General features: G+C 44.5%; 2 protein-coding genes across 2 annotated transcripts; one reads left to right on the forward strand and one right to left on the reverse strand.

The window, feature by feature from the left end:
• Window positions 1-57,146: 57,146 nt before the first annotated feature.
• LOC134344965 (probetacellulin-like) lies at window positions 57,147-159,591 on the reverse strand. The gene is made up of 6 exons (XM_063045098.1): window positions 159,278-159,591; window positions 136,456-136,557; window positions 64,830-64,947; window positions 63,101-63,247; window positions 59,124-59,253; window positions 57,147-57,908 (listed from the first exon to the last, which is right to left on the reverse strand). Exons 1-5 carry the CDS (start codon window positions 159,324-159,326, stop codon window positions 59,124-59,126), a joined length of 546 nt encoding a protein of 181 aa, XP_062901168.1. The 5' UTR covers window positions 159,327-159,591; the 3' UTR covers window positions 57,147-57,908.
• A 37,424-nt stretch (window positions 159,592-197,015) lies between these two features.
• parm1 (prostate androgen-regulated mucin-like protein 1) lies at window positions 197,016-238,330 on the forward strand. The gene is made up of 4 exons (XM_063045100.1): window positions 197,016-197,360; window positions 232,907-233,959; window positions 235,807-235,885; window positions 236,619-238,330. The coding sequence occupies exons 1-4, from the start codon at window positions 197,318-197,320 to the stop codon at window positions 236,701-236,703; spliced, it is 1,260 nt and encodes a 419-aa protein (XP_062901170.1). The 5' UTR covers window positions 197,016-197,317; the 3' UTR covers window positions 236,704-238,330.
• The last annotated feature ends 35,102 nt before the right edge of the window (window positions 238,331-273,432 follow it).

Consider the following 273,432-nt stretch of genomic DNA (forward strand, 5'->3'; position numbering starts at 1 on the left):
TTGCAACCATCAAGGCTGAGGCATAGGAGCCTGAAGAAACACACTCAATGTTTCAGGAACAGCTTCTTCCCCTCTGTCATCAGAATTTTGAATGAACAATAAAACGCATGTACACTACCTCACTATTTTTCCACTCCCTTTGTATTACTTATTTAATTTAATTTTTATATATAATTCTTACTGTAATTTATAGATTTTTTTATTATTCTGTATTGCAATGTACTTCTGCTGCAAAATATCAAATTTCACGACATGCCAATGATATTAAACCTGATTCTGAACCTTTATCATCTTAAACCTATACCCTATTAAACACTTCCACCATGGGAAACATATTTTTGCTATCTCCCCCATCTATCCCCCTCATACTTCCATAAAATCAGGTAACCACCTCAACCTATTCTGCAGTAGGGGATACTAAACCCAGGTTACGTCCTCTTTTACAAAACATGAACTGCTACAGGTTGAGTAGCATCTGTGGAGGTAGAGGGATGGTGAGTCCCAGATTGAGGGGAAGTAGGGTAGATAATCAGTACAAAGAAGTGAGAGGAAGAGGGGAGGCAGAGGCTTGAAGGTGATAAGTAGAGCTAGATGAGGAGTAAAATAAAGCTTGGAGGGGAGAATAATCCCTGGACAAAAAGAGTGATGGGACAAGGCTCAGGAGGTTGTTGAGTCTGGGTGACAGTGAGGGCTGGGGGACTGGAACAGGTGAACATGGGTGGACCGGAGGGAGTTGGAAACTATCACGGGGAGTGGATTGTTGAGTCTGGGTGACAGTGAGGGCTGGGGGACTGGAACAGGTGAACATGGGTGGACTGGAGGGAGTTGGGAAGTATCATGGGGAGTGGATTGCTTGAAGGTGGAAAATTCAGTGCTCACACCATTGGGCTGTAGACTACCCAAGGAGAATATGAGGTGCTGTTACTACACTTTGAGCTTGGCCTCGCTGTGGCAGTAGAAAAGGCTGAGGACAGACAAGTTAATGTGGGAATAGGCAAGGGAGTTACAAACCCTTCCACCGACCTGCTCCTTCTGCTCATCATCTCCCTTGGCATCTGCTCCATCTATCACCTCCTGGTCCCTGCCTCACACCTCTATACTCTCAGTCCTGATGGTTTTGACTTGAAACATTGACGAGCCATTTTCCTCCTGTGCAACTTGCTGATTTCCTCCAGCACATTGTTGCTCCAGATTGCAGCATCTATGGTCTCTTGTGTCTCCTGTCTCTCCCTGTAATGAAAGTGCTCCAATCCAACCAACATCCCAGTGAATTTCCTCTGCACCCTCTCCAGTGCACTGTATCCTCGAAGCCCGAAGGTTGATGGGAAGTTCAGATCGAAGTCCAATGGCTGGAGATTGGGTCTGTGAATGTCTGCAAGTCTGTTGGAGAAACTGGGGCTCAGTGACTGTGAATCCACGAGTCCACTGGAGACTGGAGGCCGAAGATGGCCTGTCCTGGGGTTAGAGAACTCTGTGGGGGTGGGGGGGAAAGAACAGGGTTTTTATCGCTGTTGTTGCTTTGTTGTTTGGTGTGTGCTGTTTTGTTGTGTTCTGCGTAGTTCTGTCAAGCACTGCGAGCATGCTATGTTGCCGCAGGAATATGTGGTAACCCTTGCTGGCTGCCCTCAGCACATCCTTGGGTGCGTTGATTGTTAATGCAAGTGACACATATAACATGTGTGTCAAAATATACAGTGAAAAATGAATCTGAATCTGAATGTACATTTGACCAGAGCTGCTATTGAAAGTTTGCTAACTCTATAGGAAATTATTCAAGTTGCTGTACCTTCTCTCTGTCATACTCCACTTCTGTTTCCCTCACTAGGATGGGCGACACTTGCCAAGACCTTCTTGTATCACAGCCTTGTACCAATCACATTACTGGCTATCATTCAGACTCACTATGCCAGCTCTAGGCAAGGGAGTGACCCTGAATATTCTGCCACAGCAAGGCAACACACATACAGTACTTAAGGCTTGGCTTTCCATCTAGTTCAAACGTGTTAGAGCACAGATGTGTCAATGCCACATAAATCTCATTATTGATCAAAAACTGTAGTCTCAGGAGATAAATGTCTCATGGGTTTGGAAAACCTGGGCATCTGGTCAGTGGTCGGTGTGTAAGCACCACTGTCCCTGAGTGAGGGACTGAGGCACAGTTATCAGTGCTGGGCTATCAGTTGTAAACAATACTTTGTACTAACATCCTCCACTCAACAAGGAACTGTATTATAGGATTCTTCAATGTGAACAAACGTGAGTTTTCACAGCAAAAAAAAAACAAAGAAAACATGCACAGTCTCTTATTTATGTCCTTAAGCACCACACCGTTCTTTTGGAGCAGTAAGCAATCTGCTGGAGGAACTCAGCAGGTCGAGCAACATCTCAGTGGGGAAGGAATCATCAATGGTCACTGCATCTGACAGACACTGCTCAGTCCACTGAGATCTTCCAGACAGTTGTGTGTTGCCCCAAATTCCAACAGTCTCCAGGTCTCCTTAGGAGTTGGTTTGAACTTTTTGGCCTTAATTTGGAGTTGTCCTTTGGTCTTTTCATTAACACTTGGCAAAAGTGGACATTTTTACTCAGTGAAGTAAACTTTATTTGATGTGCCTCATCTTTTGATGTTGCAACTAAATCAAATCACTAATGATAACCGTGAGTCATTGGTTCAGCCTTTGTTCGTTCCAATGATGAAATCTTCATTCTCTGTCAAGTTCTTGTGAATACTGTCTTTAACCCCTTCCTACAAAGACTTTTGCTCCCTGGTCTCCTTCACAGTTGTCATGTCACTGACCAATAGATTGTACAAACCAGTGGGATTGGTCAGCGATCTCTGGAGAATGTTGAAGCTATGCACATTGTTTTCAAAGCAAAATTCTTCCCTGTTGACATGCAGTTTTATTGCTGAAAAGAAAGAAAAGCAATGTTCCAGCTAGGTTTTTGAGGTTTTTTTGTGTTTCTGTCAGTTGAATAAATATTTCATTTGCTGGGCAGCGCAGTGGTTTTGCCTCACAATACTAGTGACCCTAGATCAATCCTGGCCCCTGACACTGTCTATGTGGAGTGTGTCTTCCCTGTAACTGTCTAGGTTTCCATGGCTGCTCCTGTTTCCTCCCACATCCCAAAGACTTGAAGATTGGTAGATGTTTTGCCTCTGGTGAATGGGTAAATAGTAGAATATGGGAGTAGATGGGAATATGAAGAGAATAAAAAAGAAATGGGATTAGTGTAGGATTTGTGTAAATGGGTGGTTGATGATTGGTGAGGACTTTTTGGGTTGGAGGTTTAAAAAAAAGCTCTGGAGTTTTGGCACTTTTTGGTGGGCTACAATCAGTGTGGGGCCAATAAAATTAAGGGAAGTGTAAGAAGAGTGGCCATTGTTGGAGTGGGTAAGTGTTAGAATGGTCAGGCTTTAGCTTAAGAGCAAGAACAGATTTGAGCAAGCACAGGCGGAGGTTCTAAGTAAGTAAGTACGTAATTTTCTAGTAAGTTTTTTTTTCTTTGTTAGTACATAGCTAGTGCACTGAGAATGGGTCCAGAGGTAGTGCTATTTCTTTGTGTGAGATGTGTGAACTCCAGGAAACCACCAGGATCACTGATAACTACATCTGTACAATGTGCTCTGAGCAGCAGCTCCTTGGAGCCTGTGTTAAAGGAATGGAACAGCAGCTGGTTGACTTTCGGCTCATACAGGAAGATGAGGAGGTGAAAGATAGGAGCTACAGGGAGGTAGTCACTCCTGAATTGCAGGAGGCAGGTACCTGGGAGACTGTTAGGAGAGGGAAAGGGAATAAGCGGCCAGTGCAGATACCCCTGTGGCCGTTCCCTCAATAATATACCGCTTTGGATACTGTTGAGGGAATGACCTATCAGGGGAAGTCACAGCGACCTGGTCCCTGGCACTGAGTCTGGCTCTGTGGCTCAGAAGGGAACGGGGGAGGAGAGGAGTGTAGTAGTGATAGGGGATTCCATAGTTAAAAGAACATAAAGTAGATTCTGTGGATGTGAAGGGGACACACAGATGGCATACTGCCTCCCAAGTGCCAAGGACAGAGATGTCTCAGATCAGGTCCATGGAATTCTGAAGGGGGAGGGTGAGCAGCTGGAACTTATGGTACATATTGGTACCAACGACATAGGTAAGAAAAGGGAGGAGGTCCTGAAGAAAGAATATTAGGAGTTAGGCAGAAAGCTGAAAAACAGGATGCCCAGAGTAGTAATCTCTGGTATCCACATGCCAGTAAAGGTAAGAATAGGATGATTCTGCAGATGAACGTGTTGCTGAATAATTGGTGTAGGGGGCAAATAGCAGATTACTGGATTATTGGGATCTCTTTCGGGAAAGATATTACTTGTACCGAAAGGACGATTTACACCTGAACCTGGGGTTTGCTAGAGCAGTGGGGGAGGGTTTAAACTAATATGGGAGGGTGATGAGAACCAGAGTGATAGGGCTGAGGATGGGTCAGTTGGCAAACAATTTGATGCAAACACAAAATAATCTGCAGATGCTGTTGTGAAAGGAACACTCACAATGCGCTGGAGGAACTCAGCAGGTCAGTCAGCTCATTAAGAGTTTGAAGTGATTTGGTTTGTCACCTGCCACACTCGAAAACGTCTACAGATGTACCATGGAGAGCATTCTCACATGCTGCATCACCATCTGGTATGGGGAGGGGGTGGGTGGGGGCAAGGTGGCTACTGCACAGGATTTTAAGAAGCTACAGAAAGTTGTAAAATTAGTCGGCTCCATCTTGGGTATTAGCCTTCGTAGTGAGCAATTTGAAATACCTGGATGTTAATATCTGTGAGGATCTAACCTGGTCCCAACATATCGATGCAGCTATAAAGAAGGCAAGATAGTGGCTATATTTCATTAGGAGGTTGAAGAGATTTGGTTAGTCATCTAAAACACTCAAAAACTTCTATAGATGTACCAAGGAGAGCATTCTGACAGGCTGTGTCACCGTCTGGTTTGGAGGGGAGTGCTATTGCACAGCACTGAAAAAACCTACAGAAAATTGTAAAATTAATCAGCTCCATCTTGGGTACTAGCCTCCATTGTATCCAAGACATCTTTAGGAGCAGTGCCCCAGAAAGGCAGCATCCATTATTAAGGACCCTTATTATCTAGAACATGCCCACTTCTGAGTGTTACCATCAGGTAGGAGGTTCAGAAGCCTGAAGGCACACACTCAGCGATTCAGGAACAGCTTCTGCCATCCGATTTCTAAACGGACATTGAACCTATGAACACTACCTCATTTTTTTCTTTTTTTTTGCACTCTTTTGAATTTAACTATTTAATATACAAATATACACTTACTGTAATCGACTTATTTATTTATTTACTTACTTATTCTATACTTATGCACAATACTGCTGCTGCTAAGTTAACAAATTTCATGAGATATGCTGGTGATATTAAATCTAATTATGATTCTGAATACAGACTGAAAATATATTTAAATGCATGCAGTACACAGAATAAGTTTGCTTATCTTGTAACACACACACAAAATGCTGGAGGAACTCAGCAGGACAGGCAGCATCTATAGAAAAAAGTACAGTCCTGACAAAGGATCTTGGCCCGAAATATCAACTTTACTTTTTTCCTAGATGCGACCTGGCCTGCTGAGTTCCTCCAGCATTTTGTGTGTGTTGCTTGGATTTCCACATCTGCAGATTCTCTCTTGATTGTAGATGATCTTGTAGCACAGCTAGAGATTGGCAGGTATGATGCTATGGCCATCTATGCATCATGGCTGAAAGAAGCTCATAGTTGGGAGAGTAACGTAACATCCAAGGATACACATTGTATTGAAAGGACAGACAGGTAGGCAGAAGGGGGTGGAGTGGCTCTGTTGGTAACAAATATAATCAAATTGTTAGAAAGAGGTGACATAGGATTGGAAGATGTAGAATCATTGCTGGTAGAGTTAAGGAACTGTGAGGGTAATAAAACCCGATGGGAGTTACATAGAGGCCTCCAAATAGTAGTCAGAATGTCAGGATGCGTACTACAAATTACGATGGGAGAGGTGGTAATGGGGGAGAAAGAAATGGTGGATGAACTTAACAAGTATTTGCACCAGTTTTCACCGTGGAAGACACTAGCATAATGCCAGGAATGCAAGAGTGTCTTGGGGCAGAAGTGAGTGTCGTTGCTATTACAAAGATAATCACCAGGACCCGACGGACTACACCTCAAGGTTCTGAAAGAGGTAGTTGAATAGATTGTGGAAGTATTAAAGATCTCGCAAGAATCACTAGATTTTGGAATGTCTCCTGGGGACTGGAAATTGCAAATGTCACTCCACTCTTCGAGAAGTGGGGGGAGACAAGGCAGAAGAAAGAAAATTATAGACCAGTTAGCCTGATTTCAGTGGTTTGTAAGAGGATGGAGACTTTTATAAAGGATGAGGTTTCGGGACACCTGGAGACACATGATAAAAATGGAGATAAAAATCACCATGGTTTTCTGAAGGGGAAACATCACCTGACAAATCTGTTAGAATTATTTGAGGAAATAACAGGTAGGATAGAGAAAGTAGAGTCAGTGGATGTTGCTTACTTGGCTATAACATCGACTAACTGGCAGGAGGCAAAGAGTGGGAATAAAGGTGACCTTTTCTGGTTGGCTGCTGGTGACTAGAAGTGTGCCACAGGGGTTGGTGCTGGGACCACTTCTTTTCACATTATATGTCAATGATTTGGATGAAGGAATTGATGGCTTTGTGGCCAAGTTGGTAGACGATGCAAAGTTAGTTAGAGAGGCAGGTAGTGTTGAGGAACAGTGTGTCTGCAGAAGGACTTAGTTTGGGGGAAGGGGCAAAGAAATAGCAGGTGGAATATAATGTAGGGAAGTGCATGGTCATTCACTTTGGTGGAAGGAATAAAGGTGTGGACTATTTTCTGAACAGCAGGAAAATTCAAAAATCAGAGAAGGACCTGGGAGTCCTCGTGCAGGATTCCCTAAAGATTAACTTGCAGGTTGAGTTGGTGGTGAGGAAGGGAAATGTTAACATTCATTTTGAGAAGATTAGAATATAAATGCAAGGATGTAATGTTGTGGTTTTATAAGGCATTGGTCAGACTGCATTTGGAGTATTGTAAGCAGTTTTGGGCCCCTTATCTAAGAAAATAAGTGTTGGCATTGGTGAGGGTCCAGAGGAGGCTCACAAGAATGATACCAGGATTAAAATGGTTAATGTATGAGGAGCATTTGATGGCTCTGGGCTTGTACTCACTGGAGTTCAGAAGAATGAGGAGGGATCTCTTTGAAACCTACTGGATAGTGAAAGGCCTAGACAGAGTGGATGTAGAGAGGATATTTCCTGTAGTGGGTGGGTCTAGGACAAGAGGGCACAGCCTCAGAATTGCGGTACGTCCATTTAGAATGGAGATGAGGAAATTTTTCTTTAGCCAGAGAATGGTGAATCTGTGGAATTCATTGCCACAGGGCTGTGGAGGCCAAGTGTTTGGCTATATTTAAAATAAAAGTTGTTAGGTTCTTGATTAATCAGAGTGTCAAAGGTTACAGGGCGAAGGCACGAGAATGTGGTTGAGAGAGATAATAAATCAGCCATGGTGAAATAGTGGAGCAGACTCGATGGGCTGAATGGCCTAATTCTACTCCCATGTCTTATGGTCTTATCTCTCTATGACTCTATATTGAGCAGAAAACCTCCTGACTGTGATGATAAGTCAGTGATAATAAATCTGATTCTGATTCATCAGAAGCATTCTTTTCTCTTTCTCCCTCTCACTCTCTCTCTCCCTCTCTCTCTCTCTCACTCTCTCTCTCTCACTCTCACTCTCACTCTGTCTCTCTGCACAGATGAAGCCTCACCAGCTAAGTATACTAATCAAGAATTCTAAAGGAGTTGATGGTCCCAGTTTACGGATAGTGATTGAAGGCTGAAGACATCTCGAAGCTGTGCTGTGAAATTGTTAATCTCCATCTGAATCATTGCATTAGCCAGAGGGGCAGTGGCATAAGGACTCATCCAGACAAAGCTACCTAATACAAGCTGGTTGTGCACTCTGAATGACTCGGAAGCACCCAACGCAATTGTGAAATTTGGGTACACATGAGTAAGCTGAAGTGAGCCAGTACAGACTAGTCCATTAAAAAAATGCACTAAATAATATTTAGAGGATCAGATGTCATAACTACAAATTGGGACAGTCATATAAAACAATAAAACCTTAAGACCATAAGACATAGGAGCAGATGTCAATGGATCTGTGGTTGAGAGGGTGAACAGCTTTAAGTTCCTCGGCATAAACATCATCGAGGATCTCACGTGGTCTGTACATACCGGCTGTGTGGTGAAAAAGGCACAACAGTGCCTCCTTCACCTCAGACGGTTGAAGAAGTTTGGTATGGGTTCGCAAGTCCTTTCTATAGGGGCACAATTGAGAGCATCCTGACTGGCTGCATCACTGCCTGGTATGGGAACTGTACTTCCCTCAATCGTAGGACTCTGCAAAGAATGGTGCAGACAGCCCAGCACATCTGTAGATGTGAACTCCCACTATTCAGGACATTTACAAAGGTGTGTCAAAAGGGCCTGAAGGATCATTAGAGACCTGAGTCACCCCAACCACAAACTGTTCCAGCTGCTACCATCCAGGAAATGGTACCGCAGCATAAAAGCCAGGACCAACAGGCTCCAGGACAGCTTCTCCCACCAGGCCGTCAGACTGATTAATTCATGCTGAATCAACTGTATTTCTATGTTATATTGACTATCTTGTTGTACATAATATTTATTATAAATTACTATAATTGCACATTGCACATTTGAACGGAGACATAACATAAAGATTTTTACTCCTCATGTATATGGAGGATTTAAGTAATAAAATCAATTCCATTCAATTCAATCCAGAATTGGGCTATCTGGCCCATCAGGTCTTTGTCAATTCATCATGGCTGATCCATTTTTCCTCTCAGCCCCAATCTTTTGCCTTGTCCCTTTATCCCTTCATGCCCTGATCAATCAAGAATCTATCAACCTCTGCCTTAATTATATCTAAAGACTTGGCCTCCACAGCTGCCGGTGGCAAAGAGTTCCACAGATTCACCAGTCTCTGGCTAAAGAAATTCTTCCTCATCTCTGTTCTAAAAGTACACACCATTATACAGAGACCGTGCCATCTGGTCTTAGACTCTCCCACCATAGGAAACATCCTCTCCACATCCACTCTTTCAAGGCCTTTCACCATTTGATAGGTTTCAATGAGGTCACCCCTCATTCTTCTGAATTCCAGTGAATACAGACCCACAGCCATCAAACGCTCTTCAAGTGACAAGCCATTCAATCCTGGAATCATTTTCCTGAACCTCCTTTGAACCCTCTCCAGTTTCAGCTCATCCTTTCTAAGATGAGGGGCCCAAACCTGCTCATAATACTCCAAGTGAGGCCTCACCAGTGCATTATAAAGTCTCGACATTACATCCTTGCTTTTGTATTCTAGTCCTCTTGAAATGAATGCTAACATTGCATTTGCCTTCCTCACCACAGACTCAACCTACAAATTAACCTTTAGGGAATCCTACACAAGCACTCCCAAGTCACTTTGCACCTCAGTTTTTGTATTTCCTCGCCATTTAGAAAATAGTCAACCCTTTCATTTCTTCTACCAATGTGCATGACTGTACACTGTATTCCACCTGCCACTTCTTTGCCCATTCTCCTAATCTGTCTAAGTCCTTCTTTAGCCTCTCTACTTCCTCAAAACTACCTGCTCCTCCACTTATCTTCATATTGTCTCCAAACTTTGCAACAAAGCTATCAATTCCATCATCCAAATAATTGACATATAACACAAGAAGAATTGTTCCTAACACAGAACCATTTGGAAAACCACTAGTCACTGGCAGCCAACCAGAAAAGGCTCCCTTTATTCCCAATTTTTGCCTCCTGTCAGTCAGCCACTGCTCTATCCATGCTGGAATCATCCTTGTATTACCATGGGCTCATAGCTTGTTAAGTAGCCTCATGTGTGGCACTTTGTCAAAGGACTTCTGAAAATCGAAATACACAACACCAACTAATTCTGCTTTGTCCATCCTGCTGGTTATTTCTTCAAAGAATTCCAACAGATTTGTCAGGTGAGATTTTCCCTTGAGGAAACCATGCTGACTAAAGCCACATTCCAGTGGAGCAATTCTTCATTAGTAACATGCATTGGTTGATATTGACTGTTGCACATAATAAATCCCTCACCACATCAAGTGAAGAGGTGATTCTGACATTTAACCCGAGGGAAACGTGGGATCAGCTCACTTTATGCAATCATTGGGGAAATAATTAATAAAATTATATAATATACCATTTTAAATACACTCAGTGGTCACCTTCTTAGGCACCTCCTGTATCTAATAAAGTGGCCACGAAGAGTATGTTCATGTCCTCTGCAGTGTAGTCTATCTACTAAAGGGTTTGACATGGTGGTGCATTAGAAACTATTGTAAAGCATGGTTATTTGAGTTACTCCCAGCTCCCTGTCAGCTTGAACCAGTCTGGCCATTCTCCTCAGACATCCCTCATCAACAAGACATTTTTGCATTCATCAGATTTTTTTTTTGTTTTTTGCACGATTCTCTATAAACTCTCGAGACTGATGCGTGTGAAGGTCCCAGGAGATCAGCAGTTTCTGAGATCTCGTCCGACACCAACATTCATTTCATGGTTAAAGTCACTTAGATCATATTTCTTCCCTATTCTGATATTTGGTCTGAACAACAACTGAACCTCTTGATCATGTCTGTGTGCTTCTGTGCATAGAGTTGCGGCCACATGATTGGCTGGTTAGGTACTTGCATTAACGAGCAAGTGTACCAGGCATACCTATCTTATAGCAGGGAACATGAACACCATTTGCCCAAAGTCAGGCCCAGTGTGCACCAGCACAAGAAGCACTGGAGCGACTCAGTGGGTCAGTCCAGATGCAGGGTTTCAACCCAAATTGTGTGGAATGGGCTGCCGGCAACAGTGGTACAGACAGATACGATAGGGTCTTTAAGAGACTCCTGGACAGGTATATGGAGGTCAGAAAAATAGAGGGTTATGGGTAAGCCTAGGTAATTTCTCAGGTAAGGACATGCTTGGCACAGCTTTGTGGGCCGAAGGGCCTGTGTTGTGCTGCAGGTCTTCTAGGTTTGTATGTTTGACGATCCATTTCCTTCCACAGGTGCTGCCTGACCATTGAGATTCTCTGGTGCTTTTTGTGCTGTTCCAGATTTCCAGCATCTGCAACCTCTTGTGAATCCAGTCTGTGTCAGTCCTGTAGGAAACAGTTGGAATCACTTGGGTGACATGTGGGACTCGTCTACTGAGTGGGAGATCGTGGAGTGAGTTGGAGACAGTTCCTTCTGGACTTTAGGTGCAAGGTTTAAAAAGTGACTGGTATTTGTTGGGACTTGCCTGCCAAGCAGGAGAATACTTGGGTTATTAGTAACTTAGCAAGGGCCATTAAAAGGAAGTGAAGTGTAAGCAGAGTGGCCATTGCTGACTGGGCCAACGTCAGGCTTTGGCTCAAAAGGCTCCAGCAAGATCTAAGATCTGTCTTAGAGGCTAAAGGTGCTGAGTCATTTGGAATCATTTAGCTGATTGTTGAACTTCAGCTTAAGAAGCTAGAGCCAGCGGGTTAACAAGTGTAAGCAGGATGGTAGTTGAGGCAGTAAGATATGGGGTTGCAGGGTACCTAACAGTTTCCCTGATGACTACGTGCATCTGTGGGACGTGCACCCAACTTCAACTCCTGACTGACAAGATCAAGGAACTGGAACTAGAGCTGGAGCTGGATATATTCAGGGCCATCCAGGAGGCTAAAAACCTCATTGATGTAACTTTTACTGAGACGGTCAAACCAGAGCGCAGGCTTCAGATGGTAGATGGGTGACCACCAGGAGAAGTAAGGGGAGAAAGCAGTTAGTGCAGGGTTCCTCTGCGGGCATTCTCCTCAGCAACAAGTATGCCCTTTTGGATACTGCTGGGTCGGTGAGTATGATCTATCAGGGCACAGCAGCAGTAGCCAGATTAGTGGCATTGTGACTGGCCCTGAGGCTCAGCAGGAAAGGTTAAAGTCAGGTACACCGAAAAAGATTGGAGCCCCGATAGTTAAGGGGACAGGCAAGAGATTCTGCAGCTACAAAAGAGACACCAGGATGGTGCTACGGTCAAGGATGTCTCAGAGTGGCTGCAGAATATTCTCAAAAGAGAGGATGAGCTGAGAGAGGTAGTGGTGCACATTGACATCAATGACAAAGATAGAAAGGGGAAGAGGTCTTGCACTGTGACTATTGGGAGTTAGCGAAGAGGCGGAAGAGCAGGACCTCCACGGTAGTAATCTCTGGACCAATCCCTGTGCCATATGCTATTCAGGGCAGCAGTAGGATGATAGTACAGATGAATGAGTGGCTGAGGAAGTGATGCAGGGGTCAGGATGTCTGGATCGTTGTGATCTTTTCTGGGAAAGGTATAACCTGTACGAAAGGAATGGGTTACACCTGAACCCAAAGGGGACCAATATCCTTGCAGGCAGGGTTGTGAGAGCTTTTGGGAAGGCTTTAAACTAATTTGGCAGGGGGATGGGAACCAGATTGACAGGGCTAAGGATGGGGCAGTTGGTATACAAATCAACGCAGTGCGTAGTGAGAACAACAACCTGAGTCTCAACATGGATAAGACAAAAGAGGTGGTTGTGGTCTTCAGGAAGACACAGTTTGACCACTCTCCACTGCACATCAATGGCTCTGTCGTGGAGAGAATGAAGGCAGAAAGTTCCTTGGTGTGCAGATGATGGATGCTCTAATCTGGACCCACAAAACCTCCTCACTAGTCAAGAAGACACACAAGGGGCCACACTTTCTGAGGTGATCGAGGTGTGCAAGCTTCCCTGTCTCCATTCTAACAACTTTCTACAGGAGCACCATCGAGGGTGTCTGACTGCATCATTGTGTGGTATGGAAACTGCAAGGCATCAGACTGCAGGACCCTACAGAGGACAGTAAAAACTGCTGAGAGGATCATCAGGGTCTTCCTTCCCCCATTTGTGACATTTACCGGGAGCGATGCAGACAAAGCATTGTTGAGGATCCCTGTGGCCCATCACACAATCTCTTTGACCCACTGCCATCTGGAAGGAGGTTCAGAAGCAGCAGGACGAGGACTACCAGACTGTGTAACAGCTTCTTCCCTCAGGATGTGAGATTAATAAATATCCTGTCACTAGGGCAGCAAGCTGTTTACTGTTTACCTGTGCTTACTACATGCACTTCGAATTATATTTTGTTTACATATTTATCATATGATATTCTGGTTTCTGTGCTGTGCGTGATATATGTTGAGTGGGTGTATCGTGGTCTGGAGGAACATTGTTTCATTTAGTTGTATATACTGTATGTGCAGTCAGATGACAATAACCTTGAACTTGAACTAGTGAGACTGTGAGAAAGGACAGGCAGATGATAGGGCAAAATTGCTGTCAGTGGAATGAGTTGAAGCGTAACATGGGCCAAAATTGAAAAGGGTTATAAATACAGAAACGTAAGTGTTATATTTGAATGCACACAACATACAGAAAAAGGTAGATTACCTTGTAGTGCAGTTAGAGATTGGCAGGTATAACGTTGTGAGCATCACGGGGTTGTGGCTAAAAGAAGATCATAGTTGGGGGCTTAACTTCCAAGGATACACATTGTATCAAAAGGACAGGCAGGTAGGCAGAGGGGTGGGGTGGCTCTATTGGTAAAGAATTAAATCACATCCTTAGAAAGAGGTGACAGGGATTGGAAGATGCAGAATCCTTGTGAGTAGAGTTATGAAACTGCAAGGGTAAAAGATGCTGATGGGTTATATACAGGCCTTCAAACAGTAGCCAGGATGTGGAATATAAATTACAACAGGAGATAGAAAAGGCATATAAAAAGGGCAATGTTATGATATCAAAGGATTTCAATATGCAGATAGATTGGGAAAATTAGTTTGGTGCTGGATCCCAAGAGAGGGACTTTGTAGAATGCCTACAAGTTGGCTTTTTAGAGCAGCTTGTAGTTGAGACATTAGACGAAAGGCAATTCTGAATTGGGTGTTGTATAATGAACCAGGTTTTATTAGAGAGCTTAAGGTAAAGGAACACTTAGGAGGCAGTGATCATATGATAGAATTCACCCGGCAGTTTGAGAGGGAGATAAAGTCAGATGTATCAGCACAACAGTGGAGTAAAGGGAATTACACAAGCACGAGAGAGGAATCGGAAGGGGGCACTAGCAGGGATGATGGCAGAAATGTAATGGCTGGAGTTTCTGGAGTCAATTCATCCTAAAGATGAAGAAGTATTCTAAAGGGAGGATGAGGCAAACATGACTGACAAGAGGCATCAAAGATAGCATAAAAGCAAAGGAGACAGCATACAAGATAGCAAAAAAATTAGTAGGAAGTTAAAGGATTGGGAAGCTTTTAAAAACCGATAGAAGGCAACTAAAAGCCATAAGGAGAGAGGAGAAGAAATATGAAGATCAGCTAATAATCTAAAAGAGGATATCAAAAGTTTCTTTTCAGATATATAAAGAGTAAAAGAGAGTTGAGAGTAGATATTGGACCACTGGAAAATTACACTGGAGAGGTAGTAATGGGGGACAAAGAAATGGCAGATAAACTTATTAAGTATATGGTGTCACTCCTCACTGTGGAAGACACTAGCAATATGCCAGAAATTTGAGAGTGTCAGGGAGCAGAAGTGAGTCTAGTTGCTTAAAGCAAATTTTACTATCAAAGCAAATTTTACTCTCAAAGTAGATACATATCACCATATACAACACTGAGATTCATTTTCTGGTAGGCTTACTCAGCAAATCTACAGTATAGTTACTATAACAGGGTCAATGAAAGGTCAACCAGAGTGCAGAAGACAACAAACTGTGTCAATGCAAATATAAATAAATAGCAATAAATAATGAGAACAAGAGATAAGACCATAAGACCATAAGACAAAGGAGCAGAAGTCGGCCATTCGGCCCATCGAGTCTGCTCCACCATTTTATCACGAGCTGATCCATTCTCCCATTTAGTCTCACTCCCCTGCCTTCTCACCATAACCTTTGATGCCCTGGCTACTCAGATACCGATCAATCTCTGCCTTAAATACACCCAATGACTTGGCCTCCAACTGCTGCCCGTGGCAACAAGGAAATTTCGGAGGATCTGGGCCTGTACTCCCTGGAGTATAGAAGAATGAGGGGGCATTTCATTTAAACCTTCTGACTATTGAAAGGTCTGGATGTAGTGGATGTGGAGAGGATGTTTCCTACATGAGTATGACGGGACCAGAGAGTATAACCTCACAATATAGGGATGCCCATTTAGAACTGAGATGAGGAGGAATTACTTTAGTCAGAGGGTGGTGAAACTGTGGAATTCATTGCCACGGACGGCTGTGGAGGCCAAGATATTGAATATATTTAAAGCAAAGGTTTATAGGTTCTTGATTAGTCAGGGTGTCAAAGGTCACAGGGAGAAGGTGGGAGAATGTTGGTGCTTCCAAGATGCCATCAAGAAGGTGACTCAGGTGAGCAGCTCAGATGGAAACCATCAAAACTCCGGTTTCAGGCTGTTACAGCTGAGAACCACAACTACATCTAAGGTCTGGACAATCAGTAACATCACGTTAAGGCAATTAAAAAATCTATCACTACTTAGAGTCGCCGGAACTTGAACGGGCTCTGGCCGGTAGTGTAGTTCCCTTTAAGACAATGGTTAGAGGATGACATGCTGGTTTAAAAGTTCATCTGAGGAAACATGGCTTTAGACTCCCAAGACTGACCATCTTGCTGACAAATGTACAGTCTCTGGTAAATAAAACTGAAGATCTCAGAGCTAGAGTACTGTACCAGAGGGACATTAAAACCTGTTGTGTTTTTTTGTTTCTTGGTTAACCCCCTGCATTCTGATGCACTGATACTGCTTGGTGGGTTAACAATACACCACTAAGATAGGACTGCTGAGTCTTTCAAAGGCAGAGGAGGTAGAGTATGCTTATGATCAACTCGTTGTGGTACACAGGTATGGCGGTTGTGTCCCAGTACTGTTCACCAGACCTGGAACAGGTCACAGTCAAGTGTTGTCCATTTTATCTGCCGTAGGAGATTTCTGCAGTCATCCTGATAGCAGTGTACATCCCACCTCAGGCCAGTGTAAGCCAGGCTCTAGACGAACAGAGCGATGTAATCAACGGGCACATCCTGATGCCTTCCCCATCATTTTGGGGTATTTTAACCAGGCCTACTTGAAAAAGTCTTTAAATAATTATTACCAACAAATCACTTGTAGTATCCGAGGAGCCAACACACTGGACCGCTGTTACACCACCACCAACAGTGCTTACCGTGATCTCCCGCACCCACACGTTGGAAAATCTGATCACCTGGCTGTACTTCCACTCCCTGAGTATAGGCAGAGATGGAAGACTGCAGCACCAGTAGTGAGGACCAAGAAGGTATGGACAACAGAGGCACAGGAGGACTTACAGGACTGCTTTGAATTGGTGGACTGGACTGTATTCAGGGATTCATCTTCAAGACTGAATGAGTACACCATAACTGTAACTGACTTCACTAAAACCTGTGTGGATGAGTGTGTGCCTACGGAACAGTTATTACCCCTCAACCATCAGGGTTGAGGGTTAAACCGGTGGGCAGAAGTTCACTCAACTTCACTCCCTCCCTCACTGAACTGTTTCCACAACTTATGGACTCACTTTCAAGGACTCTTTATCTCACGTTCTCAATACTTATTGCTTAATTTTTATTATTTTATTTTGTATTTGCACAGTTTGTTGTCTTTTGCACATTTTGGCTGTTTGTCCATCCTGCTGGGTGTGGTCTTTCAATGATTCTATTGTGTTTCTTAGATATACTGTCCATGCTTGCAAGAAAACAAATCTTAGGATTGTAAATGGTATCATATATGTACTTCCCTAATAAATTTACTTTGAATCTTGAACTCTTAGAACCACAGAACCATAGAACATTACAGCACAGAAACAGGCCTTTTGGCCCTTCTTGGCTGTGCCGAACCATTTTCCTGCCTAGTCCCACTGACCTGCACCTGGACCATATCCCTCCATACATCTCTCATCTATGTACCTGTCCAAGTTTTTCTTAAAATGTTAAAAGTGAGCCCACATTTACTACTTCATTCCACAGCTCATTCCACACTCCCACCACTCTCTGTGTGAAGAAGCCCCCCTAATGTTCTCTTTAAACTTTTCCCCCTTCAACCTTAACTCATGTCCTCTGGTTTTTTTCTCCCCTTGCCTCAGTGGAAAAAGCCTGCTTGTATTCACTCTATCTATACTCATTATAATTTTATATACCTCTATCAAATCTCCCCCAATTCTTCTACGCTCCAGGGAATAAAGTCCTAACCTATTCAACCTTTCTCTGTAACTCAGTTTCTCAAGTCCCGGCAACATCCTTGTAAACCTTCTCTGCACTCTTTCAACCTTATTAATATCCTTCCTGTAATTTGGTGACCAAAACTGCACAAAATACTCCAAATTACTCCAAATTCGGCCTCACCAATGCCTTATACAACCTCATCATAACATTCCAACTCTTATACACAATACTTTGATTTATAAAGGCCAATGTACCAAAAGCTCTCTTTATGGACCCTATCTACCTGTGACGCCACTTTTAGGAAATTTTGTATCTGTATTCCCAGATCCCTCTGTTCTACTGCACTCCTCAGTGCCCTACCATTTACCTTGTATGTTCTACCTTGGTTTGTCCTTCCAAAGTGCAATACCTCACACTTGACTGTATTAAACTCCATCTGCCTGTCATGGTCCAGTCCATGAAGTCTGCGTTCCGCTTCATGGTCCGGTCCGTGGACTCTGGACTCAGGATCTTCCAGCTGTCCCTTGTATCAGTTGGGCTTAATCATAGGCACTTGAAGCTCGTCTTGGGGCTGGGAATGTAAGTGGCTCTGGGTTTGAGTGTGGTTGCTAGTTTGTCTTGTCAGTATCGCATCCTCACCTCTGTGAGGTAAGTCAGGCTGCCTTTGCCATTACCTTGCAGTTGAATCTGTCCTTTCCTGTCCTTGCCTCCATTGGGTAAGCCAGGCCGTCTTTGCCGTTACCCTGAGGCTGGATTGTTCCCATCAAAACTCCCTGTCTGAATCCCTTCTCTGCCCCTTCCTCCTAAAGTCTTGCCCTGCAACCTTTGCCTGAAGACTTGCCAGCAACCTCGCCTATTCTTGCCGTCAAGTCCTGCCACTGGAGCAAGACTGGAGTCTTGCTGTGTCTAGATAGGAACCGTCTTTCGTTGTTTGGAACTGTCTCTGTGTCCACGCCTTCACTAGGTAGGTCTGGCCGTTTGCCGCTACCTAGCATTGGAAATCGTCTCTGTGTCCACACCTGTGCTAGGTAGGTCTGGCCGTTTGCTGCTACCTAGTGTTGGAACTGCCTCTGTGTCCATGCCTTTGCTAGGTAGGTCCGGCCGTTTGCCGCTACCTAGTGTTGAGAACCGTCTCTGTGTCCACACCTGCGCTAGGTAGGGCCGGCAGTTTGCCGCTACCTAGTGTTGGGAACCATCTCGTGGTGTTCAGCATTCTGTGTAGAGCTCCGGCCCCAAGTCCTGTTCCCAAGGAGGGGTCCTGGCTCTGTGTTCCATGTCCCTGTGTTCCTGTCTCTCAAGTCCTAGTCTCTGTGTTCCCATGCTCTAGGCCAAGGCTCTGTGTCTCTGTCCTCCCCAAGACCAAGGCTCTGTGTTCTGCATTCCTGTCGTCCCAAGTCCAAGGTTCCAAGGTTCCTGTCATCCTAAGTCCAAGGCTCGGCTGTTCCTGAGTACCAAGTCAAGGCTTCATGTTCTTGTCCTGTCCATGTGCTTCATCCTGTACTGGAGTTCCTTCGTCTTGCCCAGAAGTCTCTCGTTCTGTCCTGTAGCCTCGCCTAGTCCTGTCTCCCAAGACCACATCATGTCTTCACCTAGTTCCAGAGTCCGAGCCCAAGTCAAGACCCAGGTTCTGGGTCCATGTCCATTCTCTGGCTTGGAGTCTGAACCCAAGCCTCCTCATGTCCTCGCCTAGTTCCGGGATCCGAGCCCGAGTCAAGACCCAGGTTCTGGGTCCTTGTCCAGTCTCTGGCCCGGAGTCCAAGCCCAGGCTCCTAGTTCCCAGTTCCTTGTCCTGGTTCCGCTTGCCTAGCCAATGTCCTAGCCCAAGTCTGTGTTCTTGTCCCAGCTCTCTAGTCAAGTCCTGTTCCTAGTACTTCAGTGTATGTGTCTTGCATTTGGGTCTGCTCCCAGTGCCCCACATTATGACACTGCTATTTTTCAGCCCATTTTTCCAGCTGGTCCAAATCCCTCTGCAAGCTCTGAAAACCTTCCTCACTGTCCACAGCACCACCAATCTTTGTATCATCAGCAAATTTGCTGATCCAGTTTACCACATTATCATCCAGATCATTGATATAGATGACAAATAACAATGGACCCAGCATGGATCCCTCTGGCACACCACGAGTCACAGGCCTCCACTCTGAGAAGCAATCCTCCACTACCACTCTCTGGTTTCTTCCATTGAGCCAATGTCTAATCCAATTTACTTCCTCTCCATGTATACCTAGCAACTGAATCTTCCTAATTAACCTCCCATGCGGGACCTTGTCAAAGGTCTTACTGAAGTCCATGTAGACAACATCCACTGCCTTCCCTTCATCCACTTTCCTGGTAACCTCCTTGAAAAACTCTAACAGCTTTGTTAGACGTGACATATTATGCACAAAGCCACGTTGACTCTCCCTAATAAGTCCCTGTCTATCCAAATACTTGTAGATTCTATTCTTAGTACCCCTTCCAATAATTTACCTACTACCGACGTCAAACTTACCAGCCTATAATTTCCCGGATTACTTTTAGAGCCTTTTTTAAACAACGGAACAACATGAGCTATCCTCCAATCCTTCGGCACCTCACCGGTAGATACCGACATTTTAAATATATCTGTCAGGGCCCCTGTAATTTCAACACTAGTCTCCTTCAAGGTCCGAGGGAATACCCTGTCAAGTCCTGGGGATTTATCTACTCTGATTTGCCTCAAGATAGCAAGCACCTCCTCCTCTTCAATCTGTATAGGTTCCATGACCTCACTACTTGTTTGCCTTATTTCCATTGACTCCATGCCAGTTTCCTTAGACGCAAAAAACCCATTTAAGATCTCCCCCATTTCTTTTGGTTCCATACATAGCCAACCAGTCTGATCTCCAAGAGGACCAATTTTATCCCTTACTATCTTTTTGCTCTTAATATACTTGTAGAAGCTCTTTGGATTATCCATCACCTTGACTGCCAAAGCAACCTCATGTTTTCCTTTAGCCCTCCTGATTTCTTACTTAAGTTTTATTTGCACTTTTTATACTCCTCAAGCACCTTATTTGCTCCCTGTTTCCTATACATGTCATACATCTCTCTCTTCTTCTTTATCAGAGTTCCAATATCCCTTGAGTACCAAGGTTCCTTATTCTTATTCACCTTGTCTTCAGGAGGGGAGGAGAAGATGGCGGCGTGACGCAGCATGCGCGGCCGCTCTAAAATGATATCGTATTTGTAAGTAGGTACCGTGCACAATCCTGATTTGAAGGAGACAGACGTGAGAAGCTCGGAGGAACATCTGGAGAAACTTCTAAAATGCCCGCTTTGCTGCTGCTGCTACTGTGCGATCGAGAATCTCCGAAGGGGAAGGCCCCAAATCTTTGGCTTTGCCTATTGCCTGTTGCCAGAGCTGGGGTCAAAGCACTCAGCAGAGATGGTGCTCGGTGCTCAATGTCGGAGGGCTGGTCGGAGACTCAAAGTTTTCGGACGGACTCAAGAGTCGGCTGTGGTCGGGTGCTTCCAGGATGCTGCATCGGCAAGTTTGCTGTGCTGGAAGCTCATGGCAGGAAGAGTTTTTCTTCCTTCTACCGTCTGCGTGAGATGATGGGACTTTCGAGAGACTTTGAGACTTTTTTTTACCATGCCCATGGTCTGTTCTTTATCAAATTTCGTTATTGCTTTGCACTGTTGTAACTATATGTTATAATTATGTGGTTTTTGTCAGTTTTTCAGTCTTGGTTTGTCTTGTGTTTCTGTGATATCATTCTGGAGGAACATTGTATCATTTCTTAATGCATGCATTATTAAATGACAATAAAAGAGGACGGCGTGTCCTCATAATCTAATCTAATCTAATCCTGACTGGAACATACAAACTCTGCACTCTCAAAATTTCTCCTTTGAAGGCCTCCCACTTACCAATCACATCCTTGCCAGAGAACAACCTGTCCCAATCCACGCTTTTAGATCCTTTCTTATTTCTTCAAATTTGGCCTTTTTCCAGTTTAGAACCTCAACCCGAGGACCAGATCTATCTTTATCCATGATCATGTTGAAACTGGGCTGTAAAGGTCATGTCGATCGTGCTGCTGTTCTTCCTAAATCCACACTGCGATTCAGGCAGCATTGACTCGGTGATGTTGCTAATGAGTCTCTGAAACATCACCTTAGCCAGGACCTTTCCAGCAACAGAAAGGAGTGATATGCCCCAACTATTGCCGCACATGGCCTTATCACCCTTGTTCTTATAAATGATAACGATGTTTGTATTTCTCCATTGCTGTGGGATGTTCTCATCAGTCCAGGCCTTGGTGATGTACTGGTAGAGGGTGTGCATACACATGTATGCTCCAGAATGGAGTACCAGCATCCCACCCACTCTACCTGCCTTCACTGTTGGTGATGAGAAGCTGTCAGTAGTGCCATCTTTCAAATATCTGGGGAGCATTCTCTCCGAGGATAGCGACATTAACAACAACATCCAGAGCCGCATTAAACAGGCATCAGCTGCCTTTGGGAGACTTCGGCGTGGAGTCTTTCAGAACAGGAGCCTTCGTCCCTCCACAAAGGTCGCCGTATACCAAACGGTATGTGTCACCACCCTCCTTTATAGCTGTGAAGCTTGGGTAACCTACAGCCATCATATCAAGTCCTTGGAGCGCTTCCACATAAGCTGCTTCCAGCGCATCCTGGGAATTACCTGGCGTGAGCGGGTGCCTCACACTGAAATACTTGTAAAGACCAACTGCAGGAGTATTGAGGCCATGACCACCCAGTGTCAGCTGCAGTGGCTGGGGCACGTGATAAGGATGCCCCCATGTCGGTTACCCCGCAGAGTGTTATACGGCCAGCTACATCATGGTCGACGCTCAGCTGGAGGGCCGAAGAAGCGCTATGAGGATCAGATGAAGAATGCTTTAAGGAAGTGTAAGACACAAGGACCTGGAGGAGGTTGCTGCTGACCGTACCACTTGATGACAGCTATGTAGGGACGGGGTTCATATTCTGGATTTGGAAAGAACAACCAGAAGACAGGAGAAGAGAGCCAGGAGAAATACAGCCATGGTTGCCACCACTACCACCACCACTACTACATATCATGTCCCACCTGCAATAGAGCTTGTGGGTCCAGGATAGGACTGTATAGTCATCAAAGATCTCACTGTTAAAGGAGTGGACGTTGTCATTGGATTTCAATGGACAACCGAAGAGAGAGAAGTTGAAACTAATGGTCTTATGATCACTGGAACCAAAGTGTTCCCCTACACACACTTCCATTACCTGTCCAAACTCGTTTCCTAATAGGAGATCTAATATTGCATCCTCTCTAGTTGGTACCTCTATATATTGATTTAGAAAACTTTCCTGAACACATTTTACAAACTCTAACCTGTCTAGACCTTTAACAGTATGGGAATCCCAATTAATATGTGGAAAATTAAATCCCCTACTATTACAACTTTATGTTTCCTGCTGTTGTCTGCTATCTCTCTGCAGATTTGCTCCTCCAATTCTCGCTGACTATTGGGTGGTCTATCATACAACCCCATTAATGTAGTCATACCTTTCCTGTTTCTCAGCTCCACCCATATGGCCTCGGTAGGCAAGCCCTCTAATCTGTCCTGCCTGAGCACTGCTGTAACATTTTCCCTGAACCATTAACCATTTCACTCCAAAACTCCACAGAGATGACACTGGAGATTAGTTCAAGTTCAGGGTCAAATGGAGCTGTGAGACTTATCACTCTTTATCAACTTGTTGACTGGAAATAGTATATTGTGTCTTTTATTGAATATTTAGCCCAGTATTTCTGCCACAATCTGTCAAGGGAGGAGAGCTCTGCGTCTACTGTAGAACAATGAGAGGAGATGGTTTCAGTAAGAAGGATGAGTACAGACCCACTGCAAGGATTTCCTAACACTCTGCACATCCTGTGTGCTTGTGAAAGCACGCATCTGCAGCTATCCCGAGGACTGGGCGTTGCACCTGAATGTGTGGTTGCACATGAGAGGGATCCTTTCACCTACTAAAGAGGAGGTTTTCCACCGTGTGTCGATGGGATAAACTTGGGCTACTTTCACAGGCTGATAGAAGTTTCTAAAATTATGAGAGCTACAAATAGAGCCCTTTTCCCCCAGTGTGAAAATACTGCAGGGAATGCACTTAAGGTGAGAGAGGGAGAAGGCAATACCTCAAAAAGACATCATCCATCGTTAAGGACCCCGATCACCCAGGACATGTCCTCTTCTCATTGCTAACACCAAGGGGAAGGTACAGGTGCCTAAGGCCACACACTCAACGTTTAAATAACAGCTTCTTCACCACTGGCATCAGATCTCTGAATATTTAACTCATTGTGACTTATGTTTTTTTTATGTATTGCACTGTACTGCTGCTGCAAACCAACAAATTTCACGACATATCCCATCCCAATGATATTAAACCTGATTCAAATACTGATTCTGATTCTGGAAAGCTTAAGAGATTTATAAGGCAAGTTTTTAACATCGATTTGTAGCTGCTTGGAACATGCTATCAGGGGAAGTGGTGAAAACAGATATAGTAATGGAGTTTGAGAAGCACATGAGAGCACAGAATGGAAAGATATAGACCATGTGCAGACAGCTGGGATTGGCATCAAGGTTGGCACATACACTTTGGGCCAAAAGCCTGTAATATTCAGGCTATTCAGGCATAGCTTAGGACGATGGCGTCTAACGGCGATTCCTTTGCTTGCATCTTCAGAAGCAGCTCTATTTCTATCTTTAATATCTCTTTTTTTCCTTTTCAGGGTTCTTTTGAAGACCCTGACCTGGAGTTACATGCTTACATCGATTCTCTGCGGGAATGGGAGCCACTCTCAGGGCCTCACGACTGGCCGTTTTTCGATATGCCAAGGACGCGGCCTAGAAGATTAGCGTGCCTTCAGGGTGCCGGATTTTCGTGGCTTTGGAGGTGGGCGGATTCAAGGTGGGTGCTGTCGCAGAAAACTGGTGTGTCGTGGGAGTACACGGAAGATCGAAAGCAGCGAGCTGGCAGCTGGGTGTGTGCACGGAGACCTGAGATCTTTGGGCACAGAGCTCAGAAAAAGCGACGCAACAGAATTTTAACACCATAAATCGGTGAGTTGTTTTGTTATGTCTCCCCTCTCGCTGTGAAATGGGGACAACTCTCTTTCCCATATTAGGGAGAAAGAGAGCCTGTGGAATGTCCAATTATTGGGTGAACAAGTAGGCTGTGGGGTACTACAAGTCTCTGTCTTTAATGATGCTTTGCTGCATGCTTGAGGGCTTGGTGGAGGGTGCAGGTGCTTTTTTGCTGGTGGGGGAGGGGGGTCGTCACTCTGCTGCTGCTTGTGCATGGGAGGGGGAGCTGGGGGGGCTTTGGGTTCTAACGTTTAACTGTCATTCATTCTTTGGGGTATTCCTTTGTTTTCATGGATGCTGGCAAAGAAAAAGAATTTCAGGATGTATATTGTATACATTTCTCTGACATTAAGTTGAACCCACTGAACCTATTCCATGTTCTACGTTCAATGATCACGATAGCAGAACATGATATTGAGAACTGTCTGGAGAACGGACTAGGTTTCTTTGATTAAATAGGGAGACACTGTTCTCACGGCTGCTCAGCCCGCTGAGTTGTTCCATATTCCAGCATTTGCGGTCTCTTGTGTCCCCAGACACTGGTCTCATTGTAAGAATAAGCAGGTCAAGATAAAGGATCAAAATAAAAACACACATTGGGGAAAAATGGGGAAATATGTTTCTGCAGTGAGTTTGTGGCCTGGATTGTGTTGCTGAAAAGAAAGTGGGAGAAGATTCAACTGAAACTTTCCAGCTTTTCATGGGGATTAGGATAAATGCTAGCAGGCGGGATCCCAAGGAGTGGGACCATTGGAAGTCTCTTCCAAGTGCTGGCATAGATGTGATGGGCTGAATGTCCCTCCGTGCTGGATGACCCTGTGAAGTTCAGGTAGAACCCCACAACATTTCTATCACCATTTCCATCATTCACTTCATGAATCCGGTGAGTCTCTTCTGCACACTCTCCAAAGCCTTCTCATTGGAATTAGAATTGGTTTACTGTTGTCACAAACACTGAGATACAGTGAAAGGCTTGTCTTGCATGTTGTTCAAACAGACCAAAATCATTACACAGTACATTGATCAGCTTTTTAAAGGATTAGTTTTAGCTATATTTGTCGTAGGTACATCAAAACATATAATGAAATGCTTCGTTTGTGTCAAGTCAAATCAGTGAGGATTGTGCTGGGCAGCCCGCAAGTGTCACCATGCTTCCGGCGTCAATACTTACACCCACAGCTCACTGACCATATGTCTTTGGAATGCAGGAGGCAACCTGAGCATCTAGAGGAAATCCATGTGGTCACAGGGAGGACGTACAAACCCCTTACAGGCACTGTGGGAATTGAACCCCAGCTGGCACAGTAAAGCATTGCGCTGGTCACTACACCACCATGCCACCCCATGGTAGAACAAGGTAAAATGATATCAATGCTGAATAAAGTGTAGTTCAGGTAAACAGTAAGGGTGCAAGACCATGAGGTTCAAAATGAGGTTCTCGCTGCAATTCAGAAGGATGGGGGGGTTCCCATTGAAACCTTTCAAATGTTGAAAGGCCTAGACTGAGTAGATGTGGAAAGGATATTTCCCATGGTGAGAGAGTCTAGAACAAGAGGGCACAGCCTCAAGATAGAGGGGCGCCCTTTCAAAACAGAGATGCTGAGAAATTTCTTTAGCCAAAGGGTGGTGAACTTGTGGAATTTGTTGCCACATGCAGCTGTGTAGGCCAGGTCGTTGGGTGTATTTATGGTCTTATGGTCTAAAATAAAATTTATTATCAGAGTACATACACGTCACCACATACAACCTTGAGATTCTGTTTCCTGTGGGCATACATAGCAAATCTATAGAATAGTAACTGTAAACAGGATCAATGAACAACAAACTGTGCAAATACAAATATAAATAAATAGCAATAAATAATGAGCATGAAATAACAAGATAAAGAGTCCTTAAAGTGAGGCCATTGGTTGTGGGAACACCAGAAATAGAATGAGTGTAGTTATCCCCTTTTGCTCAAGAGCCTGATGGTTGAGGGGTAGAAACTGTTCTTGAACCTGGTGCTGCGAGTCCTGAGGCTCTTGTACCTTCTGCCCGATGGCAGCAGCGAGAAAAGTGCATGGCCGTGATTGTGAGATTAAGTAAGTCCATCCTATCGTACTTTTCAACTTACTGTACATCTTCCCTATAGTGTGGTCCAGAATTGGTCTCAGTGCTCCAGCTGTTGTTGAACCAATGCTTCTGAAAAGATCACCATGACTTGCATGTTCTTGTACTCTGTCCCTCTGTATAAATCCAGGCATCCCTTCTGCTTTGTTAAGTCAGATGCTTTTGATAAATTATACACACATAGCACTAGCGCTCAGTAGTCCTGATGTTTTCAGAAGCAATATACTTTATACTTTATTGTTGCCAAACAATTGATACTAGAACGTACAATCATCACAGCAATATTTGATTCTGCGTTTCCCGCTCCCTGGATTACAAATATTAAATATTAAAAATAGTAAAAATTAGTAAATATTAAAAATTTAAATTATAAATCATAAATAGAAAATAGAAAAATGGAAAGTAAGGTAGTGCAAAAAAACCGAGAGGCAGGTCCAGATATTTGGAGGGTACGGCCCAGATCCGGGTCAGGATCCGTTTAGCAGTCTTATCACAATTGGAAAGAAGCTGTTCCCAAATCTGGCCGTACGAGTCTTCAAGCTCCTAAGCCTTCTCCCGGAGGGAAGAGGGCTGAAAAGTGTGTTGGCTGGGTGGGTTGTGTCCCTGATTATCCTGGCAGCACTGCTCCGACAGCGTGCGGTGTAAAGTGAGTCCAAGGTCGGAAGATTGGTTTGTGTGATGTGCTGTGCCATGTTCACGATCTTCTGCAGCTTCTTTCAGTCTTGGACAGGACAACTTCCATACCAGGTTGTGATGCACCCTAGAAGAATGCTTTCTACGTTGTGTCTATAAAAATTAGTGAGAGTTTTAGGGAACAGGCCAAACTTCTTTAGGTTTCTCAGGAAGTAAAGGCACTGGTGGGCCTTCTTGGCAGTGAACTCTGCTTGGTTGGATCAAGTCAGGTCATTTGTGATATTGACCCCGAGGAACTTAAATATGAACTCTTTAGTTTATATTGCCTCTTCACATTCATCCTAACAAAGTCTAACACCACATTTTCTTCACATTAAATTCTATCTGTTACCTATCCACAAATTCCACCAGCCTCATATTTCCATGAAGTGCACACTGTCCACTTCATAACTCTCTACACCTCCGAATAATGTAAACTTGCAAATTTGTAAATTATGCCCTGTCGATCCATGTCCCGATCTTAATATAAATTAAAGAAAGCAGTATCCTGATTTTGAGGAACTCCACTATACATTCCCCTGCCACCCACAGTCTGAAACACAACCATTCCCACTATCACCTGTACTCAGCCAATTTTCTAGCCGTCTGCAACAGAAAAGCAACATTTTTTTGTGTGTGGTGTATGTGTAATTCAGAGCATCAGAGATGTTTTCCTTCTTTAAAGAATGGGGTTTCCCTTCCTCTCCCATTGCTGCTGCCCTCACCCACGTCTCCTCCATTTCCCATACATCTGTCCTCACCCCATCTTCCCACCACCTTAACAGTTCCCCTTGTCCTTACCTACCAGCCCGTAAGCCTCTCTGCAACATTCCTCCATCATTCTCTATAACTTCCTCCATCTTCAAAAGGATCCCACCGCCAAACACATCCTTACCTTCCCCTCCCCCTCACTCTCTGCTATCCACAGGGATCACTCTCTCCATGACTCCCTTGTCCATTTGTCCCTCTCCACTAGTGTCCCTCCTGGCACTTAACCCTGCAAATGGAAGGAGCGCTACACCTGCCAAATCACCTCCTCCCTCACCTCCATTCAGGGACCCAAACATTGCTTCCAGGAGAGGCAACACTGCACTGTGAATCTGTTGGTGTCATCTACTACATCTGGTGCTCCCAACGCAGCTTCCTCTTCATTGGTGAGGTCCAGCATAGATTGGGGGAATTATTTGTTGAGCACCTTCATTCCAAACCCCACCATCACTCCGACATGCTGGTTTCTCCTCATCATGGAGGAGCAACATCTCATAATCTGCCTGCATAGTCTCTAACCCTGATGGCATGAACATTAATTTCTCTAGCATTTGGTATTATTTCCCACTTTCTCCTTTCCCTCTTCTTCCATTCCCCACTCTGGCTTCCCTCTTACCTCTTCTATCAGGCCATGCCTCCCCCCACCCAGTGCCCTTCCCTTTCTCCCATGGTCCTCTCTCCTCTCCTATCAAATTTCTTCTTCTTCAGCCCGTTACCTTTCTCACCTATCATCTCCCAGCTTCTCATTTCATCCCCTTTCCCCAATCCAGCTAATTTCACCTATCACCCATCACCTTCTAGTTCATACTCCTTCCCCTCTCCCCACCTTCGTATTCTGGTTTCTTCCCCCTTCCTTTCCAGTCCTGATGAAGGGTCTCGGCCCGAACGTAGACAGTTTATTCCTTTCCATCTTTGCTGCCTGACCTGCTGAGATCCTCCAGCATTTGTGTTGAGCTTCTAGGTCTCACTGTTTCATTGCACTGACTGCTGCTCCACCATTCCTAGTATAAGTGCTAAGCTGGTTTGACTTTCCAGAATGCTTCACCTCATACTCACCACTTACAACTCCTCAGCCCACTTCTGTAACTGGTCAAAATCCCCTTATCATTCACGATAACCTTCTTCACTATCAACAACAGCTCCTAATTTTGTGTCATCATAAACTTACTGATTAAGCCTTGTGAATTCACATCCAAATCATTTATATAAATAATGAATAACAAGGATCCCAACACTGACCCCCCACGGCACACCACTTGTCATTGAATTTCATTCTGAGAAACAACCTTTAACCACCACCCTCGGCTTCCTACTGGTGATCCAATTTTGAGTCCACCTAATAATTGTAGCTCTCCCCGAATTTCATAGGACCTAACCTTCCAGACCAGTCTATCATGTCGGGCTTGCTAAAATCCAAATGGACAACATCCACCGCCCTACCCTCACCCATTGTTTTGGTTACCTCTTCAAAAAACTGACCTGGAAGGTAGCAAATGTGTTTAAGAAAGGAGGGGGAGAGAAAACAGTGAACCATTCACCTGTTAACTTAACATTGGTGACTGGGAAGATGCTGGATTCTCTAGTAAGGGATGGCATATCAACAGGCATCGAAAGTAATAGTGATTTAGTAGACTTAACATGGATTTTTGAAAGGGGAACTATTTGCCTGATCTACTGAAGTTCTCTGAAGATGTATCCAGAAGAATAGATAAAGGGAAATCTGTAGATGTGATATATTTGGATTTTCCGAGGCTTTTGGCAAGATTCCATCCCCAGGACTTTGCTGGATAAGGACAGAACAAAGTTGGCTTCCTCAAGGTGTGGTCAATCTGCCTCGATTTCCGTTAGCGTATTTGTATCTCTATGGATTACTGGTTGGAGTTTTCCCACAGGGTCTGGTTGGTTACAAAAGAGTTATCAGCTATTCAGGATCCTGATGACTTTCCCTGCACAGTGTCAGGTGCTCACTTGCTGATGAGCCTCTTCTCACAAAGTCAATGGTATAGTTGGAGTTCACCAATGTTTCTGTAATCCATTGCATCCACTATACAAGGAATTGGCCTATACAGCAATTGGTATTAGTATTGGTTTATTCATATCACACAAATCGAGATAAAGTGAGAAGTTTTTACTTATATCCCATTCATTCCATACATAAGTACATGTAGGTATAAAAAGTGTCAAACTACTGGAAAGATGAAGCCACACTCAGGTTGGAGGAACAACACCTTATATTCCGTCTGGGTAACCTCCAACCTGATGGCATGAACACTGATTTCTCTAACTTCCTCTAATGCCCCACCTCCCCCTCGTACGCCATCCATTATTTATTTATATACACACATTCTTTCTCTCTCTCTCCTTTTTCTCCCTCTGTCCCTCTGACTATACCCCTTGCCCATCCTCTGGGTTTTCCCCCCTCCCCCTTTTCCTTCTCCCTAGACCTCCTGTCCCATGATCCTCTCATATCCCTTTTGTCAATCACCTGTCCAGCTCTTGGCTCCATCCCTCCCTCTCCTGTCTTCTCCTATCATTTTGCATCTCCCCCTCCCCCTTTCAAATCTCTTACTAGCTCTTCCTTCAGTTAGTCCTGACAAAGGGTCTCGGCCTGAAACGTCGACTGCACCTCTTCCTAGAGATGCTGCCTGGCCTGCTGCATTCACCAGCAACTTTGATGTGTGTTGCTTGAATTTCCAGCATCTGCAGAATTCCTCGTGTTTGCATTCTTTCTAGTTGCCTTGTTTCTCTCGTTGCAGGAAGAAAAAGTTGGCAAACTTCTGCAGACACACTTCTGGAATAGCTGTTGGCTGTTTTGTGAATTTATTTTTGTTCTGGAACTACAGTTCAGCTGATCTATGAAACAATTGATGTCATCTGGTCAGAGTTTGACTATTTGAAGTGCTGTAGTTGTGCATTTTTTCCTGCTCTTTTGCTGAACTTCACACATTCCAGCATCATGAGAAAGGAAATATTTCAGACCTTCAGTGTAGAATATCCCACAGCTTGTCACTGTGGCGTGTTACACAGTTGGTTTCAGAAAGTGTTCAGGCTGGGAGTTCTTTTAGCTATAACAATTTCCCCTCCATTCATAAACTTCCTGACCTAAGATTGGAAGGAAGAGATAAGCTTTCTGCTTGCTGTTTTTTAAGGACTTGTGGCTTTAAAAAATCTGGGTTGTGAAAAAGAGAACGTTTCAATGCCTTCAGAAGCCCAACATAGTGTGTTTCACTAGTGCCCACACCAACGATTTTTCCCAGTGAACTTCAAGTGGACTTGTCTGAATGATCGGTTATCTTCAAAGGTGTTAATCCCTTTTTGGTCTACTTTGTTGCTGGAGAAATTGTTCCATGAGGTTTTGAGGTTTGCCTGTCAATGAATGTCTGTAGAACACCTGGATCTAATAGCAGAGCTGTTACTGTGCTTGGCACCAGAGTCTAACTCAGGAAGGTGTACCTTACTCCAATTGCATCATCTTGTGTTCACACTGTAGAGTCTTGGAGCACAGAAGCAGGTCCTTCAGTCCAAGTGGCCCATGTCAACCAAGATTTCTATCCAAGCCTAGGAAAAAGGCTGTGTGCATTCACCCTATCATGATTTTATATATCTCTGTATGGTAACTGGCATAACCACCGGCCTGATGGGCCACAAGACTTGGGACAGACTTTAACTTTAAATATGGTGACCACTCAGTCTCCTATACTTCAAGGAAAAAGGTCTTAGTCTATCCAACCTCTTCCTATAACACAGTCTTCCCACAGTTTTGCCAACTCCCCCCCTCCCCCCATTTGGGTAACACCCTCCAGCCCCACAAACCCCAAGATTTCTATGCTGCTGCTATCCTGATAACCTTTGACAGCCACACTTCCAGCTTTCTAATCTTAATACTTTGGAAGTACTTCCCTTCACCCATAACTTCCTGAGCTGTCTTTGATAAGTTTGTTTCAATGTGATCAATATCTTCACCACGACATTTTTAAATGTTCCTATATATAGAAGAAATAGGAGTAGGCCATTCAGCCCCTCATGCTTATTGTACATTCACCAGGAGCATGACTAACCTTCTACATTAATGTCTGTTTCCTGCTCTTCCACCACATCCTTTGATCTTTGCACTGAAAGGCATCATTAACTGAGTCTCCAGTCCCCCTTAGGGATAGGCAGAACCAAACATTTACCATCACTCTTTAATAGCCTGCCTGTAATCCCAAGACTCTGAGCCCTGATGCAAGAGAAGTGAAACACCCTTCCCACATCTACTCTGTCTGTCAAACACTCTACAAACTTTGGGCATTTCATCAAGGTCACCTCTTATTCTTCTAAACTTGGGAGAATAGAGGTGTAATCTTCTCCATTTTGTGTCATATGACAGAGTTGTCAATCCTAGAACCAGTCTGGTGAACCTTTGCCACACTCCCTTTTCAGCATGATTGTTTTTAGTTAGAAAAGACATTACTGTGCATAATTCTCCAGGTGTGGTACCATTGAGGCTTTATACAATTATTAAAAGGTCATTTCTAACCTTGCATTCAAATCCTCTCATAATGAAGACCAGAGCAATAGGTTCACAGCAGATACCATCTCATTGGCTCTTCTCTCAACCCTGGAATTTCTGGCAGTGAAGGTGCATACACAGGATGCTCTTTATCAACTACAGCTCAGTATTGAATTCCATCATCCCCTCAAAACTAATCAATAAGCTCCAAGACCTCCTTGTGCAATTGGATTCTTGATTTCCTCACTTGCTGGTGAGGAAAGTTGAGTGCTTAGACCCCTGCTTTACTCACTTTACATTTATGACTGTGTTTCTACACACAGCTCCAATGCCATAGTCAAATTTGCTGATGTAGGCAGAATCAAAGGTGATGATGAATTAGCATAGACTGTAGTAGGGAGATTGAAAGTCACCTCTTAATGTCAGCAAGACCAACGAGCTGATTATTGACTACAGGAGAAGGAAACCATTGGTCAAAGAGCCAGTCCTCATCAGAGGATCAGCAGCTATAAATTGCTCAATGTTATTATTTTGGAGGACCTGTCTTGGGCCCAGCAAGTAAGTGCAATTATGAAGTAAGCAAGACAGCGCATCTTACATCCTTAGGAGTTTATGAAGGTTCAAAATGATACCTAAAACTTTAACAAACTACTGTAGATATGTAGTGAAGAGTATATTGACTGGATGCATCACAGCCTAGAATGGAAACACCAATGCCATTGAACGGAAAATCCTACAAAGAGTAGTGGATATGGCCCAGTCCATCACAGGTAAAGCCCTACCCACCATTGAGCACATCAATGTAAAATGCTATTGAGGAAAGCAGCATCCATCATCAGGGACCTGCACCACCCAGGACGTGCTCTCTTCTCATTGCTACCTTCAGGAAGAGGGTACAGGAGCCTCAGGACTCACACCACCAGCTTCAGGAACAGTTATTCTCCCTCAACCATCGGGCTGATGAACCAAAGGGGATAACTTCACTTGCCCCATCATTGAAACATTCCCACAACCAATGGACTCACTTTCAAGGACTCTTCATCTCATATTCTTGACAGTTATTGATTATTATTATTTCTTTCTTTTTGTATTTGCAGTTTGTTGTCTTTGGCACACTGTTTGGATGCCCAAGTTGGTGCAGTCTTTCACTGATTCTGGTTATGGTTATATTCTATTGATTTATTGAGTATGCCCACAAGAAAATACATCTCAGAATGTATATGGTGACATGTATGGACTTCGATAATAACTCTACTTTGAACCTTGAACCTTATTGCCTTAAGGCATTCCTGCGCATTAACTTTCAGATATTTGTGTAGACAGACATACAGGTCACCTTGAATATCAACACATCTCACTCCAGCACAATTTAGAAGATGCCCACATTTTCATATGACTTCTTATTTTTCCATCTTGTACTTCATCTGCAATATTGTTCCCTCTAACCATAGCCTGAAAGCACATACCACCAGTCTCAAGTCAGCTCCACTGTTACAAGACTATTGAGCTGTCCCCGGTATGATAAGATGGATTCTTGACCTTATAATTAACGCTGTTAACATATATGGAGTGCTTGATGGCGATGGGCATGTACTCGTTGCAGTTTAGAAGATTGAGGGGGGAATCTCATTGTAATCTATTGAATATTGAAAGGCCTAGAAAGAGTGTCTGTTGGGAGCATTTTCCTATAGTGGGGGATCCTAGAAACAGACAGCACAGCTCAGAATAGAAGGACATTCTTAAGAACAGAGATGAGGAGGAATTTCTTTAGCTAGAGGGTGGCGAATCTGTGAAGGCCAAATCATTGGGTATACTTAAAGCAGAGGTTGATAGGTTCCTGATTAGTAAGGTTGTCAAAGTTTACCGTGAGAAAGCAGGAAAATTGGTTTGAGAGGGCTAGTAATTCAGACACGATTGAATGGTGGAGCAGATTTGATGGCCCAAATGGCATAATTCTGCTCCTATATCTTATGGTCTTATGGCTATGACCTTGCTCTTTAATGTCTGCCTGCAATGCATGTTCTCTATAACTATAGCAGTTTATTCTGCATTTTGTTTTGTCTTGTACTGCTCAATGCTCTGTTGTAATGACCTGTATGAATGGTATACAAGACAAATTTTTCACTGTACTCCGGTGCATGTCACAGTAACAAACCAATCTACCTCACCCACACGTCACTATTCTCTGGAAGTCTCTTTCCATCCTCATCACTGCTCCCACTTCCACTTTGCTGTGTGTCATGGAAATGTGTAAATTCCTTCCCTCAACCAATAGCTGACATAGAAGAGGAATGGCTCAGTTCCTGCACTGTCTCCACTGCTCACAAACTGACAACCTGAAAATCATTCCTTTATTCCTACTCTTTGCTTTCTGCCTGTTAATCGATTTTCAGCCCATATCAATACATTACATCCAACTCCATGTGCCCTAACCTTGTTAACTACCACGTTGGGGATAGGATGGAAAACCTTTTGAAAATTTGGGGGAAAGTAACTTAAATATCTCACTTATCTGTTGCCAATTTAACTGTCTCTGCTGTAATTTTGTTACTGGTACATCTCTGAAGCCTTTCTTTGACCTTTCAACAGACACTGCATTCCGTCTTACCTATTCCAAGAACCCTGGTAGATAAGTCAAAGGGAAGGTGTGCGGCAAAGTTGTTTCAAGAACTGAATGGCTGAGGGAAATTAGCTGCTTTTGAACCTAGGGGTGTGGGACTTCAGGCTTCTGTACCTCCTGCCCTATAGTAGCAGCGGGTGGATAGCATGGCCCAGATGGTGGGGATCTTTGATGATAGATGTTGCCTTTTAGAGGTGGCACCTCATTCAGGTACTGCCAATGGTGGGGAGGGATGTGCCGAGTTATGTATTGGGCTGAGTCCACTGCCTTTGCAACTTCTTGCGTTCCTTCACATTCAAACTGCCATGCCATATCATGAAGTAACCAGTTAGGATATTTTCAACAGCTGAAGTTGTTAGAGTGTTCAGTGACGTGCTAAAACTCTTTAACTTACAACATTGTATGCATGGGGAAAGAGGAAGATGATGTGGACATTGCCTTGTTTTATTAATATGGGAAATTCTGAGCACTGTACTAGAACTGTTCTTCATTCTAAATGAAAGGTATCTGAGTCGCTACCATTCTGTCACTACGTGCTGTAGGTGAAATATCCCTTTGATGTCAGCTGCAAAATCAGACAGGGTGTAGAACCAGTCCAACCAGCTCAGAGTACATTACCTTAGGTTACATTTTAGAAATAGTCTAGACTTCACATTCTTATCAGGTGCAAGAGAGTAATCGTATATATTTTTAAATGGCAACTCAAAAGAAAAATAGCTTCGTCTCGTAACATGGAATTGGTCACAGCATTTCTTAGATGTTTGGTCATCTTGGGATAAATGATCTGTTGTTTTATAAAAAAAAATCATTCATCTTGTACCCAACAATGTACATCAAATAATGTGGAATTTATGGAGTAAATTTCTGTGCTAAGTTTACTGCTTCATGTGAGACTCTTCCACTCCTGCTCCATCTCCCCATTGCCTACTCTTGATTTCCTCTTTCCTTCATGTGTTTATTCTGCTTCTTAAACCCTCTCCATCCCTGCTGCTCTCTTCATCCCCATGGGTGTGAGCTTCACATTATCCACACGCTCTGGGGGAAGACCGATGTTGGTCAAAGTGGCACAGCTGCCTCACAGCTCTAGAGACCCAGGTTCAAACCTGACCTCCGCCGCTGTCTATGTAGCATTTGTATGTTCTCCCTGTGACCCCATGGGTGCTCCAGCCTCCACTCACATCTTAAAGACATGTGGGTTAGTAGGCTAATTGGCCACTGTAAATTGTCCTTAGTGTGCAGGTGAGGGGTGGAATCCAGGGGGAATTATGGATATGTGTTGGGAGTATGAACAACAGGGAAATGCAGGGCCGTGGGATTGCTAGGAATCAGTATAAAACTGATGGGATGAATGGTCTCCGACATCATTAGAAATATGAGAACAAAATATGATAAATAAAGCCATCTCCAAAAGTGGATATACTTGTAATGTTTTAATGCATTTATGTTTTTATTTAGAAATACAGTGCAAACAGGCTCTTCTGGTCCAACAAGCAGCACGGTCCAACAACCCATGTATTTAACACCAGCTTAATCACAGGACAATTTACAATGACCTGTTAACCTACTAACCAGCAAGTCTTTGGATTGTGGTGGGAAATTGAAGCAGCTGGAGGAAACTCACACGGCTCACAGGGAGAATGTACAGTTGGCACCGGAATTGTACTCTGAATTCCAGAACACTCCGAGCTGTAATAGGGTTGTCCTAACAGCTACACTATCATAGCAACCAATATTTAATAATCGTGGTCTCCAGAATTAGCTTCCCAGAGTGGAAGCACCTACCAGATCTCTCTCAGGTTCTCTCTGATCTTTATATCTGCTCAGGTCTGTGTTCTGTGTTTCTTGTTACATGTGACCTTTAGGATCAATAGAGAACAGTGTTTGCATTGCTTTGAAACAACACCCTGGCTTTAGTTGCCTCACCTAATAAATGAACTCTTTCCCACACACCAGTCCCTCAAACAATCAACCACAGGCCTTCAAGACTGAATGCCACCAAACTGGTTTCCCTCTGTAGACAGCGTGTTCTAAAGGTCAAATGATGATAGTCTGGATTCCAATCCAGGAAATGTCTTTCTTTTTTGTGCACCGTGGGAAAAGCTTTCAGAAAAAATCTGTAACAACTTTCTACAATAAACACACCAGTTATTAAAAGCCAAGATCCATAATGGGACAACTAAAATGCTGGAGGTGTATTCTGGAGGATTAGACTGAAAGAGCTGAGAGATGACGATATGCAGGATTATTACTGACTGCATTGGGAATAGCTCTGGGGTACATTTCATATCAAAAACAGATACCTAGCACTGCAGGACAGCACTGAACAAGGTGAGATGTTCTGAGAAACTCAAGGAGTGAACAAAGATGGAGCTGGAAGATGGTTATTATTGTTATTCCTCTCTGTTCCCTGTGGCACATCGGGTGGCAACCTTGCCATTTCTTTACCATTTTGTCTGTTTGTTTCACAAGGCTGAGCTGGTAGCTCGATGTTCAACACAGTACAGATGGGAAGTGTGCAGGAAGCCAGTCAGATTCAACCACTCGCTTTGAACTGATCCCACTACACCACCGGCTGACATTGGAAGATGGTGAAGGGGTTTTAAAGGACTGATTCCTCATAGGGTGGGAGGAGAACTAAGTTACAAAAAATAGTCACAAGTAAACCCAGTTGGGAGTTTTCGGGACAGGCATTGGAGGAGCGCAGTTCCCTACTGTGGCCAACTTCCTTCTGAGCTCTGAGGGCTGGACTTCACCTGGACTGGATAGCTGGCTCTGTACAGATGCAAATTGAACAGGAACACACTGAATCAGAATCAGATTTATTTTCAGTGATGTAAATTACATTGTTTTGTGGCAGCAGTAGAGTGCAAAGACATAAAATTACTGTAAATTCAAAAATAAATAAATAATACTGCAAAAAAAAATTAATGAGATAGTGTTCACAGGTTCATGGACTGTTCAGAAGTCTGATGGCAGAGGGGAAGAAGCTGTTCCTGAATCACGTAGGCCATTAGGCTCCTGAACCTCCTTTCTAATGGTAGCATTGAGAAGAGGGCATGTTCCGGATAGGAAGGGCCCTTAGTGTTGGTTGCTGCTTTCTCATCTTGTGGGATAGACCGAAGATTTTATGGCAAATTGGATTCCCCTTTCAATGAGCTGGCACAGAGTGATGGGCTGAAAGGCATTCTATGTAGTACTGGTGTAGAAACTCATTATTGTTTAGCAGAGAGGTGTGTGTACCTGGTAATTCCATAATTATTTCTCAGAGTACCTGTAAAGACCATAAGGTATAGGAGCAGAGTTAGAGCTCGCAGCCCACCGAGTCTGCTCCGCTATTCCACTAACACATATTTGTGCAGAGTGGACTGAAGCTGAGTGTAGTTGTTTACCTCTGGTCCTGGCCTTTGATAGAAGAGCTTTCTTTTAATGTTCTACGTCACACTCACATGGAGGGCTACTTTAAAGTAAATAAAAACATCACCTAGTATCCCATGACAACAGACAGATAACAACCTCTCTGGTGGGAGTACACAATGAAGTCTGAAGTGAACTGATTCATTTCTGGGATAAAAGAAATGGCAGATATAGTTTTCAAACCTATGGTGAATCACCCTGAACAAAGGGCAGTTTGAGGACAGATTTTTCTTTCCACAATAAACAACTCAGTTTTGATCTACAGATTCGCTTGGTTTGATCTGTAATCCAGGTGGAACAACATAGTCACAATGACCTGCTACATGTCTTATGCATGCCATACAGATCCTTTGATTTACACAGACGTACAAAGCTGAAAAGGGGAAACCCTTCCCCAGTCCTTGTGTTAGACTAGGGCAGGAGCACGGTGTCCAGTCCTGGGTCTCTCACTACATGAAGGATATCCAGCCTTCGAGATCCCAGGAATGAGTGGCTTCAGTCTCATTGATAGAGAGAAGTTACAGAGACTTGGAGAAACAGAAAGAACACTACAGCACAGAAACAGTCCCTTTGGCCCATCTAGTCCATGGATTCCTGATGCTGGAATCAGGAGCAGCAAACCAATCAGCTGGAGGAACTCAGCCGGTCAAGCAGCATCTGTGGGGTGGGGGGGAGGAACTGTTGATATTTCAAATTGAAACCTTGCATTAGGACTAAAACTCGACCCAAAACATTGACAATTCTCCCCCCCCCCAATAGATACTGCTTAACCCACTGAGTTTCTCCTGCAGATTGTTACCTGAGAATTCATGGGCTGGAAGAAAGACGCCTGCCCCATGATCACGGACCGTGCAGAGTCTGGGTCAGGACATCAGTTCCTTCTCCTGCTCAAGAAGTCAGCTACAAACATACCTAGGACAGTAAGGAGGAAAAATAATTCCAAAAATCTCTACATCCCTTCAATCGATGGAAAACAGTCTTATTCATCACTTATGATATAGGAAGAGGCCATTCAGTTGATTGTTCCATGCTAACTTCCAGCAGAGAGGTAACAACCCTCTTCCGTATTTCCCTGTAGTTCTACAATATATTCTCTCCCACATGCCCATCAGCTCTCCTTGATTCTTTTTTATTTACCTACACTTTAAGGGCTAATTAACCCACCACGAGATACATATATAATAAATAAATAATGGATGGGGTACGAGGGGGAGGTGGGGCATTAGCGGAAGTTTGAGAAGTCAATGTTCATGCTATCAGGTTGGAGGCTACCCAGACGGAATATAAGTTGGTGTTCCTCCAACCTGAATGTGGCTTCATCTTTACAGTAGAGGAGGCTGTGGATAGCCATTTCAGAATGGGAATGGTACATGGAATTAAAATACGTGGCCACTGGGAGATCCTGCTTTCTCTGGCAGACAGTCCAGAGAAAGCAGGATCTCCCAGAGGCCACACATTTTAATGTACACATACACACACACATATTCTTTGTCTCTCTCTCCTTTGTCTCCCTCACTATACTCCCTGCCCATCCTCTGGGCTTTCCCCCTCCCCCTTTCTTTCTCCCTAGGCCTCCCCGTCCCATGATTCTCTCATATCCCTTTTGCCAATCACCTGTCCAGCTCTTGGCTCCATCCCTCCGCCTCTTGTCTTCTCCTATCATTTTGGATCTCCCCCTCCCACTTTCAAATCTCTTACTAGCTCTCCTTTCAGTTAGTCCTGATGAAGGGTCTCGGCCCAAAACGTTGACTGTACCTCTTCCTAGAGATGTTGCCTGGCCTGCTGTGTTCACCAGCAACTTTTATATATGTTGCCTGAAATTCCAGCATCTGCAGATTTCCTTGTGTTTGCGTCCATTATTAAGGACCTCCAGCACTCAGGGCATGCCCTTTTCTCACTGTTACCATCAGGTAGGAGGTACAGAAGCCTGAAGGCACACATTCAGCGATTCAGGAACAGTTTCTTCTCCTCTACCATCTGATTCCTAAATGGGTATTGAACCCTTGGACACTACCTCACTTTTTTTAATATACAGTATTTGTTTTCTGAAGGATTTTTAAAATCTATTCAATATATGTATACTATAATTGATATACTTATTATTTATTATTATATTTATTATTTATTTTATTTTTTTTCTCTTCTACATTATGTATTGCATTGAACTGCAGCTGCTAAGTTAACAAATTTCATGTCACATGCCGGTGATAATAAACCTGATTCTGATTCTTGATCTTGCTTTGCATGTGTTTTCTTAGAACAATGATTTCTCTTTATTGACGTTGAGATGTTTGAAGCTTTGATCCCACATAAAGAGCAGCCTATCTTCATTGCATCTCAAAGATAACACAAGAATGCAGTTCTCCCTTGGTGGTGGAGTGGAACACTACATCTCTGTTCTTTGGTGACCCTAAACCCTCTGATGTTGATAATGCAGAAGTCAGTGACGATTACTCCATTGATTGTTATGGGCAGATGGTTCAATTCTTTCTTGCCCTCAATAGTAGTTTAGAAGTTATAGCAAATGTGTAGAATAATAAAGGAAGAATTTACCTTATCAATGCAGAGAAATACCAGCCCTGCCAATTCTGGCCACTCTGACAGAGAGTCCATAAACCAAGTAGATAACAGGTAGTGTTGATCTTTGTGAATTGGGATTAATATCTGACGATGATAATAATATCCAAACAGGGAAACTCCCAGTAAATTACTCTCACCTTGATAAGGAACAGGTGGTGATACAAGATATTGACGTGTCTTCAGAGTTTCTATTTCAAAAATCCTCGAAACTCAATGTGTAGATTGATTTCGAAACAATGAGAGACTGCGTGCAGCAGACGGAGGCAATACATCACTGCACTGCTTTCCTTCCCCTCCAGCTGTGCTGACTCTGCACAAGCAGTAACAGGGAGTAATATGGTTCAGAAACTGTTTAATAGTCTAACCATTCATTGGGTTCTGAGGCTGGGTGTTCCTCAGTACCTTGATTCTCCACCATTTAGATTATGAAGACACGTAGTACTCTTTTATTGTCATTTAGTAATGCATGCATTAAGAAATGATACAATATTTCCTCCGGTGTGATATCACAAAACACGGGACAGACCAAGACTGAAAAAACTGACAAAACCACATAATTATAACATATAGTTACAACAGTGCAACAATGCCAAAGTCCATGAGCACGGTAAAGTTCAAAGTTTCTCAAACGTCCCACATCTCACGCAGACGAGAGAAGGAAGAAAAACTCTCCCTGTCATGCTGACCACAATCCGACGCTGAGTCGTCCAAAAACTTCGAGCTCTGATCAGCTGTCTGACACCGAGTACTGAGTGCCATCTCTGTCCGAACGATTCGACCTCCTTCTTGGTCGCCAAAAGCAGGCAAGGCCGGGGATTTTGAGGCCTACCCTCCGAAAGATTCCCGACCATGCAGTAACGACAGCAGCGAACAAGCGTTTCAGAAATTTCTCCAGACGTTCCTCTGTGCTTTCACGTCCATTTCAATCAGCTCACCAACTTGCTCCTGCGTTAAACCAAGCTGAGAATTTCCACAGGGCTGCGCTCTATCTAGCAATCTGCTGTGTCTGTACAAACTCTCTGCCATCCCTGCCATCTCTCTTTTATCCCAGCGATCTCTCTGTGATCTGTGTTGTCCCTACCATCTCTCCATCACTGTCTCTGCAAACACACTTCTTACGCAGTACTGATGGAGTGTTGCACTGTTGGAGACAACTCTGAGGGAGTGACTCTTTTATAACCTAATTTCCATCTCTCCATCCTTAACATCTATGGCTTTGGTTCCCAATCTAATTTTTCTGGAACCCCTCCATCATTCCACTTCACTTGCTCCTTTAAGATGTTCTTGGAAGTACATCTTGTACATTGGTGCAAACCTCTAGAGCCAATATCTACATGATAAACATAAAAGGCTGGGAAAAATCTCAGCGGAGGAGACATCTGGCCAGAGAGAAACAGAGGTAATGGTTTGGGTTCAAAGATTTAGTTGGGAGGATGGACGCTGAAATACAATGAGTCAATGGATGCCATGGAACACTAGCAGCAGCCAGGTTAGTGGCACTGTGGCTGGTTCTGAGATTCAGCGGGAAAGGGTAAAGTCAGGCAGAGCAATAGTAATAGAAGACTCGATAGTTAGGACGACAGACAGGAGATTCTGTGTTATATTAAAGGGGGTGAATACTTAGGCAATCAATTATTTTGTGTTTTATATCTGTAATTAATTTCAATCACTTTGTAGAGATCTGTTTTCACATTGACACGAGAGTCTTTCTGTTGATCGGTGTCAAAACAAAAGGCCAAATTAAATCCACTGTGATTCAAAGCTGTAAAACAATAAAATATGAAAACTTCCAAGGGGGTGAATAATTTTTATAGGCACTGTACACGTGACAATAATAAACCAGTACAATTCAATGCTTGCCTCAGCTTCCTGACGCAAACAAGAGAAAATCTGCAAATGCTGGAAATCCCAGCAACACAGACAAGATGTTGGGGAAACTCAGCAGGCCAGGCAGCATCTATGGAAAGGAGTAAACAGTTGACATTTCGGGCCGAAACACTTCACAGGACTGGAGAAATACAAGGTAGCAGGTGATAGGTGAAACCGGGAAAAGGATAGGAGTGAAGTAAAGAGCTGGGAAGTCAATTATTAGAGGGTTCGGCCCGAATATCGACTGTACTCTTTTCCTAGATGCTGCCTGGCCTGCTGAGTTCCTCCAGCATTTTGTGTGTGTTGCTCGGCTTCCTGAAGGTTCCTTTTCCATTTTTCACAAAGAATTCAATAGCCCTGCACTGGATTGATAAACTGGACTGGTTTCATACAACAACACCATTCACTGAAACTCGTGAACCATAATCAGATATTACGAGGTCAATCAGTCCATCCTGCCCATGCTCCCCCATTTAGTACCTTTTTATGCATGCCCTTTCCTCAGCTCACAGCTGTCTGGTACTAGGAGTTCCAAAACAGACTGCTCATCACATTGCATGTGGGATCTTAGACATGGGACATAGAAACATAGAAACATAGAAAATAGGTGCAGGAGTAGGCCATTCGGCCCTTCGAGCCTGCACCGCCATTTATTATGATCATGGCTGATCATCCAACTCAGAACCCCGCCCCAGCCTTCCCTCCATACCCCCTGACCCCTGTAGCCACAAGGGCCATATCTAACTCCCTCTTAAATATAGCCAATGAACTGGCCTCAACAGTTTCCTGTGGCAGAGAATTCCACAGATTCACCACTCTCTGTGTGAAGAAGTTTTTCCTAATCTCGGACCTAAAAGGCTTCCCCTCTATCCTCAAACTGTGACCCCTCGTTCTGGACTTCCCCAACATCGGGAACAATCTTCCTGCATCTAGCCTGTCCAATCCCTTTAGGATCTTATACGTTTCAATCAGATCCCCCCTCAAACTTCTAAATTCCAACGAGTACAAGCCCAATTCATCCAGTCTTTCTTCATATGAAAGTCCTGCCATCCCAGGAATCAATCTGGTGAACCTTCTTTGTACTCCCTCTATGGCAAAGATGTCTTTCCTCAGATTCGGGGACCAAAACTGCACACAATACTCCAGGTGTGGTCTCACCAAGGCCTTGTACAACTGCAGTAGTACCTCCCTGCTCCTGTACTCGAATCCTCTCGCTATAAATGCCAGCATACCATTCGCCTTTTTCACCGCCTGCTGTACCTGCATGCCCACTTTCAATGACTGGTGTATAATGGCATCCAGGTCTCGTTGCACCTCCCCTTTTCCTAATCGACCACCATTCAGATAATAATCTGTTTTCCTATTTTTACCACCAAAGTGGATAACTTCACATTTATCCACATTAAATTGCATCTGCCATGAATTTGCCCACTCACCCAACCTATCCAAGTCACCCTGCATCCTCTCAGCATCCTCCTCACTGCTAACACTGCCACCCAGCTTCGTGTCATCCGCAAACTTGGAGATGCTGCATTTAATTCCCTCATTCAAGTCATTAATATATATTGTAGACAACTGGGGTCCCAGCACTGAGCCTTGCGGTACCCCACTAGTCACCGCCTGCCATTCTGAAAAGGTCCCGTTTATTCCCACTCTTTGCTTCCTGTCTGTTAACCAATTCTCCACCCACACCAATACCTTACCCCCAATACCGTGTGCTTTAAGTTTGCACACTAATCTCCTGTGTGGGACCTTGTCAAAAGCTTTTTGAAAATCCAAATATACCACATCCACTGGTTCTCCCCTATCCACTCTACTAGTTACATCCTCAAAAAATTCTATGAGATTCGTCAGACATGATTTTCCTTTCACAAATCCATGCTGACTTTGTCCGATCATTTCACCGCTTTCCAAATGTGCTGTTATCACATCCTTGATAACTGACTCCAGCAGTTTCCCCACCACCGACGTTAGGCTAACCGGTCTATAATTCCCCTGTTTCTCTCTCCCTCCTTTTTTAAAAAGTGGGGTTACATTAGCCACCCTCCAATCCTCAGGAACTAGTCCAGAATCTAACGAGTTTTGAAAAATTATCACTAATGCATCCACTATTTCTTGGGCTACTTCTTTAAGCACTCTAGGATGCAGACCATCTGGCCCTGGGGATTTATCTGCCTTCAATCCCTTCAATTTACCTAACACCACTTCCCTACTAACATGTATTTCGCTCAGTTCCTCCATCTCACTGGACCCTCTGTCCCTTACTATTTCTGGAAGATTATTTACGTCCTCCTTAGTGAAGACAGAACCAAAGTAATTATTCAATTGGTCTACCATGTCCTTGCTCCCCATAATCAATTCATCTGTTTCTGTCTGCAGGGGACCTACATTTGTCTTTACCAGTCTTTTCCTTTTTACATATCTATAAAAGCTTTTACAGTCCGTTTTTATGTTCCCTGCCAGTTTTCTCTCATAATCTTTTTTCCCCTTCCTAATTAAGCCCTTTGTCCTCCTCTGCTGAACTCTGAATTTCTCCCAGTCCTCAGGTGAGCCACTTTCTCTGGCTAATTTGTATGCTTCTTCTTTGGAATTGATACTATCCCTAATTTCTCTTGTCAGCCACGGGTGCACTACCTTCCTTGATTTATTCTTTTGTCAAACTGGGATGAACAATTGTTGTAGTTCATCCATGCAACCTTTAAATGCTTGCCATTGCATATCCACCATCAATCCTTTAAGTGTCATTTGCCAGTCTATCTTAGCTAATTCACGTCTCATACCTTCAAAGTCACCCCTCTTTAAATTCAGAACCTTTGTTTCTGAATTAACTATGTCACTCTCCATCATAATGAAGAATTCCACCATATTATGGTCACTCTTACCCAAGGGGCCTCTCACGACAAGATTGCTAATTAACCCTTCCTCATTGCTCAAAACCCAGTCCAGAATAGCCTGCTCTCTAGTTGGTTCCTCGACATGTTGGTTCAAAAAACCATCCCGCGTAGATTCCAAGAAATCCTCTTCCTCAGCACCTTTACCAATTTGGTTCACCCAGTCTACATGTAGATTGAAGTCACCCATTATAACTGCTGTTCCTTTATTGCACACATTTCTAATTTCCTGTTTAATACCATCTCCGACCTCACTACTACTGTTAGGTGGCCTGTACACAACTCCCACCAGCGTCTTCTGCCCCTTAGTGTTACGCAGCTCTACCCATATCAATTCCACATCTTCCCGGCTTATGTCCTTCCTTTCTATTGCGTTAATCTCTTCTTTAACCAGCAACGCCACCCCACCTCCCCTCCCTTCATGTCTATCCCTCCTGAATATTGAATACCCCTGAACGTTGAGCTCCCATCTCTGGTCACCCTGGAGCCATGTCTCTGTGATCCCAACTAGATCATAATCATTAATAGCAATCTGCACTTTCAATTCACCCACCTTAGAACAGTACAGCACAGGAACAGGCCCTTTGGCAACTGACGTTGTGCCGAACCATTTAAGCTCATGAGACGTAAATGCACATAGCACCAAGCTCTGATGTCCATCGGGTTTGTGCCTCTGACTTAGTTTTTTTAAGTTCACAAGGATGGTTTTTGCAGACGGCGAGGGACGTTAGGGGTATGGACAGGGATAGGGGAGTGAGAGGTCAGGGGCAGTAAGTAGATAGTTAGGGTAAGGAGACAGAAGTCAGAGTTCAGGTTGGAGCACTCTAAGTTTGGAAGGAAACCAGCGATCTTCGAAGATGTAGGTCTGTTGTCTGAAGTCTGTGGGTCCCGAGAACAAGGGCCAGTGATTCCCAAGGTTGGCGAGTCCTGGGGTCAGAGGTTCAAGGTCAGTAAGTGCCAAGATTGGAGGCCTGAGTTCAGTCAGCAGAGCTCGGAGGCCTGTGATTGGCGAATCCTGGATTGGATTCAAAGGCAGAGGTCAGTGAGTTTGGAGGTCAAAGACCAGATGATGAAGGCCCAAGGTCACAAGTTAGGAGATCAAAGATCGAAAGTTGAAGCCCCTAGGTCAGCAAGTCCAGAGTTTGAAGGCCTGATATCTGTCTGTGAGTCCATGGCCTTGTTCTGGAGGTGACCTGCCCTGTGGTTGAGGCCCGTACTGTGTGTGTGGGTGGGAAAAGGAAAAATATTTGATTTGCTGTTGTTATTTGTGTATGTTGGCTATGTGTTCTGCTGAACATTGTGGGCAATCTAGTCCCGTCTGTCTATACGTGCTCTATATCCGTTCATTCTCTGCATATTCATGTGCCCAGGGCCCTCTTAAATGTCTCTATCATATTTGCCTTTATGACCACCCTGGCAGTGCATTCCAGGCATCCACAAATCTGTATGCAAAAAATTTTGCCCCATTCATCTGCTGTGAACTTATCCTCTCTCATGCATGTTCACATTCGGGGAAAAGATACCTGCTGTCTGCAGTATGCTTGTCTTCATCTGGCAAGGCATTCAGCACAAGAGTTGGAACAGCTGTAGAAACATTGGTTAGACAGCACTTGGACTATCCATGTGAAGTTCTGGTCAACACACTATAAGAAATTTATACTTTATACTTTATTGTCGCCAATCAATTGATACTAGAACGTACAATCATCACAGCAATATTTGATTCTGTGCTTCCTGCTCCCTGGATTACAAATATTAAATATTAAACATAGAAAAAATTAAAATTTAAATTATAAATCATAAATAGAAAATAGAAAAATGGAAAGTAAGGTAGTGCAAAAAAACCGAGAGGCAGGTCCGGATATTCAGAGGGTACAGCCCAGATCCGGGTCAGGATCCATTCAGCAGTCTTATCACAGTTGGAAAGAAGTTGTTCCCAAATCTGGCCATACGAGTCTTCAAGCTCCTGAGCCTTCTCCCGGAGGGAAGAGGGACAAGAAGTGTGTTGGCTGTGTGGGTCAAGTCCTTGATTATCCTGGCAGCACTGCTCCGACAGCGTGTGGTGTAAAGTGAGTCCAAGGACGGAAGATTGGTTTGTGTGATGTGCTGCGCCGTGTTCATGATCTTCTGCAGCTTCTTTCAGTGTTGGACAGGACAACTTCCATACCAGGTTGTGATGCACCCTAGAAGAATGCTAGAGCTAGAGAGGGTGCAGAAAAGATTCTCAGGGACATTGCCTGAACTGGAGGGCTTGAGTTATAAGGGGAGATTAGATAGGTCAGGTCTGTTTTCCTGGGAGTGAAGGAGGCTGAGAGGTGACAAGATAGATGTATATAAAATTATGAGAAGCATTGAAAAAGTGGACAGCCATAACTTGTTTCTGAAGTAAGGGTTGTCTAAAGCTAGAGGGGAAAGGCTTAAGGTAAGAGGGAGGAGGTTTAAAAGTGGATCTGAGGGATAGATTTTTCACACAAGGAATCATTGGTATCTGGATTGAGCTGTCAGGGGAGCTGCTGGAGGCAGGAACAATAAAACAACACTTAAGAAATATCAGGACAGGCACTTGATTGAGCAGGGCAAAGAGGGATATGGAATTATTGGAAACAAGTGGGATTAGTATAGGTTGGCATGATGGTTAGCATTCATGTGGTGGGCCAAAAGTCCTGACGATGCTGTACAACTCCATGACCCTATTGCCAAATTACATCAAACAAGTTGGATCTTGTCTTTGGAATCTCCTTACAGCAGCTAGAATACTGAGGCTCCAGTGGGTCTGTCACTGCTGGAAACAAAACATTGGTTGTTTAAACATTTCATTCATGCTCTTGCAGTGCCCCCTGGTGGCTTTCTTTTGTCTAAACTGGTTCAAAATGAGCTGAGGAGTTTTAAGATGTTAATTCTGAAGCAAACAATCATTCTCCACCCTTATGTTCCAATGCAGAGGGGAATATTCAGGCATGACAACTGACAGAATATCTACTCCAAGGGCTATCCAGAAGAGTCGGAGTACTTACCACTTCTTACAGTTATATCCCTGCCTTCTGTTCCTTCCCCTTCTCTGGGCATTGGTCAGTTCCTGGAGAAACAGGTCCTCAACACTTGAATACCCTCTAGATTCATTAGTCACAAGGCAAGCCCAGGATAAGGTGAATTTACAGACATCACAGCCAAGATCTGATGACACCAGGCCCTCTCTCTCATTCCCTCAGCTGACCTTCTGTGTCTGTTGTCATACACAAGAAATTGCCTCTGACTGAGTAAGCCCAGACTAAAGCCAACTTTCTCAGTGTCCATCAAAAACTGCACTTGCTTCCGCTGACTCCACTTCGACCAAACCCAGTTAGGGCTGAGTCAGATCCTTCACACTTGGTGATCCCGAAGAGAGATTCAGATTAAATATCCACACCATTGTCCAATGTACTCATTATCACATCTGGAATGTCAGCAGACTGTGCCCCACAAACCCACTTCATCTTGGTCTTTGTTTAACTATCCCAACACACAAAAAAAATCAAAGGTCTGAAGTAAAACAGAAAAGGCTGTGGTGAATCAAGTTCAAGTTCAGACATACATGAATACGCATGAATACAGCGAAATGCAACAGCAAAATCGGGTTCAGGTCTATTATCATTGACAAAAGGTCTATTACATACAAGTTTCATGACATGTGCCAGTGATATCAAACCTGATTTTGATTTCCCTCTCAATTTATTTCATGGGCTGAGAGTGACTTACCATCTTCAAATGAAGCCAGTCATTTTGTCAAAAGATTACTCTTGTGGACAATTGGCTTCCTTTAAGAATAAGGGGTAGGCCATCTAGAACAGAGTTGAGGAAAAACTTTTTCACTCAGAGAGTTCTGGATCTGTGGAATGCTCTGCCTCAGAAGGCAGTGGAGGCCAATTCTCTGGATGCTTTCAAGAAAGAGTTAGATAGAGCTCTTAAAGACAGCGGAGTCGAGGGATATGGGGAGAAGGCAGGAACGGGGTACTGATTGTGGATGATCAGCCATGATCACAGTGAATGGCTGTGCTGGGTCAAAGGGCCGAATGGCCTACTCCTGCACCTATTGTCTATTGTCCAGGTTTTGCATAGATTGGTGGATTTACGTTTTTCTTGTGAATGCTGCTTATAAAATGCTATGTGCCTGTGGTGCTGCTGCAAGCAAGTTTTGCATATGACATTAAACCCAACTTTGACTTTGATTACGCAAGGCGGAGATAGGGTAAATAGGTCAGAGTCTTCTTTCCCAAGAGAAATGTTAAATATTTATGAGCACAGCTCCAAGGTGAGAGGGGAAAAGTTTAAAGGAAATTTATGAGGCAATTTTTCTTCTCTACATAGAGTGGTGGGTGCTTGGAATGCACTGTGAGGGAAGCATATACACTAATAGGGTTTAAGAGATATGTGAGCAGACAGGAAATGGAGGGATATAGAGCATGTGATGCAGATTGACAGAAGGGTTGAGGGTTTGCATAGACATAACATAATGGGCATAAGGGCCTATTCCTGTGTAAATCTGTTTTATGCGCACACCAGTATGGTCCTGCCTATATGTGACTCCAGACCAACCAATCTGGCTGGCTCTTAAACACCTTCTTAAACAGGTCAGCATGCCAGTCATTTAAGGTCAATTAACGAGGGTGGCACAATGGTGCAATAAGTAGCACAGCTGCCTCACCGCTCCAGTAACTCGTGTTTGAGCCTAACTTCTGGTACTGCCTGGCTGGAGTTTGCATGTTCTCCCTGTAACTTCGTGGGTTTCCCCCAAGTCCTCCAGTTTCCTCCCACACACCAAAGATATGCAAGCTGGTAAAGTAATTGTCCACTGTGCAGTGTTCCCAGTGCTTTGGTTGAGGGGCAGAATCCAGAGGAGTTGATGGGAGTGTGGGAAGAATGAGCTACAGGGAAACCAGCAGAGGAATGGAACAGGTGGGATGATTCAGAGAGCCAGCATTGATTTGATGGACTGAATGATCTCCTATGTTGTAAGAAAATTTGAGACCTTCGTGACAGTACCCAGTAACTCTTCATAGTCTGGTGTTCTCTTCAGAACTGTCCTTTCTGAAGTGTTCCCCCTTGCAGGTTCTGCTGTTTGTCACCAGGCAACTAATAAAAAGTTTCCAGTCTCAACCTTTGTGCACATACTATCTTGACCATATGACAACTGTTGTCATGGCAAGACATTCCATCCATTCCCCTTTGGATGAATGTCTATAAAAAACAATATTTACAATGGTTGTAGAAACTAGGATATCCCCAGTACTGTACATCAAAGCATACAGTACAAAGTCAACCTTTGCACAACTGGTAGCATTTATATCACAGAGGTCGACATTGGGAGTTTACTCCTTGAGCACACAAATTTGACACACTGTTATAAGTCCAACATCCAAGGAATTGCTAAACTGAGCCCAGTCTATAAGATGCAAAAATTAGCAGGTTGCTAATGGGGGAGTTCTCTCTGATGACTCACCTCTCAAGCAATGAAAGGAACAGTCATGCGCTTGACTGCTGTTTGGGTGATTGCTGTGTTAAAACTCAGTGAGATATTTTTCTGTATCATATTTAAAGTGCATGGCAGCAGCTGAGGCAAAGAGTCACATACACCTTCTTTAGCCTTGTCTTTTTCATTAGGTACTCTCAATGTGGCCTCCTCTGCAGCAATGAGACCAAGCACAAACTAACCGTCCAATTTGCCAAACACCTTATCTCCTCCTGGTTATCCTGGTTGCCAGCCATTTTCATTCCCATCCCCATTCCCACACTGATATGTCTGTCCTTGGCCTCCTCACTGCCACAGTGAAGCCAAACACAAACTAGAGAAACAGTGCCTCATATTCCCCCTGAATAGTCTACAATCCAGTGGCATGAAGGTTGAATTCTCCAACTTCAGGTAACTTGCTCCCTTTGTGATGAAGGGTCTAGGCCCGAAACATCGACTGTACCTCTTCCTATGGATGCAGCCTGGCCTGCTGCGTTCCACCAGCATTTTGTGTGTGTTGCTTGGATTTCCAGCATCTGTAGATTTCCTCGTTTTTGCCCTTTATGTCCCCTTTCTTCCTATTACCGCTATTGTCCCATTACCGTGTTTCTTTCCCCTCTCCCTCTGTTAGTCACCCACACAATCTTCCCACTACTCCCATTTGCTGCCCTGACCTCCCTTATTTAGTTCCACGCTTCATCTCCCTTCCCTATCAGATTCCAACAACTGCAGCCTTCTGTTGCTTCACGTTTCACTTCTTGTCTCTGTCACTATCTACCCATCACCACCTCCTCACCTGGATCAACCTATCACCTGCTAGCTCTTACTCCAGTCTCTCCTCTCCTTTATACTCACTATCTCCACTCCTTCAGTCGAAAGAGTCTTGACCTCAAACTTCAACCATTCATTTCCCTCTATAGATGCTGGCTAATCCACCGAGTATATTGTTTTTTTTAAACTGTAAAGTGCTCCAGGACACTGAGTCAGGTGATATAAAAAAAATTCTCTCCTTTCCTTGCTTTGTGGCAGCAGCCTTTCATGTGTTTGTACTGCGGATTGGTCTGAAGGTTAACGTTAGCAAGAAAACCAATCTGCTGTCCAGAAGGTGAAGCACAACTGGCTGTTTTGGGATTAACACAGAACAGTAATCTCCTGTGATGCACCTACTCTCACTCACATGCATTAATTCCATGAGTCACTCTAGGAATAAATAGTGAGTGGGTAATAAAAGGAGGGGTGTGTAAACTCAGCAGGTCGGGCAGCACCTATTAAAGCCCGTCACGAGCCTTGTGGCCCATCAGGCCGGTGCTTATGCCGGTTTCCGTGGCATGAAGCAACTGGGAGTACAAGTCCGCTTCCCCCCCCCCAGATAGGACGCCAGTCTATTGCGAGGTTAACCCCCATTTTTGCCGGTACCCGTTCTCAGCTGGGTAGACTGGAGCATTGTGTGGTTAAGTGCCTTGCTCAAGGACATACACGCTGCCTTTGCCGAGGCTCGAACCCACGACCTTCAGATCGCTAGTCCAATGCCCTAACCACTTGGCCACGTGCCACACAAGCAGCACCCATGGAGGGAAATAACAGCTGAAGTTTTGGGCGGAGACCTCCACCCTGATGAAGGGTCTTGGCCCGAAATGTCGACTGCTTATTTCCTCCATAGATGCTGCATGAGCTGCTGAGCTACTCCAGCATTTTGATTGTGTTGCTCAAGGTTTCCAGCATCTGCAGAACCTCTGTGTCTCTGACAGTTGATTATAAATGTTTATTGGCATGTAGAGAATGAGGTGACAGCTGGAATACCTAAAGGAGAAATCGACAGCAAGAAATAAACTGCTGGAGAACGTGGCGGGTCAGGCAGCCTCTGTGGAGATGGAGGGATTGAGACCCTGAATCAGGACTGAGCATGGGGAGTGGGGAGGGGGGAGATAGATGGTGCAAAGTGAAGAGAGGGAGGAGTGAGGAAAGGGCTATAATGGGGTTTGAACAGGTTCATACTTAGAAGGTGTGGTAAATGGTGTGGACTGTAGCAGGTGAATTTAATATCCAGGTGTGTGCAAGTCAAGTAAATCAAGTTTATTTTAATTTATACTCAACCATACATGAATACAACCGAATGAAACTGTTCCTCTTGTGCCAAATTGTAAAACGTCCACAGCACATTCAAGATAGCAAGCAAACACACACACACACACACACACACACACACACACCCCAAGTCCCTAAGAGACATGTCCCTCAAATTGATAGTACAGTGACGTAGTTGTAAGAACAAGGGTACAAAGTACAGACTAAGTGATCAGGTTAACGTATATGGAGCATTTGATGGCTCTGGCTCTGTACGTGAAGAAGCTTACAAGGATGAGGGGAGCTCTTACTGAAACTAACTGCATACTGAAAAACATGGAGAGAGCGGATGTGAAGAGGATATGTCTATTAGTAGTAGAGTCTAGGAACCCAGGGCACAGTGTGAGAATAAAAGGATATCCCTTTAAAACTAAGATGAGGAGGAATTTCTTCAGTCAGACCATTAAAGACAGGAGAAGAATTCAATAATTCAGCTTATCGAGTCAGTGCTGCCATTCTATCATGGCTGCTTTATTATCCCTCTCAACCTTATTCTCCTGCCTTCTCCCCATAATCTTTGATGCCCTGACTAATCCAGAACCTATTAACCTCTACTTTAAATATACTCAATGACAATAAGTTTGTACGCTATTTCTTTGTCCTGCATTACTACCTCACCAACATCATTTTCCTGCAGCCCCATATCCACTCTCACCTTTTCTTTTTATATATCTGAAAAAGACCTATAGTATCCTCTTATATATTATTGGCTAGTTTACCTTTGTATTTCATCCTTTTCCTCCTTATGGCTCTTTTAGTTGCCTTCTGTTGATTTTAAAAGCTTCCCAATCCTCTAACTTTGCATTAATTTTTTTGCTATATGTCCATCTTTTCCTTTTATACTGTCTTTGACTACCCTTCTCATCCTCCCTTTGCAAAACTTCCTCATCTTTGGGATGGATCTATCCTACAATTTCCAAATTGCCCCCAGAAACTCCTACCATTGCTATTCTGCTGTTATCCCTGCTAGTGTCCCCTTCCAATCAACTTTAGCCAGCTCCTCTCTTGTGCCTCTATGATTCACTTTACTCCACTGTAATGACGAAACATCAGATGGTGGTGAATCTCTGGAATTCATTGCCACAGAGAGTGGAGGAGGCCAAATCATTGGATGTATTTAAGACAGAAACTACAGGTTCTTGATGGGTAAGGATGGGTAAACTTTATGGGGAGAAGGCAGTAAAATGGGGTTGAAATTAGCCATGATTGTTTGGTACAGCAGATGGGTCCCAATGATCTATTTCTTTTCCTATATGTTCTTATGATTAGTACATGGATGCGAGGGACTAGAGCGTGGCTATGTGTGTGGATCCTTGAAAGTGGCAGGGTTTATAGAGAGACAGTTTACTAAAGTGTGTGGAATCCTCCAAATCAAACAGTGGTAGAGAAATTTATGTGAACCCATACAAGCCACAGCTAGATCAGAGCTGGAGTACTGTAGCCAGTATATACTTCTCCAGGCAAGGGGTGGGGGGGGGGAGAATGGGGAGATGGTGACGGAGGCTGTGAGGTGATAGGTAGAGGTAACAAAGAACTGCATATGGTAGAGTCTGTTAGGGTAGGAAGGTGGGGATGGCAGAAGGGAACAATGGGGGAATTGTGTGGGTGATAGGCAGATGGGAAAGGAAAGAAACGAGGTGATGGGAGGCTGGGGTAGGAAGAAATAGACAGGTCGGGAGTAGAGAGATAAGGAACAGAGGGGTAGTAGCTAACAATTCACCTGCAAGTTTTTTGGAGTCATCTACAATATCCAATGCTGCTGGAGGAGCCTCCTCTACACCAGCAAAACTCTACATAGATTGGGGGACCAATTTGTTAAACTCCTTCATTCCATCGGTCACAACTGGTGGGATTTCTTGGTGTCCATCCATCTTAACTCTACTTCCTATTCACATTCCGACATGGCAGCCCATGTCTTCCTCTAATGCTGCATGAGGCCAATCTCAGGTTGGGGGAGGAATACATACGTATATATAGAAACATACAAAATTTTGAAAGGGATGGATAAGATAGAAGCAGGAAAGTTGTCTCCATTGGTGGGTGAGACTAGAACTAGGGGACATTGCCTCAAGATTCTGGGGAGAAAATTTAGGATGGAGATGAGAAGAAACTGTTTTTCCCAGAGAGTGGTGAATCTGTGGAATTCTCTGCCTAGGGAAGCAGTTGAGGCTTCTTCACTAAATATATTTAAGGTACGTTTAGATAGATTTTTACATAGTAGGGTGATGGGGAAAAGGCAGGTAGATGGAGATGAGTTTACGGACAGATCAGCCATGATCTTATTGAGTGGTGGGGCAGGCTCAATGGGCCGAATGGCCTACTCCTGCTCCTATTTCTTATGTTCTAATACCTTAATTTTCGTCTGGGAGATCTCCAAGCTGATGGCAAGTACATTAATTTCTCCAACTTCCAGTAATTTCTCCCTCTTCCCACTTCTCTCTTTTCCATTTTGCATTCTGTCTCCCCTAGTACCCCTCTTCCTCTCACCTGTCTCTGCTGCCATTTCTCCCATGGTCCACTCTCTTCTTCTATCAGATTCCTTCTTCTTCCATTCTCTACCTTTTCTACCTATCACCTCCCAATTCATCACTTCACTTTATCCCCTTCCCACCCACCAACCTTCCCCCTCACCTGTCACCTGCCACCTGCCATCTCGTACTCCTTCTCCTCGCTACCTTATTCAGGCTTCTGTACCCTTCCTTTCTAGCTCTGATGAAAAATCTTGGCTCAAAACATTGACTGTTTATTCCTTTCTACAGATGCTGCCTGACCTGCTAAGTTCCTCCACATTTTGTGTGTGTTACTCTGAATTTCCAGCATCAGCAGAATCGCTGTGTTTGTGAAGGATTTCAGTACCTGGGTCAGGCTGGAGGTGGTGGGCTTACTCATCTTGAAGTATGGGATGTTGGTAGGAGATTTATGGAGCTGGACAAGACCATGACAGGTTTACAGAAAGTAAATCAAGGGACGCAGTTCTCTATAGTAAGTGGTTCAAAGATCAGAGGTACAGATTTAAAGTGATGAGCATGTATGGTTGTAAGGAAGAAAGATTTTACACATTGTGCTTGTGCTCTAGATCTCACTGCCTCTACAAAGCTGTACAGATGTCAGTCAGGGCTTTCAAAAAGGTAAATGGGGGGAGAATAATTTATAAGCCTATGGGACTTCTCTGCTAGGACTGGCATGAATTTTAAAGGCTGAATGTTCTCCTTCAGTGCTGTAACTATTTTATGATCTAAGGCATAGGTTTTATCTGCATGTAACGTTATTAAATACTGCCAAAGAGTAAGGAAGAATGCTGACCAACGGCCAATGAATCCATTTGACATTCAATTAAATATAGCATCATGGTGCTTGACACAGTACCGTAGAATGAAGTCGCAATGCATTGGGTGACAAACCAAACTGTGTACAGCCTGTGACTATATGTGATGCATTGGGATACAGAAATAGTTATAATACCACCATTACCACATTTTGCTCTGGATACCCAGGCACATTCAAAGCACCCATCACTTGTATCCATGTTTCAGCAAGTTAAAACACTATAGTGACAACTAGGTAATTCACAAATGAAGAAATTTTATTAAATAGTAAATTTCCTTCCTTGTCATGCTGGCACAAAATCCATGGATTGCTTCAATACAGAGTTCCAGCAGTGTAGGTATGGACCAGAGATTCCAAATGTAATACATTCATCAGTATTTAATCTCTATATTTTTGTTCCCTTAATATATGAAAATGACATGGTTTCTAAACTTTTTCTCTCCACAACCATTTCACATTTATCAGTATACAAATGCCAAATGCAGTGTCAGAGCAAAAAAAATCAAGTGACCATCACGAATCAGTACTTTTCTTTAAAATTACCTTCTTTAAAATTAGCAAATATAAATACTTCAATTCATCCTGTGTTTCAGAATCTTTAAGTAACACAAATTTTGGCTTTAGTTACAGGTGTGGTACTATTGAGAACAAAAGCTTGTCTGTTCAATCGGAAAGACTTCCAGATCAACCTGGGGTGTGTCTAACATCATGGACAAACCGCTTGATCTTTTCCTGAGCTCTAGGTGTCAACTTCTTGCATTGACATCCTTCCAGAGTTTGTGATGTCATTTCCAAATATGGTGAAGTACAAATATGGAAAACCGCAAGTAATTCTCGTTTCACCCTCGGCAGAGCAGTGACAGAATCTTCCCTTTATCACCAAATTTAATCTGTACCTCTTCAAATCTGAAAATGCCCCTGAATAGGTCAGGCTGCCAGGATCCACCCTAATCTTGGCAGTGATCTTGCCATATATCACATCTCTGGAAGAACATCTGACCTGCAAGCACCTCTGGTATGACCCTGTGGTGGAGGGGAGAGACAAAGAAAAGTCCATTTTAATTGAGCAGAGAAACTGTACTCTTTAAATCATTCTTTGCTTTTTCTTTATCTTGAATCCTACTTTTTGAAGTTAAAGTCTCAAGCATCAACCTCCCTCAACACACTGACTTGTTCCTCCCCATCAGAGAATCCTGAAGATCCACACTCAATGATTTAGGAACAGTTCTTCCCCTCCACTATCAGATTTCTGAACAATCCATGAACACTACCTTGTTACTCCTTATTGTTTTGCACTGTATCTTTATTTTGTTATTTTTAGCAACTTTTTAAAATCTTGCACCGTACTGTTACCGCAAAAACAAATTTCACAACATGTAAGTCATTCTAAAGTTATTCATACATTGCACTACGCAGTGTAAAGAACATTTGGAGGAATGATATTCCCTTGGGGCTACCCTCTGTAAAGGCTGGTGTGGATCAGAACGAATACACTGACGGAAATGGGTGGGTTGCTCAATAAGGGAAGGATGTTGTGACAGGTGTAATAAAGACAGTGTGAGGAACTATCAATGCTGAGCAGAAGGGCCTGCTTCTGTGCAGTAGAATCTGCATTTACTGAGAATCAACCCCAAGGTTATCAACAGGGTAATAACCAAACCCTTAAAGTCCTCCCCAATGTCAGTAATCATGTGGGTTCTATTCAAAGTTGCTCATTATCACATGCACACATATATGTATGCACAGGAGAAATGAAAAACTGAGTGGACCGTGGGCTCATTAACACTACCTCACTGACATAAGACATGCCGGGAATCTTGAGCAGCACACATAAATGCTGGAGGAACTCAGCAAGTCAGGAGTCCCCCAAAATGTCAACTACTTATTCCCCTCCACTGACATTGCCTGATGCGCTGAATTCTTCCAGCATTTAGTGTGTAACACTTCCTCATTATTTGTCTTTTTCACTGATAATCATTTTTATGCTTTGCACTGCACTGCTGCTGTTAACATATGACATATGTCAGTGATTACTTACAGCAGCTTTACAAGGCATCACAGCAGTGTTCACAAGCAAAACATCTATTTTTTAAAAAGTCACAAAAACAAAATCACAACTAAAAGGAAGTCCATTTTAGTGCAAAGTGATCAAAGTGGTCATCTTATACTGTAAGTGAAGGGAACCTCCATGTAAAAGCACAAGCCTCAGAAATAAACCAATGCCAAGTCACTACTCACTCAGGCAAGCGTGGTCACTACTGTATCTTCATTTTCACCTTGTACATTTCTCTCCTCAACTGGTTGTGGGTTTGTAGCTCCGCTACACACTTCCAACTTCTTCCTTCCATTATACTTCCTGCGATAACAACTATACACAGAAAAGTTGGGAGAAATGGAGGTCTTTGAAAAATATTCCTCATAAGTTGAATCACACTCCTCTACTTCTACGCAAGTCAGACAGTTTGCTTTCCTCAGAAATACCAAGAGAAGATGTAATATTTTTATAGAACAAATTTCTTAGCCTATAGCCCAAGATCTGGTTCCTCCCTGATTTCAAAGTGAATCTAATACCTTGATTCCTTGAACACCTCACACGGTTACAAATCGACAAATTTAGTGAAAATCTTATTTTTCCGTGACTCTAAGTATGCTCTGTATTTAGTTTAAACCAATTTAGTCTTGCAGAAGCTGACATCAATATTTATCCTAACCTTAATTAGGGTTTTATTTATGCTTTCTGTTCAAAAACCTGGTGAGTTCATAACAAACTTGCAAAAAAAAGACTAAATGGTGGAAGCATTTGAACTTCTTTAAAAATAATTATAAGTGGAACTTATCAAAGAGTCTGTGCTGTACTTCTCTATGACTCGGTAACAGTATTTAATTTTACATCCACCTTTTAATACACAGTTCTTGGATATCTCCAAGTTGCCTCTTCACATAACCAACCTTGCTCTGTCTATGTACAAACACACACACACACACACATACATATATGTATATACATATACTCTCTCTCTCTCTCTCCCCCATCTCTGCCAGGTATCATCTTCTTGAAGGACTTGCCTGTGCCTTCTTCAATCCCTTGACACAATTATGTGCTTTTCTCCTCCACTGATTGGCTGCCCAGACTCACAATCACAAGCCATCCAGTACAGCCACAAAGCATCTCACAAACTCATGTTTGTTAATCCCCTCCATGGGCACTATTACAGCCAAATCCTTTTACTCCCTGCCATTTCACAGGAACACAGCACACCAGCTTGGCTTCATTCAAATGCTGCCCCTGACTTGATGTATATATTTAGATGGCACAACCATGGCTAACAAGAGCAGTCATAGCCAACATAAAAGTCAATGACAGGGCATATAAAAGAGCAAAGATTAGTGGATTAGTGGAAGAGCAAAAGTTAGGGGATTGGGAAGCTTCTAAAAACCAACAGAAGGCAACTAAAAAGTCACTTAGAAGGTAAAGATGGAACACACAAGTGCGTGAGCCAATAATATTAAAGAGGATACCAAATGTTTCTTCAGATACATGAAGTGTAAAAGAGTGGCACGAATGGATATTGGACTGCTGGAAAATGATGCTGGAGAGGTCATACTGGGGGACAACAAAATAGTGGACAAACTGACTAAGTATTTTGCATCAGTTTTGACTGTGGAAGCCACTAGCAATATGGCAGAAGTTCCAGGTGTCAGGAGGCATGAAGTGTGTGAAGTTACCATAACTAGAGAGAAGGTTTTTGGGAAACTGAAAGGTCTGAAGGTAGATAGGTCACCTGAACCAGTTCTGAAAGAAATGACTGAAGAGATTGTGGAGGCGCTAAGAATCACTTGATTCTAGAATGGTTCTGGAAGACTAAAAAATTGCAAATATCACTCCACTCTTCAAGAAGGGAGGGAGGCAGAAGAAAGGAAATTATAGGCCAGTTAGTCTGGCCTCAGTGGTTGGGAAGATGTTGAAGTTGATTATTAAAGATGAGGTCTCAGGGCACTTGGAGGAATATGATAAAATAGGCCGTAGTCAGCATGGTTTCCTCAAGGGAAAATCTAGCCTGACAAATCTGTTGGAATTCTTTGAAGAAGTAACAAGCAGGATAGACAAAGGAGAATATGTTGATGTTGTGTACTTGCATTTTCAGAACGTCTTTGACAAAGTGCCACACATGAGGCTGCTTAACAAGCTATGAACCCATGGCATTACAGGAAAGATTCTAGCATGGATAAAGCAGTGGCTGATTGACAGGAGGCAAAGAATGGGAATGAAGGGAGCCTTTTCTGACTGACTGCCGGTGAGGTGGTGGTCCATAGGGGTCTGTGTTGTTAATTACTCTTTTTATGTTATATGTCAATGATGGAATTGATGGCTTTGTAGTAAAGTTTGATGACGATATGAAGATAGATGGAGGGGCAGGTAGTTTTAAGGAAGTAGAGAGGCCAGAGAAGAATTTTAAAAAATTAGGAGAATGGGCAAATAAATGCCAGATGGAGTACATGGTCATGCACTTCGTTTGAAGAAATGAAAAGGTTGACTATTTTCTAAATGGGGATAAAAAACAAAAAACCGAGACTCAAAGGGACTTGGGAGTCCTTGTGCAGGATTCTCCTAAAGTTAATTTGCAGGTTGAGTCAATGGTGAGGAAGGCAAATGCAATGTTAGCATTCATTTCAAGTCGACTAGAATATGAAAGCAAGGATGTCATGTTGAAACTTTATAAAGCACTGATGAGGCCTCACAGAGTACTGTGAACAGGTTTGGGCCCTTTATCTTAGAAAGGATGTGCTGAATATGGAGAGGGTTCAAAGGAGGTTCATGAAAATGATTGAAAGATTGAATGGCTTGTCATATGAGGAGCGTTTGATGGCTCTGGGCCTGTATTACTAGAATTCAGAAGAATGAGGAATAACCTCATTGAAACCTATTGAATGGTGAAAGGCCTTGATAGGATGGGCGTGGAGAGGATGTTTCCTATGGTGGGAGAGTCTAAGACCAGAGAACACAGCCTCAGAATAGAGGGTCGTCCTTTTAGAACAGAGATGAGGAGGAATTTTTTTTAGCCAGAGAATGGTAAATCTGTGGAACTCTTTGCCACTGGTAGCTGTGGAGTCCAAGTCTTTATCTATATTTAAGGCAGAGGGATAGATTCTTGATTGCTCAGGGCATGAAGGGATCCGTGGACAAGGCAAGAGATTGGAGCTGAAAGGAAAATTGGATCAGCCATGGTGCAATGACGGAGAAGACTCGATGGGCCAAATGGCCTAATTCTGCTCCTATATCTTATGGTCTTAACCTCGATGACTGCCTTGCTGTGTATCTTACCCCTTACCTAGGATTCTGAATGCTTACTAAATTATCTTGTATGCCACAGATCGAGATAATTCAACAATATGACTAATAGAACACCAGTCATATAACTTAATATGAGCAGAAACTAATTAAATTATTAAACTTATACTAAAGCTTTATCCTTGGAAACAAAGCGTGACCCCTTTCTGTCAGATGAAAGAAAAACAAATGTGTTCAGATGTTACATGATCCCTTATCTCTGGGAGTGAGGACTGACCCAGTTTTCTCCAACATTCCAGCCTCACAACTAAATGGTACAGTGGAGCTGCTGCCTCAGAGTGTCAGAAACCCAGGTTCAATCCCGATCAGTCTGCTCTGATATTTAATAATATCATGGTTTATATGGACAATAATTTCAACATTACATATCAGCCTACCCTTCCCCCACCCCAGCAACCCTCCACCACAGACAAAGGGTCTTTAGCCTGAAATGTTTACTGTTTCTGTCACCAGAGATGCTTCCTGACCTGCTGTTTTCCACATTTTGATTTTTGTTGTAGTTTTTTTAAATTATCTTTTATCTCATTGCTTATCAAGTACCTAATGGTGCATTAAGATATTCGAAAAATCTGCCTCCAACCCCTTTATGGCCTCAAACCCTCAGGAAATAACAATAATCACCACACCTGTCTTAACTGGGCAATTCATTTTTATGGTAACTCCTTATTCTAGATTCTCCCACAAGAGAAAACATCATCTCCACATGCACCCTATCAAGATGCAACAAAGTCTTACAAGTTTCAATCCAGTTCTTTCACTCTTCTAAACTCCTGCCTCTCCAACCTATCCCCATAAGGAAGCTTGGCCTTTCCAAGAGCTATCTACAGTTTCTGAGGATGTAACCAGACATAGTCTAACACTTAACTGCACACAAATACAGATGATAATTATCAGTATTATGAGCACCACCATCGCCAGAACCAGACCCATGATGATGAATTGGTCGCGCTCTTCCATCAGATAGAGCACGTCTACGAGTTGACACCGAGATCCAACGTAGCCAGGATAACATCTGTTGAGAAAAGATCAAAGCACCAGTTATTTTTACAATATCTTCCTTAAGTCAAAAGCAGTGGACTAAGTTGGGTGATTATTTATGGTAACTTGCTTTCCCAGTTATTGGTGAGCGATGAATCACTTATCTCTGGGGGTGAGGACTGACCCAGTTTTCTCCAACATTCCAGCCTCACAGCTAAATGGTACAGTGGAGCTGCTGCCTCAGAGTGTCAGAAACCCAGGTTCAATCCCGATTCAGGTATTCCCTGTGTAGAGCTTGTACATTCTCTGCGACCATATGGGCTTCCTCTCAAATCTCAAAGACACGTGACTCAGTAGGTTAACTGGTTAACTGTAAATTGCCACTAGTGTGAAGGTAAGGGGTAGAAGCTGGGGGAGATTTCTTGGTGTAAATGGATGGGTGATGGTTGGTGTGGGTTCAGTGAGCTGTGCTGTATCTCTCTATAACTCTTCAATCACATGTTCACCAGAAACTGGTGCTGAAACTACATGGTTGTTGCAGACACTTGTTCTGTAGACCCTTCAATGTGGAGTCGTTTAAGATAATCAAAGGGTAACTGGGAGCATGAACAAACAAGTAAATTATTTCTCAGTAGGGAAGTCAAAATATATATTTAAGGCAGAGGTCGATAGATGCTTGATTGGTCAGGGCATGAAGGGATATGGGAGAAGGCAGGAGAATGGGGCTGAGAGGAAAATTGTTGAAATGGTGAAGCAGACTAGATGGACCAAATGACCTAATTCTTCATCAATATCCTATGGTCATATGGTCTAAAAGGGGAACCTGAACAAGAGGCATCAAGGGTAGTGATAGGAATCTCTTCTTCACACAAGGACAGCTGAAATCTGCAACTCCCTCAAAACGAAAACAACTGAGGATGGGGTTGTGAAACCTTAGAACTAGCGCTGACAGATTTTGTCGTTTGGGGAGATGGTGAAGTTAAGGTAGAGATTAGGTACCACTGGTGCTGTCCACATAGTTTTCACATCGGTGCTTCAATTTCCTCCTACATTACATGGGTTGGCAGGTTCACTGGCCACTGTAAATTCCCTCTGGGGGATTGAATTTGGGGAGGTCCATGAGAATACGGGGATTGGTTTAGCAGTGGTTGATATCCACCACAGACTCAATGGGCCGAAGGGCCTGCTTATGAGCTGTTATCTATAACCATCCATCTAATAGTAGAACAAGCAGATCAGAGCGCCTTTCTGTTCCTACTCCCTGATCTATTCCCACAGCTGGCGATCACTGACATGAGATCAATGTTGAAATCATTCACAGTATCACACTGCATCTGGGAGCATGTTGCAATAAAGATTCATAGGAATGTGTGGTTTGAAATATTATATTGATCTTTCAGCCAACAGATTATCTGCTGCCAGTGAGAGTTTGCTGTGGAATTTGGCTGCTTTGTTCCCTACAACCATGATGCCACTTCAAAGGAATTTCAGGGGTTGTAAAGCAATATAGTACAGAGTTTGAGACAAGGTTACACAAGCTGGAATCAACAGTGACTGAGTCACGGCCAATAATTGTAAAGATGGAAGTCTCAAACAGGTTTTGATCAATAACTTACAAACAGGAAGGCTCCTGTACTACCAACACGAAGCGACATTGACCTTGGATACAGTAGCCCTGCAACCATTCTGGACACTTGCCGAAGTGCCCTGACCGGGAAGTTTCTGCAAGAGAATCTGAACATAAAGAAAGTATTTTATTCATTCAAACAAAGGAGGTGTTTTTTTTCTTACTAGTGTGAGTGCAATAACAAGATGAGGGAACCCTGAAAGTTACTGTTAGAATTAAAAAGAGACACAAGAAACTGAAGTTGCTGGAATCTGAAGCATCACACAAAGAGGTGAAGGAACTCAATGAGTCAGGCAACACTCATGGAGGGAAATGGACAAGGTGAAGGGTCCTTCCACAGATGCTGCCTGACCTTCAAGTTACTCCAGCACAGCAATGCTGTGTTGCAAATGGAATTAAAGGCACATTTCAATTTACTGATTATTGAATTAGAGTGAACCTTTCAAGAGGTAATTAGTCATTCAAACATACAGAATAATGAATCAGGAGGTCACTTCTAGTAGTCTCCATTTGCACAATCAGCTATCAATATATCATGACTAGAATCCGCCCATTTCCATGCTGCTCATAATCACTTGGCACGTTTAGTCCATTACAACAGTGACTTCCCCAAGGATCGGCACCTTGTTGTGGTGGAGAGGCTTGTGAGTTCCTCAGAGTCAGAGAATATTGCCTTCTGGAGCTTAGCTGATTTGGCTCAGATTTCCTCTACTTCCTGAGAAAGCTAAAGAAATTTGGCCCGTCCCCTAAAACCCTCACTAATTTTTATAAATGCACCGTAGAAAGCATTCTTCTAGGGTGCATCACAACCTGGTATGGAAGTTGTCCTGTCCAAGACCGGAAGAAGCTGCAGAAGATCGTGAACACGGCGCAGTACATCACACAAACCAATCTTCCATCCTTGGATTCACTTTACACCGCACGCTGTCAGAGCAGTACTGCCAGGATAATCAAGGACACGACCCACCCAGCCAACATACTTTTCCTCCCTCTTCCCTCCAGGAGAAGGCTCAGGAGCTTGAAGACTCGTATGGCCAGATTTGGGAACAGCTTCTCTCCAACTGTGATAGGACTACTGAACGGATCCTGAACTGGAACTGGGCCGTACCCTCCAAATATCTGGACCTGCCTCTTGGTTTTTTTGCACTATATGTTTTCCCTTTTCTATTTATGATTTATAATTTAAATTTTTATTATATTTACAATCGTTTTGTACTCCAGGGAGCGCGAAGCGCAGAATCAAATATCGCTGTGATGATTGTACGCTCTAGTATCAATTGTTTGGCGACAATAAAATAAAGTAATGGTTGTGAGATCTTACTATGTTCAAATTGAGCAGTTTTTGAAGTTCGAAATTTATATTCTCCTTTCATTTAAATTAATTCCACTGCTTGGCTAATGATACAGATACCGATAACCAACCCTTTTCAATGTGCATTAAGAAACCAATTTCCTCTCAAAATTCCAACAGAAGGAATGATGAACGATTTTTGCTGTGCTATTCAATATTGAAAGGACACTTGGAAAAATAAAACTGCCTTCACATTGCAAACTCATGCTATTCACATTTTTGGCTCAGGAACAGATTGACAATAGGAGGGGTTCCATTCTCAATGCCAACAAGGTGGAGCCTTTCACCAGATGACCTTAGTTTCTACCACACCCACAATTTCTTATAATGTCACTACATTTTAGGTACGTTGCATCACACATCAAAAGGTTTTGTAACTATTTTGTTTCTAGTAATAAACACATTAGACAAAAGTGCTGGCCTTCAGACAAATACAGGCAAATCTCTCAGGTACTTAAAATTTTATAAGAGCAAACTCAACTGTTGCTGCACCCAAATTTTTTTTAAAACTCCACCTTGTTGGGGATTTTCCAGTGAGTTACCAGAAAAGCATTCTTCCATTTGGAAATTAATCTAGGTCAATTCCAGCCTCTCAATTAACAGAACTCCGTTTAAACATGCCAACTATTCTCATTATTCAAAAGGGTGTCTTGTATTTTATTTTCACCCTATTTTGTACCTCGTGTCTCAGAACACTTTGCAGCTATTGTAATACTTTCGGAAGTGTGGTCATTTTCACAATTAGGAAATGCAGCAGCCAAGTTAAGTACACTAACTCCCTCAACAACCTTTCGGAGGCAATGCCTCAGACTGATGACTTAGCTGCAAATCTGGTTCAGTGGGCTCTGAGGTGGCTGATGAGGCTAGTTTAGCAACTATAGGTTCTGCCACAGATGGAGCAAGAGGTGCCTTGACAGGGTTCATAGTGTGTAAGGTGGTCCACTCCTTCCACAGTGCCTCTGTGTAACCCTGAATGTTGAACTAAAAGTTCTCAATACCATCTCTTTCAACTTTGAATGGTCACGTGCTAATAACGCAGTAAGTTGTTTTCCCGATTTTATAGTATAAATACATATTGTGGGGATAGGGAAGACAACCTGTTCGAAAATGATGCCGGGGATCTTTAACATAGAAGAAGTAAATATGGCCCGCATCTCATCTCAAACACGGCACTCCCTCTGCATAATACCAAGAGTGCCAATGTTGATTTTGTTCTACAGTGTCCGCAGTGAGACACAAGCCCAGCCTAGCGTTCTGGTAAATCAGTTGATTTAAAAGGAATTCCCAGCTATCAGCTGAATTGTAGATCCAATTTAATACAAGCCTTTGACCTTGTCACCAGTGACATAGAGACTACTTGTCTACAAAATGCTGGAGGAACTCAGCAGGCTTTCGGTGTTATGTGTGTGTTTCTCAGGGTTCCCAGCATCTGCAAAACCTCATGCCTAGACTTTACCCCATCAGTTCTGCCTCAACTACACAAAATGAAACTGGTCAATGTTTAACTCATTTCCCCTCGTGACCTAGATCAATAGTATCACCAGAATCAGATCAGGATAGGCAGAATCTTTTTCTTACAACACTGTGGTATGTGTGCAGTTCTGGTCACCCTAGCACATGAAGGATTGTGGTGCCTTCAGAGAGGGTGCTAGAGAGATTCACCAGGATGTTACTTGGATTAGAGGATGCAAGCTACAAGAAGAGGATGCAAGCTACCTCTTAAACACCTCTATTGTATCTGCTTTCATCACTACTCACGGCAGTCCATCAAACCAAACTCTATGTTAAAACAGACTTACACCATGCATTTCCTTTAAACTATCCCATATTTTCTTAAATGCATGTTCTCTAGTACTTCACATTTCTACCCTGGGAAAAAGATTCTGACAGTCTACCTTATATATACCTCTCATTATTTTATAAACCTATCAGGTCTCTCCTCAGCCTCCAGAGAAAACAACACAAGTTTGTCCAACTTCTGATAGTGCCTAATCCAGGCAACATGCTGGTAAATCTCTTCCTCACCTTCTCAAATCCTCCATATCCTTCCTTTAAGGAGATGACCAGAACTGCCCACAGCACTCCATGTGCAGCCTAACCAAAGTTTTATACAACTGTAACAGTTACAGAAATGAAAACTCTCCCCTCATCTGGTTGCAGTGACTGGTCAGTGAGGATATTGGATTGTTGTATGTTCACTGATGTTACTGAAGGAAGGACACCTGCTGACCTTACCCTGTATCTGTGACTCCACACCCACCTGGGAAATAGCGCAGCAAACCACAGAGCTCCAGGGCAATAATGTATGGGCAATAAATACTGGCCTTGCCTGGAAATAAATTTACTAAATATTACTGCCAGGCTGAGGTTAGGTGGAATTCCTAAAAAGATTATGAAATATCATTGGTGTGATCAGGTAGGACTTCTAGTTTGGGGATTGATGGTGACCACTGTGGTAAATCTAAACCTTTGCTCCTAGCCCTTACCTCGGTCACCTCTCCTACCCCAGCACCCTTTGTTCTGCCCTTCCTCCCCACATTTCCTTTCTCAATTTTTATTTAACCATACCCAAAATAACAAATTTGGCAAGGACAAAACCAAAGCTGAAGAGTTATTCAAAAAGGCTTTAGTGAGACAAGGAATACAAGTACAGAGGGACCTCTATAATAGGATTCTCACACTATACTAGCTGCAAAGAGACCCACTGAAAAGTTTGTCCACAAAGTTTATAATGCAATTATCTAGAGATGAGAATCTTAATGATCCTCCCATTTTCAGTCACACCCTCCACAGCTGGATTCAAGATCCCTCAGCCCCATTTCCAACACAGATGAACAAATTCCATCATGTGACTGATGTTCTACAACTCTGTCTTATCCTGAACTGTTGAGGGAAGGTCTGAAAGATTGCAAAAAGAAATGCAGAGTAAAAAGCCAGGATGCTGCAGCAATCTTTTCTAACTGGGCACCACATGTTACGCAGGATGTTAAGTTATTGAAAAGGGCATGGAGAAGCGTTACAGAGAACACTGCGGATACAGGGGAGCCAGAGATGTGACAAGACTGCAGAAGATGAGGTTGCCCTTCTTACCAGTGACAAAATTGGCATGAGATCTAATAGGTTCAAAATTATGTGGGGTTTAATGGATTACATTAGGAGAAACAGTTTCTGGAGCGAGGAGGTTGGATAACCAGAAGTCAATATTTAGAGAAATGATAGAGAATTTGTGTGGTTATCTCCTTTTCAAAAAAACCCTCTGGAATGTGCTGCTTGATAGACCAGTAAAAGATTTACCAGGGAACTGAATAATTCTTTCACGCAACCACACTCTCCTGTCTGATCACCCACAATACTCTTTTCCTTTGCCAATGTGTAAGAAGGCTGCAGCTTCAAACTCCACTGCAGAAATTTGGGCACTCGACGGAGACTGACTCATTGCCCTGTGCAAGGTGACAAATTGGTTTATTATAGTCATATGGATTGAGAATCGGTGACAATCTAGTCTTGCATCCCATTTATACAGATCAATTCATTACAACAGTGCATTGAGGTAGTATAAAACAGTACCAGAATGCAGAATAAACCATTACAGAGAAAGTACAATACAGATACACAGTAAGATACAAGGCCCTAATGAGGTAGATTGTGTGGCAAAGAGTCCATCTCATTGTACTAGGGGACTAATCAATAGTCTTTTAACAATGGGACAGAATCTGTCCTTGAGTCTGGAGTTACATGCTTACCAGGGCATTTGTATCTTCTTCTCAATGGGAAGGGAGATGTAAGTAAGAAGACGCTATATTTTAGATAAGACATTACACCAGAAATCTTGAAAATGAACAAAGTCTGCAGATCTAAAATAAAATAGAAGATGTTGGAAACACTTAACAGGTCAAGCTGCATCTGTGGGAAGAGAAACAATTAACATTTCAAGTTAAAACACAGGAAGTTTTAGATTTTCAGCATCTTTTAAAGTTTTTTTGATTTTCGTATACTTATTGAATTCACTGTCACTTCTCTCCTGGGAATGCTAAACCTGGAGAAGCTCCACTTTGTCATCCAAATAAATTTCTTTCCACCTCTCTTGCCTTTTTCATCCTCAAAAGGTCTCTGCCCATCACAACTATTCTGTCACAACACTTCAGCCACAAGGGTTTTGACGAACTGTTTCTCTTCTCACAGATGCCACTTGACCTTCCGAGTGTTTCTAGTGTTTTCTGATTTTATATTTCACCCATATCTCCTCAGGTCTCTCAGGCAGAGCTGAGATTTACACCACACGATTTCTGAGAGGGGTAAGGAAACGAGAGCCATCAAGAGCGATTATCTAATAAAGATTGATTATTTATTAACACATTTCTGTCTGTGGGGATCTTGCATTAACACAGACTGCCTGCCTTACTGTCTGAAATCTGAGGTGACAGACATGCTATAGGAAAATGAGGTGTTTATAAGAGATGTGGAAGAGTTTAGTCAGAAGCGGTGGGATGTAAATGAAAGTGATGCTGTTGATACTAATTAGTTTACAGTTCAGCTATATATATTGCTGCTATGACAACCTAAAAGCAGCATACTCCTGGGGGATGACAGGTTTACTGCAGAAAGCCATCACAACCTGTTATGGGCTCCCTCTTCCATGAAGTTCCATACTCCGACTGCACCCTCTACCACCCTTGAGGTACACTTGAAGCATAGTTACTAATGTAGCAGGTAGGTTAGACATGGGGTACTACTGAGATCCCTCTCAAAATTGAGTTTACTGTCATATGCACAGGTGCAATGAAAAACATACTTGCAACAGCATCATAGGAACATAGCATCAGATAGGTAGCATTCACAGAATGAACATAAATTAAACATAAACTATATACAGTTACAGTATACAAAAACAATTAGAATAAAATACAATGTTCATTGCACTGCCATTACAATATACTGAGGAAGTGATTAGGGTTTTGGCGACTGGTTCAAGAACCAAATAGTTGAAAGGAAGTAGCTGTTCTTGAACTTGGTGGTATGAATTTCAGGCTTCCGCACCTTGTACCTAATGGTCGCTGTGAGAAGACAGCATCGTCCCAAGGATCTGAAGGTGTAGGCAGAGCATGGTTTTAATAGGTCACCCAACAGATGGTTCATCTGACAGTGCAGCATTCCCCCAGTACTGCACCGGCTTATCAGTCTGGATATCCAAAACTTGGAAATGTACTGGAGATTTCAAAAGTTCAAAGTAAATTTATTATCGAAGTACATACTATATATGTTACCATATACAACACTGAGATTAATTCCTGTGGGCAAACACAGTAAGTTGAAGAAATACAATTAATTCATTGAAATACCACACCACAAAAGGATGGACAAACAACCAATGTGTAAAAGAACAACAAACTGTGTAAATATAAAATAAGTAAAAAAAAACAATAAATATCCAGAACACGAGATGAAGAGTCCTTGAAAGTGAGTTCATAGGTTCTGGGAACAGTTCAGTGGTAGGGCTAGTGATGTTGAGTGAAGTTATCCTCTCTGATTCAAGAGCCTGATGGCTGAGGCATAATATCTGTTCCTGAACCTGGTGGTGAGAGTCCCAAGGCTCCTGTACTTCCTTTCTGATAGCAGTGGCGTGAAGAGAGCATGGCCTGGATGGCAGGGGTCCCTGATTATTGGTGCTGCTTTCCTGCATCAGCACTCCATGTTGATGTGCTCAATGGTGGGGAGGGCTTTACTTGTGACGACTTGGCCATATCCTCTACTTTTTGTAGGATTTTCTATTTAAGGGCATTGGTACTTCCATACTAATCAACTGGTCAATATGCTCTTCACTACACATCTATAGAAGTTTGTCAAAGTTTTAGATGTCATGTCGAGTCTTCACAAACTTCTAAGGAAGTTGAGGTGTTGCTGGGCTTTCATCATAATGGCATTTATGTGCTGGACCCAGGACAGGTCCTCTGAAATTATAACACTGAGAAATTTAAAGATGCTGATTCTCCCCACTTCTGCTCCCCCAACGAGGACTGGCTCATAGATCTCTGCTTTCCCCCTCCAGAAGTCAATAATCAGCTCCTTAGTCATGCTGACATCGAGTAACAGATTGTTGTTGTGGCACCACTCAGCCAGATTTTCTATCTCCCTCCTATACGTATGCTGATTCGTCACAACCTCTGATTCAGCCAACACTAGCAAACTTGTATGGCACCGGAGCTGTATTTAGCTCCAGCATAAAGTATAAAGCAAGGGACTAAGCATACAGCCTTGTGGTGCACCTGTGCTGATGGAGATTGCAGAGATGCTTTTGCCAGTTCAAACTGAATGGGGTCTGCAAGTGAGGAAATCTAAGACCCAATTGCACAATGAGGTATTAAGGACCAGGTCTTGAAGTTTATTGATTAGTTTTAAGGGGATGATAGTATTGAATACCAAACTATAGTTGATGAAGAGCATCCTGATGTATGCATCTTTGCTGTCCAGATTTTCCAGGATTGAGTGAAGAGCCAATGAAATGGTATCTGCCATGGACCTGTTGTGACAGTTGGTAAATTGGACTGGATCCAAGTCATTCCTCGGGCAGTTGATATGTTTCATCACCAACCTCTTAAAATAATTCATCACAGTGGATACAAATGCTACTGAACGGAAGTTATTGAAGCATGCTTCCACGTTCTTCGTAGGCACCAGTAAGCTTGAAGCAGATGGGTACCTCAGGCTGCTGAAGCGAGAGATTAAAGATATCAGTGAACACTCCAGCCAGTTGATCAGAACAAGTCTTTAGTACTCGGCCAGGTACCCTATCTGAGCTGGATGTCTCTGTGGGTTCACCTTCCTAAAGGTTGCTCTTACATCAGCCTCTGAGACTAAAATCACAGGGTCATCAGGGGCTGTGTGAGGTCGTGAAGGTTCCTCAATGTTTTGATGGTCAAAGTGAACATAGAAGGCATTGAGTTCATCTGGAAATGATCTACACTTGGAAATGTAGAGTGACTTTGATCAGATATAGATATGCTGTTGAAATAGGTGACAGGTAGAGTTGTTATGACTTGGCCACAGAGTTAATATATAATCCTGAGAACACAATTCTAAAGGGGTACAGGAACAACAAGATCTCAGCATGCGTGTGCACGAATTGCAGTAATTGGCAGTTCAAGCTCAGTGATCTGGTCAAGGACGGGCGGGGGAAGAGTGATTGCGCCAGTGAGAATTTAAACAAGTAACTCCCCAACATATATTGGGGTTTTGATGCCTTTCCCAATAATAGATTTCAACAACTTGAATTTATACAGCATTTTTATGGTAACACAGGCCTCCTTTTAAAAAGTGCTGCAAAACACCATTTACTACTGCGCTGTGAGCTGAACATAGGGCAGATGACTAAAGCCTTGAGGCAGGGATAAGTCAAGGAGAAAAAGTGGAAAAGGCCTAGAGTTGAGGGAATTCCTGAGTTCAGGGCCTAGGGATAGCAGTCAATGGTGAAGTGATGTAAAAAAAGGCAGAAATTGAAGGAAAGCAGTGGTTTCAGAGGGCTGTAAACCTGATAGAGACAGTAGGGAGAGGGAAGGAGTATTTTAACTAGAGACACAAGAAATTTTGCAGATACGGGAAATCCTGAGCACCACACACAAAATGTAATCAGTTAGAATCAGGTTTAATATCCTTAACATGTCGTGAAATTTATTGTTTTGTGGCAGCAATACAGTGCAATACATGAAATACTATGTGTACATACACATACACATATATGTGAGTATGTATGTGTGTGTGTATGTATATATATTTATTAAACTATAAATAAACTAAATAAGCAGTGCAAAAAGAGAGCAAAATACTGAGGTAGTGCTCATGGATTGGTTCATTATCCATTCAGACATCTGATGGAAGAGAGGAAGAGGCTGTTCATAAAATGTTGAGTGTGTGTTTTCACACTCCTGTACCTCAAAATACTGGAGGAATTCAACAGGTCAGGCAGCATCTATGGAGACAAATAAAGAGTCAACAGGGCTGTCCTGAAGAAGGATCTTGGCCCAAAATGCTGACTGTTCATTCCCATCTATAGATGCTGCCTGACCTGCTTAATTTATTTAACATTTTGTGTATGCTGCTAAGAATTGTAACTAAGAGCCAGGGTTTGTCAGTAAGTGGAGGGGAGTTGGTCTAGCGGAACTTCAGATGGCCTAAAGTTAGGAATGCCTTGGCGGAATCCCAGCTGCAGGCAGTGAAAAGCTTGGGGTACCAACCGAGGTGGCAGGTCACACATAAGCAAATAAATCTTATTGGTGTTGGTTAGGAGATGTGGTTCAAAGCAACACAGAAAATGCTGCTGAACTGATGAAGGGTCTCAGTCTGAAACATCGACTGTTTGTTCCCCTTCACAGATGCTGCCTGAACTGCTGAATACCTCTAGTGTTTTGTGTGCTGTGCTGGATCTTCAGCATCTACAGAATCTCTTGTGTTTACGATGTGACGCAAAGCTTGCCTCAGGGATACTTATTTTGTTTCACTCTTTTGAAACAATAAGAATTCTGTTCCTTTGGTATGCCCCTCAACAAGCTTGTCCAGATTAACCTAGAGAGATCACCATAGCAACAGGGAAAGAACATTAATCTCCTGAATATGACCTTTAGTCAAGCAGAAGGGAATGGAGGTGAGAGTTCAGGCGGAAGAACGTGTCACTAAATCAATAATGAAAGTCACCCCACAAAACCAAAGTAAGGATAGTGTAATTAAAACTAAAATATTAATAGCAGCCTTGGAATGACAACAACCTGGTGGTGAGTTCAGGTAACATTGCAAGCTTGGGAACAAGGCTATCAGCATGTTCCTGTGGTCCATCATTAGCATCCAAATCCCAAGGCAATAATGCAATCTTAAATCCATCCACTTCCATCTTAGGTTACTTAACATGTTGACAGCACTAGGCACAATGGAAAAGCTGTTTCAATTTGCTTCAATGTACCAAGACCAGCAAGCATTTATATAGCATCATCTTTGTCCCTTTTAGGAAGAATGAAAATCTTTTCAACTGAGATGACATTTTTGGAAGCACAGTCACTGGTGTAAAGTAGGAAGCACAGCTGTCAGTGCATAAGGAGCTAGCTGAAGGTCTGCTTTGGAATTGGAAGGTTAAAAGGGATGTACATGGAGGTTGTGGGATCATCAATATCCTTTCCAACTACCAAAATCCATGAACCCTGCATTCTAGGGTACAAATCCATCTCAAATCACACCCATTTTGGAAATACAGCCTTTGCTGCATTCTCTGCTCTGTTGGGTTTAGATCCCGGAGCCCCTTTTCCTGATGGTGTTCTGGGAACACCATCACCACAGACTGCTACTGCATCTGCAGTTATTCAGACTTTCACTTCACTTTAAATTCAGCTCTTTGGTCTAAATCTCTGACGAAGTATGGAATGGAGGTAACTTTGAGATGCCAGATCTTCTCCAAGCTGTGATAAGGTCAGAGTGGTCCAGGTGAAATCAAAATGGACACCAGTGAACTAGTGCCATTTGATAGCACTGTCGATGACACATTCTATCACCACCAATGACTGAGGTAGATGAATTGCTGTGGACAGCATTAGAAGGATTGGATTTGTTCTGAAGCTTATGAACAGGATGTACCACGGCAACTTTCTGTTTTGTGTGTCCTTAATAAAGACAAACTTGCCGTGGGTTTACACTAGGATATTTTATTACTGAACTGCTGCTCAATCCTGTGTGTTTGCAACCCAGTCAACATTGTGGCTTCTGGTTCTGAGTGAACTCCTTACATTGCTTTACATCTGAAGTTCTTTATTATACACACATAATAAAACATCTTCACCCTTTGAAGGAAAAACAAACACAACTCTATGTCCTCATAAACCTGAAAGGAACAATAATCCTTTCCAACAAAGATATTCCAGGGCATGTTCAGGACAAACTCAATGCCAACTGTGGTCGTAATGTCCTCACTGGGAGGACTTCTCATTGGAAAAGTGGATGATGCTCTGGACTTCAAGTGCGTTTGAAATCGCGCTTATGTTGTGCTTCAGCAAATCGCCTTGCTTCGTAAGCTTGACAGCCCTTGTGGATGAGGCCGCGTCAGGTAGGGCGGTTTTGTGCCAGCATTTCCCAGGAGGGTGTGTCTATGTCAAATGACTTCAGGGAGGCCTTTAGTGTGTCTTTGTAACGTTTCTTCTGCCCTCCATGCGAGCGTCTTCCAGCAGAGAGTTTCCCAAAAAGGAGCTGCTTGGGTATGCGATCGTCCGGCATGCGGATGACATGACCTGCCCACCGGGTCTGTGCTCTCATCAGCAGTGTGTGGACTGATGGTAGACTTGCTCTAGAGAGAACTTCAGTGTCTGGTACTTTATCTTGCCATCTGATGCCTAATATTCTGCGAAGACAAGTCACGCGGAAATGGTTGAGCTGTCTTGCATGATGTTTACTGCCATGCTAGTGCGCATGTGCCGGTCGTGCATGCAGCCTGGTACAGCCATTCCGATCTATTCTTACTTTCTTCTTCTTACTTTTTAATTTACGTTATTTTTTGTATTTTTTTTTCTCACGGTAACACGTCGAAGCTGCACCCTCTCTAACATGCTGGTAGAGAGTGTTTTATTTGGGTTTTCTTTAGCGCTGGAAATGGTTACATCCCGACACGTGGGACAGAAGCAAGGTCGCATTGTGTACTCCACGGACCAGCAAAGACCGGCTGGCTTAGCGAACAGACCGGCGGACACCCCTGCTGAAATCCGGAGGAAAACACACAGAGGGGGATCACAAAGCCGAGGAAAGAGGACCAGGTCGAGACAACAGAGACTTTTGGAGAAGAGGAGTTCGGTGGGTAATACCGTTCCGGCTGACCGGAAGTGCACTGAGAGCGGTAAGCGTTAGGGAGTTGGGTGCTTACTGTTCTGGCTAACAACGGATGGTGCAATCCGGGGTATATTACGATCGAGGAACGTGTTTTCAGACTGGATATTGAACTTTTTACTGTTGGACTTTGGCCACATTCCACCGTGATACAACACTTGGCAGCACGGGAGGTCATTCCTGCCTGTGGCCATCAAACATGCAGCTCCTCCCGTGGAGGGTCAGACACCCTGAGCCAATAGACTGGTCCTGGACTTATTTCCCATCTGGCATAGTTTGCATTTTGGTGTTTGATTGTTGGGGTTTTTTGTATTGCTATATTTACGCTCTATTCTTCGTTGGTGCGGCTGTAACGAAACCAAATTTCCCTCGGGATTACTAAAGTATATCTATCTATCTATGCTGAATGACGCCTTCCAGGACAGTGATGCTGGAATCAGCCTCAAGTACAGAGTGGATGGGAAGCTCTTCAACCTGAGGAGACTTCAAGCTATTACCAAAGTGAAGGAGACTGTTCTGAGAAACTTCCTCTTTGCCGATGACTGCGCCCTGTATGCTGGCTCGGAGCCAGAGATGCAAGTCAATATGGACAAATTCTCCACGGCTTGCGACAACTTTGGACTCACCATCAACATCAAAAAGACCGAAGTCATGCACCGTACACAGAACCCAAGATCACAGTCAAAGGACAGAAACTACAGGAAGTGGACCAGTTTACTTACCTTGGCAGCACCCTCTACTGAGCAGTGACTATTGATACAGGAGTTAACTGCAGAACAGCGAAGGGAAGTTCTGCTTTTGGTAGACTTTATACTTTATTGTCACCAAACAATTGATACTAGAACGTACAATCATCACAGCGATATTTGATTCTGCGCTTCCCACACAATAGTAAATATTAAAAATTTAAATTATAAATCATAAATAGGAAATAGAAAGTAAGGTAGTGCAAAAAAACCGAGAGGCAGGTCCGGATATTTGGAGGGTACGGCCTAGATCCGGGTCATGATCTGTTCAGCAGTCTTATCACAGTTGGAAAGAAGCTGTACACAAATCTGGCCGTACGAGTCTTCAAGCTCCTGAGCCTTCTCCCGGAGGGAAGAGGGACAAAAAGTGTGTTGGCTGGGTGGGTCGTGTCTTTGGTTATCCTGGCAGCACTGCTCCAACAGCATGCGGTGTAAAGTGAGTTCAAGGACGGAAGATTGGGTCCAAGGACTGCGCTCCACTGTATGGGAACGTCGAGGAATCAGTCCAGCAACAAAACTGAAGGTCTATAGAGCCATGGTACTCACTACCCTCCTGTATGCTTGTGAAATGTGGACTGTGTATTGAAGGCATGCAAGACCTTTCTGACAGAAGCAGCAAGAAGAAAGAATAATCTGGATGGTGGAGGTTCTAGATGATAGTTGCTACTTTACTGTGATAATGCTCTTTGTAGGTGTGCTCAATGGTGGGGAGGACTTTACCTATGATGAATTGAACTGTCTCCATTACTTTTCGTAGCTTTCCGTTTCAAGAGCACTGGTGTTTCCATACCAGGTCATGATGCAGCCAGTCAGTATATTCTCCACGGTGCATCTATAGAAGGGTCAAATTTTTAGATGGCATGCTGAATCTTTGCAAACTTCTAAGAAAGTAGAGGCGTTGCCATGTCTTGTTTGTAATGGCACTTACATGCTGGACCCAGGACAGATCCCCTGAAATCATGATGCTGAGGAATTTAACTTTGCATATTCTCTCTACCTTGGATCGCCTGATGAGGACTAGCTCATGGACCTCTGGTTTCTTCCTACTGTAGTCAAATAGTCAACTCCTTTGTCTTGCCAGATTTTAAATCACCCTCCTATATGCTGATTCATCACCACCTTTGATTCAGCCAAAGACAGTGGTGATGTCAGCAAACATATATGGCATTGGAGCTGTGTTTAGCCTCTCAGTCAGAAGTATAAAGCAAGCACAGCACGGAGGTAAGTACACTGCCTTGTGGTGCATCTGTGCTAACGGTGATTGTGGAAGAGATATTGCTGCCAATCCAAACTGACTGGGGTTTGTAAGTGAGGAAATCAAGGATCCAGTTGCACAAGGAGGTATTGAGGCCAAGTCTTGGAGCTTAGAGACATAGCGCACTACAGCACAGAAGCAGATCCTTCAGACCATCTTGTCCGCGACAAACTAGTCCATTGACCTGTACCCAGACAACAGCCCTCCATACCCCTCCCATCATGTACCTGTCCAAATTTCTCTTAAAAATTGAAATCAAAAGTGAACCCACCACTTCCACTGATAAATCAAACTCTCACCAGCCTCTGAATGAAGAGGTTCTCCTTCACGGTCCCTTAAACAGTTCACTTTTCACTCCTAACCCTTAACCTCTAGTTCTAGTCTCACTAACCTCAATGGAAAAAGCTTGCTGGCGCTTACCCTAGCTATATAGAAACATAGAAAACCTCCAGCACAATACAAGCCATTCGGCCCACGATGCCATGCCGAACATGTACTTAATTTAGAAATTACCTGGGGTTACACATAGCCTTTTATTTTTCTAAGCTCCATGTAACTATCCAGGAATCTCTTAAAAAACCATCATATTCACCTCCACCACCGTCGCTGGCAGCCCATTCCATGTACTTACCACCCTCTGCGTAAAATCTTACCTTTGACATCTCCTCTGTATCTACTTCCAAGCACTTTAAAACTGTGCCCTCTCGTGTTAGCCATTTTACAGCCCTGGGAAAAAGACTCTCGACCATCCACACCATCAATGCCTCTCATCATCTTATACACCTCTATCAGGTCACCTCTCATTCTCTGTTGCTCCAAGGAGAAAAGGCCAAGTTCACTCAATTACATCCCTCATAGTTTTGTATACATCTATCAAATCTCCCCTCATTCTCCTAAACTCGAGGGAATAAAGTCCAAACATATTCAACCTATCGATATCACTCAGGACCTCAAGCCCTGGCAATATCCTTGTAGTTTTGCTCCACACTCTTTCAATCCGCAATATCTTTGCTGCAGGTAGGGGGCCAGAATTCTGCATACAATACTCCAAATTAGGTTTCACCAACGTCTTACCCCAACTTTTGTACTTGATACTTTGATATACGAAGGCCAACGTGCCAAAAGCCCTCTTTATGACTATCTACTTGTAACACCACTTTCAAGGAATGATGAAACTGTATTCCCAAATCCCTCTATTCTACCTGACTCCTGTGTCCTACCACTCACTGTCTAAGGCCTGCTTTGGTTTGTCCTCCCAAAGTATGATAACTGCACTAAATTCCATCTGCCATCTGCCGACAACATGAGAGAGGTCTGGAGTGGGATGAGGACCATCACTGGGTTCCGGCAAACTAGCAACAGAGGAGCTGAAGGCAGTGTGGACAAGAACCAAATAGTTGAAAGGAAGTAGCTGTTCTTGAACTTGGTGGTATGAATTTCAGGCTTCCGCACCTTGTACCTAATGGTCGCTGTGAGAAGACAGCATCGTCCCAAGGATCTGAAGGTGTAGGCAGAGCATGGTTTTAATAGGTCACCCAACAGATGGTTCATCTGACAGTGCAGCATCCCCCCAGTACTGCACCGGCTTATCAGTCTGGATATCCAAAACTTGGAAATGTACTGGAGATTTCAAAAGTTCAAAGTAAATTTATTATCGAAGTACATACTATATATGTTACCATATACAACAATGAGATTAATTCCTGTGGGCAAACACAGTAAGTTGAAGAAATACAATTAATTCAATGAAATACCACACCACAAAAGGATGGACAAACAACCAATGTGTAAAAGAACAACAAACTGTGTAAATATAAAATAAGTAAAAAAAAACAATAAATATCCAGAACACGAGATGAAGAGTCCTTGAAAGTGAGTTCATAGGTTCTGGGAACAGTTCAGTGGTAGGGCTAGTGATGTTGAGTGAAGTTATCCTCTCTGGTTCAACAGCCTGATGGCTGAGGCATAATATCTGTTCCTGAACCTGGTGGTGAGAGTCCCAAGGCTCCTGTACCTCCTTCCTGATAGCAGTGGCGTGAAGAGAGCATGGCCTGGATGGCAGGGGTCCCTAATTATGGATGCTGCTTTCCTGCATCAGCACTCCATGTTGATGTGCTCAATGGTGGGGAGGGCTTTACTTGTGACGACTTGGCCATATCCTCTACTTTTTGTAGGATTTTCTATTTAAGGGCATTGGTACTTCCATACTAATCAATTGGTCAATATGCTCTTCACTACACATCTATAGAAGTTTGTCAAAGTTTTAGATGTCATGCCGAGTCTTCACAAACTTCTGAGGAAGTTGAGGTGTTGCTGGGCTTTCATCATAATGGCATTTATGTGCTGGACCCAGGACAGGTCCTCTGAAATTATAACACTGAGAAATTTAAAGATGCTGATTCTCCCCACTTCTGCTCCCCCAACGAGGACTGGCTCATAGATCTCTGCTTTCCCCCTCCAGAAGTCAATAATCAGCTCCTTAGTCATGCTGACATCGAGTAACAGATTGTTGTTGTGGCACCACTCAGCCAGATTTTCTATCTCCCTCCTATACGTATGCTGATTCGTCACAACCTCTGATTCAGCCAACACTAGCAAACTTGTATGGCACCGGAGCTGTATTTAGCTCCAGCATAAAGTATAAAGCAAGGGACTAAGCATACAGCCTTGTGGTGCACCTGTGCTGATGGAGATTGCAGAGATGCTTTTGCCAGTTCAAACTGAATGGGGTCTGCAAGTGAGGAAATCTAAGACCCAATTGCACAATGAGGTATTAAGGACCAGGTCTTGAAGTTTATTGATTAGTTTTAAGGGGATGATAGTATTGAATACCAAACTATAGTTGATGAAGAGCATCCTGATGTATGCATCTTTGCTGTCCAGATTTTCCAGGATTGAGTGAAGAGCCAATGAAATGGTATCTGCCATGGACCTGTTGTGACAGTTGGTAAATTGGACTGGATCCAAGTCATTCCTCGGGCAGTTGATATGTTTCATCACCAACCTCTTAAAACAATTCATCACAGTGGATACAAATGCTACTGAACGGAAGTTATTGAAGCATGCTTCCACGTTCTTCGTAGGCACCAATAAGCTTGAAGCAGATGGGTACCTCAGGCTGCTGAAGCGAGAGATTAAAGATATCAGTGAACACTCCAGCCAGTTGATCAGAACAAGTCTTTAGTACTCGGCCAGGTACCCTATCTGAGCTGGATGTCTCTGTGGGTTCACCTTCCTAAAGGTTGCTCTTACATCAGCCTCTGAGACTAAAATCACAGGGTCATCAGGGGCTGTGTGAGGTCGTGAAGGTTCCTCAATGTTTTGATGGTCAAAGTGAACATAGAAGGCATTGAGTTCATCTGGAAATGATCTACACTTGGAAATGTAGAGTGACTTTGATCAGATATAGATATGCTGTTGAAATAGGTGACAGGTAGAGTTGTTATGACTTGGCCACAGAGTTAATATATAATCCTGAGAACACAATTCTAAAGGGGTACAGGAACAACAAGATCTCAGCATGCGTGTGTACGAATTGCAGTAATTGGCAGTTCAAGCTCAGTGATCTAGTCAAGGACGGGCGGGGGAAGAGTGATTGCGCCAGTGAGAATTTAAACAGGTAACTCCCCAACATATATTGGGGTTTTGATGCCTTTCCAAATAATAGATTTCAACAACTTGAATTTATACAGCATTTTTATGGTAACACAGGCCTCCTTTTAAAAAGTGCTGCAAAACACCATTTACTACTGCGCTGTGAGCTGAACATAGGGCAGATGACTAAAGCCTTGAGGCAGGGATAAGTCAAGGAGAAAAAGTGGAAAAGGCCTAGAGTTGAGGGAATTCCTGAGTTCAGGGCCTAGGGGTAGCAGTCAATGGCAAAGTGATGTAAAAAAAGGCAGAAATTGAAGGAAAACAGTGGTTTCAGAGGGCTGTAAACCTGATAGAGACAGTAGGGAGAGGGGAATCCTGAGCACCACACACAAAATGTAATCAGTTAGAATCAGGTTTAATATCCTTAACATGTCGTGAAATTTATTGTTCTGTGGCAGCAATACAGTGCAATACATGAAATACTATGTGTACATATACGTACACATATATGTGAGTATGTATGTGTGTGTGTATGTATATATATTTATTAAACTATAAATAAACTAAATAAGCAGTGCAAAAAGAGAGCAAAATACTGAGGAACAATAATCCTTTCCAACAAAGATATTCCAGGGCGTGTTCAGGACAAACTCAATGCGGCACAGCTCGATGGGATACAATTAAGTATTCCCATTTCAGCCTGCTGCAGCTGAGAATCATAACTGCATCCAAGGTCTGTACAGTAAATAAAAATGTTTTAATGTGATTGAACAATCGATCGCTGCTTAAAACCAACAAAAATAATGCCAACTGTGGTCGTAATGTCCTCACTGGGAGGACTTCTCATTGGAAACGTGGATGCTGCTCTGGACTTCAAGTGCGTTTGAAATCGCGCTTATGTTGTGCTTCAGCAAATCGCCTTGCTTCGTAAGCTTGACAGCCCTTGTGGATGAGGCCGCGTCAGGTAGGGCGGTTTTGTGCCAGCATTTCCCAGGAGGGTGTGTCTATGTCAAATGACTTCAGGGAGGCCTTTAGTGTGTCTTTGTAACGATTCTTCTGCCCTCCATGCGAGCGTCTTCCAGCAGAGAGTTTCCCAAAAAGGAGCTGCTTGGGTATGCGATCGTCCGGCATGCGGATGACATGACCAGCCCACCGGGTCTGTGCTCTCATCAGCAGTGTGTGGACTGATAGTAGACTTGCTCTAGAGAGAACTTCAGTGTCTGGTACTTTATCTTGCCATCTGATGCCTAATATTCTGCGAAGACAAGTCACGCGGAAATGGTTGAGCTGTCTTGCATGATGTTTACTGCCATGCTAGTGCGCATGTGCCGGACGTGCATGCAGCCTGGTACAGCCGTTCCGATCTATTCTTACTTTCTTCTTCTTACTTTTTAATTTACGTTATTTTTTGTATTTTTTTTTCTCACGGTAACACGTCGAAGCTGCACCCTCTCTAACATGCTGGTAGAGAGTGTTTTATTTGGGTTTTCTTTAGCGCTGGAAATGGTTACATCCCGACACGTGGGACAGAAGCAAGGTCGCATTGTGTACTCCACGGACCAGCAAAGACCGGCTGGCTTAGCGAACAGAGCGGCGGACACCCCTGCTGAAATCCGGAGTAAAACACACAGAGGGGGATCACAAAACCGAGGAAAGAGGACCAGGTCGAGACAACAGAGACTTTTGGAGAAGAGGAGTTCGGTGGGTAATACCGTTCCGGCTGACCGGAAGTGCACTGAGAGCGGTAAGCGTTAGGGAGTTGGGTGCTTACTGTTCTGGCTAACAACGGATGGTGCAATCCGGGGTATATTACGATCGAGGAACGTGTTTGTAGACCCTATATTGAACTTTTTACTGTTGGACTTTGGCCACATTGCACCGTGATACAACACTTGGCAGCACGGGAGGTCATTCCTGCCTGTGGCCATCAAACATGCAGCTCCTCCCGTGGAGGGTCAGACACCCTGAGCCAATAGACTGGTCCTGGACTTATTTCCCATCTGGCATAGTTTGCATTTTGGTGTTTGATTGTTGGGGTTTTTTGTATTGCTATATTTACGCTCTATTCTTCGTTGGTGCGGCTGTAACGAAACCAAATTTCCCTCGGGATTACTAAAGTATATCTATCTATCTATGCTGAATGACGCCTTCCAGGACAGTGATGCTGGAATCAGCCTCAAGTACAGAGTGGATGGGAAGCTCTTCAACCTGAGGAGACTTCAAGCTATTACCAAAGTGAAGGAGACTGTTCTGAGAAACTTCCTCTTTGCCGATGACTGCGCCCTGTATGCTGGCTCGGAGCCAGAGATGCAAGTCAATATGGACAAATTCTCCACGGCTTGCGACAACTTTGGACTCACCATCAACATCAAAAAGACCGAAGTCATGCACCGTACACAGAACCCAAGATCACAGTCAAAGGACAGAAACTACAGGAAGTGGACCAGTTTACTTACCTTGGCAGCACCCTCTACTGAGCAGTGACTATTGATACAGGAGTTAACTGCAGAACAGCGAAGGGAAGTTCTGCTTTCGGTAGACTTTATACTTTATTGTCACCAAACAATTGATACTAGAACGTACAATCATCACAGCGATATTTGATTCTGCGCTTCCCACACAATAGTAAATATTAAAAATTTAAATTATAAATTATAAATCATAAATAGGAAATAGAAAGTAAGGTAGTGCAAAAAAACCAAGAGGCAGGTCCGGATATTTGGAGGGTACGGCCCAGATCCAGGTCATGATCTGTTCAGCAGTCTTATCACAGTTGGAAAGAAGCTGTACACAAATCTGGCCGTACGAGTCTTCAAGCTCCTGAGCCTTCTCCCGGAGGGAAGAGGGACAAAAAGTGTGTTGGCTGTGTGGGTCGTGTCTTTATCCTAGCAGCACTGCTCCGACAGCATGCGGTGTAAAGTGAGTTCAAGGACAGAAGATTGGGTCCAAGGACTGCGCTCCACTGTATGGGAACGTCGAGGAATCAGTCCAGCAACAAAACTGAAGGTCTATAGAGCCATGGTACTCACTACCCTCCTGTATGCTTGTGAAAGGTGGACTGTGTATTGAAGGCATGCAAGACCTTTCTGACAGAAGCAGCAAGAAGAAAGAATAATCTGGATGGTGGAGGTTGTAGATGATAGTTGCCGCTTTACTGTGATAATGCTCTTTGTAGGTGTGCTCAATGGTGAATTGAACTGTCTCCATCACTTTTCGTAGCTTTTCGTTTCAAGAGCACTGGTGTTTCCATACCAGGTCATGATGCAGCCAGTCAGTATATTCTCCACGGTGCATCTATAGAAGGGTCAAATTTTTAGATGGCATGCTGAATCTTTGCAAACTTCTAAGAAAGTAGAGGCGTTGCCATGTCTTGTTTGTAATGGCACTTACATGCTGGACCCAGGACAGATCCCCTGAAATCATGATGCTGAGGAATTTAACTTTGCATATTCTCTCTACCTTGGATCGCCTGATGAGGACTAGCTCATGGACCTCTGGTTTCTTCCTACTGTAGTCAAATAGTCAACTCCTTTGTCTTGCCAGATTTTAAATCACCCTCCTATATGCTGATTCATCACAACCTTTGATTCAGCCAAAGACAGTGGTGATGTCAGCAAACATATATGGCATTGGAGCTGTGTTTAGCCTCTCAGTCAGAAGTATAAAGCAAGCACAGCACGGAGGTAAGTACACTGCCTTGTGGTGCATCTGTGCTAACGGTGATTGTGGAAGAGATATTGCTGCCAATCCAAACTGACTGGGGTTTGTAAGTGAGGAAATCAAGGATCCAGTTGCACAAGGAGGTATTGAGGCCAAGTCTTGGAGCTTAGAGACATAGCGCACTACAGCACAGAAGCAGATCCTTCAGACCATCTTGTCCGCGACAAACTAGTCCATTGACCTGTACCCAGACAACAGCCCTCCATACCCCTCCCATCATGTACCTGTCCAAATTTCTCTTAAAAATTGAAATCAAAAGTGAACCCACCACTTCCACTGATAAATCAAACTCTCACCAGCCTCTGAATGAAGAGGTTCTCCTTCACGGTCCCTTAAACAGTTCACTTTTCACTCCTAACCCTTAACCTCTAGTTCTAGTCTCACTAACCTCAATGGAAAAAGCTTGCTGGCGCTTACCCTAGCTATATAGAAACATAGAAAACCTCCAGCACAATACAAGCCATTCGGCCCACGATGCCATGCCGAACATGTACTTAATTTAGAAATTACCTGGGGTTACACATAGCCTTTTATTTTTCTAAGCTCCATGTAACTATCCAGGAATCTCTTAAAAAACCATCATATTCACCTCCACCACCGTCGCTGGCAGCCCATTCCATGTACTTACCACCCTCTGCGTAAAATCTTACCTTTGACATCTCCTCTGTATCTACTTCCAAGCACTTTAAAACTGTGCCCTCTTGTGTTAGCCATTTTACAGCCCTGGGAAAAAGACTCTCGACCATCCACACCATCAATGCCTCTCATCATCTTATACACCTCTATCAGGTCACCTCTCATTCTCTGTTGCTCCAAGGAGAAAAGGCCAAGTTCACTCAATTACATCCCTCATAGTTTTGTATACATCTATCAAATCTCCCCTCATTCTCCTAAACTCGAGGGAATAAAGTCCAAACATATTCAACCTATCGATATCACTCAGGACCTCAAGTCCTGGCAATATCCTTGTAGTTTTGCTCCACACTCTTTCAATCTGCAATATCTTTGCTGCAGGTAGGGGGCCAGAATTCTGCATACAATACTCCAAATTAGGTTTCACCAACGTCTTACCCCAACTTTTGTACTTGATACTTTGATATACGAAGGCCAACGTGCCAAAAGCCCTCTTTATGACTATCTACTTGTAACACCACTTTCAAGGAATGATGAAACTGTATTCCCAAATCCCTCTATTCTACCTGACTCCTGTGTCCTACCACTCACTGTCTAAGGCCTGCTTTGGTTTGTCCTCCCAAAGTATGATAACTGCATTAAATTCCATCTGCCATCTGCCGACAACATGAGAGAGGTCTGGAGTGGGATGAGGACCATCACTGGGTTCCGGCAAACTAGCAACAGAGGAGCTGAAGGCAGTGTGGACAAGAACCAAATAGTTGAAAGGAAGTAGCTGTTCTTGAACTTGGTGGTATGAATTTCAGGCTTCCGCACCTTGTACCTAATGGTCGCTGTGAGAAGACAGCATCGTCCCAAGGATCTGAAGGTGTAGGCAGAGCATGGTTTTAATAGGTCACCCAACAGATGGTTCATCTGACAGTGCAGCATCCCCCCAGTACTGCACCGGCTTATCAGTCTGGATATCCAAAACTTGGAAATGTACTGGAGATTTCAAAAGTTCAAAGTAAATTTATTATCGAAGTACATACTATATATGTTACCATATACAACACTGAGATTAATTCCTGTGGGCAAACACAGTAAGTTGAAGAAATACAATTAATTCAATGAAATACCACACCACAAAAGGATGGACAAACAACCAATGTGTAAAAGAACAACAAACTGTGTAAATATAAAATAAGTAAAAAAAAATAAATAAATATCCAGAACATGAGATGAAGAGTCCTTGAAAGTGAGTTCATAGGTTCTGGGAACAGTTCAGTGGTAGGGCTAGTGATGTTGAGTGAAGTTATCCTCTCTGGTTCAAGAGCCTGATGGCTGAGGCATAATATCTGTTCCTGAACCTGGTGGTGAGAGTCCCAAGGCTCCTGTACCTCCTTCCTGATAGCAGTGGCGTGAAGAGAGCATGGCCTGGATGGCAGGGGTCCCTGATTATGGATGCTGCTTTCCTGCATCAGCACTCCATGTTGATGTGCTCAATGGTGGGGAGGGCTTTACTTGTGACGACTTGGCCATATCCTCTACTTTTTGTAGGATTTTCTATTTAAGGGCATTGGTACTTCCATACTAATCAACTGGTCAATATGCTCTTCACTACACATCTATAGAAGTTTGTCAAAGTTTTAGATGTCATGCCGAGTCTTCACAAACTTCTGAGGAAGTTGAGGTGTTGCTGGGCTTTCATCATAATGGCATTTATGTGCTGGATCCAGGACAGGTCCTCTGAAATTATAACACTGAGAAATTTAAAGATGCTGATTCTCCCCACTTCTGCTCCCCCAGCGAGGACTGGCTCATAGATCTCTGCTTTCCCCCTCCAGAAGTCAATAATCAGCTCCTTAGTCATGCTGACATCGAGTAACAGATTGTTGTTGTGGCACCACTCAGCCAGATTTTCTATCTCCCTCCTATACGTATGCTGATTCGTCACAACCTCTGATTCAGCCAACACTAGCAAACTTGTATGGCACCGGAGCTGTATTTAGCTCCAGCATAAAGTATAAAGCAAGGGACTAAGCATACAGCCTTGTGGTGCACCTGTGCTGATGGAGATTGCAGAGATGCTTTTGCCAGTTCAAACTGAATGGGGTCTGCAAGTGAGGAAATCTAAGACCCAATTGCACAATGAGGTATTAAGGACCAGGTCTTGAAGTTTATTGATTAGTTTTAAGGGGATGATAGTATTGAATACCAAACTATAGTTGATGAAGAGCATCCTGATGTATGCATCTTTGCTGTCCAGATTTTCCAGGATTGAGTGAAGAGCCAATGAAATGGTATCTGCCATGGACCTGTTGTGACAGTTGGTAAATTGGACTGGATCCAAGTCATTCCTCGGGCAGTTGATATGTTTCATCACCAACCTCTTAAAACAATTCATCACAGTGGATACAAATGCTACTGAACAGAAGTTATTGAAGCATGCTTCCACGTTCTTCGTAGGCACCAATAAGCTTGAAGCAGATGGGTACCTCAGGCTGCTGAAGCGAGAGATTAAAGATATCAGTGAACACTCCAGCCAGTTGATCAGAACAAGTCTTTAGTACTCGGCCAGGTACCCTATCTGAGCTGGATGTCTCTGTGGGTTCACCTTCCTAAAGGTTGCTCTTACATCAGCCTCTGAGACTAAAATCACAGGGTCATCAGGGGCTGTGTGAGGTCGTGAAGGTTCCTCAATGTTTTGATGGTCAAAGTGAACATAGAAGGCATTGAGTTCATCTGGAAATGATCTACACTTGGAAATGTAGAGTGACTTTGATCAGATATAGATATGCTGTTGAAATAGGTGACAGGTAGAGTTGTTATGACTTGGCCACAGAGTTAATATATAATCCTGAGAACACAATTCTAAAGGGGTACAGGAACAACAAGATCTCAGCATGCGTGTGCACGAATTGCAGTAATTGGCAGTTCAAGCTCAGTGATCTGGTCAAGGACGGGCGGGGGAAGAGTGATTGCGCCAGTGAGAATTTAAACAAGTAACTCCCCAACATATATTGGGGTTTTGATGCCTTTCCCAATAATAGATTTCAACAACTTGAATTTATACAGCATTTTTATGGTAACACAGGCCTCCTTTTAAAAAGTGCTGCAAAACACCATTTACTACTGCGCTGTGAGCTGAACATAGGGCAGATGACTAAAGCCTTGAGGCAGGGATAAGTCAAGGAGAAAAAGTGGAAAAGGCCTAGAGTTGAGGGAATTCCTGAGTTCAGGGCCTAGGGGTAGCAGTCAATGGCAAAGTGATGTAAAAAAAGGCAGAAATTGAAGGAAAACAGTGGTTTCAGAGGGCTGTAAACCTGATAGAGACAGTAGGGAGAGGGGAATCCTGAGCACCACACACAAAATGTAATCAGTTAGAATCAGGTTTAATATCCTTAACATGTCGTGAAATTTATTGTTTTGTGGCAGCAATACAGTGCAATACATGAAATACTATGTGTACATATACATACACATATATGTGAGTATGTATGTGTGTGTGTATGTATATATATTTATTAAACTATAAATAAACTAAATAAGCAGTGCAAAAAGAGAGCAAAATACTGAGGAACAATAATACTTTCCAACAAAGATATTCCAGGGCGTGTTCAGGACAAACTCAATGCGGCACAGCTCGATGGGATACAATTAAGTATTCCGATTTCAGCCTGCTGCAGCTGAGAATCATAACTGCATCCAAGGTCTGTACAGTAAATAAAAATGTTTTAATGTGATTGAACAATCGATCGCTGCTTAAAACCAACAAAAATAATGCCAACTGTGGTCGTAATGTCCTCACTGGGAGGACTTCTCATTGGAAACGTGGATGATGCTCTGGACTTCAAGTGCGTTTGAAATCGCGCTTATGTTGTGCTTCAGCAAATCGCCTTGCTTCGTAAGCTTGACAGCCCTTGTGGATGAGGCCGCGTCAGGTAGGGCGGTTTTGTGCCAGCATTTCCCAGGAGGGTGTGTCTATGTCAAATGACTTCAGGGAGGCCTTTAGTGTGTCTTTGTAACGTTTCTTCTGCCCTCCATGCGAGCGTCTTCCAGCAGAGAGTTTCCCAAAAAGGAGCTGCTTGGGTATGCGATCGTCCGGCATGCGGATGACATGACCAGCCCACCGGGTCTGTGCTCTCATCAGCAGTGTGTGGACTGATAGTAGACTTGCTCTAGAGAGAACTTCAGTGTCTGGTACTTTATCTTGCCATCTGATGCCTAATATTCTGCGAAGACAAGTCACGCGGAAATGGTTGAGCTGTCTTGCATGATGTTTACTGCCATGCTAGTGCGCATGTGCCGGTCGTGCATGCAGCCTGGTACAGCCGTTCCGATCTATTCTTACTTTCTTCTTCTTACTTTTTAATTTACGTTATTTTTTGTATTTTTTTTTCTCACGGTAACACGTCGAAGCTGCACCCTCTCTAACATGCTGGTAGAGAGTGTTTTATTTGGGTTTTCTTTAGCGCTGGAAATGGTTACATCCCGACACGTGGGACAGAAGCAAGGTCGCATTGTGTACTCCACGGACCAGCAAAGACCGGCTGGCTTAGCGAACAGAGCGGCGGACACCCCTGCTGAAATCCGGAGTAAAACACACAGAGGGGGATCACAAAACCGAGGAAAGAGGACCAGGTCGAGACAACAGAGACTTTTGGAGAAGAGGAGTTCGGTGGGTAATACCGTTCCGGCTGACCGGAAGTGCACTGAGAGCGGTAAGCGTTAGGGAGTTGGGTGCTTACTGTTCTGGCTAACAACGGATGGTGCAATCCGGGGTATATTACGATCGAGGAACGTGTTTGTAGACCCTATATTGAACTTTTTACTGTTGGACTTTGGCCACATTCCACCGTGATACAACACTTGGCAGCACGGGAGGTCATTCCTGCCTGTGGCCATCAAACATGCAGCTCCTCCCGTGGAGGGTCAGACACCCTGAGCCAATAGACTGGTCCTGGACTTATTTCCCATCTGGCATAGTTTGCATTTTGGTGTTTGATTGTTGGGGTTTTTTGTATTGCTATATTTACGCTCTATTCTTCGTTGGTGCGGCTGTAACGAAACCAAATTTCCCTCGGGATTACTAAAGTATATCTATCTATCTATGCTGAATGACGCCTTCCAGGACAGTGATGCTGGAATCAGCCTCAAGTACAGAGTGGATGGGAAGCTCTTCAACCTGAGGAGACTTCAAGCTATTACCAAAGTGAAGGAGACTGTTCTGAGAAACTTCCTCTTTGCCGATGACTGCGCCCTGTATGCTGGCTCGGAGCCAGAGATGCAAGTCAATATGGACAAATTCTCCACGGCTTGCGACAACTTTGGACTCACCATCAACATCAAAAAGACCGAAGTCATGCACCGTACACAGAACCCAAGATCACAGTCAAAGGACAGAAACTACAGGAAGTGGACCAGTTTACTTACCTTGGCAGCACCCTCTACTGAGCAGTGACTATTGATACAGGAGTTAACTGCAGAACAGCGAAGGGAAGTTCTGCTTTCGGTAGACTTTATACTTTATTGTCACCAAACAATTGATACTAGAACGTACAATCATCACAGCGATATTTGATTCTGCGCTTCCCACACAATAGTAAATATTAAAAATTTAAATTATAAATTATAAATCATAAATAGGAAATAGAAAGTAAGGTAGTGCAAAAAAACCGAGAGGCAGGTCCGGATATTTGGAGGGTACGGCCCAGATCCAGGTCATGATCTGTTCAGCAGTCTTATCACAGTTGGAAAGAAGCTGTACACAAATCTGGCCGTACGAGTCTTCAAGCTCCTGAGCCTTCTCCCGGAGGGAAGAGGGACAAAAAGTGTGTTGGCTGGGTGGGTCGTGTCTTTATCCTGGCAGCACTGCTCCGACAGCATGCGGTGTAAAGTGAGTTCAAGGACAGAAGATTGGGTCCAAGGACTGCGCTCCACTGTATGGGAACGTCGAGGAATCAGTCCAGCAACAAAACTGAAGGTCTATAGAGCCATGGTACTCACTACCCTCCTGTATGCTTGTGAAAGGTGGACTGTGTATTGAAGGCATGCAAGACCTTTCTGACAGAAGCAGCAAGAAGAAAGAATAATCTGGATGGTGGAGGTTGTAGATGATAGTTGCCGCTTTACTGTGATAATGCTCTTTGTAGGTGTGCTCAATGGTGAATTGAACTGTCTCCATCACTTTTCGTAGCTTTTCGTTTCAAGAGCACTGGTGTTTCCATACCAGGTCATGATGCAGCCAGTCAGTATATTCTCCACGGTGCATCTATAGAAGGGTCAAATTTTTAGATGGCATGCTGAATCTTTGCAAACTTCTAAGAAAGTAGAGGCGTTGCCATGTCTTGTTTGTAATGGCACTTACATGCTGGACCCAGGACAGATCCCCTGAAATCATGATGCTGAGGAATTTAACTTTGCATATTCTCTCTACCTTGGATCGCCTGATGAGGACTAGCTCATGGACCTCTGGTTTCTTCCTACTGTAGTCAAATAGTCAACTCCTTTGTCTTGCCAGATTTTAAATCACCCTCCTATATGCTGATTCATCACAACCTTTGATTCAGCCAAAGACAGTGGTGATGTCAGCAAACATATATGGCATTGGAGCTGTGTTTAGCCTCTCAGTCAGAAGTATAAAGCAAGCACAGCACGGAGGTAAGTACACTGCCTTGTGGTGCATCTGTGCTAACGGTGATTGTGGAAGAGATATTGCTGCCAATCCAAACTGACTGGGGTTTGTAAGTGAGGAAATCAAGGATCCAGTTGCACAAGGAGGTATTGAGGCCAAGTCTTGGAGCTTAGAGACATAGCGCACTACAGCACAGAAGCAGATCCTTCAGACCATCTTGTCCGCGACAAACTAGTCCATTGACCTGTACCCAGACAACAGCCCTCCATACCCCTCCCATCATGTACCTGTCCAAATTTCTCTTAAAAATTGAAATCAAAAGTGAACCCACCACTTCCACTGATAAATCAAACTCTCACCAGCCTCTGAATGAAGAGGTTCTCCTTCACGGTCCCTTAAACAGTTCACTTTTCACTCCTAACCCTTAACCTCTAGTTCTAGTCTCACTAACCTCAATGGAAAAAGCTTGCTGGCGCTTACCCTAGCTATATAGAAACATAGAAAACCTCCAGCACAATACAAGCCATTCGGCCCACGATGCCATGCCGAACATGTACTTAATTTAGAAATTACCTGGGGTTACACATAGCCTTTTATTTTTCTAAGCTCCATGTAACTATCCAGGAATCTCTTAAAAAACCATCATATTCACCTCCACCACCGTCGCTGGCAGCCCATTCCATGTACTTACCACCCTCTGCGTAAAATCTTACCTTTGACATCTCCTCTGTATCTACTTCCAAGCACTTTAAAACTGTGCCCTCTTGTGTTAGCCATTTTACAGCCCTGGGAAAAAGACTCTCGACCATCCACACCATCAATGCCTCTCATCATCTTATACACCTCTATCAGGTCACCTCTCATTCTCTGTTGCTCCAAGGAGAAAAGGCCAAGTTCACTCAATTACATCCCTCATAGTTTTGTATACATCTATCAAATCTCCCCTCATTCTCCTAAACTCGAGGGAATAAAGTCCAAACATATTCAACCTATCGATATCACTCAGGACCTCAAGTCCTGGCAATATCCTTGTAGTTTTGCTCCACACTCTTTCAATCTGCAATATCTTTGCTGCAGGTAGGGGGCCAGAATTCTGCATACAATACTCCAAATTAGGTTTCACCAACGTCTTACCCCAACTTTTGTACTTGATACTTTGATATACGAAGGCCAACGTGCCAAAAGCCCTCTTTATGACTATCTACTTGTAACACCACTTTCAAGGAATGATGAAACTGTATTCCCAAATCCCTCTATTCTACCTGACTCCTGTGTCCTACCACTCACTGTCTAAGGCCTGCTTTGGTTTGTCCTCCCAAAGTATGATAACTGCATTAAATTCCATCTGCCATCTGCCGACAACATGAGAGAGGTCTGGAGTGGGATGAGGACCATCACTGGGTTCCGGCAAACTAGCAACAGAGGAGCTGAAGGCAGTGTGGACAAGAACCAAATAGTTGAAAGGAAGTAGCTGTTCTTGAACTTGGTGGTATGAATTTCAGGCTTCCGCACCTTGTACCTAATGGTCGCTGTGAGAAGACAGCATCGTCCCAAGGATCTGAAGGTGTAGGCAGAGCATGGTTTTAATAGGTCACCCAACAGATGGTTCATCTGACAGTGCAGCATCCCCCCAGTACTGCACCGGCTTATCAGTCTGGATATCCAAAACTTGGAAATGTACTGGAGATTTCAAAAGTTCAAAGTAAATTTATTATCGAAGTACATACTATATATGTTACCATATACAACACTGAGATTAATTCCTGTGGGCAAACACAGTAAGTTGAAGAAATACAATTAATTCAATGAAATACCACACCACAAAAGGATGGACAAACAACCAATGTGTAAAAGAACAACAAACTGTGTAAATATAAAATAAGTAAAAAAAAAAAATAAATATCCAGAACATGAGATGAAGAGTCCTTGAAAGTGAGTTCATAGGTTCTGGGAACAGTTCAGTGGTAGGGCTAGTGATGTTGAGTGAAGTTATCCTCTCTGGTTCAAGAGCCTGATGGCTGAGGCATAATATCTGTTCCTGAACCTGGTGGTGAGAGTCCCAAGGCTCCTGTACCTCCTTCCTGATAGCAGTGGCGTGAAGAGAGCATGGCCTGGATGGCAGGGGTCCCTGATTATGGATGCTGCTTTCCTGCATCAGCACTCCATGTTGATGTGCTCAATGGTGGGGAGGGCTTTACTTGTGACGACTTGGCCATATCCTCTACTTTTTGTAGGATTTTCTATTTAAGGGCATTGGTACTTCCATACTAATCAACTGGTCAATATGCTCTTCACTACACATCTATAGAAGTTTGTCAAAGTTTTAGATGTCATGCCGAGTCTTCACAAACTTCTGAGGAAGTTGAGGTGTTGCTGGGCTTTCATCATAATGGCATTTATGTGCTGGATCCAGGACAGGTCCTCTGAAATTATAACACTGAGAAATTTAAAGATGCTGATTCTCCCCACTTCTGCTCCCCCAGCGAGGACTGGCTCATAGATCTCTGCTTTCCCCCTCCAGAAGTCAATAATCAGCTCCTTAGTCATGCTGACATCGAGTAACAGATTGTTGTTGTGGCACCACTCAGCCAGATTTTCTATCTCCCTCCTATACGTATGCTGATTCGTCACAACCTCTGATTCAGCCAACACTAGCAAACTTGTATGGCACCGGAGCTGTATTTAGCTCCAGCATAAAGTATAAAGCAAGGGACTAAGCATACAGCCTTGTGGTGCACCTGTGCTGATGGAGATTGCAGAGATGCTTTTGCCAGTTCAAACTGAATGGGGTCTGCAAGTGAGGAAATCTAAGACCCAATTGCACAATGAGGTATTAAGGACCAGGTCTTGAAGTTTATTGATTAGTTTTAAGGGGATGATAGTATTGAATACCAAACTATAGTTGATGAAGAGCATCCTGATGTATGCATCTTTGCTGTCCAGATTTTCCAGGATTGAGTGAAGAGCCAATGAAATGGTATCTGCCATGGACCTGTTGTGACAGTTGGTAAATTGGACTGGATCCAAGTCATTCCTCGGGCAGTTGATATGTTTCATCACCAACCTCTTAAAACAATTCATCACAGTGGATACAAATGCTACTGAACAGAAGTTATTGAAGCATGCTTCCACGTTCTTCGTAGGTACCAGTAAGCTTGAAGCAGATGGGTATCTCAGGCTGCTGAAGCGAGAGATTAAAGATATCAGTGAACACTCCAGCCAGTTGATCAGAACAAGTCTTTAGTACTCGGCCAGGTACCCTATCTGAGCTGGATGTCTCTGTGGGTTCACCTTCCTAAAGGTTGCTCTTACATCAGCCTCTGAGACTAAAATCACAGGGTCATCAGGGGCTGTGTGAGGTCGTGAAGGTTCCTCAATGTTTTGATGGTCAAAGTGAACATAGAAGGCATTGAGTTCATCTGGAAATGATCTACACTTGGAAATGTAGAGTGACTTTGATCAGATATAGATATGCTGTTGAAATAGGTGACAGGTAGAGTTGTTATGACTTGGCCACAGAGTTAATATATAATCCTGAGAACACAATTCTAAAGGGGTACAGGAACAACAAGATCTCAGCATGCGTGTGCACGAATTGCAGTAATTGGCAGTTCAAGCTCAGTGATCTGGTCAAGGACGGGCGGGGGAAGAGTGATTGCGCCAGTGAGAATTTAAACAAGTAACTCCCCAACATATATTGGGGTTTTGATGCCTTTCCCAATAATAGATTTCAACAACTTGAATTTATACATCATTTTTATGGTAACACAGGCCTCCTTTTAAAAAGTGCTGCAAAACACCATTTACTACTGCGCTGTGAGCTGAACATAGGGCAGATGACTAAAGCCTTGAGGCAGGGATAAGTCAAGGAGAAAAAGTGGAAAAGGCATAGAGTTGAGGGAATTCCTGAGTTCAGGGCCTAGGGATAGCAGTCAATGGCAAAGTGATGTAAAAAAAGGCAGAAATTGAAGGAAAGCAGTGGTTTCAGAGGGCTGTAAACCTGATAGAGACAGTAGGGAGAGGGAAGGAGTATTTTACCAAGAGACACAAGAAATTTTGCAGATACGGGAAATCCTGAGCACCACACACAAAATGTAATCAGTTAGAATCAGGTTTAATATCCTTAACATGTCGTGAAATTTATTGTTCTGTGGCAGCAATACAGTGCAATACATGAAATACTATGTGTACATATACGTACACATATATGTGAGTATGTATGTGTGTGTGTATGTATATATATTTATTAAACTATAAATAAACTAAATAAGCAGTGCAAAAAGAGAGCAAAATACTGAGGAACAATAATCCTTTCCAACAAAGATATTCCAGGGCGTGTTCAGGACAAACTCAATGCGGCACAGCTCGATGGGATACAATTAAGTATTCCCATTTCAGCCTGCTGCAGCTGAGAATCATAACTGCATCCAAGGTCTGTACAGTAAATAAAAATGTCTTAATGTGATTGAACAATCGATCGCTGCTTAAAACCAACAAAAATAATGCCAACTGTGGTCGTAATGTCCTCACTGGGAGGACTTCTCATTGGAAACGTGGATGCTGCTCTGGACTTCAAGTGCGTTTGAAATCGCGCTTATGTTGTGCTTCAGCAAATCGCCTTGCTTCGTAAGCTTGACAGCCCTTGTGGATGAGGCCGCGTCAGGTAGGGCGGTTTTGTGCCAGCATTTCCCAGGAGGGTGTGTCTATGTCAAATGACTTCAGGGAGGCCTTTAGTGTGTCTTTGTAACGTTTCTTCTGCCCTCCATGCGAGCGTCTTCCAGCAGAGAGTTTCCCAAAAAGGAGCTGCTTGGGTATGCGATCGTCCGGCATGCGGATGACATGACCTGCCCTCCGGGTCTGTGCTCTCATCAGCAGTGTGTGGACTGATAGTAGACTTGCTCTAGAGAGAACTTCAGTGTCTGGTACTTTATCTTGCCATCTGATGCCTAATATTCTGCGAAGACAAGTCACGCGGAAATGGTTGAGCTGTCTTGCATGATGTTTACTGCCATGCTAGTGCGCATGTGCCGGTCGTGCATGCAGCCTGGTACAGCCGTTCCGATCTATTCTTACTTTCTTCTTCTTACTTTTTAATTTACGTTATTTTTTGTATTTTTTTTTCTCACGGTAACACGTCGAAGCTGCACCCTCTCTAACATGCTGGTAGAGAGTGTTTTATTTGGGTTTTCTTTAGCGCTGGAAATGGTTACATCCCGACACGTGGGACAGAAGCAAGGTCGCATTGTGTACTTCACGGACCAGCAAAGACCGGCTGGCTTAGCGAACAGAGCGGCGGACACCCCTGCTGAAATCCGGAGGAAAACACACAGAGGGGGATCACAAAGCCGAGGAAAGAGGACCAGGTCGAGACAACAGAGACTTTTGGAGAAGAGGAGTTCGGTGGGTAATACCGTTCCGGCTGACCGGAAGTGCACTGAGAGCGGTAAGCGTTAGGGAGTTGGGTGCTTACTGTTCTGGCTAACAACGGATGGTGCAATCCGGGGTATATTACGATCGAGGAACGTGTTTGTAGACCCTATATTGAACTTTTTACTGTTGGACTTTGGCCACATTCCACCGTGATACAACACTTGGCAGCACGGGAGGTTATTCCTGCCTGTGGCCATCAAACATGCAGCTCCTCCCGTGGAGGGTCAGACACCCTGAGCCAATAGACTGGTCCTGGACTTATTTCCCATCTGGCATAGTTTGCATTTTGGTGTTTGATTGTTGGGGTTTTTTGTATTGCTATATTTACGCTCTATTCTTCGTTGGTGCGGCTGTAACGAAACCAAATTTCCCTCGGGATTACTAAAGTATATCTATCTATCTATGCTGAATGACGCCTTCCAGGACAGTGATGCTGGAATCAGCCTCAAGTACAGAGTGGATGGGAAGCTCTTCAACCTGAGGAGACTTCAAGCTATTACCAAAGTGAAGGAGACTGTTCTGAGAAACTTCCTCTTTGCCGATGACTGCGCCCTGTATGCTGGCTCGGAGCCAGAGATGCAAGTCAATATGGACAAATTCTCCACGGCTTGCGACAACTTTGGACTCACCATCAACATCAAAAAGACCGAAGTCATGCACCGTACACAGAACCCAAGATCACAGTCAAAGGACAGAAACTACAGGAAGTGGACCAGTTTACTTACCTTGGCAGCACCCTCTACTGAGCAGTGACTATTGATACAGGAGTTAACTGCAGAACAGCGAAGGGAAGTTCTGCTTTCGGTAGACTTTATACTTTATTGTCACCAAACAATTGATACTAGAACGTACAATCATCACAGCGATATTTGATTCTGCGCTTCCCACACAATAGTAAATATTAAAAATTTAAATTATAAATTATAAATCATAAATAGGAAATAGAAAGTAAGGTAGTGCAAAAAAACCGAGAGGCAGGTCCGGATATTTGGAGGGTACGGCCCAGATCCAGGTCATGATCTGTTCAGCAGTCTTATCACAGTTGGAAAGAAGCTGTACACAAATCTGGCCGTACGAGTCTTCAAGCTCCTGAGCCTTCTCCCGGAGGGAAGAGGGACAAAAAGTGTGTTGGCTGGGTGGGTCGTGTCTTTATCCTGGCAGCACTGCTCCGACAGCATGCGGTGTAAAGTGAGTTCAAGGACAGAAGATTGGGTCCAAGGACTGCGCTCCACTGTATGGGAACGTCGAGGAATCAGTCCAGCAACAAAACTGAAGGTCTATAGAGCCATGGTACTCACTACCCTCCTGTATGCTTGTGAAAGGTGGACTGTGTATTGAAGGCATGCAAGACCTTTCTGACAGAAGCAGCAAGAAGAAAGAATAATCTGGATGGTGGAGGTTGTAGATGATAGTTGCCGCTTTACTGTGATAATGCTCTTTGTAGGTGTGCTCAATGGTGAATTGAACTGTCTCCATCACTTTTCGTAGCTTTTCGTTTCAAGAGCACTGGTGTTTCCATACCAGGTCATGATGCAGCCAGTCAGTATATTCTCCACGGTGCATCTATAGAAGGGTCAAATTTTTAGATGGCATGCTGAATCTTTGCAAACTTCTAAGAAAGTAGAGGCGTTGCCATGTCTTGTTTGTAATGGCACTTACATGCTGGACCCAGGACAGATCCCCTGAAATCATGATGCTGAGGAATTTAACTTTGCATATTCTCTCTACCTTGGATCGCCTGATGAGGACTAGCTCATGGACCTCTGGTTTCTTCCTACTGTAGTCAAATAGTCAACTCCTTTGTCTTGCCAGATTTTAAATCACCCTCCTATATGCTGATTCATCACAACCTTTGATTCAGCCAAAGACAGTGGTGATGTCAGCAAACATATATGGCATTGGAGCTGTGTTTAGCCTCTCAGTCAGAAGTATAAAGCAAGCACAGCACGGAGGTAAGTACACTGCCTTGTGGTGCATCTGTGCTAACGGTGATTGTGGAAGAGATATTGCTGCCAATCCAAACTGACTGGGGTTTGTAAGTGAGGAAATCAAGGATCCAGTTGCACAAGGAGGTATTGAGGCCAAGTCTTGGAGCTTAGAGACATAGCGCACTACAGCACAGAAGCAGATCCTTCAGACCATCTTGTCCGCGACAAACTAGTCCATTGACCTGTACCCAGACAACAGCCCTCCATACCCCTCCCATCATGTACCTGTCCAAATTTCTCTTAAAAATTGAAATCAAAAGTGAACCCACCACTTCCACTGATAAATCAAACTCTCACCAGCCTCTGAATGAAGAGGTTCTCCTTCACGGTCCCTTAAACAGTTCACTTTTCACTCCTAACCCTTAACCTCTAGTTCTAGTCTCACTAACCTCAATGGAAAAAGCTTGCTGGCGCTTACCCTAGCTATATAGAAACATAGAAAACCTCCAGCACAATACAAGCCATTCGGCCCACGATGCCATGCCGAACATGTACTTAATTTAGAAATTACCTGGGGTTACACATAGCCTTTTATTTTTCTAAGCTCCATGTAACTATCCAGGAATCTCTTAAAAAACCATCATATTCACCTCCACCACCGTCGCTGGCAGCCCATTCCATGTACTTACCACCCTCTGCGTAAAATCTTACCTTTGACATCTCCTCTGTATCTACTTCCAAGCACTTTAAAACTGTGCCCTCTTGTGTTAGCCATTTTACAGCCCTGGGAAAAAGACTCTCGACCATCCACATCATCAATGCCTCTCATCATCTTATACACCTCTATCAGGTCACCTCTCATTCTCTGTTGCTCCAAGGAGAAAAGGCCAAGTTCACTCAATTACATCCCTCATAGTTTTGTATACATCTATCAAATCTCCCCTCATTCTCCTAAACTCGAGGGAATAAAGTCCAAACATATTCAACCTATCGATATCACTCAGGACCTCAAGTCCTGGCAATATCCTTGTAGTTTTGCTCCACACTCTTTCAATCTGCAATATCTTTGCTGCAGGTAGGGGGCCAGAATTCTGCATACAATACTCCAAATTAGGTTTCACCAACGTCTTACCCCAACTTTTGTACTTGATACTTTGATATACGAAGGCCAACGTGCCAAAAGCCCTCTTTATGACTATCTACTTGTAACACCACTTTCAAGGAATGATGAAACTGTATTCCCAAATCCCTCTATTCTACCTGACTCCTGTGTCCTACCACTCACTGTCTAAGGCCTGCTTTGGTTTGTCCTCCCAAAGTATGATAACTGCATTAAATTCCATCTGCCATCTGCCGACAACATGAGAGAGGTCTGGAGTGGGATGAGGACCATCACTGGGTTCCGGCAAACTAGCAACAGAGGAGCTGAAGGCAGTGTGGACAAGAACCAAATAGTTGAAAGGAAGTAGCTGTTCTTGAACTTGGTGGTATGAATTTCAGGCTTCCGCACCTTGTACCTAATGGTCGCTGTGAGAAGACAGCATCGTCCCAAGGATCTGAAGGTGTAGGCAGAGCATGGTTTTAATAGGTCACCCAACAGATGGTTCATCTGACAGTGCAGCATCCCCCCAGTACTGCACCGGCTTATCAGTCTGGATATCCAAAACTTGGAAATGTACTGGAGATTTCAAAAGTTCAAAGTAAATTTATTATCGAAGTACATACTATATATGTTACCATATACAACACTGAGATTAATTCCTGTGGGCAAACACAGTAAGTTGAAGAAATACAATTAATTCAATGAAATACCACACCACAAAAGGATGGACAAACAACCAATGTGTAAAAGAACAACAAACTGTGTAAATATAAAATAAGTAAAAAAAAAAAAATAAATATCCAGAACATGAGATGAAGAGTCCTTGAAAGTGAGTTCATAGGTTCTGGGAACAGTTCAGTGGTAGGGCTAGTGATGTTGAGTGAAGTTATCCTCTCTGGTTCAAGAGCCTGATGGCTGAGGCATAATATCTGTTCCTGAACCTGGTGGTGAGAGTCCCAAGGCTCCTGTACCTCCTTCCTGATAGCAGTGGCGTGAAGAGAGCATGGCCTGGATGGCAGGGGTCCCTGATTATGGATGCTGCTTTCCTGCATCAGCACTCCATGTTGATGTGCTCAATGGTGGGGAGGGCTTTACTTGTGACGACTTGGCCATATCCTCTACTTTTTGTAGGATTTTCTATTTAAGGGCATTGGTACTTCCATACTAATCAACTGGTCAATATGCTCTTCACTACACATCTATAGAAGTTTGTCAAAGTTTTAGATGTCATGCCGAGTCTTCACAAACTTCTGAGGAAGTTGAGGTGTTGCTGGGCTTTCATCATAATGGCATTTATGTGCTGGATCCAGGACAGGTCCTCTGAAATTATAACACTGAGAAATTTAAAGATGCTGATTCTCCCCACTTCTGCTCCCCCAGCGAGGACTGGCTCATAGATCTCTGCTTTCCCCCTCCAGAAGTCAATAATCAGCTCCTTAGTCATGCTGACATCGAGTAACAGATTGTTGTTGTGGCACCACTCAGCCAGATTTTCTATCTCCCTCCTATACGTATGCTGATTCGTCACAACCTCTGATTCAGCCAACACTAGCAAACTTGTATGGCACCGGAGCTGTATTTAGCTCCAGCATAAAGTATAAAGCAAGGGACTAAGCATACAGCCTTGTGGTGCACCTGTGCTGATGGAGATTGCAGAGATGCTTTTGCCAGTTCAAACTGAATGGGGTCTGCAAGTGAGGAAATCTAAGACCCAATTGCACAATGAGGTATTAAGGACCAGGTCTTGAAGTTTATTGATTAGTTTTAAGGGGATGATAGTATTGAATACCAAACTATAGTTGATGAAGAGCATCCTGATGTATGCATCTTTGCTGTCCAGATTTTCCAGGATTGAGTGAAGAGCCAATGAAATGGTATCTGCCATGGACCTGTTGTGACAGTTGGTAAATTGGACAGGATCCAAGTCATTCCTCGGGCAGTTGATATGTTTCATCACCAACCTCTTAAAACAATTCATCACAGTGGATACAAATGCTACTGAACAGAAGTTATTGAAGCATGCTTCCACGTTCTTCGTAGGTACCAGTAAGCTTGAAGCAGATGGGTATCTCAGGCTGCTGAAGCGAGAGATTAAAGATATCAGTGAACACTCCAGCCAGTTGATCAGAACAAGTCTTTAGTACTCGGCCAGGTACCCTATCTGAGCTGGATGTCTCTGTGGGTTCACCTTCCTAAAGGTTGCTCTTACATCAGCCTCTGAGACTAAAATCACAGGGTCATCAGGGGCTGTGGGAGGTCGTGAAGGTTCCTCAATGTTTTGATGGTCAAAGTGAACATAGAAGGCATTGAGTTCATCTGGAAATGATCTACACTTGGAAATGTAGAGTGACTTTGATCAGATATAGATATGCTGTTGAAATAGGTGACAGGTAGAGTTGTTATGACTTGGCCACAGAGTTAATATATAATCCTGAGAACACAATTCTAAAGGGGTACAGGAACAACAAGATCTCAGCATGCGTGTGTACGAATTGCAGTAATTGGCAGTTCAAGCTCAGTGATCTAGTCAAGGACGGGCGGGGGAAGAGTGATTGCGCCAGTGAGAATTTAAACAAGTAACTCCCCAACATATATTGGGGTTTTGATGCCTTTCCCAATAATAGATTTCAACAACTTGAATTTATACATCATTTTTATGGTAACACAGGCCTCCTTTTAAAAAGTGCTGCAAAACACCATTTACTACTGCGCTGTGAGCTGAACATAGGGCAGATGACTAAAGCCTTGAGGCAGGGATAAGTCAAGGAGAAAAAGTGGAAAAGGCATAGAGTTGAGGGAATTCCTGAGTTCAGGGCCTAGGGATAGCAGTCAATGGCAAAGTGATGTAAAAAAAGGCAGAAATTGAAGGAAAGCAGTGGTTTCAGAGGGCTGTAAACCTGATAGAGACAGTAGGGAGAGGGAAGGAGTATTTTACCAAGAGACACAAGAAATTTTGCAGATACGGGAAATCCTGAGCACCACACACAAAATGTAATCAGTTAGAATCAGGTTTAATATCCTTAACATGTCGTGAAATTTATTGTTCTGTGGCAGCAATACAGTGCAATACATGAAATACTATGTGTACATATACGTACACATATATGTGAGTATGTATGTGTGTGTGTATGTATATATATTTATTAAACTATAAATAAACTAAATAAGCAGTGCAAAAAGAGAGCAAAATACTGAGGAACAATAATCCTTTCCAACAAAGATATTCCAGGGCGTGTTCAGGACAAACTCAATGCGGCACAGCTCGATGGGATACAATTAAGTATTCCCATTTCAGCCTGCTGCAGCTGAGAATCATAACTGCATCCAAGGTCTGTACAGTAAATAAAAATGTCTTAATGTGATTGAACAATCGATCGCTGCTTAAAACCAACAAAAATAATGCCAACTGTGGTCGTAATGTCCTCACTGGGAGGACTTCTCATTGGAAACGTGGATGCTGCTCTGGACTTCAAGTGCGTTTGAAATCGCGCTTATGTTGTGCTTCAGCAAATCGCCTTGCTTCGTAAGCTTGACAGCCCTTGTGGATGAGGCCGCGTCAGGTAGGGCGGTTTTGTGCCAGCATTTCCCAGGAGGGTGTGTCTATGTCAAATGACTTCAGGGAGGCCTTTAGTGTGTCTTTGTAACGTTTCTTCTGCCCTCCATGCGAGCGTCTTCCAGCAGAGAGTTTCCCAAAAAGGAGCTGCTTGGGTATGCGATCGTCCGGCATGCGGATGACATGACCTGCCCTCCGGGTCTGTGCTCTCATCAGCAGTGTGTGGACTGATAGTAGACTTGCTCTAGAGAGAACTTCAGTGTCTGGTACTTTATCTTGCCATCTGATGCCTAATATTCTGCGAAGACAAGTCACGCGGAAATGGTTGAGCTGTCTTGCATGATGTTTACTGCCATGCTAGTGCGCATGTGCCGGTCGTGCATGCAGCCTGGTACAGCCGTTCCGATCTATTCTTACTTTCTTCTTCTTACTTTTTAATTTACGTTATTTTTTGTATTTTTTTTTCTCACGGTAACACGTCGAAGCTGCACCCTCTCTAACATGCTGGTAGAGAGTGTTTTATTTGGGTTTTCTTTAGCGCTGGAAATGGTTACATCCCGACACGTGGGACAGAAGCAAGGTCGCATTGTGTACTCCACGGACCAGCAAAGACCGGCTGGCTTAGCGAACAGAGCGGCGGACACCCCTGCTGAAATCCGGAGGAAAACACACAGAGGGGGATCACAAAGCCGAGGAAAGAGGACCAGGTCGAGACAACAGAGACTTTTGGAGAAGAGGAGTTCGGTGGGTAATACCGTTCCGGCTGACCGGAAGTGCACTGAGAGCGGTAAGCGTTAGGGAGTTGGGTGCTTACTGTTCTGGCTAACAACGGATGGTGCAATCCGGGGTATATTACGATCGAGGAACGTGTTTGTAGACCCTATATTGAACTTTTTACTGTTGGACTTTGGCCACATTCCACCGTGATACAACACTTGGCAGCACGGGAGGTCATTCCTGCCTGTGGCCATCAAACATGCAGCTCCTCCCGTGGAGGGTCAGACACCCTGAGCCAATAGACTGGTCCTGGACTTATTTCCCATCTGGCATAGTTTGCATTTTGGTGTTTGATTGTTGGGGTTTTTTGTATTGCTATATTTACGCTCTATTCTTCGTTGGTGCGGCTGTAACGAAACTAAATTTCCCTCGGGATTACTAAAGTATATCTATCTATCTATGCTGAATGATGTCTTCCAGGACAGTGATGCTGGAATCAGCCTCAAGTACAGAGTGGATGGGAAGCTCTTCAACCTGAGGAGACTTCAAGCTATTACCAAAGTGAAGGAGACTGTTCTGAGAAACTTCCTCTTTGCCAATGACTGCGCCCTGTATGCTGGCTCGGAGCCAGAGATGCAAGTCAATATGGACAAATTCTCCACGGCTTGCGACAACTTTGGACTCACCATCAACATCAAAAAGACCGAAGTCATGCACCGTACACAGAACCCAAGATCACAGTCAAAGGACAGAAACTACAGGAAGTGGACCAGTTTACTTACCTTGGCAGCACCCTCTACTGAGCAGTGACTATTGATACAGGAGTTAACTGCAGAACAGCGAAGGGAAGTTCTGCTTTCGGTAGACTTTATACTTTATTGTCACCAAACAATTGAGACTAGAACGTACAATCATCACAGCGATATTTGTTTCTGCGCTTCCCACACAATAGTAAATATTAAAAATTTAAATTATAAATCATAAATAGGAAATAGAAAGTAAGGTAGTGCAAAAAAACCGAGAGGCAGGTCCGGATATTTGGAGGGTAAGGCCTAGATCCGGGTCATGATCTGTTCAGCAGTCTTATCACAGTTGGAAAGAAGCTGTACACAAATCTGGCCGTACGAGTCTTCAAGCTCCTGAGCCTTCTCCCGGAGGGAAGAGGGACAAAAAGTGTGTTGGCTGGGTGGGTCGTGTCTTTGGTTATCCTGGCAGCACTGCTCCAACAGCATGCGGTGTAAAGTGAGTTCAAGGACGGAAGATTGGGTCCAAGGACTGCGCTCCACTGTATGGGAACGTCGAGGAATCAGTCCAGCAACAAAACTGAAGGTCTATAGAGCCATGGTACTCACTACCCTCCTGTATGCTTGTGAAATGTGGACTGTGTATTGAAGGCATGCAAGACCTTTCTGACAGAAGCAGCAAGAAGAAAGAATAATCTGGATGGTGGAGGTTCTAGATGATAGTTGCTACTTTACTGTGATAATGCTCTTTGTAGGTGTGCTCAATGGTGGGGAGGACTTTACCTATGATGAATTGAACTGTCTCCATTACTTTTCGTAGCTTTCCGTTTCAAGAGCACTGGTGTTTCCATACCAGGTCATGATGCAGCCAGTCAGTATATTCTCCACGGTGCATCTATAGAAGGGTCAAATTTTTAGATGGCATGCTGAATCTTTGCAAACTTCTAAGAAAGTAGAGGCGTTGCCATGTCTTGTTTGTAATGGCACTTACATGCTGGACCCAGGACAGATCCCCTGAAATCATGATGCTGAGGAATTTAACTTTGCATATTCTCTCTACCTTGGATCGCCTGATGAGGACTAGCTCATGGACCTCTGGTTTCTTCCTACTGTAGTCAAATAGTCAACTCCTTTGTCTTGCCAGATTTTAAATCACCCTCCTATATGCTGATTCATCACCACCTTTGATTCAGCCAAAGACAGTGGTGATGTCAGCAAACATATATGGCATTGGAGCTGTGTTTAGCCTCTCAGTCAGAAGTATAAAGCAAGCACAGCACGGAGGTAAGTACACTGCCTTGTGGTGCATCTGTGCTAACGGTGATTGTGGAAGAGATATTGCTGCCAATCCAAACTGACTGGGGTTTGTAAGTGAGGAAATCAAGGATCCAGTTGCACAAGGAGGTATTGAGGCCAAGTCTTGGAGCTTAGAGACATAGCGCACTACAGCACAGAAGCAGATCCTTCAGACCATCTTGTCCGCGACAAACTAGTCCATTGACCTGTACCCAGACAACAGCCCTCCATACCCCTCCCATCATGTACCTGTCCAAATTTCTCTTAAATATTGAAATCAAAAGTGAACCCACCACTTCCACTGATTAATCAAACTCTCACCAGCCTCTGAATGAAGAGGTTCTCCTTCACGGTCCCTTAAACAGTTCACTTTTCACTCCTAACCCTTAACCTTTAGTTCTAGTCTCACTAACCTCAATGGAAAAAGCTTGCTGGCGCTTACCCTAGCTATATAGAAACATAGAAAACCTCCAGCACAATACAAGCCATTCGGCCCATGATGCCATGCCGAACATGTACTTAATTTAGAAATTACCTGGGGTTACACATAGCCTTTTATTTTTCTAAGCTCCATGTAACTATCCAGGAATCTCTTAAAAAACCATCATATTCACCTCCACCACCGTCACTGGCAGCCCATTCCATGTACTTACCACCCTCTGCGTATAATCTTACCCCTGACATCTCCTCTGTATCTACTTCCAAGCACCTTAAAACTGTGCCCTCTTGTGTTAGCCATTTTACAGCCCTGGGAAAAAGACTCTCGACCATCCACACCATCAATGCCTCTCATCATCTTATACACCTCTATCAGGTCACCTCTCATTCTCTGTTGCTCCAAGGAGGAAAGGCCAAGTTCACTCAACTACATCCCTCATAGTTTTGTATACATCTATCAAATCTCCCCTCATTCTCCTAAACTCGAGGGAATAAAGTCCAAACATATTCAACCTATCGATATCACTCAGGACCTCAAGTCCTGGCAATATCCTTGTAGTTTTGCTCTACACTCTTTCAATCTGCAATATCTTTGCTGCAGGTAGGGGGCCAGAATTCTGCATACAATACTCCAAATTAGGTTTCACCAACGTCTTACCCCAACTTTTGTACTTGATACTTTGATATACGAAGGCCAACGTGCCAAAAGCCCTCTTTATGACTATCTACTTGTAACACCACTTTCAAGGAATGATGAAACTGTATTCCCAAATCCCTCTATTCCACCTTACTCCTGTGTCCTACCACTGACTATCTAAGGCCTGTTTTGGTTTGTCCCCCCAAAGTATGATAACTGCACTAAATTCCATCTGCCATCTGCCGACAACATGAGAGAGGTCTGGAGTGGGATGAGGACCATCACTGGGTTCCGGCAAACTAGCAACAGAGGAGCTGAAGGCAGTGTGGACAAGAACCAAATAGTTGAAAGGAAGTAGCTGTTCTTGAACTTGGTGGTATGAATTTCAGGCTTCCGCACCTTGTACCTAATGGTCGCTGTGAGAAGACAGCATCGTCCCAAGGATCTGAAGGTGTAGGCAGAGCATGGTTTTAATAGGTCACCCAACAGATGGTTCATCTGACAGTGCAGCATCCCCCCAGTACTGCACCGGCTTATCAGTCTGGATATCCAAAACTTGGAAATGTACTGGAGATTTCAAAAGTTCAAAGTAAATTTATTATCAAAGTACATACTATATATGTTACCATATACAACACTGAGATTAATTCCTGTGGGCAAACACAGTAAGTTGAAGAAATACAATTAATTCAATGAAATACCACACCACAAAAGGATGGACAAACAACCAATGTGTAAAAGAACAACAAACTGTGTAAATATAAAATAAGTAAAAAAAAACAATAAATATCCAGAACACGAGATGAAGAGTCCTTGAAAGTGAGTTCACAGGTTCTGGGAACAGTTCAGTGGTAGGGCTAGTGATGTTGAGTGAAGTTATCCTCTCTGGTTCAACAGCCTAATGGCTGAGGCATAATATCTGTTCCTGAACCTGGTGGTGAGAGTCCCAAGGCTCCTGTACCTCCTTCCTGATAGCAGTGGCGTGAAGAGAGCATGGCCTGGATGGCAGGGGTCCCTAATTATGGATGCTGCTTTCCTGCATCAGCACTCCATGTTGATGTGCTCAATGGTGGGGAGGGCTTTACTTGTGACGACTTGGCCATATCCTCTACTTTTTGTAGGATTTTCTATTTAAGGGCATTGGTACTTCCATACTAATCAACTGGTCAATATGCTCTTCACTACACATCTATAGAAGTTTGTCAAAGTTTTAGATGTCATGCCGAGTCTTCACAAACTTCTGAGGAAGTTGAGGTGTTGCTGGGCTTTCATCATAATGGCATTTATGTGCTGGATCCAGGACAGGTCCTCTGAAATTATAACACTGAGAAATTTAAAGATGCTGATTCTCCCCACTTCTGCTCCCCCAGCGAGGACTGGCTCATAGATCTCTGCTTTCCCCCTCCAGAAGTCAATAATCAGCTCCTTAGTCATGCTGACATCGAGTAACAGATTGTTGTTGTGGCACCACTCAGCCAGATTTTCTATCTCCCTCCTATACGTATGCTGATTCGTCACAACCTCTGATTCAGCCAACACTAGCAAACTTGTATGGCACCGGAGCTGTATTTAGCTCCAGCATAAAGTATAAAGCAAGGGACTAAGCATACAGCCTTGTGGTGCACCTGTGCTGATGGAGATTGCAGAGATGCTTTTGCCAGTTCAAACTGAATGGGGTCTGCAAGTGAGGAAATCTAAGACCCAATTGCACAATGAGGTATTAAGGACCAGGTCTTGAAGTTTATTGATTAGTTTTAAGGGGATGATAGTATTGAATACCAAACTATAGTTGATGAAGAGCATCCTGATGTATGCATCTTTGCTGTCCAGATTTTCCAGGATTGAGTGAAGAGCCAATGAAATGGTATCTGCCATGGACCTGTTGTGACAGTTGGTAAATTGGACAGGATCCAAGTCATTCCTCGGGCAGTTGATATGTTTCATCACCAACCTCTTAAAACAATTCATCACAGTGGATACAAATGCTACTGAACAGAAGTTATTGAAGCATGCTTCCACGTTCTTCGTAGGTACCAGTAAGCTTGAAGCAGATGGGTATCTCAGGCTGCTGAAGCGAGAGATTAAAGATATCAGTGAACACTCCAGCCAGTTGATCAGAACAAGTCTTTAGTACTCGGCCAGGTACCCTATCTGAGCTGGATGTCTCTGTGGGTTCACCTTCCTAAAGGTTGCTCTTACATCAGCCTCTGAGACTAAAATCACAGGGTCATCAGGGGCTGTGTGAGGTCGTGAAGGTTCCTCAATGTTTTGATGGTCAAAGTGAACATAGAAGGCATTGAGTTCATCTGGAAATGATTTACACTTGGAAATGTAGAGTGACTTTGATCAGATATAGATATGCTGTTGAAATAGGTGACAGGTAGAGTTGTTATGACTTGGCCACAGAGTTAATATATAATCCTGAGAACACAATTCTAAAGGGGTACAGGAACAACAAGATCTCAGCATGCGTGTGCACGAATTGCAGTAATTGGCAGTTCAAGCTCAGTGATCTGGTCAAGGACGGGCGGGGGAAGAGTGATTGCGCCAGTGAGAATTTAAACAAGTAACTCCCCAACATATATTGGGGTTTTGATGCCTTTCCCAATAATAGATTTCAACAACTTGAATTTATACATCATTTTTATGGTAACACAGGCCTCCTTTTAAAAAGTGCTGTGAGCTGAACATAGGGCAGATGACTAAAGCCTTGAGGCAGGGATAAGTCAAGGAGAAAAAGTGGAAAAGGCATAGAGTTGAGGGAATTCCTGAGTTCAGGGCCTAGGGATAGCAGTCAATGGCAAAGTGATGTAAAAAAAGGCAGAAATTGAAGGAAAGCAGTGGTTTCAGAGGGCTGTAAACCTGATAGAGACAGTAGGGAGAGGGAAGGAGTATTTTACCAAGAGACACAAGAAATTTTGCAGATACGGGAAATCCTGAGCACCACACACAAAATGTAATCAGTTAGAATCAGGTTTAATATCCTTAACATGTCGTGAAATTTATTGTTCTGTGGCAGCAATACAGTGCAATACATGAAATACTATGTGTACATATACGTACACATATATGTGAGTATGTATGTGTGTGTGTATGTATATATATTTATTAAACTATAAATAAACTAAATAAGCAGTGCAAAAAGAGAGCAAAATACTGAGGAACAATAATCCTTTCCAACAAAGATATTCCAGGGCGTGTTCAGGACAAACTCAATGCGGCACAGCTCGATGGGATACAATTAAGTATTCCCATTTCAGCCTGCTGCAGCTGAGAATCATAACTGCATCCAAGGTCTGTACAGTAAATAAAAATGTCTTAATGTGATTGAACAATCGATCGCTGCTTAAAACCAACAAAAATAATGCCAACTGTGGTCGTAATGTCCTCACTGGGAGGACTTCTCATTGGAAACGTGGATGCTGCTCTGGACTTCAAGTGCGTTTGAAATCGCGCTTATGTTGTGCTTCAGCAAATCGCCTTGCTTCGTAAGCTTGACAGCCCTTGTGGATGAGGCCGCGTCAGGTAGGGCGGTTTTGTGCCAGCATTTCCCAGGAGGGTGTGTCTATGTCAAATGACTTCAGGGAGACCTTTAGTGTGTCTTTGTAACGTTTCTTCTGCCCTCCATGCGAGCGTCTTCCAGCAGAGAGTTTCCCAAAAAGGAGCTGCTTGGGTATGCGATCGTCCGGCATGCGGATGACATGACCTGCCCACCGGGTCTGTGCTCTCATCAGCAGTGTGTGGACTGATAGTAGACTTGCTCTAGAGAGAACTTCAGTGTCTGGTACTTTATCTTGCCATCTGATGCCTAATATTCTGCGAAGACAAGTCACGCGGAAATGGTTGAGCTGTCTTGCATGATGTTTACTGCCATGCTAGTGCGCATGTGCCGGTCGTGCATGCAGCCTGGTACAGCCGTTCCGATCTATTCTTACTTTCTTCTTCTTACTTTTTAATTTACGTTATTTTTTGTATTTTTTTTTCTCACGGTAACACGTCGAAGCTGCACCCTCTCTAACATGCTGGTAGAGAGTGTTTTATTTGGGTTTTCTTTAGCGCTGGAAATGGTTACATCCCGACACGTGGGACAGAAGCAAGGTCGCATTGTGTACTCCACGGACCAGCAAAGACCGGCTGGCTTAGCGAACAGACCGGCGGACACCCCTGCTGAAATCCGGAGGAAAACACACAGAGGGGGATCACAAAGCCGAGGAAAGAGGACCAGGTCGAGACAACAGAGACTTTTGGAGAAGAGGAGTTCAGTGGGTAATACCGTTCCGGCTGACCGGAAGTGCACTGAGAGCGGTAAGCGTTAGGGAGTTGGGTGCTTACTGTTCTGGCTAACAACGGATGGTGCAATCCGGGGTATATTACGATCGAGGAACGTGTTTTCAGACTGGATATTGAACTTTTTACTGTTGGACTTTGGCCACATTCCACCGTGATACAACACTTGGCAGCACGGGAGGTCATTCCTGCCTGTGGCCATCAAACATGCAGCTCCTCCCGTGGAGGGTCAGACACCCTGAGCCAATAGACTGGTCCTGGACTTATTTCCCATCTGGCATAGTTTGCATTTTGGTGTTTGATTGTTGGGGTTTTTTGTATTGCTATATTTACGCTCTATTCTTCGTTGGTGCGGCTGTAACGAAACCAAATTTCCCTCGGGATTACTAAAGTATATCTATCTATCTATGCTGAATGACGCCTTCCAGGACAGTGATGCTGGAATCAGCCTCAAGTACAGAGTGGATGGGAAGCTCTTCAACCTGAGGAGACTTCAAGCTATTACCAAAGTGAAGGAGACTGTTCTGAGAAACTTCCTCTTTGCCGATGACTGCGCCCTGTATGCTGGCTCGGAGCCAGAGATGCAAGTCAATATGGACAAATTCTCCACGGCTTGCGACAACTTTGGACTCACCATCAACATCAAAAAGACCGAAGTCATGCACCGTACACAGAACCCAAGATCACAGTCAAAGGACAGAAACTACAGGAAGTGGAACAGTTTACTTACCTTGGCAGCACCCTCTACTGAGCAGTGACTATTGATACAGGAGTTAACTGCAGAACAGCGAAGGGAAGTTCTGCTTTCGGTAGACTTTATACTTTATTGTCACCAAACAATTGAGACTAGAACGTACAATCATCACAGCGATATTTGATTCTGCGCTTCCCACACAATAGTAAATATTAAAAATTTAAATTATAAATCATAAATAGGAAATAGAAAGTAAGGTAGTGCAAAAACACCGAGAGGCAGGTCCGGATATTTAGAGGATAAGGCCTAGATCCGGGTCATGATCTGTTCAGCAGTCTTATCACAGTTGGAAAGAAGCTGTACACAAATCTGGCCGTACGAGTCTTCAAGCTCCTGAGCCTTCTCCCGGAGGGAAGAGGGACAAAAAGTGTGTTGGCTGGGTGGGTCGTGTCTTTGGTTATCCTGGCAGCACTGCTCCAACAGCATGCGGTGTAAAGTGAGTTCAAGGACGGAAGATTGGGTCCAAGGACTGCGCTCCACTGTATGGGAACGTCGAGGAATCAGTCCAGCAACAAAACTGAAGGTCTATAGAGCCATGGTACTCACTACCCTCCTGTATGCTTGTGAAATGTGGACTGTGTATTGAAGGCATGCAAGACCTTTCTGACAGAAGCAGCAAGAAGAAAGAATAATCTGGATGGTGGAGGTTCTAGATGATAGTTGCTACTTTACTGTGATAATGCTCTTTGTAGGTGTGCTCAATGGTGGGGAGGACTTTACCTATGATGAATTGAACTGTCTCCATTACTTTTCGTAGCTTTCCGTTTCAAGAGCACTGGTGTTTCCATACCAGGTCATGATGCAGCCAGTCAGTATATTCTCCACGGTGCATCTATAGAAGGGTCAAATTTTTAGATGGCATGCTGAATCTTTGCAAACTTCTAAGAAAGTAGAGGCGTTGCCATGTCTTGTTTGTAATGGCACTTACATGCTGGACCCAGGACAGATCCCCTGAAATCATGATGCTGAGGAATTTAACTTTGCATATTCTCTCTACCTTGGATCGCCTGATGAGGACTAGCTCATGGACCTCTGGTTTCTTCCTACTGTAGTCAAATAGTCAACTCCTTTGTCTTGCCAGATTTTAAATCACCCTCCTATATGCTGATTCATCACCACCTTTGATTCAGCCAAAGACAGTGGTGATGTCAGCAAACATATATGGCATTGGAGCTGTGTTTAGCCTCTCAGTCAGAAGTATAAAGCAAGCACAGCACGGAGGTAAGTACACTGCCTTGTGGTGCATCTGTGCTAACGGTGATTGTGGAAGAGATATTGCTGCCAATCCAAACTGACTGGGGTTTGTAAGTGAGGAAATCAAGGATCCAGTTGCACAAGGAGGTATTGAGGCCAAGTCTTGGAGCTTAGAGACATAGCGCACTACAGCACAGAAGCAGATCCTTCAGACCATCTTGTCCGCGACAAACTAGTCCATTGACCTGTACCCAGACAACAGCCCTCCATACCCCTCCCATCATGTACCTGTCCAAATTTCTCTTAAATATTGAAATCAAAAGTGAACCCACCACTTCCACTGATAAATCAAACTCTCACCAGCCTCTGAATGAAGAGGTTCTCCTTCACGGTCCCTTAAACAGTTCACTTTTCACTCCTAACCCTTAACCTCTAGTTCTAGTCTCACTAACCTCAATGGAAAAAGCTTGCTGGCGCTTACCCTAGCTATATAGAAACATAGAAAACCTCCAGCACAATACAAGCCATTCGGCCCACGATGCCATGACGAACATGTACTTAATTTAGAAATTACCTGGGGTTACACATAGCCTTTTATTTTTCTAAGCTCCATGTAACTATCCAGGAATCTCTTAAAAAACCATCATATTCACCTCCACCACCGTCGCTGGCAGCCCATTCCATGTACTTACCACCCTCTGCGTAAAATCTTACCCCTGACATCTCCTCTGTATCTACTTCCAAGCACCTTAAAACTGTGCCCTCTCGTGTTAGCCATTTCAGCCCTGGGAAAAAGACTCTCGACCATCCACACCATCAATGCCTCTCATCATCTTATACACCTCTATCAGGTCACCTCTCATTCTCTGTTGCTCCAAGGAGAAAAGGCCAAGTTCACTCAACTAAATCCCTCATAGTTTTGTATACATCTATCAAATCTCCCCTCATTCTCCTAAACTCGAGGGAATAAAGTCCAAACATATTCAACCTATCGATATCACTCAGGACCTCAAGTCCTGGCAATATCCTTGTAGTTTTGCTCTACACTCTTTCAATCCGCAATATCTTTGCTGCAGGTCGGGGGCTAGAATTCTGCATACAATACTCCAAATTAGGTTTCACCAACGTCTTACCCCAACTTTTATACTTGATACTTTGATATAGGAAGGCCAACGTGCCAAAAGCCCTCTTTATTACTATCTACTTGTAACACCACTTTCAAGGAATGATGAAACTGTATTCCCAAATCCCTCTATTCTACCTGACTCCTGTGTCCTACCACTCACTGTCTAAGGCCTGCTTTGGTTTGTCCTCCCAAAGTATGATAACTGCACTAAATTCCATCTGCCATCTGCCGACAACATGAGAGAGGTCTGGAGTGGGATGAGGACCATCACTGGGTTCCGGCAAACTAGCAACAGAGGAGCTGAAGGCAGTGTGGACAAGAACCAAATAGTTGAAAGGAAGTAGCTGTTCTTGAACTTGGTGGTATGAATTTCAGGCTTCCGCACCTTGTACCTAATGGTCGCTGTGAGAAGACAGCATCGTCCCAAGGATCTGAAGGTGTAGGCAGAGCATGGTTTTAATAGGTCACCCAACAGATGGTTCATCTGACAGTGCAGCATCCCCCCAGTACTGCACCGGCTTATCAGTCTGGATATCCAAAACTTGGAAATGTACTGGAGATTTCAAAAGTTCAAAGTAAATTTATTATCGAAGTACATACTATATATGTTACCATATACAACACTGAGATTAATTCCTGTGGGCAAACACAGTAAGTTGAAGAAATACAATTAATTCAATGAAATACCACACCACAAAAGGATGGACAAACAACCAATGTGTAAAAGAACAACAAACTGTGTAAATATAAAATAAGTAAAAAAAAACAATAAATATCCAGAACACGAGATGAAGAGTCCTTGAAAGTGAGTTCATAGGTTCTGGGAACAGTTCAGTGGTAGGGCTAGTGATGTTGAGTGAAGTTATCCTCTCTGGTTCAACAGCCTGATGGCTGAGGCATAATATCTGTTCCTGAACCTGGTGGTGAGAGTCCCAAGGCTCCTGTACCTCCTTCCTGATAGCAGTGGCGTGAAGAGAGCATGGCCTGGATGGCAGGGGTCCCTAATTATGGATGCTGCTTTCCTGCATCAGCACTCCATGTTGATGTGCTCAATGGTGGGGAGGGCTTTACTTGTGACGACTTGGCCATATCCTCTACTTTTTGTAGGATTTTCTATTTAAGGGCATTGGTACTTCCATACTAATCAACTGGTCAATATGCTCTTCACTACACATCTATAGAAGTTTGTCAAAGTTTTAGATGTCATGCCGAGTCTTCACAAACTTCTGAGGAAGTTGAGGTGTTGCTGGGCTTTCATCATAATGGCATTTATGTGCTGGACCCAGGACAGGTCCTCTGAAATTATAACACTGAGAAATTTAAAGATGCTGATTCTCCCCACTTCTGCTCCCCCAACGAGGACTGGCTCATAGATCTCTGCTTTCCCCCTCCAGAAGTCAATAATCAGCTCCTTAGTCATGCTGACATCGAGTAACAGATTGTTGTTGTGGCACCACTCAGCCAGATTTTCTATCTCCCTCCTATACGTATGCTGATTCATCACAACCTCTGATTCAGCCAACACTAGCAAACTTGTATGGCACCGGAGCTGTATTTAGCTCCAGCATAAAGTATAAAGCAAGGGACTAAGCATACAGCCTTGTGGTGCACCTGTGCTGATGGAGATTGCAGAGATGCTTTTGCCAGTTCAAACTGAATGGGGTCTGCAAGTGAGGAAATCTAAGACCCAATTGCACAATGAGGTATTAAGGACCAGGTCTTGAAGTTTATTGATTAGTTTTAAGGGGATGATAGTATTGAATACCAAACTATAGTTGATGAAGAGCATCCTGATGTATGCATCTTTGCTGTCCAGATTTTCCAGGATTGAGTGAAGAGCCAATGAAATGGTATCTGCCATGGACCTGTTGTGACAGTTGGTAAATTGGACTGGATCCAAGTCATTCCTCGGGCAGTTGATATGTTTCATCACCAACCTCTTAAAACAATTCATCACAGTGGATACAAATGCTACTGAACGGAAGTTATTGAAGCATGCTTCCACGTTCTTCGTAGGCACCAATAAGCTTGAAGCAGATGGGTACCTCAGGCTGCTGAAGCGAGAGATTAAAGATATCAGTGAACACTCCAGCCAGTTGATCAGAACAAGTCTTTAGTACTCGGCCAGGTACCCTATCTGAGCTGGATGTCTCTGTGGGTTCACCTTCCTAAAGGTTGCTCTTACATCAGCCTCTGAGACTAAAATCACAGGGTCATCAGGGGCTGTGTGAGGTCGTGAAGGTTCCTCAATGTTTTGATGGTCAAAGTGAACATAGAAGGCATTGAGTTCATCTGGAAATGATCTACACTTGGAAATGTAGAGTGACTTTGATCAGATATAGATATGCTGTTGAAATAGGTGACAGGTAGAGTTGTTATGACTTGGCCACAGAGTTAATATATAATCCTGAGAACACAATTCTAAAGGGGTACAGGAACAACAAGATCTCAGCATGCGTGTGTACGAATTGCAGTAATTGGCAGTTCAAGCTCAGTGATCTGGTCAAGGACGGGCGGGGGAAGAGTGATTGCGCCAGTGAGAATTTAAACAGGTAACTCCCCAACATATATTGGGGTTTTGATGCCTTTCCAAATAATAGATTTCAACAACTTGAATTTATACATCATTTTTATGGTAACACAGGCCTCCTTTTACAAAGTGCTGCAAAACACCATTTACTACTGCGCTGTGAGCTGAACATAGGGCAGATGACTAAAGCCTTGAGGCAGGGATAAGTCAAGGAGAAAAAGTGGAAAAGGCCTAGAGTTGAGGGAATTCCTGAGTTCAGGGCCTAGGGGTAGCAGTCAATGGCAAAGTGATGTAAAAAAAGGCAGAAATTGAAGGAAAACAGTGGTTTCAGAGGGCTGTAAACCTGATAGAGACAGTAGGGAGAGGGGAATCCTGAGCACCACACACAAAATGTAATCAGTTAGAATCAGGTTTAATATCCTTAACATGTCGTGAAATTTATTGTTTTGTGGCAGCAATACAGTGCAATACATGAAATACTATGTGTACATATACATACACATATATGTGAGTATGTATGTGTGTGTGTATGTATATATATTTATTAAACTATAAATAAACTAAATAAGCAGTGCAAAAAGAGAGCAAAATACTGAGGAACAATAATCCTTTCCAACAAAGATATTCCAGGGCGTGTTCAGGACAAACTCAATGCGGCACAGCTCGATGGGATACAATTAAGTATTCCCATTTCAGCCTGCTGCAGCTGAGAATCATAACTGCATCCAAGGTCTGTACAGTAAATAAAAATGTTTTAATGTGATTGAACAATCGATCGCTGCTTAAAACCAACAAAAATAATGCCAACTGTGGTCGTAATGTCCTCACTGGGAGGACTTCTCATTCGAAACGTGGATGCTGCTCTGGACTTCAAGTGCGTTTGAAATCGCGCTTATGTTGTGCTTCAGCAAATCGCCTTGCTTCGTAAGCTTGACAGCCCTTGTGGATGAGGCCGCGTCAGGTAGGGCGGTTTTGTGCCAGCATTTCCCAGGAGGGTGTGTCTATGTCAAATGACTTCAGGGAGGCCTTTAGTGTGTCTTTGTAATGTTTCTTCTGCCCTCCATGCGAGCGTCTTCCAGCAGAGAGTTTCCCAAAAAGGAGCTGCTTGGGTATGCGATCGTCCGGCATGCGGATGACATGACCTGCCCACCGGGTCTGTGCTCTCATCAGCAGTGTGTGGACTGATAGTAGACTTGCTCTAGAGAGAACTTCAGTGTCTGGTACTTTATCTTGCCATCTGATGCCTAATATTCTGCGAAGACAAGTCACGCGGAAATGGTTGAGCTGTCTTGCATGATGTTTACTGCCATGCTAGTGCGCATGTGCCGGTCGTGCATGCAGCCTGGTACAGCCGTTCCGATCTATTCTTACTTTCTTCTTCTTACTTTTTAATTTACGTTATTTTTTGTATTTTTTTTTCTCACGGTAACACGTCGAAGCTGCACCCTCTCTAACATGCTGGTAGAGAGTGTTTTATTTGGGTTTTCTTTAGCGCTGGAAATGGTTACATCCCGACACGTGGGACAGAAGCAAGGTCGCATTGTGTACTCCACGGACCAGCAAAGACCGGCTGGCTTAGCGAACAGAGCGGCGGACACCCCTGCTGAAATCCGGAGGAAAACACACAGAGGGGGATCACAAAACCGAGGAAAGAGGACCAGGTCGAGACAACAGAGACTTTTGGAGAAGAGGAGTTCGGTGGGTAATACCGTTCCGGCTGACCGGAAGTGCACTGAGAGCGGTAAGCGTTAGGGAGTTGGGTGCTTACTGTTCTGGCTAACAACGGATGGTGCAATCCGGGGTATATTACGATCGAGGAACGTGTTTTCAGACTGGATATTGAACTTTTTACTGTTGGACTTTGGCCACATTCCACCGTGATACAACACTTGGCAGCACGGGAGGTCATTCCTGCCTGTGGCCATCAAACATGCAGCTCCTCCCGTGGAGGGTCAGACACCCTGAGCCAATAGACTGGTCCTGGACTTATTTCCCATCTGGCATAGTTTGCATTTTGGTGTTTGATTGTTGGGGTTTTTTGTATTGCTATATTTACGCTCTATTCTTCGTTGGTGCGGCTGTAACGAAACCAAATTTCCCTCGGGATTACTAAAGTATATCTATCTATCTATGCTGAATGACGCCTTCCAGGACAGTGATGCTGGAATCAGCCTCAAGTACAGAGTGGATGGGAAGCTCTTCAACCTGAGGAGACTTCAAGCTATTACCAAAGTGAAGGAGACTGTTCTGAGAAACTTCCTCTTTGCCGATGACTGCGCCCTGTATGCTGGCTCGGAGCCAGAGATGCAAGTCAATATGGACAAATTCTCCACGGCTTGCGACAACTTTGGACTCACCATCAACATCAAAAAGACCGAAGTCATGCACCGTACACAGAACCCAAGATCACAGTCAAAGGACAGAAACTACAGGAAGTGGACCAGTTTACTTACCTTGGCAGCACCCTCTACTGAGCAGTGACTATTGATACAGGAGTTAACTGCAGAACAGCGAAGGGAAGTTCTGCTTTCGGTAGACTTTATACTTTATTGTCACCAAACAATTGAGACTAGAACGTACAATCATCACAGCGATATTTGATTCTGCGCTTCCCACACAATAGTAAATATTAAAAATTTAAATTATAAATCATAAATAGGAAATAGAAAGTAAGGTAGTGCAAAAAAACCGAGAGGCAGGTCCGGATATTTGGAGGGTAAGGCCTAGATCCGGGTCATGATCTGTTCAGCAGTCTTATCACAGTTGGAAAGAAGCTGTACACAAATCTGGCCGTACGAGTCTTCAAGCTCCTGAGCCTTCTCCCGGAGGGAAGAGGGACAAAAAGTGTGTTGGCTGGGTGGGTCGTGTCTTTGGTTATCCTGGCAGCACTGCTCCAACAGCATGCGGTGTAAAGTGAGTTCAAGGACGGAAGATTGGGTCCAAGGACTGCGCTCCACTGTATGGGAACGTCGAGGAATCAGTCCAGCAACAAAACTGAAGGTCTATAGAGCCATGGTACTCACTACCCTCCTGTATGCTTGTGAAATGTGGACTGTGTATTGAAGGCATGCAAGACCTTTCTGACAGAAGCAGCAAGAAGAAAGAATAATCTGGATGGTGGAGGTTCTAGATGATAGTTGCTACTTTACTGTGATAATGCTCTTTGTAGGTGTGCTCAATGGTGGGGAGGACTTTACCTATGATGAATTGAACTGTCTCCATTACTTTTCGTAGCTTTCCGTTTCAAGAGCACTGGTGTTTCCATACCAGGTCATGATGCAGCCAGTCAGTATATTCTCCACGGTGCATCTATAGAAGGGTCAAATTTTTAGATGGCATGCTGAATCTTTGCAAACTTCTAAGAAAGTAGAGGCGTTGCCATGTCTTGTTTGTAATGGCACTTACATGCTGGACCCAGGACAGATCCCCTGAAATCATGATGCTGAGGAATTTAACTTTGCATATTCTCTCTACCTTGGATCGCCTGATGAGGACTAGCTCATGGACCTCTGGTTTCTTCCTACTGTAGTCAAATAGTCAACTCCTTTGTCTTGCCAGATTTTAAATCACCCTCCTATATGCTGATTCATCACCACCTTTGATTCAGCCAAAGACAGTGGTGATGTCAGCAAACATATATGGCATTGGAGCTGTGTTTAGCCTCTCAGTCAGAAGTATAAAGCAAGCACAGCACGGAGGTAAGTACACTGCCTTGTGGTGCATCTGTGCTAACGGTGATTGTGGAAGAGATATTGCTGCCAATCCAAACTGACTGGGGTTTGTAAGTGAGGAAATCAAGGATCCAGTTGCACAATGAGGTATTGAGGCCAAGTCTTGGAGCTTAGAGACATAGCGCACTACAGCACAGAAGCAGATCCTTCAGACCATCTTGTCCGCGACAAACTAGTCCATTGACCTGTACCCAGACAACAGCCCTCCATACCCCTCCCATCATGTACCTGTCCAAATTTCTCTTAAATATTGAAATCAAAAGTGAACCCACCACTTCCACTGATTAATCAAACTCTCACCAGCCTCTGAATGAAGAGGTTCTCCTTCACGGTCCCTTAAACAGTTCACTTTTCACTCCTATCCCTTAACCTTTAGTTCTAGTCTCACTAACCTCAATGGAAAAAGCTTGCTGGCGCTTACCCTAGCTATATAGAAACATAGAAAACCTCCAGCACATATCAAGCCATTCGGCCCACGATGCCATGCCGAACATGTACTTAATTTAGAAATTACCTGGGGTTACACATAGCCTTTTATTTTTCTAAGCTCCATGTAACTATCCAGGAATCTCTTAAAAAACCATCATATTCACCTCCACCACCGTCGCTGGCAGCCCATTCCATGTACTTACCACCCTCTGCGTATAATCTTACCCTTGACATCTCCTCTGTATCTACTTCGAAGCACCTTAAAACTGTGCCCTCTCGTGTTAGCCATTTCAGCCCTGGGAAAAAGACTCTCAACCATCCACACCATCAACGCCTCTCATCATCTTATACACCTCTATCAGGTCACCTCTCATTCTCTGTTGCTCCAAGGAGAAAAGGCCAAGTTCACTCAACTACATCCCTCATAGTTTTGTATACATCTATCAAATCTCCCCTCATTCTCCTAAACTCGAGGGAATAAAGTCCAAACATATTCAACCTATCGATATCACTCAGGACCTCAAGTCCTGGCAATATCCTTGTAGTTTTGCTCTACACTCTTTCAATCTGCAATATCTTTGCTGCAGGTCGGGGGCCAGAATTCTGCATACAATACTCCAAATTAGGTTTCACCAACGTCTTACCCCAACTTTTATACTTGATACTTTGATATAGGAAGGCCAACGTGCCAAAAGCCCTCTTTATGACTATCTACTTGTAACACCACTTTCAAGGAATGATGAAACTGTATTCCCAAATCCCTCTATTCCACCTTACTCCTGTGTCCTACCACTGACTATCTAAGGCCTGCTTTGGTTTGTCCCCCCAAAGTATGATAACTGCACTAAATTCCATCTGCCATCTGCCGACAACATGAGAGAGGTCTGGAGTGGGATGAGGACCATCACTGGGTTCCGGCAAACTAGCAACAGAGGAGCTGAAGGCAGTGTGGACAAGAACCAAATAGTTGAAAGGAAGTAGCTGTTCTTGAACTTGGTGGTATGAATTTCAGGCTTCCGCACCTTGTACCTAATGGTCGCTGTGAGAAGACAGCATCGTCCCAAGGATCTGAAGGTGTAGGCAGAGCATGGTTTTAATAGGTCACCCAACAGATGGTTCATCTGACAGTGCAGCATCCCCCCAGTACTGCACCGGCTTATCAGTCTGGATATCCAAAACTTGGAAATGTACTGGAGATTTCAAAAGTTCAAAGTAAATTTATTATCGAAGTACATACTATATATGTTACCATATACAACACTGAGATTAATTCCTGTGGGCAAACACAGTAAGTTGAAGAAATACAATTAATTCAATGAAATACCACACCACAAAAGGATGGACAAACAACCAATGTGTAAAAGAACAACAAACTGTGTAAATATAAAATAAGTAAAAAAAAAACAATAAATATCCAGAACACGAGATGAAGAGTCCTTGAAAGTGAGTTCATAGGTTCTGGGAACAGTTCAGTGGTAGGGCTAGTGATGTTGAGTGAAGTTATCCTCTCTGGTTCAACAGCCTGATGGCTGAGGCATAATATCTGTTCCTGAACCTGGTGGTGAGAGTCCCAAGGCTCCTGTACCTCCTTCCTGATAGCAGTGGCGTGAAGAGAGCATGGCCTGGATGGCAGGGGTCCCTAATTATGGATGCTGCTTTCCTGCATCAGTACTCCATGTTGATGTGCTCAATGGTGGGGAGGGCTTTACTTGTGACGACTTGGCCATATCCTCTACTTTTTGTAGGATTTTCTATTTAAGGGCATTGGTACTTCCATACTAATCAACTGGTCAATATGCTCTTCACTACACATCTATAGAAGTTTGTCAAAGTTTTAGATGTCATGCCGAGTCTTCACAAACTTCTAAGGAAGTTGAGGTGTTGCTGGGCTTTCATCGTAACGGCATTTATGTGCTGGACCCAGGACAGGTCCTCCGAAATTATAACACTGAGAAATTTAAAGATGCTGATTCTCCCCACTTCTGCTCCCTCAACGAGGACTGGCTCATAGATCTCTGCTTTCCCCCTCCAGAAGTCAATAATCAGCTCCTTAGTCATGCTGACATCGAGTAACAGATTGTTGTTGTGGCACCACTCAGCCAGATTTTCTATCTCCCTCCTATACGTATGCTGATTCGTCACAACCTCTGATTCAGCCAACACTAGCAAACTTGTATGGCACCGGAGCTGTATTTAGCTCCAGCATAAAGTATAAAGCAAGGGACTAAGCATACAGCCTTGTGGTGCACCTGTGCTGATGGAGATTGCAGAGATGCTTTTGCCAGTTCAAACTGAATGGGGTCTGTAAGTGAGGAAATCTAAGACCCAATTGCACAATGAGGTATTAAGGACCAGGTCTTGAAGTTTATTGATTAGTTTTAAGGGGATGATAGTATTGAATACCAAACTATAGTTGATGAAGAGCATCCTGATGTATGCATCTTTGCTGTCCAGATTTTCCAGGATTGAGTGAAGAGCCAATGAAATGGTATCTGCCATGGACCTGTTGTGACAGTTGGTAAATTGGACTGGATCCAAGTCATTCCTCGGGCAGTTGATATGTTTCATCACCAACCTCTTAAAACAATTCATCACAGTGGATACAAATGCTACTGAACAGAAGTTATTGAAGCATGCTTCCACGTTCTTCGTAGGCACCAGTAAGCTTGAAGCAGATGGGTACCTCAGGCTGCTGAAGCGAGAGATTAAAGATATCAGTGAACACTCCAGCCAGTTGATCAGAACAAGTCTTTAGTACTCGGCCAGGTACCCTATCTGAGCTGGATGTCTCTGTGGGTTCACCTTCCTAAAGGTTGCTCTTACATCAGCCTCTGAGACTAAAATCACAGGGTCATCAGGGGCTGTGGGAGGTCGTGAAGGTTCCTCAATGTTTTGATGGTCAAAGTGAACATAGAAGGCATTGAGTTCATCTGGAAATGATCTACACTTGGAAATGTAGAGTGACTTTGATCAGATATAGATATGCTGTTGAAATAGGTGACAGGTAGAGTTGTTATGACTTGGCCACAGAGTTAATATATAATCCTGAGAACACAATTCTAAAGGGGTACAGGAACAACAATATCTCAGCATGCATGTGCACGAATCAGGGAGGCTAAAGACAGGTACAGGAGGAAGCTTGAGTGGAAACTCCAGCAGAACAACATGAGAGAGGACTGGAGGGGGTTGAGGACCATCACTGGGTTCCGGCAAACTAGCAACAGAGGAGCTGAAGGCAGTGTGGACAAGGCCAATGAACTTAACCTGTTCTTTAACAAATTTGACATTGTGGCCCCTGCCCATCCCCCAGATGATTCATCTGTTGTCAGCCCCCAACCAACACATATTCCACTCTCCCCTCCTACCCCTCCTCACAGTCCCCCACCCTGCTCTCATGACTATACCCCTTCCCCACACGAAACCACCACGGTGGGCTTCACAGCTGAGCAGGTGAGAAGACAGTTGAAACGTCTCAACCCAAGCAAGGCTGCAGGCCCGGATGGTGTCAGTACCAGGGCGCTCAAAGCCTGTGCCCCTCAGCTATGTGGAGTACTTCGACATGTCTTCAACCTGAGCCTTAGTCTTCAGAGGGTTCCTGTGCTGTGGAAGACGTCCCGCCTCGTCCCTGTGCCGAAGACGCCACGCCCCAGCAGCCTCAATGACTACAGACTGGTGGCATTGACCTCCCACATCATGAAGACCCTGGAGAGACTTGCTCTGGAGCTGCTCCATCCTATGGTTAGGCCACACTTAGATCCCCTCCAGTTCGCCTACCAGCCCCGACTAGGGGTTGAGGATGCCATTGTCTACCTGCTGAACCGTGTCTACGCCCACCTGGACAAGCCAGCGAGCACTGTGAGGGTCATGTTTTTTGACTTCGCCAATGCGTTCAACACCATCCGCCCTGCTCTGCTGGGGGAGAAGCTGACAGCAATGCAGGTGGATGCTTCCCTGGTGTCATGGATTCTTGACTACTTGACTGGCAGACCAGAGTACGTGTGCTTGCAACACTGTGTGTCCGACAGAGTGATCAGCAGCACTGGGGCTCCACAGGGGACTGTCTTGTCTCTCTTTCTCTTCACCATTTACACCTCGGACTTCAACTACTGCACAGAGTCTTGTCATCTTCAGAAGTTTTCTGATGGCTCTGCCACAGTTGGATGCATCAGCAAGGGAGATGAGGCTGAGTACAGGGCTACGGTAGGAAACTTTGTCACATGGTGTGAGCAGAATTATCTGCAGCTTAATGTGAAAAAGACTAAGGAGCTGGTGGTAGACCTGAGGAGAGCTAAGGTACTGGTGACCCCTGTTTCCATCCAGGGGGTCAGTGTGGATATGGTGGAGGAATACAAATAACTGGGGATACGAATTGACAATAAACTGGACTGGTCAAAGAACACTGAGGCTGTCTACAAGAAGGATCATAGCTGTCTCTATTTCCTGAGGAGACTGAGGTCCTTTAACATCTGTCGGACGATGCTGAGGATGTTCTTCGAGTCTGTGGTGGCCAGTGCTTTCATGTTTGCTGTTGTGTGCTGGGGCAGCAGGCTGAGTGTAGCAGACACCAACAGAATCAACAGACTCATTCATAAGGCCAGTGATGTTGTGGGGATGGAACTGGACTCTCTGACGGTGGTGTCTGAAAAGAGAATGCTGTCCAAGTTGCATGCCATCTTGGACAATGTATCCTATCCACTACATAATGTACTGGTTGGGCACAGGAGTACATTCAGCCAGACACACATTCCACCCAGATGCAACACTGAGCGTCATAGGAAGTCATTCCTGCCTGTGGCCATCAAACTTTACAACTCCTCCCTTGGAGGGTCAGACATCCTGAGCCAATAGGCTGGTCCTGGACTTATTTCCTGGCATAATTTACATTTTACTATTTAATTATTTATGGGCAAATGTAACAAAAACCAATTTCCCTCGGGATCAATAAAGTATGACTACGACTATTTGTCCTGCTGAAGGGTCTTGGCCCAGAGCATTGACTGTACTCTTTTCCATGGATGCTGCCTGGCCTACTAAGTTCCTCCAGCATTTTGTGTGTTGCTAGGATTTCCAGCAGATTTTCTTGTTTGCCATTTGTCAGCCCATTTTTCCTGCAGATCCTGATCCTGCTGCAAGCTTTAATAGTCTTCTGTGCTGTCTATTATGGCCCAATCCTGGTGCCATCCGCAAATTTGTTGATCCAATTTACTACATTATCATCCAGATCATTTATATGGATGACAAACAAGAGCACTGATCCCTGCAACACACCAGTTGTTACATGCCTCCAGTCAGAAAAGCAACCATCTACTACCACTCTCTGGCTTTTCCCATGAAGCCAAAGTCTAATCCAAGTCTAATCTACCTCAGCCTGAATGCCAAGCGACTGAATCTTCTTAACTAAATTGCTATGCGGGACCTTGTCAAAATCCACGGTGACAACATCCACTACCTTTCCTTCTTGAATTTTTCTGGCAACTTCCTTAAAAACTTTATAAGATTGGTTAGACACAACGTACTATGCACAAAGCCATGTTGACCATCCCTAATCAGTCCACCCAAATACTTACAGTATACACCCAGTGCCTTAGAATACCTTTCAATAACTTACCCACTACTGATGTCAGGCTCACCAGCCTATAATTTCCTGGCATACTTACAGCCTTTCTTAAACAACATGAGCTATTCTCCAATTCCAGTCCTCCAGCACCTCACCTGGTGCTAAGGACATTTTAAATATCTCTGCTAGGACCCTTACAATTTCTGCACTGGCCTCACACAAGATCTGAGGGAACTCCTTGGCAGGCCCTGGGGATTTATCAACCCTATTTGCCGCAAGACTACAAGCACCTCCTCTTCTGAATATGTGTATAGTCCATGACCTCACTGCTGTTTTGTGTCACTTCTATAGATTCTGTGTCTTTCTCCCGAGTAAATACAGGTGCAAAAAACCTACTTAAGATCTCCACCATATCTTTTGGCTCCACACACAGATTACCACTCTGTTGTGTGCCCTGCAATCCTTTTGTTATTGATATATTTATAGAAGCCATTGGGATTCTTCTTCATCTTGTCTGCTAGAGCAACCTCATGCCTTCTTTTAGCTCTCCAGATTTTCTTCGTCAATGTTCTCTTGCATTTCTTATACTCAAGTACCTCAGTTATTCCTTCCTGCCTATACCTGCTATTTACCTCCTTCTTCTTCATAACCAGGCCTCAATATCTTTTGAAGCCAAGGTTCCCTAAATCTGTTATCCTTATCATCTATTTTGACAGAAACAGACAGTACAAACACTGTACTCTTGATATTTCACTTTTGAAGGCCTCACTTACCAAGCATACCTTTGCCTGAAAACAACCTGCCCCAATCCACACTTGCTAAATCCTACAGGATTGCTTTGATGACATTAACTGGAATGTCTTTCGTGATGAGGATGTCTCCGAGTTCACAGAAGGGGTCACGAGCTTCATCCAGAAGTGCGTCGAGGACCTTGCCCCCAAAAATCGATCAGGGTCTATGCAACCAGAAACCCTGGGTCAATAGTTCTGTGCGCACTGTACTCATTGCGTGAGACAGAGTTTTCACCAACGGTAACCATCAGACACTCAAGGAATGCAGCTATGATCTATACAAAATCATCAAGGCAGCGAAACAACAATATATAGGGACAAGATCCAGACACAATTCTCCATCAACAACACACACCGCTTATGGCAAGGTCTGCACACCATCGCAGACTTCAAAGCTAAATGCAGTGGTGCTGCCACCATCGCTGCCTCTTTCCCAGATGAGCTAAATCTTCCTTTCTTTCTTTTTTTTATGCTCAGTTCAATGCCGCCAAAACTGAACCCCCAAGGAGATCCGCCGATGCGACCTGCACCTTGGTAATCTTTGAGGCTGAAGTACGCAGGCGTTTCCAACTAGTGAACAGCTGCAAGGCTTCCAGACTGGATGGCATCCCAGGGCGGGTACCCAGGATGTGTGCAGTACAGCTGGCTGGTGAGTTTGCAGACATTTTTAATCTTTCCCTCTCCCAGTATAGAGTGCCCTCCTGCTTCAAGACATCCACCATTGTCCCTGTACCTAAAAAGACCAAGGTAACATGTTTGAACAACTGGTGTCCTGTCACACTCACCTCAATAATAAGCAAATGCTCTGACAGACTGGTCAAGGACTACATCTGCAGCATGCTACCACCCACAACAGACCCCCTACAATTCACATACTGACACAACCGATCGACAGATGATTCCATAGCCATAGCTCTACACACCGTCCTTACACACCTGGAGAAGAAGGATGCTTATGTGAGAATGCTGTTCTTGGACTACAGTTCAGCATTCAACACCATAATTCCCTCCAGGCTTGACAGGAAGCTCAGAGACGTCAGCCTCCACCCTGCCTTGTGCAGCTGGATCCTGGACTTCCCGTTAGATTGCCGGCAGGTGGTACATGGGCTCCCTCATCTCTGCCCCTCTGGTCCTCAACACAAGAGCCCCCAGAGCTGTGTCCTAAGCCCCCTCCTCTTTTCTCTGTACACCCACAACTCTAATCTGCTAATTAAATTTGCAGATGATACTACATTGATTGGCCTTATCTCAAATAATAACGAGGCAGCCTACAGAGAAGAAGACATCACTGATACACAATGGTGTCAAGAAAACAACCTCTATCTCAATGTCACAAAAACACAGGAGGTAGTTGTGGACTACAAGAGGAACGGAGACAGGCACACCCCTATTAACATCAATGGATCTGGGGCTGAGAGGGTGAACAGCTTCAAGTTCCTCACTATACACATCACCAAGGTTCTCATTTGGTCTGTACATACCGGCTGTGTGGTAAAAAAAAAGCACAACAGCGCCTCTTTTACCCCAGATAGTTGAATAAATTCGGCATGAGTTCCAAATCATGAGGACTTTCTACAGGGGCACGATTGAGCGCATCCTGACTGGCTGTATCACCGTCTGATATGGGATCTGTACTTCCCTCAATCGCAGGGCTCTGCAGAGAATGGTGTGGATAGCCCAGCACATCTGTGGATGTGAGCTTCCCAATATTCAGGACATTTACAGCAACAGGTGTGTAAAAAGGGCCCGAAGGATCAATGGGGACACGAGTCACCCCAACCACAAACTGTTCCACCTGCTACCATCTGGGAAACAGTACTGCAGTGTTAAAGCCAGGACCAACAGGCTCCGGGACAGCTTCTTCCACCAGGCCATTCGACTGATTAATTCATGCTGACACAATTGCACTTCTAAGTTATATTGACTGTTCTGTTGTATATCTTACTGTACATATTGTTACAAATTACAATAGTTTGCACATTCAGACGAGACGTAATGTAAAGATTTTTACTCATGTGAAGGATGTAAGAAATGAAATCAATTCAATTCTGCTACCATCAAAATTGAGTTTTCTGTAATTTAGAATCTCAACACAAGGATCATCCCTATCCTTTTCAATAATTATATTGAAACTAATGGCATTATGATCACTAGATGCAAAGTGTTCCCCTACACAAATGTCTGTCACCTGCCCAGTCTGATTCCCTAAAAGGGGATCTATTATTGCACTACCTCTATTTGCGACCTCTAAATACCGATTAAAGAAACTTTCCTCTACACATTTTATAAACTCTATCCCATCCAGCCCTTTTACAGTATGGGAGTCCCAATCAATATGGCAAGTTAAAATCACCTATTATCACAACCTTATGTTTCTTGCAAAAGTCTGCAATCTCTCCACAAATTTGCTCCTTTAGATCCCACTGACTATTGGGTGGTCTATAATACAATGCTATGAACGTGGTCATCCCTTTCTTATTCCTCAATTCCACCCATATAGCCTCAGTAAACAAGCTCTCCAGTCTGTCCTGTCTGAGCACTGCTATGACATTTTCTCTGACTGATAATGTCACCACTCTCCCTTTAATCCCTCCTGCACTATCACATCCAAAACAATAGAACCAGGTAAGATTGAGCTGCCAGTCCTGTGCCTCCTGCAACCAAGATTCACTAACGGCTACAATGTCATAATTGTGCATGTTGATGCTTCCCTGAGCTCATCTCCCTTTCTTACAATACTACTTGCATTTAAATATACACAACTCAGAACATTTCTCCAACCATTCTCAACCTTTTGATTTCTGACTTTTACAAAGGCTTAACATCTTTCTCCACAACTGTCAGTTCTGGTGCTCTGTTTTCCATCCTTCTGCAACTCTAGCTTTAACCCTCTCACACAGCACTAGCAAACCTTCCCGCAAGGATGTTAGTCCCTCAGTTCAGTTGCAAACCACCCCACCTGTACGGGTTCCATGTCCTCGGAAAGAGAGCCCAATGATCCAAAAATATGAAGCTTCCTTCCTGCACTATCTCCTTAATTATGTGGTTAACCGTAACGTCTTCCTTTTACTGGCCTCACTAGCACATGGCACAGGTAGCAATCCTGAGATCACAACTGTGAAGGTCCTGTCCTTTAACTTAGCACCTAATTCTCTGAACTCACTTTGCAGGACCTCGTCACCATACCTAACTGTGCATTGGTACCAAGATGGACCATGACCTCTGGCTGCCCACCATCCCACTTAAAAATAATCTGGACTTGATCCAAAATAACTCTGACCCTGGCACCCAGGAGGTAATATACCATCTAGGAATCGCTTTCTCGTTCACAGAACTTCCTGTCTGTTCCTCTATTTAATCGCCTATCATTACAGCTCTTCTCTTGTCCCCCTCTTCCCTTCTGAGCCACAGAGCCAGACTCGGTGCCAGAGGACTAACTGCTGTGGTTCTCCTCCGCTAGGTTACTCTACCCACCCCCCCCCCCACCATATCCAAGGTGGTTTTACTGTTATTGAGACAGCCACAAGGGTACTCTGCACTGGCTGCCTTTCGTCTTTCCTCTTTCTGACCCATCTACATGTAGCTTGCACTTTGGGTATAACTACCTCCCTGTACAACCTGTCGATCAACGCCCCCCCCCCGCCCCCAACCTCCTGAATGATCTTGAATTCATCCAGCTCCCAGCTCCCATTCCTTAATATGGTCTGTCGTCAGGGACACTGGAGGACACTGCTTTCCCACATTGCACAAGAACAGCATTCCACTATCCTGTTCTCCACTGCTCTTGATCTCATGTTTTCTCGGTCTTGGGGCACTTCATTACAGTGTTGGTAACATACAGTAAAGGAAAATTATCCAGACAATGTAAAATAAAGAAAAATTATCCAGGATTTGCATTCCTTACAGGAATATCATGCATTTGATCAGGTCTAACCCCTGTGAACCTCACACCCAATAAAGGACATCTGAAAGTGGAGTCACTGTTGTAATGTAGAAAATATGGTTCAGTAGGATCATACAGTAAGAGTTCCAATTAATAAAGAACAGTTGTTTTTCATTGTGCAAATCTCAGCTCACTGCTGTATCTAAACTACACCCCCTCTCAGCTGCTGACAGGCACCACCACCCAGTTAAGCAATGTCACAACTCTGAAAATCTCAATGCCATTTCCACATGTTTCCAAGCCTTCACCCTTCCAACCTCTGCTCCTAACACACAACTCTCTGGGGTCTTTGTATTCCCCCAACTCTGTCCCAGGATCATACTCAAATCCAACTATTCCTTCAGCTGCCTGGTCCACAGACACTGGAACTCTCCTCCTAATCCTTTCCACCCATGTACATCCCTAATTTATCAGTCTTTGTTTATGTATAGTTTTTCATAAATTCTGTTATATTTCTTTATTTTACTGTAAATGTCTGCAAAAAATAAATTTCAAGATAATATATGGTAATATATACTTACCTTGCTAATTAATTTACTTTGACTGTAAGATACTCCTTTCAACCCACAAGATGTTGGGTTATCTGACCTCATATTCGATCCTGGTCAAATTGTTTAATAACCTCTCACAGAGCACTTCAGTGTTTTCTCCACCCCCTTCCTGGGATGAGCGCAAAATCATTGATTTTGCAAGTTCACTACTTTCCTAAATAACTCGTACTTCACCAACCTGCTGCAGTCTTGGGGGAGACTCATGGCTTCAGCATAAAGTGCACCAGAGCCTCCAATTCATCAGGAGGCGAAAGAAACTTGGTGTGTCTCCTTTCACCATGACCAAAGCATCCTATCCTGAAGAATCATGCTTGGTATGGCAACTGCTATGCCTAAGAATGCAGGAAACTGCAGACATTTGTGGACACAGCTCAGCCTCCTCTCCATGAACTCTGTTTACACACTTGATGAAGCAGCCAACATACTCCACCCAACCCAGACATTATCTTTTCTTCCCCCTCTCACTAGACAGAAGATACAAAAGCTTGAAAGTATGAATTATCAGGCTCAAGGACAGCATCTACCCCATCGTTAAAAGACCATTGAACATTCCACTAATATAATAAAATGGATCACACTTGAATCCAACTATGTCTTCAGCTGTCTGGTCCACAGACACAGGCACTCTCTTCTCACTCTCTCCACCTCTGTAAGACACTCCTTTCAACGATCAACCTCGTTATGACCTTGACCTCATTGTCTGCCTGCGCTGCACTTCCTTTGCAACTAACGTTTTATACTTTATACTTTATTGTCGCCAAACAATTGATACTAGAACGTAAATCATACAGCGATATTTGATTCTGCACTTCCCGCTCCCTGGATTACAAACCGATAGTAAATATTAAAAATTTAAATTATAAATCATAAATAGAAAATAGAAAAATGGAACGTAAGGTAGTGCAAAAAAACCGAGAGGCAGGTCCGGATATTTGGAGGGTACGGCCCAGATCCGGGTCAGGATCCGTTCAGCAGTCTTATCACAGTTGGAAAGAAGCTGTTCCCAAATCTGGCCATACGAGTCTTCAAGCTCCTGAGCCTTCTCCCGGAGGGAAGAGGGATGAAAAGTGTGTTGGCTGGGTGGGTCGTGTCCTTGATTATCCTGGCAGCACTGCTCCGACAGCGTGTGGTGTACAGTGAGTCCAAGGACGGAAGATTGGTTTGTGTGATGTGCTGCGCCGTGTTCACGATCTTCTGCAGCTTCTTTCTGTCTTGGACGGGACAACTTCCATACCAGGTTGTGGTGCACCCTAGAAGAATGCTTTCTATGGTGCATCTATAAAAATTAGTGAGGGTTTTAGGGGACAGGCCAAATTTCTTTAGTTTACTCAGGAAGTAAAGGCGCTGGTGGGCCTTCTTGGCAGTGGACTCTGCTTGGTTGGACCAAGTCAGGTCACTTGTGATATTGACCCCGAGGAACTTAAAGCTTTTGACCTGTTCCACTTGCGCACCACTGATGTAAATTGGGTCGTGCGGTCCGCTACTCCTTCTGAAGTCAACAACCAATTCCTTCGTCTTGTTGACATTGAGGGATAGGTTATTGTGCATTCTGTTATTACTTCTCCCTTGTACACCTTAGTGTACTGATGTGATGAAGTTATCTGTGTGATGGCACATGTGACAATAATTAACCAATTACCAAGACTTGTATTGTAAGAAATAAACATTTGAGTGTACTCCCATGCAGAGTTAATGCACGCTTTAATACATTAAACCACAGTTCTACCATTCTTAACCAATGCCTGAGCACGACTTTCTACAGTGACCTCCAAACAGTAAAATATTTGACATCATGGACCTATTCTGCCACTCCACTTCTTTGTAGTTAATGTCCTTTTCATTCCATTTACCTTGGCATAGATACATTTTACCTAATGAAAAACACCTACTCCCATAAAACCAACAGCTGAGGTGAAATGTTCTAGATTCCCGCTTGTTTTTAAGGTTCTCTTTGTCAACCCACTCGATTCCTTTCATCATTTTGATTGAATATCACATGATCTTCTGATTTCAGGACTAAACCATCTCAAGGGCTTGTGAAATTCACCACAGCACACAAGTAATATCTGTGTAGCATTTTATTGTACACATGCTCTACCAGTTCAGCTTTCTTACCTGTGCAATTTTCCTGCTGCCCTTCTCCACATAAATACTTTTCTCCATGCATTGCGCTGGTAGAATTCATATCAGCAGCTGACTGGTTCCACCAGGCAAAACCTAGACAAGAGAATGTCTTTAAATTTACAGATCCAAAAGCAAATGTACTCATTTACATAACAGTCATAGGGCAATACAATAAAGATACAGGCACTTCAGCCCAACCAGTCCATCCCAACTGAATTGTTCACAAAGCTAGTCCCAATTCCTGCATTCAGTCCATTTCCTCAAAGCAACATCACTCCAAATAATTAACAAAGTGCTTCTTAAATAACACAATTGTACCTGTCCCAACAACTTCCTCTGCCACCCTCTTCATGAAGGAATTGCCTCTCAGGTCCCTTTTAAATCTTTCCCTTCTCACCCTAAAACTATGTCCCCTAGGTTTGGACTCCCTACACTGGGGAAAAGATTGTTTGCATTCAACTTATCTATGCCTCTCATAATTTCAAACACCATTATGTTCATCCCTCATTCTCCCATGTTTCAAGGAATAAAGACCTAATCTGATCAACCTCTCCTTATAACTCATGCAATTTAATCCTGGCAACGTCATTGTAAATCTTCTCTACACTCTTTCCAATTTAACCATGTCTTTCCTATGTGTCCCAGTAAATGCCAACTCTCACCCCCACCAAGTTTTCTTCAACTCCTCTCTCTTCCAGCAGCACCCTTACCTCTAGTATCCAGTACTGCTCTGTAGAGGGTTCAGTGGGTGTGTGATTGAGTATCACACCAGCCATAGGTTTCCCAAAGGCAGATCAGATTAAAAGTGGCACCCCAAAGCTCAAGCAACATGCACAAATAAATGACAAAATTATCTCCAGCATTAATCCACAAACATACAGATGAATTAATCTGTTCCCACATCAAGTTAACACACACTGCAATGGTTTCTAATGATGAAATAGTAAAATCCATCAGTCCAAACTTGCACAATCAAGCCAGTGATGAGAGTCGGATACAGAGAACTGCTGCCTTGTTACCAGTAAGTGATTAAAGTGATGTGGCCAGGAAAGTAAAAATGTTTAGACAGCTTACAGGAGTTCTGCACATTCCCAGATACAGATAAAAATACAGATACAGATACAGATTCCAGTTCTATTAATCCTTGATGGAAATGGAATGCCTCAAAGTGACCTGCAACCACTTTTAAAGTGCAGTCGCTATTCTAACGAAAACAGAACAGATAATTTGTGCACAGGAACATTGTGTAAGCAGCAATGACCCAATAACACACTTTAGTAACACCGTAACAGAGATAAAATATTGTCCAGGACTTCAAGAGAACTGTTGAGTTTTTTTGATTTAAAAAAAAGCAGAAAGGGTTTTGGTTTAGCAGTTTGTTTGCAATATAGTGCAGTCATGTCTCACTGAAGCTTCAGCGCAGATTTTTGCGTTGAATGTTTTGCAGTGGAATTTAAAATAAAGATTTGTGATCATTCGCCACAGTTGACACTTTGTACAAATGAAAAATACTACAGATGCTGGAAATCTAAAGCAAAAAACAGAAATAGCTGGAAATACTCAGCAGGTCAGGTATCCTCTACAGAAAGAGAAAACATTTCCAGGTTAAAATGGGTTATTTCAGATATTCAACATCTTTCAGTTTTTCTTTATTTTCGTTTTCTTGTTGAATTCACTGCCACTCCTGTTCCAGGGAATGCTGAACTTGAAGAAGCTCCAGACAGCTCTCCAATGAGATTTCTGTCTATTTCTTTTGCCTTTTTCATGCTCAGTGGTTTCTATTTCCTCATATTTTAGATACAATTACAGCACATGTTAGATCACAAGACACAGGAGCAGAATTAGGCCATATGGCCCATCAAGTCTGCTTCACTATTTGATCATGGCTGATTTATTTTCCCTCACAACTCTATTCTTCTGTATTCTCACCGTAATCTTTGACACTGTAGTGATATCACGTGCAATGATGTGCCAGTACATGATTGGACAGAGCACTGAGCATGTGCGGGATTGCCAGAATGTTCCAGCACGTGGCTGGGTTAAGACGTGTTTGTTTATTATGTAAGGGAGTTTCGTCTTTTACTGCGTAGGCTAATTAAAATGCTTCTTTGTTATGTTAAATGCTGAGAAAGTCCTCCCGCTAGCAGTTTGTTGAATCGCGTTACCGATAAGATGTTATGAACCAACTGGGATAGTTGTTATGTTTTTGGTGTATCTGTAAGATTTGTATGCGTGGGGTTTTGGGGGGAGAAGGCAGGAGAGAGAGAGACTGAGGATGGACCAGGTGCTGTGATATCCGCTAACAGGGTTGGACCCCAAGGAGAGCGTTCGGCAAGGAGATGGAGACGGACTCGTGTGGAGCGCCAGGTCAACCACCGTTGTTGGTCCTAGGCGGCCGGTCGAGGTGGTCTGAGGGGTCGCAGGGTGAAGAAGAGAGTCCTGAGCTCCAACTGTTTGTGCACGAAGAGATTGAACTTTGATAAGTGTGGCACCTTTTATTTTCCTTTTATACTTTATTCTCTCTTTATTATATAGAAACATAGAAAATAGGTGCAGGAGTAGGCCATTCGGCCCTTCGAGCCTGCACCGCCATTTATTATGATCATGACTGATCATCCAACTCAGAACCCAGCCTTCCCTCCATACCCCCTGACCCCTGTAGCCACAAGGGCCATATCTAACTCCCTCTTAAACATAGCCAATGAACTGGCCTCAACAGTTTGCTGTGGCAGAGAATTCCACAGATTCACCACTCTCTGTGTGAAGAAGTTTTTCCTAATCTCGGTCCTAAAAGGCTTCCCCTCTATCCTCAAACTGTGACCCCTCGTTCTGGACCTCCCCAACATCGGGAACAATCTTCCCGCATCTAGCCTATCCAATCCCTTTAGGATCTTATACGTTTCAATCAGATCCCCCCTCAATCTTCTAAATTCCAACGAGTACAAGCCCAGTTCATCCAGTCTTTCTTCATATGAAAGACCTGCCATCCCAGGAATCAATCTGGTGAACCTTCTTTGTACTCCCTCTATGGCAAGGATGTCTTTCCTCAGATTGGGGGACCAAAACTGCACACAATACTCCAGGTGTGGTCTCACCAAGGCCTTGTACAACTGCAGTAGTACCTCCCTGCTCCTGTACTCGAATCCTCTCGCTATAAATGCCAGCATACCGTTCGCCTTTTTCACCGCCTGCTGTACCTGCATGCCCACTTTCAATGACTGGTGTATAATGACACCCAGGTCTCGTTGCACCTCCCCTTTTCCTAATCGGCCACCATTCAGATAATAATCTGTTTTCCTATTTTTGCCACCAAAGTGGATAACTTCACATTTATCCACATTAAATTGCATCTGCCATGAGTTTGCCCACTCACCCAACCTATCCAAGTCACCCTGCATCCTCTTAGCATCCTCCTCACTGCTAACTCTGCCACCCAGCTTCGTGTCATCCGCAAACTTGGAGATGCTGCATTTAATTCCCTCATCCAAGTCATTAATATATATTGTAAACAACTGGGGTCCCAGCACTGAGCCTTGCGGTACCCCACTAGTCACCGCCTGCCATTCTGAAAAGGTCCGGTTTATTCCCACTCTTTGCTTCCTGTCTGCTAACCAATTCTCCACCCACACCAATACCTTACCCCCAATACCGTGTGCTTTAAGTTTGCACACTAATCTCCTGTGTGGGACCTTGTCAAAAGCCTTTTGAAAATCCAAATATACCACATCCACTGGTTCTCCCCTATCCACTCTACTAGTTACATCCTCAAAAAATTCTATGAGTTCCAGTAATATCTATAAACTGTAAATCATTTAATCGTATCTGGTGTATTGTCTGTTATTTGGGCGGGGTGGGGTACATCACACAGCATCCACACAAACTAATTACCCAGTTTGGCGGGACCGAGGGCTGTTTCCCTAGACGACAGCGAGCCGAGCGACCCTGAGGTTGGCCGGGGGGCTACATTGTGGGGCCTTTCGTCCAGAATTGGATCTACTGGTACGCTGTGTGGTTGCCCTTTTTAAATCAGTAATGTGTGTCTCTGTGGGTTATTTGCTAGTTATTGCTGTATGCATGGTGGGTGAGGTCTTTGTTCGAGTTCAGACTAGCATTGACGAGCTGGAGGTGGAACTCGGCGCTGTCCATGCTGCTGGGAGAGAGAGGAAAGAGTGGTCTGATTTGGAGGTAGGGTCTGCGAATAAATGTTCTAGCAGGCCCGAGGTATCCCTAGTAGTTTCAGAGCCTTTTGGGTTTAGGTGAGGGGGTACGGAGGTCTCGGAGGGTTAAGAAGCTCCCAGATAGGTTGGCCTATGTAGCGCCCATGGGACAGGCATAAGGTCCACTGTTTGGGGAGCACTGTCGCTGTGTATCTGTGTACGTGTGTGTTGTGTGTCTGCAGGACTGTCTGGCGAGTTATCTAGAAGTCATGAGGACATGACTTTTTTTGGTGGGGGGAGAGTGTAAAGGGGTTTCGTCTTTTACTGTGTAGGCCAATTAAAATGGCTTCTTTGTTATGTTATACTTGGGAATGCTTCTTTGTTATGTTAAATGCTGAGGAAGTCCTTCCGCTAGCAGTTTGCTGAATCAGGTTACTGATAAGAAGATGTTATGTATGAACCAACTGGGATAGTCGTTATGTTTTTGGTGTATCTGTAAGATTTGTATGCGCGGGGTTTTGGGGAGAGAAGGCGGGAGAGAGAGACAGAGGATGGACCAGGTGCTGTGATGTCCACTAACGGGGTTGGACCCCGAGGAGGGCGTTCGGCAAGGAGACGGAGAAGGACTCGTGTGGAGCGCCTGGTCGACCACCGTTGTTGGTCCCAGGCGCCGGTCAAGGTGGTCCGAGGGGTCGCAGGGTGAAGAAGAAGGGTCCTGAGCTCCAACTGTTTGTGCACGAAGAGATTGAACTTTGAAAAGTGTGGCACCTTTTATTTTCCTTTTCTATTTTATTCTCTCTTAATTATATAATTCCAGTAATATCTATAAACTGTAAATCATTTAATCGTACTGTCTGTTATTTGGGCGGGGTGGGGTACATCACACAGCATCCACACAAACTAATTGCCCACTTTGGCGGGGCCAAGGGCTGTTTCCGTAGACGACAGCAAGCCGAGCGACCCTGAGGTTAGCCAGGGGGCTACAATTACTGTAAATAAAAGTTCTCTAATTCTTTCAGAATATGATTCTTTACTGTTAACTCACAGTATGTTTAAACAGAAGTAACATAACATGGTGTCAGAAAGCGTAGGAGAACATGCGAGTTTGGATTGCTCACGGACTCTCTCATTAAAGATAGATTTGTTTGTGGCATTCGAGATAATGCTTTGAAAGAAAGGCTGTTGAGAGAGCAAGATTTAAATTTTGAAAAAGCTCTGGCGCTTTGCAAAGTTTCTGAGACCGTGACGTTGCAGACTGAAGAGCTTTTTGTCGAAAACTGCAACGTAAACGCTGTAAAAATAAGTGCGACTATATCAAGAAATATAATAATATGTTGACAAAGCCAACAGAGAACAAGATGGCATTGGAAAGAAAAAAGTCATGTGATCGCTGTGCGCGGGAACATCGTCCAAATCAGTGTCCCACATACAGCAAAATTTGCAATGGCTGCGTTAAGATTAATCATTTTTCACGCTGTTGTAAAAGTAGAAAGAAGGAAAATAAAATGAAACAAGTAAATACCGTGCTTGAAGATGAACGTGAGGAATTTTACATAGATGTGCTTTATGAAAATAAACAAAGTAAGAATGACTGGACTATTCCATTGCAAGTGAATCAAAACAATATTCTGTTTAAATTTGATACTGGAGAGCAAGTAAATGTTCTTGCAGAATCTGAGTTTAATGCTTTAAAGCTGTGACAACAAACCAAGTTATCGGAAGATTGATGCTAATGAGAAAGAGATAAGGGAGACAATGGAGGAACGTTCAAAATGTTAATGAGAGAGAAGAGAGAGATAACGGAAAAGAAACACAGTTCAGAATATTGACAGATCGGTTGCTTTGAACCTGAGCTGTTTGAAGTTTGATGGACAGGCGATACCCCAGCAGGGGGATAAAAAGAACAGGTTCGCTAAGGCATGACACAGACCACGAGATCACGAGATAACGAGACCCTGGAAGAGCGGTGTGCCCCCACAAGTTGGTAGGAGCTTGGAGGTCTGATCGCGGGAACCGACCATAGACGCACAGGATGAAAAGGGTACGATCGGTGGGAACCTGGTGTGTGTGTCCACCCTTGCCTGGGTGCCGGGTTCACTGCGGAAGAACGGTTGTATCCGGAACGGAGGGGTCACAGTCGGTGACCACAGAAGACATAAAAAAGGGTCCGCCCGAAAGCCAACTGTGAAGAACATCAAAGGTCTGTCTGAATCAAAATTTGCATTCTCTCTCTCTCCAACGGCACAACAGCGATTACTGCGAACTGTACTAAGCTGAACTGAACTCTGCGTCACTTAAGACTGATCATTTTACCCCTAGACTGCGATAGAGCTTGGTTGATTCCTGTTACCCTAGTTCTGTGTACACGTGTGTATTATCATTGCTAACCTGCTGCATTTATATCCTTACGATTAGAGTACAGTGTTACTTACTTCTTTAATAAAACTTTATTAGTTTCTGTTAAACCAGACTCCAACTAAGTGGTCCATTTCTGCTGGTTTGGCAACCCAGTTACGGGATACGTAACAAAGCCAAGACCAAAGTTACATCAGACAAATATAAAGGGTATTCAGGTGCAGACATCGTGGCCAAGGTATCACACAAAAATATTGTGCATACGCTTTCATTTGTGGTCGTACCAAAAAAATGTACAATCAATTCTGGGTTTATCTGCCTGTGAAAGTCTTAATTTGGTGAAAAGAATTTTTGTCTTGGATAGTGACACAGAGCTGAAGCGACAGAATGTTGCACTACAGTCGGCAGAAGGTGATGTAACTCGACTGCAGGTCCAGCTCAAGGAGGCAATTATGATATGAAAAAGCAATGGCAGGAGGAGGTTGCTTCAATGCAAGCGATAATGAAAGAGACACTGACAGAATACAAGATTCAGTTTCATCACTGTCTAAAGCAAGAATGCTCACAGTGGGCACAGTATAAGGAAGAAGTGAAAGCACGAGTGAAGGAATTGAGACATATTATTGAAATGAAGTCCCAGCATAAAAAAGAGATTACACAGTTAATGAATGAATTAGATGAAGAAAAGAAGATTTGTATTTCATTACGCATGGAAGTGCAATGTGAATCGACTGATCTAAGGAGACGTTTGTCTGAAGGACAAGGAGACAAAGTGAGGATACAAGATAAAAGGAACACATGGACACAGACCAGATCATACATGATCCAGACAGAGGAGGGAGCGGTGTTAAGAAAGAATCGCAAAGGCTTTAAGAAAGAGCCAACTTCAGAGTTTCAGTTATCTGATATAGATGAGTTTTGATTAACATTGGTTAATTGTTTTTCTTTTTAAGGAAAGATAGATGTGGTGATATCACGTGCAATGATGCGCCAGTACATGATTGGATAGAGCACTGAGCATACGCGGGATTGCCAGAATGTTCCAGCACGTGGCTGGGTTAAGACGTGTTTGTTTATTACTGTAAGTAAAAGTTCTCTAATTCTTCCAGAATATGATTCATTACTGTTAACTCAAGGTATGTTTAAACAGACGTAACGTAACAGACACCCTGACTAATCAAGAACCAATCAACAGCTGCTTTAATGACTTGGCCTTCACAGTTATCTGTGGCAATGAATTCCACAGACTTACCACCTTCTGACTAAAGTAATTCTTCCTCATCTCTGTTCTACATGGACATCCTTCTATTCTGAGGCTGTGCCCTGTTGACCTGGACGCTCCCACTATTTGAAACATCCTCTCCACGTCCACTCTATCTAGGCCTTTCACTATTCCGTGGTTTTCAATGAGATCCTCCCTCAGTCTTTTAAACTCCAGTGAATACAGGCTTAGAGCTATAAAACACTCATCATACATTAACCCTTTCATTCACGGGATCATTGTTGTAAAACTCCTCTGGACCCTCTCCAATGCCAGCACATCTCATAGATAAGGGGCTCAAAACTACCCACAATACTCCAAATTGGAAGGTTACAAGGGAAGAGCAGCAGAATGGAAATAATGGAGTTTATGCAAATGGTATCTTTTTGTGCCATAATAATTCTACAGTTCTGTAAAAAGTCTATAACATTGATCATCTGGCAATTTCATAAACATCATAGTGGCCATATCTGCAGTTTGCAAATTAACTTAAATGAGCAGGTAGATGTATATCAGAGTCAGTTTATGGCTCAAGTCCAGAAGCGATCAAGTTTAATGAGAGAACCAAAGGCTTTGCAAATTTAAAATGTAAGAAACAGACAGAGAGAAAGGTGGAGGCAGACAGGGAGATGGAAGCAAGTGGGGGTGAGCAACAGAGACAGACAGAGGCAGACAGAAACGAGATGTATTTGCTGAAGTTTAACCATGTCCTTTCTTCTCTGACCCCTTGTGGTTTATGAATATCCACAAGTATGTTGTTCACAACATAGTCATAAATACAGGCTCCATGTGTCTGGGTTGGTAGCCAGGGCTTTGGAAATAATAGCCTGAAGCAATTGAGTCAAAAACCATTAAGAATACTTTAAGCAAATAAACAGAGACCATAATTGGAAACCCTACTGTGTGACTCAAAGATTGTTTATTTACAAACAATATTTCACATTACTATGTGGTTAGATGGTTTCAACAGAACTATAAATGTAGAAATTTTAAAGACTGCATTTTCACATTTGAAATGCAACCCCATTTTGAATATTTAATTCCATTGAAACCCACTTCCCATCAGAAAACCCATTGAAACTACTGAAATTGTCCTCAACCATTGGAATATAATTCATAATTGTGATTTTATAACATTAAAATTCTATTGAATGGCCACTGCAGATGCCAGACAAAGTGTGCGAGAAGGATTTACGTCCCGTTTGCTAAAGCCAGGAGGGGATGTTTGTGTGAGAAGCTGCCTTGGAGTAAAGGAGAAAGTTAATGTCAGCTGTTTAAGGATACTGAGGTTTTACCTTAAACGTAAGATCTCCCAGATACAAAGGCACTGCAGTTAGATAAAGGTCAGTCACCAGCAAATGTCAACAGGACCACTGCAATAGAGGTGCAGTTAAGGAAGGGTGACCAGGTCAAGTCACCAAAACTCACATTCATTGGTTCAGTCCCAACCCCAAGGTTGTCATGAGTAAATGTGGTTTCAACTCATAGTGTCAAGAGGTAAAGAGAAAGGGAGAGAAATTGCACTAACAGCTGTCATATTAAGATTACCAGGTTACCATAACAAATAAAAGCTTAAGCTTAAGCTTTTATTTGTTAACGTTATGGAATAAAGCATTCTGTTTTTTTTATTAAACTCCCTAATCAAGACTTCTGCACAATTGTGGTTGCTCAGTTACTAACTAGTTGTAAACATGGACAGGCAGGAAAAGACACCATTCCAACTGGGTCCACTGGGAATCTTCACAGGTATTAGGGACTTCATCATGGCCAAGAATGGCGAATCAAAATTTAGTTAGTGGTAATTTGGTTTATTACTGTCACATGTTCCAAGATACAGTGATAAACTTTGTTTTGCATGCCATCCTTACGGATTATTCCATTACATCAGTGCACTGATGTGGTACAAGGGAAAATGGAAAACAGAGTGCAGAATAAAGAGTTACAGTTCCAAAGAAAGAGTAGTGCAGATAAACAATAAGGTGCAAGTCCATATCAAGGTAGATTGTTAGGTCATGAGTCCATTTTTATCATACTAGGGCAGTGTTCAGAAGTCTTATGACAGCTGAATAGAAGCTGTCCTTGAACTTGGTGGCAAGTGCTTTCAGGTGTCTTATATCTTGCATTACACCTATCTTAATCTACAAATTGTGAGGCATTTCATTTTACGTTAAGTACAGTTAGCTGTTACTAGACTGTCATTATAACTTAGTAACTTCTGTCTCACAAAGCACAGAGTATAGGAAACAAGACAATTCCACATCTTTATGATTGATAATTAACAAGCTGTTGAACAAATAACCCAGACAACAGTGGGAGAAAGTACAAAAGGGAGGATAGGCAAGTGATAGAAAAGGGACGCGCTCAGACCGATGGTTTGGGATGTGTCTATTTTAATGCGAGGAGTAGTATGAACAAAGCTGATGAGCTTACAGCGTGGATCAGCACTTGATGTTGACTTGGATGGTGCAAAGGCAGGAATGGCTACTTTAAGTGCCAGGCTTTAGATGTTTCAGAAAGGACAGGGAGGGAGGCAAAAGTGGTGGGGGCGTGACACAGTTGATCAGGGATAGTGTCACAGCTGCAGAAAAGGAGGAAGTCATGTAGGGGATGTCTACGGAGTCTCTGTGAGTGGAAGCTAGGAATAGGAAGGGGTCAATAACTCTACTGGGTATTTTTTATGGACCACCCAAAAGTAACAGGGACATCAAGGAGCAGATAGGGATTCAGATTCTGCAAAGGTGTAATAATAACAGGGTTGTTGTGCTGGGAGATTTTAATTTCCCAAATATTGATTGGCATCTTCCCTAGAGTGAGGGGGTTTAGATGGGGTGGAGTTGTTAGGTACGTTCAGGAAGGTTTCTTGACACAATATGTAGATAAGCCTACAAGAGGAGGCTGTACTTGATCTGGTATTGGAAAATGAACCTGGTCAAGTGTCAGGTCTCAAGGTGGGAGAGTATTTTGGAGATAGTGACACAATTCTATCTCCTTTACCATAGCATTGGAGAGGGATAGGAACAGACAAGTTAGGGAAATGTTTAATTGGAGTAAGGGGAAATTTGACACTATCAAGAAGGAACTTGGAAGCATAAATTGGAAACAGATGCTCTCAGGGAAACGTACGGAAGAAATGTGGCAAGTGTTCACGGGATATTTACGTGGGGTTCTGCATAGGTATATTCCAATGAGACAGGGAAAGGGTGGTAGGGTACAGGAGCCATGGTGAACAAAGGCTGTTGTAAATCTAGTCAAGAAGAAAAGAAGAGCTTACGAAAGGTTCAAAAAACTAGGTAATGATAAAGATCTAGAAGATTATAAGGCTAGCAGGAAGGAGCTTAGAATGAAATTAGGAGAGTGAGAAGGGGCCATGAGAAGGTCTTGGCAGACAGGATTAAGAAAAACCCCAAGGCATTCTACAAGTATGTGAAGAGCAAGAGGATAAGACGTGAGAGAATAGGACCAATCAAGTGTGACAGTGGAAAAGTGTGTATGGAACCAGAGGAGAAAGCAGAGGTACTTAATGAATACTTTGCTTTAGTATTCACTATGGAAAAGGATCTTGGCGATTGTAGGGATGTCTTGCAGCGGACTGAAGAGCATGTAGATATTAAGGAAGAGGATGTGCTGGAGCTTTTGGAAAGCATCAAGTTGGATAAGTCACCGGGACCGGACGGGATATACCCCAGGCTACTGTGGGAAGCAAGGGAGGAGATTGCTGAGCCTCTGCCAATGGTCTTTGCATCATCAATGAGGGCGGGAGAGGCTCTGGAGGATAGGAGGGTTGCAGTTGTTGTTCCCTTATTCAAGAAAGGGAGTAGAGATAGCTCAGGAAATTATAGACCTGTGAGTCTTACTTCAGTGGTTGGTAAGTTGATGGAGAAGATCCTGAGAGGCAGGATTTATGAACATTTAGAGAGGCATAATTTGACTAGGAATAGTCAGCATGGCTTTGTCAAGGGCAGGTCGTGCCTTACAAGCCTGATTGAATTTTTTGAGGATGTGACTAAACACAGGATGAAGGTAGAGCCATAGATGTAGTGTATATGGATTTCAGCAAGGCATTTGATAAGGTACCCTATGCAAGGCTTATTAAGAAAGTGAGGGGGCATGGGATCCAGGGGGACATTGCTTTGTGGATCCAGAACTGGCTTGTCCACAGAAGGCAGAGGGTGATTGTAGGTGCGTCATATTTTGCATGGAGATTGGTGACCAGTGGTGTGCCTCAAGGGTCTGTTCTGGGACCCCTGTTCGTGATTTTTATAAATGACCTGGATGAGGAAGTGGAGGGATGGGGTAGCAAATTTGCTGATGACACAAAGGTTGGGGTGCTATGGATAGTGTGGAGGACTGTGAGAGGTTAAAGCAAGATATTGATAGGATGCAAAACTGGGCTGAGAAGTGGCAGATGGAGTTCAACCCAGGTAAGTGTGAGGTGGTTTATTTTGGGAGGTCAAATATGATGGCAGAATATAACATTAATGGTAAAACACTTGGCAGTGTGGAGGATCAGAGGGATCTCAGTCCATAGGACACTCAAAGCTGCTACACAGGTTGACTCTGTGGTTAAAAGGAGGCCTTCATTAACCGTGGGATTGAGTTTAAGAACTGAGAGGTAATGTTGCAGCTTTATATGACCCTGGTCAGACCCCACTTGGAGTACTGTGCTCAATTCTGGTCGCCTCACTACAGGAAGAACGTGGAAACCACAGAAAGGGTGCAGAGGAGATTTACAAGGATGTTGCCTCGATTGGGGAGCATGCCTTATGAGAACAGGTTGAGTGAACTCGACCTTTTCTCCTTGGAGTGACGGAGGATGAGAGGTGACCTGATAGAGGTATGCAAGATAATGAGAGGGATTGATCGTGTGGATAGTCAGAGGCTTTTTCCCAGGGCTGAACTGGGGAGTACGATAGGGCATAGTTTTAGGGTGCTTGGAAGTAGGTACAAAGGAGATGCCAGGGCTAAGTTTTTTACGCAGAGAGAGGTCAGTGCATGGAATGGGTTGCCAGCGGTGGTGGTGGAGGCGGAAACGATAAGGTCTTTTAAGAGACTCCTGGATAGGTACATGGAGCTTAGAAAAATAGAGGGTTTGTGGGTAAGCCTAGGTAGTTCTAAGGTAGGGACATGTTCGACACAGCTTTGTGGGCCAAAGGGCCTGTATTGTGCTATAGGTTTTCTATGTTTCTGTGTTTCTAACTGTGACCAACAGTTATAGAAATGGAAGGGGTTGATGGCTGTGATCTATAGGAGAGTGTGGTACCTGAGACATGGGGCAGGTGGTTAGAGACCCCAGTATAATGTCATATTTTTGATAGAGTGAGGATTTCTTTGTTGGAGCTTTGCATTCATTAAAAATAAACATTGATAATAGAGTTTGCAAGTTATATCATGAGGGGAAAATTTGGAGACACAGAAACTGCAGGTGCTGGAATATGGAGCAACAAACAAAATTCTGAGGAGCTCAGTAAGTCAGGCAACATTTGAGGAGGGAAATAGGTGGTCAATGTTTCGAGTGAAGACCCTCCATTAGGACTCAAAGACAAAGCAGAGATAACTAGATAAAGATGTGGACAGGAAAGTGCGAGATGTTGCATTTTGAGAGATCAAATGTATAGGGAAAGCGCACTATTAATGGCAGGACCCTTAACAGTGCTAATGTACAGAGGGATCTTGGGGACTAGGTCAATAGCTCCCCAAAAGTAGCTGCACGGGTTAATAAGGTGATAGTGAGGCATATGGCATGCTTCACTTTATTAGCTGAAGCACTGAGTTCAAGAGTCAGGAAGTTAAATTGTAGCTTTATAACACTCTGGTTAGGTCAAACCTGGAGTATTACATTCAATTCCAGTCACCCCATTATAGGAAAGACGAGGAGGTTTTAGAGAGGGTGCAGAAAAGGTTTACCAAGATTCTGTCTGGATTACAGGGCATGTGCTAGAAGAAGTTGGATAAATTTAGGTGCTTTCTCCAGACTGGTAGAGGCTGAGGAGAGACCAGACAGAAGTTTAGAAGATTATGAAAGGCATAGATAGCTGGTATCTTTCCCCACCCCCCAATCAAAATATCTAATACATACAATGTTTATAACACTGGAGGGCATAAGCTGAGAGGGAAAGTTGAAAGCAGATGTGCAATGTCAGATTGTTTTTTTTCATACACAGGGGTTCCCAACCTGGGGTCCACAGACCCCTTGTTTAATGGCATTGGTCTATGGCATAAAAAAAATTGGGAACCCCTGTTTGTACACAGGAAAGCAGTGGGTACCTGGAATGTGCTGCCAGTGATCGTAGTGGTAGTGAGATAAATAGCGATAGAGGCATTTAAAAGGCTCTTAGATAGGCATATGAATGTGCAGAAAATGGAGGGATATGGACATTGTGTAGGTAGAAGGAATTAGGCATTTAATTACTAGTTTAATTAGTTTGGCATAATATTATCGGCCAAAGGGTCTGTTCCATGCTGTACTGTTCTATACTGTATGGAAATGGTGGAGCAAGAACTGGCAAGCAATAGGGCAGGAGAAATCACACAAGGAGAGAATAAATGGAATTCTGACCCAAGTCAGGGTGAACTGTTGTGAGGGTAAGGAATGAGCTGCCAGCAAAGTAGTCCATGTGAGCTCAATTTCAACTTTTAAGAGAAGTTTGGATAGGTAAATGGATAGGTAAATGGATAGTAGGGATATGGAGGGCTATAGTCCAGGTGCAGGTCAATGAGAGTAGGCAGGTTAAATGGTATTGGCATGGACTAGATGGGCCAAAGGTTCTGTTTATATGCTGTACTTCTCTATGACTCTAAGCAGTTCGAGTCCTTCATCAGAGATATTGAATATATATTCCAGTCTGTTCTTAACTGTGATATTGCAGAGCACTAAACTATAAGTGCAGCTGCCTCTTAAATGAGACTCTATTAAGACTAAGGCCTCTTTTGCATTATCAGATTAATGCTTTGATGAAAGGAAGCAGCAATCCCCTAAGAATCTAACCTCATGCTTATCACTCAAATGAAAACAAACTGTGCATGTTCAATGGAAGATCAAAGTTAACAGAACTGGGGTTGATAGGTTTTGTTGGGCAAGACCATTTCGAGTTAAGAAACCAAGGCAGAGAAATGAGTCAGAATAGAGATTAGCCATGAACTGATTGAGTGGTAAAACAAGCTTGAAGGACTGAATGGCTTTCAGTTCTACTGTCTATTTGCACTACTACCAAATCTTGATCTACTAAAGTCTACCCATCTGGATACCATCTTAAAATAATTCACAGTTCTCAAAATTTGTCAAAAGTTATTTGCATTAATAAGAATGAGGGTGGTGAATATATGGAATGAGCAGCCAGAAGAAGAGGTTGAGGCAGGAACAAAAGTGCTATTTAAGAAGCACTTGGATAGGTACATGAAGGGGTGAGGCTTGGAAGAATATGGGACGAAGCAGAAAATTTGGGACTAGCTGTCTTATTGCATTTTCTGCTGCACATGAGGGCCTGAGTTACTGGATAGGCTAGGGGTATTTTCCCTGGAACATAGGAGGCTGAGGATTGATCTTATAGATAGACATTTGGACAGGTTAATGGATAGGAAAGGTCTAGGGGGATATTGGCCAAATGCAAGCAAAACCTGCAGTACATAGATACTTTGATAATAAATACAAACGTTTGTATACTTTGTATCTTTGAGAAAGGCAGCTTTGTTCAGCCTGGATGAACAGGGTCAAAGGACATGTTGCATGCTGAATTTCTCTGTAACCATACCTCATAAATGTCAAGACTTGTGACTATAGCTTGAACAGCTTGCAACTGTACACCTTTAATATAGTAACCTATGGCAAAGCATGTGACACAGAGCTTTAATAGCACAGAAGTGAAAGATATATTTAGAGATACTGAAGGCAAATCATAAAGTGTTGCAGCAATGACCACTGATAAAACACAAAATCTCAAAACGAGAGGGTTGTTGGGATGGTGGAAAAATGTGGTTTGGTGCAGGACATAGAACACCACACAAGAGCAGACAATTTGGCCCATTATATCTAGGTTAATCATGAAGCCAATCTAACTAATCCTATCTGCTTACTTGTGGTTCATATGTCCCCCTTGCCTTGCCTGTTCACATATCAGTGTAAATGCTCTCAAATGTTACTATTGTGTCTATTTCCACCGCTATCCCTGGCAGCTGGTTCAAGCAAAACATTTTCTATGTCACAAACTTTGCCTCATAAATTTTCTCCCTTCTCACCATAAATCTATGTCTTCAAATACCCTGGGAAAAAGATTCTGACTGTCAACTCTATTTATGCCTCTCAAAATTTTATAAAGTTCCATCAGGTCTCCCCTCAACTTCCAACACTCCAGGAAAACAATGTGTTTGTCCAGCCTCTCCTTATAGCTAATACTTTCTAATCCAGGCAACATCATGAAGAAACTTCTGCAGACTCTCCAAAGCCTCCACATTCTTTATGTAATGTGGTGACCAGAACTGCACACAATATTTCACATATAGTCTAAGCAAAGCCTGATGTAGCTGCAACATGACTTCCTGAATTTTCTACTCAAATGCTCTGACCAACAAGGGAAAATATGCCTTTAGCCTTCTTTACCATCATATCTGGTTGTGTTGTCACTTTCAGGGAGCTATAAACTCCCACCCCAAGATCCCTTTGTACCACAGTGTTTTCAATGACCCTGCCATTTACTGTGTACTTTTCTTTTACAATTAACCACGCCAAGTCCAACAAATTGTACTTGTCTTGATTAAACACCATCTCCCATTTCTCCACCAACATTTGCAACAGCTCTTTCCCCCACTGGCAAGGGTGATGAGTAAAGGATTTTTAAACAAAATTGAGAATTTAAACCCAAGGACTAGCTGGGTACAGTGGGGGGCACAGCATTGGCATTTTGGATAAGTTCACAGTTATGTTCAAATGTAATCTATCCCTGTGGATTTAATTGTTCTAGGACTTCAACCCTATAAGCATCAATGTCAGAAATTGAATCTCAATATTGCACTGCCAAAAAAAAGCACATTAAATGAAAACACCTCAATATAATTTTTTGTAAGGAAAGTTCACTGGAGTTGTTAAAATTAAATGACGACTACACTCTTGCTCACAAGAGTAGCCAGGAAAAATGATTCAGCAGATTCCAGAAGGTACTCCTACTGACCAACAGTGTCTTATACAACAGAAGGGACAAGGGTTGGGTTTGAAAACCTGTGGGCATTGCAATAATGCAGCACATTTGAGCTTAGAGGGAATATTGGTCAGTCAGCTGTTGATGAACAACTGAATCTTAGACCACAGAGGCATATCCTGCCTACTTGTCCTCAGTATCACCTGGGACAAGCTTTGCCACTATTCTGGGAAAGCACCAAAAGTGCAGAACCACCAGAGATGGAAGTAAAGAAGCGTACAATGGGGATAGTAACTGAATAGGGTTGGACATTGCCCAGAGGAACCTCAAGGTTCTACAGAAAGGCGTCATTTTTCCATCACTTCTAGATAAAGAATAAACATACTTGCACTTCCCCAGTGTCCCTGCCACGAACACTCCGCCCATGATTGCACTGGTCAGACATCATATTGTCCTTACAGAGACAAGCTCTACTTCAACAATGAGTACACTATCCAGTATGAACTACTGTATGTAGAGTGGATTTGGAGCATCGCTTGCAGGTTAAATCCATGGAGACCACCTACAATACCAGTCTCATTTTAACCTGGTTCAGCCAACCCAATCCAAAGCCTAAGTCCAGAGAGAAACAAGATTCCAAGAACAAGACATTTTGAAAAAGTCTTGGCAGAAATGACTGTTCCGAATGCATATTAGATGAAAATGCTAACATCAAGACTTATATTGGATAATTGTATTATGGATTACAGAACCTGGATATAAAAATGCAGTTGTTTCCAATTAATTAGGACACATCGGGACCATTACATTTTAGCCCAATTAAGCAATTGTCCAAATTAGCTTAAGTTTCATGGAAATCTTTAAAAAGATATTTAAAAAGAGAAACTATCATTTAACTGAGTAATAAATTTTTAAATGAAATACCAAATAAATGAGAATACTACAGTACTATAAAACTCTGTATTAGTTCCTAATAGTTATTGACTGAGGAATTCAAAAAGATTACGCTGCTGTGTTCTTTTGATAGACTAAATGAACAACATCAACTCAGACACCTAGTGCAGATCATGGACTGCCTTCATAGCATCCTTTCAACAACTATATCCTCCAAATCTTCATTTTCAGGAGATGATTGTTGATCCCCTCAAATTTTTCATAGTTCCTAACTATTGCAGTAGTGAAATCATTTCAATTTCACTCCTGGCTGTTTCTGGCAACTCCAAGCCTAAATGCTTGAAACCACAGTTCTGAATGGTCTTACTCCTTATTTCACTATCAGTGTCAAAAATCACTGCTTTTCGAACACAAATGCATACAAGTGATGCTACTTAAAAACTGTTAATTCTAAGTACGGAATAGTGTCTAACAGCCACACATGTGCATGTGCATGTGACTGACATACATCCAACCAAGTGTGGCATCAAGGACTCCTGGTAAGACTGATCAACGGGCAATGTTTAGTCTCATAGCCTCTCACAAAATATTTCTGTGGTTACTAGTCCATTGTTGCAATCCCAGAACATCACTGCAAGAGTCCTTAGTCCAACCAACATCAGCTGCTTCATTATTAACTTCTTTTCTTCATGAGGTCAGAGGTGGGAATGATCACCAATGATTGCATTGCACTCAGTTCTATCAAGAACTTTTTAGTAAACTAAGCAGCCCATGCTAGATGCACCAGTGCCTAAGTAATCACTGTTAAGTGTTAAACATAGCCATCGCCAATAAGCGTTTAACCACCTTCCTTTCACATCTCACTGCATTACATTCACCAAGCTTCTTACCAGCAACATTCACAGGATCAGTACTAGCCAGATCACCACTAATGTCACAATACAGCCACATAAATACTGCAGTTCCATAAACCAGAGATTTCCTATGCTCTCCTCCAAGAATAACTGTTAGAATCAAAACATTGACTGGAAATGATTGAGACGGATATACTTTTGTTGGATAAACACACTGGATCATCAGAGCCAGGGCTGGTTGTGATATGAGACGGATCACCAATGAGATAACATGATGACAGAAGTTGTTCAGTCAATACCTAACTAGCTTTCTCTTGACCCGACATACCAAGTCTAAAGCCTGCCTGACCAAATGACTTGAAATGCAATTTTCAAACAGAATGAAACTGGGAAATGTTACAGTGACACAGAATACAAACTTCCAGAAGATTCTCAAGGTGTGTATGAAAAAATGCTGCACAATGAAAGACATTTTGGTCCACTTGCCTGGGCCTGTACATCTGCAGGTTGAAAGCACTGCTATGCCAGTTGGGTGCAGAGACAACTGGATTCAAGGACTAGTCAAAGGAAATCAACCCCAACGTCCATATGTGATCTAAATCCAGATCACAATGTAAGTGGCAAAGTTTCTGCCAGGTGATGAGGCACCACTTAAGATCACACAATTCAACTTATTGCCTCGGGGTGCCAACTGAGCCTCTCCTTTCCCAACAGTCTCCTCTACATTTAACACAAAGAGCAACACATTTAAACCAGCTCTCTTTGTTCAAAGTTCAAAATAAAATTTATCATCAGAGTACATACATGTCACCACATACAACCCTGAGATTCTTTTTCTGCAGACATACTTAGAAAATCTATGGAACAGTAACTGTAAACAGGATTTGTAAACTGTAAGCATCAGGAACTGTGTAAATGTAGATAATAAATAGCAAAAAATAACAAACATGAAATAACAAGATAAAAGAGTCCTGCTGAAAGCTCCTTTGTAAAGCTGCTGAATTTACCCACTGCAGTTCCACACAGCCCATAACATGTCAAAGCCACTTCACATGGAAAAAAATCTCTTCTCTCTGGTTCTTTTGAGGAATGTCTTAAATTTGTAATTTTGTCATCAACCTCCCTGCCACAGCAAACAGTTTCTCCTCAATTACACTTCCAAAATGTATCATGATTTTGAATTTATATTAAACTTTCTCTGAGATAATAATCCCAGTTACAGCTAGCTACAGAACCTCAGTTTGGTAACAAAGGAGTCAGAACAAATTGGCAAGTCATCAATTCAAATGCCATCAGACATAAATATTGAACAGTACAGCACAGGAACAGGCCCCTTAGCCCACCATGCTTGTACTGACCAGGATGAAAACCTAACAAAGCCCATGTGCCTGCACATGGTCCTCATCCCTCAATTCCATACCTGTTCACGCATTTGTTTAAATTTCTCAAACGTTGCTGATGTATCTACTTCTGCCGTCTCCCCTGGTAGCCCATTCCAAGTACCTATCGTTCTCGTAGAAAAAACGTACCTCATAAGTCTCCTTTAAACTTTGCACCTCTCAACTTAAACCTATGCTATGTGGTATCTGAATTTTACACCATATGAAAAAGACTCTAATCATCTAAACTATCTATGCGTCTCAGTTTTATAAACTACTATCATGTCTCCCCTCAGCCTCTGATGCTCCAGAATTTGTCCAATTTCTTCTTTTAGCTAATACACTCTAATCTAAGCAAAATCCTGGTAAACTTCTTTAACACCCTTTTCAAAGCTTCCACAACTTTTGTGAACATAATATAGCACAGTACAGGTCCTTTAGCACACAATGTTGTGCTGACCTTATCTACTCCAAGATCAATCAAATAATTCCCTCTCAGATAGACCTCCCATTTTTCTTTCATCCATGTGCCCATCTAAGAGAAATGTCCCTAACGTATTCACCTCTACAAACATTCCAGCAATACATTCCATGAATTTACCACTCGCTGTGTAAAGAACACATCTCTGACACCCCCCCCCCACTCCCATACATTCCGCCGATCACCTTAAAAGTATGTCCTGTCATATTAGCCATTGCCATCCTGGGGTAAAAATGCTGGCTGTTCATGCCTTTTATCATCTTGTACGCTTTTATCAAGACTCCTCTCACCCTCCTTCACTCTAAAAAGAAAAGCCTTAACTTGTTTAACCTTTCCTCATAAGACATGCCTCTAATTGAGCCAAATCTCCTCTGCACACTCTCTAAAGTTTCTCTAATGTGGTGAACCAGAAATGCACACAATACTTTGTGGGTGACCTAACTACATTTTATACAGCTGCAACATGACTTGCCAACTTTTAAACTCAATGCATACACCAGTGAAGACAAGCATGCCATACACCATCTTTACGGCCCTGTCAACTTGTGTTCTTATTTGCTGTATGATTTCCCCTCGTATTTGATCTCTCAAAATGTACCACTTCACATTTGACCCAAATTAAACACCATCTGTTATTTCTCTGCCCAATTTTCCAACATACCTATATCTTGCTGTATCATTTAACAATCTTCCTCACTATCTACAACTCTACCAATCTCTGCAACAAGCTGCTAGAGATACTCTTTGGATTGAGCAGCATCTGTGGCAAGAAAGGATCAAAATCCTGCATCAGGATTGAGAGTGGAGAGGGAAGGTACGTAGCTGGTGTACAGATGAAAGGGGAGGAATTGAGACAAGGTTGATGGGCGATAGATATATGGACAAAGGTGGGATAAACAAAACCCTGTTGCTGGAAAGGATGAAGGTGGAGATAGAGGCTGGAGGAAGATGACTGGAAACACAAAGGGCAAGGATCTGATATGGAAAATTATAATGGCCCTTCAAAACAGACAGCAGTGCTCAGCCCAGTGAGTTCCTCCGGCAGTTTGGTTTTTGCTCCAGTTTCCAGCATCTTCAATCTCTTGTATCCACTAACTCTACCCCCCCCCCACCACACACACTCAGATGTCTCTTACTCCCCATCTCTTCCTCGTCTTTACCTGCCCCCTAGCACTTCTCCCCCTCATACCTCACGTCTCACCCTCACCCTGCCTGCCCCCTCATCTGTCTCCCCTTCCCCTCACCTGTCATTCACTCACCGGTCTCCTCCTCACCTATCTCACTCATACCTTCACCTTTGTCCCCCTCCCCCTCAACTACATCCCACCTGTCTCTCTCAACCCTCACTTCCCTCCTTGAGTGTCTCTCCAAACCCCTCACCTATATCTTCCACCCATTCACCCACCCCTCACCTGTCTCTCCCTTCCCTTCACTTGATCCTGCTCACCTGTCTCTCCCTTCTCTTCACCCGCCCCCTCACCTGTCTCTCCCTTCCCTTCACTTGGTCCCCTCACCTGTCTCTCCCTTCCCTTCATCCCGCTCCACTGTCTCTCCCTTCCCTTCGTCCCGCTCCCCTGTCTCTCCCCTCCCTTCACTTGGTCCTGCTCACCTGTCTCTCCCTTCCCTTCACGTAGTCCCGCTCACCTGTCTCTCCCTTCACTTGGTCCCGTTCACCTGTCTCTCCCTTCACTTGGTCCCGTTCACCTGTCTCTCCCTTCCCTTCACTTGGTCCCGCTCACTTGTCTCTCCCTTCCCTTCACTTGATCCTGCTCACCTGTCTCTCCCTTCTCTTCACCCGCCCCCTCACCTGTCTCTCCCTTCCCTTCACTTGGTCCCCTCACCTGTCTCTCCCTTCCCTTCATCCCGCTCCCCTGTCTCTCCCTTCCCTTCGTCCCGCTCCCCTGTCTCTCCCCTCCCTTCACTTGGTCCTGCTCACCTGTCTCTCCCTTCCCTTCACGTAGTCCCGCTCACCTGTCTCTCTCTCCCTTCACTTGGTCCCGTTCACCTGTCTCTCCCTTCCCTTCACTTGGTCCCGCTCACTTGTCTCTCCCTTCCCTTCATCCCGCTCCCCTGTCTCTCCCTTCCCTTCGTCTCGCTCCCCTGTCTCTCCCCTCCCTTCACTTGGTCCCGCTCACCTGTCTCTCCCTTCCCTTCACGTAGTCCCGCTCACCTGTCTCTTCCTTCACTTGGTCCCGCTCACCTGTCTCTCCCTTCTCTTCACCCGCCCCCTCACCTGTCTCTTCCTTCCCTTCACTTGGTTCCGCTCACCTGTCTCTCGCCCTACAGCCTTCACACTGTCCTCACCTGTCAACAGGACGAAGCTAAACGCGCGGCTCCACTGCCAGCCACTCATGATCTGTGCGTCCGGACGTGACACGGCCACTCGAGTCGGGATCCTGAGTGCGTTGCTTTTGCCTCCAGCCGGGACTAGACCCAGAGCCACGAAGGCCGCTCGGCCGGTCAGCGCTGCCGTAACGCCGTGAGGGGCGTTCCAAGCCGTTGGCAGCCTGCGCGCATGCGCCAGTCACCCGCTGGTGTAGACCAGGAGAGCGAAGTGGTTTCAGTGCAGCAACTTCCAGTGCAACGCTGTAGAGAATTCCTCCGTCCTTTAATCCTGAGAAGATAAACAGGGTCGGTCAATCCTCACCCGACCAGTAGGTCAACAGTTCCAAAATTCTAGTCCAAACCCCTAACAAGATCGATATAACTGGCGTGGCGGTGTTTATAAAGTGTACAGCCCTTGCATCACCAGCTTTGTGATAGAGGCTGGCTGAATACCAAGTCTCTCTCACTTGTTAGTGAGAGATGTGTCCGGTTAGGGCTTAAATGGAAATTCAAGCATAGGCAGAAAATTTGCAGTAGTTCCGTGGTGTTGTTTATTTTGTACACTTGTGAATGATGTATAGTTTCTGCTTTTCCTCAGCTTGTAATATACCAAGCTACTGCAAAAATAACTTTTTCAAGGCATTTATACCATTTTATGTATGGCAATGACAATTTGATGAAGCACGTCAAGCAACATCTTTGGCGGGAAAGGGCTTGTCGACGTTCTGCGTCAAAATCCTGCATTAGGACTGAGGGGAGGGGGTTGAAAGAGGCTCAATAGAGGGGAGATGGATCCATAGGGGACAGATCTGCTGGAGGAGCTCAGTGGGTTGAGTAGCATCTGTACGGGGGAAAGAACTTGTCAACATTTTCGATCAAAATCATGCATGGAACCCTGGAATTCTCTCCCAGGTTTTGAAGTGGAGTTGGAGTTGCCGGGTCTTTACCATCCCCTCCGACCTTCAACTGTCGGAGGCAGAACGCTATGTTCTCAGTAAGGGCCTCACGTTTGTCCCCCTTCGCCCACACCTCAGCGAGTTCCGTGTTCGCCACGATGCGGAACTTTTCTTCCGCCGTCTCCGTCTCCGAGCCTACTTCTTCGGCAAGGACTCTTCCACCCCCACCAATGACCCCTTCTCCCGTCTTCAACCCTCCTCTTCTTCATGGACACCCCGCTCTGGTCTTCTGCCTGCTCTGGATCTCTTTATTGCCAACTGCCGACGGGACATCAACCGTCTCGACTTCACCGCACCTTGTCCCCATTCCAACCTCACTCCTTCGGAACGCTCTCCTCTCCACTCCCTCCGCACTAATCCTAACCTTATTATTAAACCCGCCGATAAGGGGGGTGCTGTTGTAGTCTGGCGTACTGACCTCTACCTTGCCGAGGCACAGCGACAACTCGCGGATACCTCCTCTTATTTACCCCTCGATCGTGACCCCACTAAGGAGCACCAGGCCATTGTCTCCCACACCATCACCGACTTTATCCGCTCAGGGGATCTCCCATCCACTGCTACCAACCTTATAGTTCCAACACCCCGCACTTCCCGTTTCTACCTCCTACCCAAGATCCACAAACCTGCCTGTCCTGGCCGACCTATTGTCTCAGCTTGCTCCTGCCCCACCGAACTCATTTCTGCATACCTCGACACTGTTTTATCACCCCTTGATCAATCCCTTCCGACCTATGTTCGTGACACTTCTCACGCTCTTAAACTTTTCGATGGTTTTAAGTTCCCTGGCCCCCACCGCTTTATTTTCACCATGGATGTCCAGTCCTTATATACTTCCATCCCCCATCAGGAAGGTCTCAAAGCTCTACGCTTCTTTTTGGATTCCAGACCTAATCAGTTCCCCTCTACCACCACTCCGCTCCGTCTAGCGGAATTAGTCCTTACTCTTAATAATTTCTCCTTTGGCTCCTCCCATTTCCTCCAAACTAAAGGTGTAGCTATGGGCACCCGTATGGGTCCTAGCTATGCCTGCCTTTTTGTTGGGTTTGTGGAACAATCTATGTTCCGTGCCTATTCTGGTATCTGTCCCCCACTTTTCCTTCGCTACATCGACGACTGCATTGGCGCTGCTTCCTGTACGCATACAGAACTCGTTGACTTTATTAACTTTGCCTCCAACTTTCACCCTGCCCTCAAGTTTACCTGGTCCATTTCCGACACCTCCCTCCCCTTTCTAGATCTTTCTGTCTCTGTCTCTGGAGACAGCTTATCCACTGATGTCTACTATAAGCCTACTGACTCTCACAGCTATCTGGACTATTCCTCTTCTCACCCTGTCTCTTGCAAAAACGCCATCCCCTTCTCGCAATTCCTCCGTCTCCGCCGCATCTGCTCTCAGGATGAGGCTTTTCATTCTAGGACGAGGGAGATGTCTTCCTTTTTTAAAGAAAGGGGCTTCCCTTCCTCCACTATCAACTCTGCTCTTAAACGTATCTCCCCCATTTCACGTACATCTGCTCTCACTCCATCCTCCCACCACTCCACTAGGAATAGGGTTCCCCTGGTCCTCACCTACCACCCCACCAGCCTCCGGGTCCAACATATTATTCTCCGTAACTTCCGCCACCTCCAATGGGATCCCACCACTAAGCACATCTTTCCCTCCCTCCCTCTCTCTGCATTCCGCAGGGATCGCTCCCTACACAACTCCCTTGTCCATTCGTCCCCCCCATCCCTCCCCACTGATCTCCCTCCTGGCACTTATCCCTGTAAGCGGAACAAGTGCTACACATGCCCTTACACTTCCTCCCTTACCACCATTCAGGGCCCTAAACAGTCCTTCCAGGTGAGGCATCACTTCACCTGTGAGTCGACTGGGGTGATATACTGCGTCTGGTGCTCCCGATGTGGCCTTTTATATATTGGTGAGACCCGACGCAGACTGGGAGACCGCTTTGCTGAACATCTACGCTCTGTCCGCCAGAGAAAGCAGGATCTCCCAGTGGCCACACATTTTAATTCCACATCCCATTCCCATTCTGACATGTCTGTCCACGGCCTCCTCTACTGTGGAGATGAAGCCACACTCAGGTTGGAGGAACAACACCTTATATTCCGTCTGGGTAGCCTCCAACCTGATGGCATGAACATCGACTTCTCTAACTTCCGCTAAGGCCCCACCTCCCCCTCGTACCCCATCTGTTACTCATTTTTATGCACACATTCTTTCTCTCACTCTCCTTTTTCTCCCTCTGTCCCTCTGAATATACCTCTTGCCCATCCTCTGGGTCAACCCCCCCCCCCTTGTCTTTCTTCCCGGACCTCCTGTCCCATGATCCTCTCGTATCCCCTTTTGCCTATCACCTGTCCAGCTCTCGGCTCTATCCCTCCCCCTCCTGTCTTCTCCTATCATATTGGATCTCCCCCTCCCCCTCCAACTTTCAAATCCCTTACTCACTCTTCCTTCAGTTAGTCCTGACAAAGGGTCTCGGCCTGAAACGTCGACTGCACCTCTTCCTATAGATGCTGCTTGGCCTGCTGCGTTCACCAGCAACTTTGATGTATGTTGCTTGAATTTCCAGCATCTGCAGAATTCCTGTTGTTTGGATAACTATTTGCTGGGTCAAGAAACAGAGGAGTATGGAGAATTTTGTTTTAGTTACCCAAGGGGTGCGGGCTTCTCAGGTAGAGCCAGCATTTAATTGCCCATTCTTAGTTGTCTGTGAGTAGGTGGTAGTGAGCTGCCTTCTAGAATCTGTAGTCCTTGAGGAGTGGGTGTACCCACAATGCTGTTAGGGAGGGAGTTCCAGGATTTTGATCCAGTGACTGTGGAGGAATTACAATATATTTCCAAGTCAGGATGGTCTATAGTTGAGAGGTGGTGTTCCTCAGGCTTTTGCTACTCTTGTCCTTCTATTTGGTTGCAGTGGCGGGCTTGGACCTGACATAGAAGAAGAGTTGACACCAGCCTACATCTGCCAAGGTAATATTAAATGGAGGGACTGTATGGCCTGCTCCTTTTCCCATATTGTTTTTGTGATGCTGCTGTTCTGGAGCGGTCCAATTCAGCCAGGTAAAAGTGTTGTATTTTGTTTAATTTTAACCATCACTTTCTTCTTCCCCTGATTTGAGAGCTCAATTCCACGTCTGCTGAAGGTACGACAATAAATGGGATTGTGAACAGGGGGAATGTAAAGAGGCTTCAGGGGGATATGGACCAGCTTAGAAAGTAGGGACGAGCATGGCAGATGGAATATAGATTCGTAGAGATATACAGCACGGAAACAGGCCCTTCAGCCCAACTGGTCCAAGCTGCCCCATCCAGGCTTGTTCCATTTGCTAGTGCTTAGCCCATAACCTTCTAAACCTTTCCAATCCATGTACCTGTTCAACTGTCTTTTAGAACTTGTTATTGTGCCTCCCTCAACCACTCCCTCTGGCAGCTGATTCCACATAGCATACATCAATGTTTGTGTTTAAAAAAAAGTTGCCCCTTAAGTTCCTATTAAATGTTTCCCCTCTCACCTTAAATCTATGCTCTCTCGTTCTCGATTCTCCAATCCTGAAAAAAAGACAGTGCATTCACATCTATACACCTTCTATGAGATCACCTAACACTCTGAGGATTAAAGTCCAAACCTGCCCAACTTCTCCCTACAACTCATCCCCTTATGCCCTGGCAAAGTCCTTGTATATCTTTTCTGCACTCTTTCCAAAGTCCTTGTATGTATTTTCTGCACTCTTTCCAATTTCATAACGTCTTTCCTATAGGAGGGTAACACAGATTGGGAAATGCAAATGTTTAAATCAGTGACACCAGAGGGTACACAAGTCACCAACAACAATTAAGAAGACAATCAATTTGCTGGCATTTATCAGAAGAGAAATTAATTACAGGTGTAATAATGTCTCCATTCAACTCTTCAGGATGTTGACGAGAATATACCTGTGGATTACATACAATTTTGGTCTCCTTATCTAAAGAAGGATAGAGGGGGTGCAACAAAGATTCACCAGGAGACACAGACTGGAATTTGCCCCATCAAACAATCTGCTGGAGGAAATCAGCAGGTTGAGCAGCACCTATGGGAGAAAAGGAATTGTTGACATTTTGGGTTAAGACCCTGCATCAGGACTAAGAGGGGAGATGGCCAGTATAAAGAGGAGAAGGGGAGAGGTGAGACAGATGTTACTGGGTGATTGGTGGACCGAGGAGGGGGTGAAGGTAGATTGAGCCAATTAGGGGGGGAAGGAGAGTGGGTAGAGTTGCGAAACAGAGGTGCGTGGGTGATAGATGGAGACAGACAAAAAAATGTGCGAGGGAGATGGAGTGAGGTGGCGGAGGGAAATGTGGTTGGAGCCAGCTGCTGGAGGGAGATAAGCAGGAACATACAGTAAAATGCGACAAAAGATTGAATCTGATAAGTGAAGAGAAGGTAATGGGATCCATTAGGGGAGAGGTAAATGTGGATGGAACCAGAACAAGATGTGGGGTGGGGGAGGGTGATGCTTTGAACACCTTGTCTTCTTTGCAACATATACAAAATGACGGCGGAGTTTAGCATGTCAGGGTGTGTCTATGGAGAGGAATAAAAAGTAAGGGCCTTGGCCCAAAGCACCAATTCTTCAATCCTCTCCATACTATATATAATATTTATCCATTTATCTGTCCAAGTGTGTTTCTTCTTAAGCCCATCACTTCTGATTGATAGGCCACCAACAGCAGCTTGCCAGAGTCCTCTGTCCTGCCCTATCTTTCAAGATTGCCCAAGTGTAGCTTATTTTCTTGGTGTATCCTTCCTTTCCCAGAGATAAACTCTTTGGAGCTTCTGTTGGTGTTTCTGTGGCACTGGGACTTAACAGGATGGGCTTGCTAGCCCCATGCCCAACCCTCCTCCTTTTGCAACCGGGCTTGGGACCGTCCATGGCAGAGTTTGTCCAAGTACCCTTATGTATTGTTAATTTCCCTGCCTTAACAACAGCATCTGGCAGCTCATTCCATATACCTTACCACCCTGTGCATGAAAAAGCTGGCCCTTATACTTTATTAAATATATTTTAATATGCATTTTATTCTTCAGTCTGAAACATTGACTGTTTATTCATTTTCATTATTGCTGTCTGAGTTCGTCCAGCAATTTGTGTGTGTTACTTTGGATTTCCAGCATCTCCAGACTTTCATGATTTTTATACCTTGTCTACCTTGCCTTTTTTTGCTATAAACAATAAACCAAAGTCCTCTAAATCCTTTTCATTAAATTATACAACTTCTTTTTGCACTGATGTTCATCTTCCTGGACTTTGCTTGCTTTTGTACATTGGGTCTTAAACTGTCATTCCTGGTGCCTCCAAGGTATGTTGAGAATGGAGGCTGTTACAACTTTTGTGATTTGGAGTTGGTTTATCATTTTAATAAGCAGTCAGTGTCCTATGAGCTTTGTCTGCCTGTTACACAGTCTGACCATGCTTTACATCTCCTTCACCACTCCACATGGTGAACTGGCGCATGAAAGAAATTGCCCCTCTCCCTCACCTCCCAACTCACGTCCAATGTTACAGGCATCCATAACTGCTCATTACCTTGCTAGGTGTGTCTGGATGTTACAATAGATGTTACCATTCAAGTGCTCATCTCTGGTTCTCCCTCAGAAAGTTACTAGGTGGTAGGATCATAGAGACAGAAGGAGGCCATTCAGCCCCTCACACCCATTCTGCCACCCATGGCTGATCTGTCAACAATTCTTCCCACTTGGCTTGGCTCTATATCCTAGTACAAATCTGCCTGGCCAAGATTCACTGCAGGGTTTCGGTCTATTAATTGAGGTCCGCTATTCTTGCGGGCAGGTTTTCTCGAGCTGTTGGGATTGGTTTAATCTAATATAGCAGGAGGGTGGGAACCAGTATGATAGAGCTGAGGATGAGCCAGCAGGTTTACAAGTAGATGATGGGTGTAACATGAATGTAAGGAAGGACAAGCCAATAACTGCGTACAAATTCAGACAGAGCAAAGAGTCAAATTGTACCACAAAGGCAAATTTCAAAAGGGTGAAGAATACAGGACTGAAGGTGCTGTATTTAAATGTACGTAATGTTCAGAATAAGGTGGATGAACTCATGACGCAATTAGAGATTGGTTGGTATGACGTGAGCGTTACTGAGTCGTGGCTGAAAGAAGGTAGTTGGGAGCTTAACATCAAAGGGTATTCTTTGTATCAAAAGGACAGGCAGAAAGGCATAGACGGTGGTGTGGCTCTGTTGGTAAGAGATGGAATTACATCTTTAGAAAGAGGTGACATAGAGTCAGACAATGTTGAAACTTTGTGGGTGGAGTTAAGAAACGGTAAGGGTGAAAAAAACATTATGGGATTCATATATAGACTTCCAAATAGCTAAGATATGGGGTTGAGATTGCAAAGGGAGCTGGAAAAAGTATGTAATAAGGGTAATGTCACAATTGTAATGGGGGACTTCAATGTGCAAGGGGATTGGGAAAATCAGGTTGCTGTCAGATTGCAGGAGGGAATTTGTTGAATGCCTACAAGTTGGCTTTTTAGCGCAGCTTGTGCTTGAGCCTACTCGGGGAAAGGCTGTCTCAGATTGGGAGTTGTATAATAAGCCAGTTCTTATTCGGGAGCTAACGTAAAAGAATCCTTAGGAGCCAGTGATTATAATATGATTGAATTCATACTGCAATTTGAGAGGGAGAAGCATAACTCAGTATTGCAGTGGAATAAAGGGAATTACAGAGGCATGAAAGAGAAGCTTGCCAGGTGGATTGGAGGAAAATACTGGCAGGGATGGCAGCAGAGCAGAGCTGGCTGAAGTTTCTGGAGATTGTTCATAAGGCGCAGGATAGATATGTCCCACAGAAGAAGTTCTCAAATGGCAGGGGTAGACAACCATGGCTGACAAGGAAGTTAAGGACTGCATAAAACCCAAGGAAAAGGCATATAAGGTAGCAAAAGTGAGTGGGGTTAGATGATTGGGAAGCTTTTAAAATCCAACAAAAGGCAACTAAAAAGCTATAAGAAGGAAAAGATAAGATATGAGGGCAAACTAGCCAATAATATATAGCAGGATACTAAAAGTTTTTTCAGTTATATAAAGAGTAAAAGGGAGGTGAGAGTTGATATTGGACCACTGAAAAATGATGCTGGTGAGATAGTAATGGAGATTAATTTAATTAGTATTTTGCATCAGTCTTCACTGTGCAAGACACTAGCAGTGTGCCAGAGGTCTATGAGTGTCAGGGAGCAGGAGTGAGTGCCTTTGCTATTACAAAGGAAAAAGTTCTTAACAAACTCAAAGATCTTAAAGTGGATAAGTCACCTGGGCCAGATGGACTACATCCCAGAGTCCTGAGAGAGGTTGCTGAAGAGGTGACAGATGCACTGGTCATGGTCTTTTAACGATCATTTGATTTTGGCATGGTCCCGGAGGACTGGAAAATTGCAAATGTTAATCCATTCTTTAAGAAGGGAGGAAGGCAAAAGAAGGCAATTATAGGCCAGTTAGTCTAGACTAAGTGCTTGGGAAACTGTTGGAGTCTATTATTAAGGATAAAGTTTTGGGGTACTTGGAGACTAATGATAAAATAAGTCAAAGTCAGCATGATTTCTTGCCTGATAAATCTGTTAGAGTTCTTCGAGGAAGTAACAAAGTGGATTTCATTTACTTGGATTTTCAGAAAGCGTTTGATAAGGTGCCACACATAAGGCTGCTTAACAAGATAAAATCCCATGGCATTACAGGAAAGATACTGGCATAGATACAGGAATGGCTGACAGGCAGGAGGCAGTGAGTGGGAATAAAGGGGCCATTTTCTGGTTGGTTGCCAGTGACTAGTGGTGTTCTTCAGGGGTCAGTATTGGGACTGCTACTTTTCACATGGTTTTTCAATGATTTAGATAATGGAATTGATGGCTTTGTGGCAAAGTTTGTGGATAATATGAAGAAATGTGGAGGGGTAGGTAGTGCTGAGCAAGCAATGCGATTGCAGCAGGACTTAGACAAATTGAAAGGCTGAGCAAAAAAATGGCAGGTGAAATACAGTGTTGGGAAATGTACGATAATGCATTTTGGTAAAGGGAATAATAGGGTAAACTTTATTTTAAATGGGGAGAAAATTCAAACATCAGAGGTGCAGAGGGACTTAGGAGTCCTCATGCAAGACTCCCAGAAGGTTAACTTACAGGCTGAGTTTGTGGTAAAGAAGGCAAATACAATGTTGGCATTTATTTCAAGGGGAATAGAATATAAAAGGAGATAATTTTGAGGCTTTATAAGACACTAGTTAGGCCGCTCTTGGAAGCTTGTCAACAGTCTTGGGCCCCATATCTCAAAGGATGTGCTGTCATTGGACAGAGTCTGGAGGAGGTTCATGAGGATGATTCTGGGAATGAAGGGGTTAACATATGAGGAGCACTTGGCAGCTTCAGGCCTGTACTCACTGGAAGAATGCAGGGGAATCTCAATGAAACCTACCAATACTGAAGGGACTAGATAATGTGGATGTGGAGAGGTTGTTTCTCCTGGTGGGGCTATCCAAAACTAAAGGGCACAGCCTCAAAATTGAGGGGTGACCTTTTAAAGGCAAAGAGGCATTTTTTTAGCCAGAGAGTAGTGAATCTGTGGAATGCTCTGCCCCAGACTGCGGTGGAGGCCAAGTCCGTGGGTATATTTAAAACAGAAGTTGATAGTTTCCTGATTGGTCAAGGCATTGAAGGATATGGCGAGAAGGCAGGTGTATGGGGTTGAGTGGGATCCAGGATCAGCCATGATGGAATGGCAGAGCAGACTTGACAGGCTGAATGGCCTAATTCTGCTACTACGGCTCGTGGTCTTATAGTCCAACATACACCTTCTTCCTGAGAGAAGATCACACATTCACCAATCGGTGCAGATAAAACTGCCCAACTTCCCTCCTGATTGTATTGTTTCATCTTCTTTTCCAGCAGGAAGAATCCCTCTCTATTCTGTCAGTGTTTTCCAAGATGAGCCGGCATGTTCCCAATGCATAGACCAGGTTTTCAATACAATCCCGAGTTTTTGTTCCCAACTATGAGAAGTCAAGGGCCATGATTTTCAGGAGTCGGTGAGAATGTAATAGTCATAGAGTCATGCAGCATGGAGGAAGACCCTTCAGCCAAACTGATCCATGCTGACCAAGATTCCCATCTAAGCTATTCCCGTTTAGTCATAGTCATATTTTATTGATCCCGGGGGAAATTGGTTTTCGTTACAGTTGTACCATAAGTAATTAAATAGTAATAAAACCATAAATAATTAAATAGTAATATGTAAATTATGCCAGGAAATAAGTCCAGGACCAGCCTATTGGCTCAGGGTGTCTGACCCTCCAAGGGAGGAGTTGTAAAGTTTGATGGCCACAGGCAGGAATGACTTCCTATGACGCTCTGTGTTGCATCTCGGTGGAATGAGTCTCTGGCTGAATGTACTCCTGTGCCCAAACAGTACATTATGTAATGGATGGGAGACATTGTCCAAGATGGCATGCAACTTGGACAGCATCCTCTTTATCCACAGGAGGTTCTTATCCCTCTCTCTTTCCTGTCCATTTACCTGTCCAAATGCCTTTACATGTTGTTAATGTATGTACCTGCCTCAACCACGTCATCTGGCAGCTTGTTCTATATCCCTACCACTTTCTGGGTGAGAAAGTTGTTCCCCAGGTTTCTATTAACTCTCTCCTCTCTCACCTTAAATAAATGCCCTCTAGTTTTTGATTCCTCAGTTCTGGGTAAAAGATTTTGCAGATGTTGCATATCTTCAAGGAGGTTTTGAGTTTATCCTTGGATCTTTTCCTCTGCCCATCTGGTAATCGGTTCCTGTGACAGGGCTGAGAACAGAATCTGGTGTCGGGCATGGAATGACATGGATCAAACTGAGAGTAACTGGGGTCTCAATTCTGTGGCCGTTGGCTTTGGAGAGGACGCTGGTTCACTGATCTTTCAGTGTGTTTGGAGGATTTTGCAGAAACCCCCGTATTGGTGTTATTTCCCCAGCACTTGGAAGGGTCTGCTGTAGATAGCCCAGGTCCCAGGAGCCTGTGGAAAGGTATGGTCAGGTGAGATGCAGAAATGTGGTGAGAAAGATTGAGAGAAACACTGGGGCAGTGACACAGCTTTGTTTGACACCAATCAATTGGTTCTTTGTGGACTTGTTGGCTAGGGTCACAGCTTGCATGCCATCATGTAGTAAACAAGAGGGCAGCTAAACCTAAGGAGGATATTCCACACACCCTCCCTATCAATGAAGTCTTATGTCTTCAGTGAGGTCGGCATAGTGGCTAGTGCTGCTGCCACTATTTCTTTTGGAGTTGCCACATGGTGAAACTCACGTTTGGATGGAAGGAGTCCTGTCTACAATTCAGGAAACTCTTCCACTGCTGGAGGGAGAGTGAGATAGATCCTGGTGGTGACCTTCCCTCTGACAGATGGTAGAGCAACTCTGCTGTAGTTATCCCAAATCACCCAGGTCACAAAACCTCAGCACTGCAGTTACTAGGACCAAGTGGATCGGGAAGCTTATGGTGGAAGGACAATTGGCAATCAGTGAGAGACACTGGAGGCAGTTCTCAACAGGTGGAGAGTGAGGGAGAGGATCAGTGGATGGGTGTAGCGAGTTTGGGTGGAGGTGGTGAATGGTAGGGGGTGGTAGTGTGGCGGCCTGCACACGCGGGACTCGAACCGGCATCGGGAGCCACGGGCAGACACGCGGTAGCGCGTTTGGAACTACCCGCTCAGGGCGGACCTTCTGGGGACAGTCTGAAATCAAGTCCGCGCCCCCCCTCCCGGGTCGCAGGGGCCCATGGGAGGGGAGATTTAAGCGCGTGATTTTGAATCAGTAAAGGCATTCTGATTTCAGCTCTCCCTGCCTCCATGTGTTTCTTTAGTAGCGCGTTTGCGCGTGACTACATTGGTGACCCCGACGTTCCAGACGGCATCTGGAGCCAGCGACTCAGCGACCAGCCATGAGTTCAAGCAACTCGTACAGCGCGGTCTCTCTGAAGCTTCCGACTTTCTGGGCCACTCAGCCCCACGTTTGGTTCGAGCAGGCTGAGGCCCAGTTCAATATCAGAGACATCACAGCCGACGCCATGCGGTACTACTACGTGGTCAGCACAATCGACCAGGAGACGGCAGGCCGGATCATCGACTTCCTACGCCAGCCACCAACGGATGACAGGTACACTGAGCTTAAGGTGCTCCTGATCCATACCTTCGGACTCTCCCACCGCGAACGGGCCGCGCGGCTCCTATACATGGACAACCTGGTCGACCGCACGCCATCTGAGCTCATGAATGATATGCTGGCGCTCATGGATGGCCAGAAGCCGTGCCTTTTATTTGAACAGTTGTTTCTGGAGCAAGTACCAGAGGACATTCGCCTCCTCCTCGCGAGTGAGGATTTCAGCGACCCACACAGGGTTGCAGCTAAAGCAGACGTCCTTTGGCAGAGCCAGCAACGTGGAGCAGCCTCCACTGGCCTAGCCACGATCATGCACCCCAAAGCCCAGGCCCCACAACCGAAGCCGTCGAGACCCACGGGGGAGAAAGATGAAAGTTCGGAACAATGGTGTTTCTATCACCAAAAGTTGGGGCTCAGGTGCGCGCCGCTGCCATCCACCATGTGCTTTTCCGGGAAACGCCGGGGCCAGCCGTCGCTAATGGTTATGATGGCTGGCCACTGAGACAGCCTCCTGTACCTCTGGAACCGACACTCCAGGCAGTGCTTCCTGGTAGACACTGGGGCCGAAGTCAGCGTACTACCCCCCTCGAACATGGACACTCATAACACGGTTCCAGGCCCCGAACTCACCGCTGCAAGTGGCACCAGTATTCAGATGTACGGCCCGTGAACTATCTCACTGCATTTCAGGTCCAGCCGTTTCACTTGGACTTTCCCGTTGGCAGTGGTGTCACAGCCACTACTAGGGGCAGATTTCCTACGAGCCAACTGCCTCCTGGTCGACCTAAAAAGCCGGCGTTTGGCCAACACTGAGATGTTCCAGACTTTCCAGCTCAAGAAGCCAAGCTGCTGGCCTGGATTCCATGACCCCCTCAGGTAATGAATTCACCAGGGTGTTAGTGGAATTCCCCTCCATAGTCAACCCGCAGTTCTCCACGGCCGACCCCAAGCACGGTGTGCAGCACCACATCCCCACGCAAGGACTGCCGCTACACGCCCGAGCTCGCAGGCTCCCACCCGACAAGCTCCACCTTGCCAAGGAGGAGTTCCGTAAGATGGAAGAGATGGGAATCGTACGCCGCTCAGACAGCCCGTGGGCATCCCCGCTGCACGTGGTGCCCAAGTCCGCAGGAGGATGGAGGCCCTGCGGAGACTACAGAAAGCTCAACGACGCCACAACCGCCGACAGATTCCCGGTACCCCACATCCAGGACTTCATGGCAAACCTGCAGGGCGCGACCATCTTCTTGAAAATCGACCTGGTCAGGGGATACCATCAGATCGCAGTGCACCCCGACGACGTGCCCAAGACCCCTCATCATCCCGTTCGGCTTGTTCGAATTCCTGAGGATGCCCTTCGGTCTCAAGAATGCAGCCCAAACTTTCCAAAGGCTCATGGACTCGGTGGGACCCGGTTTGGATTTCGTTTTCATTTACTTGGACGATATCCTGGTGGCCAGCAGTTCGCACCAAGAGCACGTGGCACATTTGCGCCAGCTCTGCCAATGCCTGAGCGACCACGGACTGGCAATCAATCTGGCGAAGTGCCAGTTTGGGCTGACGGAGATCGACTTCTTGGGCCACAGAGTCAACCGACATGGCGCAGTTCCCCTACCGGACAAGGTCCAGGTCATCCACCAGTTCCCCAAGCCCAGCACGGCCAAGGGCCTGCAGGAGGTCGTAGGGATGGTCAACTTTTATCACCGATTCGTACCAGCAGCGGCACGCATCATGAGACCCTTGTTCAGCCTGGTGGCCGGCAAGGCCAAAGAAGTGGCACGGGACGCGGAGTCCACGGAGGCGTTCGAGCAGGCCAAGGAGGTGCTGGCAAAGGCGGCCCTCCTAGTACACCCGAGAGTCGATGTACCCGCGGCACTCACAGTCGATGCTTCCGACACGGCGGTCGGCGGAGTCCTGGAGCAGCTCGTCGGGGACCAGTGGCGACCACTCACTTTCTTCAGCCGGCACCTACGGCCACCAGAGGTGAAGTACAGCGCTTTTGACAGAGAGTTGCTAGCGCTCTACCTGGCTGTCTGGTATTTCCGGTACTTCCTTGAGGGAAGTGAGTTCACCATTTATACGGACCACAAGCCCTTCACCTTCGCACCGGCCAAGGTATCGGACCCATGGTCGGCTCGGCAGCAGAGGCACCTGTCCATTATTTCGGAAATCACCACGGACATCCGCCACATCGCAGGGAAGAACAACGTCATCGCCAACACACTGTCTCACCCCTGCCTCCACTCAGTAGGCATATCGTCCTCAGGAATAGACTACGCAGCACTGGCGGAAGCACAACGGTCGGACACTGAGATCCCGGCTTACCACACCGCCGTTTTGGGGCTCCAGTTGGAGGATGTCTCCATCAGCCTGGCAGCGGATCGACTCCTGTGCGACGTGTCTACCGGCAAACCCCAACCCGTGGTACCAGCAGCATGGAGGCGCCGGGTGTTCGACATGCTGCACGACCTGGCCCACCCGTCCATCCGGGCGTCCATCAAGCTGGTAGCAGACAGATTCATCTGGCATGGTTTGCGCAAACAGGTCGGACACTGGGCCGGGACCTGCGTACACTGCCAGACCGCCAGAGTCCAGCGGCACGTGAAGGCTCCCCTCCAGCAGTTCCAGCCGACGCACAGGAGGTTCCAACACATCCACGTGGACATCGTCAGCCCCCTGCCAGTCTCCCAGGGCACCAGGTATATCTTTACCATGGTAGACAGGTTCACCAGATGGCCGGAAGCCGTACGGCTCGCAGACACGTCCACTGAGTCCTGCGCCAGGATGCTCATTGCAAACTGGATCGCCAGGTTCGGCCTCCCAATGGACATCACCTCCAACAGAGAGGGGCAGTTCACGTCTGGTTTGTGGACAGCACTGGCGCAGCTCCTGGGCACCCAGCTGCGTCACACCACAGCGTACCATTCCCAGTCCAACGGTTTGGTAGAGCGATTCCACCGGCATCTCAAGTCGGCCCTGATGGCACGTCTCAGGGGCCCCAACTGGACAGATGAGCTTCCCTGGGTCCTACTGGGCATCCACACAGCCCCCAAGGAAGACCTGGACACCTCAGCGGAATTGGTCTACGGCACCCCCACTGACAGTCCCAAGCGAGTTCGTACCAGAGACCCAAGGTTCGGAAGAGACTCCAGCAGCGGTGCTAACGAGGCTGAGGGACAAGGTAGGGACCCTGGCACCAATCCCGACCTCCAGGCATGGTCCCACGCCATCCTTCACCCCTAAAGACCTCCGAGACTGTGAGTATGTTTTTATTTGCAGGGGCATGCACAGGTCACCTCTACAGCAACCGTATGAGGGACCCTTCAAGGTGATCCGGCACAGCGGCACCACGTGTGTTGTGGAGGTGGGTGGCTGGGAAGAGATTTTTACAGTGGTCCGCCTCAAACTGGCGCACTGGGACATTGAGCAACCATTGAGGGTACCCGCACCGCGCCGGCAAGGCCGGCCACCCAGGGAAGCCACACAGACTGGGGGCTCCACTTCCCCGATGGATGTTTCTTTGGAGGGGGGTGTCGGCCCACACACGCGGGACTCGAACCACCATCGGGAGCCGCAGGCAGACATGCGGTAGCACGTTTGGAACTGCCTGCTCGGGGCAGACCTTCCGGGGACAGTCTGACGTCACGTCCGCCCCGTGGATCGCAGGGGCCCATGGGAGGGGAGATTTAAGCACGCGATTTTGAATCAGTAAAGGCATTCTGAGTTCAGCTCTCTCTGACTCCATGTGTTTCTTTAGTAGTGCATTTGCGCGCGACTACAGTAGCCTCATTTTTGGAGAGTGGGCATCTAGCAGGAGAAAGGTGAGAGGTGGCCAGCTTATGGTGCTGGGAAGATATCAGAGGTGGGGGCAAAATTTGGGAACTGAGAAAAAGAGGGAAGGGGCTAAGAAGCAGCTTAGTGAACAGGGAAGAAGGGAGACCAAGACAGTTGGGGAACAGGGAGACAGTTAGGGGCAGCAAAATGGACATAGGGGTCTGAAGAAAAGGGCCCGGGTAAGGTTGTATAATGTGCACATGGGTATCTATCTTACATCCATGTGGTCTTTGTTACCTTGAACCTCCTTGCTATCGGACTAAGATCCTCACTCTGTGGCCAATGGTCTGCAACGGGTCACACCATGTAAAGAGAATTCATGAATGAACAGGTCACACCACGAAACACCGGAGTGTGACCATCAACGGGTCACACCACATAAAGAGAATGCATGGATGAACACCTCCCACTCCCCAGAAATGGAGAAGTAGATCATCCTCAGTCCTGAAGAAGAAGCCAACTGGCCACCAGAAATGGTGTTGAATCTGTGTTGGGTTCTTTCTTTGGCCTGTGAGTACTGCTGGTTAGGTGGAAGATGCTTAAAGAGAGAGGCAAGAAATGGAATTTGACTCTGACAGAGGCATCCAAGTATGTTGTCAGGATCAGACCATTTATCTTACAGCATGATCACACTGGGAGTAGAGGCTGTGAAATGTTTTCCTTATAAGGTGAGCAAGTCCCTGGTGTGGAAAGGCGTGCGTCAGAACCTTGCAATCCATTTAATTTCACACCGAGTTAGAGAGGAAAACAGTACAGTTACATGCCCTATAGCCCAGCAAGTCCATGCCAACCACTGCACCCAGCCAGCATTTGGCCTATATCCCTCTAAGCGCCTCCATGTACCTATCCTAGTACTTCTTAAATGATACTATTGAACTTGCCTCAACTGCTTCTTCTGACAACTTGTTCCATCACCCTCAGCCTGAAAATGCTTCCTCTCGGGTCTCTTTTAAATTTTTCCTCTCACACTAAATCTTCTCACCTGGGGGGAAAACATTACCATCTACCATATCTATGCCACTAATGATATTAAACATTTCTCTAAGCTCCCTCTCATTCTCCTATGCTGTAATGAATAACGACCTAGCCTGGCTCATCTTGTCCCATAACACAGGCCCTCTAGTCCTGGCAACATCCTCATAAATCTTTTCTGCACTCTTTCCAGTGTAACCACACCTTCCCAATAACAGGGTGATCAAAACTGTACACAATACTCCAAAGCAGCCTCATCAATGATTTCTACAACCGTAACATAATGTTCCAACTCAATGCCCTGACTAAGTGCCTTTTTTCACCACCACATTTACCTGTGACACCAGTTTCCATGAACTCTGCACTTGTATTCCTAAGTCACTTTGTTCCATTACACACCTTTGTGTCCTACCATTTACAGTATAAATCCTACACTGTTTTGACTTTCCAAATGCATCACACAGTTACACACACACTCACACATCTCAATGTTCAATTAAAAAACAACATCTGCTCTTTTATTTGTTTGTTTGTTTATTTATTGAGATGCAGCATTGAATAAGCCCTTCCAGTCCTTTGAGGCACAGCCCCTGGATTTAATTCTAGCCTAATCACGGGACAATTAATAATGACCAATTAACCTACCAACCGGTACACCATTGGACTGTGGGAGGAAACCAGAGAACCAGTAGGAATCGCGGGGAGAAACTCAAGTACAAACCCCTTAAGGCAGCAGGAAACACAGCAACGTTCAAAATAACTCTTTATTACAGTTAAAGCCTGAGAAAATATAGTCAGTGTACATTCATTTACAGTTTAACGGTAGAAACTCTCTTCTTCTGACTATCCACTGATGCCCTCTGACAGCTCTCCCAAAGTGTTTTGAAGTATTTTATGATACGAAGGATGCTCTGTAGTAATCCTGTCTTTCATTTGTCAGACAATCTATGCCTGCCTGATTATCCATCTGCCTTCTATCTATGTGTCCTCTGTCCATTCTAGTATAGAAATCTGTTATATATTAAACCAATTACACCTGATTACACGTGCAATCGGACAGCATGGAAACAGACCCTTCAGCACACCACATCCATGCCACCCATCCTACCTATCTACACCTCTTTCCTCTTGTCTTAGACACCCACAGTATAGAAAAAAATTATGATACTCCATTATATCACTTTAGTAATTTTGGCTGAAGCTTTATACCGGGGTATCCTTATAACTGAACTCCTATTGTGCTACACCATGGAAACAAACCCATTAGCCCAACACATCCAAGCCAATCATATTCTCCATCATCTCAAGTATATACATGAAAAGTTACCTCAAGAGGGCAACATCTGTCATCAAAGATCCCCATCATCCAGGCCGTGTCACCTTTTACCATTGAGCAGGAGGTACAGAAACTTGAAGTCCCACACTAACAAGTTCAAAAACAATTACTTCCCTTCAACCATTCAGTGTTTGAACCAACTGGCTAAACGTTAATCACTACAGTTCAGCAGCATTTTGACCACTTTTAATTACTTTGCACTAAAATGGATTTCATTTATTTCGTTCTGTGTTTTTTCTTGTGAAAATTGTGTATAATTTTGAATTTCTAATTTTCTCGTGCATGTTGCTTATATGATGCTATGTGGTTAAGTGCTAGTGATGCAGCTGCAAGTAAGTTTTTCATTACACTTGTGCATACATGTATTTGTGCATATGACAATAAACTCCAATTTCACTTGGAGAAAAAAACACAGGATCTAGTCCATGGTAGGGCAAGGGGTCTTCTATTGTTGAGGAAGGGGCAGGAATCAGGGATGTAGAAAAAGCTGGAATTAAAGGAGCTTAGAAACCTTGGAGTGCTGTATGGATGAAGGAGGTTCCAGAGACTGGGAATTCAAAAAACAATGGAATTTAAAAAATGAAGCTGTTGCTGAAATTTCCAAATTTGAAAACAGAATTCATATGAGGAGAAGAGGAGAACAGAACATAATGTGGAGAACTGGACAAAGGGTCAGTGAATTAAACACAAAAACTAAACTAAAATATTGCAGAAGCTGGAAATCAAAAATAATTGTAATGGGAAATCTGCCCAGTTTCCTATTTCAATTATTGACTGTACCTGTGGATGGCAGCAAAGACTCTTTATCAACAAATAATGTTAGAGGAAATCAATTGGTCAGGCAGGATCTGTGAAAAGAAAAGTACAATTGAATCCAGATGAAGTGTGTCTAAAAAAAAAGTTGACTGTGTATTTTCCTTCATAGGTGCAACATGAATCACTGAGTTCTTCCGGCAGATTGGTCCATATCCCAGCATCTACGGTCTTGTGTCTCCACTGGGCTCTTTGAGCATACACAAAGTGTTGTTGCAGGAAAGCAGCATTCATTACCAGGGACCCCCACCACCCAGGACATGCTCTTTTCTTGTTGCTGCCATCAGGAAGAAAGTGCAGGAGCCTCAGCACTCACTCTACCAGGTTCAGGAGTAGTTATTACCCCTCAACCGTCAGGCTGTTGACCAAAGAGGATAACTTCAGTCAACTTCACTTGTCCCATTATTGAAATGATCTCACAACCTATGGACTCACTTTCAAGGATTCTTCATCTCATGTTCTTGATACTTTTGGGCCCCTTATCTGAGAAAAAATGTGCTGGCATTGGGGAGGGTCCAGAGGAGGTTCATGAGAATGATTCTGGGAGTGAAAGGGTTATCGCATGAGGAACATTTGGTGGCTCTCGGCCTGTACTCACTGGAGTTTAGAAGAATGAGGGGGATCTAATTGAAACCTACCAAATATTGAAAGGTCTCGATAGAGTGGATGTGGAGAGGATGATTCCTATTGTGGAGGAGTCTAGGACCAGAGGACACAGCTTCAGAATAGAGGGACGTCCATTTAGAACAGAGATGAAGAGGAATTTTTTAAGCCAGAGGGTAGTGATCTGTGGAATTTATTGCTACAGATGGTTGTGGAGGCCATGTCTTTGAGTATATTTAAAGCAGAGGTTTGATGAGTTCTTGATTAGTCAGGGTGTCAAAGGTTACTGGGGAAGGCAGGGGAATGGGTTTGAGAGGGATAATAAATCAGCCATAATGGAATGGCGGAGCAGACCCAATGGGCCGAATGGCCCAAATCTGCTCCTATTTCTTACAGTCTTATGGATTTGTCAGGGAAAGCCTTACATTAATGCCCCCTGGTTTTGATCATCACCACAAATGTAATCAAGACTCCTCTCCCTCTTTGTTCATCATCAACACTCTACTGGCTTTTAGGCTGTTCAACCTGTGAATTCTTCCTGAAGAATCAGCCTATCCCTAGCTACACTCTCTCCATTACCTCAATTTAAACCTTTTTTTAAAAAGTAACAGAATTTTCCCCATAAGGTTTAACTGGCTTCTATACTTTTTAATGTTATCCTTGGAAGTAAAGTGATGTGCCTGGATTGTTTCTTTTGAGTCCTTATTAAACTTTATTACATCTTTTATTGATCATTTATTTGATCACTCTATCCTTCACTTGTTCACTGATTCCACTGCATACTTCCCTCTCTTCTTTCTCTGTAAACTTCTACTTTTCCAATACTCCAATTTCTCTGCTCTCCTCCAATTCCAGCCTCCTGTTCATCCTAGATTTCAACCTTTCAACCATCAAAAGCTGTACCTCCGATTTCTGAGCTCTACTCAATAAACTCCTCTATCTCAACACCAAAGGGGCTACCACTGCAGCAAACCCATTATTCTGATTCACCTCTCATTTCCCTCTACTCTTATTCTCTCTCCCCTTTGATTCCTTTTACCACTTACATACTCTAATGGGTAGGTTACATTAGCTAACCCTCCAGAGTATTGTAACCCTCCAGAGCTAACTGATCTCAGGTTATTCTTTTGTTTTTAGTCCCAGGGTTGAAAATTGGTGAAGCTAATTTGATGTTCAACCCAGTAGATGGCACTGTGTCCTTATACTATGGTAGATAGTGAGCAGAGAGATAAATCCAAGCTGCAGGCATATTATAAGAGTTTTCAGATTCAGTTACAGAAAGGGGTCTGTTGTATTGAACCTTCAACTTCACAGAGGCACCATCAAACAATGTTAGATACCAAGATCTAATAAGAGATACTGGGCAGGTGACTGAGAGATTGATCAAAGAGTTAGTTTAAAATGAGGAAAGAGACAGAAATGTGCACTGGCACAGGAAGGCTGGCACAATGGTGTAGCAAGTGGTACTGCTGCCTCATAGCTCCTGTGATCCAGGTTCGATCCTGACACCGGGTGCTATCTCTGTGGAGTCTGCATGTTCTCTCTTTGACTGCCTGGGTTTACCCCAGGTGCTACAGTTTCCTCCCACATTCCTAAGATGTACCAGTGAATCAACTGGCTGCAGTAAATTCATCCCTCAGACAGGACAGCAGAAATATATCATTTGGGCAGAATCACATTGCTGTGAGTGGAAACCTGCAAAGTCATTTTGATATTTTTTACATTTTAATGAAATCCCTCAAATAAAAAAGTCTCTAAATTCACGTTATAATTTCCAGTACACAAGTGTAAAGGCAAACAAAATAATTGTTACTCCAGATCTAATGCAGTGCACACACGATAAGATAAAGAACTCAATAATAAAAACACAATAAATATAAATACATAAGAAGGCTTATATAAATAGATTGATTGTATGTCTATAAGGTGACACTAGGCACAGGAGTGTTTCTACATAAGATGACTGACAGGAAATAATAAAATAGTGGTGGTGGATGGTGTGGAGGGATGAGTTAGTGCAGGGGTCCCCAACCTTTTTTGCACCACGGACCGGTTTAATATTGACGATATTCTTGCGGATCGGCCGACCAGGGTGGGGGGGGGGTTGGGGTGTTCAAGTAGGGGTAAACTCACCTCAACATGTCTTTTACAGTTAGGGTTGCCAACTTTCTCACTCCCAAATAAGGGACAAAAGTAGCAGTCAAATCCCGGGACACTTTACCCCAGGAAAGACTACCATGACCATGAAGCCTTGCGCGGGCACTTGTGTGTGCACGCGTGACGTGCGCATGTGCGTACGTGCCGATTTTTCCCCCACAAATTGGTTTTGCCTTCATCTTCCCAACTATACTGTACATACATTATTTCTACTTTATATAGGTTGTGTATTTATCATGTCATTCCTGCTCTTACTATATGTAGTGTTATTTTCGGTTTTATGTGTTATTTGGTATGATTTGGTAGGTTATTTTTTGGGTCTGGGAACGCTCAAAAATTTTTCCCATATAAATTAATGGTAATTGCTTCTTCGCCTCACACCATTTCGGCATGAAAGGTTTCATAGGAATGCTCTACCTTGGCGGGGGAAATACGGGACAAGGGCGGTCCCGTATGGGACAATCCAATTTAGCCCAATGTACGGGATGTCCTGGCAAATATGGGACAGTTGGCAACCCTATGTTCGAGTTCAACAGTGCGTGACAGGGAATGAGGAAAGTTGTAGCTGACTCATATCATTTCCTCGTGGCCCGGTGGTTGGGGACCGCTGAGTTAGTGGGTGGAGGTGTTGATAATCCTTACTGCTTAGGGAAAGTACAATAACTGTTTTTGAGTCCAGTGGTCCTAGTGTGGATGCTACGTAGCCTCTCCCCTGATGGGAGTGGGACAAACAATTTGTGATCAGGATGGGTGGGATCCTTCATGATGTTACTGCCCTTTTCTGGCACCTTTATATATATATGTCCTTGATGGTGGTAGGCTGGTGCCGCATTGGGGAATTTTGACTACCCATTGTACAGCCTTCCTGTCTGCCGCAGTGCAATTTCCATACCATGCAGAGATGCAGCATGTTAGGATGCTGTCTACTGCACATCTGTAGAACGATGTGAGTATAGATGTGCATAGTCCAGCTCTCTTCAGCCTCCTCAGAAAGTAGAGGCATTGGTGAGCTTTCCTGATCGTGTAGAGTATGTTCTGGGACCGTGAGAGGTTGTGCAAGATGTGCACTCCCAGGAGTTTGAAACTGTTCACAGTTTCCACTGCTGTGCCACCGATGAAAAGAAGGTTGTGAGTGGGGTGAGTTCTCCTGAAGTTGATAAGCATCTCCTGTGCCTTGTTGACATTGAGGAAGAGGTTATTTGCCTGGCACAAGGCTTCAAGCTCTTCCGTTTCCTCTCTGCGGGCCGTCTCATTATTGTTGTCCCACCACTGCTGTGTCATTGGCGAACGTAACAATGTGATTACTTGGGTGTTTGGCCGTGCAGTCGAGTGTGAACAGAGTGTACAGCGATGGGTGCAGCGCGAGGCACTCGTATTGAGGATGATGGGAGGGGGGGGAGGAGCAGTTGTACATCCTGACTGTCTGAGGTCTGTTGGTTAGGAAATCCAACACCCAATTGCACGGTGGTGTATTTAGATTAAAGAGTAGAAGTTTGTTCACCAAGGTCTGTGGGACAATAGTGTTGAGCGCCGAACTGAAATTCAGAAAATATATTTTGACATAAATGCCCTTGTTTTCTAGGTGTGTCAGGGCCAGGTGCATGGGATCGGTTATGGAGTGGTTCTGTTGGTAAGCGTATTGGAGATTGTCCAATGTGGCAGGAACGGAGTTTTTGGCATGTGGCATTACCAGCTAGTCAAAACACTTCATAATGATTGACATCAGTGCCACTGGTTGGCAATCATTTAGTTCAGAAGGTATAGATTTCTTTGATACAAAGATGATGGTGGCTGATTAGAAGCCTGTGGGGCCAGAAGCCTTTATGAGTGGAGTGTTGAAGATGTCAGTGAGCTGGTGTGCATACTCCCTGAGTAATTGGCCTGGGATGTCGTCTGGCCTGGCTACCTTATAGAAGTTGATTTTCTGCACAGTCCTTCTCACATCTAGTGCTGTTACAGAGAGTGGCTGCTCACCTGAGAGGGGGGTAGCATTCATGGCCGGCGTTGTGTTGTATTAGAGTGTCAAGAAAGGAAGTATCACAGATATAATTGACACTGTTTTCCCTTGCATAGTCAGTAATGCCCTTGACACCCAGCAACACATGTCGGAGATTGTTATCAGACAGATGTACCTGATTTTTTTTTGTGTGTAGGTGATCTTTGCCCTCTTGATGCCCAAGATGAGGCTCTGAGGGCTATTCTGTCTCTATACTTACAGGCAGCATCACAGGCTTTCAGTAGAGAGTGCACGTCTGCAATTAGTGAGAACTTCGGTTTGGGCCAGAAGATGACTGTGCTTGAGGAACCAATGTCATCTACGCGCTTAATGATGTAGCCGGTGACAAGTAAGCCATCTTCTTTGAGGTGTGTGTCTTCTCCATTTGTGGTGGGCTCCTTGAACATCTGCCAGTTAGTCTACCCAAAACAGTCCCGAAGCATAGAGATTGCCTCATTAGGCCATACTGTGATGGTCCTCTGGTTTCTCCATTTTCAATAGCGGTCAGTATGCTAGGATTAACATTATGGAGATGTGGTCAAAGAGGCCAAGATGACAGAGTTGGGATGGCTTTGTAAGTACTGCACCTGTTTGTTTTTTGTAGTCCAGTCTGTTTGTTCCCCTAGTGGTAATATCAAAATGCTGTGTGATATCCTGAGGTGGTGGTAGAAATGCAACTCTGTCTTGGTTTTAATGTCCCCTGGTGACCTGAGTGTCTCCCTCCCTATGGATTAGCGTGCCTGATGTAGACATGGTTCTGAAGTCAAGCGTATCAATCATAGTGAGGAGAAAGCTGTCAACCCCGGAGACAGCTGCGAGAGCTGGTAAAACATTTAAAGACAGCTCTAAAGCAGAGCCTGGGCACATCACCACAGAAAAACACCAGGGGGAGTGCTGGCTGTCAGTAACAGGGGACATCAGCTCTTGCCAGGTCTGATGACATTTTTCCTTCAATCCTGACATTCACAGTGGTGCGATTTCTCTCTCATTTCTTGTCCTACATTCCACCTTCAATTCCATCACCAAGAAAAGATTAATGGGCCAGTAACTTAATCTGATTTTCCCAGAAACTTGCTGGATGACATTCGCTGTACATCCAGTAATAAAATATGGGTAAGTAATCTGATAGACTAGCTGTTTGGTATGTTGAGATTTCATTGAACATACAATAGTACAGCACAGGAATAGGCCCTTAGGCCAACAATGTTGTGCCAAAGTAATTAAATTAATGAGGCTCAAGTATATTAATCCAGTGTTTCCTAACCTTTTTAGCCCAATGCCTTCTTAACACACTTCCATACTTGTCAATGTCCCCCTAAAGTACCTTCGTACTTGCCAATGCCCCTCTTGGGCAAAATGTACTTTCCAGTGCCCCCATAGTGTAAAAATATGTTTACGGTATACTAACATGAAAAAAATTATTCTGCTTTAATTTTTTATTAAGCTCAAGGATCACATTATCACATCGTACAGCAGCTTCGATATCAATGTGATAATGTGATCCTTGAGCTTGATGATTTTTAGCAAGAAATGTCTGGTTCAAGTTGTGGCAGCAAAAGCCTGAAGTCCCCACGTGTAACAATCTGCAAGCAGCTTCTGGTTTTTTTTGTCAGTATGTGGTTCACTGCACTGAAGCCTCTTTCAACAAGATAGGAGGATGGAAATGCAATGAAGAGAAGTTTTGCTCTTCTCCAAAGACCAAGAAACTTCGTATGACAGTATAGCCACATACCATTAAACCCCATATTTTTGAAAAGCATTTCTGCTTCTTCGTCATTCTAAATTTCGATGCTTTCTTCTTGCAAGCTCTCTTCCTGTCCTTCCACCTAGCAGAGAAATGGGTTAATTACACAGTCCGGAATTACCAGATCATTCAAATCCTTGAATCAATTCTGAAAATCCTTCTTCAGTGACTGCAGGTGTAAGCAGTACTCTTGCAAATCACTGTCTGTGAAAGGGAGTGCCATACTTTCCATGCAGGGAAACTGTGAGAACATTCTTCTCCCAATGTTTTGCTTATATATTTCTATTTTTATGATAAAAGTGGATAGTGCACCTTTTGCCTGGATTAAACTGAAATTCTCACACTGCAGATTCATATGTAGAATGTTCATTTTGTCATACAGATTGGATAGATATGCCACATCTCCATGTAGAAGTTCAATTTTGTTTCCCAAGCTCTTGCCGATTTTGAGCAAAAATTCAACCACAGTGTCAAAAAGATCAAAGAAACATCTTAAGCAGCAGCTTTTTGACAGCCAATGCATTTCAGTGTGAAGAAGCAAGTGCTAACACTCCTCAATGTTATCTTGGCATAACAGGCAAAATATTTGGCATTTGGCTATTTAATGGATGAACTTTAATTTTGTTGATGGCAGATATTACAAGAGTCATGCTGTAAAAAAGTCACTGGCTACAAGATGTTGATGATGAATTACACAATGGATTGACCATAAGATATAGGAGTAGAAGCAGGCCATTTGGTCCATCGAGTCTGCTCTGCCATTCAATCATGGGCTGATCCAATTCTTCCAGTCATCCCCACTCCCCTGCTTTCACCCCATACGCTTTGATGCCCTGGCTAATCAAGAACCTACAGTATCTACCTCTGCCTTAAATGCACCCAGTAACGTTGCCTCCACAGCTGTCGTGGCAACAAATTCCATAGAGATACCACCCTCTGACAAAAGTCATTTCTCCACATCTCTGTTCTAAATGGACGTCCTTCAATCCTGAAGTCGAGCTCTCTTGTCGTAGACTTCCCTACCATGAGAAATAACTTTGCCATATCTAATCTGTTCAGGCCTTTTAACATTCGGAATATTTCTATGAGATCCCCCCTCATTCTCCTCAACTCCAGGGAATACAGCCCAAGAGCTGCCAGATGTTCCTCATATGGTAACCCTTTCATTCCTGGAAGCATTCTTGTGAATCTTCTCTGAACCCTCTCCAATGTCAGTATATCCCTTCTAAAATAAGGAACACAAAACTGCACACAATACTCCAAGTGTGGTCTCACAAGTGCCTTATAGAGCCTCAACATCACATCCCTGCTCTTATATTCTATACCACTAGAAATGAATACTAACATTGTATTCACCTTCTTCACAACCGACTCAATCTGGAGGGTAACCTTTAGGGTATCCTGCACAAGGACTCCTAAATCCCTTTCCATCTCTGCATTTTGAATTCTCTCCCCATCTAAATAATAGTCTGCCAATTTATTTCTTCCACCAAAGTGTATGACCATTTGCCACTTCTTTGCCTATTCCACTAAACTATCTAAGTCTCTCTGCAGGCTCTCTGTTTCCTCAACACTACCCGCTCCTCCACCTATCTTTGTATCATTGGCAAAATTAGCCACAAATCCATTAATCCCAAAGTCCAAATCATTGACATACATCGTAAAAAGCAGTGGTTCCAACACCGACCCCTGTGGAACTCCACCGGTAACCGGCAGCCAGCCAGAATAGGATCCCTTTATTCTCATTCTCTGTTTTCTGCCGATCAGCTAATGCTCCACCCATGCTAGTAACTTCCCTGTAATTCCATGGGCTCTTATCTTGCTAAGCAGCCTCATGTGCGGCACCTTGTCAAAGGCCTTCTGAAAATCCGAGTACACCACATCTACTGCATCTCCTTTGTCTACCCTGCTTGTAATTTCCTCAAAAAATTGCAGTAGGTTAGTCAGACAGGATTTTCCTTTCAGGAAACAATGCTGGCTTTGGCCTATCTTGTCATGTGCCTCCAGGTATTCTGTAATCTCATCCCTAACAATCGATTCCGACAACTTCCCAACAACTGATGTCAGGCTAACAGGTCTATAGTTTCCTTTATGCTGCCTCCCACCCTTCTTAAATAGCGGAGTAACATTTGCAATTTTCCAGTCATCTGGTACAATGCCAGAACCTATTGATTCTCGAAAGATCATTGTTAATACCTCCGCAATCTCTCCAGCTGCTTCCTTCAGAACCCAAGGGTGCATTCCATCAGGTCTAGGAGTTTTATCCACCCTCAGACCATTAAGCTTCCTGAGCACTTTCTCAGTCATAATTTTCACTCCACATACTTCACCTCGCTGTCACTCTTGAATGTCCGGTATACTACAGATGGCTTCCACTGTGAAGACTGATGCAAAATATACGTTCCTCTGCCATCTCTGCATCTCTCATTACAATATCTCCAACGTCATTTTCTATTGGTCCCATATCTACCCTCAACTCTCTTTTACCCTTTATATACATAAAAAAGCTTTTAGTATCTTCTTTGATATTAGTCACCAGGTTCCTTTCATAATTCATCTTTTCCTTCCTAGTGACCTTCTTAGTTTCCTTCTGCAAGTTTTTAAAAGCTTCCCAATACTCTATCTTCCTACTAACTTTCGCTTTCTTGTATGCCCTCTCTTTTGCTTTTACTTTGACTCTGACTTCACTTGTCAGCCATGGTAGTGTCCTTCCATTTGAAAACTTCTTCTTATTTGGAATATATCTGTCTTGCACTTCCCTCATTTTTCACAGAAACTCCAGCCTTTGCTGCTCTGCTGTCCTTCCTGCTAGTGCCCCTTTCCAGTCAACCTTGGCCAGTTCCCCTCTCATGCCATTGTAATTTCCTTTATTCCAATGAAATACCGACACATTGGATTTTAGTTTCTCCTTCTCAAATTTCAAAGTGAACTCATTCATATTGTGATCACTGTTCCCTAAGGGTTCCTTAACCTTAAGCTCTCTTATCACATCCGGATCATTGCACAACACCCAATCCAGCACAGCCGATCCCCTATTGGGCTCAACAACAAGCTGTTCTAAAAAGCCATCCCTTAGACCAGGGGTGGCCAACCTTTTACATTGCATGCATCAATTTTTTCACGCATGAGTTCAGATGCGATTTTTTTTCACGCACGAGTTCTATATTAACATATTTTTACAGGAATTGAATGGGGGTACAAGAGTTGTATGGCGCATCTGAACTCGTGAGTGAAAAAATTGACACATGGAATGTAAAAGGTTGGCCACCCCAGCCTTAGACGTTCTATAAATTCTCTCTCTTGAGGTCCAGTACTGGCTTGGTTTTCCCAATCCACTTTGATGTTAAAATCCCCAATGATTATCATGATATTGCCCTTCTGACATGCCTTGCTATTTCCTGCTGTAATTTGTAATCCACATCCCAGCTGCTGTTTGGAGGCCTGTATACAACTGCCATTGGGGTCCTTTTACCCTTGTCATTTCTTAACTCAACCCATAGAGACTCTACACCTTCTGATCCTATGTCATCCCTTTCTAATGATTTAATATTATTTCTTATACACAGGGCCACACCACCTCCTCTGCCTACTAACCTATCTTTCCGATACACCATATATCCTTGGATGTTCAGCTCTCAATGGCAGCCATCCTTTAGCCAAGTTTCAGAGATGGCCAGAATGTCATACTTGCCAATCTGTAGCTGAATTTCAAGATCGTCCATTTTATCTCTTGCATTCAAATATAACACTTTCAGTCCAGTATTTGTTGCTTTCTGTTTTAACTGCACCACGCCTCTATTGCCCTGTAACTCATTCCACTGGCTGTGATTATGCCTCATCTCTTGCCTGTCCTTTCTATCATCTCTGTTGCACGCCATCTTTGATTTATTTCTGTTTTCCCCTTCCTCAGCTCTATCACTCCGGTTCCCATCCCCCTGCCAAATTAGTTTAAACTCTCCCTAACAGCTCTATTAAACCTGCCTGCTAGGATATTGGACCTCTTCGGGTTCAGGTGTAACCCGTCCTTTTTGTGCAGGTCATACCTCCCTCAGTAGATGCCCAAGTGATCCAGGAACCCAAAGACCTGCCCCCTACACCAGACTCTCAGCCACACATTAATATGCCAACAGACTTGGAATTTCTTTTTTTATAAATGCCACTAAACCTGTATGGTGACCTGTCATATATGGTGCTCCACCTGTTGAACAAGAAATCATGTTCCTAATCGGAATACCTTTATTCTCAATGTATATTTTGAGCTCATTGTAACACACACAAAATGCTGAAGGAACTCAGCAGGCCAGGCAGCGTCTATGGAAAATAGTACAGTCAACATTTCGGGCCGAGACCCTTCGGCAGGACTGGAGGAGAAAAAGCAGAGGAGTAGATTTAAAAGGTTGGGGGCGGGGGGAGAGAGAAACACAAGGTGATAGGTGAAACCTGAAGGGGGAGGGGTGAAGTAAAGAGCTGGGAAGTTGATTGGTGGAAGAGATACAGGGCTGGAGAAAGGGGAGTCTGATAAGAGAGTACAGAAGCCATGTAAGAAAGAAAAGAGGAGAGGAGCACCAGAGGGAGGCAGTGGGGCTTGTTGGATAGTTCTCACAGACTCAAAAGCTCAAATATCCTCCCCTGCATGGAAGTCTTTAGGATTCCAACTTTTGCAGGAAGCCTTTTGATCTTTCCACAATTAATTTTACGACTCTATGTATCTCAGTCAGAAGGTTTTGGGATCTGTCTCAACTTCAAAGTCTGGAGCACAAAACTCTAGACTGATGTCAAAGCAGTACTGATAAAGTGTTGCACCATCAGTAGCACTGACTTTGCTAGATGTTAAACTGAGGCTCATCTATCCTCCCAGACAAATATAACTGACCACATGACAATACTTTGTAGAAGTACAGTGAGTCCTGGTCTGATTATCCACCAACAACATGGATTTGCCATTACGGTTTCAACATTGGGAGCAGAAACATAAAGTATCTTGTTTTACCAAATAGAGGACAAGAACATCCACCAACAAATATCATCATTAGCACATACAGTCATGGAGGCCCTTCTGCCCATCGAGTCATTCTGGCCATCAATCATCCATTAAGAGTAACTGTATATCAATCATTACTCATTTTTTATTCTTTCACATTCCCATCAATTACACCCAGATTCTACCACTCACCTACACACTAGGGGCAATTTCCATCAGGCAATTAATCTACCTCCCAGTACTTCTTGGGATGGGGGTGGAAAATAAGAGCACCTGAAGGAAATCTACATCTTCCCAGGAAAACATGCAAACTCCACACAGACAGCACATGTGCCAGGAACCCTGTAAGGCTGAAGCTCTACTAGCTGCACCACTGTTTTACCCCAAATCTGTAGAATTTTTGTGGAATCACGATGTACATTTTGGCTGCTACATTTCCTACAGCACAGTAGTGAAGGCTGTTGAATGCTTTGGATGTCTGTAAGAGTGTTACATAAATGCAAGTCGTCCCTTTTTACATTTCAGTGAGAGAGTGTAATCAGTCTAATGACCCATGGAATTGTCTGAGGCTGATCTCATGCTGCTGACATCCTTACTAGATAAAAGTACTGTGTGGGAAATTAATGAATAAACTGTTTCATGGTCCTGCCCTTTCACACCGACTTTGATTAATTTCAGGAACGTACTGGTCTAAATACAGTGCGCGTTGGAATGCAGAGTATTCAAATGAGGAGCACAGTGAAAAGGGATTCTACTCTTGTACACGACCAAGTTACGATACAGCCTGGGGATTTGCACCATAGGTACACATTCACCTCGACTGCATCATTTCCAGGAAAGGTCAACACAAGAGCGGGTGCTGGAAGCCTCCAACATCTGGTCATTATCACACTGCTGATGGTGGATTGTTCTGACACAAGTTGGTATGCTTCAGCTCACAGACCGTTCTGTTCTGCCGGTTCTAATGAAGAATCTTCAGACTCACGTTTATTATTATGGAAACAACACTCATAAAAGTGGCTGGTGAATGCAGCAGGCCAGGCAGCATCTCTAGGAAGGGGTGCAGTCGACATTTCAGGCTGAGACCCTTCGTCAGGGTCCTGACGAAGGGTCTCGGCCTGAAACATCGACTGCACCTCTTCCTAGAGATGCTGCCTGGCCTGCTGCGTTCACCAGCAACTTTTATGTGCGTTGCTTGAATTTCCAGCATCTGCAGAATTCCTGTTGTTTGCGTTTTATTATTATGGAATTTGGCCCAGGAGAGATTATCCAAGATGCTGATGCCCAGGAACTTGGAGTCCATAACTAGAAACATATACTCTACTTCTCTCTCTATAGATGCCACCTGATCTGTTGAGTGTTTCCGGCACTTTCTGGTTTAATTCTTAATTCCTATTCTTGTCACTGCCTTGTTAAACAATGCTCATTATGTGCTTCTAGGTATAGGTATTGAGGGAAGTTGTTAATCAGTAATCTGGACCAATGATATAAAAGCAGTACAGTGCAATACATAAAATTGCTACAAATTACAAAATATAATCAATACCATAAAAGGGGAATAACAGAATAGCATTCATGGGTTCATAGACAATTCATAAATTGTTCCTAAAGTATTGATTAGAACCATAGAACCATAGAAACTACAGCACAGAAACAGGCCTTTTAGCCCTTCTTGGCTGTGCTGAACCATTTTCTGCCTAGTCCCACTGACCTGCACACGGACCATATCCCTCCATACACCTCCCATCCATGTATCTGTCCAATTTATTCTTAATTGTTAAAAAAGAACCTGCATTTACCACCTCGTCTGGCAGCTCATTCCATACTCCCACCACTCTCTGTGTGAAGAAGCCCCCCATAATGTTCCCTTTAAACTTTTCCCCCCTCGCCCTTAACCCATGTCCTCTGGTTTTTTTCTCCCCTTGCCTCAGTGGAAAAAGCCTGCTTGCATTCACTCTATCTATACCCATCATAATTTTATATACCTCTATCAAATCTCCCCTCATTCTTCTACGCTCCAGGGAATAAAGTCCTAACCTATTCAACCTTTCTCTGTAACTGAGTTTCTCAAGTCCCGGCAACATCCTTGTAAACCTTCTCTGCACTCTTTCAACCTTATTTATATCCTTCCTGTAATTTGGTGACCAAAACTGAACACAATACTCCAGATTCGGCCTCACCAGTGCCTTATACAACCTCATCATAACATTCCAGCTCTTATACTCAATACTTTGATTAATAAAGGCCAATGTACCAAAAGCTCTCTTTACGACCCTATCTACCTGTGACGCCACTTTTAGGGAATTTTGTATCTGTATTCCCAGATCCCTCTGTTCCACTGCACTCCTCAGTGCCTTACCATTAACCCTGTATGTTCTACCTTGGTTTGTCCTTCCAACGTGCAATACCTCACACTTGTCAGTATTAAACTCCATCTGCCATTTTTCAGCCCATTTTTCCAGCTGGTCCAAGTCCCTCTGCAGGCTCTGAAAACCTTCCTCACTATCTACTACACCTCCAATCTTTGTATCATCAGCAAACTTGCTGATCCAATTTACCACATTATCATCCAGATCATTGATATAGATGACAAATAACAATGGACCCAGCACTGATCCCTGTGGCACACCACTAGTCACCGGCCTCCACTCAGAGAAGCAATTCTCTACCACCACTCTCTGGCTTCTTCCATCGAGCCAATGTCTAATCCAATTTACCACCTCTCCATGTATACCTAGCGACTGAATTTTCCTAACTAACCTCCCATGCGGGACCTTGTCAAAGGCCTTACTGAAGTCCATGTAGACAATATCCACTGCCTTCCCTTCATCCACTTTCCTGGTAACCTCCTCCAAAAACTCCAACAGATTGGTCAAACATGACCTACCACGCACAAAGCCATGTTGACTCTCCCTAATAAGTCCCTGTCTATCCAAATGCTTGTAGATTCTGTCTCTTAGTACTCCCTCCAATAACTTACCTATTACTGACGTTAAACTCACCAGCCTATAATTTCCCGGATTACTTTTCGATCCTTTTTTAAACAACGGAACAACATGAGCCACTCTCCAATCCTCCAGCACTTCACCCGTAGACAGCGACATTTTAAATATTTCTGCCAGGGCCCCCGCAATTTCAACACTAGTCTCCTTCAAGGTCCGAGGGAACACCCTGTCAGGTCCTGGGGATTTATCCACTTTAATTTTCCTCAAGACAGCAAGCACCTCCTCCTTTTCAATCTGTACAGTTTCCATGGTCTCACTACTTGATTCCCTCAATTTCATAGATTTCATGCCAACTTCCTTAGTAAATACAGACGCAAAAAACCTATTTAAGATCTCCCTCATTTCCTTTGGTTCCGCACAAAGCCGACCACTCTGATCTTCAAGAGGACCAATTTTATCCCTTACAATCCTTTTGATCTTAATATACTTGTAAAAGCTCTTTGGATTATCCTTCACTTTGACTGCGAAGGCAACCTCATGTCTTCTTTTAGCCCTCCTGATTTCTTTCTTAAGTATTTTCTTGCACTTCTTATTCTCCTCAAGCACCTGATTTACCCCGTTTCCTATACATTTCATACAACTCCCTCTTCTTCTTTATCAGAGTTGCAATATTCCTTGAGGACCAAGGTTCCTTATTCCTATTCAATTTGCCTTTAATCCTGACAGGAACATACAAACTCTGCACTCTCAAAATTTCCCCTTTGAAGGCTTCCCACCTACCAATCACATCTTTGCCAGAGAACAACCTGTTCCAATCCACGCTTTTTAGATCCTTACTCATTTCTTCAAATTTGGCCTTCTTCTAGTTCAGAACCTCAACCCTAGGACCAGATCTATCCTTGTCCATGATCAAATTGAAACTAATGGTGTTATGATCACTGGAACCAAAGTGCTCCCCTACACAGACTTCTGTCACTTGCCCTAATTCGTTACCTAACAGGAGATCCAATATTGCATCCCCTCTAGTTGGTCCCTCTATATATTGATTTAGAAAACTTTCCTGAACACATTTTACAAACTCTAAACCATCTAGACCCCTAACAGTATGGGAGTCCCAATCAATGTATGGAAAATTAAAATCCCCTACCACCACAACTTTATGTTTCCTGCAGTTGCCTGCTATCTCTCTGCAGATTTGCTCTTCCAAGTCTCGTTGACTATTGGGTGGTCTGTAATACAATCCCACTAATGTGGACATACCTTTCCTGTTTCTCAGCTCCACCCATAAGGACTCAGTAGACAAGCCCTCTAATCTGTCCTGCCTGAGCACTGCTGTAATATTTTCCCTAATAAGCAATGCTACTCCCCCACCTTTCATTCCTCTGCCTCGATCACATCTGAAACATCGAAACCCTGGAATATTAAGCTGCCAGTCCTGCCCCTCCTGTAGCCAAGTTTCACTAATTGCTACAACATCATAATTCCACGTGTCAATCCACGCCCTCAACTCATCCGCCTTCCCCGCAGTACTCCTAGCATTGAAATATATACACCTCAGAAGATTTTTACCACCACTCACAACCTTTCTATCAGCAGATTTGCTTAAACTTTCAACATCATTTATTTTCACCCCAGCCACACTGTCAGCTCTGGCACTCTGGTTCCCATCCCCCTGCAAATCTAGTTTAAAGCCTCCCCAATAGCACTAACAAACCTCCCTGAAAGGATATTGGTCCCCCTGTGGTTCAAGTGTAACCCGTCTCTCTTGTACAGGTCCCACCTGCCCCAGAAGAGGTCCCAATGATCCTGAAATCTGAAACCCTGCCCCCTACACCAGTTCCTCAGCCACTTGTTCCTCCTCCAGAGCATCCTATTCCTACCCTCACTGGCACCTAGCACAGGTAGCAATCCTGAGATTACCACCCTTGAGGTCCTGCTTTTCAACTTCCTACCAAGCTCTCTATACTCACTGTCCAGGACCTCTTCACTCTTCCTTGCTATGTCATTGGTACCGATGTGCACCACGACATCTGGCTGGTCACCCTCCCACTTCAGAATGTCATGCAATCGATCAGAGACATCCTTGACCCTGGCACCTGGGAGGCAACAAACCATCCTGGATTAGAAGAATCCAAACAGCAAGCTGGTAATAAGTCTTCTTGCATCCATCTGTGCGATTTTCTCTGGAGTGCCGGAGGCTGAAGGAAGACCTAAAGGATGTGTACAACATCATGAGAGGCATGGGTAAGGAAGCTGGTCAGAGCCTGTTTACCGAGGGAGAATGTCAATGCTAAGGGTATAGGTTTAAGGTGATGTGGGAGGGAGTTTAAAGAAAAATTTTCTGGCAATGAAGTCCCACATAAGGAATTAGTGAACTGGGATTAGAGCAAAGTACTGGCATGGACTGAGAATTGGTTAATCTACAACAAATATAGAATTGGAATGAACTGGACTTTCTCAGGGTGGAACATAAACATAGAAACATAGAAAATAGGTGCAGGAGTAGGCCATTCGGCCCTTCGAGCCTGCACCGCCATTTATTATGATCATGGCTGATCATCCAACTCAGAACCCCGCCCCAGCCTTCCCTCCATACCCCCTGACCCCTGTAGCCACAAGGGCCATATCTAACTTCCTTTTAAACATAGCCAATGAACTGGCCTCAACAGTTTGCTGTGGCAGAGAATTCCACAGATTCACCACTCTCTGTGTGAAGAAGTTTTTCCTAACCTCGGTCCTAAAAGGCTTCCCCTCTATCCTCAAACTGTGACCCCTCGTTCTGGACTTCCCCAACATCAGGAACAATCTTCCCGCATCTAGCCTGTCCAATCCCTTTAGGATCTTATACGTTTCAATCAGATCCCCCCTCAATCTTCTAAATTCCAACGAGTACAAGCCCAGTTCATCCAGTCTTTCTTCATATGAAAGACCTGCCATCCCAGGAATCAATCTGGTGAACCTTCTTTGTACTCCCTCTATGGCAAAGATGTCTTTCCTCAGATTAGGGGACCAAAACTGCACACAATACTCCAGGTGTGGTCTCACCAAGGCCTTGTACAACTGCAGTAGTACCTCCCTGCTCCTGTACTCGAATCCTCTCGCTATAAATGCCAGCATACCGTTCGCCTTTTTCACCGCCTGCTGTACCTGCATGCCCACTTTTAATGACTGGTGTATAATGACACCCAGGTCTCGTTGCACCTCCCCTTTTCCTAATCGGCCACCATTCAGATAATAATCTGTTTTCCTATTTTTGCCACCAAAGTGCGTGGTAATCAATGGAGAACTGTGGGTGGTGTGGGTCTGTGGGGGAAGCTGCCTGTGACCTATTGGAGAGATAGTTATGGGAAGGTTCTGTAAGGGCAGGTGAAAGTGACCTGTAGTGGGGCAGGTAAGAATGATCTGTCGAGGTGTATGACCTGTAGAGGGGTGTAGGGGTGTGACCTGTAGGTGTGTGTGTATTGTGGGTGTTGGTGTGAACTGTAGAGGGATTGATGAGTGACCTGTAGGGTTATAGGGCTGTGATCTACAGGTGCATGTGACTTGTAGGGAAGTACATGTGGTGACTTATAAGGGTGTAGTCGAGGGTGACGTGTTGGGTTGTAGGGGTAACGGTTGAGGTCTAGGTATGGCCTGTAGTGAGAGTGACCTGTTGGGATGTAAGTGTGTGACCTATAGGGGGCTGGTGAGCTAGGGTTAGAGGGGTGTGATCTACAGGTGCATGTAACTTGTAGAGAGGTGCAAGTACATGTGGTGACCACAAGGCCACTAGGGGTGTAGGTGAGGGTGACCTGGTGGGGTGTCGGCATGTGACCTGTAGGGAGGTAGAGGAGGATGACCTTTTTGGGTGTTGATGACGGTCACCTACTATCTTCCAGCTTCGGTGTCAGTTACAATGGAAATGTCAGGTCCTCTCCACCTCTCCTGAACATCACCCCGCCCCACACACAAGCACGAGATGCTAGACATCCTCACCGGTAACCCGGCGGAGCTTCCAGAAGGTTCTGGATCACACATCCGCAGTGTTTCGAGACTCCCGGAGCTGGTGCATTGGTTTATAACCTGGCTTATCACCGGACCCGGCTGCCGGCTTTACTTTCGTTTCAGTGAAAGTGAAAGCGTTGGTGTGGGTGTGTCGGATCTGCTCAGCCCCGCCCGCTCGGAGGCGGTGCTCCGTCGTTGGGGGGAGTCGGTCAGCGGCGGGAGGGACAGAGACACTGAGAGCCGAAGCGGCACGGTCATCCCTCCTGATCCCGCACAGGGCAGTGTCCCCGCCTGATCCGCAGACGGCACGGTCATCCCTCCTGATCCGGCACAGGGCACAGTCCCCCTCCTGATCCCGCAGACGGCACGGTCCATCGCTGGATCCCACAGACGGCGGCCCGGTTCCCCTGACCCGAACAAGTTGGTTCCGACTGAGTGACAGGAATCGATCCCAGGTTCTGAGGCCAAATCTACACCAACCGCCGCAATGCTCCGCAACGTCTGTCTGGCCACTTTGCTGCTGATAGCAGGTGAGTTCATTGCTCCGGTGAAAGGCGGGATGGGAGTGAGTGTGTGTGTGTGTGAGAGAGAGAGAGAGAGAGAGAGAGAGAGAGTGTGTGTGTGTGTGTGAGAGAGAGTGTGTGTGTGTGAGAGAGAGAGAGAGTGTGTGTGTGTGAGAGAGAGTGTGTGTGTGAGAGAGGGAGAGAGAGAGAGAGAGAGAGAGAGTGTGAGAGAGAGAGAGAGAGAGAGAGAGTGTGAGAGAGAGAGAGAGTGTGTGTGTGTGTGTGAGAGAGAGAGAGAGAGTGTGTGTGTGTGAGAGAGAGTGTGTGTGTGAGAGAGGGAGAGAGAGAGAGAGAGAGAGTGTGTGTGTGTGAATTGGTGCAGTTGAGTGGTGTGGCTGAGTGTGTTTTGGTTAGTCGGCATAGGTGAATGAGTGTGAGTGTGTTTTGGCAGTGAAGGCATGTGTGCAGTGTGGTAAGTGAGTGTGAGTGTGAGGGTGTAGACGGTTACCGGGTGTGCGTCAATGTGTGGTGAGGATGTGGTGCAGGTACATGTGTGCAGCGTAAGCACATATCACTGAGTGTGTGGGCACATGTGCACTGAAGGTGGGGCAGAAACGAAGACTTGAATTTCCCTTCACTATAGCAATTGCAATGACAGTGAGGGTTAAGTTGAGGGATTGCCAAATATCACATGGAACAAAGGTGGGTGGGGAATTATGTGATCTGCCTAAACAAGGAAGATGAACTGGATCATGAAACAGCTGAGAGGGGGAGAGTGAAATTTAGGTAATACTTATGTAGATATGTGATACATACATCCACAGATGTGTAGAGATGTTATCAACAGACAAGAGGGTAAATATTGACCATCTGTTTCTCAAGACAACCATTAAAGAAAAAAACACCACTGATCTACCTACCCACATGGTTAAATATTCCTTGACCCCTCTAATTGCCAGAAATTTATGGCTGAAGCTTAAAACAGGGTTGAATAGGTTCTTCATGGTAAGGCTCTCAATGGTTATGGGGAGAAGGTGAGAGAATGGGGTTAAGAGGGAAAATAAATCAGCATGGCAGAGTAGACTCATTGGGCAGAATGGCCTAGTACTGTTCCTATGGACTGAGTCACCCCAGTCTACCAGGGTAGAGAATGCCAAAGGTTCACCATTATGGACTAGGTCACCCTAGTCCACCAGGGTAGAGAATTCCAAAGGTTCACCATTATGGACTGGGTCACTGCAATCCGCCAGGGAAGAGAATTCCAAAGGTTCGCCATTATGGACTGGTTCACCGCAGTCCACCAGGGTAGAGGATTCCAAAGGTTCACTATTATGGACTGAGTCACCCGAGTCCGCCAGGGTACAGAATGCCAAAGGTTCACCATTATGGACTAGGTCACCCTAGTCCGCGAGGGTAGAGGTTTCCAGAGGTTCATCATTATAGACTGGGTCACCCCAGTCTGCCAGGGTAGAGAATGCCAAAGGTTCACCATTATGGACTGAATCACCCCAGTCCGCCAGGATAGAGGATTCCAAAGGTTCACCATTATCGACTGAATCACCCCAGTCCGCCAGGGTAGAGGATTCCAAAGGTTCACCATTATGGACTGAGTCACCGCAGTCCACCAGGGTAGAGGATTCCAAAGGTTCACCATTATGGACTGAATCACCCCTGTCCGCCAGGGTAAAGGATTCCAAAGGTTCACCATTATGGACTGGGTCACCCCAGTCCGCCAGGGTAAAGGATTCCAAAGGTTCACCATTATGGACTGGGTCACCCCAGTGCGCCAGGGTAAAGGATTCCAAAGGTTCACCATTATGGACTGGGTCACCGCAGTCTGCCAGGGTAGAGGATTCCAAAGGTTCACCATTCTGGACTGGGTCACTGCAATCCGCCAGGGAAGAGAATTCCAAAGGTTCACCATTATGGACTGGGTCACTGCAGTCCACCAGGGTAGAGGATTCCAAAGGTTCACTATTATGGACTGGTTCACCCGAGTCCGCCAGGGTAGAGGATTCCAAAGGTTCACTATTATGGACTGAGTCACCCGAGTCCGCCAGGGTAGAGAATGCCAAAGGTTCACCATTATGGACTAGGTCACCCTAGTCCGCCAGGGTAGAGGTTTCCAGAGGTTCATCATTATAGACTGGGTCACCCCAGTTTGCCAGGGTAGAGAATGCCAAAGGTTCACCATTATGGACTGAATCACCCCAGTCCGCCAGGATAGAGGATTCCAAAGGTTCACCATTATGGACTGAATCACCCCAGTCCGCCAGGGTAGAGGATTCCAAAGGTTCACCATTATGGACTGGGTCACCCCAGTCCACCAGGGTAAAGGATTCCAAAGGTTCACCATTATGGACTGGGTCACCCCAGTGCGCCAGGGTAAAGGATTCCAAAGGTTCACCATTATGGACTGGGTCACCGCAGTCTGCCAGGGTAGAGGATTCCAAAGGTTCACCATTCTGGACTGGGTCACTGCAATCCGCCAGGGAAGAGAATTCCAAAGGTTCACCATTATGGACTGGGTCACTGCAGTCCACCAGGGTAGAGAATTCCAAAGGTTCACTATTATGGACTGAGTCATCCGAGTCCGCTAGGGTAGAGAATGCCAAAGGTTCACCATTATGGACTAGGTCACCCTAGTCCGCCAGGGTAGAGGTTTCCAGAGGTTCATCATTATAGACTGGGTCACCCCAGTCTGCCAGGGCAGAGAATGCCAAAGGTTCACCATTATGGGCAGAATCACCCCAGTCCGCCAGGACAGAGGATTCCAAAGGTTCACCATTATGGACTGAATCACCCCAGTCCGCCAGGGCACAGGATTCCAAAGGTTCACCATTATGGACTGAATCACCCCAGTCCGCCAGGGTAGAGGATTCCAAAGGTTCACCATTATGGACTGGGTCACCCCAGTCTGCCAGGGTAGAGAATTCCAGAGGTTCACCATTATGGACTGAGTCACCGCATTCCGCCAGGGTAGTGGATTCCAGAGGTTCACCATTATGGACTAAATAACCCCAGTCCGCCAGGGTAGAGGATTCCAAAGTTTCACCATTATTGACTGAGTCACCCAGTCCTCCAGGGTAGAGGATTCCGAAGGTTCACCATTATGGGCTGACTCACCGCAGTCCGCCAGGGTAGAGGATTCCAGAGGTTCACCATTATGGACTGGGTCACCCTAGTCCACCACGGTACAGAATGCCAAAGGTTCACCATTATGGACTTGGTCACCCAAGACCACCAGGGTAGAGGATTCCAGAGGTTCATCATTATAGACTGTATCACCCCAGTCTGCCACGGTAGAGAATGCGAAAGGTTCACCATTATGGACTGAATCACCCCAGTCCGCCAAGGTAGAGGATTCCAAAGGTTCACCATTCTGGACTGAGTCACCGCAGTCCGCCAGGGTAGAGGATTCCAAAGGTTCACCATTATAGACTGGGTCACCACAGTCTGCCAGGGAAGAGAATTCCAGAGGTTCACCATTATGGACTGGGTTACCGCAGTCCGCCAGGGTAGAGGATTCCAAAGGTTCACCATTATAGACAGGGTCACCACAGTCCGCCAGGGAAGAGAATTCCAAAGGTTCACCATTATGGACTGAATCACGCCAGTCCGCCAGGGTAGAGGATTCCAAAGGTTCACCATTATGGACTCGGTCATCCCAGTCCGCCAGGGTGGAGGATTGCAGAGGTTCACCATTATGGACTGAATCACCCCAGTCCGCCAGGGTAGAGGATTCCAAAGGTTCACCATTATGGACTGAGTTCCCCCAGTCCTCCAGGGTAGAGAATTCCAGAGGTTCACCATTATGGACTGGGTCACCCCAGTCCGCCAGGGAAGAGAATTCCAAAGGTTCACCATTATGCACTGTGTCAACCCAGTCCGCCAGGGAAGATGATTCCAAAGGTTCACCATTATGGACTGGGTCATCTCAGTCCACCAGGGTAGTGAATTCCAAAGGTTCACCATTATGGACTAGGTCACCCCAGCCCGCCAGCGTAGAGAATGCCAAAGGTTCACCATTATGGACTGAAACACTCCAGTCCGCCAGGGTAGAGGATTCGAAAGGTTCACCATTATGGACCGGGTCACCGCAGTCCACCAAGGTACAGGATTCCAAATGTTCACTATTATGGACTGAGTCACCCCTGTCCGCCATGTAGAGAATGCCAAAGGTTCAACATTATGGACTGAATCACCCCAGTCCGCCAGGTTAGAGGATTCCAAAGGTTCACCATTATGGACTGAGTCACAGCATTCCGCCAGGGTAGAGGATTCCAGAGGTTCACCATTATGGACTGAATCACCCCAGTCCGCCAGGGTAGAGGATTCCAAAGGTTCATCATTATGGACTGGGTCACCCCAGTCCGCCAGGGTAAAGGATTCCAAAGGTTCACCATTATGGACTGGGTCACCGCAGTCCGCCAGGGTAGAGAATTCCAAAGGTTCGCCATTATGGACTGGGTTACTGCAATCCACCAGCGAAGAGAATTCCAAAGGTTCACCATTATGGACTGGGTCACCGCAGTCCACCAGGGTAGACGATTCCAAAGGTTCACCATTATGGACTGAGTTACCCCAGTCCGCCAGGGTAGAGAATGCCAAAGGTTCACCATTATGGACTGAATCACCCCAGTCCGCCAGGGTAGAGAATTCCAAAGGTTCACCATTATGGACTGGGTTACTACAATCCACCAGGGAAGAGAATTCCAAAGGTTCACCATTATGGACTGGGTCACCGCAGTCCACCAGGGTAGAGGATTCCAAATGTTCACCATTATGGACTGAGTCACCGCTGTCCGACAGGGTAGAGGATTCCAGAGGTTCACCATTATGGACTGGGTCATCCTCGTCCACCACGGTAGAGGTTTCCAAAGTTTCACCATTATGGACTGAGTCACCCCAGTCCGCCAGGGTAGAGGATTCCGAAGGTTCACCATTCTGAACTGAGTCACCGCAGTCCGCCAGGGTAGAGGATTCCAGAGGTTCACCATTATGGACTGGGTCATCCTAGTCCACCACGGTAGAGGATTCCAGAGGTTCACCATTATGGACTGAGTCACCCCAGTCCGCCAGGGTAGACAATGCGAAAGGTTCACTATTATGGACTTGGTCACCCTCGTCCGCCAGGGTGGAGGATTCCAGAGGTTCATCATTATAGACTGGGTCACCCCAGTCTGCCAGGGTAGAGAATGCCAAAGGTTCACCATTATGAACTCAATCACCCCAGTCCGCCAGGGTAGAGGATTCCAAAGGTTCAGCATTATGGACTGAATCACCCCAGTCCGCCAGCGTAGAGGATTCCGAAGGTTCACCATTATGGACTGAGTCACCGCCGTCCGCCAGGGTAGAGGATTCCAGAGGTTCACCATTATGGACTGAGTCACCCCAGTCCGCCAGGGTAGAGTATTCCAAAGGTTCACCATTATGGACTGAGTCACCGCAGTCCGCCAGGGTAGAGGATTCCAGAGGTTCACCATTATGGACTGAGTCACCCCAGTCCGCCAGGGTAGAGTATTCCAAAGGTTCACCATTATGGACTAGGTCGCCCTAGTCCACCAGGGTAGAGAATTCCAAAGGTTCACCATTATGGACTGGGTCACTGTAATCCGCCAGGGAAGAGAATTCCAAAGGTTCACCATTATGGACTGGGTCACCGCAGTCCACGAGGGTAGAGGATTCCAAAGGTTCACTATTATGCACTGAGTCACCCGAGTCCGCCAGGGTAGAGAATGCCAAAGGTTCACCATTATGGACTAGGTCACCCTAGTCCGCCAGGGTAGAGGTTTCCAGAGGTTCATCATTATAGACTGGGTCACCCCAGTCTGTCAGGGTAGAGAATGCCAAAGGTTCACCATTATGGACTGAATCACCCCAGTCCGCCAGGATAGAGGATTCCAAAGGTTCACCATTATGGACTGAATCACCCCAGTCCGCCAGGGTAGAGGATTCCAAAGGTTCACAATTATGGACTGAGTCACCCCAGTCCGCCAGGGTAGAGGATTCCAAAGGTTCACAATTATGGACTGAGTCACCCCAGTCCGCCAGGGTCGAGGATTCCAAAGGTTCACAATTATGGACTGAGTCACCGCAGTCCGCCAGGGCACAGGATTCCAAAGGTTCACCATTATGGACTGAATCACCCCAGTCCGCCAGGGTAGAGGATTCCAAAGGTTCACCATTATGGACTGGGTCACCCCAGTCCTCCACGGTAAAGGATTCCAAAGGTTCACCATTATGGTCTGGGTCACCCCAGTCCGCCAGGGTAAAGGATTCCAAAGGTTCACCATTATGGACTGGGTCACCCCAGTGCGCCAGGGTAAAGGATTCCAAAGGTTCACCATTATGGACTGGGTCACCGCAGTCTGCCAGGGTAGAGGATTCCAAAGGTTCACCATTCTGGACTGGGTCACTGCAATCCGCCAGGGAAGAGAATTCCAAAGGTTCACCATTATGGACTGGGTCACTGCAGTCCACCAGGGTAGAGGATTCCAAAGGTTCACTATTATGGACTGGTTCACCCGAGTCCGCCAGGGTAGAGGATTCCAAAGGTTCACTATTATGGACTGAGTCACCCGAGTCCGCCAGGGTAGAGAATGCCAAAGGTTCACCATTATGGACTAGGTCACCCTAGTCCGCCAGGGTAGAGGTTTCCAGAGGTTCATCATTATAGACTGGGTCACCCCAGTTTGCCAGGGTAGAGAATGCCAAAGATTCACCATTATGGACTGAATCACCCCAGTCCGCCAGGATAGAGGATTCCAAAGGTTCACCATTATGGACTGAATCACCCCAGTCCGCCAGGGTAGAGGATTCCAAAGGTTCACCATTATGGACTGGGTCACCCCAGTCCACCAGGGTAAAGGATTCCAAAGGTTCACCATTATGGACTGGGTCACCCCAGTGCGCCAGGGTAAAGGATTCCAAAGGTTCACCATTATGGACTGGGTCACCGCAGTCTGCCAGGGTAGAGGATTCCAAAGGTTCACCATTCTGGACTGGGTCACTGCAATCCGCCAGGGAAGAGAATTCCAAAGGTTCACCATTATGGACTGGGTCACTGCAGTCCACCAGGGTAGAGGATTCCAAAGGTTCACTATTATGGACTGAGTCATCCGAGTCCGCCATGGTAGAGAATGCCAAAGGTTCACCATTATGGACTGGGTCATCCTAGTCCACCACGGTAGAGGTTTCCAAAGTTTCACCATTATGGACTGAGTCACCCCAGTCCGCCAGGGTAGAGGATTCCGAATGTTCACCATTATGAACTGAGTCACCGCAGTCCGCCAGGGTAGAGGATTCCAGAGGTTCACCATTATGGACTGGGTCATCCTAGTCCACCACGGTAGAGGATTCCAGAGGTTCACCATTATGGACTGAGTCACCCCAGTCCGCCAGGGTAGACAATGCGAAAGGTTCACCATTATGGACTTGGTCACCCTCGTCCGCCAGGGTAGAGGATTCCAGAGGTTCATCATTATAGACTGGGTCACCCCAGTCTGCCAGGGTAGAGAATGCCAAAGGTTCACCATTATGAACTCAATCACCCCAGTCCGCCAGGGTAGAGGATTCCAAAGGTTCAGCATTATGGACTGAATCACCCCAGTCCGCCAGCGTAGAGGATTCCGAAGGTTCACCATTATGGACTGAGTCACCGCCGTCCGCCAGGGTAGAGGATTCCAGAGGTTCACCATTATGGACTAGGTCGCCCTAGTCCACCAGGGTAGAGAATTCCAAAGGTTCACCATTATGGACTGGGTCACTGTAATCCGCCAGGGAAGAGAATTCCAAAGGTTCACCATTATGGACTGGGTCACCGCAGTCCACGAGGGTAGAGGATTCCAAAGGTTCACTATTATGCACTGAGTCACCCGAGTCCGCCAGGGTAGAGAATGCCAAAGGTTCACCATTATGGACTAGGTCACCCTAGTCCGCCAGGGTAGAGGTTTCCAGAGGTTCATCATTATAGACTGGGTCACCCCAGTCTGTCAGGGTAGAGAATGCCAAAGGTTCACCATTATGGACTTGGTCACCCTCGTCCGCCAGGGTAGAGGATTCCAGAGGTTCATCATTATAGACTGGGTCACCCCAGTCTGCCAGGGTAGAGAATGCCAAAGGTTCACCATTATGAACTCAATCACCCCAGTCCGCCAGGGTAGAGGATTCCAAAGGTTCAGCATTATGGACTGAGTCACCCCAGTCCGCCAGGGTAGAGGATTCCGAAGGTTCACCATTATGGACTGAGTCACCGCCGTCCGCCAGGGTAGAGGATTCCAGAGGTTCACCATTATGGACTAGGTCGCCCTAGTCCACCAGGGTAGAGAATTCCAAAGGTTCACCATTATGGACTGGGTCACTGTAATCCGCCAGGGAAGAGAATTCCAAAGGTTCACCATTATGGACTGGGTCACCGCAGTCCACGAGGGTAGAGGATTCCAAAGGTTCACTATTATGCACTGAGTCACCCGAGTCCGCCAGGGTAGAGAATGCCAAAGGTTCACCATTATGGACTAGGTCACCCTAGTCCGCCAGGGTAGAGGTTTCCAGAGGTTCATCATTATAGACTGGGTCACCCCAGTCTGTCAGGGTAGAGAATGCCAAAGGTTCACCATTATGGACTGAATCACCCCAGTCCGCCAGGATAGAGGATTCCAAAGGTTCACCATTATGGACTGAATCACCCCAGCCCGCCAGTGTAGAGGATTCCAAAGGTTCACAATTATGGACTGAGTCACCCCAGTCCGCCAGGGTAGAGGATTCCAAAGGTTCACAATTATGGACTGAGTCACCCCAGTCCGCCGGGTCGAGGATTCCAAAGGTTCACAATTATGGACTGTGTCACCGCAGTCCGCCAGGGCACAGGATTCCAAAGGTTCACCATTATGGACTGAATCACCCCAGTCCGCCAGGGTGGAGGATTCCAAAGGTTCACCATTATGGACTGGGTCACCCCAGTCCACCACGGTAAAGGATTCCAAAGGTTCACCATTATGGTCTGGGTCACCCCAGTCCGCCAGGGTAAAGGATTCCAAAGGTTCACCATTATGGACTGGGTCACCCCAGTGTGCCAGGGTAAAGGATTCCAAAGGTTCACCATTATGGACTGGGTCACCGCAGTCTGCCAGGGTAGAGGATTCCAAAGGTTCACCATTCTTGACTGGGTCACCCCAGTCCGCCAGGATAAAGGATTCCAAAGGTTCACCATTATGGACTGGGTCACTGCAGTCCGCCAGGGAAGAGAATTCCAAAGGTTCACCTTTATGGACTGAATCACCCCAGTCCGCCAGGGTAGAGGATTCCAGAGGTTCACCATTATGGACTTGGTCACCCTAATCCGCCAGGGTAGAGGATTCCAGAGGTTCATCATTATAGACTGGGTCACCCCAGTCTGCCAGGGTACAGAATGCCAAAGGTTCACCACTATGGACTGAATCACCCCAGTCCGCCAGGGTAGAGGATTCCAAAGGTTCACCATTATGGACTGAATCACCCCAGTCCGCCAGGGTAGAGGATTCCAAAGGTTCACCATTATGGACTGATTCACCGCATTCCGCCAGGGTAGTAGATTCCAGAGGTTCACCATTATGGACTAAATCACCCCAGTCCGCCAGGGTAGAGGATTCCAAAGTTTTACCATTATTGACTGAGTCACCCAGTCCGCCATGGGAGAGTATTCCGAAGGTTCACCATTATGGACTGAGTCACCGCAGTCCGCCAGGGTAGAGGATTCCAGAGGTTCACCATCATGGACTGGGTCACCCTAGTCCACCACGGTAGAGAATGCCAAAGGTTCACCATTATGGACTTGGTCACCCTAGACCACCAGGGTAGGGGATTCCAGAGGTTCATCATTATAGACTGGGTCACCCCAGTCTGCCACGGTAGAGAATGCGAAAGGTTCACCATTATGAACTGAATCACCCCAGTCCGCCACGGTAGAGGATTCCAAAGGTTCACCATTATGGACTGAATCACCCCAGTCCGCCAGGGTAGAGGATTCCAAAGGTTCACCATTATGGACTGAGTCACCGCAGTCCGCCATGGTAGAGGATTCCAGAGGTTCACCATTATGGACTGAGTCACCCCAGTCTGCCAGGGTAGAGAATGCCAAAGGTTCACCATTATGGACTGAATCACTCCAGTCCGCCAGGGTAGAGGATTCCAAAGGTTCACCATTATAGACTGGGTCACCACAGTCTGCCAGGTAGGAGAGTTCCAGAAGTTCACCATTATGGACTGGGTCACCGCAGTCCACCAGGGTTGAGGATTGCAAAGGTTCACCATTATGGACTGAATCACGCCAGTCCGCCAGGGTAGAGGATTCCAAAGGTTCACCATTATGGACTCGGTCATCACAGTCCGCCAGGGTGGAGGATTACAGAGGTTCACCATTATGGACTGAATCACCCCAGTCCGCCAGGGTAGAGGATTCCAAAGGTTCACCATTATGGACTGAGTTCCCCCTGTCCTCCAGGGTAGAGGATTCCAAAGGTTCACCATTATGGACTCGGTCATCACAGTCCGCCAGGGTGGAGGATTACAGAGGTTCACCATTATGGACTGAATCACCCCAGTCCGCCAGGGTAGAGCATGCCAAAGGTTCACCATTATGGACTGAGTCACCGCATTCCGCCAGGGTAGTGGATTCCAAAGGTTCACCATTATGGACTAAATCACCCCAGTCCGCCAGGGTAGAGGATTCCAAAGGTTCACCATTATGGACTGAATCACCCCAGTCCGCCAGGGTAGAGAATTCCAAAGATTCACCATTATGGACTGGATTACTGCAATCCACCAGGGAAGAGAATTCCAAAGGTTCACCATTATGGACTGAGTCACCCCAGTCCGCCAGGGTAGAGGATTCCAGAGGTTCACCATTATGGACTGAATCACCCCAGTCCGCCAGGGTAGAGGATTCCAAAGGTTCATCATTATGGACTGGGTCACCCCAGTCCTCCACGGTAAAGGATTCCAAAGGTTCACCATTATGGACTGGGTCACCGCAGTCTGCCAGGGTAGAGAATTCCAAAGGTTCACCCTTATGGACTGGGTCACCGCAGTCCACCAGGGTAGAGGATTCCAAAGGTTCACCATTATGGACTGAGTTACCCCAGTCCGCCAGGGTAGAGCATGCCAAAGGTTCACCATTATGGACTGAATCACCCCAGTCCGCCAGGGTAGAGAATTCCAAAGGTTCACCATTATGGACTGGGTCACCGCAGTCCGCCAGGGAAGAGAATTCCAAAGGTTCACCATTATGGACTGGTTCACTGCAATCCGCCAGGGAAGAGAATTCCAAAGGTTCACCATTATAGACTGGGTCACCGCAGTTCACGAGGGTAGAGGATTCCAAAGGTTCACCATTATGGACTGAGTCACCCCAGTCCGCCAGGGTAGAGAATGACAAAGGTTCCCCATTATGCACTAGGTCACCCTAGTCCACCAGGGTAAAGGATTCCAGAGGTTCATCATTATAGACTGGGTCACCCCAGTCTGCCAGGGTAGAGAATGCGAAAGATTCACCATTATGGACTGGGTCACCGCAGTCCGCCAGGGAAGAGAATTGCAAAGGTTGACCATTATGGACTGGGTCACTGCAGTCCGCCAGGGAAGAGAATTGCAAAGGTTGACCATTATGGACTGGGTCACTGCAATCCGCCAGGGAAGAGAATTCCAAAGGTTCACCATTATGGACTGGGTCACCGCAGTCCACCAGGGTAGAGGATTCCAAAGGTTCACCATTATGGACTGAGTCACCCCAGTCCGCGAGGGTAGAGAATGCCAATGGTTCACCATTATGGACTAGGTAACCCTAGTCCGCCAGGGTAGAGGATTCCAGAGGTTCATCATTATACACTGGGTCACCCCAGTCCGCCAGGGTAGAGGATTCCAAAGTTTCACCATTGTGGACTGAGTCACCCCAGTCCGCCAGGGTAGAGGATTCTGAAGGTTCACCATTCTGGACTGAATCACCCCAGTCCGCTAGATTAGAGGATTCCAAAGGTTCACCATTATGGACTGGGTCACCCAAGTCCGCCAGGGTAAAGGATTCCAAAGGTTCACCATTATGCACAGGTTCACTGCAATCCGACAGGGAAGAGAATTCCAAAGGTTTGCCATTATGGACTGGGTCACCGCAGTTCACCAGGGTAGAGGATTCCAAAGGTTCACCATTATGGACTGAGTCACCCCAGTCCGCCAGGGTAGAGAATGCCAGAGGTTCACCATTATGGACTGAATCACCACAGTCCGCCAGGGTAGAGGATTCCAGAGGTTCACCATTATGGACTGAGTCACCCCAGTCCGCCAGGGTAGAGTATTCCAAAGGTTAACTATTATGGACTGAGTCACCCCAGTCCGCCAGGGTAGAGGATTCCAAAGGTTCACCATTATAGACTGGGTCACCACAGTCCGCCAGGGAAGAGAATTCCAAAGGTTCACCATTATGGACTGGGTCACCGCAGTCCACCAGGGTAGAGGATTCCAAAGGTTCACCATTATGGACTGAATCACCGCAGTCTGCCAGGGAAGAGAATGCCAAAGATTCACCATTATGGACTGGGTCACCGCAGTCCGCCATGGAAGAGAAATCCAAAGGTTCACCATTATGGACTGGGTCACTGCAATTCGCCAGGGAAGAGAATTCCAAAGGTTCACCATTATGGACTGGGTCACCGCAGTCCACCAGGATAGAGAATGCCAAAGGTTCACCATTATGGACTGAATCACCCCAGTCCGCCAGGGTAGAGAATGCCAAAGGTTCACCATTATGGACTGAATCACCCCCGTCCGCCAGGGTAGAGGATTCCAGATGTTCACCATTATGGACTGAGTCACCCCAGTCCGCCAGGGTAGAGAATGCCAAAGGTTCACCATTATGGACTTGGTCACCCTAGTCCGCCAGGGTAGAGAATGCCAAAGGTTCACCATTATGGACTGAATCACCCCAGTCCGCCAGGGTAGAGTATTCCAAAGGTTAACCATTATGGACTGAGTCACCCCAGTCCGCCAGGATAGAGGATTCCAAAGGTTCACCATTATAGACTGGGTCACCACAGTCCGCCAGGGTAGAGGATTCCAAAGGTTCACCATTACGGACTGAATCACCGTAGTCTGCCAGGGAAGAGAATGCCAAAGATTCACCATTATGGACTGGGTCACCGCAGTCCGCCATGGAAGAGAAATCCAAAGGTTCACCATTATGGACTGGGTCACTGCAATCCGCCAGGGAAGAGAATTCCAAAGGTTCACCATTATGGACTGGGTCAGCGCAGTCCACCAGGATAGAGGATTCCGAAGGTTCACCATTATGGACTGAGTTACCCCAGTAAGCCAGGGTAGAGAATGCCAAAGGTTCACCATTATGGACTCAATCACCCCAGTCCGCCAGGGTCGAGGATTCCGAAGGTTCACCATGATGGACTGAGTCACCGCAGTCCGCCAGGGTAGAGGATTCCAGAGGTTCACCATTCTGGACTGAATCACCCCAGTCCGCCAGATTAGAGGATTCCAAAGGTTCACCATTATGGACTGGGTCACCCAAGTCCGCCAGGGTAAAGGATTCCAAAGGTTCACCATTATGGACAGGTTCACTGCTATCCGACAGGGAAGAGAATTCCAAAGGTCTGCCATTATGGACTGGGTCACCGCAGTTCACCAGGGTAGAGGATTCCGAAGGTTCACCATTATGGACTGAGTCACCCCAGTCCGCCAGGGTAGAGAATGCCAAAGGTTCACCATTATGGACTGGGTCACCGCAGTCCACCAGGGTAGAGGATTCCAAAGGTTCACCATTATGGACAGGTTCACTGCAATCCGACAGGGAAGAGAATTCCAAAGGTTTGCCATTATGGACTGGGTCACCGCAGTCCACCAGGATAGAGAATGCCAAAGGTTCACCATTATGGACTGAATCACCCCAGTCCGCCAGGGTAGAGAATGCCAAAGGTTAACCATTATGGACTAGGTCACCCTAGTCCGCCAGGGTAGAGGATTCCAGAGGTGCATCATTATAGACTGGGTCACCCCAGTCTGCCAGGGTAGAGAATGCCAAAGTTTCACCATTATGGACTGAGTCACCCCAGTCCGCCAGGGTAGAGGATTACAGAGGTTCACCATTATGGACTGAATCACCGCAGTCTGCCAGGGAAGAGAATGCCAAAGATTCACCATTATGGACTGGGTCACCGCAGTCCGCCATGGAAGAGAAATCCAAAGGTTCACCATTCTGGACTGGGTCACTGCAATCCGCCAGGGAAGAGAATTCCAAAGGTTTACCATTATGGACTGGGTTAGCGCAGTCCACCAGGATAGAGGATTCCGAAGGTTCACCATTATGGACTGAGTTACACCAGTAAGCCAGGGTAGAGAATGCCAAAGGTTCACCATTATGGACTGAATCACCCCAGTCCACCACGGTAGAGGATTCCAGAGGTTCACCATTATGGACTGAGTCACCCCAGTCCGCCAGGGTAGAGAATGCCAAAGGTTCACCATTATGGACTTGGTCACCCTAGTCCGCCAGGGTAGAGGATTCCAGAGGTTCATCATTATAGACTGGGTCACCCCAGTCTGCCAGGGTAGAGAATGCCAAGGGTTCACCATTATGGACTCAATCACCCCAGTCCGCCAGGGTCGAGGATTCCGAAGGTTCACCATGATGGACTGAGTCACCGCAGTCCGCCAGGGTAGAGGATTCCAGAGGTTCACCATTCTGGACTGAATCACCCCAGTCCGCCAGATTAGAGGATTCCAAAGGTTCACCATTATGGACTGGGTCACCCAAGTCCGCCAGGGTAAAGGATTCCAAAGGTTCACCATTATGGACAGGTTCACTGCTATCCGACAGGGAAGAGAATTCCAAAGGTCTGCCATTATGGACTGGGTCACCGCAGTTCACCAGGGTAGAGGATTCCAAAGGTTCACCATTATGGACTGAGTCACCCCAGTCCGCCAGGGTAGAGAATGCCAAAGGTTCACCATTATGGACTGGGTCACCGCAGTCCACCAGGGTAGAGGATTCCAAAGGTTCACCATTATGGACTGAATCACCCCAGTCCGCCAGGTTAGTGGATTCCAAAGATTCACCATTATGGACTGAATCACCCCAGTCCGCCAGGGTAGAGAATGCCAAAGGTTCACCATTATGGACTAGGTCACCCTAGGCCGCCAGGGTAGAGGATTCCAGAGGTGCATCATTATAGACTGGGTCACCCCAGTCTGCCAGGGTAGAGAATGCCAAAGGTTCACCATTATGGACTGAATCACCCCAGGCTGCCAGGATAGAGGATTCCAGATGTTCACCATTATGGACTGAATCACCCCAGTCCGCCAGGGTAGAGGATTCCAAAGTTTCACCATTATGGACTGAGTCACCCCAGTCTGCCAGGGTAGAGGATTCCGAAGGTTCACCATTATGGACTTGGTCACCCTAGTCCGCCAGGGTAGAGGATTCCAGAGGTTCATCATTATAGACTGGGTCACCCCAGTCTGCCAGGGTAGAGAATGCCAAGGGTTCACCATTATGGACTCAATCACCCCAGTCCGCCAGGGTCGAGGATTCCGAAGGTTCACCATGATGGACTGAGTCACCGCAGTCCGCCAGGGTAGAGGATTCCAGAGGTTCACCATTATGGACTGAGTCACCCCAGTCCGCCAGGGTAGAGTATTCCAAAGGTTCACCATTATGGACTGAGTCACCCCAGTCCGCCAGGGTAGAGGATTCCAAAGGTTCACCATTATAGACTGGGTCACCACAGTCTGCCAGGGAAGAGAATGCGAAAGATTCACCATTATGGACTGGGACACCCCAGTCCGCCAGGGTAGAGGATTCCGAAGGTTCACCATTATGGACTGAGTCACCGCAGTCCGCCAGGGTAAAGGATTCCAGAGGTTCACCATTATGGAATGGGTCACCCTAGTCCACCAGTTTAGAGGATTCCAAATGTTCACCATTATGGACTGGGTCACCCAAGTCCGCCAGGGTAAAGGATTCCAAAGGTTCACCATTATGGACTGGGTCACCGCAGTCCACCAGGGAAGAGAATTCCGAAGGTTCACCATTATGGACTGGTTCACTGCAATCCGCCAGGGAAGAGAATTCCAAAGGTTCACCATTATGGACTGGGTCACCGCAGTTCACCAGGGTAGAGGATTCCAAAGGTTCACCATTATGGACTGAGTCACCCCAGTCCGCCAGGGTAGAGAATGCCAAAGGTTCCCCATTATGGACTAGGTCACCCTAGTCCGCAGGGTAAAGAATTCCAGAGGTTCATCATTATAGACTGGGTCACCCCAGTCTGCCAGGGTAGAGAATGCCAAAGGTTCACCAATATGGACTCAATCACCCCAGTCCGCCAGGGTAGAGGATTCCGAAGGTTCACCATTATAGACTGAGTCACCCCAGTGCGCCAGGGTAGCGGATTCCAAAGGTTCACCATTATAGACTGGGTCACCACAGTCTGCCAGGGAAGAGAATTCCAGAGGTTCACCATTATGGACTGAATCACCGCAGTCTGCCAGGGAAGAGAATGCCAAAGATTCACCATTATGGACTGGGTCACCGCAGTCCGCCAGGGAAGAGAATTCCAAAGGTTCACCATTATGGACTGGGTCACCGCAGTCCACCAGGGTAGAGGATTCCAAAGGTTCACCATTATGGACTGGGTCACCCCAGTCCGCCAGGGTAGAGAATGCCAAAGGTTCACCATTATGGACTGAATCACCCCAGTCCGCCAGGGTAGTGATTCCAAAGGTTCACCATTATGGACTGAGTCACCCCAGTCCGCCAGGGTAGAGGATTCCAAAGGTTCACCATTATAGACTGGGTCACCACAGTCTGCCAGGGAAGAGAATGCGAAAGATTCACCATTATGGACTGGGTCACCCCAGTCCGCCAGGGTAGAGGATTCCGAAGGTTCACCATTATGGACTGAGTCACCGCAGTCCGCCAGGGAAGAGAATTCCAAAGGTTCACCATTATGGACTGGGTCACCGCAGTCCACCAGGGTAGAGGATTCCAAAGGTTCACCATTATGGACTGAGTCACCCCAGTCCGCCAGGGTAGAGAATGCCAAAGGTTCACCATTATGGACTGAATCACCCCAGTCCGCCAGGGTAGTGATTCCAAAGGTTCACCATTATGGACTGAATCACCCCAGTCCGCCAGGGTAGAGAATGCCAAAGGTTCACCATTATGGACTAGGTCACCCCAGTCCGCCAGGGTAGAGGATTCAAGAGGTGCATCATTATAGACTGGGTCACCCCAGTCTGCCAGGGTAGAGAATGCCAAAGGTTCACCATTATGGACTGAATCACCCCAGTCCGCTAGGGTAGAGGATTCGAAAGGTTCACCATTATGGACTGAGTCACCCCAGTCCGCCATGGTAGAGGATTCCAAAGGTTCACCATTATGGACTGAGTCACCGCAGTCCGCCAGGGTAGAGGATTCCTGAGGTTCACCATTATGGACTGGGTCACCCTCGTCCACCACGGTAGAGGATTCCAGAGGTTCACCATTATGGACTGAGTCACCCCAGTCCGCCAGGGTAGAGAATGCCAAAGGTTCACCACTATGGACATGGTCACCCTAGTCCGCCAGGGTAGAGGATTCCAGAGGTTCACCATTATGGACTGGGTCACCGCAGTCCGCCAGGGAAGAGAATTCCAAAGGTTCACCATTATGGACTGGTTCACTGCAATCCGCCAGGGAAGAGAATTCCAAAGGTTCACCATTATGGACTGGGTCACCGCAGTTCACCAGGGTAGAGGATTCGAAAGGTTCACCATTATGGACTGAGTCACCCTAGTCCGCCAGGGTATAGAATGCCAAAGGTTCCCCATTATGGATAGGTCACCCTAGTCCGTAGGGTAAAGAATTCCAGAGGTTTTTCATTATAGACTGGGTCACCCTAGTCTGCCAGGGTAGAGAATGCCAAAAGTTCACCATTATGGACTGAATCACCCCAGTCCGCCAGGTTAGAGGATTCCAAAGGTTCACTATTATGGACTGAGTCACCGCAGTCCGCCAGGGTAGAGGTTCCCAGAGGTTCACCATTATGGACTGAATCACCCCAGTCCGCCAGGGTAGAGGATTCCAAAGTTTCACCATTATGGACTGAGTCACCCCATTACGCCAGTGTAGAGGATTCCGAAGGTTCACCATTATGGATTGGGTCACCCTAGTCCACCACGGTAGAGGATTCCAAAGGTTCACCATTATGGACTGAGTCACCCCAGTCCGCCAGGGTCGAGAATGCCAAAGGTTCACCATTATGGACTGGGTCACCCTAGTCCACCACGGTAGAGGATTCCAAAGGTTCACCATTATGGACTGAGTTACCCCAGTCTGCCAGGGTAGAGAATGCCAAAGGTTCACCATTATGGACTGAATCACCCCAGTCCGCCAGGTTAGAGGATTCCAAAGGTTCACCATTATGGACATGGTCACCCTAGTCCGCCAGGATAGAGGATTCCAGAGGTTCATCATTATAGACTGGGTCACCGCAGTCTGCCAGGGTAGAGAATGCCAAAGGTTCACCATTATGGACTGGGTCACCGCAGTCCACCAGGGTAGAGGATTCCAAAGGTTTACCATTATGTACTGAGTCACCCTAGTCCGCCAGGGTAGAGAATGCCAAAGGTTCACCATTATGGACTAGGTCACACTAGTTCGCCAGGGTAGAGGATTCCAGAGGTTCACCATTATGGACTGGGTCACCCCAGTCCACCACGGTAGAGTATTCCAAAGGTTCACCATTATGGACTGAGTCACCCCAGTCCGCCAGGGTAGAGGATTCCAAAGGTTCACCATTATGGACTGAATCACCGCAGTCTGCCAGGGAAGAGAATGCCAAAGGTTCACAATTATGGACTAGGTCACCCTTGTCCGCCAGGGTAGAGGATTCCAGAGGTGCATCATTATTGACTGGGTCACCCCAGTCTGCCAGGGTAGAGAATGCCAAAGGTTCACCATTATGGACTGAATCACCCCAGTCCGCCAGGGTAGAGGATTCGAAAGGATCACCATTATGGATTGAGTCACCCCAGTCCGCCAGGGTAGAGGATTCCAGAGGTTCACCATTATGCACTGAGTCACCCTAGTCCGCCAGGGTAGAGTATTCCAAAGGTTCACCATTATGGACTGGGTCACTGCAATCCGCCAGGGAAGAGAATTCCAAAGGTTCACCATTATGGACTGGGTCACTGCAATCCGCCAGGGAAGAGAATTCCAAAGGTTCACCATTATGGACTGGGTCACCGCAGTCCACCAGGGTAGAGGATTCCAAAAGTTCACCATTATGGACTGAGTCACCCCAGTCCGCCAGGTTAGAGAATGCCAAAGGTTCACCATTATGGACTTGGTCACCCTAGTCCGCCAGGGTAGAGGATTCCAGAGGTTCATCATTATAGACTGGGTCACCCCAGTCTGCCAGGGTAGAGAATGCCAAAGGTTCACCATTATGGACTGAATCACCCCAGTCCGCCAGGGTAGAGGATTCCGAAGGTTCACCATTATGGACTGAGTCACCGCAGTCCGCCATGGTAGAGGATTCCAGAGGTTCACCATTATGGACTGAGTCACCCCAGCCCGCCAGGGTGGAGAATACCAAAGGTTCACCATTATGGACTGAGTCACCCCAGTCCGCCAGGGTAGAGGATTCCAAAGGTTCACCATTAACGACTGGGTCACCACAGTCTGCCAGGGAAGAGAATTCCAGAGGTTCACCATTATGGACTGGGTCACCGCAGTCCGCCAGGGTAGCGGATTCCAAAGGTTCACCATTATAGACTGGGTCACCGCAGTCTGCCCGGGAAGAGAATTCCAAAGGTTCACCATTATGGACATGGTCACCGCAGTCCGCCAGGGTAGAGGATTCCAGAGGTTCACCATTATGGACTGAGTCACCGCAGTCCATCAGGGTAGATGATTCCAAAGGTTCACCATTATGGACTGGGTCACCCCAGTCCGCCAGGGTAGAGAATTCCAAAGGTTCACCATTATGGACTGGGTCACCGCAGTCGGCCAGGGTAGAGGATTCCTAAGGTTCACCATTATAGACTGGGTCACCCCAGTCCGCCAGGGAAGAGAATTCGAAAGGTTCACCATTATGGACTTGGTCACCGCAGTCCACCAGGGTAGAGGATTCCAAAGGTTCACCATTATGGACTGAATCACCGCAGTCTGCCAGGGAAGAGAATGCCAAAGGTTCACCATTATGGACTGGGTCACTGCATACCGCCATGGAAGAGAATTCCAAAGGTTCACCATTATGGATTGGGTTACCGCTGTCCACCAGGGTAGTGGATTCCAAAGGTTCACCATTATGGACTGAGTCACCCCAGTCCGCCAGGGTAGAGAATGCCAAAGGTTCACCATTATGGACTAGGTCACCCTAGTCCGCCAGGGTAGAGGATTCCAGAGGTTCATCATTATAGACTGAATCACCCCAGTCTGCCAGGGTAGAGGATTCCAAAGATTCACCATTATGGATTGAATCACCCCAGTCCGCCAGTGTAGAGAATGCCAAAGGTTCACCATTATGGACTGAATCACCCCAGTCCGTCAGGGTTGAGGATTCCAAAGTTTCACCATTATGTACTGAGTCACCCCAGTCCGCCAGGGTAGAGGAATCCGAAGGTTCACCATTATGGACTGAGTCACCGCAGTCCGCCAGGGTAGAGGATTTCAGAGGTTCACCATTATGGAGTGAGTCACCGCAGTCCACCAGGGTAGAGGATTCCAAAGGTTCACCATTATGGACTGGGTCACCCCAGTCCGCCAGGGTAGAGAATTCCAAAGGTTCAGCATTATGGTCTGGGTCACCGCAGTCCGCCAGGGTAGAGGATTCCAACGGTTCACCATTATAGACTGGGTCACCCCAGTCCGCCAGGGTAGAGGATTCCAACGGTTCACCATTATAGACTGGGTCACCCCAGTCCGCCAGGGAAGAGAATTCCAAAGGTTCACCATTATGGACTTAGTCACCGCAGTCCACCAGGGTAGAGGATTCCAAAGGTTCACCATTATGGACTGAATCACCGCAGTCTGCCAGGGAAGAGAATTCCAAAGGTTCACCATTATGGACTGGGTCCCTGTAATCCGCCAGGGAAGAGAATTCCAAAGGTTCACCATTATGGACTGGGTCACCGCAGTCTGCCAGGGTTGAGGATTCCAGAGGTTCCCCATTATGGACTGAGTCACCCCAGTCCACCAGGGTAGAGGATTCCAAAGGTTCACCATTATGGATTGGGTCACCCCAGTCCGCCAGGGTAGAGGATTCCGAAGGTTCACCATTATGGACTGGTTCACCGCAGTCTGCCAGGGTAGTGGATTCCAAAGATTCACCATTATGGACTGGGTCACCGCAGCCTGCCAGGGTAGAGGATTCCAAAGGTTCACCATTATGGACTGGGTCACCCCAGTCCGCCAGGGTAGAGGATTCCAGAGGCTCACCACCCTCTTGAGATAAGGAAGAGTTTCTTCACTCAGTGGTAAACACCCACCCTGTTCTGTAAGAGTTTTGTGAATTTCCATTTGACCATTTGACCTCCGTTCATTCCTTCAGACTCTCGAGATTAGAGGCCCTCTTCATTCTACAAGCCCAGCGTCCCCTCTGTGCTGCCTGTATGGCAAGCTCATCATTGTTTGGGTGAGAGTAGCAGAATTGTTTATGGTTCTTCATGAAATTATCTACATGTTAATGTCAAGCACAACTACATGTATGCACAGGTGCTCTGAAAATCTTGTTCACAGTAGCATCACATGCACATGGGATCGGCTAAGTATAATTCAAATGAAAAACAGGTTATACATTTTTACAAGAGGAAAACACAAATAGAACAAAGACAAACTCACACTTTACAGTGCAAAGTGGTCATAGTGCTGCTAAACTGCGGTGCGCCAGTTGGTTTTACAATCAAATGGTTGGAAGGAAGTAGTCATTCTTGATCCTAGTGGTGTGGCCCGTCAGGCTTCATTACTTCCTGCTGGATGATAGCCGCATAACGATGGCATAGCTGGGATACTGCGAATCTTTGTTAGTTTGGAATTGGCTTATTAATTTTGTCTTGCACTGCTTTTCATACAGATCAAATTACACAGTGCATTGAAATAGAACAAGGTAAAACAATAACAGAACACAAAATAAAACTAACAGCTACAGAGAAAGTGCAGTGCAGATTGTGTGGACAGGAGTCCATCTTATCATCAGTCCTTGGAGGAGGACAGCAAAACTGTATATGATTCTCCTTGGAAAGTCTACAACCACAGAAGTTCCTGCAGGATTGGAGATGTGTCCTCCAGTCCTGCAAGTATCAAAACATTTGCATTCCACCAAGTCCTCGGTTTTCCTTCACTTTCTACATTAGGGACTATTCTCTCAGCCGCCAAGATCCCAAATTCAGCGTTCCTTGCCAAAACCTTTACAAATCTTTTAAGTTATTCCTTAAAATCCATCCTTCTGTTTTAGCCTTCAGTCTCTTGTCCTGTTGTCAAGTTTTGTTTGTAAGTTCCTGTGGGCAGCACCTTGGAGATGTAGCACTAGCTAAATGTGTGTTATGTAGTATAATCACACTATTTGGAACGACCTGGGTGAGAAGTCTGCTTTGTTTTCAGAGTCTGATGAGCAGGTTGCTCTTAGCTGAATAGTTCTGTTTCGATAACGGTTTAAATCTGACTGCAACTCTTAACCATTCATGTGTGGTTGCATCTGTTCTGTTTCTGTAAACCTGTTAGCAGTTTGTGGAATGAAATTCCGCTCGCAGGATTGCAGCACAGAAGTTGGAAGCAGATCTGAGAGGGGCCTCTGCTGTCTTCTGACAGAGGCCTGAGGCCACCTGTGTTCTCATCATTTTAAACTTTTTGTGAATTATTTCTCTTTGTTTTAATTGGTCTATAACAGAGTTTTTGTTTTTAAGGTCTGTTATGACTCTGTGTAGTCTGAATTTCAGTCCCTGTGCATACCCCTTTGCTGGCTTTTTTTGTGTTTTTCCCTCATTTTTGATTTTATTTGGTAAATTAACCTTTGCCTTAATTTAGAAATTTCTATTTATCTGCATTGCATTAGAAGTGAAATTCAGATGAATAGAAAGCAAAAATTTAAGGGCCCGAACCGAAGCTTGACATGACAGCATGAAACCGGAAAGAGCGCAAAGAAGATTTATGTGAATATATTGCCAGGACTCAAAGGCCTGAGTTATCAGGAGAGGATGGGCTGGCTAATTTTTTTATTCATTTGCACGTTAGAAACTGAGGGGTGACTTTATAGAGGTGTATAAATCATGAGGGGCATAGATAGGGTGAATACACACAGTCTTTTTTTCCCAGAGAAAGACAATCAAAAACTAAAGAGCATAGGTTTAAGGAGAGAGGGGAAATATTTAAAAGGGACCCAGAGGCAACTTTTTTCACCAGGAGGGTGGTGGATATTTGAGACTAGCCCGCAAAGGAAGTGGTTGGGGCATGCAAAATAACAACATTTTAAAGTTACATAGACAAGTACATTGATAGGAAAGGTTTAGAGCAACATGAACTCAACACAAGCAAATGCAATGTTGAGACTTTGTAAAGCACTGGTGAGCCTCACTTGTGAGCAGGTTTGTGCCCCTTAGGATGTGCTGAAACTGGAGAGGGTTCACGAAAATGTTTCCAGGATTAAACAGCTTGGCATGTGAAGTGTGTCTGATGGCTCTGGGCCTGTATCCACTGGAATTCGGAAGAATGAGGGGTGACCTCATTGAAAGCTATCGAATGGTGAAAGGCCTTGATAGAGTAGATGTGGAGAGGATGTTTCCAATGGTGGGAGAGTCTAAGACCAGAGGTTACAGCCTCAGAACAGAGGGGCGACCTTTTTGAACAGAGGTGAGGAGGAACTTCTTTAGCCAGAGAGTGGTGAATCTTTGAATTCTTTGTCACAGGCAGTTGTGGAGGCCGTCTTTATGTATATTTAAGGCAGAGGCTGGTAGATTCTGGTCAGGGGATAAAGGGATATGGGGAGAGAGTAGGAGACTGGGGCTGAGAGGAAAAATGGATCAGCCATAATGAAGTGGTGGAGCAGACTCACTGGGCCAGGTGGCCTAATTCAGCTTCTATGTCCGATAAATGAGAGTAGTTTTAATGGGCTAAATGATCAGTTTCTGTTCTATATATCTATGACAGTAAGCAAGCAAACCCATAGACAGGGTTAACATATAGAAGGATGTATAAAAGCATAAAATAAGGAACTCTGCATCTAAATGCGTGCCTAATCTGAAACTCAGTCAATGACTCACTGATCAATAGAGATAAATGGCTATATTTGGATAGCCACCTACAGAAACCTGGTTACAATGTGATCAAAGTGAGGATGTTAATCTTCAGGGATATTTAAATTTTAGTCCAGAAGGTAAAGGTGGTGGTGAAAGTCCGTAGGGAGGTGAAATAGGTACAAGTTACAAAAGGGGATTTCAGCTCAGAAGAAGAAGGGAAGCGAGAGGCTGCAGATGCTGGAATCTGGAGCAACAAACTATCTACTGGAGGAAGTGAACAGGTCACGCAGCATCAGTGGGGTGAATGTGAGGCAGGAAGTGTGACCACAACCATGCAGATTGAAATCTGGCACTCATTTGGGTGGAGGTATGAAGTAAACCAGAAAGTAGTTAAGTGATGACTTCAAACTACAACCACGCTTCTAGAAAAAAGTATAAATTTAAAAAAAATGGGGAGTTGTACAAAGATTGGCACCTTAATCATGAGTGAGTTTCATTTTCATGTAGACCGGAGTGGTAGCCAAGAGAACACATTCATAGCGTGCATTTGGGAGAGATTCCTAGAGCACTATGTTATGGAACCAACTTATGGACCAGGCAATTTGGGATCTAGTGATGTGTAACAAAGCAAATTTAATAAATGAACTCACAGTTAAGGGTCCCCTAGTAATAGGGATTATGACATGATAGATTTAGCATTTGATTTCACAATGAGAAATTTGGGTCTAAAATGTCTGTGTTAAACATAAGTAGGAAGAATGACAAAGGAATGGTGATGGAGCATGCTGAAATAGACAATGGGTAGTAGACAAGTAGAGATAGTTACAAAGATCGATGGAGGTAATTCATAATTCCCAATAAAACTCTGTCCCAATGAGATGGAAAGATTCTAAGAGGGATCGGGAAGGCTTCAATGTTACGGATGAAGAGGGAGTAAACCAACTGTGGTATTAAACCTGTAAGTTAGTGAAGAGCCCACAGATTGTGCTGGATTTGGAACCCAGCAAAGGAAGACTGAAAAAGTAGTCAAGAAGGTGAAAGTAAACTAAAAATATATATAAATTGATGATAAATTCTTTCTTTTCTGGTACATAGAGAGGAGACCACAGCGAACCTTTGGGAAATAGTTTTGAGGAAGAAGGAATGGTTGAGGGCATATATCTTGAATTAGTCCTTTACATTGATGATATTATGAACATCCCATTAATACTGAACTATTCCAGTTGGAAGTAAATGTCATTACCAACACTAGAGAACGAGTATTAGGCAGACCAGTGGAGTTAAAGGCTGATGAGTCTCCTGGACCTGATGGTTTACATCTTAGTGGCTGTAGAGTTGGTGGAGACAGTGGTTATAACCTTGCAAACATTTTCAAATAGTACATTATTGAAGAGGCCATTTGGCCCACAACATTATGCTGATTTTAATGCCACTTTATACCAGATGTCCTACTCCTGTATATCATTCATATCCTTGCATTCTCTTCATGTTCATCTTCTATCTAAAAGCCTCTCCAAATGCACCAAACTGCCTGCTTCCACTATTACTCCTGGTAACACATACCAGGCACCTATCGCTGTCTACCTTTTAAAAAAAACTTGTCCTTCAAATCACCTTTAAACTTCTCCCCTCTAACCTTGAAAGCATGTTACTGTTGTGTCTGAAGTATAAGACTTAAATGGACAACTTCTTATTTTTAAATAGTGACCCCCTAGTTCTAAAACAGAAAACGCTAAATTGTCAACCGGTCAAGCAGCATCTATGGATAGAGAAATGGTTAACATTTCAGATCCAGGACCCCATATCAGTTCTGATGTAGTGTCTCACAGAGGTAGCCTAACCTGCTGATTGTTTCCAGCATTATCATCTTTTATGTCTGATTTCTAGAATTCGTGTTTCTTTTTTATTTCGACTTGCTGATGGGATAGTGTAACACAGTGGTTGCCGACCAGTCAATCTTTGAGACTTTTCCAGAAGATCCCGGAAAAAAAAGAAAAATAAATACACAAATACTGTTGTAATGTGAGCATTGTAAAAATAAGTAATACTAATTAGGATAATGGTAATATAGCAATACTCCCGCTACAGAAAGCTGTTTGTAAAGAGAGATTGTTTCCGGGTTGCAGGGTTTTAGTTCCGTTCTTTCTGCCCAGTGTGCATGTGTGTATAGCCTCTCCACCATGCACCATGGTTTCAGCGTAGCTTGTGCTGCATCAAAGTGACTAATTGGGTTAGATAAGAGTACAGACTGTCGCAAACATCAATATGCGGCACTTGCTTGTGATATCCTGCAAGGTAGCTAGCTAGCATGGCGGAGGCTCCACGAAAGAAGTTGAAAACGTGCAAATTCCATCCAGAATGGGAAGAGGAAATTCTATTTACCTTGGTGAAAGACAAGTGTGTATGTATGCTGTGCCACCAAACACAAGCACTGACTAAAAGAGGGAATCTGGAGCGGCACCACAACACCCACCACCAGAAATTTAAAGACACCTGCCCCCCAAAGAGCGCAATCCGTGCCAGGAAAGTTGAGGAGCTGAAATTGGGGTTGAAGGCCCAGCAATTGTTTTTCACAAAACATGCTGCTCAAAATAAGGCTGCTATTGAAGCATCATTTCGTGTAAGTCACCTTTTGGTTAAACACAAAAAGCTTTTTACAGATGGCAATTTACTCAAGGAAGCAATGGCCATTACTGCAGACTGTTTTTAATGACTTTAAAAACAAAAAGGACATCACAACCGCAATACATAATATACCTCTTGGCCCTGCAACAGTGACAAGGAGGGTAGAGTTACTGTCAAAGGACGTGGATCGACAAGTGTTAAAGGACTTGTCACTCGGTGAATATTTTTCACTACAGTTCGATGAATCCCTGGATGTAATGCAAACAGCTCAGCTTGTTGTATTTGTCAGAATGGCTTTCCAGGATTTTACAACAAAGGAGGAATTCCTCACTATTGCACTTAAAGGAGAGAACAAGAGGTGAGGATATTTACAATGAATTTAAAAAATATGTCCGTGAACATGACATCCTCATTCATAAACTGGTGGCAATTACTACTGATGGGGCCCCAGCAATGCGCGGTGTGCGCGATGGTTTCATAGTACTGTGCCGTAGTGACCCTGATTTTCCCGACTTCCTGGATTATCACTGTGTGATTCATCAGCGGGCCTTGGCTGGGAAGGTTGTGGACTTTTTCTTATGTAATGACACTGGTGGTCAAACGGATAAACTTGATTCGAGCAAAGGCACTTCAGCGCCACTTATTCAAGGCGTTATTGGATGAGCTCGGTGCCACCTACGGAGACATAATTCTTCATGCTGATGTTTGGTGGTTGAGTGGTGGCAAAGTGCTGCAACGATTTGTTGACTTGCTGCCTGAGATAAAGACTCTTCTGTCACCAAGAAACGAGGAGCACGAGGAACTGTCAGATGATGCGTGGCTACTAGATTTAGGGTTTCTGATAGACCTAACAGCTAAATTAAACATACTTAGCAACGAGCTCATGGGAAAAGACCGACACTTGCCCCACATGATAAGCACAGTAAATGCGTTTAAGGCCAAGCTCGGTGTTCGGATTTCAAATTTAAAGAACGTGAAGCTGAAACACTTTCCCAACTTGGAAAAAATGTTACAGGCCATCAAGGAAAAAAATGCTTATCGCCCTGAGCAGTACTGTGCTTCCCTAGACAAACTGGTAATAGAGTTCGATCGGCGTTTTGGGGAGTTAAACGTCATGAAAGATATTGCTGCACTTATTTCAACCCCATTTCTGCCGATCGATATAGAACAGATAGCAGCCAAATTTCAGCAAGTATTTGGTGTGCCAAGTGATATAGATATGGAAATAATTGATTTGCAAAATGACGTCGAGCTTAAAGCAAGATCAAGGGATGGTGACTTTTGGGGGCTTGTCAGCAGGGAGAAGTTTCCTCATCTCAGCACATGTACAGTAAAAGTCAGTGCCTACTTTGGGTCAACTTATCTATGTGAAATTGCATTTTCACAGATGAAAATTATTAAATCTAAGTACAGGAGCTATCTTACTGACAGACACTTCACAGACTGTTTCAGACTGGCTGTCTGTAGTTATGAGCCAAATTTTAGGGAACTAGCAGAAAGTATTCAGCCCCAGTCATCAAACTTATGTGCAACAGTCAATTTTTAATCATTTATTTTTCGTATTGAAATAAAATTAAATAATGAAACTTGGAATTAAAGATATGAAGTATTGTAATATTCTTAAAGAAAGACAGCTATGGCCTTTTTGATATGCTGGTTACAGTGTTTTCTTGGTTGAATTAATTTGAAAGTTTGACTAAAGCATTTTATGTAATTCAAATAAATACATATGTACATACATACAATAGTACAGCACAGTACAGGACCTTTGGCCCACAGTGTTGTGCCGACCCTTAATCCCTGCCTCCCATATAACCCCCCACCTTAAATCCCTCCATATACCTGTCTAGTAGTCTCTTAAATTTCACTAGTGTATCTGCCTCCACCACTGACTCAGACGGTGCATTCCACACACCAACCACTCTCTGAGTAAAGAACTTTCCTCTAATATCCCCCTTGAACTTCCCACCCCTTACCTTAAAGCCATGTCCTCTTGTATTGAGCAGTGGTGCCCTGGGGAAGAGGCGCTGGCTGTCCACTCTATCTATTCCTCTTAATATCTTGTATACCTCTATCATGTCTCCTCTTATCCTCCTTCTCTCCAAAGAGTAAAGCCCTCCCTTCATCTCTGATCATAATGCGTACTCTCTAAACCAGGCAGCATCCTGGTAAATCTCCTCTGTACCCTTTCCAATGCTTCCACATCCTTCCTATAGTGAGGAACCAGAACTGGACACAGTACTCCAAGTGTGTGTGGCCTAACCAGGGTTTTATAGAGCTGCATCATTACCTCGTGACTCTTAAACCCTACCCCTCGACTTATGAAGGCTAACACCCCATAAGCTTTCTTAACTACCCTATCTACCTGTGAGACAACTTTCAGGGATCTGTGGACATGTACCCCGAGATCCCTCTGCTCCTCCACACTACCAAGTATCTTACCATTTACTCTACCGTGGAGTTTGTCCTTCCAAAGTGTACCACCTCACACTTCTCCGAGTTGAACTCCATCGGCCACTTCTCAGCCCACTTCTGCATCCTATCAATGTCTCTCTGCAATCTTCGACAATCCTCTACACTATCCACAGCACCACCAACCTTTATGTTGTCTGCAAACTTGCCAACCCACCCTTCTACCCCCACATCCAGGTTGTTAATAAAAATCACGAAAAGTAGAGGTCCCAGAACCGATCCTTGTGGGACACCACTAGTCACAACCCTCCAATCCGAATGTACTCCCTCCACCACGGCATTTTGCTTTCTGCAGTATAATTAGCCCAAATAAAAGGCCTCAAGTTGGAAGTACGATATGAACTGTTTTTTTGTCTAAACGATTTAGTAGGTAGATCTTGCCTTTCACTAGGGCTGAGTTAGGGGATCTTGGGCTTAAAAAGGTTGGTGACCACTAGTGTAACAGTTACTTGTGTAACCTTCAGAATGTTTTGAGATGAGTTAAACGTAGATTACTTGAGAAAAGAATGCCTCAGTTATTAACTCTAGTAGTCTAAGCTTGAACCTCTGATCTCCCAGTTCATGCAGTGTTAAACATTAAGCTATCTCAAGACAGGAAAGTTCTCATCCTTGCTGTACACTTAATGGATCTCTGTCCTAAAATCTGAAATGGACTTTACCCTTTAGTGACTCTTAATGGAGTTCTTCATTCTTTATAAACCAATAAATCTGTAACTACTTTGCATTTGTAAAGTACCTTATCATTGATTTACATATTGTAAATTATTTCACTTTGATGTTTGGTGTTGGGCAGTTATTTTAGATGGCATCTACTGTACAGCATAAGATTCTCCCCATTGAAGGGTCTCAGCCTGAAACTTTGACTCTTTATTCCTCTCCATAGATGCTGCCTGACTGGCTGAGTTCTTGCAGCATTTTGTGTCTGTTACATAGGATTTTCCCTGCTGTTTCTAAGGCATCGTCACCAAGAGGGGCTACCTAGTTATCCATCATATTGCTGATTGTGGGAACTACCCATACGCAAGTTCTCCTTTGTGTTTTCTACCAAAAAGTACTTTAAATGTCACATTGGTTGTGGAGCACTTTCAGATGATGTTGTGAAAATCTAAGCCTTTCATCCCTACTCTGTCTCCTTCTGAGGTGAAGATAAATAAGATATTAAACTAATGGCCAATCAGGTTATTCAAGTAAAGGCACCATTTAAAAAACAATGGAGATCTGTCCCAGGTGATCTCCGCCTAAATAATTAGAGAGTTTTGCCCTAATGTCCATTGACTTCAACTTTATTAGACTTCTTTTAGATTCTTTTTCATTTATTCAGATTAATTTATCAAAACATACAATGAATTGCATCGTTTGCATTACCAACCAGCATAACTTAAAGGATGTCCTGGAGGCAGCCCACAGGTGGCGCCACACATTCCGGCAGCATCATAACATGCGCATAATGTTCAGCAAGACAACAAGCAAAGAAAGCCCTTTCCCACCTCCATCCAGTCACACACACACAGCAGGCCACTTCTTGGCCTGGACTCACAGGCACTGGGCCTCCAACCTCCAGGTACCCTGACCCAGGCGCTTTGATGTTTGGACCTCGAGCTCCAGACTCGCTGACTTCGGCCTTCGACCTTTGGGCTTTAACCTCCACCTCCAGACTTCGCTGACCTCTGGATAATGACCCCAGGACTTGCTGATCATGGGGCTTTGAACTTTGAGGTCTGCCAGACTCTTCATCAAGTGCTGCCTTGGTATTGGGACACCCCCTCCCACCTCTCCTCCATGTTTGGACCAAAGTTGTGATGAGGTTGGAGTGAGTGGTGCCAGGAAATAGTCCTGTGATTAGCCTATTGTTAAATAGGTGGGATGCTGGGCGGTGGGGCTTGTTGGGCCCGAAGGGCTTGTTCTGTACTGTACATGCATACGAGAGTAAAACCCAAATTCTGCATCGATGAGCAGGTTATTGACAACAATTTTGATGACAACTGCTGATTGAGAGCAAACAGATGGGGCAGGAATTAGTCAGTTTGGCTCTGTCTTGCTTTTTATGAGCAGAACATTCCTGAGCGATTTTCCACCTTGTTGTGTACATGCCAGTCTTAGGACTGCACTATGACAGTTGACTAGAGGTCCCCAGCACTGTGGCTGGGACGTGTCTGGTCCCATGGCCTTTTCTGTACCCAGAACTCTCATGCAGACTGATTTCGATGCTGGTGAGATCTCAGGAGGAACCAACATTCTGGCACATCTTCTAGTCATGGCTGTGAGTACTTTGGCCTTGTCTGGAGCATGGACATGCTGGGCCATCATTGTTAGGGTGACACCCGTGTGCAGCAGATTGCCTCTGCCTCACAGTTCTCATGATTGGATTCAATCCTGCCTTCTAGGGTTCTCGTTGTGCAGTTCGCACATTCTACCTATGCCCTGGTGGGTTTTCCCCGGGTATTCCAGTTTCTTCCCACCATATGAGGAGGGAACAGAAGACGATGGACTTTTCTCTCTGAACTTTAGTGGAGAGAACACACTTGTTTGTATAAATAAACATCTGTGCTCAACCATATTAATGCTTACCTAATGGAAAGCCTCCCTCAAGCGGACCACAAACTTGTCATAGGGTTTGGAGGCTTGCATACCTCCATGACCTGGAGAGCTATGTTGGCTGGAGTCAGGGCCTTATGCTTTGGCTCTTGATAAGGTCACCCGTGCCAAACAGGTCAAAGGGTAGAGGCCAGACTAGGAGTGGTCCACCAGTCCCCCAGAGCTAACAACCCTGACTAATAAAATAAAATTGTTATGGAAACAACAGTGAAGAATCCTTCTATATCTGTGAGCAGTTATCTGTGTTTGGACAGAGATGGAGGTCATTTATTGCTGCCCTAAGCATTAGCGGCATAATGGGCAGTTAAAAAAAAAAGCAAAAGCCTACTTTTACTGTGGATACACTATCTCTTAGGAAAATGATTGTGTGTGTGCGGGCTCATGTGTGTGTGTGTGTTTGCATCATGTGTGCATGTGAGTATACGTAACATAATGGATACTTTTATTACTTTCATATTTAAATATCAATGCATGAAACAGACCAAGTGCTTGTAAGGAGGACTAGCGGTGGATGTGGTGAGCTGTCTGCTTCAGTGCTATATGAATCCTTGACTCTATCACCATCCTCTATTCTGGGTCAAGGACCCTTACTCTAAACCCTTACTTTAAACTTCCCTCTGGGTTCATCCAGGTAACCTTGTTCTCTGTTTAGTGTGCACACATTGCCCCGTGTCTGAGCTGATCTGGGTTGGTCTGGTCTTGGCAAAGGACATCCACCCAGGGAGGGGTTAATACCAGCTCGGAGAGAGCTGCTGTACTTCTGACATGAGCAGAGTTGATTCTGGAAAAACCCAGAAGTGACTATTCCGTTCAGTGGTGTAACTTGTCTGAGATCTGTCGGTGTGAGTTTAATCTGCCTGAAGGTCTGTCCTCAAAGCTTCAAGGCGAATGGGAAGGGAGAGCAGGAATGTGCTCTGGAGAAGTAGGATCAGCTGTGGTCAGACTGAATGGTACAGCAGCTACAAATGGCAGAGTGGTTTGCCCCAACTATATCTATAAACAGGAATGTTAAGCCCCTTTAGTCCAAACAACATGGGGACAATGGAAACATTGAGTTAAACTTTATCTGCCCCAGCTGTGCCTGGCTATCATTAACTGCACTTCAAGGAAATCCTGAAACACAGCAAAAATGTTGGCAGTAGTCACTTAGTGTGGGGAAGCGGTCTTCAGTCACCGCATTGAGCTAGCTCTAGGAAAAGCTTTTTGATTACTCTCAGAACTCACTGCTCTTTAACCAGAGTCCTGAAAATATATCCCTCAGCTCTTTTCCAATCTCCACGTGAAAGCTCCGGTTGAATCTGCCTTCCCCTCAAACCCACATCTCCCCTGTTTCTGTTGCCCAATTATTTGCCAATTAATCAGTGATCACTGCCACTAGGATCGGTTTCTTCTTAATTGCATTTATCATTTGGAGCATCCTGTAAATCCTGCCCCTACCTCTCTCCACATCAGGATATACTGGCCTACTCCTCCCAGTCTCTCCCTCACTCTGAAGCCTTCACAACTGGGACTGTCCACTCTCTTGCTTTGTGCTATCTCCACAAATGTAGAACATTAAACAGTGCAGCACAGGGACAGGCCCTTCAGCCCAACATATCTGTGCCAGCCACTGTGCCAATGTAAACTAATCTCGTTTGCCTGAAGTGCATGTCCCTGTCCAAATGCCACTTAAAGATGACTATTGTAATTGCTTCAAGCATGTTCCAGGCACTTAGTGTCTGTGTGTGGAAAAACTTGGTCCAATAATCTCCTTTAAACATTCCACCTTTCACCTTAAACCTCTCTCCTCTAGTGATTGTCATTTCCACCCTGGGATAAAGACTTCCTATCCATTCTAGGCAACGTGCTGCTGATCCTTTTCTGCAGCTTCTGACAAGCCTCTGCATGTGACGACTACAACTGCACACAATACTCTGACCAAAGTTTTATATGTGACTTCTCGACTTCACTATGACAAGAATGCAGCATGCCTTCTTTATCACCCTGTCTACTTGTGTCACCATACTCAGAGAGCTATGGACTTGCAACCCAATATCTCTCTGTACATCAATGCTCTTAAGGTTCTTCTCAATTTCAACATAGCCTATAGTATCAGCAATTGTCACCCTGATCTCACAATCATCCACATCCTTCTCCTTGCTGAATACAGATGCAAAGTACTCACTTAGTATCTCACCCACTTCTTCTGGCTCCAGGCATAAATTTCCTCCTTGGTACCTGAGTGATTCTGCCCTGTCCCTGGCTACCCACTTGTTGTTGATATATGATAAAATGCTTTGGGGTTCTCTTTATACTACTTGCCAAGGTCATTTAATGATCCCTTTGAGTCCTCCTGTTCAAGTATTTTTCTGCTTCCTTTATGGCCCTCAAAGGTTCTGTATGATTTTAGTTTCCTAAACCTTATATACACTCTGGCCAATTTATTAGGTGCACCTGCTCGTTAATGCAAATATCTAATCAATTCAATGCATAAAAGCATGCAGACATGGTCAAGAGATTCAGTTGTTTTTCAGACCAGACATCAGAATGGAGAAGAAATGTGATCTAAATGACTTTGACCATGGAATGATTGTTGGTGCCAGACGGTGTGGTTTGAGTATCTCAGAAACTGCTGATCTCCTGGGAGTTTTACGTGCAACAGTCTATCGAGAGTTTACAGAGAATGGTGCGAAAAACAAAAAAAAACCTTAGTGAGCGGCATTTCTGTGGGCAAAGACACCTTGATAATGAGAGAGGTCAGAGGAAAGTGTTCCGACTGGTTCAAACTGACAGAAAATAACCATGCATTACAACAGTGGTGTGCAGAAGAGCTTCTCTGAATGCATGACACAACAAACCCACATCATAAGACCACGAACATACAGGAGGTGCCTAATAAAATGGCCACTGACTATATGCTCCCTTTTAGTTTTGACTATATTTGCATCATCTCATATCATCCAGGATTCTCAGACCTTGGCATCCTTGACTTTCTTGCTCACAGTAAATTTGCTGATCCAGTTTCCTACATTATCATTCAAATCTTTATACCGAACAACAATAGGCCCGGTACTGATTCCTGGGGCACATCACAAGTCATAGTCAGAGAGGTAACCATTTACTACCACTCTCTTGCTTCTCCCGCAAAGCCGATGCCAATGTCAAATCAGGATGCTGCCTCATCCTGAATGCCATGGAACTGAGCCTTTCTGACCAACCAGGTGACCCTTAAACTTGTCACATGTGGACTGCCCAATAAGAGCTGTTCCCAGTGTATTCTCCCCAACTCCTGTTAATACTATTGCAATTAGCCTTTCCTTGCCCCCACAATCTACCTTGTTATGACCTACACCTTTTTGTCTGCCTACATTGCACTTCCTCTATAACTGTAACAATTTATTTTGCATTCTGTTATTGCTTCTGTTTGTACTACCTCAGTGCACTTTATAATGAAATGATCTGTATAAATGGCATGCAAAACAAAATTTTTCACTGTACCTCTGTACATGTGACAATAATAAATCAATTTACCAATTTACCTTTCCCCAATTTAATGCTTGCCCCAAGGTCCAATCTTACCTTTATCCATAACTATCTGAAAACTTGTTGAGTTTTCCCAGTTCAATGGTTTGTTTTGGTTTATTTTGCAGAATTATATATTATTTCAACTGAAGGCAACGTAACAGAAACATTACTCAGTGCCACTGGATCACAACATGGTTCAGAAGAACCTGCATTCTTGAATCTCACCGCATCTCCATCAGTAGCCACCTTAGAGCTCTTCACAAAAGGGATGAAAAGCATCTCAACATCCACGGCTGTCACTGTGAGCACCGAACCTAGCTCCTCTCTCTCAGAGTACTCTACAGATACTGTCGCCAACCCTTCTACTGGATCCTCAGCGGTCACAGGCAGCCCCTCAAAATCTACTCCACTCCTAACAAACACATCTGGTAGACAACCAACAGATGCTACAAGTACCTCCCAGGCATATTCCAGTTTAACAGAATTTTCAAGTGTCAGTACAGTAGGGTTGGATTCTAGATCCAGCAATGAACCAGCAACCACTGATAGAACATCAGTGACAGAAAATACTACTCCATCGCCAGTTGTCACTTCAGTCCAGTCAATAAAGTCAGATTCAAGAACTTCAGACTCAACTGGATCAACGGATACCAGTACATCAGAACCAAGGACAGATGTCACCAATGGATCGCAATCAACCAAAGGCAGTACAACAGCATTGCATTCAACCTCAACTAGTCATCCAACTCTACCATTCACCTCATCAGAGATAACCACTGTATCACAGTCAACTTCGGCTTCAACACAGTTAACCAGTGTCAGTATGCCACTAACCGTCATAACTACGGCCCAGTCAGCAAGCGCAAGTGTTGAACCGTCGCCCACTGCTAAGAAGCAGTCAACCAAAGCCACACAATCACCAAGTGCAACTTCCACAGTGGGCCAAACAGAACCCAGCGCAACTGCTTCAACACAAACCACGGCTGCCACTATTGGAAAGACAATAATAGCAACAACAGCTTCAGTTACGACATCTACGTCTTCTCCATCTACCACAGCATCACATCTTTCACACTGGCCCAGTTCAGTGATCCCAGACACAACACCAAAACCCAACACCCTCTCAACCCAGCAGACCCACAGGGAAATTCAGCAAAGAGCTGCAAGTCTAAGCACAGGTGAGTGAGTAGATAACATCCTTCCTTGTTTGCTCTTCTGTGAAACCCACTGTTCCTCCCTTCCACACAGAATGAAGTGGATTCCTGACAGGGGCTGTTCCAACTTCAACAGTTCTCACAATTATTTTGCATAAGTGACCATCTCCAGAGATTCATTCCCATCAAATGATCTCAGACCTGAGTTCACAAATGGAAATCGGCAGAATATTTAGAATTACCTCTCTTCCAGTGTTTTTGCCACATACTTTCACTCCTTTTCTTAGCACTTAGTCTTCACTGTGGCTTTGAAAACAGAAGTATTTGAAGCTAATGAATGATGGAGATGAACATGGAACGGGGCTGACTGGCCTGCTCTACAAGGAGCTAGCACAGGTCCTGATGGGCTGAACATCCACCTTCTTGCTGCATCTCCTCTCTCCCTCATCTGATTATTCAGCTGCACCTTAAACTAACCTCCACCCACACTCTCCTCACCTGGATGAAGGGATTATCCAGAATTCCTGACTGACTTGTCTTATAGACAGCTCATAAAATTGCACCAGGAAATGTAAACATTTACAATGTAGAACAGTACAGTACAGTAGCCCACAATGTTGTGCCAAACTAGTTAAACTAGTAATTAAATGCTTAACTAAACTGATCCCTTCTGTCTATAGAATATTCATATTCCATTCTCTGCATATTCCTGTGCCTCTAAGAACCACCTGATGTTTCTATCATAGTCGCCTCCATCAACCCCTGGCAGCGCATTGCAGGCATCCACCACTCTCTGTACAAAAAAACTTGCCATGCACATCTCCTTTGAACTTACCCCCCCCCACCCCACACTCATCTTCAATGCATGTCCTCTAGTGTTAGCCATTTCAACAATGGGAAGAAGATACCTGCTGCGTATCTATGCCTCTTGTAGTTGTATAAACTTTTGTCAGGTCATAGTCATAGTCATACTTTATTGATCCCAGGGGGAAATTGGTTTTCGTTACAGTTGCACCATAAATAATAAATAGTAATAGAACCATAAATAGTCAAATAGTAATATGTAAATTATGCCAGTAAATTATGAAATAAGTCCAGTACCAGCCTATTGGCTCAGGGTGTCTGACCCTCCAAGGGAGGAGTTGTAAAGTTTGATGGCCACAGGCAGGAATGACTTCCTATGACGCTCTGTGTTGCATCTCGGTGGAATGATTCTCTGGCTGAATGTACTCCTGTGCCCACCCAGTACATTATGTAGTGGATGGGAGACATTGACCAAGATGGCATGCAACTTAGACAGCATCCTCTTTTCAGACACTGCCGTGAGAGAGTCCAATTCCATCCCCACAACATCACTGGCCTTTCGAATAAGTTTGTTGATTCTGTTGGTGTCTGCCACCCTCAGCCTGCTGCCCCAGCACACAACAGCAAACATGATAGCACTGGCCACCACAGAGTCTAAGGGGTCTTCCCTTAGACTCCAGTGCTCTGGAGAAAACAACTCAAGATAGTCCAATCTCTTACTGTAACAGAAGCAACATCTTGCTAAATCTCTAACTGTCCTTTCAATCCCTTCTGGGTCCAAAAGCTCTCTCACAAGACCTGCATTCTGGTCAACATTATCGTAACAAATCTTCCCTTGCATCTGCTGCTGTGCCCCAGTTTCTCTTCCCAAAGTGGCTGCTAGAGGTATCATACTTACAACCTACTTATACACCGTAATATTGGCAATGAATGCCAGGGTTTTCTACTTTGAAGTTGTGTACTTCTGAACAATTGCAGTCTGTTACGGGCATCTTCTGGGGAGGCAGGCGTTAAACATTTTGACAGTTTTTCTCTTTTTGTTCTGCCTTGTGGTCTTCTGTCTCCAGGAAGCGTAGTGGCTATCTCAGTTGTGGTTATCATGGTGGTGTTGGTGCTGATCGGGGGAGTCATGTACCTTAAAGCAAGGTAAGAGCCACAACAATACTGTAAACCACCCTACAATTATAGAGGTATTAACAGTTAGTAATCTTTTTTTGCTAAAGTTCCCATCACATCACTTAGATCACAGTACACAGTAATTTCCTGGAGAGGCTGGAATTCAGATTGCATATGTCTTTAAATTGGGTGGCAGAATGGAGATAAGTCTCTAAAGAACTGTAGGGTGCTCCATCCCTCCACTAGCCTGTAGGTCACCCTTGGGCAAGGTGTAGCACCTGTTTAGCCCCCTGATCAGGGTCACGTGAAGCCATGGGAGTAGATGGTGGATGGTCATATGAGCAGCTGGTGCATATCACAAGTCCTGGTTATGTGGCCGCTGACACCTGGCAGACAATCTCTGGGGTACTGATAATGGCTTGGATAGCCTGTCTTGTAAAGACACTGCCCAGAAGAAGGCAATGGCAAACTACCTCTGTAGAAAACTTTGCCAAGAGTAATCATAGTCATGAAACCATGACTGCCTATGTCATACATTATGGTACATAATGGTGATGATGTTAATGTCTTTAAATTCATGGAAATTGAAAAATGTTTCCTATGGCATATGGGCTGGTAGTCTGACAATCTTGTCAATATTGATGTAAAAAGAAAAAAGAACCACTATGGTTTGTACAAAATTCATTATACTGAATCATGATTCTAAGACAGCGGTAAAATTCCTGATCTTCTGGCTCAACAACATCTTGTTCATTATTTGTAGGAATTCTTCGTATGGACGGTTGTTGGATGACCAGGAAAATGGCACCTGGGAGAATTACAATAACCCACTGTATGATGATTCTTAATAAATTGGGCATGAGACACAGACTGCTCAGTCAGAGGGAGAGGGCTTGTTCACCCTGCACTATCAGCTGAAGATGAATGAAATGTGATTTCATGGCCAAGTATCATCAGACTAATTTCAATTCTTTCCGTTTGGTCACTGGTTTCAATTTCCTTCCCTTCCCCATAACACTCGCCCATCCCAATACTCCCTCCCAACCCCTATCTTCATTCCCCACCAACCCAAACCTCACTCCTACTTTCCCCTTTCCAACCCTCACTTCTATCATCTTTCCACTTAGTTCAGCAGATGATTCCATCAGAACCCAGAATCTGTCTTGGAGATCAGCCAATGAATGGACAAACAGCTAGGTGTAGACTGAATATTCTGAGCTTGGGGCAAGGTTACTTCTATAGCAATTCAATTCTTCCAAATCTGTCTTAACTCCATTAAAATTGGCATATGTGTATGAGTGGCTTGCTAAAGCTGTTGTGGAGGATTTGGGAAGGCTGGTTGGGAAATAAGTCTGTGATTGATTGCACAGCTCAGATGACTTGTGCTTTGCTATGACGCTAATTTATGTAGTCAGCTGAGACATTACCTAGAAATTGTTATCAGTGGTCAAATACCAAGCAATTGAATCACAGAAGAAGAATGTATTTTACAGTAGATGAAACAAAGGTTGAAACGGCAGAGATAATGCTTCTGCATAAAACAATAAAATATACACCAGCTTTAGTGAAGTTACAATAGGAGAGTTGCATCAATGAAGATTACCCCCAAAGTTACCTGGCCCCAAACTCAGAATATCCTGTCAACACTTAGATGGCAGGAAAAACTGGTTAAATTATTTATATTTTACGGAGTTTTATATGAAACTGATGTTGTTCTAAACCATTGATCATATATTGGATTTCATGGGAAGAATTTTTGATTATTCAGTGATTAGGTCAGTTTTGAAAAAGGAGAAAATCAGTGGTACAGCACAGAAGGAGTCCCTTCAGCCCACCATGTCCCTGCTGACTATCAAGTCCCCATCTATACTAATCCTGATTACTACTACTTGGACCAAAGCTCTCCCTGCATTCGCTGACAAGCGCTCGTCCAGATGCTTCTTAAATGAGGGTAACTTCCAGCCAGGAGATTGAGGTAGGAAGGGTGGAAAGTTGAGAGAATGTGGATTTACTGCAGATGCTGGTATCTGGAGCAACAAACGAGATGTTGGAGGACCTCTGTGGGTCAGGTAGCATCTGTGGAGGAACAAGGACAGACGACGCTCTGAATTGAGATTCTTCAGGTGGACAGACTTATCTCAGAATGTGTGAATGCTCAAAATCATGCAAAATTTGGAACCAATGAGTGTGTGTAATTCGTGGAGTATTCTTTGCACTGGGTACAGATGTAAAGCCAATTTTTGTTGGATTCTATTTCGCTTGTAAACATCTGTCCCTTGAGGTGGCAACATAATGATAACTGTTTGAATGTAGCTTTCTCTCTTCTGAAAACAGTCCCGTAGCCCTTCTTAAGAGAGACAAGTCAGTGACGTCCGACAATAAACTATGTGTCATGAGTTGAAGTGAAGTCTATGGCTGATTTTAACATAGTTTATTACTTTATGACACATAATAAACAGAGTTAATTATTCTACATTCTTTGAGTCCATCATTGGGAAATTGCTCACTAAATTCAGAATTGTAAATTAACCATTTTTACTGAACCTGACCTAGACTTGGTTCCTTCAGACCGGTGGTGGTGCTGGTCTGAGTGTGCCAGGGTGGGAGGTAGTTTTTGTTCTGAGTGGGTACATCCTGTGAATTTGCAGTTAATGAGGTGATGCATTTAGAGACTGAAGACTGGAGGAGCAAAAGCTGCTGGAGGAACTCAGCAGGTCAAGCAACGTCAATGAAGGGGAATGGACAGCTGAAGTTTCTTTTCTTCTAGCTTTATTTCAAACCGGTAAGTAAGCTCAAATCTCAGCCTATGTGGGTCAAAGATGACCTGGGACTCAGGTTGGCTGGTGTTTACAGGGTTCCTTGTCAATGTGGTGCAGCGTGTATCAGCCAGGTAGGACACACAATGGAAACCAGCTTCAAGGAGCACAGGAGGTGTATCTGTTTAGCCTACCCAGAGAAATGGGCATTAGCAGAACATTGCAATCACAAAGACCATAGGATTCACCTTGACAGCACAAAACTACTATGCTGCACCAATGGTTTTTTGGACTGCCTGTTAGAAGAAGCCATTGAAATAAAACTAGAGGAAAAGAATTTTAATGAAGACGAAGGTCTCGCCCTTGGTAAGAACTGGAACTGGATTGTAAACAAGATGGGAGTGCGGAAACATGATTGGATGAGCACCAACCAATCAGGAGGGACAGACTACAAGGTTATAAATACAACTGGACCAGACCTGGCCAGGCATCATCCCTGATGGAGATGGCAGAGTCTGTCATCAAAACAGTCATAATCGATTCCTGTTCCCAGCTAGAAGCCCAACAAGAGTTTATTCATTATACTGTATATGCCATGAAAGCACCATATCCTTTTTGAGATCCGACATTCCCACTGGAAACAAGTGCCTAGTTAGCTCCTACTCGCGGTCAATGTACACCCACTGCCTGACCCACCGTGGGGTGGGACAGGACAGGTGCTGTGGAGAATTCAGAGGAGAGGGGGGGATCAGTCCTTACTGTCACTGAGCTCTGTACTCAAAGCTCAAAGATGTGCCCAAAATCCTGGTACAATAGTATGTATCATTTAAGAACGTACATGTGGGGGCAAGGGTGAACGCAAGAAATTAGGACTAGCTGGACTATCGCTATCAGCATAGACTTGTTGAGCTGTTTCTGTTTTGTATTGCTTTAATAAATCCCAGTTCAGACTGGGAGACTTTCCCATCTGGACCTGAGTGGCTATTGTTTAGTGGTTGTCATGGATGTGGCCTCTTCATGTGATCAATCATGTGATAGAACCTCTCCAAAATAAGTCCAGAATGAGCTACCCCCTTGACCCCTTGAGCCTCTCATACCATACAATCAGATTGCTTCATCTTAAGAGTCATACAGGCCCTTCAGCCCAATTCATCCATGCTGACCAAGGTGTTTACACGAGCTAGTACCATTTGCGCATGTTTGACCCATCTCCAAAACCTTTCCTATCCATGTATCTGTCCATTTTTTATTTTAAATGTTGTAGTTATAACTGCTTCAACCACTTCCTCAGACAGTTTGTTCCATTTACTGACCACCTTCTGTGTGAAAAATTTGCCCCTCAGGTCCCTTTTGAATCTTTCCCCTCTCACTTTAAAACTGTGCCCTTTAGTTTTGGACTCATCTACCCAGCTGAAAAGACTGTGACTTTTCATCTTATCTGTTCCCCTCATGATGTTATAAACCTCTATAAGGTCACTCCTCAACTCCTATCCTACCAAGAGAAAAAACCCCAGCTTATCCAACCTTTCCTTATAACTGAAGCCCTCCTGTCCAGGAACACCCTTGTGAATCTTCTTAAAATCCTTTCCAGTTTAATGACATCCTCCTTATGCTGGGTGACTAGAACTAAACACAATACTCCAAATGTGGTCTCATTCAGAACTTGTACCTTTGTAACGTGATCATAACAATTCCTCTACCATTAACCTGGTTACAGATGGGAAGCATTTCAAGTCCTTCTCCTCAAACACCTGGGAACAAAACCCCTGGGCTCCAGGCAGATTGTTGTAACCAATGGGCCATAATCAGGGTATCTTTGAAAAGCAGAGCACACACTCAGGCTGATTGTCTATTCATAATTCCCACACATGAGTAGGTGAGTACATTTCTATTTGGCTGCTCCATAACAGAAATATGTCATAGGTGTGGATTTGTCAACTCCACTGCTGCTCTCTGTCCTCGTTTGAGAACATGAGAGGCTGGGGTGGAAGGTCTGTGCCCTTTGAATCATTATACCAGCTTCACCAGCTTTCTCACCAATAATCCTTCCCTTGACCTTCCAGTGACTCCTTGTTCCCGCAAAGAGGAGGAGTTGACAAAGATTGGAAAGCCCTTGGATTCTTCTGGCATTACAGATTGTGCCGTAACTTGGGAAAATATCATAATGACATTTGGAGATCCTTGTGAAATGCTTCTTTGAACTTATTAAATATGGATTAGAAAAGACAAAAAGGAAGAGAGTTTTAAGGAGGGGGAGGGGAGCTCTCAGTTTAAGATAATGATTAAAGATCTGCTTTATTTGTGATGTACTGTACATAGAAACAGAGAAATGCATTGTTTGCATCAAATCAAAGCAGCGAGCATTGTGCTGGGCAGTTCGCAAGTGTCGCCATTCTTCTGGCACCAACATAGCAGGCCCACAACTCACTGACCCGAACTCTTATATTTCTGGAATGTGAAAGGAAACTAGAGGACCTGGAGGAAACCCACGCAATCACGGGAAGAACATACAAACTCCTTACAGATAACCGGTGGGGCTCAAACCCTGATCTTACAGCTGGTGCACTATAAAGCTGCCGAGCCACCCACCTATGAACACCCATAACACCGAGCTGAGCTTCAAGGGAAATCAAAACAGTTCGAGAAGGGAAAGTGTGGGACAGAAACCCTCCACAAATCAAGGTCTTGAGATCCTCTGAGCTTTGTTTCCAAAACAAGGGTTCCAACACAGTGGTGTTGTTATATCAGACATCATATTGTGGTCAACATATTTACAAAACTTTTGAGTAAAAGATCACTAAACTAAATGAGAGATAACTACTATCTTTACTGAAGCCATTCAACAGTGTGAGTGTAAAGTGGGTCAAAAGGTGAGGGGTGGGTTGGGTTTCAAATGGGGAGGATCTGCATTAATGCACCCATGTTAGTTGGTTATATTATTAACCTTGTCTTGGTAGATTAATTGGCCAGTGTAGGTTGTTCCTAGTGTATTCCAGTAAATTGGGAGTGAAGGGAGGTAGGGTGGAGATAAGTCTCTACCAAAGGAGATATAAGGTGCTCCTTCCTCCCACTAACCTGCAAGGTTCCTTCCTTCCTTGAGCAAAGTGGAGCACTCCTGATCTGAAGAGTATTAATAATGGCTGGGGTCACCCATATTGTAAAGACACTACCCAGAAGAAGGCAATGGTGAACCACTTCTGGAGGAAATTTGCCAAGAACAATCACAGTCACCACAGTCGCTCACATCATACGACATGGCACATAACAAATGAACAAACAAAGAGAGAATTAAAATGGGATGAATGTGGAATTGGTGTGAATGGGTTTTTGAGAATTGTTGGAGCAATTGGTTACTTACACTCCTGACGTGGGGTGTCAGGAGGTGAGTCACCCGCTGCAGGATTCCCAGCTCTTGTAGGGACACAGTTTTCACCAAGTTGTTGCAAGTGTAACTTAGTTCAACAGAGTTGAGCAGTGCACGGAGCCGCTGCCTGACAGCTGCAGTGACCCCAGTTCAGTCCTGACCTCCGGCACTCTCCGGGTGGAGTCTCTGCATTCTCTCCAGTTTCATCCCACGGCCCAGTGGTCGGCTGACTGCTATGAATTGCCAGTTGTATGTAGGGGAGCAGTAGAATCTGGGGGTGGTTGGTGAGAATGTGGGGGAGAGTTAGCTGGGATTAGTGCACGTGGTTGATGGTCAGCATGGATTCGACATCCTGAGGGTCCTGTTTCTTTTCTATATCTCTATGACCTCATGGTGGAGGCAATGGCTTTCCTAACCCAGAGCTGGCTGCAGCACCCCTTATCTCCTTAGAACACTCCACAGCTCTATGAGATGGTGCTTGCGATGTATGCAAAACTGGGTTGCGGAAATCTGGCAGCCAAGTTGGACATTGTGATGACAGTATGATAATAAATAGATGATGTGTGTCCTTGCTGATGCCCTCAGACGCTGGGAACATCTCCCCTTTCTGCATTTACGTGGTACAGGATATCTTCTTTCCCTCTATGTGAGGACAGACTGTGCCTTAGTTTAACATCTCATCCAAAACACAATGCACAGCAGTTACTTTAGTGCAGGTTAATGCTGTAAAAACAGTGATGTGTATCTGCTAGTGCTGATTTTTAAAAGTACCATAAACAGTGTGATCTTTAATTGCAAGGTTCACAGAGCAGCCTTGCTGTATGTGGCTGCAGTGAAGGCTATTACACAAGTTATCATAGCTTCTGGCACTTGGCCTAGCAGCTGCATTTTCAGCAGCCATCTCTTACAGGAGCACACCACTATACAAACAGCACTCCTCTTGCCACTGGGGAATGCTGTTACTTACTGAATGGATGCTGCACTGGTGGAAGAGTGTGGAGAAAGGATACAACAAATGGACTGGGACCTGGTGGAGAACAGTGTCCATACTTCAGGTTCATTCCACAGAGACCTGGCCCGCCAGTACTACAGAGTCACATTGGGAGGTTGGCAAGGAGTCTCTGTGGGGCTTGATAGTGATACAGCATATGGAGCCTCACAGTACCAGAGACCCAATTCGATCCTTCCTGCTGGAAATTGCGCGTCTTCTCTGGGACCTTGTGGGTTCCCACTTTCCTCCCACATCCCAAATACACCTACGCTGGTGGGTTAATTGGCTGCTGTACATTGCTGCTATTGTGTGGATGGAAGATAGCATCTGGGGGTATTTGACTGAGAAGGTGGTAAGGAGAATAAAATGGGATCAGTGTAGTATTGGTGTAGATGGGTGGTTGGTAGCATGGACTCAGTGGGCTGAGGGGCCTCTTTCCATGTTCTGTCTGTCTATGACCATGAGAAATGTTCTGAATGCTTACAGCTTGGGAGAGGAAGACTGCACTCTAGGAGAATTATGTGCCCAATTCTATGGCTGAAAGTTAAAAGTAGATTCTGTGTGGAGATTCTGTTACCTCCTTATTGCAGTCAAGAGCTGCCAACTAGGAGATAGGCAGAGACTGACAACAGTATCTGGGAATGGTCCTGAGGTTAGTACAGTGAGGAGCTCTAGGTGAGGTTACAAGGGGTCCAGGTTAGAAGTGAAGACAAAGAACGAATTGTGACCAAATGGGGGTTACAAATCCCACTTCTTCTGGTAGAAAATAGGAGCCATTGTCTTTCAGAACAAGAAGGTTGAAAATCTCACTGAAGATGAATTTTGGATTTGCATTCTAGTTGACATCATTTAGGGAGTTTTATGCCGGCAACACAAAATAAACTATCTTTGAAATGTCAAGGGCTAAATGCACCAACATATACAAAGACATTGAGAACTGGGAGCAAAATTTCCCTCTCCTGACTCAGGCCAACCTTCAAATCACCTTCAACCTTCAACCCCTGTTTCAGGGGTCAGCAAAGAAATTCCTGAGCCCGGATGTTTATCTGAGCTGGTCTCGCTTCTGCCTTTTCCTGTCCAACAAATTTCCAAAAGCAAGTTTTCCTTTCCTGACCAATCTGAGGAAGCATTCCCATCCATTGTAATGAGATTTATTGGAGAAAACTTGAAACATTTCTATTTTGCATTTAATGAACTGATCCTTTTGGTTAAATAAACTTCTGTAGATGCATTTGACAGACAAGGTCAAACCTTTGAGTTGAACAGCTCAACAGTTGGCACGCTTCACATTGCTTTATAAAGAGGACCCTGTTCTCACTAGCAGAGACAGCACTGCTGTATGACGTATGGACAACTGGTACTTCGGTTACAGCCAGTCACACTCTCAGCTACATCACTGATCCTTTTCTGGAGCTGTCAATGGCAACATGATAAATAGAAACAGAATGAGATACAGCGATCTTCCCCCAGCCTCTGTCAGCTCCTGCGACATAGAACTATAGCAGGAGGGGTCTATTCAGCCCATCATGATGACCAACCAAATTCATTCTCTTCCCATAATCTTTGATCCTAGTCCTAAGCATATCTAGCAACACACATCAAAGTTGCTGGTGAACGCAGCAGGCCAGGCAGCATCTCTAGGAAGAGGTGCAGTCGACCTTTCAGGCCGAGACCCTTCGTCAGGACTAACTGAAGGAAGAGTGAGTAAGGGATTTGAAAGTTGGAGGGGGAGGGGGAGATCCAAAATGATAGGAGAAGACAGGAGGGGGAGGGATGGAGCCAAGAGCTGGACAGGTGATTGGCAAAAGGGGATACGAGAGGATCATGGGACAGGAGGTCCGGGAAGAAAGACAAGGTGGGGGGGGGGACCCAGAGGATGGGCAAGAGGTATATTCAGAGGGACAGAGGGAGAAAAAGGAGAGTGAGAGAAAGAATGTGTGCATAAAAATAAGTAACAGATGGGGTACGAGGGGGAGGTGGGGCCTAGCGGAAGTTAGAGAAGTCGATGTTCATGCCATCAGGTTGGAGGCTACCCAGAAGGAATATAAGGTGTTGTTCCTCCAACCTGAGTGTGGCTTCATCTTTACAGTAGAGGAGGCCGTGGATAGACATGTCAGAATGGGAATGGGATGTGGAATTAAAATGTGTGGCCACTGGGAGATCCTGCTTTCTCTGCATCTACGCTCTGTCCACTCTCCCCATCCCTCCCCACTGATCTCCCTCCTGGCACTTATCCGTGTAAGCGGAACAAGTGCTACACATACCCTTACACTTCCTCCCTTACCACCATTCAGGGCCCCAAACAGTCCTTCCAGGTGAGGCATCACTTCACCTGTGAGTCGACTGGGGTGATATACTGCGTCCGGTGCTCCCGATGTGGCCTTTTATATATTGGCGAGACCCGACGCAGACTGGGAGACCGCTTTGCTGAACATCTACGCTCTGTCCACCAGAGAAAGCAGGATCTCCCAGTGGCCACACATTTTAATTCCACATCCCATTCCCATTCTGACATGTCTATCCACGGCCTCCTCTACTGTAAAGATGAAGCCACACTCAGGTTGGAGGAACAACACCTTATATTCCGTCTGGGTAGCCTCCAACCTGATGGCATGAACATCGACTTCTCTAACTTCCGCTAGGCCCCACCTCCCCCTCGTACCCCATCTGTTACTTATTTTTATGCACACATTCTTTCTCTCACTCTCCTTTTTCTCCCTCTGTCCCTCTGAATATACCTCTTGCCCATCCTCTGGGTCCCCCCCCCCACCTTGTCTTTCTTCCCGGACCTCCTGTCCCATGATTCTCTCGTATCCCCTTTTGCCAATCACCTGTCCAGCTCTTGGCTCTATCCCTCCCCCTTCTGTCTTCTCCTATCATTTTGGATCTCCCCCTCCAACTTTCAAATCCCTTACTCACTCTTCCTTCAGTTAGTCCTGACGAAGGGTCTCGGCCTGAAAGGTCGACTGAACCTCTTCCTAGAGATGCTGCCTGGCCTGCTGCGTTCACCAGCAACTTTGATGTGTGTTACTTGAATTTCCAGCATCTGCAGAATTCCTGTTGTCTAAGCATATCTACCTCTTTCTTGAATATACACTCAATGGTCAATTTATTAGGTACCTCCTGTATCCAATGAAGTGGCCACTGAGTGAATGTTCATGGTTATCTGCTGCTGTAGCCCATCCACTTCAAGGTTTGATGTGTTGTGCATTTGGAGATGCTTTTCTGTGCACCACAGTTGAAATGCGTGGTTATCCTGGTTAACACATGTGCTAATCCTATTTTCCTGCACCTGAACTATCCCATCCATGTACCATTCTAAATGATTTTTAAATATTGTACTGTATCCACCTCCACTACTTCCTCTGGCAGCTCGTTCCATATACCCACCACCCTCTGTGTGAAAGCGTTGCCTCTCCTGTCTCCATTAACCCTTTCCTCTTTTAACCTAAACCTATGCTCTCTAGATTTAGACTTCCCTATCCTGGAAAAGGAAATTGTGGTGATTTACCCCATCTATGCCCCTCATCCTTTTATACAGGGGTCCCCAACCTTTTTTGCACCATGGACCAGTTTAATATTGACAATATTCTTGCGGACCGGCCGACCAGTTGGGAGGGGTGGGTGTTAATCACAACTGGAATATAGGTGATAAGTCAACTAAGTCACTTATAAGTGGCTAATACACTCAATTTCATTTCTAAAAGGGTTTACCTAACGAATTTAATATTAAACACACAGCGCATATTTTCCCCGTATGAACATATAAAATCATTGCAACACACCAATATCACTGAATCAGTGGGACCCCTGGGCTTGTTTCCCTGCAACAACAGGGTCCCACCGAGGGGTGATGGGAGACAGCAATACTCGAAGGGGGTTCATTATGTCCAGTCTATTCCACAATTTAGTTTTCATTGCATTCATTGCAGAAAATCCCGCTTTGCAGAGATATGATGTTGGAAATGGAAGCAATGTTTTCAGTGCTTTCATGGCCATCTCAGGATATTCAGCCTTGACTTTGATCCAGAATGCTGGCAGAGATGTTATGTCAAACATACTTTTCAGCTCACCGTCATTTGCAAGCTCGAGGAGTTGATCTTCTTCCCGCGCTGACATGGATGACACGTGGGTAATAACCTCATGTGCGTTCAAGTTCCAACAGTGGGTGTGACAGGGAATGAGGAATGGTGCAGCTGATTCATATCGTTTCATATCGCCAAATCATATCGTTTCCTCGCAGCCCAGTAGCATGTGCTTTGAGGCCTGGTACCAGTCCGCGGCCCGGTGGTTGGGGACCACTGCTTTTATAAACCTCTATAAGGTCACTCGACAACCTCTGCCCCAATGGAAAACAACTCCAGCCCACACACTCTCTCCTTATAACTCAAGTCCGTAGTCCCAACAATACCTCTGTGAATCTCTTCTGAACCCTCTCTTGCCCTATAGGGCAGTGACCAGAACTGTGCACAGTACTCCAAGGACAGCCTAACCAAGGATTTGTACCACCCCAGTTCCTAAACTCAAATGCCATAGCTGACGAAGGCCAGCACATTGTACACTCAGTACCTAAAAAGTGCCCACAGAATATATTTCTGAATGTCCGTGGTCTTCTGCTGCTGTAGCCCATCCATGTCAAGGTTCTATGTGTTGTGCATTCAGAAATGCCCTTCTGCACACCACTGTTGTAACGCGTGCTTGTTTGGGTTACTGTTGTCTTTTTGTCAGCTCGAACCCATCTGACCTCTCTCATTAACAAGGCATCTTTGCCCACAGAACTGCCGCTCACTGGATGTTTTTATTTGTTTTTTGTACATTCTGTGCAACCTCTAGGGATGTTGCGTGTGAAATGCCAGGAGAACAGCAGTTTCTGAAATACTCAAACCTCGCCATCTGTCACCAACAATCAAAATTGAGCAAAGTCACTTAGATCACAGTTCTTCCCCATTCTAATGTTTGGTCTGAACAACAACTAAACCCCTTGACCATGTATGCATGTTTATGCACTGAGTTGCTGCAGCATAATTGGCTGATTAAATATTTGCATTAGTGAGCAGGTGTACAGCTGTACCTAATAAACTGGGCACTGAGTGTACAGTTTGTGAGAAGGTGCAGACAGACGTTGGTCTAATTCTCAGCAAGCTCCGAAGTACGTTACCCGCTAACTGCATTATTTTATACCACAGACCACAGTTTAAACAGACAGAAACAGGTGAATTGATTATGGGGAGCAAGGACATGGCAGACCAATTGAATAATTCCTTTGGTTCTGTCTTCACTAAGGAGGACATAAATAATCTTCCAGAAATAGTAAGGGACAGAGGGTCCAGTGAGATGGAGGAACTGAGCGAAATACATGTTAGTAGGGAAGTGATGTTAGGTAAATTGAAGGGATTGAAGGCAGATAAATCCCCAGGGCCAGATGGTCTGCATCCTAGAGTGCTTAAAGAAGTAGCCCAAGAAATAGTGGATGCATTAGTGATAATTTTTCAAAACTTGTTAGATTCTGGACTAGTTCCTGAGGATTGGAGGGTGGCTAATGTAACCCCACTTTTTAAAAAAGGAGGGAGAGAGAAACCGGGGAATTATAGACCGGTTAGCCTAACGTCGGTGGTGGGGAAACTGCTGGAGTCAGTTATCAAGGATGTGATAACAGCACATTTGGAAAGTGGTGAAATGATCGGACAAAGTCAGCATGGATTTGTGAAAGGAAAATCATGTCTGACGAATCTCATAGAATTTTTTGAGGATGTAACTAGTAGAGTGGATAGGGGAGAACCAGTGGATGTGGTATATTTGGATTTTCAAAAGGCTTTTGACAAGGTCCCACACAGGAGATTAGTGTGCAAACTTAAAGCACACGGTATTGGGGGTAAGGTATTGGTGTGGGTGGAGAATTGGTTAGCAGACAGGAAGCAAAGAGTGGGAATAAACGGGACCTTTTCAGAATGGCAGGCGGTGACTAGTGGGGTACCACAAGGCTCAGTGCTGGGACCCCAGTTGTTTACAATATATATTAATGACTTGGATGAGGGAATTAAATGCAGCATCTCCAAGTTTGTGGATGACACGAAGCTGGGTGGCAGTGTTAGCAGTGAGGAGGATGCTAAGAGGATGCAGGGTGACTTGGATAGGTTGGGTGAGTGGGCAAATTCATGGCAGATGCAATTTAATGTGGATAAATGTGAAGTTATCCACTTTGGTGGCAAAAATAGGAAAACAGATTATTATCTGAATGGTGGCCGATTAGGAAAAGGGGAGGTGCAACGAGACCTGGGTGTCATTATACACCAGTCATTGAAAGTGGGCATGCAGGTACAGCAGGCGGTGAAAAAGGCGAATGGTATGCTGGCATTTATAGCGAGAGGATTCGAGTACAGGAGCAGGGAGGTACTACTGCAGTTGTACAAGGCTTTGGTGAGACCACACCTGGAGTATTGTGTGCAGTTTTGGTCCCCTAATCTGAGGAAAGACATCTTTGTCATAGAGGGAGTACAAAGAAGGTTCACCAGATTGATTTCTGGGATGGCAGGACTTTCATATGAAGAAAGACTTGATGAATTGGGCTTGTACTCGTTGGAATTTAGAAGATTGAGGGGGGATCTGATTGAAACGTATAAGATCCTAAAGGGATTGGACAGGCTAGATGCAGGAAGATTGTTCCCGATGTTGGGGAAGTCCAGAACGAGGGGTCACAGTTTGAGGATAGAGGGGAAGCCTTTTAGGACCGAGATTAGGAAAAACTTCTTCACACAGAGAGTGGTGAATCTGTGGAATTCTCTGCCACAGCAAACTGTTGAGGCCAGTTCATTGGCTATATTTAAGAGGGAGTTAGATATGGCTCTTGTGGCTACGGGGGTCAGGGGGTATGGAGGAAAGGCTGGGGCGGGGTTCTGAGTTGGATGATCAGCCATGATCATAATAAATGGCAGTGCAGGCTCGAAGGGCCGAATGGCCTACTCCTGCACCTATTTTCTATGTTTCTATGTTTCTATGTTTAGAGACTTAAAGCTCATGTAATTATAATCATTTGTTCAGTTTGCATAATTTATTCCTCAGCTGGAGACTGCCCCACTTACTCCCAGTTTCTTTGCTCAAGGGTCCAAAGAATTTTATTTAGCTGCTGTGACATTCATTTACATTTCTAACCTTCTGATTCATATTGAACAGATAATACAGTAGATTCACATAGTACAAAGGAATCCCATTAGTCCATAGAGACTGTATGACTCTTTGACAGATTCTCCAATCAGCCCTACTCATTCCGCTCTCCCCACAGCCCTGCACATTTCCTCTCTGTTAAATCTCATTCTGAATCTCCTCCATCTGTTCTCTTGGGCAATGAGTTCCAGGATTGTCCCAAGATGTCAGCATAAACTCCATGGTTCCAAGAGCCAGAAATCCCCTATTTTCTCCTCCAGGAAAAGCTGTTAGGATCAGGAAGTTAACTGGAAATGATAAAGCTGAGACTGATAGGTTTTTCCATCTCCCTCATCCCACCATCTGCCCACCATCCTCTCCCCATCTGGTTCCACCTACCCTCTGCCTGGCTCTCACCCACCTCTGTACGTACCCCTATATAATGGCAATCTTTCCTCCTCCCTCTCAGACCTGGTGCAGGGTCTCAACTTGCACTTTCGGCCTGCACAGATGCTGATTGAACCAGTGAATTCCTCCAGTGTTCTGTTCCATATTCCAGCCTCTGCGGTCTCATGTGCCTTCACTGATATATAGTGTTGGAATCAGATCATTTGGGACTGTGCAATGTCATAATGGCTGATAAGAAGTGGAGTGCACTACGGTGTGCAGTTTTGGTCATCACACTACAAGGAGAATGTGGTTGAGCTGGAGAGAGTGCAGAGGAAATTCACCAAGATACAAGAGATTCTGCAGATGCTGGAAATCCAGAGCAATGCACAAAAAGTGCTGGGGAAACTCAGCAGGTCAGGTAGCATCTTTGGAGGGAAATAAACAGTCAATGTTTTGGACCAAACCCCTTCATCAGGACTGGAAATGAAGGCAGAAGGCACAATAAGGGCAGGGGGAAATGTACAAGCTGGCAGGAGATAGGTAAGGCCCTGTGAGGGTGAGGGCAAGGGAGGGGGTTTCATAACGGTCCACAGGTTGGAGGAGCGACACCACATATTTTGTTTGGGTAGCCTCCAACCCGATGGCCTGAGCATCAATTTCTCTAACCTCCAGTAATAACTTACCTCTGTTTCCTCTCCCACTCCCCATCCACTCTCGTTTTCCATTCCCCATTCTGGTTACCCCCTCATTCCTTCTCTTCCCCTCCACCATTGTCATTACCTGCCCATCACCCACCTCTTTCCATCTACTCCATGGTCCACTGTCCTTTCCAATTACTTTCCTTCTCTTTTGGCCTTTTTCACCTGTCTCCTCCAAGCTCCTTACTTAATCCCCCATTCCCACTCATTCACCTTCCCCCAGATCTGGCCTCACCTATCAGCAGCCAGCTTATACTGCTTCTACCCTCATGCTCTTATTCTGCCCTCTTCCTTTCCAGTCTTCATAAAGGGTCTCAGAAATGTTGACTCTTCATTTTCCTCCATAGCTGCTGCCTGACCTGCTGAGTTTCTCCAGTTTTTCTCACTGGGACGTTGCCTGGATTAGAGGACTTTAGTTTTGGGGTGAGATTGGATAGCTGGACATGTTTTCCCTGGAGGAACAGAAGCTGAGAAGTGATCTGATAGAGATATGTAAGATTATGAAAGGCACACAAGGTTCAATAGCCAGAATGTTTTTCCCATGGTATGGGGTATCAAAAGCAAGAGAGGGATATTTGAAGTGGGTGTGATCTATGGAAATGTTTTTCATACAGAGGTTAGTTGATATCTGGAAATGACTGCCAGAGGATGTGGTCAAAGTCAAAGTCTATTGTCATATGCACAAGTGCGTATATGTGAACATGGGTGCAATGAAAAACAGACTTGCAACAGCATCACAAACATGTATCATCAGGGAAGCGCCATTCACAAGAAAATAATGAATTAAGCATAAATTATACACACTTTACAGAAAAAAAACACAATCAGACCAAAAAAAAATTCCATTTGAGTGCAAAGTGGTCATAGTGCTGCTATACTGAGGTAGTGATTAGTTGGTCAAATGATTGAAAGAGCGTAGCTGTTCTTAAACCTGGTGGTCTGAGACTTCTGGTTTCTCTATCTCCTGTCCCGATGGTAGCTGTATTAAGATGGCATGGCCTGGATGATGGACATTCCCTTTGATGACGGATGCTACCTTCTCAGAATCAGAATCAGGTTCATTATCACCGGCATCTGTCGTGAAATCTGTTAACTTAGCAGCAGCAGTTCAATGCAATACAAAATACAGAAGAAAAATAAATAAATAAAGTAATTACAGTGTATGTATATTGAATAGATTAAAAATCGTGCAAAAACAGAAATATTATGTATTTTAAGAGTGAGGTGGTGTTCATGGGTTCAATGTCCATTCAGGAATCGGATGGCAGAGGGGAAGAAGCTGTTCCTGAATCACTGAGTGTGTGCCTTCAGGCTTCTGTACCTGCTACCTGATGGTAACAGTGAGAAAAGGGCATGTCCTGGGTGGTGGACGTCCTTAGTAATGGACGCTGCCTTTCTGAGACACCGCTCCTTGAAGATGTCCTGGGTACTTTGAAGGCAAGTATCCAAGATGGAGCTGACTAAATTTATGACCCTCTGCCTCTTATTTTGGTCTTGTGCAGTAGCCCCCACCACCCCCACACAATAACAGACAGTGATGCAGCCTGTCAGAATGCTCTCCATGGTACATCTATAGAAGTTTTAGAGTGGTTTTGTTCACATACCAAATCTCTTTGAACTCCTAATGAAGTATAGACGCTGTCTTAGCTGCATGGATTCCTGAGGCATGGCTATGGCTCCTGTAGATGCCACTAATTGTGGGGAGAAATGTGCCTGTGATGTAACAGGCCAAGTTCACTACTCTCTGCAGCAGATTCAGTCACTGTGTTTAAGAGGTATAGAAGCAGATTCTTAACAGGCAAGGCTGAACCTAATGCAGACAACTGAGCTCAGTATAGAAGGGCATAAAGGTTGATATTGTAAAAGTGGTGGCCCTGTTCCCCTGCTCTATGTCTATTAAGTGGGGCTCAATTTGAAGTTTGGCAACTCTACATTGATAGTTTTCTGTCGGAGATATGGCGGGTGCTAAAGGATCAAAGTTCAAAAAGTTCAAATTAAATTTATTATCAAAGTACATCTATGCCATCATGTACAACTCTGAGATTCATTTCCTTGTGGGTATTCACAGTAGATATAAAACACCACAGAATTAATGGAAAACTACATGACCAAGCTGGGTGGATGGGGAAGATAACATCATGATCAGCTGGGATGCTTGAACAGGTACTGGGGAGTGAATAGCCTCTGCAATATCATCATGACCTGATAATTTGTGCTGCAGTTGTTGGCTGGGGGATCAAAGCTGCTCTGAACACTGCAACGAAACAGTACCATGGGGCAGCTAGCATCTCCCAAGAAAGCTTCTGGCCCTGGTTTCAAAGTCTCAGTTTGGAGGCAAGTTCAGTGCCCGCCAAGGATGAACGTAATGTGATCTTCTCCCCAACACCCCGTCCTGCAGTAAAGTTCTCAGACGGACTGTCCCAGCTTCCTTCCAATCCCAGTGTGAGACGCACTCATACCTGCAGCGGACATGAACCCACAATCTTATTTTTAAAGAGTGCTGCCCACAGATGCACAGCCCTGTGCAGGCAGAACAGAAAGTGCTCTCGTGGAGACACTTTCCAGACACACTCGGAGTCCTTAGCAGTCTGAGCTATGTGACTGGCATCAGTGGGCTATTGTCAGAGAGAGCCTGAATCTCGTGGCTCTTTCAGTGGGACAGCGTTGTGTCAGTGGAATGAAAGAACTTCATTCAGACTCACTGATTTTTTACCAAGATTGCTTATACGATTAATTGGACTGTGCACCAGCAACAACCAACTGCATTTATATAGCACCTCTGAAGTACTAAAATCGGTGAAGGAGATTGCCAGAAAGAGCGCAAACAAAATTTTAGACACATTATTGAAAATTGGGTCAATTGACTAAACCAATGAGAACAAGCAAAGAGGTTCAGAGAGGGGATTCCAGAGCCTGAAGCCCAAGGAGAGGGTGGTTCAACCCTTGTAACAGAGTGGTGAGCATTAGGAATCTACGAGACTAAATCTTGGTCGTCTGTTGCAGCACCTGAACAGGGCTTGACGTGATATTTTATTTCAAGAATGCTCATGTGAAGAGTAGTTTCTACATTAAAGGTGTGACATGTACAGGTCAGTGATATCTAGTAAAGAAACCCGTGATCTTATGGTTACAGGAGGCAAGAATAGTAAGAGAGACTCAGTCCGGGAACTCTAACCAAATGCACAAGCTATTTACCAAAAGATTAGTTTCCAGGTCGTAAGACATAGGGGCAGAATTGGGCCATCTGGCCCATCGAGTCTGCTCTGTCTGTTGGGCGTGGCTGATTTATTCTTCCTCTCAATCCCATTCTCAGGCCTTCTCCCTGTAACCTTTGACACCCTTACTAATTAAGAATCTTATCAACCATATCTTTAAATATACCCAATTACTTGGCCTCCACAGCCAACTGGGGCAATTACACAGATTCACTTGCTAAAGTCTGACCTCTGGGTAAAGAAGTCCCACCTCATCTCTGTTCTAAAGGAATATTCGTGTATTCTGAGGCTGTGCCCTCTAGTCCTATACTCCCCCACTACAGGAAATATCCTCTCCACATCCACTCTGTCTAGGAATTTCAATATTCAATTGCTTTCAATGAGATCCCCCCTCAATCTTCTAAATCCAATGAGATCATAAACTCCTTAAATATTAACCCTTTCATTCTCGTAAACCTGCTCTGGACCCTCTCCAACGCCAGCACATTCCTTCTTAGATAAGCGGTCCAAAACTGCTCACAGTTCTCCGAGTGTGGTCTGACCTTGGCCTTATAAAGCTTCAGCATTCTGATTCATTACATCGTTGCTTTTATATTCTAATCCTCTTGAAATGGATGCTAACATTGCATTTGCCTTTCTTACCACCAATTCAGCCTGCACAACGACTCCCAAGCCCAGTTGCACCTCTGATTTCTGAATTTGTTCTTCGTTTAGAAAATAGTTTAGACCTTTATTCCCCCTACTAAAGCGCATGACCATACATTTCCTTAACTGCATTCAATCTGTCACTTCTTTGCCCATTCTCCTAATCTGTATAAGTCCTTCTGCAAATTCCCTGCTTCCTCAGCATTACCTATCTGCTCCACCACCTATCTTTGTATCGTCCGCAAACTTGACCGATAAAGCTATTGATTCTACCATCCAAATCATTGACATATAATGTGAAAAGAATCGGTCCAGACACTGACACCAGTGGAGCATCAATAGACACCAGCAGCCAATGAGAAAAGGCCCCTTTATTTCCATTCCTTGCCTCTTGGCAGTCAGCTAATTTTCTATCCGTGCTAGTATCATTCCTGTAATACCAGGGTCTTATCTTGTTTAGCAGCCTCATGTGTGACATCTTGTCAAAGGCTTTTGAAAATCCCTATAACAAGGTCAAAGATTTTCCAATAAACAATCTGCTGGAGGAACTCAGTGGGTTGAACAGTATCTGGGGGGGAGGGGTGAAATTGGATTTTGGACCAAAACCCTGCATCAGGATGCAGGGTGTTTCTCCAAAGATGTTCCATATTGGTTGGTTATTTCCTCTGAGTGGCACTTCCAGAACTTGGAATGTTGGCTTTTGCTGTAAAAGGTTTTGAGGACAGGGATTGGGATAGCTTGCTGCAGTTGTCTAGTGACTTATACACCCGGAGACTGTGTGTACAGCATGGATCTCTTTATCTTGGGGGCGGGGAGGGGGATGTTCTTGCCTTGCATGGAGTGCAGCAGAGGTACCCCAGGATGGTAGTACTAGTGTTTGAGGAGAGATTGGATCAGATGGGCATATTCACTGAAGAATAAGAGCCTATAAAACTCTAATATGAAATGCAGGGAGGATACTCCGGGAACTGGAGAGTCCAGAACTGGGGTCACTAATTTAGAACCAAGATGAGGTGAAGTCTCTTCACCTAGTGTGTGGTGAACATATGGAAGTCTCTATCACAGAGGGCAGTGGATGCCAGGTCATTAAATATATCCAAGAAGAAATGAGATATATTTCAAGAAGGCAGCATCAATCATCAATGATCCCCACTATTTGGGTCTGACCAATCTAATTGAATTGTATAAAGTGGTAACCAAATGTACTGATCAGGACAGAATAATAGATGCAAACATGAGGAAATCTGCAGATGCTGGAATTTCAAGCAACACACATAAAAGTTGCTGGTGAACACAGCAGGCCAGGCAGCATCTATTGGAAGAGGTGCAGTCGACGTTTCGGGCCGAGATCGTTCGTCAGGACTAACTGAAAGAAGAGCTAGTGAGAGATTTGAAAGTGAGAGGGGGAGGGGGAGATCCAAAATGATAGGAGAAGACAGGAGGGGGAGGGATGGAGCCAAGAGCTGGACAGGTGATTGGCAAAAGGGATATGAGAGGATCATGGGACAGGAGGCCCAGGGAGAAGGAAAAGGCGGGGGGGGGAAACCCAGAGGATGGGCAAGGGGTATAGTGAGAGGGACAGAGGGAGAAAAAGGAGAGAGAGAAAAAGAATGTGTGTATATAAATAAATAAATAACGGATGGGGTACGAGGGGGAGGTGGCGCATTAGCGGAAGTTTGAGAAGTCAATGTTCATGCCATCAGGTTGGAGGCTACCCAGACGGAATATAAGGTGTTGTTCCTCCAACCTGAATGTGGCTTCATTTTTACAGTAGAGGAGGCCATGGATAGACATATCAGAATGGGAATGGGATGTGGAATTAAAATGTGTGGCCATTGTAGTTTTCACAGAGACTCAAGAGACAAGAGAATCTGGTACTAAAAACAATTTACTGGAGAAACTCAGCGGGCAAGACTGCATCTGTGGAGGGAAATGGACAGTTGATGTTTTGTATCAAGACCCTTTATCTGGACTGCTGAGTTACACAGATTTCAATAAGGCCTTTGACAAGGTTCCACACAGGAGACTGGTCTGAAAGGTTAGGAGATCCAGGATGGATTGGCAAACTGGATCCAAAACTGACTTGGCAGCAGGGAACAGATGGTGATGGTGGAGGCTTGCTTTAGTAATTGTATGCCTGTGTCTAGTGGTGTTCCACAACGTTTGATGCTGGAACCTACGCTACTTGTATAGGTGAATGAGACAGATATAATGATGTAGGAGATATAATCAGTAAGTTTGCAGATGATGTGAGGACTGGAGTTTTTATTTAATTTATTTTTATTTAGTGATACACCATGGTAACTGGCCCTTCTGGCCTGACAAGCTTGTGCTGCCCAATTACACCCACGTGACCAATAACCTACTAACCCGTACGTCCTTGGAATGAGGGAGGAAACATACGTGATCATGGGGAGAACATACAAATTGCTTACACATAGCGCCGGAACTGAAGTCGGGTTACTAGCTTTACACCAACCCCCATGCTACAGTCCACCACAGTCTTAGGCTGTAGGGTGATATTGATACGTTGGCAAAATGGCAATGCAGTTTTATACAGATAAGTGTGAGGAGATACAATCTGCGAGTACTGATGAGTTTAGAATATATACCAGGAGTAATAGCGTCTCAGGGAGTGTTGACGAATAGATGGACATTGTGTGTAGGTTCAGGGGTCATTGAAGATGGCTGCGTAGGTAGATAGCATGGTTAGAAATACATATGGATAACGGTGCTTCATTAGTAAGGGCATTGAATACAAGAGCAGGGAGGCTATACAGCAGCGGTTCCCAACCACCGGGCCGCGGACCGGTACCGGGCCACAAAGCACGTGCTATCGGACCGCAAGGAAATGATATGATTTGGCGATATGAAACGATATGAATCAGCTGCACCTTTTCTCATTCCCTGTCACATCCACTGTTGGAACTTGAACGCATGCGAGGTCATTACTCACGTGTCATCCATGTCAGTGCGGAAAGAAGATCAACTCCTCCAGCTTGCAAATGATGGCGGCCTGAAAAGTATGTTTGACATAACATCTCTGCCGGCATTCTGGATCAAAGTCAAAGCTGAATATCCTGAGATGGCCACGAAAGCACTGAAAACGTTGCTTCCATTTCCAACATATCTCTGTGAAGCGGGGTTTTCTGCAATGAATGCAACGAAAACTAAATTGCAGAATAGGCTGGACATAAGGAACTCCCTTCGAGTATCGCTGTCTCCCATCACCCCTCGATAGGACCGTGTTGTTGCAGGGAAACAAGCCCAGGGCTCCCACTGATTCAGCGATATTGGTGTGTTGCAATGATTTTATATGTCCATACGGGGAAAATATGCGCTGTGTGGTTAATATTAAATTCGTTAGATAAACCCTTTTAGAGACAAAATTGAGTGTATTAGCTACTTATAAGTGACATAGTTGACATCACCTATATTCCGGTCGTGATTAACACCCCCTCCCCCCTCACCAGTCGGCCGGTCCGCAAGAATATTGCCAATATTAAACCGGTCCGTGGTGGTACCCCTGTTATACAGTACTTTAACTTTATAACATTTTGGTTAGGCCTCAACTGTGTGCCATTCTGGTCATAAAGGTATAGAAAGGATGTGGCAGTGCTGGAGAGAGTGCAAAGGAAATTTGGCAAGATGTTCGGAAGAAGTTTAGTGATGAGGAGAGACTGGAGAACTGATTTGGTTTTCCCTGGAGCAGAGAATATAAAGAGGGGACATGGTGAGGTTTATGAAACTAGGAGCGGGGTGAAGTTTGGAGACGGTGGCAAGTGGATGATGATGGGCTGAATGGCCTTCTTCACTATAAAAAGAAAACACTACCATACGAAGTATGAATGGTTTCATCAGCAGATTAGCCCAAGGTCTCTTTGGGATTCAAAGTCAACACTACAAGTAAAGCTCTTTGCAGTTGACGCAGCACATTAATTACCAGTTGTTTCCAACGGGGGGGGGGTCACTTGGGTTCTGTTACATTTGAGTCACTGTAAAGCAGCTGTCAGCCTCACTGAGAATGCATCATTGATCTAACTCTCTGCACAGGGATGACACGACAGCTTAATTGGGTCAATAACTTTCAGGACGATTACAAGAATGAGTCAGCTTCACACACAATATCAATGCACTCCTCTTCCTCCTTTCCAGAGGATTGTAGCCTCAGTCAGCTCAACCCTCCCCACAATCAAGGTCATCGTCAAGAGGCAGTTCCTCAAGAAGGGGGCATCTATCACTAAGGACCCTCACCATCGGGACATGTCCTCTTCTCATCACTGCCATCAGGGAGGAGGTACAGGAACCTGAAGACTTGACCCCAACAATTTAGGAAACCCTCCGCCATCGGATTTAGGAACAATTTAGGAACAGGTTTTGCCCCTCTGCCATCGGATTTCTGAATGGTCAATGAATCTATAAACACCACCTAGTTATTCCTTTTCTTTTGCACTATTTATTTATTTTGTAATTTATATTAATTTTATGTCTCTTTGCTGTACTGCTGCTGCAAAACAATAAATTTCACGACATTTAAGTCAGTGATAATAAACCTGATAATAATTCTGATCATTCATTGGACCATTGAATGTGATGCATTGGCTAAATAGATTTGCATATTCTCCACTATTGATTTTATTAACTTCACAGAATGACATGAATACTGTAAGTGAGATGGACCATTTGCCATCTTTGTTTCATTTACCTTAAATGATCGAAAAGTACACCTACTATTGAAATACCCTGGGATATTTGACTGCACTATGACTCTGCAGTTCAAACCTTTGCCTTGGCAATTTGTGTAGAGCCTTTCCTGCTTCCTGTTTATTGACTGGTTTCAACCTGCTTGTTATAAACACTGCTATTGTGCTTCGTGCTATTGTTTAGCCTAAGTTTATCCTTTTATTTAATGTTCACTTGATACCTCTGGAAGGTTACCCCAGAATCACGGCCATTCATGGGCAGCGAGCCAGGAGTTGTATTCTGTTTCTTTCTTTCTTTTTTCCTTACTTTCTTTCTCTCTGTCTCTCTCTCTCCCACACATACACACACACACACACACACACACACAGTGTAAAGCCTGGAGACACAAGAAACTGCAAATGCTGGAAACTTGAGCAACAAACAATTTGCTGGAGGAACTCAGTGGGTTGAGCAGCATCTGTGGGAGGAAATTAATTGCTGACGTTTTGAATTGAAAGCTGCGTCAGCACCTGATGGAAAAGGCGACAATCCTTTTTTCTTTCCAGATGCTACTTGACCCTCTGAGCTCTCCAGGCAGATTATTTGCTGTTACAAAACAGAGCTTTCTTTGTGCCAACATTTTACATCAAGAACAATACTATCTTCATGTTTTTCTGTCAGTGACAAACAGACCAGTTTCATAGGAACATAGAACAGTACAGGCACTTCGACTCATGATGCTGTGTCAGCCTTGTAATCTACTGTAAGATCAATCTAATCCTTCCCTCCCACAGAGCTCTCAATTTTTCTATCATGCATGTGCATATCTAAGAGTCTCTTAAATGCCCTTGCCTTTCCCACCTCAAACCCCGGCAGTGTGTCCCATAAACTTACATTCTCTGTGTAAAAAAACTACCTTTGACATCTCCCCTATACTTCCCTCTAATCATCCGAAAAGCACATCCTCCCATATTATTCATTGCCACTCTGGGAAGAAGTCTCTGCTATCCACTCCATCTATGCTTGGTATCATCTAATACACCTTTATCAAGTCTCCTCTCATCCTCCCTCAAGGAGAAAAGCCCTACTCGCTCAACCTTTCCTTATAAGACATGCTCTCTAAACCAGACGTAGGAGCAGAATTAGGCCGTTTGACCTAATAAGTCTGCTCCATCATTCAAGCATGGCTCTGATTTATTTTCTCTCTCTACCCCATTCTTCTGCCTTCTCCTGTAACCTTTGACACCCATACTCATCAAGAATCTATCAATCTCAGCTTTAAAGATACCCAATGATTTGGCCTCTACTGTTGTCTTCTACAGATTCATAATTCCCTGGCTAAAGAAATTCCTCCTCATCTCTGTTCTAAAGGGACGTCCTTGTATTCTGAGATTGTATCCTCTGGTCCTGGGCCCCCCCAAAACCGGAAAAATCCTCTCAACATCCATTCTATGAAGGGATTTCAATATTTGATAGGCTTCAATGAGATCTCCCTCTCAGTCTTCTAAACTCCAGCAGGTACAGGCCCAGAGCCGTCAAATTATTGCTAATCATTGTATTTGCTATCGTCACTACTGACTCAACCTGATAAATCACCCCTGAACTCTTTCTATAGCTTCCACATACTTCCTATAATGAGGGGACCAGAAATGAACATGATGCTGCAATTGTGGTCTAACCAGAGGGTATAAAGCTGCAACATTATCTTGTGACTTTTGAACTCAATCTCCCAATTAACGAAGGCTATCTTAAGCACGCTATCACTTTGCATGGCAACTTTGAAGAATCTATAAATGTGGACCCCATGATCCCACCGTTCATGCACACTGCCAAGAATCCTTCTGTTAACCCAGTGAAGTTACCAAGTACAACCTTCCAAAATGTATCACTTACACTTTTCTGGATTGAACTCCATCTACCACTTCTCAACCCAATGCTGCATTCTATCAATGTTCTGCTGTAAGATACTACAATCTTCTACACTACCCACACCACCACCAACTTTCATGTCATCTGCAAACTTACTAACCTATCCTTCCACTTCATTGACTAAGTAATTTATTAAAAAAAAATCAAAAGAGCAGGAGTGTCAGAACAGATCCCTGCCAAAAACCACCGGTCACTGACCTCCAGGCAGAATACACTCCATCTACTACTATCCACTGTCTTCTGTGGGCAAGCCAATTCTGAATCCATGCAGCCAAGTTTCCCTGGATCCATGCCTCTTGAGTTTCTGAATGAACCTACCATGGGGAACCTTGCTGAACACCTTACAACACATCCACCGCACTACCTTTATCAATTTATTTTGTCATTCCCTCAAAAAGTCATTCAGACCTGGCCCTTACAAAGCCATGTTGACAACCCCTAATCAGATTCACCATCATCATCAGGTGCCATGCCCAGTTTGAGTTTTGACTGCCATGGCCCACACACTCCTGTTTTGGGTCAAGTGGATCAATTCATTGGTATTCATTTCCAATTCCCTGGCTGCTGTCTCCATCATCATTTGTCTTTGCCTTCCTTTTGCTTTCTTCCCTTCAATCTTTCCCATAATTACTGTGCATTCTGACTCCTCTTTCCTAATCACATGTCCAGTGAAGTTACATTGCCTTTTCATGATCTCATACATTATTTCTCTTTTTGTGTTTGCTCTGTTCATGACATCCTCATTAGATATTTGCTTCGTCCATGATATTCTTTGCATCCTCCTCAAAAACCACATCTCTGCTGCTTCAATTCGTTTCCTCATGTTACTAGATATTGTCCAACATTCTGAGCCATATAACATAACTGGATAAACGTAACATTTCAGTGCTCTGAGGCGGGTTGTCATGCCTAGTTTAGTATTGATCAGTATACTCTTGTCATAGTCCGGTCCGTGAAGTCTGTATTCCAGTTCACGGTCCGGTCCATCGACCCTTGCTCCAGGTTTTCCTATCTTCCCTGTTTCTGTCCTTGTTGAGCTAATTGAGGCAGCTGATGCTAGTTGGGTCTGGCTGCATAAATACCTTCAGAGACCAGGGTGTGGTTGCTGGATTGTTCTTGTCCTTACTCCTTGTATCCCTTCCCCTGCCTTCTGTTCCCTCGCCTGAAGCCTTGCCTTGTCTTGCTGGTAACTCTCGCCTCGCCTGAAGTTCTTGTCTCGCCTTGCTTTGCCAGTAGCCTTGCCTTGTCTTGCTGTCTGGTCCTGGAACTAACCTGTACCTAGCTCCTTTCCTGTCCCTTGCCTCCGCCCAGGTAAGCCAGGCCGTCTTGCCATTACCTGGGGTTGGTTCTGTCTCACCTGTCCCTTGCCTCCGCCCAGGTAAGCCAGGCCGTCTTGCCGTTACCTGGGGTTGGTTCTGTCCCTTCCTGTCCCTTGCCTCTGCCCAGTTGATCTGTGCCCTGCCCAGGAGGAGCCTGCCAAGTCTTGCCTCAAGCCTCCAGCCTCGCCTCCAGTCTCAAGCCTCCATCCTCCAGCCTCGCCTCCAGTCTCAAGCCTCCATCCTCCAGCCTCGCCTCTGGTCTCAAGCCTCCAGCCTCGCCTCTGGTCTCAAGCCTCCAGCCTCGCCTCTGGTCTCAAGCCTCCAGCCTCGCCTCTAGTCTCAAGCCTCCAGCCTCGCCTCCAGTCTCAAGCCTCCATCCTCCAGCCTCGCCTCCAGTCTCAAGCCTCCATCCTCCAGCCTCGCCTCTAGTCTCAAGCCTCCATCCTCCAGCCTCGCCTCTAGTCTCAAGCCTCCAGCCTCGCCTCTGGTCTCAAGCCTCCAGCCTCGCCTCTAGTCTCAAGCCTCCATCCTCCAGCCTCGCCTCTAGTCTCAAGCCTCCAGCCTCCAGCCTCGCCTCTAGTCTCAAGCCTCCAGCCTCCAGCCTCGCCTCTAGTCTCAAGCCTCCAGCCTCCAGCCTCGCCTCTAGTCTCAAGCCTCCAGCCTCCAGCCTCGCCTCTAGTCTCAAGCCTCCAGCCTCCAGCCTCCAGCCTCGCACCTGCCATCTGATTCTACCCAGCTTCCTAAGTAGCAAAAGTTCTGTACATGTTTTATGTCTTCCCCATTTATTCTCAGCCTGCAGATAGGATTCTCCTTCTTTTTGGATATCACCATACATTCTGTCTTTTTGCAATTGATAGATAGACCCATTTTTGCACTTTCTTCAACAACTATATCAATTAAGTTTTGTAGTTCTTCCTCCGTACTTGCAACTAACACGGTGTCATCCACATATCTGAAATTATTGGTGTTTTCACCGCCAACTTTGATTCCCAAGATGTTTCTTATTTTTTGTAATATTGTTTCACTGTACACATTAAACAAATCAGGGGAGAAAACACATCCTTGTCTAACGCCTCTCTTGATTTTTGTAAACTGACTCACTTCGCCATCTATTCTTACAGTGGCAGTATGTGCCCAGTACAGATTTCTGATTAGGCGGAGGTCTTTCAAACTTAGATCTAGAGTTTCCTGTAATATTTCAAATAACCTATTGTGCTTCACTTTATCAAATGCTTTTGTGTAGTCGATAAAACAAACAAACAAATCTTTTTGCACTTGAATAGCTCGTTCTGATAGCATCCTTTGCATCAATATCACGTTTCTTGTACCCTTGTCTTTCACAAAACCACATTGTTCTTTACCTATTTCAGCTTGTATCTTACTTTTAGCTCTTGTCATCAAAATTCTTAGAAGTATCTTGGTGATATGACTCATTAAACTTATGGTCCTATGTAATTCACATTCTATTGCTCCAGGTTTCTTAGGAAGAGTGATAAATACTGATTTTGTTCACCTCTTCTGGTATTATTCCAGTCTCATAAATGTCATTGATTAAATCAGTAAATTTTTCAATTCCGTAATCCTCAAGGGTGATAATTTGTTCTATTACTAATTCATCAGGACCTGCTGCCTTTCCTTTCTTCGTCTTATTTATTGCATTACGAACTTCAGATTTTAAAATACTTGGACTTCTAATGTTTTTCTTAATTTCTGGTTTGTCGCCTCGATCGTCTTCAAACAATTCCTGAACATACTCAGTCCATCTGTTCATAATGCGAGAGTAAGAGTTCGGCACGGACTAGGAGGGCTGAGATAGCCTGTTTCTGTGCTGTAATTATTACATGGTTATATGGTTACATAATCTCATCTTTTTCCATGATATTGGTACTGTCTTTTGCTTTCAAACATCTACCTGAAGAACAGAGGAGCTTTTTACCAGTGATATTCTTGATTTGTTGATGCACCCTTTTTGGATCAATAATAGGGATTCTTTCTAGTTGTTCACATTCCTGGTTTAACCATTCTTCTTGGGCTTTTTGACATAAGCTTTTAACTTTTTTATCTAAGGACATATATTCCATAGGATTTGCTTTCTTCAGTCTCCTTTCTTCCATTAGATTTTTGATTTCATCTGTCATCCATTTATTCTTTGTGCATTTTCTTTTTTTTAGGAATCACTGACTTTGCTGATTCTACCAAGGCATCCTTCAGAGTGTTAAACTTCATTTCTACATGACTGCTGTAATCTTCAACAGATTCTATTTCTAGATTTTGAAATCTATTCCTTACTTCAACTGTAAATTTTTGTCTCAAGTTTTCTTCTTTAATCAATTGTGAGTAGGTTTTTGCTTCTTTAGTTTTTTAAGTTTTACTTATACGTGACATATTATTGGGTCATGGTCACTATTACAGTCTGCACCTGGATATGTTTTGCATTGAGTCACTGAGTTTCTAAATCTTTGGTTTATAGTAATAAAGTCAGTTTGATTTCTGGTTTTATCACCTGGACTTTTCCAGGTCCACAAGCATCTTGGATGGTTTTTAAAGTAGGTATTCATAATGACCTGATTATTCATCTTGCACCATTCTACCCATTTCTCACCTCTTTCATTTCTTTCCCCTAGTCCAAATTTTCCAATGGTATTTCCATCAGCACCTTGTCCTACTTTAGCATTTAGATCTCCCATGACGATAACAATATCTTGAGATTTGCATCCATTCTTTGCTTGTTCAAGCTCTTCATAGAATTTATCTATATCCTCATTTGTTCCATCTGTTGTTGGTGCATATACCTGTATAATTGTAAAATCAATTGGTTGTCCTCTGAATCTAACAAGGAGCACTCTTTCTGATATCGCCCAATGTCCTAAAACACCTTTTGCCATATTTTCATCCTTAAGAATTCCTACTCCATTAGTATGGGATGTTCCACAAGAATAAATTAGTGTTTTATTTCTATTCTGACATGTCCCAGCACCTGTCCAAAGAACTTCGTTAATTCCCATGATGTTAATCTTTTGTCTTTCCATTTCATTTATCACATTGTCCAGTCTTCCTGCTTGATATAAGGTTCTTACATTGCAAGTGGCAATAATTTTCTTTTGTGTTACTTGAATTTTATGAGCAGTAGCCTGATGACGGTCGGGTATCCCCTACTGACCAGAATCATCTCTACCGAGCGAAGCATCTTCAGAATTGTCTTGAAGATCCTCTTGACACTGATGTGTGATACATTTTGTGAGTTCGGCCATGGTTTTCTTAGCAAATAGATTCTAGGAAACCTAGTATCTAGCAACAGTGGTTTGCTATTGCCTACTGTTGGGCGAACTAAAGAAATCGCCATTTCTCTTCCCAGATGTTCATCTGCCTGTACTATAGCCATTGCCGTTTGAGGTCATAGCTCATCCACCTTCTCCGTCATAAGTTCAGTTACTGAACCTGCCGGATCCGCCGTTGGCCTTCGCTCGTATCCTGAGCAGGAACCCTTGCAGGTGCTACCGTTCCGGGTTAGAGCGGCCCTGGGAGCAGTGAATGACTGAGGGGTAACTCCACTTTCCCCAAAGCTCTGAAAGTCCCCAGTCAGAGCCTCATCACCGGTTGCAGATTAGAGGCATACCCAGGGCAACTAATCAGATTACGCTTCTCTAAATGCTCATAAATCATATCTTTAAGAAATCTCTTCAATAGTTTGCCCACCACTGATGTAAGACTCACTGGTCTATAATTCCCAATGTTACTCCAATTAGCTTTCTTGAACAAAGAAGTAACATCTCCTCTCCTCTATTATTCAGGTACTACTCCTATGGTCAGTGAAGTCATAAAGATCATTGCCAATGGTGTGAAAATCTTTTCCATCACTTCCTGCAATACATGAGCTATATTCCATCCAGCCTCAGGGGCATATTTATCCTAATATTTTTCAAAAGTTTCAACACTGTTTCTTTCTTAACCTTGACATGTTCCGGCATATTAGCCTGCTCTACACTGATCTCACATTCGTCAAAGTCCCTGGTGAATATTGAAGCAAAATATTCATTAAAGACCTCCCTACCTCCTTTGATTTGAGGCATGTTCTCTTTTATCCCTAATCGATCATACCCTCACTCTATCCTCATGTTCTTTGCGTATGTGTAGAATGTACTTGCTAAGACCTTCTAGCTCTCCTAAGTCTTGTGTGGGTGGGTGAGAGTGGAGTTTGTGGGGGTAGAAGGTCATGGGCACATGAGGGAGGCAGGAAAGTAAGCAGGGAAAGGGATCGATGAAAACACTTAGTGATCTGGCATAGAACCAATGAGCCAAATAGCCTCTGTCTTTGTCAAAGAAAATATCAAAAAAAACCTTTCTAAAACTCCTATCTCTGGCCACTCATTTCGAAAAACCATCTGGATTCATGTTTGATCAGTGCATGTATATTCAATGATTCAATGACAGAGTGTGGTTCTATTTATTTGTTGACACATAATGGTCACAGAACCATTATTGTATCACTGTTATTTCAACAGAGACAAGTCTCACTCTGCATACAGTAATGACAAAACCCATTAAAGTAATATAAGACTCACAGGGAAAGAAACAGAAGGCATGTTTTCATATGGATGGCAATTAAGTGTGAGCCATACACTCGATCTGTAACAGCACAGACCTATGTTATTAGCAAGGGGCGTATGAAAGGGTTGCAGTAAAAGCTTCCTGGAGATTAAGAAATACAATGCAGAGAAAGGTATAATACAGTTAGCAGCACAATAGTGTAGCAGTTAACATAATGTTGTCATAGTGCCAGTGACCCAGGTTCAATTCCACCACTGCGTGTTATGTTCTCTCCATGACCACATGGGTTTCCTTCGGGTGGTCTGATTTCCTCCCACATTCCAAAGATGGTATGGGTTAGTAGATTTATTGGCCACATGAGTGTAAACTGGACAGTGCTGGCTCATTGGGCCAGAAAGACCTGTTACCGTACGGTATCGCTGAGTAAAAATAAATAAATAAAAGACTGCCAGTAGTGATGCTGTATTAGGGTCTAAATTGGTATTTAATTTGTTATTTTTTCCTGTAATCTTGTTTTCTTTATGCTCCCTTATATATTTGTATAATCACCTCTTGGTCTCTAAACTTTCAGATTTGTAATATTGTTGATTCTATACTTCTGGAATTTTCTTTTTGTCTGTGAACCTGAGATGGCATAGCGGTGTAAATCAAGATTGTTGTTGTTTCACAAACTCTTCTTCTCAATGAAACTCTCTTTTTAAAACCAGTTTCTACTAGCTTGCAGTATAAAGAGAGAACAGAAGGTCCAGTCCTTTGGTATTTCCCTTTTCTCTTGACTTGTTGCTTGCTGTTGTGATACTTGCCTCACTGGTACAGACTAATTCTATCTGACCTGTACTACGATGAACATCAAACAAAATAGCTGTAACCATTAGATTTGTTCCTCATTCTTGACTTCTGAAGAGCCTCCTGGACAATCTCCAGATCCGACAGTAACTTTGACCAGGGTGCCAAAAGCTTTCAAAAGGGAAACGTGAGAATAGGACACAGAGCTCACTGTCTTGGAGGGGGAGAAAACAGCTGAAAAACAGCTTTTTCCTCAGGGCTGATGTGCAACTGAACAATGCCTCACCCCCCCCCCCCCCACTCACCCACCCATAGTCCACAGGCAGTATAGACATTCAATAAGTGCAATACATGGGCATGAGCAACATTTCAGTTTAAAAGGGGTGGCTACTTTGATTTCAGAGCTCTCTTTTTAAAATCTCAGCTTTAATTCTAGATGCCATTTTCTACTGAATTTAATAACATGGCCATGTGCAATACTTGTATAAAGCAGCTACTGTTTTTTTTAAAAGTTGTTTGCTTTTAATTCAATTGTAACTTAGGTGTCACTCTAAATACTCAGACATTATTTTAAATGTAGTCATGGTGTTTTTAGTCATTGAATTGCCAGGATGCTGTTTTGTATTGAATGGAGAAGCACTGTAATCTCATTACCTTCAGCAATGGCAACAAAGCTTTCAACTAACTAAAAAAAAGCAGAGGATCACAGCAGAAGCTTGAAGGCCCTCACCACCAGGTTTGATAACAGCTATATGGTTCCAACCATTTAGTTCTTGAACCAACTAATCACTAGGTTTCAGCAACACAATGAAAACTTTGATTAATTCACATGAAAATGGATTTTTTTTGTTCTTCTGATTGTATTCCTTCTTGTAACTATCACACACTGATCAAAAAGCTAACACTACCAAATTCAGTTTCCTTTAAAAGATTCACAGACAATGAACTTATAGAAGCTGTGGCCACTGATTGTGTTGTCACATAATCATATCTATGCCTATGTGCAGTTCAAAGTACGTGGGGCCATATTATTGCATGGATCATTTATTGTAATGTGTCTTTACCTCAAGATAGTGCTAGTCCCTTCACTTCACCCTTGGTTTCTGACTGGCTCCTCTGATAATATTTATCATTTTCCATTTTTTAAGCAACCTCTCTAAATTTTTTTGGATTTCCAATGTACAATGGATTTTACTTTATCCTATTGCTTCAAGGGAGAATCGGACAGAATAAAAAGATCAACAGCAAGACACTTTCATTTCAAAGGGAAGAGACAAAGTCATGTTTATTGTCATATGCACAAGTACAGGAAGATCCCAATCATGTCTTTGCCTCTATAGATGCTGCTTGACCCATTGAGATCCTCTAACAGTTAGATTATTGTAGTTGTTTAAATAATGCAGTGTCTATATTTAGATGGAATAATTAACTACTGTCAGCTTGACTTGTTTTGGGCACAGAGCAGCAGAACCTCAGTAAAGGCTGCTTCCACTCTCTCCACACCAATTCTAACCTTACTATCAAACCCACAGACAAAGGGTTTGCTGCTGTAGTGTGGCAGATTTATCTCTACCTTTTTGAGGCCAGGCGGCAACTCTCAGACACCTCCCTTTACTTACCCCTTGAAAAGGATCTCACTCTGGACCATGCGAAAATTGTCTCCAACACCATCTCTAACCTCATCAACTCTGAAGAATTCTATCCACTGCTACCAAACTTAGTTCCCTGACCCCACAATGCACATCTCTATCTCCTACCCAAGATCCACAAAACTGACTGTTTGGGTAGGTCCACTGTCTCTGCCTGCTCCTGCCCCACTGAACGTGTGTCTACGTATCTCAACTCCATTCTATCCCCCTTGGTTCAGACCTTACTCACCTACATCCATGACACTTCACCTTCTCTTAACCTCACAGCTTTCCATTTCCTGGCCCTGACTGCCTCATTTTCACCATGAATGTCCAGCCCCTAAACACTTCATTCCCTATCAAGAAAACCTTAAATCTCTCTGCATCTTTCTCAAAAAAAAAGACCCAACCAGTTCCTCTCCACCACCACCCTCTTCCATTAGGCAGAACTGGTCCTCACCCTCAACAATTTCTCCTTTGGCTCCTCTCACTTTCCCATAACTCAAGGGGTAGCCATGAGTCCCACCTATGCCTGGCTTTTTGGTAGCTACATAGGAAATTCCATGTTCCAAGTCTTTCCCAGTAATGCTCCCCAACTCTTCCTCTGCTATATTGACAACTCCATTGGTGTTGCTTTATGTATTCACACTGAGCTCATCAATTTCATCAACTTTGCCTCCAATTTCCACCCTGCACTTAAATTCACTTGGTATCTTTCTTGATCTCTCTGTCTCAATCTTTGGTTACAAACTGTCTATCAACATCTTTTATAAATCTACTGATTCCCACAGTGATCTTAACTATACCCCTTCCCATCCTGTCCCCTGTAAAAATACTATTTCCTTTTCTCAGTTCCTTTGTCTCTGCCAAATCTGTTCCCAGAATGAGGCTTTTCTTTCCAGGATATCAGAGATGTCTTCCTTCTTCAAAGGACAGGGTTTCCCTTCCTCCATAATCAATGCTGACCTCACCAGAATCTCCTCCATTTCCTGGACATCTGCGCTCACCCCATCTTCCCAACACCGTAACAGGGATGGAGTTCCTCTTGTCCTCACCTACCAGCCCTTAAGCCTCTGCATCCAAAACATCATTCTCTATCACTTTTACCATCTTCAACAGGATCCTACCACCAAACACATCTTTACTTCCTCCCCATTCTCTGCTTTCCACAGGGATTGCTCCCTCCACGATTCCCTTGTCCATTCATCCCTCCCCACTAATATCCCTCCTAGCTACACCTGCTCATTCACCTCTTCCCTTACCTCCATTCAGGGCCACAGTCCTTCCAGGTGAGACAATTCACCTGCAAATCTATTGGGGTTGTCTATTATATTCGGTGCTCCTGAAGCGGCCTCCTCTATGTTGGCGAGACCCAACATAAATTAGCGGACCTCTTTGTTGAGCACTTAGAAACATATAGAAACATAGAAAATAGGTGCAGGAGTAGGCCATTCGGCCCTTCGAGTCTGCACCGCCATTTATTATGATCATGGCTGATCATCCAACTCAGAACCCTGCACCAGCCTTCCCTCCATACCCCCTGATCCCCGTAGCCACAAGGGCCATATCTAACTCCCTCTTAAATATGGCCAATGAACCGGCCTCAACTGTTTCCTGTGACAGAGAATTCCACAGATTCACCACTCTCTGTGTGAAGAAGTTGTTCCTAATCTCAGTCCTAAAAGGCTTCCTCTTTATCCTCAAACTGTGACCCCTTGTTCTGGACCTCCCCAACATCGGGAACAATCTTCCTGCATCTAGCCTGTCCAATCCCTTTAGGATTTTATACGTTTCAATAAGATCCCCCCTCAATCTTCTAAATTCCAACGAGTATAAGCCTAGTTCATCCAGTCTTTCTTCATATGAAAGTCCTGCCATCCCAGGAATCAATCTGGTGAACCTTCTTTGTACTCCCTCTATGGCAAAGATGTCTTTCCTCAGATTAGGGGACCAAAACTGCACACAATACTCCAGGTGTGGTCTCACCAAGGCTTTGTACAACTGCAGTAGAACCTCCCTGCTCCTGTACTCCAATCCTCTTGCTATGAATGCCAGCATACCATTTGCCTTTTTCACCGCCTGCTGTACCTGCATGCCCACTTTCAGTGACTGGTGTATAATGACACCCAGGTCTCGTTGCACCTCCCCTTTTCCTAATCGGCCACCATTCAGATAATAATCTGTTTTCCTATTTTTGCCACCAAAGTGGATAACTTCACATTTATCCACATTAAATTGCATCTGCCATGAATTTGCCCACTCACCCAACCTATCCAAGTCACCCTGCATCCTCTTAGCATCCTCCTCACAGCTAACACTGCCGCCCAGCTTCATGTCATCCGCAAACTTGGAGATGCTGCATTTAATTCCCTCATCCAAGTCATTAATATATATTGTAAACAACTGGGGTCCCAGCACTGAGCCTTGCGGTACCCCACTAGTCACCGCCTGCCATTCTGAAAAGGTCCCGTTTATTCCCATATATTTGCTTCCTGTCTGCTAACCAATTCTCTATCCACATCAATACCTTACCCCCAAAACCATGTGCTTTAAGTTTGCACACTAATCTCTTTGTGGACCTTGTCAAAAGCCTTTTGAAAATCCAAATATACCACATCCACTGGTTCTCCCCTATCCACTCTACTAGTTACATCCTCAAAAAATTCTATGAGATTCGTCAGACATGATTTTCCTTTCACAAATCCATGCTGACTTTGTCCGATCATTTCACCGCTTTCCAAATGTGCTGTTATCACATCTTTGATAACTGACTCCAGCAGTTTCCCCACCACCGACGTTAGGCTAACCTGTCTATAATTCCCCGGTTTCTCTCTCCCTCCTTTTTTAAAAAGTGGGGTTACATTAGCCACCCTCCAATCCTCAGGAACTAGTCCTGAATCTAACGAGTTTTGAAAAATTATCACTAATACATCCACTATTTCTTGGGCTACTTCCTTAAGCACTCTGGGATGCAGACCATCTGGCCCTGGGGATTTATCTGCCTTTGATCCCTTCAATTTACCTAACACCACTTCCCTACTAACATGTATTTCGCTCAGTTCCTCCAACTCACTGGACCCTCTGTCCCCTACTATTTCTGGAAGATTATTTATGTCCTCCTTAGTGAAGACAGAACCAAAGTAATTATTCAATTGGTCTGCCATGTCCTTGCTCCCCATAATCAATTCACCTGTTTCTGTCTGTAGGGGACCTACATTTGTCTTTACCAGTCTTTTCCTTTTTACATATCTATAAAAGCTTTTACAGTCAGTTTTTATGTTCCCTGCCAGTTTTCTCTCATAATCTTTTTTCCCCTTCCTAATTAAGCCCTTTGTCCTCCTCTGCTGAACTTTGAATTTCTCCCAGTCCTCAGGTGAGCCACTTTTTCTGACTAATCTTCTGTTCCACCTGCCAAAAGTGGGAATTTCCCGGTGACTAACCATTTTAATTCCTATCCACAGTCCCATATGTCAGTCCACAGCATC

This window comes from Mobula hypostoma, chromosome 4, assembly GCF_963921235.1.
Source record: "Mobula hypostoma chromosome 4, sMobHyp1.1, whole genome shotgun sequence".
Lineage (NCBI taxonomy): Eukaryota > Metazoa > Chordata > Chondrichthyes > Myliobatiformes > Myliobatidae > Mobula > Mobula hypostoma.

What these genes read in the sequence shown, in the direction of transcription:
- LOC134344965 (XM_063045098.1), bottom strand. Translation starts at nt 159,326, where the DNA reads ATGAGTGGCTGGCAGTGGAGCCGCGCGTTTAGCTTCGTCCTGTTGACA. An exon ending in TAGCTTCGTCCTGTTGACAG is followed by an intron (nt 136,558 to 159,277) that starts GTGAGGACAGTG and finishes TCTCTTGTCTAG; the next exon opens with GTTTTGCCTGGTGGAACCAG. An exon ending in GTACAGGAGCCTTCCTGTTT is followed by an intron (nt 63,248 to 64,829) that starts GTAAGTTATTGA and finishes TTTTCTCAACAG; the next exon opens with ATGTTATCCTGGCTACGTTG.
- parm1 (XM_063045100.1), top strand. Translation starts at nt 197,318, where the DNA reads ATGCTCCGCAACGTCTGTCTGGCCACTTTGCTGCTGATAGCAG. An exon ending in CACTTTGCTGCTGATAGCAG is followed by an intron (nt 197,361 to 232,906) that starts GTGAGTTCATTG and finishes TTTATTTTGCAG; the next exon opens with AATTATATATTATTTCAACT. An exon ending in AGCTGCAAGTCTAAGCACAG is followed by an intron (nt 233,960 to 235,806) that starts GTGAGTGAGTAG and finishes TTCTGTCTCCAG; the next exon opens with GAAGCGTAGTGGCTATCTCA.